The sequence below is a fragment of the Artemia sp. Qi Xiang Cuo genome, chromosome 18 (genome assembly GCF_049724085.1).
Source record: "Artemia sp. Qi Xiang Cuo chromosome 18, ASM4972408v1, whole genome shotgun sequence".
Taxonomy (NCBI): Eukaryota; Metazoa; Arthropoda; class Branchiopoda; order Anostraca; family Artemiidae; genus Artemia; species Artemia sp. Qi Xiang Cuo.
In genome coordinates this window covers 35,008,797-35,297,154 of record NC_142811.1, presented here as the reverse complement: position 1 = coordinate 35,297,154, position 288,358 = coordinate 35,008,797, and the positions used below count along the sequence as shown (strand labels likewise).

General features: G+C 35.0%; 4 protein-coding genes and 1 pseudogene across 4 annotated transcripts in view; 2 read left to right on the top strand and 3 right to left on the bottom strand.

The window, feature by feature from the left end:
- LOC148941441 (uncharacterized) overlaps nt 1-7,829 on the top strand; it is a 13,184-nt gene extending 5,355 nt beyond the window's left edge. Inside the window, exons 2-4 of the mRNA XM_089104172.1 lie at nt 1,791-1,922; nt 3,690-3,872; nt 7,773-7,829. Coding sequence (XP_088960298.1) covers nt 1,791-1,922; nt 3,690-3,872; nt 7,773-7,829 — 372 coding nt within the window. The remainder of the gene's footprint in view (nt 1-1,790; nt 1,923-3,689; nt 3,873-7,772) is intronic.
- Nucleotides 7,830-92,073: 84,244 nt separating this feature from the next.
- On the bottom strand, nt 92,074-213,765 carry LOC148941438 (rab-like protein 6). The gene is given in 11 exon segments (XM_089104649.1): nt 92,074-92,367; nt 94,835-94,946; nt 96,691-97,047; nt 102,054-102,301; nt 105,305-105,401; nt 108,525-108,734; nt 118,107-118,247; nt 156,422-156,639; nt 165,034-165,140; nt 167,775-167,953; nt 213,721-213,765. Coding segments are annotated over 10 exon segments (1,719 nt in total). The 5' UTR covers nt 167,908-167,953; nt 213,721-213,765; the 3' UTR covers nt 92,074-92,271.
- Nucleotides 118,389-121,634, bottom strand: LOC148941440 (uncharacterized; annotated as a pseudogene).
- Skp2 (S-phase kinase-associated protein 2) lies at nt 174,932-198,422 on the bottom strand. The gene is made up of 2 exons (XM_089104650.1): nt 198,265-198,422; nt 174,932-179,597 (listed from the first exon to the last, which is right to left on the bottom strand). Exon 2 carries the CDS (start codon nt 179,594-179,596, stop codon nt 178,340-178,342), a length of 1,257 nt encoding a protein of 418 aa, XP_088960776.1. The 5' UTR covers nt 179,597; nt 198,265-198,422; the 3' UTR covers nt 174,932-178,339.
- LOC148941437 (protein GVQW3-like) lies at nt 206,425-243,550 on the top strand. Its single transcript, XM_089104170.1, has 2 exons — nt 206,425-206,529; nt 243,167-243,550. Exons 1-2 carry the CDS (start codon nt 206,425-206,427, stop codon nt 243,548-243,550), a joined length of 489 nt encoding a protein of 162 aa, XP_088960296.1.
- The last annotated feature ends 44,808 nt before the right edge of the window (nt 243,551-288,358 follow it).

Genomic DNA, 288,358 nt, shown 5'->3' with positions numbered 1-288,358 from the left:
AGGACCACTGGGTCGATACGATCACCCCTGGGAAAAAAAAAAAAACAAACAAATAAACACGCATCCGTGATCTTTCTTCTGGCATTAAATAAAAAAAACAAGTTTTTTTAACTGAAAGTAAGGAACGACGTTAAAACTTAAAACGAACAGAAATTATTCCGTATATGAAGGGGGCTGTCCCCTCCTCAACGCCTCGCTCTTTACGCTAAAGTTTTTTTATTGTTTAAAAAAATAGAGTTGTGAGAAAGTCAAACTTTAGCGTAAAGAGCGAGGCGTTGAGGAGGGACAGCCCCCTTCATATACGGAATAATTTCTGTTCGTTTTAAGTTTTAACGTCGTTCCTTACTTTCAGTTAAAAAAACTTGTTTTTTTTATTTAATTTTTGAACGTTTTTGAATTAATGCAGGTTTTGATTTTGGCTCACCGTACATGAATAATTAAAACAAAATTTGCATATTATATTTGGTTAAATGGCTTTCTCGAAACTTGTTTAATTTTATTTACGAACGTTTTTATTAGTAATAAATATACGTAAATTAGAATTAAATTACTTAACGAAATTCTATATTAATAAATTTTTAAAACGTATATTAGAGGGTTCGCCCCCTAGTCAATACCCTGCTCTTTAAACTATGTTCGAATTTTTTCCAGTTCTTGAAAAATGACCTCTTAATCACAATCAGTTGATCAGTTGAAAAACTTGTTTTTTTTATTTAATTCCTGATCTTTTTATTTAATAATGCTGGGAAATCCGGCGCCCGCTTCATCGCAATGTCCCTTCCCCCCTCGCAACGTCCTTCATGGAACGATCCTTCAATATAGCCCCCGTCCCGCTCCGTCCCCCAACATCCATAAAAAATCTCCTCTGAAAAAGTCAGTATAAGTCCCAATAACCAAAACTATATGTTAACATTTAGTAGCCTAAAGTTCATAACTTTCAGCCCTCCCCCTGGGGACTTTGGGGGATTAAGTCATCCTAAAAGACATTTTTATAATATTTTCGACCCTACTGAACAAAATGGCAATCTCAAAATTTTGATCGGGTGACTTTGAGGTAAAAATGAGCGTGGGAGGGGGCCTAGCTGCCCTGCATTTTTTTTGGTCACTTAAAAAGGGCACTAGAACTTTTAATTTTTGTTCCAATGAGCCCTCATACGATATTCTAGTACCACTGGGTCGATACGATCACCCCTGGGAAAAAAAACAAACAAACAAACAAACAAACAAACAAACAAACAAATAAACACGCACCCGTGATATTTCTTCAGTGAAAAAATGCAAAAGTCCACATTTTTGTAGATGGGTTCATAAACCCTCTACAGTATGGTTGGCTAATACGCTGAATATCGTGGTGTGATTTTTATTAGGATTCGAGAACTTTTAGGGGTTCTTTCCTTCTTTTTTCGAAAATCAGCCAAATTTTCTCAGGCACTTAACTTTTGATGGGTTATACTAAACTTAATGAAACTTATATATTTGAAGTCAGAATTAAAATTTGATTCTTTTGATGTATCTATTGGTATCAAAATCCCGTTTTTTAGAGTTTCGGTTACCATTGAGCCGGGTCGCTCCTTACTTACAGTTCGTTACCACGAACTGTTTGATATAGTCATAAAAGCTGTATTTTATTTTTTAGGATTTAAATTCATAAATTTATCTATCTCTCCCTTGACGCTAAATTACCTTCCGATGTCGCTTATGCGCTCCCTAAGCAGCTCCATTAATCTTTAAATGGACTGAATTTCGAAAAAAAAAAATGAGACTAAAAATCATTTTTCATCTTATTTTAGAAATTTTACTTGGAATGGAAGAAAAGTGCAGTTACGAAAGTGCTTAATGTAGTCAAACAGAAGTTAGTAGATAGTCAGGGGGAAGGCGAAGAACCCTCTGTCGTAGCCACACCGCCACTGCCAGTAGAAATTGTAAGTTTTTCTTATAATTCTTTTGTTTTGTTTGTGTATTATTCACATATTATTTAAATTATTAGTTTTTATTAAATAGTTGTTTGTTTTTATTAGTATTAGAATGGATGGTTATGGTTGATTTTATTATTATCATTTTTTAGTGTTTAATTTGTGTTTTTCTTTCCCAGAATTATTAAAAGATCTTTGTGTGTTTTAATCATAGCCACCAGGTGCCAGTAAAACCTATGTCTCCTAAATGGCGGCTACTTATCATAATGGTTATAATTATGTTCAGTGGTGTCATTTTGGAGGGAGGAATCCCTTCAAGAGATTTTTCGACCCTTTGCCGATGACTTAGATAATTTCGGAGACCCCACTGCCTTTCCATGACGATAAAATAAAAGTTCAAAATAGTGATGAAATCCTTTTTGATAGACAGTGTATAGAAAATTCACAAAAAATACCAGGTATTTTGGTCACATATACAGTGACCGTCATCAGTAGTAAAAAACTGTTTCTACTACTGATGACGGTCGCTGTATATGTGACCGAAATATCTGGTATTTTTTGTGAATTTTCTATACACTGTCTATTAAAAAGGATTGTATCCCTATTTTGAACTTTTATTTGATTGCCGATGATTTCGGAAAATAGCTTTTCTGGCTGAAAAATTTCTCTTATTGGCATTTTCATTGGAAAAATTGAAGATTTTTCTTCCTCCTCTACTAGATTTTGAAAAACAAAATTTGCCTACCGCCTCCCCGTGTACTTTAGCGATTTGATACCACTGGTTTCGTTTGTAATAATTTAATATTATGTGAATCAATGAAGCACTTGCCTTCCAAAAGCCTTTAGCCTTTATTTGTTTGCTGTCTTAACTCTGCCAGGAACCATTAGTTTAGATTCATGGTCTACGGATGGTGCCTTTACTTGGGGAAAGGAGGTAAGGTAGGTGTATAACAAGACTATTATCGTAGCCCAAAGTACCGGTGTATGTATGTACTGAAGAATATGCTGAAAAAAACAAAAATCTCTTTTGGCCCAATTTTGGGATTTAGTTCTGTTTGTTTGTTTTTTTTTTTTTTTTTTTTTTTAACCTTAGGATGGCATGCTATAACCCTTGGCTCCCAATATGAGAGTTAACTCTATATTTGAAGCTATATTTAATTCAACTATTTATGTGTGCCAGCAAGAGCAGTATGTACCTGAGTTTCAAGTTGTCGTTAGAAAAAAAATGAACTGTTTGGTTCTTTTTCTGCTATGCTAATTTTTACTTTTCTTTTCCTGAAAACGTTTCTAGTAAGAAATTTAATTGCTACTGTAAAATAAAATTGAGTAGCTTCAGCAAACATTCGGTTCAGTATGCAGCCACATTATACTCAGCTGATTTATCCCATGTGAGTATTACGTCTACTGACAATCTACTTAGTTCTATGACTATCTACCTTAGTTCTGCCCTAAGATAGATGGATGATAGACTATCTGTCAACAAGTGAAAATGACATCATTTTCATACATTTCTGAAAAAGGCTTATGCCAGCTGTGCATCTCACCCAGACTATCTGTTTTGGCTTTTTGTCCAATGAGCCATGGCTTGATGGCAACTTGATTTAATTCAAATATATCAAGTGAAATATGCTTTGAATAGAAACCTTAATTAAGGTATGATTGTTATAGTAGCTTGATGCATATTTTTCGTCAAAAAATGGGAGCTCAAAGTGCCGCTGTATATTACCGATCGAATACTGTTTATTTGGTTTATTGATCCTTTTTTCTTCTCCATAGAATGAAGATACTGTACCATACGAAGACAATTCAGAGATGAATGGCAAGTCAATTGGAGGAAATTCTCAAAATTGCTCAGCTACTCCGACAGTACTAAGTGATGCCACAGCAACTGAACTAAATGAAGAAAAGGCCGAGTCAAATAGTGTATCCCCGCAAACTGACCACACTGGCACAACTGATGTAAAAATTTGTCGTTTTTAGTATTTCCAAAGAAAAAATTGAAGAAGAAAAAATGCCCAAGGTAACTCATAGGGCATGATTTGATTGTCTTCCTTCAATTTTATTTATTTTTTTTATTTGAAATAAATTTGTCGCAGATTTGTTAAAATTAGAAGTTTAGACCTTAGATACCTTCAGTTTGTAAGCAGGTTTACACAAGTAAGCGGAGACTTATTTATTTTATTCCTATAGAGGATCCCGCAAAGGTCTAGTTTCCAAAACATGCTACAAATCGTACTAAGGCTTTGAAAAATCGGTTATGATTGGAAATAAAATCCTGATATTGAATAGTAATATATACGCATTTATAATTTTGTGTTAACTTTTAATATGAATAGTTTTCAGTAAATCCTAAGCTAAGGACTGAAATTCAAAGATATTGAGGAAAATATAAAAAAAACGCCACCAAGGCATGTATTATCCGGTGATTCGGGTGTCGATACCCCAATTCTCAAATTTGTGATAAGTACTAATTCCACTGCTCCACAAGCTCTTATAAACCTAATATCCATTTTTTTTCATCCGTCTGCTCAGTGTTACCAAGTCAACCCCCTCCCCCCTTCAGATGCTGCATCCATCAATATTTGTTTTATATGCGTACCGAAGGTTCCATTTTTCTTGTGGAAATTTGTCGAAGTGATAATTTTTCAAAAAATGAAATTCGCTGTGGAAAACTTGCCGATTTCAATAATTTATTCGTAATATATTAAGATCAAGCTTCTCTTTGAAACATATGGGTCCCAAAAATATGAAATACTCACAAATATTTGAGCTGGTTGTGCATTCTCATGCTCCATATTCGCTGGCCTCAGAGTAATGAAACTAGGCAGTTTAATAACAGGAAAGAATTAAGGTAAACAAGTAAGAATTATTTTAGAGAACCAGGAAATAGAGTTGAAGGAAGAGATATAGAGGAAAATGATAAAGTTTGTGATACCTTGGATGTGAAGGAAGATTTGTTTTGTGAGGAGGAATTAGCGACAGTACTTAAAGGACTAAAAAATAGTAAGGCTCCAGGTGCTGATAGGGTGGTAAATGAGTTTCTTAAATATGGTGGCTCTGAGATTAGAAATAAGTTACTGCAAATTATGAATATGATTTTTGAAAAAGGGGAAGTACCCAACGATTTTAGGAAAACTTTAAGTAAGCCACTTTATAAGAAAGGTGACAAAAGTGAGTGTGGTAATTATCGAGGGATTAGTCTTTTCTTTGTAGGTAGTAAATTACTTAGTAATATGATACTTTTTGACAAACAGATGCCGTAGACAAAGTTTTAAGAGATGAACAGTGCGGTTTTAGAAAAGGTAGAGGATGTGTCGACCTAATTTTCACCCTTAGGTTAATAATTGAGAAGTATTTGAGTTTTCAAACACCTTTGTTCTTCAGTTTTATAGATTATGAGCAAGCTTTCGGTTCTGTTGATAGAAGGGCTTTAGTGAAGGTTTTATCCTTGTACGGTATACCAGACAAATACATTAAAGTGATTAATGCTATGTACGAGAATAACACTGCTACGGTTAAGGTAGGAAATGAGGTGAGCAGCTGGTTTTGTATTGAATTAGGAGTCAAGCAGGGTCGTGTTCTATCCCCCTTTATATAGATTATTTTGATGGACTCTGTCTTAAGGAGCACAGGAAAGGCAATGGGAGAAAACGGAATCAAATGGGGTGAAAAAAGTCTCCTGGACTTAGATTATGCTTATGATTTAAGCATCCTAGATGAAAGTGTGAGCAAAATGAATGAAGTTACAGAGGTTTCGCGAGTTCAGGGTGCTAGAATAGGTTTGAAAATTAATGTTAAAAAGACTAAGTCACTAAGGCTAGGAATAAGTAAAGATGAAAAGGTGTAGTTGGGTAATGAAAAGATTGATCAGGTGGACAGCTTCACTTACATTGGTAGTATTATTAGTAAAGATGGTTGGAGCAGTGAAGATGTCAAAAGTAGAATAGCCAAGGCTCAGGGAGTATTTTCACAGTTAAAAAAAAGTTATGAAAAACAGGAAGATAAGTCTGCAAACCAAGATCAGAATTTTAGAAGCAACAGTGATGACAGTGGTCAAATATGGCTCTGAAGCATGGGCGCTCCGAAAAGTGGATGAAGATTTGCTAGATGTTTTACAGAGAAATTGCTTAAGGATTGTTCTGGGTACACGGCTGACTGACCGTATTTCAAACAATAGGCTATACGCAAAATGTGGTTCAATACCGCTCTCTAGGGCTATAATGAAAGAAAGGTTGAGGTGGCTGGGGCGCGTTGTGCGGATGAAGGATGACAGATTGCCGAAGATTGTTCTTTTCGGCCAACCGTCTAGGGCTAAACGGAAAGCAGGTCGTCCTCGTCTGGGGTGGGAGGACGTCATAAAGAAAGATTTAAAGGAAATGGGAACTTCATGGGCGGGTGTAAAAAGGGAGGCTTTGAATAGATTGGGATGGAGGAGGAGCGTGCGTAGCTGCGTTGGCTTCAGGCGGTTTGATGTTGTGGTGAGTTGTTAGTAGTAGTAGTAGTAGGAAATCCAGAAATGATATTGTGATATAACAGCGTGCCCGTCTCTCTCTCTCTCTCTCTCTCTCTCTCTCTCTCTCTCTCTCTCTCTCTCTCTCTCTCTCTCTGTACGCTAGGAATCATGGGAGAGGAACTTTATTTTAAGGCGAGGCTTAATAAGGAGGAATGATAAAGTGGATAATATCAGCAAGGGAGCTTTTTTTGCCGCTCAGTGACAAGAGTAAATATCTGGGAAGGGTAAAGTCGAAGATATATCCTTACTTTTGTCTAGCGTCTGGATATTCCGTGGCCTCTAATGGTCTTAATTATAAAGATAAACATTTTTTGTGCTGTATAGAAACAACTTCTAGTCCTTTTGCTGCTGGTTCGATTCTAGTTTTTACCTAAAACAAATATCCAAGGACTCTGTGCAGCCTAATTCTTATACATTCAAGACATTAAATGCGATTACAATCATGATATAAGAAGAGAAAAATAAAGCAGAATTTCGATGCTTTAAATATAATGGTTGTTCCAGGCTTGCCACACAAAAGGTTAACTGAATATGCTATTTCAAAGTTTGAAGCATTTTATGGTCTTTTCCATATTTTCCTTCAAATAGATTTTTTTTTTTTTTATATTCCCAAATTTTTTTTTTAATAAATTCTACAATTCTTAGTTCTATCACCCGGCAAATTTTTTTGGAGTGGGGGGGGGGCTGTAGGCTTTAGTATTACAAACCCAATGAATTTTTCATATTTAGAATCGCCAAAAAAAGGCTGATTCTTTAAATATATATATATATATGGTTTAGAGGGGGCTTTTGCCCTGGGTGTAGAAATTTTAGGGCGCAAAATTTCAAACTTATAATGTAACGGTTATAATTATTTTTTAATTTTCGAAACTTGTATGTCCTGGGCAAAAGTCCCCTCTGTAACAATATATACATTAAAAGAATCAGCCTTTTTTGGCAATTCTAAATATAAAAATCCATTATTTATAAGGTAGAGGGCATAACTAATAAATTAAATAATATTAATTAAATTAAAATAATTTCAAAAAATTATTAACTAATAAATTAAAATAATTTTGTTCATGAATGAAAATTTTGTTAAACCGTGGACAGTGTACTTTTTTGCGGACAGAAGGGGGGGGGGGTAATCAAGATTTTACTCCAGGCAAAATAGAAGCCCGAGCTACCACTGCTTCCCGGGCTTCCCCAATTATCTAAGACGTATGGTTTTGTGAGTTTCCTTTTAACCAATTTGAAGATTCAGGTTTCGTTTTTAATGTCCTTGGTACTTTAAGTGTTTACGAACTTGTATTGTTTAAGTCCTTGCATTAAGCATTAGGTCTACTTAATAAAGTGTTTTGTTTTAGTTGTCACTCATGCGGGAAGCATCATTGATTCGTTATTATACAGGATCTCTTACTTAAGAGCTGGCAGCCGCAAGAGCTTTGCGATTTACTTACGTAATGTTCACACTGCGTATTTTATCAAAGGGTTAGCGAAGAGACTGCTGTACAAACCAAATATTGCTATAGCAGTACACCTTGTTTAGAGAAAAATATATAAAACCGTGACAAAAATAAAACAGTCAAACTTAAATAATAGCGATCCTCCTTCCAATCCTATGTCGTTATTAAAAAAAAAGTATCAGTTCAGATATACCTTTATTTGAAAATTTATGTCATGCAATGTAAGTAACATTAACAAAAAGCAATTATTTCTTATGATAGGGCTAAGAGATAAGACAAGCATTTCTAGCAGTAAATAAATTGTCGACATTAGGGTAAAGTTTTTGGGATTTAAAAACTTACTCCAATTCCCAATCAACAAAAAAAGAGTGGATAATAATAATAAAAAAAATAATAGGATCGGCGCAAAAAAAAACTAGAAGAAGCGCAATACTAGAATCAGCGCAAGAAAAAAGAATCAGTAAGAAAAAGAAGCTGAAGAAATTGTGCTTGAAAATAAGAAAGAAATTAAATACCGTGAATGAGGCAAAATAAACTATATAAGGATACCTACATATTTTGCATTTCAGAAACTGTAATGATCGCATTGGTGAAACACACAATTTAATACGCTTAAGTAATTGAAAGGTATAAGAAACGAAAGATACCCGAGACTTTTCTGGTCATATAATAAGCACACAGAAATAAAGAAATGCTCAAAAAACCACTCATATAAAACAAAATATTACATGAGTTTTTACCATTACCTATCATGTTTCTGTTGCAAATATTAGTTTCTGTATTTCTTTTTTTTAGATACTTGCCAACTTTAATGGCAACCAATGGCTTTTCTTTATTTCATGTTTTGTACTTCCCTTTGTACTATACAATTGCATATTATAATTGTACTATTAGAGAATAATTGTACTACATTTGCACTTTTTCACTGTGCTACTGATTACTGATAACGGATTTTTTCTAGAAAGCCGAGCTTAATTCTTTGAACTGCTATTTTAACTTTTTAGATACGCAAGTGGAACACACAGCTATGCTTGATCTTGAGAAGAAATTAAATTCGTATTTGGGTTATCTAGGATTGTGCTATAAACTAGATTAATTTGTAGCACTTCAGAGCCCTTACAAACTCTTCTAAATTCTTTATTGTGAATTTAATTACAGTGATTTATTTGATTTTGGACGAAGGCCTTATCCAAGGAGGGGTTAGTGAATTGAACCCCTCCAAAAGTTTTTTCCGACTCTTGAGAACGTAAAAAAAATGCATATAAGTAAATTTTTATGCATTTAAAAAGTTTTTGTCCCCCGCCGCAGCAAAATCCTTCAAAAAGGGCTCATTCAATTGGAAACTGAGAGGGCTGGTCCCCTTTGTAAAACTCAAAAGTGATTGGTGAGTAACCAGTCCCCCTCTCACGTCCACCGTTCCTCCAAAAACATCCAATCAAAATTTTTAGATAGCCGATTTTTTCAACGCAGCAGAAAGTTCTGGAAATTAGGTCTTTGAGAATGACACCCCCCCCCCCCCCAGCACTCAGTGCAAGGGTTGTAAGTTATGCCCTAAGTTATACCCTGGGGGCATATAAGATTTTTATGGAAATTTTTGTCATAAAATCTTCAAAAGGGCTCATTCGATTGGAAATTGAAAGAGCTAGGGCCATTTTTAATAGTTGAAAGTGATTGTAGAGAAACTAACGCCCCTCTCACGCCCACCATTTCCCCAAACGTATCCAATCAAAATTTTGTGATAGCCATTTTGTTTAACGTAGTTGAAAGCTCTGGAAATCAGGTCTTAGAGGATGACAATCACCCCAACAGACCTTAGGGTAAGGGTTGTAATTTATGCCATGGGGGGGATAAAAGGTGTTTATAGAAAGCGTTGTCGTTTCAAAAAGGGCTCACTCGATTGGAAATTGAAGGCTTAGTGCCCTTTTTTATAGTCGGTTAATTATTGTAATTTCTGTTCGTTTTGGGTTTCATTTATTTATCGATGCTGATTTTTGGTAGTTTCGCGCTTTGTAGATTATTTGATTTTATTTTTGCTAATTTTTTGTTTAACGGAGTTCTTTTCTTTTCTTTGAAAAACTTATTCGGTGGAAATTTTTTTTTTTAATTGATGTTTTGATAACCCTCGTTTATTTCATTCAAAAACCCACTTCGTTATATTGTATTCAGACTTGTACCTTATATTAATTTTTTTTTACTTTGTTCAAACTTGTGATGATAAATATTTTGGTTTTAAAGAAGCTCATTACTTCCACTTACAAAACTCAGTTATTTTTCTATTATATAATTTAATATCGTTATTAATACCTTATTCACGGTTATCCTAAAATAGCAGAGATTTCTCCTCCCTCAATATACCAATATTTACTAATACTTTGAGAACAGTCTTACTTAAGGTAATAGCAAAAATCGAACTTTTTTTAATTATCCGTTTTAGCCTTCAAGTATAACATTTTTCACAATTCTTGCCAAACTGTAGCTTTTAAAAATATTAATTAAAAAAACTTTTTTCACAAAATAAGTTTTTCAGAGAAAAGTAAAGAACTCCATTAAACAAAAAATGAGCAAAACTAAAATCAAATAATCTACTAAGCGTGAATCTACCACAAATCAGCATCGATAAATAAATGAAACCCTAAATGAACAGAAATTACAATAAATAGCCGAGTCAAACTCAAAACAAGCAGAAATAAACATAAGTTCAAGTTCAAGTTCTTTATTAATCAATAAAAAATTTTTGACAAAACTATCAAATTAATTACCCACAGTGAGAATAACTCGTGTGTGGGTTTATATACACTCAACAATAAATAACTAATACTATCTCCAGATACCGTAATAAAAAGATTGCTCTTCAACTCTCCGTACGGTAACAACAAACAAAATCCGCAAAAAATCAAAGTAACCAAATAAATGAAATGAAATGAGGAGCATCCACCCCAAAAAATAAATCAAATTAATAATTTCTGATTAAATGATTCATTAATCTAATTTCATTATTAACCAATGAATTATTCAAATCAATAAAACTCTGAAATTTATTCCAATTATATATAATACTATGCCTTGGTGAAAAACGGGACCTTTCAGATTTTATTAAAGCCTGACGGACTACAGAACTGCCACGGGTCCAATATGCATGCAAAACCTGATTATCATCCTGAAAAAAATTATTATGAAAATAAAAATACTCAGGCAAAAGACCTTGAATGTATTTAATCATATGAAGAACAGAATAGAAAGAAGAGAAGAGATCCAGTGGAAGGATATTTAAAATTTGATACATACTTTCTGTTGACGATTTACCAGGGTAAGAAAACGGGCTAGGCAGGAACATTTTTCAATAGACGCAGAGCTTTATTTTGTTGCCTTTGAAGAGGAAGAATATGAGTTTTAAAAGTATTCAAAAAAAATAATGGGACAGTAATTTATATATGAATGCACTAGAGAATGATAAGGAGATTTCTGGGCAAAAAACGGCAGAACAAATTTCAGATGATTCATCATACCAATATTTCTTACCAGTTTCATTCGAAGATAAATTGCATGTCTTTTAAATGATAAACTTGAATCCAGTATTATCCCGAGATATTTAATATCATCAACTCTTTCATTTTCAATGGGTAGGCTTTGAATATTAATCATCATAATTTCCGGTGCTGTTTTCCCAGTGCGAGAAAAGATGATGAATTTTGTCTTAGTACAATTAATAGTCAATTTGTTTCTCGAAAACCATAAGATAAGCCTCGACAGTGCTGATTCCAACCTAAGCTTCAAAGATCTAGAGTCGGGGCTGCTGACATTGCATGCCGTGTCATCGGCGAATAATATGTTAAGGCCAATATCATTGATGCTATTACTGATATCATTAACATAGATAAGAAATAGGAGAGGACCCAAAATAGAGCCTTGTGGGACTCCGACTGACTGAGATTGAGATACTGATGAGGAAGAAGTATCACCTCCGTCTACATACTGATTTTGGTTTTTAGGTAAGACATTACTAAGTCATTAACTGGGCCTCTTATGCCACAGTTATCAAGTTTAGTATGCAATATTTTATGGGAAATCGTATCAAATGTCTTTTTAATGTCAATAAAAATTGTAGCAGGAATATCACCTTTGTCAAGTGTGTCATGAACAAACTGAGTCATTGCCATAATAGCATGTTCAGTAGCGTGAGACTTCCGGGACCCAAATTACATCGGACTAAAAAAAATTAGATTTCATTAGAAAGCCGACTATACGGTTATATAGGCACTTTTCGAGCAACTTCCCAAAAGTAGACAGGATTGAACTCGGCCGATAGTTTGTTGGGTTCTTCGGGTCTCCTCCTTTATACAAAGAGACAATTCTTGCAGACTTGAAATAAGAAGGAAATCTTCCGGTTTTAAAACAGAGGTTGAACACATGGGAAAGCGGGTTTACAATATTTGGTGCTATGCACTTAATCAGATTAGTCGATGACCCATCGGTCCCTTCCAAAGATCCATTCTTTAAAAGGTTTGTTGTAAGTAAAAGTTAATCTGGGGTTACAGGAGTAAGAAAAATAGAGCAATTGTGAGACGGGGGTAGATATTATTGAAAGTCCTCTCCAGTTTGATTATCCAGATGATGGGCCAGGTTGTTCCCAGCAGTTGACGCGGTTTCCTCGCCAATTTTTGCAAAGTGTATATTTAATGCATTGATAACTTCCCCTTTCCCTGTAGCCAGTTTAGTTTCATCTTCAGCTATTAATTCATCAGGAAGATCATGGGTCTTATGCTTTCCTAAGCGCTTATTAATTATTTCCCATATCTTCTTGGGGGAACCTTCTGCTTCAACAAATGCGTCGGCGAAGCAATGACTTTTTGCTGATCTTAAAATTTTTCTTAAATAATTTTTGTATCTGCGAAATTCAGGTAATTTAACTTCAGACGGATGCATTTAGTATGCCTTATATAACAGATTCTTATTTTTTATTGATACCAGCAATCCAGGAGATATCCAAGGCTTAATCGGCTTTATACTATTTCTTCTTGATATTTGACGGAGAAGGAAAGCATTATTGAAACAACGTTTAAACTGATTCACAAAACATTCAGCAGCAAAATCAGGGTCCGAAGACTCTAAACAAGAATAAAAGTCACTTGAATAAAGCAATACTTTAATTTTACTTAATGAGTTTATATTAGTCATCCTCATTTTTTTTTTTAGTAGGCCTATTAAACTCTGTAATCAAGTGAAAGTCGGTCACAAGCACCAAATGGTCTGAGAAATCTTCAATAACCACATCACTAGACTTAAGTTCCAGATTCGTAAACAAATTATCAATAAGGGAAGCAGAATCTTTCGTTATTCTTGTTGGGACTCCATAAGCTGGTAAGAGACCACCGCATAAGCAAACTGATAACAAGTCAGCCCCGTCAGAAGATATTCTGAGGAAATTACCACTTGAATTATTAGAATTATATAAATCAATATTAAAGTCACCCATGAAAACTATTTTTGGATAATTTTTCGAGGCAATAAGCACAAAATCATCAAGAAGTTCCATGAACCTTGAAGCTGGAGAACTTGGAGGCCGGTAAAAAACACAACACAAAATTTTCATACCATTTACATCTATTTTAACTGCCAAAAATTCAAAACACCATTTCAAGATATAGGTGATCAAATTCACTCACCAGATCTGACTGAATTGTTGATTTAATAAAGAAACCTAACCCTCCCTGTTTTTTATTAATCCGATTCTTATGAAAAAAAGTATACTACCGTTTATTAATAAATGACTTTGTCGAATCATTTAAAAATGTTTCACAAGAGGCGAACACATCTATATTATGATGAGAAATAAACAGGGATATTTGATCAAAAATATTTAGTAACCCGCGACAGTTCAAAAATGCCATTCTAAAATTAGAGCCTTTATTTAAAACATGGGTGGGGAGTAGATATTTATTTTTTGGGATAGAATGAACCATCACATCAAAAAAATCGCCATCATTGCATAAATTCTCAAATATTTTACCTAAATCAAGGGGGTGCTCCTCAAAATTACGAATTCTATTATCCATTATCTCGATGCTGGGTATACTTATTGACAAAAAGTGACTTACCAACCATACGGAGAGTGAAAGGAGACACAATTGTAACCAGAACTTCATCTGAAAGAGACAAACATAAACAAAAAACTAGAAACTTTATAACATGAAAACCTTAAATAAGAAAAATCAGGAATAGTGTGGCGCAAAGTAAAGAAACTAAATATAACAGTTTTGATAACAAAAAAAAAACAAAATAAGAAAAAACCAAGTAATACTCATTATGATACTTTTGCAAACGTGACTCCGAAAATAAGATAATCATAATCCTCAAACAATCATATAATATCAAATAACTTAACAACCAGACCACTAAACACAAAATAACAAAATACTCCACAAAATCATATAAATCTAAACTCAGAATACTACTATCCAATTCAGTTATTGATCAGCTCTTTCCCATATCACTGAACCATTTTTTTTTTTATCTCAAGCCATACGTGGGTTCCTTTATTTTTAACCCAAGAAGCAACAATCATTCCAGACTCCTTCATCTCTTTTGCTTTAGTGAGGAATCCTGTGCGTAAAGTGTTAAGTGCTGGAGGAAGGTCCATGCAAATTCTTATTCCAGAGCCCTTAAGCTCGGATATGTTTTGCATAACTAAATACGCTTCAGCTTCATTCCTGATCCTAGTTAGCACTGGACTAACTGCTAGTTTTCATGTCTGACTTTGATTATGGTGTCTCGTCGTTATACTAACAGTTTTTCCACCTAAGAGGTAATATTTGTTAATTGACAAAGATGACTCAATTATTAAGGTATTCTTAAGTAGATCTTTCACGTGAGCTTCAAGGGATTGATTCGGATTAATATCTGTAGGTAAGCCGTTTATGATCAAATTCGAACTTCTTTCTTTTACTTCAATTAGTAGCATTTGACGCTCGAGCAACGAGTTCTTCTGCTTTTGCTCTTCCAGTGACCTTTCTAGTTCGGCTATTTTTCTATCTCTTTCTAAAGCCTCATTCTTTAACTCCTGTATTTCAGAAGACAAATTGTTAACTGCAGTTATTAAATCACCCTGCTTACTAAGTAGTCGGTCTAATTTTTCGTTTTGGAGCTCATTAGCTTGGTCGAACTTGTCTTGGGATACTGGAATATTCATTATATAATTTGGCGATATGCCCGAACACAATTTTTTTTTTTTAAACATCACTAAACGAGACTTACTCGCAAGGGGGGTGATTGACTACCCCCCGAAAAAATCCAAAGAATGTGTTGTTGAAGTAAAAATTTCTGTTGAATCAACTACAGTTCAGGTATCCAGTAATTGCGCAATTTTAATGCTTTCATTCACTCAAATGTTTTTCAATTAGGATAGCTATCTATTTCATATTTTGGTCTTCACAGTACAGGAGCTAGATTCATACTGAATCCATACTGAAGTTGGGCGCAAAACCCCTATGCCTTCCCAAAGCCAGAAAAAAATTTGCACTTTACTGAAAAAAATGTAAATGTTTTTAGTTTTACAACTTTAATAAATCAAATAATATAAACATTTTGATTACTAAATATCAGTATATGTATATTAAACAGACAATGGACATTCATTCGTATTTTTTTTTAGTAAAGTGCAAATTGTTTCCTGGCCTTGGGAAGGCATAGGGGTTTTGCGCCCAATTTATGTTAATTTCTGCTCGTTTTGAGTTTGAATTGGTTATTTATTGTAATTTTTGTTCGTTTTGGGTTTCATTTATTTATTGATACTGATTTGTGGTTGTTTCACGCTTGGTAGATTATTTGATTTTATTTTTGCTCATTTTTTGTTTAATTGAGTTCTTTACTTTTCTTTGAAAAACTTATTTTGTGAAAAGTGCTTTTTTAATCAATTTGTGTTCGTTTTATACTGACACAGTCTTTTCAGGGAAAAAGAAAATAATACTTTAAATCTTTTCGGTTTTGTAAGACTTTATAGTTTGGTCTGCTATTTGTATGCTGTAGAAAAAGACCTGAAATGGAAAACTTGATACCATTCGCAAAAAAATTTGTTTACTTTCTTTGATAGCTTGCATACATTTACGCTATTTTGATTTTATTAAATTTTAAGAGCAGAAGTAGCCCCGAAAGTTTGAACATAATACCCTCAGTCGTTCTTGGCATACTTCTGAGATTTCTTCTTTGGAATAAGCATTAACGCAGTGCATTTTGATTTAATCTTAAGGCAACATTCAGTTTTTAAAAATAATTGGAAAATGGGTGGGTGGGCGTGGAAGTTGGATTACTTGCCCTCCAATCATTTCGACTATTAAAAAGGGCATCAGCCCTTTCTATTTTCAATCCAATGGACCCTTTTAGAAGTTTCCAAGACAACTCCTTTGATACGAAGTGCCCTGGTCTAAACAAGAACAACGACAAAAATAATATATTATCCAAATTTTTTTCTGGCCTTGTGAAGACATAGGGGTTTTGCGCCCAATTTATGTTAATTTCTGCTCGTTTTGAGTTTGACTCGGTTAATTATTGTAATTTCTGTTCGTTTTGGGTTTCATTTATTTATCGATGCTGATTTGTGGTAGTTTTACGCTTGGTATGTTATTTTGTTTTGTTTTTGCTAATTTTTTGTTTAATGGAGCTCTTTACTTTTCTTTGAAAAATTATTTTGTGGAATTTTTTTTTTTAATTAAATTCTGTTCGTTTTATATTGACATAGTATTTTCAGGGAAAAAGAAAATAATACTTTAAATCTTTTCGTTTTTTAAGACTATAGTTGCAAAATTTTGATTGGATGTGTTTTGGAAAATCGTGGGCGTGAGAGGGGCGTTAGTTGCTATCAAATCACTTTCAACTAATAAAAAAGGCACTAGCCATTTCAATTTCCAATTGAATGAGCCCTTTTGAAGTTTCTACGACAACGCTTTCAATAAAAACTTTATATGCCCCAGGGCATAACTCACAACCCTTGCCCTGAGGGCTGTGGGGGGAGGGGTTTTCATCCTTAAAGACCTAATTTTCAAAACTTTCAACTAAGTTGAGTAGAAGGGCTATCTAAAAATTTTGATTGGATTTGTTTGGGGAAAAGGTGGGCGTGAGAGGGAGGTTAGTTGCCCTCAAATCACTTTCGACTATTAAAAAGCGTACTATCCCTTTGAATTTCAAATTGAATAAGCCCTTTTTCAACTTTCTACGACAAAGATTTCAATAAAAACTTATATGTCTCTAGGGCATAACTTATAATCCTTACCCTGAGAGTTGTGGGTAGACCCTCGCACCGCGCCGGTGGACTGACCTAACGCCGCTGACGAGGCGCCCGTTCAAACGCCACCGAAGTGTCTTAACGCCGCCGGCACACCACCGCCGGCAGAGGGGGCGACGTTCGGTCTACTTTAAATTAATTTTGCGGCAATTCTTTTTTGTGTCAACCGCAAAGTCGGATATTTTCCTTCTCGTTTGGTTTAGTATTTCGATTTTCCTGATTAGAAATCAAGTTGGGCTTGCACTATCCCCGATTTTTCGGGGATTTGGCTTTTGTGTGTGCTCCCTTTTAATTAGATTCTTTGGATCTTATTGAATGCCACGGTGGATCTTTCACTCTGTTTTCCAATAATTTGAGGTATATCTGAATAATTTCGACATTTTTGTTGTTGTCTTTGTACCCCTTTACTCATACCCTCAATTTTTTCTTCAAGGAACACTAAGCTGTTTAACGTTATTTTGCGTGTTTGTTTGAACCAATTAGTGACCTAGTTAATTAATAAGTAAATTATTTTTCTAATGAAAGCTGAGATGTTATCCTATAAAGGTGGTATCCAGAAGGGTGAGGTAGGGAGGTATTACATTTAAATGATAATGTCTCAAATTTTTTTTTATTGAAAGCAGGGATCCCAAAAAGTTATTTTTTTAATTTAAAGCAGAGATGACGTCCTATCAAGGTGGTATCTAGAGGGGGGGGGGTAGTGAGCTGTCACATTTAAATGATAATGCCTCGATTTTTTTTTGAAAGCAGGGGTGCCAATAAGATAATTTTCTTTTTAATTTAAAGCAGAGACGGTATCCTATCAAAATGGCATCTGGAGGGGGGGGGCATAGGGAGTTATTATATTTAAGTGATGATACCTTTTTTTTTTTCATTGAAAGCAGGGATGCCAAAAAGTTGACAAAAATTAACAAGATTTTCGTGAGTTATACTTAATACATCACTTGAATGGTTTTATCGTCCAAAGGGAAAGGAACATATGCGCCCAACCCGTTTTTTTTCTTATCGATTAAACGGGTTTACTTTGAAAACATTCATTCATAAGTAGCAGGCAGATTCACATTTAAACGAATTGGTTTGACGAAAGCGATATCCACATCCCCGCCTAACGTTGCGCTCGAGTGACAATGGCGTCCTTGGTCCCGTGCCCAAGTTACATTAAAAGGCCAGGTCATAATAAAAGCTTTCAACTTGGGAGGTTCAAGGAGGAGTCTTTGACAGTCTTATGACCTCAGGGTGCTAGATGTTGCAAAGTTCTTACGCATCTACAGGGGTTTAAAAATTTCGATCACCCCACAAAGGATTACCAAAAATATGCACAAATATAACAAATGTAACATTGGAATATTATAACACTTTTCTCAAAGCTTTGATGAAAAGCAAAAAAGGCTAAACACCCCTAACTACGCTTGAAAGCTATTTTAAAAAGAAACTCTTTGGAGATTTCTATGAAAATGACCATAGCAGAAGCTTCGAGCGTGGGTGGGGATCAAAGAGGAGTCTTTGAGTATTTTGACTTAATGTGACTTATTGTTGCGACTTTCTCAAATTTTGTAATTTTTATGAGCATTTGGAAATCAAAGCTTAAACTCAATGACTGATACTAAGTATCCTAACATTTTCTTGGATTAAAAGTGACAAACTAGGATGAAAATCTCAACATCGGTAATTTTGGAGACCACACTGCCTTTCCATGCCAATAAAATAAAAGTTTAAAATAGGGATAAAAATCCTTTTTATAGACAGTATATAAAAATTCACAAGAAATACCAGATATTTCGGTCACATATACAGTGACCGTCATCAGTAGTAAAACTACTAGTAATAAATAGCTAGCACTTCATTTTTCTTCATACCGAATAAACCATTAAGCTTTTTTTTCATTATAATTGAAGTGTTCTCATGTGAAGTGTTCATCATGTCTTTCAATTTGATAAATTTACTCCTTTTAGATACTGGTTATAATTTAGCTGATATTAGTTATTTATCAGTTTATAATTTGGAATGAATCCACAAAAAAAAATTAATAAAGTCCAAAAGAGCAGCCAAAAGCAATAAAAAAAGCAGCAGTTTAAGTTATGCCCTGGGGGCATACAAAGTTTTTATAGAACGCGTTGTCGTAGAAAGTTCAAAAAGGGCTCATTTGATTAGAAATTGAAATGGCTTGTGCCCTTTTTAATAGTCAAAAGTAATTGGAAGGCAACTAACACCCCTTCCACGCCCACCATTTCCCCAAACACATCCAATCAAAATTTTGAGATAGCCATTTTGTTCCACGCAGTTAAAGTTCAGGAAATTATACCTTTGAGGAGGACACTCCCCCCACAGTCTTCAGAAACTTGAAAAAGGGCTCATTTGATTAAAAACTGAAATCTCTAGCGCCCCGTTTAATTGCTAAATGTTATCTGACGCAGTCAAAATTCCCTCTCTTGCCCACCTTTACCCAAAAGACATCCAGTAAACGCTTGTAGATATCAGCTTTGATCAGTGTTGTGTATTTCAAGATAGAAATTATGTTTTTGAGGAAGAAACTGCCCCAGAACCCTCAGGGCAAGGGTTGTAAGTTATGCCCTGGGGGTATGAAAGCCTTTTACTGAACACCTCGTCGTAGAAACTTCAAAAATGACTCATTCGATTGGAAATGGAAATGGCTAGTGTCCTTTTTAATAGTCGAAAATGATTGGAAGGCAACAAACACCCCTTCCACGCCCACCATTTCCCCAAATATAAGTAGGAATGACCTATCGACTCCCAGCGGTGCCCCATATATCGGCATGGAGTCCCTAGGGAGAACACCTGTGCTGTCAGTCCGACGGGGCACCATATATGGGCATGGAATCCCCTGGGAGAACACGTTTCCGACAAATTGATTGCGTAACCTAGCCTAACCTCATGAGCTCGTGATGGGGGTCCATATATGGGCATAACCTCCCTAGGGGAAATGGATTTCTGAGAAATTGATTGCGTAATCGAAGGGGAAATGGATTTTTGAGAACTTGATTGCGTAATCGATTGGGAATTTTATTGATCCGATAAAGGGAAACAAATCACGTGTCTCCTTCTAAGCCAATCAGAATTGTTTTTGTCACTGAGAATGAAAAAAAAGGATTTTTCTCACTTTGATGTATTTTCAAGGAGAATTGTCTCCGGACGAAGTTTATTAATGTCTTTGGTGTTCGTCCAGGAAAATTGTTTCCGGGCGAAGTTTATTAATGTCTTTGATGCTCGTCCAGGAGAATTGTTCCCGGGGTGAATTTTGTTATTGATTCACGAAAGGGGAATTAATTTGTTGTTTCTAAAGGGAATTATTGATCCACGAAAGGGGAATTAATTTGTTGTTTCTAAGGGGAATTATTGATCTACGAAAGGGGAATTAATTTGTTGTTTCTAAGGGGAATTATTGATTAACGAAAGGGGAAAAACGCTCTTTAGGTCAGAGAGAAAAATTAATATTCTATTTTTAAATAAGGCTTCGTTGATCTTTAGTGTCAGTAATTACAAACAACATCACTTGTTATCTTGGAATTTTGTGGGACTCTAAAGAGATAGAAATTCTATTTTTGAATACGGCTTCACTGATCTTTAAGTCGGAGAGATAAATTGATATTCTAACGAAACCTTAATAGTGTAGCTAGGAACATTTATGAGATGAAGAGATTAACGCGGGAAAGAGTTTCCTAGGAATTTCAAATGTGAAAGCGCAGTGATGCCAAAACAAAAGGAACACGTAGAAATTACGTTTAGGGATTATTTGGGCGAAATAGTTTGAGACATTTTAGGGAATTATTTAAGCAAAACCATTTGAGGTATTTCAGAAGATGATTTTAGAAGATGATTTGGGGTGAAACTCTTTCGCCGTTATAATACACAAGTTCTATTTGAACAGTGTTGTGAGGTCCCCTAACCCAGCCCCAAAGGGCCCTCCTACCCCAACCCCGAAGGAAGCCCCGGCCCCCAAGGGTCTCCCAGGCTCCCAGAGGATCACCCGGCACCCCAAGAGCCCCCCGGACCCCCAAAGGCCCCCGGGCCCCCAAAGAGCCCCCTCCCCATTTTTTAATACTTTTTTGTGCACTTGAGACACAGAGGGGCCCCCACATTTCAAAAGGCTTTATTATATCTTTTCAGAACAAGTTCCTTTCTTAATGTCATTCCTAAATCCGTTTTATAAGTTGAAGTACCCATCCTTTTCACCCACAACTTTACTTTACAGCTTTTTGAATGCCCCAACACCAAGCAGTACTTTTCAAAAGGTATTTCAGAACAAGTTCAGTTCTTAATGTCCCTCCTAAACCCATTTTACAAGTTGAAGTACCCATCCTTTTCTCCATAACTATACTTTATGACTTTTTGCACACCCCAACATCAAGCAATACTTTTCAAAGGCATTTCAGAACAATTTCTTTTCTTAATATCCCTTCTAAACCAATTTTACAACTTGAAGTACTTATCTTTTTCACCACAACTTTACTTTACGACTTTTTGCATACCCCAACATTAAGCAATACTTTTCAAAGGCTTTATTGTATCTTTTCAGAACAAGTTCTTTACGTAATGTCCTTCCTAAACCAATTTTACAAGTTGAAGTCCTCATCTTTTCCCCCACAACTTTACTATAAGGCTTTTCGAATACCCCAACATCAAGCAATACTTTTCAAAAGGCTTTATTATATCTTTTCAGAACAAGTTCTTTACGTAATTTTCTTCCTAAACCCATTTTACAAGTTGAAGTACTTATCTTTTTCCCCGCAACTTTACTTTACGACTTTTTTGCACACCCAAACATCAAGCAATACTTTCCAAAAGGCTTTATTATATCTTTTCAGAACAAGTTTTTTTCTTAATGTCCTTCCTAAACCAATTTTACAAGTTGAAAAAGTTATCTTTTTCACCACAACTTTACTTTGCGACTTTTTTGCACACCCCAAGATTAAGCATTACTTTTCAAAAGGCTTTATTATATCTTTTCAGAACAAGTTCTTTTCTTAATATCCTTCTTAAACCAATTTTACAAATTCTAAATTTTTCCTTAGTAGATAGAAAAAGCTGTATCATAGTTGTGAATATTTTCGCGAAAGATAAGCAGTTCTATTTCAATTTTAAATTTTCTCAATGAAGTGAAGAAAACTTTAAGTTCTCTTCTGAATTTTACCTAAGAACACACTTCAATTCTAATTTCTCCAGAGAAAATAAAAATCTTCCACTTCAGTTTTAAGTTCCCCAAAGACATAAAGAAATTTAAAGTTCTATTCTAAATTTTTCCGTAGTAGATAGAAAAAGCTATATCATAGTTTTGAATATTTGTTTCGAAAGATAAGCAATTCTATTTCATTTTTAAATTTTCCCATGAAGAAAAGTTCAAGTTCTCTTCTGAATTTTCTCAATGAAAAAGAAATTAGTTATTAATCAATTATATTTTTTCAAATATTATAAAAATTTTCCACTTCGGTTCAGATTTTTCTCAAAGGGATGAAAAAATTTAAAATACTGTTCCAAAGTTTTCATAGAAGATAGAAAAGTTCAAGTTATCTTCTGAATTTTATCAAAGAACACAATTGAATTCTAATTTCTCCAGAGAAAATAAAAATCTGCCACTTCAATTTTAAGTTCACCAAAGACATAAAGAACTTTAAAGTTCTATTCTAAATTTATCTGTAGTAGATAGAAAAAGCCTTACCATAGTTGTGAATATTTTCCCGGAAGACAAAAAGTTCTAGTTCAATTTTTAATTTTCTCAACGAAGTGAAGAAAAGTTCAAGTTCTCTTCTGAATTTTACCAAAGAACACACTTCAATTCTAATTTCTCCAGAGAAAATAAAAATCTTCCAGTTCAGTTTTAAGTTCACCAAAGACATAAAGAACTTTAAAGTTCTATTTTAAATTTTTCCAAAGTAGATAGAAAATGCTATTCCATAGTTGTGAATTTTCTCTCCGAAAATAAAAAGTTATTGTTAAATTTTTAATTTTCTCAACGAATTGAAGAAAAGATCAAGTTGTCTTCTGAATTTTAACAAAGTAGACGATTCAATTCTAATTTCTCAAGAGAAAATAAAAAGCATCTAGTTCAGTTTTAAGTTCCCCAAAGACATAAAGAAATTTAAAGTTCTATTCTAAATTTTTCCGTAGTAAATAGAAAAAGCTATACCATTCAGAATAGAACTTGAACTTTTCTTCACTTCGTTGAGAAAATTATAAATTGAACTAGAACTTTTTATCTTCCGAGAAAATATTCACAACTATGGTATATATTTTTATTTTCTCTGGAGAAATTTCAATTGAAGTGTTTTCTTTGGTAAAATTCAGAAGAGAACTTGAACTTTTCTATCTTCCATGAAAAATTTGCAACAGTATTTAAAATTTTTTCATCTCTGAGAAAAATCTAATCCGAAGTGGAAAATTTTTATATTATTTGGAAAAATAGAATTGATCAATATCTAATTTCTTTTTCATTGAGAAAATTTAGTAAAATGCACTTTTATATCTTCAGGGAAGAATTTGAAAGAGTCTTTAAAATTTTACATCTCTTTAAGATAGATCTGAACTGAGGCGAAAAATTGCTACAGTATTTGAAAAAATAGAATTGATCAATTGCTATTATCTTTTTCATTGGAAAAATTCAGAAGAGAACTTGAACTGTCCTTGACTTCACTGAGAAAATTGAAAATTGAACTAGAACTTTTTGTCGTCCGGGAAAATATTCACAACTATGGTATAGCTTTTTCTATCTACTACGGATAAATTTAGAATAGAAATTTAAAGTTCTTTACGTCTTTGGTGAACTTAAAACTGAAGTGGAAGATTTTTATTTTCTCTGGAGAAATTAGAATTGAATTGTGTTCTTTGGTAAAATTCGAAAGAGAACTTGAACTTTTCTATCTTCTATGAAAAATTTGGAACAGTATTTAAAATTTTTTCATCCCTTTGAGAAAAATCTGAACTGAAGTGGAAAATTTTTATATTATTTGGAAAAATAGAATTGATTAATAACTGATTTCTTTTTCATTGAGAAAATTCAGAAGAGAACTTGAACTTTTCTCCACTTCATTCAGAAAATTTAAAATTGAAATGGAACTGCTTATCTCCCGAGAAAATATTCACAACTATGATATAGCTTTTTCTATCTACTAAGGAAAAATTTAGAATTTTTAAAATTGGTTTAAGAAGGATATTAAGAAAAGAACTTGTTCTGAAAAGATATAATAAAGCCTTTTGAAAAGTATTGCTTGATCTTGGGGTGTGCAAAAAAGTCGTAAAGTAAAGTTGTGGTTGAAAAGATAACTACTTCAACTTGTAAAATTGGTTTAGGAAGGACATTAATAAAAGTACTTGTTCTGGAAAGATATAATAAAGCCCTTTGGAAAGTATTGCTTGATGTTTGGGTGTACAAAAAAGTCGTAAAGTAAAGTTGTGGAGAAAAAGATAACTACTTCAACTTTTAAAATGGGTTTAGGAAGAAAATTACGTAAAGAACTTGTTCTGAAAAGATATAATAAAGCCTTTTGAAAAGTATTGCCTGATGTTGGGGTATTCGAAAAGTCGTATAGTAAAGTTGTGGGGAAAAGATGAGTACTTCAACTTGTAAAATGGGTTTAGGAAGGACATTAAGAAAAGAACTTGTTCTGAAAAGATATAATAATGCCTTTTGAAAAGTATTGCTTGGTGTTGCAGCATTCAAAAGCTGTAAAGTTGTGGGTGAAATGGATGGGTTCTTCAATTTATAAAATATGTTTAGGACGGTCACTAAGAAAAGAACTTGTTCTGAAATGCCATTTGAAAAGTTTTGCTTGGTGTTTGGCATTGAAAATGATGTAAAGTAAATATTTGGGTGAAAAGGAGAGGTACTTCAAAATGTAAAATGGGTTGAGGATGGACGGTAAGAAAAGAGCTTGTTATGAAATGAATTTGAAAAGTATTGATTGGTGTTGGAGCATTCAAAAACAGCAGTATAGCAAAGTTGGGGTGAAAAGGATAGGTACTTCAATTTGTAAAATGTGTTTATGAGGGAGATTAAGAAAATAACTTGTTCTGAAATGTCTTTTGAAAAGTATTGCTTGGTATTGAGGCATTAAAAAAAGCTGTAAAGTAAAGTTGGGGGTGAAAAGGATGGGTACTTCAATTTGTAAAATGGGTTTAGGACTGTTACTAAGAAAAGAAATTGTTCTGAAAAACCTTTTGAAAAGTATTGCTTGGTGTTGAGCATTCAAAAAGCTGTAAAGTAAAGTTGTGGGTGAAAAGGATGGGAACTTCAACTTGCAAAATGGGTTTAGGATGGAGATGATGAAAAGAACTTGTTCTGAAATGACTTTTGAAAAGTTTTGCTTGGTGTTGGAGCATTCAAAAAGCTGTAAAGTACAGTTGTGGGTGTAAAGGATGGGTACTTCAACTTGTAAAATGGGTTTAGGAATGACATTATTAAAATAACTGGTTCTGAAATGCCTTTTGAAAAGTATTGCTTGGTGTTGGAGCATTCAAAAAGCTGTAAAGTAAAGTTGTGTGTGAAAAGGATGGGTACTTCAACTTGTAAAACGGGTTTAGGAAGGACATTATGAAAAGAACTTGTTCTGAAATGCCCTTTGAAAATTATTGCTTGGTGTTGGAGCATTCAAAGAGCTGTAAAATAAAGTTTTGGGTGTAAAGGATGGGTACTTCAACTTATAAAATGGGTTTAGGAATGACATTAAGAAAATAACTGGTTCTGCAATGCCTTTGAAAAGCATTGCTTGGTGTTGGAGCATTCAAAAAGCTGTAAACTAAAGTTGTGGGTGAAAAAGGTTGGGTACTTCAACTTGTAAAATGGGTTTAGGACGGTCACTAAGAAAAGAACTTGTTTTGAAATGCCTTTTGAAAAGTATTGCTTGGTGTTGGGCATTCAAAAAGCTGTATAGTAAAGTTGTGTATGAAAAGGATGGGTACTTCATCTTGTAAAATGGGTTTAGGAATGACATTATGAAAAGAAATTGTTCTTAAATGACCTTTGAAAAGTATTGCTTTGTGTTGGAGTATTCAAAAATCAGTACAGTAAAGTTGTGTTTAAAAAGGATGGGTCCTTCAATTTTTAAAATTGGTTGAGGAAGGACATTAATAAAAGAAATTGTTCTGAAATGCCTTTGAAAAGTATTGCTTGGTGATGGAGCATTGAAAAAAGCTGTATAGTAAAGTTGTTGGTGAAAAGGATGGGTACTTCAAGTTGTAAAATGGGTTTAGGATGGACATGAAGAAAATAACTTGTTCTGAAAAGATATAATAAAGCCTTAAAAAAGCATTCAAAAATGGGGGCTCAGGGGCCTTTGGGACGCCGGGGGCCCTTTGGGAGCCCGGGGGACCCTTTGAGGACCGGGGGCTTCCTTCGGGGTTTGGATTGGGGGATCGGAGCCCTTTGGGGTTGGGGTAGGGGACCTCACGACATTGTTCAAATGGAACTTGTGTATTTTAACGACCACAGAGTTTCACACTCAAATCCTCTTCTAAAACCTCTTCTAAAATCATCTTTTAAAATGTCTCTAACTGTTTCGCCCAAATAATTCTCTAAAATGTCTAAAACGGTTTCGCCCAAATAGCCCCTAAAGGTAATTTCAATGTGTTCCTTTGTTTTTGGCATCCCTGCGCTGTCACATTTGAAATTACTAAGAAACCCTTTCCCGCGTTAATCTCTTCATCTCTAAGATCAAAAGATTCGCCTGGAAACAATTCTCCTGGAAGAACTCCAGACATTAATAAACTTCGTCCCAGAGACAATTCTCCTTGGAGATACATCAAAGACATTAATAAACTTTGCCCGGGAACAATTCTCGGAAACGTGTTCTCCCTGGGGATTCCATGCCCATATATGGTGCCCCGTCAGGACTGACAGCACAGGTGTTCTCCCTAGGGACTCTATGCCCATATATGGTGCCCCGTCACGACTGACAGCACATGTGTTCTCCCTAGGGACTCTATGCCCATATATGGTGTCATGTCACGAGTACTAGGGTCCTTTCTACTAGTGTTTTAATCTTTATCAAACTAATATAGTTTTTTCCTGATCTAATTTACAACTTTGCAGTTTATGAAAGGCTGGATGCGTCTATAAAATATTCTTACTGACTTTCATTCTGTACTTACCCATTGGTACTTGTATGATATACACCCTACCTAATTTCCTTCTAACATGTTTCTCTGACACTCAATCCTAATGAAATATGCCAAAATAAAATAAAATATAATACTTTAGGAACAAATTTAAGCTATATAGTTGCACATTAGGGGTGGGGTGATGTGGATAAAGTATAGCGGGTCTGCGTGTCTGATGTGTTAGGTACAATTATTCTACATATTATGTAGTAAGCATTGTTTTTTAACTTTGCATTGACCATTTACTTTACCACATTTACCCCCCCCTCCCTAATGTTCAAATATATAGCTCAAATTATATCTTTTCCATATATTCTGTCACTTTTCTTTTTCGTGTCTCATGCTAAGCTGAAAGAAACTAAAGAAAAAAAAAACAGTTCTATAATGCGTCAATCAATGAACAGCTTGAGCGGTAGGGCGTTTATCATACAATTACCTTTCCATTCATTGTACTCTATATTTTCGTTGTATTTCCACCTTATTCTGTCATTCATTATGTTTCTACAGTTCCATTATCATGATCGTTATGCTTTATATTTACAATATGTTTTTATTCTATACTGCTCACTTCATTATATACTATGATCAATTAAATAAAAACTTTCCGAAAAATAAGTTTTTTAAAGAAACGTAAAGGTCATTTTAAACTTAAGCTCAGGAGATACAAATGCCTGTTAAAATTCAAACTCAAAGCTACCAGAAATTACTATTAAAGAATAAATGATACCCAAAACGAACAGAAATTAAATAAACAATCATAGAAAAAAACATACAACAAGTAATAATATAAATGAATAAATAGAGCTTAAAGCAAGTAATGCTTAGATTTTATTGATTATTTATTTAATGATTGTTTGATTGTTTATATGCCCCCAGGGCATAACTTACAACGCCTACCTCCGGGCCCGGGGGGTCTGTGTCAACACCGGATTGTGTTATTAACACAACTCCGAGCTATTTACCACAAAGGTCTATCTAACAATTTGTATCGGAGATTTTGAGGGGGAGGCGCAGGGGGGGGGGCTATGGGCCCCCCAAACTTTTTACTCGTGAAAATTTAAAAAGAACTTTCAATATATAATCATATTAACTCTCTCTAAAGTTTATATGAGCATCCCTTCCATAAAAAAAAATGGGTAGAACTCGGAGAATCCTTAAATTACAACTCTTGCTTCGAGGGCTGTAGGGGAGTTCGACTGCCGTCAATCAAAAGGCGATATCTGACATAAACTCGATTTTACAGGAGAACAAAAAAACTAAAAAAAGTTTGAATCCTTAGAAAACATGATAGGACGTGCCTGTTTTGCAAAAAAATACATCAAATCTAGGCTTAAGAGCAAGACAAATTTGCTTGTTAAGGAAAAACTAGACAATTCTTTTTCGTTCTCGAGATGAGTGCAGATATCGCCTTTTAACCTACTTTTGCGTCAACAAAAGGCCGGATCTGCAAGAGTGCCATATTAAAATTCCATAAGAAAACATAGATTACAATTTCACAAAATGATTTTAAATCAAAGTGAAACGCAGTTTCCAATAAGTGCATTTGCTTTCCAGCAACATCAGCTATGTCATGATGTAGAATGACCTTGTTTTCAGGCTGTAGTTTGGTCTTGGTCTTCGATGGTTTCTAATGCGCGAAAAAGCTCATCTCAGAGGACTACGTCAAGATCAAGTCAAACTACGGCACAAGCGTTTCCACAACATTGAATTCGTTTATTTTATAAAGGTAACAAACATGATATTCATTTATGTTATAAAAAAAAGAAAAAAAGTCTACGTGTTTTTACTCGTCTTCTGGTTCACAGCCCTCGAATTCGTCAACCAAGTCTTGCACGTTGGCTGTATGAATGTTCTTCCAGAAAGACTTTTTTCGTGTGTCTGCAATTTGGCGTACAAGTTTCATTAGGATGTTTTTTTTTGTGTCCCTTGAAATCCCCCTTGGGACCGACAGCTTCTTAGGCAAACCTTTGCCTAGAGCACTTTTGACTTTCACTGTCAGAAAATCTACAGCTTTCAGTTCGTCGTCAAAATCATATCGATAATATAGTTTCGAGTCTTTCTTCATGAAACATGCCTGCACGATCTTTCCAAGTTGAAAACAACTGACTTTTTCCCAGACTTCTCATTCTTCCATTCGTAGAAATCGCTTATTTTGAGCTCTTTAACTCGGGTATTTTGTCTGGAATCCTGCATTACCTTTTTCAACTCGGGAAAGTCCTCAATAACCTGCTTCACGCGGATTTTCTTCTCTATCACGCCATGCAAGCTGTCAGCTGCCATGTGTGTGTGTCCCTTCGTCAGGAACTTATGGAGATCTTCTCTGGACCCCATGATTCGTTTAAATGTGCACAAACATGGAAAAGATTATCCAGTTCTTGTTCTGTGACGAGTAGTTATCGGCCCAGAATGTAAATTCTTTTGTATCCCGTAACTCATCCACAAGACCAAAAAAAGCAGAGGCGACAGCATCCCCGGTTCTACCATATGTTGCTTCGTGCCATACTACACAGTATGCCACTTCTGGTGACGAGCCAGTGCGAGCACTAGAAACCGGTGGAACAAACGTTTCATTGAAACACACTAGCCTGCTTTTGAAATGCGATTCTTTAACTGCTGGCTGTATGGGAAGAATTTGGACTTTTTGCAAATAAACTGTAAACACTGCCTTCTCCTCACCGTGTGGGTGCTCAGCATCTTTGTCAAGTTCTCGCCTAGCTTTTTCTGCCTGGTTTTTATGCTCCTGTTGCTTCTCCCTTTCTTTGTCTGACACACCTTGCCTGGGTTCCTTTATTTTGAACAAGTCACAGATTTCACATACATGTGACCTTGGCATCTTGTTTGATATGTTCATTTCTTGCAAAACTCAAAGGTAAGAACTCTGACTACAACGCTGCGCGGGAAACTTTTCTTGAAAGTCAGCAAACATAGCTTCGAACGTAATATCTCTTGGGATATATCTCACATACGGACTGTTTTACCTCCTGTAGTGGGGCTGACATGGCTTGAATGATTCTATATGCATACGTATAGCTTCGTGGCCCACATTCACCTTTCTAGCACCTCCTCTTTTTTTTGAAGGGGAAAATCCAACGCCCTCGGTCTTTAGCTTTCTCGATATTACCTCGATGATTTTCGGACTGATGTAACCCAAAGTTGAAAGAAACGTATTTTGGCACACTACCAACGTGAGTTCTCCAGCGGCAATAGGTAGGCGATACACGAAACTGTAGTCTCTACATTTTGTACGTTTCGAGTCTTTCACTGTGATTCTTTTTTGCTTGTCACTAACAAAAACGACTTGATGTATGCAATTCTTTCTCCCTGGCTTAATTCTTGGAACTTGTTATAGATCTGTCTCTTCGGATAAATTGCAAGTTCTTTGCACTTTTTCTTACACTTTTTGGGGTTGCACCCATTTTGTAAGAATGGATGTTTTTGCTTTTTCTTTTCAATCTGCTTTCTCCTTTTTTCTAAGACTTGTCTTCTTTTTTGTCACAAAAGCAGGTTCTTCAACATCTAGCATTTCTTGTCGTTCGACACTAGCGATAGAGACTTCACTCACAGGTAATAATGAGATAAGCTCGCCTTGTACATCAGTACTTTGTCTTGCTGCTCTTCAAACACTAGCACCTGTAGAATCAGAATCTTATGATTCTCCATCTGGCTGGTACTCACTTGCTAAGTTGGTCTCCAAGTCTTCGTCTGAATCAAGTAAATTTTGATGTAGGCTTTGTCTGGTATCTTCGTTACTAGCTGCGTGACGGTTAGATTGAGTGGACAAGTCTAAAACCATTTCACCGTCTCTGTCACTAAACTCAATCGTATCCGCATGCGTATCTTCTGTAGCGGTCTCATTGTTTTCCGCACGCATTTCTGTCCCCATGTCATAGTTTACTCCAATGTTCTCAGTCTGAACTTTTTCAAGCCAGTATTTGATAAACTGTATGCTCTCTAATTCAGATGGAGCATTTGTTTGGTCCACTGAAACTTTTTGTGGTGATGGATGGCTTGAGAATATTCCACTGATGGATATTTCTTTTGGTGTCACTGTTTCTTTGGGAACAATTCTGATAATACTTTGTTCTTGGGACACAACAACAGTAGCTGCTTCCCTGTTATCCGCATGCATATCTGCTGTCGCCATTTCACTGCTGTAAGCGTGCATCTTTGTTGCCATCTCATTGTTTGTGTCTGTTTGAGCTGTTTTGAGCTAATTTGAGCATTGTTTTGAGCTGTTTCTCTGAAAAAAAAGACATGGTTATCAGCAGAAAATACAAAGAACAAACAGCGTAAAGCAGAGGGGTCCCGAAGCTTTTCGGACCATGGGTCGGATTTCGGAAGGGAAGGGATTGCATACCGGATTAACACCTAGTCGAGCAACCATCAGCCAGATCTCAGCATAGCCATGGAACTGCGAGAGCTTTTGAAGGTACAAATCGCAAAAACTGTGGATTCGAACGGCTTTCCCGACTGAATGCTAGTTTTGTCTGGTTTCTAATGATTCAATTATTTGACCTGGACAGATACAATGTCAGATTTTATTTTGAGAGCGCAGAGTTCTGACAGGAGACAGATTCCCAAATATATATTTACTGCCTGAGTACTGCAGACATGCATTGATTGCTTCTAGTGTGGACAGGGGTTGGCAATGTAAAAAAAAAATGTAACGTAACGTTTACATGTAAAATATGATTTTTTACATCAGTGAAAAAAACATTTTTTACATTAAATTTTTACATGTAAAGTATATACCTCAGTCATAAATGTTTTCGAGGCCAAAACTGAATAAAAAACTTTTGTTATTTGTTACATTTTAACACGTAAAAGAAAAAAAAATCCATTTAAAGTGCCAACCCTGACTGTGGACATGCACAGGACATGCATCCCTGGAGTACCCCAAAATAGTGGGTACTCTACCCCATAAACAGCTAGTGGCCCTGACTGGGAAAGATCCTGTTTTCGTCAGATTTTAACAGAGTTCAGGTTCTTCTTAAATAGTCTCAAAATGTATGGTAGCTTACACTGCTGAAGAAATAAAAAGAAACAAAACATTTGCCAAACAAGCAATAATGTGGTCTGACAACAGCAAACCATCTGCAAAACGAACCCCCAGAACAGCTATGACGAAAAACCTGCATCAGAATTGCAAACTAGAAACTTAAACTGACTTATCCTACTAGCTGATTCCCTTGCTGGGGTCTAATCTCTGCAAATTTCAAAAGAATTTCTTTTACAGGTACACAGTCCTAACAAGGTAATTACCCTTACCTTTCTCTCGCCATCTTAAGGGCCTCTTTCAACAAGAAATTGCCACGGCTCATGATTCTGCTCTTCAGTTTTACGGAATCATTTCTTCTACATAGCCATGAATCTAATGAAAGTTGGCCTTATTTGGCGATATCTGCTCTTGCGCTGGAAGTAAAAGCAAAGATCTAAAAGGCGATATCTGCATGTGTAGATATCGCATTTTGAGTCGCAAGAGAATACAAGTTTTCCAGATAACGTCAAATAAAACTACCATATATCTTGGCCATTTTTGTAAATATCACGTTTTTGACTCGAACAGCCGATAGAGCGGACTGTCTTTACTTGACATACTTAGAAATCTCAATTTTGCTTGAAACTTGAAAATTGAAACTTGAAATTACGTTTGATAAAATGGCCGTCTCAAAATTTTGATTGAATGTGTTTGTGGACAAGGTGGGCGTGAGAGGGGGGTTAGTTGCCCTCAAATCACTTTCGACTATTAAAAAGAACACTAGCCCTTTGAATTTCCAATCGAATGAGCCTATTTTGAAGTTTCTACGTCACCGCTTTCTATAAAAATCTTATATGCCCCCAGGGTATAGCTTAAAACCCTTGCCTTGAATCTTCTTGGGGAGTTTCCTCCTCAAAAAATATGTTTTCTATCTGAAAATCAACTACGCTGAACAGTTATTTTTCGCGGGGGGGGGGGGTTACTTTCTCTTTGCTGTGAGGATAAAAAAAATATCACTTATTTCACATTATCGTGGAAATACCGAGCTAAACCTAACAAAAGAAGGCACATAAGAAAAAGGACACTTTAATTTATTCAAATTTCCGAACAATTAAATAAGTCAGCTCAAGTGCGCACATTATATAATATAGGTAAAATAAATTATGTTCATAGTTGTTTATATACAAATTAAAATTTCACAAACAGAAAACAAAACATTTTCATAAAAAAAAAACAATTATAGATTTGCAAGGCAATGAATCAGCAAAACAATGTATATTATGAAAATCACAATTTTCTTATAAAAATGTTAACGTCAGAAACGACCCTTCAGCATGACAGCGATGATCTTGCTTATGATTTACTGGTTTCAAACCCTTCCTCCCAAATTTTGCCCGACTCGTAAAAACCTAAAAAAACTTTGAAAGTTTTTTTGGGACCCCCCCCCCTCAACCCCCGAACTAAAATCCTGGATACACCCTCAGTGATGTTATAAGGTAATGTACCAGCTACCGAATAGTAACACCTAATTAGGGATTAAATAAGCATAATTATGTCGATACTTTACTGCAATTCAAAAAGCATGAACCAGTGTATAGTGCAACCGCTAAAAAACTTGAAATTTTCCATGTAACAGCGTCGCTGTTGCTTGGAAATAAAAAAAAAAATCGTTTTCAGGTCAGAGGTGGCCCATTAATCATATGGATGGTAAGAAAGGTAACATGTCAGTAACAGGTACTCTGCCTTATAGCAAAAAATGTTGCACTTGCCTCATTTTGATTAGTGTACGAGCGTTCCAGGAGAAAATCATAATTGGTAATTAATTAATAATAATTAATTGCGATAAGTAAACGTAATAAATTGATTATTTGTTATTTCTTGTATTCAAATGCACCAGACACAAAAAAAAGTACTGTATTTTTTGTATTATAAGCACAGGAAAAATAAATTCTTAGCTTTTTTGGTTATTAACCCGCATATAGGGGTTAAAATAATAATTTTAGGATAAAAATCCTTGCATATAACTACCTATATTAACTACAAACGTACACGCTCTTGCCCTATGCGTAGGAACAAAAAAAAAAATACTATTTATGGAACTTCAACTTCAGTTTTGTACTTAAGGAACGTATGCATTGGAACGTGGTTGAGTATGCTTGACTCTCATTCAGCTTGATTCTCTGTACCTTCAGAACTGAAAAAAAACACAAAATAATCAGATCCCAAAAAATGAAAAATTCCTCATATCACACATCATCCAGATAAACGAAAACCCAATATTTTATTGAGTTGAAATATTTCTATGTTCTCTAAGAAATAGACCTGAAAAGATAGATGGCAGTATAGAATGTTGTTTGTGTAACACTGTACTCTATGCTGTTGCTATTATAGAGCTTTGTGAGTAATAAACAAGAAAACTTTTCCAGATGGAAATGGAAAAGGGCAGAAACCCTAAAACAGAAAGAAATTATTCTATATGTGAGGTTGCTGCTGTCTTCTTGAGTTTTGACGCCCCACGCTTTCCGGAAAGATTTAACTAGTGGTTAATTGAATATAAATTGTTCCATGAGGGGCTGTCTTATTCCATTTTAAGCTCCCACTATTTAGACAAAACTTTGAATGTTTTGCCCCCAATACTTTTAAGAAAGACTGCTCAAACAAGGGGAATTGAACTTTTTTTTTTTTTTTTTTTTTTTTTTTTTTTTTTTTTTTTACAATGCCTCAAGACCTGCTTGATGCGCATAATGTGTTAGGCAAACATTTTTCTCAATATGTAAATGACAACGAATATTTAAAATATGTAAAATATATTCAAATGTTTGAAAGGTAATTGGTACATAAAACACTTGCAACTGCCAGTTCACTACACTCGTTGTACTCATAAACGTTTTCAGCAAAGCACTGTAAAACTTAATATATTTGTCATCAAAATACACGGGAGATTATTTTTATATATTTATTATAGCCAAAATTTCATTTTTTAGGGTTTCGGTTACAATGAACACAGGTTTTATTTGTGTTTATAGAAACCATTACCGTAAACTATTTGACGGAGTAAATATGATTGTCATCTATGAAATAAAATCCTGTCCAGACAAAAAAGACAAAGGTCTATAAAAGACCTGACCAGTCAGGTTTATCAGCTCCACATCATTATAGAGTAGCAGTCAAACATACAGGCCAAAAATAATCCTCACAAATTTTAGATACGGCTTTTGGCCTAAATTATAAATGTACTATTTCAACGACAGATATGAGACATGAAGCTCGCTATTGAATTAGAGTGATTACTGACTCATATTTGCGCCAAGTGGGGGAGGAAATTTTAAAAGAAAACCTTTTAGTGATATTTGAATTTAAAAATTAAAAAGAAAACAAACATTGAAAATTCATTATTTTGTTTCATCATTAAAAAAAGGCCCCTGACTCGTCAAGGTTTTCCTTAGGGTTCCATGGCCCTGAATTTGAGGTAGCCTACTTAAAAGAGTAATCTAAAAGGGATTAATCTACATAGGATGAGAAAATACCCCTTCCCCATCGTGGAAAACAAGGCTTTCCAAATTTGAGAATATTATTTGAGTTTTGTTCTTTCAATTCCCGTAGGTGGAAGGAATTTTGGTACTTTTGCATTATGCGCTACTCACTCAAAGTTACGCTGTGTAAAACTCGAGAACAGACCGTTTCTTCGTTAGTTTCTTTCAGTATAGCGTGAGACAAAACAAAGACAAGTGACAAAATATATGAGAAATACATAATTTTGTAGTTTATGTTTTTGCCAATGAAAATTTTGTAGATATTCAAGATTTTAAATTTGGTTTGATTCCTGAACATTTCATTCACCGTGTTCCTTTCTTTAAGACGTCAAAAGAAGTTTTTTTTCTGGAAAGAGATAGATTTTTTTTTTTCCTAGTCAAATTAAACCTAATTTCTATGAATCTTGAATTTGTTCAATGTGACGGCTCAAAATACATTAGAAGGAAAAGCTTTTACTAAAGCAGTAGCAATTATGAGATGGGTAGAAATCCTAACTAATCCAAATCCAAAACTAATCCTAAAAAGAACCACCGTAAAATCATAGGGGAGTAGGCAAGTTTTACCAGGAGTTTTTTTTTTTTTTTTATCAAGATTTGGATGGTAATGTTTCTCACTTTCTTAGTTAGGTACATTTTTTAATTTCTTTGTTACCGGGAGCTATTGAATTTTTTTCTGTCATTTCTTCTTTTTTTTCGATTTGAATTCATTGGATATCAGAACCCAGTTAAAAGAATCCCACGAATCGTATTTTTTATATTTCTACTAAATATAAAAAAAGACTTAGATAATACTCTTTTATTTAATTTTATGTTTATTTTTCTGTTTCCAGTTGTAACTTTTTTGTCTTCTTGAAAAGATATTTCTATATCTAGTTCGGTTCAAATGTTTCGAAAACTTTAAAGATATTTTAAAATAGTATTATATATTTGTATATTTAGGAGAAGTCAAGCTTAGCGTGCATTACTTTCACAAATATATTCTTAATCTCCTCTTAAAAAAGACTGCTAAATTTCAAATATTTATCTTGCCGTAATGTTATTTTAAATTGTTACAGCTCTTATTCTTGTCTTTCTAAATAAATCAAAGAAGACAATTTTGAAATTTCCGTTTTGAAAATTCCGAGTGTCAAGGTTGAAACATTTTGCCAAGGCAAACTTAAATTGAAGTTGCTTTTTAATTTTTATTTAATAATAGTAGAAAACTGTTTAGATATTCCGGATGGCTTGCTTAGGTTGAACTTTGGTTTGACATTTCAGAGAGAGTTTCCAAGAGAGAGCAGTGCTATTTGTCTTGGGACTATTTCAGTATTTATATTTTCTTAGCTGTAATTAGTTGGATGTGATGTAGTAAATTAAAATGATTTATGTGACATGATCTGTCAACTTCTATTTTTAATTCCACTTTGTTCGATTTTCACTTTATTCCTTAAACTGAGTTTATTGGATTGACTTATTCAATTTGTTTTCCAGTAGCCTATCAGTGGCAGATCTAGTTTGTGTTAATTAAACTTGCTCCTAACGCAAGTTTATCGGATAAACCTATTTTGCGCCCCCCCCCCCCCGCCTGAATTTTTTTTTCAGATCAATCTATTTTCCGCCCCCCCCCTAAAAAACCTGGATCTGCGCCTGTAGCCTATCCCGTTTGATTCTTATGATACTAAGAGATTTTGTGGGCTTTTAAAACGCCATTTGTCATCTTTTTTTTTTCCTTTGGTAAAGCCACTTGAAACCCAAACTTTTTTTTTTCTTGTCATGTCTTTAAGGCTTTATGAAAACCCCTTCCCTGTATAAAAGAAAAATCCGAAAGTTGTTTGCTTTTTCTTTCTTAAATAAAACTATATCTTTTGCTAATTGTGGAGTGAAGGGGGATTTTTAAACATCTTCCCATGACATAATTTGTCCTCTCAAGTTGATTCTGATGTTTTTAGCGCTCTATCTATAAGTGCTTTAGAAATATTTAAAAAGTTGTATAATTTTGTGTTGTTTGCTCGTTCTAAAATATATTATCCTTGGGTAGATAAGTTGAGGTGTAGAAATTCATTAATTGATAGAGTACACTCGGCTAGGTATTTAGGCATTATTGTAGATGAGACGCTTAGTTTTTCGACCATATAAATTGTATAACATCTAGAATTACCCGTAATGTTGAAATTATTAGGAAATTGAAGCACATTTTTCCGAAAAGTGTCCTTAGACTTTTGTATTTTTCACTTGTCCATTGTTACCTTTTAAGTTGTTGTTCGGTATGGTCTTCAACTTTTCAATCCCATCTGAAACGCCTTAGAGATTTGCAGAATTCTGCCATTAGGATTTTAGCAAATTACGGACCAAGAGATTCAGTGAGTAATGTGTATTTAAAACTGAATATTCTTCCTCTTGCAGGTATATTCCTTTTTTATCAATCTATGTTAATGTTTGATATTATTAATAACCTTACCTCAGAATGTTTTAAAGGCATGTTTATAACTGATGTGGATCTTCACAATTATAATACAAGAAATGCAGACGCATTTCGGCGGCCGCATTGTGAAACAACCCCTTCACAGTTCTCTGCTCGGCATGTTTTGCCGAGCTCCTGGAGTCATTTACCAATCGGTGTTGTGCGTGAGCATGACCGAAGTAGTTTCAGAGGAAAATTGAGGGGTTTTTGTAATAATACTTTTAAATTTGTTTGATTTTTTTTTTTTTTTTTAGTAGTCCCATATTGGAATTTTTCGTTGTGTTGTGTTGTTAGCCTGTCGAGATACTTTTTTTATTATTGAATTATGTGTTTGATGTTGGAGTTGGCCTAACGAGCCGGAAGGTTCCTTGGTGTTTTTGTTTTGTAAATTATGTGTAAATAAAGTTATACCCCTGGAAAAAACAACAATAAACATTTTTCAAATTTTATAATCACGGTAATACTTTAATACTGGATAGTCCATGAATTACACCATTGAATGATTCATGGTTTTGCTAGACAAAAGTAAAGCTTACGCCAGGCATCCTTCATCTCAGATGTATACATATTTGATTAGTAAACGTCTTCATCTTCATATTGAGTTTTGAAAGTCTGGTACAGAATGTCATACTACCTTTTTTTGTGCCCTTTTTCAAGATTCTTCTGCATCGCTGTCACTCTATACATACTAGCTAAATGGACAAGTACATTAAAAGAATTCTATTCTTGTTCTTTTATGAACATCCACTGTTTCACATAATAATTGCCTCAGCATTTGGGTATGACCATAGCAGGTCTTCAAACTTGTCAATAACGCATGGAACGAATTCGAATGGATTCAACTGCTCTAAAGTCTCGATCCTAACTATATTCAGTACGTAAAAACTCACAATATTGTTATTCTTTTTTTTCGTAATAATCTTTCACGTTCGAATGAAACAGGCATCCATTTGGGCATTTTAACGCCCATCCTTCACGGAGGATCGTATGTTAATTTGGTTCACTCTGCTTTAGGGTTGTTTTCAAGTTTTAGCCCTGTTCTTTATTTATTTTTTATTTTTTTTATTTACTTCTTTACACGTCTTTTATGTCCAGTCGGTTAATGTCCTTTTTCTTTTCTAGGTTGAAAATTATAGCTGAGCAGTAAATTTTGAACTTAATTCTGTGTAGTCTGTATACTGTTGCCGTCTTTTTATGTAATGGCGTGTATTTTTACATAAAAAGTCGTTGCAACCGACATGGCTTCTTGTAATTGTAAAGTTAAAATAAAAATCAAGGGTTCTCAACCTTAAGTTCGTTTCATTCTCCGTATAATTGTTTTTTTTGCCTTTTCTTTCTCCCCATTTTTACATTTTAAAAGAAATTGAACCCTTTTACTTTTTTTCGATAATTATCTTTTTTGCTCATCCCTCGCTAAACGAATTTACTGCTCTTCTGCACCTTGTACAGCTTCTGCTTCTCAGCCAAGAAATTGCATCCTGAGTCAACAAGCAAGTAAATAAGAAAATAGATTCGAGACATTTTATTTTCTCTTTATCTAAATAAATATTAAAAAGCATGTTTAAGTATAACTTTATAATTTGTATTCTTACAGCTTATCATATACTTACTACTTGCCTGTTCCTAGACTCGGGAACTATTTAAGGAATCATTACAAAAAGGTTGAGTCAGTTGGGAAGGTGATCTTGCTCAAAATCATGGTCCTGGAGTCCTAGAATTGTTTTTTATGTTAGAAATTTGCAGTACCGTATGTTTACGATAATTAATCTATGCTACTAAATTAATATAATAATTATAATATACATAAAATAGACCAATACATCGAATATAATTTTAGAACAATCAATTGGCAAAGTAATACTTTCATTCTCAAGTTTGATCGCTTAAGAACTTTCCTTAAAAACTCAACGCTAGGAATGTCCTGTTACGTGCTCTTGAATATTGCTAAAAATAAACTATCGTAAACAGGGTATTCATATAAGTCTGGCATCAAAGGAATAAAGGACACCCTTGACGGTCAATCATTTTGATCAAAAGCTTCCGTCAATCAATTGATTACAGCAAGATTGACCGTCTAGGAACTGATTTAGTCATTCAAACTTTATATCAATCACCATCAACGCTTGACTCAAGCTTCAAACGGGTTCCTTGACGGTCAATAATGGTTTAATCAGTTGATTGATGGAAGCTTTTGATCAAAATGGTTGACCGTCTAGAGTTTCCTTAAGACCATTTAATGACTAAAAATAGAATATAACAAAAATCTATAATATAAATCATTAGCTTTACCAAATAGCAGTAAAGATGTCAAATATTATTTTTGGGAATATAAAGGAAATTGGTAGCTTGGTTGTATGCCGTCAGCCAGCAATGACACATGTTCCAATTTGAAAACTCGGGGTAGTGACGAATTCTGATAGGAGGTGGGGTGTAATTATTAAATTTTTAATTTTAGTATTATCGTATCTTGGATCTCACCTCTCTTGAGTTGAACTTTGTGCCACCAACTACTGTATTGCCAAAACAAATATATAATAATTTTTTTAATTTAAATGTACTAGAGAGAGGCGGTGGGGAATGAGGACACCTTATTTTACCTTCTCACGCAAGTATAACATGTCTAAAGTTTAAAATATCTGATAGCTTCGTAATTGGCTTCAGTTCTAATAAAAGGGATTTTCATGTACAAAGAAACGTTTCGCTTTGAATTTTTCTTTTTATGCCATCTATAAATAAAGCTCGAAGTAGCTGACATGCTAACCCTTATTACTCAAGGGAATTGTTAGACTTCAAGGTTTATAGGTCAAATATAGTAATATTTTAAACCAATTAGAATTTGGCAGAGAAAATGCATTGGTTATGCTAAAATTAAGCTATTAAAATGAATTGTGAAACATAGGGAATAGGGTTTTTCACTCACAAAGCTGAACAAGAAGCTACTTCTGCTCGACGCTTATGTTTTTCAATTTTTATTCTGAGTTTCTGCCCTGTTGACAGCCTGGTTGCACAGATTAACTTGTGACTTCCTTCAAAATCCTCGCCAACTGTCCCTAAAGTAAGGAAAGTCGTACTTTTAAAAGATTCAAAGTTTCCCCTGAAACTTGGTTTTATGTCCTAATCTCTTGCTGAGTTATGTCATATATCCCATTTTGACAACTATAACGGACCTTGTATATTCCAATTTGGTATAATAACAATCAACTTATATTGTCAGGAAATATTTACTTTATAGACTCCGACGTTCCTGAGATAACACAAATGTAATTTTTCCGACCTTCATGTAAAGAGATTTCTTGATTTTGTTTGGCCCCCTCCTGACCATTTTATGGGTAGTTTCAATTGAAAAGCAGTAAGAGTTTTTGAAATATTGCAGTTACGCCATTTTCATATTTATTTCAATATATGCTGGCAGTTTTACTGAATTTTCTACTTAAATTCACGTACAAATACCTAAGAGACCCTTAAATGATTGTGTCAGTTGGAAAGGTGATGTTGCTGGTCAACAAATCCTGGGATTTGGATTCGTTGCAGCATTGCATCTGTGCGGTTATTAGTCTATACTACTAAAATCATAAAAGTATAATTATAAATTAATCTAATATTTCGCAAATTAAGCATTATAAATCTATATATACAAATATTCTATCAAGTATGTTTGGTTATAGGTTCCCCACTTTTGATGATATTTAGGAAATAGGTTGTTCTGTATCTTTAGCTAATTTTGAACGAAAAAGGTATATTTCATACATAGTGTAGTGACTTTTGAACAAGAAACCCAGCAATGATGCCCATTGTTGTAGTAAGGCTTGCTGAACAAGTGCCATCTTTCTTTAAAGTTTTTTAATCAGCATCTGAAGCTACTACACGAAGTAGGGCACATTAAAAAAATAAAAAATTAAACAATTCCTCATCATTCATGGTACAATTTGGCAATATAGCCTACTTCTAATATTCCACCCAAAAAAGGCTGAAAATCAAGACAGAGGAAAAACACAATTGTTCATTTGAAAAGGTGAATCACGTGATAATTTAAGGAAATTGAAAGAGGAAATCTATGAAAAACACTTTCCTAATTCAAAATTTGCAAAACGTCATTTGGAAGAGGTCTTTTCAGAAGTTCAGCAAACTTCAATCTTGTAAACAATTGGGTTTGATTAGTCAAAATATGGGTTTGAGCACAATTTTATGACAATAAGAGATCTTAGGTTCACTTCACTCATGGAAGCCACAATTTTCTAAAGCTTTTTGAATTGTTAGTTGTTAGTGCTTAGTTTCTCCTTAGGGTTGCATCCTCCCACTGCGTTTGCAGTGATGTATACGCATATCGGAGATCAATTTCATAAATGTACCTTAGTTTGTTCCTCAGTCCCCTCTCTGTTGACACCTAGGATGCTGCCATTACTACATCTTCAGCTCAGCCCTTAGGAATTCATCTAGAAGATAACTCCATGTTTCTTCCTTTGTCACTTCAGAAATAAGTAGCTGGCTAGTTCTCCGGAAGATCTTACTATTACTGACAGTTGGTCACAAACCGATATTTAACATAACACCACAGTTGCGTATATTAATATACACATAGTTCAATAATATAAACATTTAACTATACGTATGTTTTTGGCCAAAGAAGGCTAGAGGACACAGCTTAGAAAAATTTAATTACCAACCGACTTCTAACATTTTGGATTCAGCTCATCTGCCGGAGTACAGTTTAAGGAATTCATATTATCGAAAAAAGGCTTATCACTTCGTTTCTAAGTATTCAAGCTATCAAAAGCAAGATTGCGACATTTAGCACGAAATATTATTACGTATAGCACGTGCTCAGAGTTGCCATCTGTTGCAGGAATGTGCTATTGTAGCACAATTTTAGAACTTACTGTCAAATTTTGTGACTAGCCCCGAAAATCGCTGTGTAGCACGAAAATTTGGGCAATTGTGGTACTTTAGGAGCAGACCGTGAGTGTAACCCTGAACAGAAGCCGTTTCTGCATGAGCGAGATATCAAAATCCCTGAATTTAATAGCTTTTGAAGCATTATCTTTTTAGGCTATAAAAAATTAAAGTCGAAATTTCCTGAGGACATTGATATTTCCTAACTATTGCTCACTCAAAATTGTTGGCTAAGTTTCAATCCTTCCATCTTAAAAGCGGAATAGATTGTGGTAGAGATCCGATGATCACCGCAACTTGCATATGTCGGTGGCATTATACCTGGATGATAAAGGTTGAATGTTTGGTTACAGACACAATGCGAGGAACCAGCTGACCTATTTCTGTTCTATGTTAGAATGTTTCGATAATAACAGTTGGAAGGGAAAGGGATAAATTGCAGATCAAAAATTTCTTATTGGTCATTTAGCATTCAAAATGAAAGAACGCAGGGGTGATTATTATTTGAATTTCAAAATCGGATATCTTCTGGAGCACAGTGACCTATTAAACAAGATCGGATGTGATTATTTGGATGTTTAGACTTGATTGCTAGAGAAGCTAAAAAATTGCTAGAGAAATTGAGCTAAAAAATTGCTAGAGAAATTGGGAGATCTGGCTTTCGCTCAATTACCTGAATATTCATGGTGACCAATAAGGATATTTAGAGTTTTTAGTCCCGGAAAGAGACTTCTAGTGTTCGAGTACGGGGATTGTAAAATAGCAACTGTTACGATTGAAAATATGGATGGAAGATTCAAACTAATAAACAGGCATGTGGTGCTAGTAAACATGCATTCATCAAAAAACCAATGGCTGACTTGTATAAAATCTAAACTTTTACATGGAAACTGCTACTTGCCTTGGAATTGAGAAGGAAGTACGGCTTAAGATTTTATTTTATCAACATGCTTTGCCAGATACATCGGGTAAAATTGACAAAATCACTTAGATTTTTAAATAAATTTTTTTTTTTCAACATCCTTTCTCATATACATCAAATAAAATTGACAAAATCTAAATATCAGAGTGAATAAATACTCTATCAACATCCATTATCGGATATGTCGGATAAAATTGACAAAATCTAAGTATAACAGTGATTAAATTCTGTATCAACATCCTTTTCTCGGATACATAGGATAAAATTGACAAAATCTAAGTGTCAGAGGGAATAAATTTTTTTTATCAATATCCTTTGTCAGATACATCAGAAGAAATTGACAAAATCTAAGTGTCAGAGTGAATAAATTCTATATAAAAAATTCTGAAGTAAGAATTCTGGAAATTAGGCAGGTTAATGATTCAATTAGTGATCTTGTTCAGCAAAATATAGCAAAGAAGTTCAGTAAGGTAAAACTCTCACAAGAGAACCTCGAGAAAATAATGCAAACTGTTCATTCATCCGTTATGTTAGTACTTAAAAGTAGCCACGAAAAATTAGCGGACCAAATCGGAGCGCTGGAATCAAAAGTTGATTTCTTGGCATCAGCATTGTCAAAACTACATTATGACCTCAATGAAATGCAGCAAGCTAGTAAGGCTTCTTGCGTAGTTGTTAACCCACTTTCTGGTCTGAATGAAACAACAAGGCATCCCACCAATAATTTGCTAGACTTAATAACAAACAGACTAGGTCTATAATCGGTGTCCGAGTCTGCCTTTGTGGATGTTAGTATTTGGGAAAACCCAGTAGTAGCAAAATCCCCCCAGTTGAAGTTGGATTGGAAAGGCCAACAGTTGCACCATAAATATTGAAAAATCGGAGCAAGCTGAAAGGATTGCAATGTTTTGTAAGTGAAAGCCTTACTTGTCGTAGACAGAAAGTTCTTAAATCTGCTAGGAATGTGGTGGTTATGAGAAATGCTCAGTAAGTACAGGGCCGTATCTTTGCAAAGTCTGGCAATCAAGTAGTTAGAATAGAGGACCTATCAGAAAGTGTTTCGCTGAGCCGTCTTCAAGAAGCCAGGGTTACGGCTAACAGACAGAAGAGTGACTATACTGTTTTGGTGACAGTAAGGTGAACTTTTTTTTTCCAAATGCCTCTTCTGACTCATAGACTATCTGATCTTGCAAAAAATTACTTTAATTTAGTTAATATATGTAAACGAGGCCTTTGTGAACGTGATTGGTGGAATGAAAAAGCGAGTTCAGATCTAAATATTCCTGTTAGTCGGTAAGAGATTTTACCGACTGGCTGGTTATTTTTACCGAATGTTGTTTTTCAATAATTAGCATAATTTCCCTTTCGAATACAATACGTAAAATCACTGCAAGAGTCGGTGAAACCGCTGCATTTAGATTTAGATTTCAGTACACACAATGTCACTGTTTTAACGCTGTTTACTTAATCAAATGGAAAGTTATCGCACCATCTATAAAATGACGGCAGGATTCGGTAAAACTGATACGTTTACCGACCAAGTTCAAAATTTCTGTAGATGATATGTCAGTATTTTCGGGGTCTTTAATGAACCGAACAAAGAATTTTAACGGCGTCAGAAAAATCGTGGCGCAAAGCCCCACGATTTTGTTGAATGTTTTCTTACCAAGTGACTAAAAACATTGGAGGGTCTTCCCCCCCTTCCCCTCCCCCTAGACTTTACGGCCCTGTTTACAGGACACCTAGTTCTAACCCCTCGGAAACGTCTTATCATTTTTAGAATCTTTGTCAGAATTTATGGTCGCCTAAAAAGCCATGTATTCTAATGGGAGATTTTAACCATAACTTGTTGGAGCTCGGAAATAACACGAATGCAGAATTTTTGACAACTAAGGTATCATTTAGCCTTTTCTTGTCGAATAACCTCCCCACACGAATCACAGAACGCACGGCCACGCTTATTGATAAGATGTTAATTAGTGAAGATATTTGTGAACGGCTGAAATCATCAAATGGGTTAATTGCGCCAGGTTTGGATCGTCTCCTTGCATTTGTAGTGGCGTTGTTTAGTGATTTATAATCATATTCAAATGACCAGCATAAAATTAAAGAGAAAAAATTTGTTTTCAATGAACCAAATTTAAATAAATTAAAAGATCACATAAGAAAACTAGAATGGAGCGATTTTTTGAGTCAAATGACAATGATGTAAGTTATTTTCTGTTTTGTGATATGATTCGTGAAGCAATGCATGAGTGTTGCAAGATTGAACGACCACATGAGAATAGATCGAGAAAGAAAAACAATTTTAAACCTCCGTGGTTAACAAAGAAATTACAAAACCTGATAAATTTAAGAAAAAAGCTTTATAGTAAAATGTTGAAAAACCAGTCGAATGAAAATCGACATATTTATGTTGGTTACCAAAATGTTGTCAATAAACAAATAAACATAAAGATAATAAGATCCCTAAGAAGATAGTTAACCTGAATGGGGCAAGAATTGAAAATGCTTATTCTATAGCTGATAGTTTTTGTAAATTATTTACTGAGATTGGTCAATATAGCTCGCCACTGTTTGATAATGATATTAATAAAAACGACGAAGTCAAATTTCTTCAAATTTTGATAATGATGGTAGTATTATTGTTTTTTAACCAGTTTCCGTAAGTAATTTGAAAAAGATTGTGAATTCTTAGGGACCTTCAGAGGCTTCTAGAATTGATCATATGCTAAAACGAGTTCGGAGACATGTTTTGCGGGTAATATCTCTTATTTGATTTTTTTAATCAATTTGTCCTTTCAAAAATTAATTGTTCCTGAAGGTCTAAAGAAAAGCCGTGTTATACCTTTGCATAAGTATGGAAACAAGGAAGAGGTAAATAATTACCGCCCTATTTCAATTCTGCCGGTTATTTAAAAAACTTTTGAAAAAATAATGCATGATAAAACTAGTAAATTTGCGGAAGAAAAAGAAATAATACCGCCTAGCCAGTAATGATTTTGGAAAGAGCATTCGACTGATCATGCAATTACCTATTTTATTTGTGAAGGGAAAGACTTTCTAGATAATGGTTTTTATACCTCAGCTTTATTTATTGACCTGTCGAAAGCATTTGATGCAATAAACTGTTTTTGTTTAGTTAGAAAAATAAAAAAATAAAAATTTTAACCGTGCATTGTTAGTTGGAACGAATCATATCTATCGGGTAGGTCAAAGGGGGTTATAGTTGGACCAAAAAGATCGCGAGAGCACATAATAACTTGCGGAATTCCACAGGGGTCGACCTCACTTATACCGCAGATATAGGAAATTCGATGAAGGATTGTTTGACAATATCATTCTCAGATGATACAGTTCTACTATTCCGAGCTTTAAGTGTTGAAACCATTTTTAAGACTATAAAGAGCGCTTTGAATGATCTAACGAAATATACAAGTATTATTGTTTATTTTAAAAATAACATTTTTCTACTGTCAAGAAGGTAAACACTGAAGTATCTTTAACAGCTGATGGATGTTTGATAGGTAGGGTTTCAAAATTTAAATATTTAGATGTAATCATTGATGATTATTGTCATGGAAAGAACGCACAAATTCATTAACTATAAGGATTGCGAGAGGAGTTGGGATTCTGTTTAGACTGAAAATTTCCTTCCGCAAAAAGTTTTCTGAACCCTTTATTTTACTCTTGTTTATCCTTATGTTCGGTATAGTTGTTACATTTGGGTTAATTCTTTCATTTATAATTTAAAGACAGTTCAAAGCTTACAAAATAGAGCTGCAAAGTCAATTTATTTTTATAAACTTAATATTAAAGAATGCTTTCTTAAACCTCAGTTACTAAAAGTAAGACAAATTTGCCAGCTACAAACTACTGTATTCATGCATAAACACTTGAATAGTGTAGCACTCTCAGAACTAACACAACTGGTATTTTTTCATTTATCGTTATATCATCATGCTTAATACTTATTCAAAGTCGTCATCTACAAATTTTTCTCTTATCTTGGATATTTATCACTAGCAAAGAGCAGCTTTTCTATAAAACACGTCGGAGTGAAATTTCATTGTGCATAGTTGTCGTTTTAGTTTAGCTTATGTGTTATTTTTTTTTAACATATTTTTTGTTTTTTTTTTCCGTTTAGAAATGCTCCCGAAAGTAGGGCTGAAATATTTTGTATATTTTTTTATTAAAGTATTGATTTGTCTTTAAATACTTTATTTCACTGCTTAGTTAAAATCCAAACCCATTTTTTTGCTAAAATTTTTCGTAATCATTAGGGGCATAATTGTTATGATTTAATATCAGTATATGTAATTTCTGTTCGTTTTAAGTCTTAATTTAGCTCATTACTATCAGTTGAAAAAACTCTTTTTTTATTTAATTTCTGATTGTTTTTTAAATAATGCTAGGAAATCCAGCGCCCCTTCATGGAAATTCTCTTCTCCAGTGAAAAATTTCTCCATGGAAAGATCCTCCCACGTAACCCCCTCCCCCCAAAACTCCCACCCCATTAAGAAAAATTTCAAAAACGTTAGTAAACTTCGTAATAACCAATGCTATATGTAAAAAACGGGCTAAGTTCATAACTGGCAGCCCTTCCCCCGAGGATTTTTGTGGGTTAAGTCGTCCTCCGAGACATAGTTATTAAGTTTTCCAACTATTCTGAACAAAATGGATATCCAAAAATTTCTATGTAGTGACTTTGGGAAACAAATAAGTGTGTGAGGGGGCCTAGATGCCCTTCAAGTTTTTGGAAAAATTTTTGAAAAAAATACAAATGAATGTGCATTGTCAGTTTAATATACATATACTGATATTTATTAATTAAAATATTAATATTATTTGATTTATTAAAGTTATAAAAGTAAAAACATTTATATTTTTTTCAGTAAAGTGCAAATTATGTTCTGGCCTTGGGAAGGCATAGGGATTTTTAGCCCCACTTATGTTAATTTCTGCTCGTTTTGAGTTTGTCTTGGTTATTTATTGTAATTTCTGTTCGTTTTGGGTTTCATTTATTTATCGATGCTGATTTGTGGTAGTTTCACGCTTGGTAGATTATTTGATTTTATTTTCGCTCATTTTTGGTTTAATGTAGTTCTTTACTTTTCTTTGAAAAACTTATTTTGTGGAAAAAGTTTTTTTAATTAATTTCTGTTCGTTTTATATTGACGGAGTCTTTTCAGGGAAAAAGAAAATAATACTTTAAATCTTTTCGTTTTTTTAAGAATTTATAGTTTGGCTTGCTATTTGTTTGCTGGAGAAAAATTTTCAGCAATTTTTAACAACATAAACACTTTTAAAAATCTGGAAACAAATAGTACGGTTTAATTTAGTTTCATACCTCCTCTAGTTGACCTGAAATGGAAAACTTGATAGCCTTCGCAAAAAAATCTGTTTATTTTCTTTGATAGCTTGGATACACTTACGCTATTTTAATTTGGTTAAATTTCAAGAACAGAAGTAGCCCCTAAAGTTTGAACATGATACCATCAGTCGTTCTTGGGATAATGCTGAGATACCTTATTGGGAATTAGCATTAACACATGCATTTTGATTTAATCTTATGGCAATATTTGGTTTTTAAACATAAAGTCAAATGGAAGGGTGGGCGTGGGGGGGAGATAGTTTCCTTCCAATCACTTTCAACTATTAAAAAGGGCATCAGCCCTTTCGATTTTTAATCGAATGAGCCGTTTTTGAAGTTCCTACGACAACTCCTTCGATACAAAGTGCCCTGGTCTAAACAACTACAAAAACAAAAAAAATAATACATTATACGCAAATCGATCTTTACTTAAAAAATGTCAAGCCTTCCAATCACTTTCGACTATTAAAAAGGGCACTAGGCCTTTCGATTTTCAATCGAATGAGCCCTTTTTGCATTTCTACAACAACACTTCCTATAAAAGCCTTATATGCCCCAGGGAATAACTGTGAAGGTGGTTGTAATCCTCTAAGGCCTAATTTCCATTATTTTCAACTACGTTAAACAAAATGGCTATCTCAATACTTTGATTGGATGTGTTTGGGGAAAAGGTGGGAGTGAGAGGGACGTTAGTCTTTCTCTAATCACTTTCAACTATTAAAAAGGGCACTAGCCCTTTCAATTTCCAATCAAATGAGCCCTTTTGAAGTTTCTGCGACAATGCTTTCAATAAAAGCCTTATATGGCCCCAGGGGATAACATACAACCCTCACCCTGAGGGGTGTGGGGGGGGGGTTGTCATCCTCAAAGACCTAATTTCCAGAACTTTCTACTACTTTGAACAAAATGGCTATCTGAAAATTTTGATTGGATGTGTTTGGGTCAATGGTGGGCATGAGAGGGGGGGGTAATTACCCTCCAAACACTCAACTATTAAAAAGGACACTAGCCTTCTCAATTTCCAATGCAATGAGCCCCTTTTAAAGTTTTACGACAACTCTATCATTAAAAACCTTGTATACACCCAATGCATAACTTACAACCTTTGCCCTGGGGACTCTGGAGGGTTTGTCATCCTTAAATACATTATTTGCAGAACTTTCAACTACGTTGAACAAAATGGCTATCTCAAAACTTTGATTGAATGTGTTTGGGGAAATGGTGGGCGTGAGAGGGGGGTTAATTACTCTCCACTCACTTTCGACTATTAAAAAGGGCAATCTCAATTTCCAATCAAATGATTGGAACTAGCTTTGAATGATATCCAAGCTATCTGAAAATTGTTATTGTGTTTGGGGAAAAGGTGGAAGAGAGAGGGGGGCTAGTTGCCCTCAAATCACTTTTGACTATTAAAAAGGGCACTACTCCTTTGAATTTCCAATCGAATGAGCCCTTTTTCAAGTTTTACGACAAAGATTTCAATAAAAACTTATATGCCCCCAGAGCATAACTTATAACACATGCCCTGAAGTCTGTGGTGAGAGTGTTCTGCTCAAAGGTATTTCCAGAATTTTCTACTACGTTGAACAAAATGGCTATATGAAAATTTTGATTGGATGTGTTTGGGGGAATGTGTTTTTGGGGGAGTGTCCTCCTCAAAAACATATTTTCTATCTGGAAATCAACTACGCTGAACAAAATGGTTATCTCAAAATTTTGATTGGATCTGTTTGGGGAAAAGATGGAGGTGGGGCTGGGGTTGGTTGCCCTCCAATCACTTTCGACTATTAAAAAGGGTACCAGCCCTTTGAATTTTCAATCGAATGAGCCCTTTTGAAGTTTCTAAGACAACGCTTTCAATAAAAGCCTTATATTCCCCCAGGGCATAACTTACATCCCTTGCACTGAGGGCTCTGAGGGGGTTATCATCCTAAAAGCAAAATTTACAGAACTTTAAACTACGTTGAACAAAATGGATATCTCAAAATTTTAATTCGATGGGTTTGGCAAACCCATCCCAAAACCCAGGTGGGCGTGAGAGGGGCAATAGTTGCTATTCAATCATTTTCAACTATTAAAAAAGGCACTAAAACTTTCAATCTCCAATTGAATGAGCCATTTTGAAGTTTCTACGACAAGGATTTCAATAAAAACCTTATAAGCCTCCAGGGCATAGCTTCCAACCCTTGCCCTGAGGGCTGTGGGGGGGGGGGGCATTTCCATCCTTAAAGACCTAATTTCCAAAAATTTCATCTACATTGAATAAAATGTCTATCTAAAATTTTTGATTGGATGTGTTTGGGGAAAAGTTGGGCGTGAGAGGGGGGTTAGTTGCCCTCAAATCACTTTTGACTATTAAAAACCGTACTAGTCCTTTGAATTTCTAATCGAATGAGCCCTTTTTCAAGTTTCTACGACGAAGATTTCAATAAAAGCTTTATATACCCCCAGGCCATAACTTATAATCCTTGCCATGAGGGTTTTGGGGGAGTGTCCTTCTCAAAAATATGTTTTCTATCTGGAAATCAACTACCTTGAACAAAATGGCTATCTAAAAAATTTTATTGGATGTGTTTGGGGGAATGATGGGTTTGGGGGGGGGGGGGGGCTAGTTGCCCTGCGATCACTTTCAACTATTAAAAAGGGTACTAGCGCTTTGAATTTCCAGTCCAATGATCTTTTATTGAAGTTTTTACGACAACGCCTTCTTTAAAATCTTATATACCCCCAGGGCATAACTTAAAACCCTTGCCCTGAGGAATGTGGGGGAGTGTCCTCCTTAAAAACATATTTTCTATTTAGAAATCAATCACGCTGAACAAAATGGCTATCTCAAAATTTTGATTGGATGTGTTTGGGGGAATGAACGGAGTGGGGGGGGGGCTAGTTACCCTCCAATCACTTTAGACTATTAAAAAGGGTACTAGCCCCTTGAATTTCCAATTGAATGAGCCTGTTTTTGAAGTTTCTACGACAACGCCTTCTATAAAAACCTTATATGCCCCCAGGACATAACTTAAAACCCTTGTCCTGATGGTTGTGGAGGAGTGCCCTTTGAATTTTCAATCGAATGAGCCCTTTTGAAGTTTCTAAGACAACGCTTTCAATAAAAGCCTTATATGCCCCCAGGGCATAACTTACATCCCTTGCACTGAGGGCTCTGAGGGGGTTATCATCCTAAAAGCAAAATTTCCAGAACTTTCAACTACGTTGAACAAAATGGATATCTCAAAATTTTGATTCGATGGGTTTGGGAAACCCATCCCAAAACCCAGGTGGGCGTGAGAGGGACAATAGTCGCTATTCAATCACTTTCGACTATTAAAAAAAGCACTAGCCCTTTCAGTTCCCAATTGAATGAGCCATTTTGAATTTTATACGACAACGCTTTCAATAAAAACCTTATATGCCCCCAGGGCACAACTTACAACCCTTGCCCTGAGGGCTGTGGGGGGGAGGAGGAATTTCCATCCTTAAAGACCTAATTTCCAAAATTTTTAACTACATTGAATAAAATGGCTATCTAAAATTTTTGATTGGATGTGTTTGGGGAAAAGTTGGGCGTGAGAGGGGGGTTAGTTGCCCTCAAATCAGTTTTGACTATTAAAAACGGTACTAGTCCTTTGAATTTCTAATCGAATGAGCCCTTTTTCAAGTTTCTACGACAAAGATTTCAATAAAAGCTTTATATACCCACAGGGCATAACTTATAATCCTTGCCCTGAGGGTTGTGGGGGAGTGTCCTTCTCAAAAATATGTTTTCTATCTGGAAATCAACTACCTTGAACAAAATGGCTATATAAAAATTTTTATTGGATGTGTTTGGGGGAATGATGGGTGTGGGGGGGGGGGCTAGTTGCTCTACAATCACTTTCGACTATTAAAAAGGGTACTAGCGCTTTGAATTTCCAATCCAATGAGCTTTTATTGAAGTTTCTACGACAACGCCTTCTTTAAAATCTTATATACCCCCAGGGCATAACTTAAAACCCTTGCCCTGAGGAATTGGGGGGAGTGTCCTCCTCAAAAACATATTTTCTATTTGGAAATCAATTACGCTGAACAAAATGGCTATCTCAAAATTTTGATTGGATGTGTTTGGGGGAATGAACGGAGTGGGGGGGGCTAGTTACCCTCCAGTCACTTTAGACTATTAAAAAGGGTACTAGCCCCTTGAATTTCCAATCGAATGAGCCTGTTCTTTAAGTTTCTACGACAACGCCTTCTATAAAAACCTTATATGCCCCCAGGACTTAACTTAAAACCCTTGTCCTGATGGTTGTGGAGTAGTGTCCTACTCAAAAACATATTTTCTACCAGGAAATCAACTACGCTGAACAAAATGGCTATCTCAAAATTTTGATTGGATGTGTCGGGGGGAATGATTGGCTGGGGGGGGGGCTAGTTGCCGTCTAATCCCTTTTTACTATTAAAAAGAGTACTAGCCCTTTGAATTTCCAATCGAATGAGCCTCTTTTGAAGTTTCTACGACAACGCCTTCTATAAAAACCTTATATGCCCCCAGGACATATCTTAAAACCCTTGCCCTGAGGGTTGTGAGGGAGTGTCCTCCTCAAAAATATATTTTCCATCTGGAAAACAACTACGCTGAACAAAATGGCTATCCAAAAATTTTGATTGGATGCGTTTGGAGGAATGAAGGGCGTGGGGAGGGGGCTGGTTGCTCTCTAATCACTTTCGACTATTAAAAAGGGTACTAGCTCTTTGAATTTCCAATCGAATGAGCCTGTTTTGAAGTTTCTACGACAACGCCTTCTATAAAAAGTTTCAAAAGAGAACATATAAGAGAACATAACCTATACAAAGGTTTAAAGAACCTATAAAAGGTTTAAAAGAGAACATATAAAAAGGGAGAGGGAACAAAAGAATCAAACAAAAATAACACAAAAATATATCAGCAAAAAAAACCAATCAATAAAAATAATAAAAAAAATAGAAATAATAGAAAGAGGAAAACTAGTAGTTTATTTGATCAATAATGAAGGGAACAAAGGTTAATTCATACGTGGAGGTAAAGCAATGGATGGGGGACAAAATACAAATGACCTCAGAAACAGTACATGGTAGGCATTGTCTGGGTGGGGAGTGTCTTTTGGGGAAAATATTTCTCGTGTAAAGGTATATTATTGCATTTTTTTGCAAGACAGGCACCATTGTTTCTGGTAAAACACGGTTGATTAGAACTTGCTATAAGCTCAAGTCACTGGTATCAAGAATCATTCTAATCCATTTTTTAGCTATTTATTCATCAGATTTGAGACAAGAAGAAATTTTTAATGGCAAATTTGTTGAACATCCCTGGCTTATGGTAAGGGTAAGTCCCTGTTTGGTAGCAATTGCTAGGATATTATCCAGGCTACATTATTCATCAGATATAAGATAAGGATACCTGTGGAAATTTTCCGGGAAAAAGGAAAGACACAAAATGTCTTTTGACAGTTCTCGGCCGATTTTTTGCATGTCTCAGGCTCTTTTCAAACTATTCGACTCCCCATGACTAAAAATACTATAATCTAGCTACAAAAGCTTGGTTATTTCAAAGGTGAAGACAGCTTTCAATTGATCAAGGCTAGACAATAGACCCAAACAAAGGATAAACACACCTCTAAAAGCTTAGAAAGTAACCTTAGAAAGCTTAGGAACCTTAGAGAATATGATAAGATAGAGAATTTCATTATTTTTTTTTTGATTCTGTGGGGGTGGTTCTTAAAAATATGGAAGTTTTTAAGAACAAAATATTTTATATTTTATTTTAATAAAATGTTTGTTCTTTGCTAAGTGATAGCTATCTCTACATCATAATGATCGTTCCTTTGTGTAATTGAAGCAAAAGAAAAACTATACTAATTTTAAAATTTTTAGATTTTTTTCTGGTTTGAATTAAAAAATAGAAATTATTGATAAGACACCATAAATATTTTGCACTTTGCAGTTAAATAAAATTATTTCATTTAAAATTTTCAGGAAGTATTCTAGTCTCACTTTACAAGTAAGAATTTTTTTTCAAGGAATCAAGCAGCTAACTAACTACAATAAATGTAATCGTATTTTCTTCAAATGATCGTCTTTTAATCTGTATTCCTTATTATAAAAACTAACAAAAAATAACTGATTTTAAAATTTTCATATAGGCCAGAAGTCTCTTCAAGCTAACGGACAGAAAGTTTCCTATATAGGGGTTTCGGACAAGGTGGTTCTACTGATGTACTTTTTTTTTGATCTGACTCTTTTTTTATGATTTGTGGGTTTTTATATTTCTTAATATTGGACGTGATCGTCTCTTATTATTTTGCCCTATTTATACTATCTACGATCTTCTCGTTTTTATTGATAAAAATAATTTATTATGCACAGTAAGGATAACGAAACCGTTATTTCTGATTTCGTATATAATTAAAATGTTGAATAAGTGAATCTTATCTCCTTTTTCTGTTTTTTTTTTACCATTCACTGTATGAAGTTTATTTTAGTAAATTTTGACGACGCTATTTTTGTATGTTTTTTCCAATTTCTTTTAATTTTAGAAAGTTTTTGAAACTAAAGGAAATGGAACAAAAACTGAAGGACACTGAGACGGATGTAAGTGTTTTAATCTTTATCAAACTAAGATGGTTTTTTCTTGATCTAGCTTAAAACTTGACAGTTTATGAAAGGCTGGATGCATCTGTTAAATATTCTTAGTGACTTTCATTCTGTACTTACCCCTTGGTACTTGTATGATATACACCCTACCTAATTTTCTTCTAGCATGTTTCTCTGACCCTCAATCCTAATGAAATATACCAAAGTAAAATAAAATATAATATTTTAAGAACAAATTTAAGCTATATATTTGCACATTAGGGGTAGGGTGGTGTGGACAAAGTATAGTGGATCTGCATGTCTGATGTGTTAGGTATAATTATTCTACATATTATGTAGTAAGAATTGTTTTTTAACTTCACACTGTCCATTTACTTTACAACCTTACCCCCCCCCCCCCAATGTACAAATATATAGCTCAAATTATATATTTTTCATCTATTCTGTCACTTCTCTTTGTCATGTCTCATGCTAAGCTGAAAGAAACTAAAAAAAAAAAAAACGGTTCTATAATGCGTCAATCAATGAACTTGAGCGGTAGGGCGTTTATCATAGAAGTACCTTTCCATTCATTGTACTCTATGTTTTCGTTGTATTTCCACCTTATTCTATTTCATTCATTACGTTTTCTACAGTTCCATTATCATGATCGTTATGCTTTATATTTTACAATATATTTTTATTCTATACTGCTCACTTTATTATATACTATGATTAATTAAAAAAAAAAACCTTCCGAAAAATAAGTTTTCAAGGAAAAGTAAAGGCCATTTTAAACTTAAGTTCAGGAGATAAAAATACCTATTAAAATTCAAACTCAAAACGATCAGAAATTACTATTAAAGAGTAAATGAAACCCAAAACGAACAGAAATTAAATAAACAATCATAGCAAAAAACATACAACAAGTAATAACATAAATGAATAAATAGATCTTAAAGCGAGTAATGCTTAGATTGAATTGATTGTTTATTTAATGACAGTTTGATTTTTTTTTTTATATGCCCCCAGGGTATAACTTAGAACGCCTACCTCCGAGTCCTGGTGGGCTGTGTCGACACCAGAGTTTTCTGTTATCAGAACTTTGGACTATTTTAACAAAATGTCTATCTAAAAATTTGTATTTGATGCATTTAGGGCGTGGAAGAGAGGGAGGCTAGTTGCCCTCCAATCATTTTGACTCTTAAAAAGTGAACAAGAACTTTCAATTTCCAATCAAATGAGCCTTCTCTAAAGTTTATACGAGCATTCTTCCATAAGAAATAATGGGAAGGATTCAGAGAATGCTTAAATTACAACCCTTGCCCTGAGGGTTGTGGGGGAGTTTTCATCCTCAAAAACTTATTTCCAGAACTTAAAACTACGTTTAATAAAATGGCTGTCTCAAAATTTTGATTTGATGTGTTTGGGGAAAAGGTGGGCGTGAGAGCGGGGTTAGTTGCCCTCAAATCACTTTTGACTGTTAAAAAGAGCAGTAGCCCTGTGAATTTTCAATTGAATGATCCCTTTTTGAAGTTTCTAAGACACTGCCTTCTATAAAAACCTTATATGCCCCCAGGGTATAACTTAAAACCCTTGCCTTGAGGCTTGTGGGGGAGTGTCCTCCTCAAAAACATATTTTCTATCTGAAAATCAACTACGCTGAACAAAATGGCCATCTAAAAATTTTGACTGGATGTATTTGGGGGAATGATGGGCGTTGTGGGGGGGGGCTAGTTGCCCTCCAATCACTTTCAACTATTAAAAAGGGCACTAGCCCTTTGAATTTCCAATCGAATGAGTCTTTTCTGACGTTTCTACAAAAACATCTTCTATAAAAACCTCATATGCCCCAGGGCATAACGTAAAACCCTTGCCCTAAGGGTTGTGAAGGAGTGTCCTTATCAAAAACATATTTTCTATCTGGAAATCAACTACGCTGATCATAATGGTTATCTCAAAATTTTGATTGGATGTGTTTGGGGGAATGATGGGCGTGGGGGGGGGGGGGGCTAGTTGCCCTCCAATCACTCCAATCCAATTTCTTCTGTTTCTTGAATCGTTTTCTTATATATTGCTTTAGTATTTGACGATCAGTGTTGTCATATTTGTATACAGTTCTCTGGATTTTCAACTGCCCAAAAAATCCCCGAAATTTGACAGAACCTTGTCCATAAGAAAGGGAACAAAGCCTGAAGAATGCAAATATCAATGGTGTTTTTTCTCTTTGGTGTTCGAACTTTTTATCTATTTGCACTGCCGTATCCAGGGGAGGGGTAAGGGAGTCTGGTCCCCCTCCCAAATGTTTGCCCGACTCGTAAAAACGTAATAGAGACGTATATTAAAAATTTTCTGTGATTTTTATGGTGTATTTTTGTCCTTCCCCCCTTCTCCCGAATAAAAATCATGGATACGGTCAAGTCAATTTGTTTTATTAATTTTTTTTTCATTTTGATGATCCCTTTAGACTTCAAGACTACTTAAATTTTGAGCTTCGGTCTTCGAAATTTTCATTTTTATTTATTTTTTGTTTTTGTATCGCCTATTATCGCCTCCCACGTTAGTTGATGTTTAAATTTGATTTGTACGAGAATAAAAACTGCCTATTGAAATTCATAATTTTCCTTCGGTTTTTGAGCTTGACGACTGGTCAGACTGAAACTTTTTTAATTGGATTGGGGGCTGACTTGATGTTGTTGAGTAATCTAAAAGGGATTAAACAACATAGGACGAGAAAATACCCCGTCTCCACCGTGGAAAACAAGGCTTTCCAAACTTGAGAATTTTATTTGAGTTTTGTTTTTTCAATTTCTGTAGGGGAAGGAATTTTGGTACTTGTGTATAATAAGCCACTCACTGAAGGTTACGCTGTGTAAAACTCGAGAACAGACCAGTTTCTTCGTTAGTTTCTTTTAGCTTAGCGTGAGACAAGACAAAGCCAAGTGACAGAATATATGGGAAATATATAATTTGGGCTATATATTTGCGCATAAGGTAAAGTATTTTAACAGTTTGAAATCGGAAAACAATTCTTACTTCATAATTGACAGAATAATTGTACCTAACACACTTTGCATGTAGACCTACTATACTTTACCCCGCCCCCCCCTTAACTGGGCAAATCTATAGCCCAAGTTCGTTTCTAAAGTACTGAAGACGCTAACGAAAAACCGGTTTGTTCTCAATTTTTAAACACAGCGTAAACATGACTGAGTGACGCACAATACACAAGTACCAAAATTCCTTCCCCCTACGGAAAAAAAACTCAAATTTTAATTTTCAAATTTGAAGAGCCTTATTTTGGGGGCATATTTTCCGGGGTAGGGTGTTTTTCATTTGCAGGGTGGCTATTTTCCGGGAGGAAGGCATTTTCTGAATGGTTAAATTTCGGGGGGAGGGGGTAATCGCTAGGGGGAGGGGCAAACGCCGTCCACCAACCAAAGTAGCCTTATGTTAGAGGATATGTCTAAATAAACCTAAGTCCAAGTCATGAGCCATTTAAGTGGCAAATCTTTTATGTTTATGTTTCTCAACGTGTTTTTCACTACAGACTATAGTGTTTTAAGTTTATTTATTTCTTTTTTAATAATTAGACTTAACTGAATTTTGAAATCTTTAACCTAGAGTAATTTGCTATAAAAATATTAAGATACACACCAAAGCCATCTTAACAATGACTTACTAAAACCCCGCTTATTAATCTTGCAAAACCCTGTATCTTCTGTAAGTATACAAAAACTTACTTATTAATCTCTTACCTTTTTTTGCTGCAGTATAGAATTGAATCAAATTATCAATTACCAACATTCAAAACATCGATATTTTGTGTGATTATTATTCTTTTATAAAAATGAATTTCTCTCTCTCTCTCAAAAAAAGCTTAAAATTACACTGCTTACTTTTTCCTCATCAGACGATTAGTGCATTAAACTCAAAAGCAGTGACAAGTTTTCTTTTTGAATTTCCTCAACTTTCCCTTTTCTTTATAATTGATTTGGTCAAATTAGACTCTGAACAAGTCAAGGAGGAAAGGATGCAACCACATCTTTGGTAGAATTTTTCTTATTCAATTGCAGGAAAACTCGGAAATAATGAATCCCTGTTCCCTAAATTTACCACTTATACCCATTGGCACCTTCTTACGCACCATTTTTTAATTTTAATTTACGCCGTAGATGCATCGACGCTTTGAGGAGATGAAAAAGGGGCTAGATCAGCAAGAGGTTGAGGTGATGGAGAAGAGAGCGACATTTGAGGCGGAAGTCAAAGAGTGGAAGAAAAGCCTGGGTGAATTAATTGGTGACCTCCTTGAATCAAGAAAGAACCACTAGAAGCTACCTCGAAAGAGTGAGTAGCCCATTTTTTTGATATTACCAGATCAGATCATAATTGAACCCTAAGATTTGGCAAGTTTACGGTGATAACAAGTTTTAAACCGAAGGAAAGCCTTAATATATATTTTGTGCTTAATTTTTATTTATTTTACCTACTGGTCCAGTTCTTAACCATAGACGAACCCTGAACTATATTTCTGTTGATTTCAATTTTAAGAAAGCTCTAAGGGAAAAAAATAGTAAAAATGGTGAAAATGGTATAAGTGGAATAACAAGAAATAAACGGAATAAAAAGAAAAAACACAAATAAACTTAAAATTGTGGAGATATGTTTAAGTCTTACCCAAGACTCCATGCTTACCATCATATTAAAACTTTCACTTAAACTGGAAGTTTGTCGGTTTGGAAAATTTGTATGTGACTTATACATTGGATTGCAGTGCTGTATTATAAAAATGGGTTACAGCATTTAAAGACAGGATCCTCAAGTATTATCGATCTTTAATTTTTTTTTGTTTTTCAATATTTTTTTTTTTTTGGAAACACCGAAAAGACGTATATTTTCTGCGTAAGAATTAAATGTAGGTGAAGGCAAATTTCCCCCCTCTGCCACCACCCTGCCCCAAAATGAATCCATCGGTTAAAGCAGTGGGGTCTGAACTCGGAAACTCAAATAACAATGCAAGTATCTGTTCTTTCATAGTAAAAATGGCAATACGGGAAGCTTCACTAATTTTGGTTGTTTTGTTTGAAAAAAGATGGGTGTAGTGAAGAAGTAGATAGATGTAGCCAACAGTCAGGATGTAGATGGGTGTAGTAACTACAAAAAGATAGGTGTAGTTAACAGTCAGGATGTATATGGATTTAGTCAGGATGTAGATGCGTGTAGTCAGGATGTAGATGGCTGTAGTAACTAAAAAAAGATGGGTGTAGTGAACAGTTTGGATGTAGATGGATCTAGTCAGGAGATAGATAGGTGTAATAACTACTAAAAGATAGTTGTAGTGAACAGTCAGGATGTAGATGGGTGTAGTCAGGATGTAGATGGGTGTAGTCAGGATGTAGATGGATGTAGTAACTAAAATAAGGTAGACTTAGTGAACAGTTTGTGTGTAGTCAGGATGTAGATGGGTGTAGTGAATAGTTTGGATGTAGTCAGGATGTAGGTGGGTGTAGTAACTAAAAAAAGGTGGGTACAGTGAACAGTTTGTATGTAGATGGATGTAGTCAGGATTTAGATGGGTGTACTAACTACAAAAAGATTGGTGTAGTAAACAGTCAGGATGTAGATGGATTTAGTCAGGATGTAGATGGGTCTAGTAACTACAAAAGATGGGCGTAGTCAATATTTTGGATGTAGTCAGGATGTAGGTGGGTGTAGTAACTAAAGAAAGGTGGATGTAGTAAACAGTTTGGATATAGATGGATGTAGTCAGGATGTAGATGGATTTAGTAACTAAAAAAAGATGTGTTATTGAAGAAGTAGAACATTCAGGTTGCTAGGTGTTCCTCCACAGTTGAAGAAAGTCCGAAAAAATATGAAAACTAGAAAAAAAAAACAAGATAGTTTTACAGTGACCTTATACATTGTATAAAAGGGTGTGGGTGTAACTGAGCGTTCATGAAACTCAACGCCATTTAACTGAATCCCCGTAAATACTAGCCGCCGTTAAACTGGGCCCACGTGTCTCTTGCAAATGACCTCACGTTTAAGTAGGCCCAGTGGAACCCACTCCACGAGCTACTCAACCCCATTTAAATGACCTCGTTCGACTGAGTACAACTCAACCCCATTTAACTAAATCTTTGTTCAACTGGACCTCCCTTTAAATCAACACTCTTTTGACTTTACCCTTACATATCTTACCCATATTTAAATTAAACCTTGATTTAGTGATCTCAAACCAAGACCAAAGAATAAGTTTGAACTGGTACTGATTAGAAGCTCAAAATTTTTGTCCGACTTTTAAAAAGTAACAAAATATATATAAACAAATTTCTGATGGGTTTTTTTACCTTATTTTTGTCAAATCCCTCTCACCTCCCCCACACAAAATATGGGATGTGCACGTGCTCTGTCTATCTAGTGTTTTATAGAGTACAAATTTACACGCAGGAAATTCTTAGCATTGTTTCAGTTTATCCACATATACTGGCATGACTGTCTTTGCTCGAAATTAAGCTAAATGTGCTGTCTATGCCATGACAGATGAATAGAGAAGTGAAAAATCTGTATTTTACATATAGTTGTTGGAATTAATAGATAATATACCATGTAGGGGTATATCCATCCAGGGATTTTATTGCCCCGCAAAATCTGAATGGGGATAGTAAGCAACTACTTTGAAAAGAGTATGCTGCTGTAAGTGCAGTTTGGAATAAATGGATTGAATTTGTGCAAATACAGAACTTTTTAGAAGTAATTTATGGCCCATAATGTTTTCTTAGCGTTAAGCTATTGAACTTATTAACTTTGTATTCCAGGAATGCGCAACATATGCAAATTAGTTTTGAATACTGTCACGTATTTGGCTACTTTTTGAATAGAAAAATATCAACACAAACTTTTTCAAGATCGACAGAGGGTTTTTTATTAATTGATAACTTAATTTGGTAATATGCTGTCAATGCTATTTTTGTTGTAAATTTCAGGAAATTTTGTTAGATGAAGACTGTTTATCACCTGAAGAACTAGTTTTTTTTTCAACCTTCATCGTTTTTAGTATTTTAAATCTTAAAATTAAAATCTTCACAATAAAAGTGGAAGTGAAGTCTGGGCATCTCTCTCTCTCTCTCTCTCTCTCTCTCTCTCTCTCTCTCTCTCTCTCTCTCTCTCTCTCTCTCAGTCTCTCTCTCTCTCTCTCTCTCTCTCTCTCTCTCTCTCTCTCTCTCTCTCTCTCTCTCTCTCTCTCTCTCTCTCTCTCTCTCTCTCTCTCTCTCTCTCTCTCTATCTCTATCTCTCTCTCTCTCTCTATCTCTCTCTCTCTCTCTGTCTATCTCTCTATCTCTCTTTATTTCTTTGTGTGTATATCTATCTCTCTCCCTTTCTCTCCCTCTCTCTCTCTCTCTCTCTCTCTCTCTCTCTCTCTCTCTCTCTCTCTCTCTCTCTCACGCCAATAAAAACGACTCTAACGAGGGATAATTACCTGGTTCTGACAATTTTTGACGAAAAAAGTGGTAGTTGTATTCTTCTTCGTCTGCAAACCATACTTTTCAATAATAAAAAAACATAATTCATCAAAATATACATAGTGACTTCAGTAAATTCTGTCTATTCGAGCTTTCTAAACAAATGGAAGGGGAAAGGAGCATTGATAGACAACGCTAACGATGATTGGATGCACATTTGTTTTATGATTCTGCTAAGCACCCCTTAGAAGCCCCTAGCCCTAATTATCGAAAAAATACAATATTTTTAACCTTTTGTTTACTTTATAAACTCATAGACTGACGCCTTGTCATAATTATTAGTAAAGTGTCCCTTTGTGTTTCTCCAAGCTTGTTCTTCTGCTTTTCGTAATAATCTTTTACGTTCGACGGAAGCATTCTATGCTCATTTGGGCATTTTAATGCTCAAACTTTATAGAGGACTGAATATTAGTTTGGTTCTTTCTGTTTTAGAGTCAATTTATATTTTAGCCCTGTTCTTTGTTTATTTATTTTTTTTATCACTTCTTTACATGTATTTTATCTACAATCAATTAACGCCCTTTTTCTTTTCTAGGTCGTAAAAAGAGCTGAGCAGTAAATTTTGAAAACTTCTGTGTAAGCCTGTATCTGTTGCCGTCTTTTTGTGTAATGGCATTAATTCTTACATACTAAGTTGTTGCAATAGATTAGCCTTCTTGTAATTGTAAAGTTAAAATAAAAATCAAGGGTTCTCAACTTTAAGTTTGTTTTATTCTCGGTAAAATTGTTGTTTATGCCTCTTTATTTTCTCATTTTAAAAGAAATAGAACCCTTTACTTTTTTGGAATAAATTTCATTTTTTTCTCAGCCCTCCCTAAACAAATTTAATGCTCACTTAAGCTCTTCTGCCCCTTGTACAGCCTCTTTTCCTGAGCCAAGGAACCGCTTCCTGAGTCAACAAACAAGAAAAAAAAATCCAATACATTTTAAAAACTCTTTTTTTTTAAATAAAAATTGTTAAAATAAAAATGAATATTTTTTTTCTGAAAACTGCCGTTTTCTGGTGTAAATGTTCCTCCCAGTGGAGGAGCATTTATTATCTGGCATGCAAAGAATATGTCCAAGATATCACCATCTCTGTTGCTTCAGAACGGAGGTCACTTCTTGCTGGCATCTGCGAGTATGAATCTCTTCGCTGCTCGTGACAGGTATTTTCAAAGGCCGTAAGAGGTTTCTCATCTGTGGTCAAATTTAGGCAATGCATGGTAGGTATCCAACTTAGAAGAGACAGAATATTGCACTAGAACAGTCAAGGTTTCAGCTTCGATGAATATGCTATGGATTTCCAGATTGGTAGAAGTCTCTGAAATGCCACGTTGGCTAGGGCTGCTCCGGTGCGTAATACTTTTTCAGAATTCACACTAGAAGTTACTGTGTCCCCTAAGTACTTGAAGTCTGTTACCGATTCGATGTCTTTATCTTATAGTCGGATTCTCATGGGTGAATTGCTAATTGACATACTTTAAAGAAATTTCCTGGCGGGCTGTGATGATCTGCCTTGCCTTTTCTACCTATGTGCTGATAGATAAGGGAATGTAACATTTAAGCTCGATGGAGAAATATTCTAATTGATTTCTACTCCCCCATATATCTTTCAACATTCATCTGAACCCGTATGAAAAGTAAGCAGTGTGTCCATTAAAATGTACTTTTACAGAAATCTATCCCCATCTAAACAATGACTCACCCAACCCCCCTCATCATAGCTGATACGCAATTACAGATCACCAAACGTAGCCTAGTTTCATTAAAAATAAAGCGAATCAACTTGGTTGAATCCAGTACTGCCATCATAGGGCATTACTTCTTTTGCAACTGGGAAGCCTAAAATATAACTGTTGATACTTTTAAATCAATTAGCTTCTCAAGATTTTAAATTGATTGCAAATTCGTTCTCTTCGGGGTAAAGTCTTAGTTTGGTGCCCTAAACCACCTAAATTGTCACCCAAAAACGACTGCTATGTTGGCGTCAGCCCCCCCCCTCCCGAAGAATTTTCCGCCAGCACCCTTGTCTGAGACCCATATTACAAGACTTAAATGACTTGAGTGGATCAGTTTTTCTCGAAACTAAAGACTTCCTACTGAAAACCTGGAAAGCCTTGACAGATGCAACCGCTGACGAAGCTTGCCTTGCATTGACTACTGTAACTTCTTCATGTAATCCCCACAAACTGGCCTGATTCAGTTGTGGCTGAATTGCAGGGTCTGTCATGGCACTTTCATCTGTTGATACAGATTCCAGTAAGGCCAAATCCATGTCTTTTGCTCTTTTATTTTCAACTTGGAGAAGATCGTCAGGGGTAATATGGGCAAAGTTTGCACTTCAATTTGAAAGGACCAATCATTACCTTTGGCCAGTGCTAAGTGAACCTTCGTGCGCGAAGGCGTGTCAAGAAGTGTCTTATTTAATTGCAAATTGATTTTTAGCTTGTTCTTGATATGAGTTCTTGATATAAATAGTAAGTTCTGTTTTATTTTCTACTTTTGACTTCTTAATTAGCCTAGGTAGAGACTAGCGTCTGGAGTCTAGAGACAGACTGAGATTAGATTGGTTGTGTATTGGAAAGGAGTTCTATACTAAGTGAGATATCTTCCTTGTGGAAAAGAAAGAGTATTTTGGAGGTTGACGCCTGCGGCCCTTACCACGGGTTCTTGGGCCAATTAGCGTAGCACTTTCAGACCGTGGGGGAAGTGCATTTGCCAGAACACTACCGGCTGTTGGAAATCGGCAAGGGCAGGACTCGTAGAAATCTGCAATGCGTTAAAATTGATTGTGGTAACGTAGTGCCGGATGATTTATAGTAGTGGTGCTGGGGAGGATCCTGGCAGGCCAATCAGTTTACGAAGATTGAGACCAGAATTATCCACAAGAGACTGTGGACCACTCGGCTACAATATGATTCTCTAACGTAAGCTAGTAGTGGCATCGATTTGACTCTGACACCCACTGGCACTGCCAGATTAATCTGGTGGCGTTAGAGATCTCCAAGTAGTGGTGGAAGGAGAGATTAGACCTCCTTCCTAATAGTCCACCAATTATATGAAAATATTTTTCAAGTTATGACACCTGCTTTTGGATCCCATGCTCAAAGAACTCTATTGCCCGACCATTGAACCAGCGAATAACATTTCCTGTTAACATGTCATCAAGAAGTATTGAGAGGTACTATAAAATATTATTAGACTCACTATTCGAAATTGCTAACGAGGACTGCTCTCTATTGGCGTTATTCTGCTTGCCAGCAATGCTCGGCCTCACATTACGACCAGAACAACAACGTCAAGATTATAATTAATGATGATTATTTTTTACTGACATCTGTTTCATACGACAAAATTTTTAGAAATTGGGTAACATCCATTAGAACATTCCTGTGCCCCAATCACAAAATAATTAACAATTTCTGATGTCAGTCAGCCCCTTAATTAAAAATGTTGGCACAAAATAAGTTTTAGCCAAATAGAAAAATGGGAAAATTTTGCCTACAGAACATTGTAATTAATATATTTGCCAGAATTCTATCCCGGTGATGAATATTAGTCAAAATCATTCTCCCTAAAAATCAAAACAACAAGAAGAAGAAAATTATTTTGAGGTCTTGTATTTCAGTGATAAAATTTTGCTGAAAACCTCTCCATAACAATCCAAAAAGGATGAAGAAAATAATCACGAGTCCTGCAGTGACAATAATTTCTGCTTGGCGATACGAGACCTGGAGTTCAAACTCGGCTGCAGTCACCTGCATCAAGTTCTGAAATTTAATTCTGGCCTTGAAGTTGTACGAAGCATTCTCATATTAATCCAAGTAAATCTCGAGACTAACGTGTAAAAATGTATTTTCTATTATCAAACAGTTTGTGGTAACGAACTGTAAGTGAGGCACGATCTGGCTCAATAGTAACCGAAACTCTAAAAAACAGAATTTTTATGCCAATAGATACATCAAAAGAATCATATTTTTATGCTGAAATTAAATATATAAGTTTCATCAAGTTTAGTTCTACCCATCAATAGTTAATTGTCTGAGAAAATTTGCCTTATTGTCGAAAAAAGGGGGAAACACCCCTTAAAAGTCGTAGAACTTTAATGAAAATGACACCATCAGATTCAGCGTATCAGAGAACCCTACTTTAGAAGTTTCAAGGTCCTGTCTGCAAAAAGGGAAGGCGTCATAACATCTAACCGTCAGGAGCACTACAAAATCCGTCATAACATCGACAAAAAAATCCGTCAGAACCACTAACCGTCACAACATCTAAAATTTAATTATTTTTTTGTGGTTTAGGGGGGAAAAGGTTAGGTTACGTATTTAATATATGCTTTACTTCACCCCCATCCCCCTGATCCTTTTGTATTTTTGCCAGAAGAAAGATCACGGATGCGTGTTTATTTGTTGTTTTTTTTTCTCCATGGGTGATCGTATCGACCTAGTGGTCCTAGAATATCGTGGGAGGGCTCATTCGAACGGGAATTGAAGGTTCTAGCACTCTTTTCAATTGACCAAAAAATGGAGGGCAACTAGGCTCCCTCCTACACTCCTTTTTTTCCCAAAGTAACCTGATCAAAACTTTGAGATAGCCATTTTGTTCAGCATGGTCGAAAAATACAATAACTATGTCTTTGAGGATGACCTAATCCCCCACAACTCCCGGGGGAAGGTCTGCAAGTTATGAACTATGCCCAATGTTTACATTGTATTGGCTATTGGGAAGTATACAGATGTTTTCAGGGTTTTTTTCTGGTAGTTGGGGGGGGGTCGAGTGTTACATGGGAAGATCTTTCCATAGACAAAGTTTTTATGGGGAAAGGACATTCCTATGAAGAAGGCACCGGGTTTCTCAGTATTACAGCATTAAAAAAAAATCAGAAATTAAATAAAAATGAAACAATTTTTTCAACTGAAAGTAAGGAGTAACATCAAAACTTAAAACGACAAGAAATTATTACGTAAATGATTGGGCTCGCCTCCTAGTCATTAAATCGCTGTTTACGGTAAAAAAATTTGTGCTTTCATCACAGTTATTTATTCTAATTAACGGTCTTTATGATTAAGGAGTTATTCTTAAAGAATTGGAACAAAATATGAACTTTAGCGTAAAGAGCGAGGTGTTGACTAGGGAACGAACTCCCTAATATACATAATAAAAATATACGAATCTAGAAGTTTGTCACGTAAGTTACGTCAGAACAAAATTTCGAGAAATCCATTTAGACCAAAAAAAAGAAAGAAAAAAAAAATTAATATACAAATTTTGTTTTAATTATTTATGTACGGTGAGCCAAAATCAAAGCTTCATTAATTCAAAGACGTTCAGAAAAAAAATTAATTGAAAGTAAGGAGCAACATTAAAACTTAAAACAAGCAGAAATTATTCCGTATATGAAAGGGACTGTCCCCTCCTCAACGCCTCGCTCTTTACGCTTAAGTTGTTTATTGTTCTAAAAATAGAGTATGTGAGAAAGAGTCAAACTTTAGCGAAAGAGCGAGGCATTATATTCTTCAAGACCACTTGCAATTTCTAAAATAATGCTTAATGAAGGTTTATCAGCATTTTAACTGAAAAACTCTTGCATTCATTTGTTGTCAGATTAATATAATTTTGCCAACGCTTTGAAAATTCAAAATAAACACCTAAATGGGACGTTCCAGGTCCAAACACAAAAATGTAAAAAATTCGCTGGTTTTATGACATTATATATATATATATATATATATATATATATATATATATATATATATATATATATATATATATATATATATATATATATATATATATATATATATATATATATATAAATAGGTACTATGGCCATAATAATACCAAAAGTACATCGTATAAAGTGACCAGAACACAATATATTCCGACCAAACGACATGTGATACGGATCTTACAGCCTGAGAGAGTAGACCATGTCAATATATAGTGATTGCACACAATTTATTCATCATTAGCAGCCTACTTACATGATACCATAGCTATGAGGCTATAGCAACCATCCATAGCAACCAGATTCAATATAAGGACTAACTTTCAATGTAATTCATATAAGTAAGAGGTTGGAATTCAGAGAACTCTTTTTCTATAGAAAAGAGTTTTGGTAACTTTGAATGTGTTACTATATTTGATTAATCAGAGTGTATATAGGTCTACAGGTAGTCTAGTTTATCTGTATTCGTGTTTGGCCAGAAACATAAAGTTTTTGCTTTCCCTTGTCCCCTGCTTAAGAAGTTGTGCCTACTTGACTTATACAGTTGGTGGTCTTGCAACCATTTGATAAGGTGCAGCTTCTTCATAACAATATGTAACTTCTATAATGTATCAACTTGGCTGTGGTTGCAACAACTAAATCAATTCGGGTCAATACGTTTATTAGCTGATCAGTGAAAATCAGTTGATAAATAAACTTTATATAGGATAGCACCATAGATCATTTGTAGCTTTTTATTAATTAGGTTTTGTTTGATATGTTATGTAGAACTTTCATTTCGCTTTTACGTAGATATTTCTTGAGCTTCGCTTCAAATTCTAAGAGCTACCTTCATCTAATCGTTATTAAAAAGGACATATATTGCTTAACTTTGCAAACTTTTGATTTAATTTACTTACCAAGACCTCACTAATAAAAGCTGCTTAGAGTTGGATATCGTGTGAAATCCGCTTAAAATAATATTTTGTGTTTAAACTTCAATGTAGAAGCACAAAGGGCAAAGTTTTACAACTAGAGCCAAAACTGATGGAATGCTGAGCCATAGAAATTGCAAAAAAAAGTACAAAAAGTGTAAAAACAAATCGCTCAAAATTTTTAAAGATGAAGAGAAGAGCACGAAAATTTAAATTAGTGGTGATCTCAGGATTGAGAAAATTTAATGGCAGGATCAAGATTTCAAAAAAAAATGCTAAAGTCGGCAAATTTTAATTTCAGCAATAAATCACAGATCCAAGATACAGAAAAACTTATTGTAAAAAAAAATTGTAAAATATCACCATAAAAATAAATGAAAAGGCTGAACTAATTCTTCCTATGACATAATTTGTCCTCTAAAGTAGATTCTGATGTTTTTATCGCTCTATCTATTAGTGCTTTATTAATATTAAAAACGTTTCTAAAGTACAATTTTAGAAAATTTTGAGTTTGGGGTGAAGGGGGATTTCAAAAATATATTTCCGTAACATAATTTGTCCTCTAAACCTGATTCTGATGTTTTTAGCACTCTATGTCTTAGTAATTTAGAAATATTTAAAAAGTATTTAATCTCTTGTCAAATTATTTCACTAATTAAGAAAGTTTAAATGGCATATTCAACACTATTGCTCTCTGCGAGAAATACCTACCCCTAAGGATAATCGTCTTTATTAGTGGCTAATGCTATATTCCCTATGCTAGAAAATCGGGAATAACTGCTGCGATTTAAGTGATTTTGCGCTGATTTTTTTTTTTTTTACGACTCCCGAGTTACAGAGTAAAATAATGTTGGTTTCACTTTTTCTATATATTTGTTATCTTTTGTCGAAAATTATTTGAAAAAAACTACGTTTTCTAAAGAGTTAAAGAGGCTGAGTCACAAGTTCGAACCTTAAAACGTACAGGGATTAGGAGGTACAGTTGGGGGGCTGTTAAAGAGGCTGAGTCACAAGTTCGAACCTTAAAACTCTTTTTTTTAAACAATAAAAACTTTAGCGTAAAGAGCGAGGCGTTGAAGAGGGCACAGCCCATTTCATATACAGAAGCGGGGGTTTGGGGGGCGGCAGCCCCCCAACTGCACCTCCTAATCCCTGTACGTTTTAAGGTTCGAACTTGTGACTCAGCCTCTTTAACTCTTTAGAAAACGTAGTTTTTTTCAAATAATTTCTGCACATTTTTGTACAGTTTATTACTTATTATTGTTTGACTAAATGTTAGCTGATCGTGTCAGGAGTTAAAGTTCAATATAAACTCAACGCCTCGCTCTTTACGCTAAAGTTTTTATTGTTAAAAAAAAATATTTGTGAGAAAGTCAAACTTTAGCGTAAAGAGCGAGGCGTTGAGGAGGGCACAGCCCCTTTCATAGACAGAATCGGGGGTTTGGGAGACGGCAGCCCCCCAACTGTACCTCCTAATCCCTGTACGTTTTAAGGTTCGAACTTCTGCCTCAGCCTCTTTAACTCTTTAGAAGACGTAGTTTTTTTCAAATAATTTCTGCACATTCTTGTACAGTTTATTACTTATTATTGCTTGACTAACTGTTAGCTGATCGTGTCAGGAGTTAAAGTTCAATATAAACTCAACGCCTCGCTCTTTACGCTAAAGTTTTTATTGTTTAAAAAAAGAGTTGTGAGAAAGTCAAACTTTAGCGTAAAGAACGAGGCGTTGAGGAGGGCACAGCCCCTTTCATATACAGAAGCGGGGGTTTGGGGGCCGGCAGTCCCCTAACTGCACCTCCTAATCCCTGTACGTTTTAAGGTTCGAACTTGTGACTCAGCCTCTTTAACAGCCCCCCAACTGTGCCTCCTAATCCCTGTGCGTTTTAAGGGTCGACCTTGTAACTCGGCCTCTTTAACTCTTTAGAAAATGTAGTTTTTTTCAAATAATTTAAAAAAGAAACTGAGTTTCTTTTTTAAACTTTAAATTCAGTATATGAAAAATTTCCTCTGATGGGGAATCGAACCCAGGTCTTACGCCTGTTAGTCAGGAGTATCGATCGCTGTACCAAAGAGACACAATTGTACTTGTATTTTTAGTATGTGGAATCTATTTTTGACGCAAGCAAATACCCACAAAACCTCATATTTGTTTTTTGGAAAACAGGGAAGGAGTGATCGGATTGAGCTGAAATTTTAAGGATAAGCTCCCAGGCCCCAGGAAAGCTAATCCTCTAGATTTCAGCCCGATCAGACAATGTTAAAGGGGGCTGTGGTGGGAAAAATTAACATGGGCTCTTATAGGAAAACGAGATTTCGTAAATGTAAGTTCGGGGGATAATTTTGTCGGTCTGAAAATATCAAAAGGCCCTAACAGGTCAAATTCTGCTTCGAATGAGTCCTCATTCACCCAGATCCGTTGCCAACTGTGGCCTGTAGGCATGGCTGATAAAAAAAAAAGAGAGAGAAATGAACTTTAAGTGGCTATATTTGGTTTTTGGAAAATAGGGAAGGAGTAATCGGATTGAGCTGAAATTTCGAGGATAAGCTCCCGGGCCCTAGGAAAGCTTAACCTCTAAATTTCAGCCCAATCAGACAACGTTAAAGGGGGGCTGTGGTCGGAGGGTCGAAACTTCCGGCTCACTTTTACCCATGAAGATAAAGTCAGAGGGGGGTGAAATTTTGCACGTTTCTTAGTTGGAGCTTGGGCTACAAAATGCGATCACCGCTGTCTCTCTGTGACCTCTAGGACCGGAAATCGCTTAACATTGTGGTGGGTCGCCTCTTTATAGAGGCACAAGTGTGCCTCCTTCAAAAGAAAACAAGTTATTTTAGTTTGTTGAAAAAAATTTAGTAGATGGGAAATGAAAGTAGATATTTTTTCAATTGATTCTACTGGTATTAAAAAAAATAAATGTTGCTTACACAATTACTAAATTATTTTTTTAAGGTGAAAAAAAAATCATTTTTAGTTTTCATCATTTTCTTGCTATAAGGCATGAAATCTTCTCCAAAGGCTAGAATTTTGGACGGTATGCAGATTTCATAATCTACAACGATTACAGCAAGTGTCTGATTAAATACAAAAACTAAATTAAATACAAAAGCAAAAAATATAAATAAAAAAATCGCTCGATTTTTACTTTGTTTTCCCACTTTTTTCCGCTTAGTAGCGTTATTTCGTCAGCCAATAGGAAGAAAGCCCGCAATTTTGATTGGACTGTTCTGTATATCGTTATGACTTTTGGATAGAAACCGTCAAGAAACCTTTGAGCTATGAGGAAGAAAAATATAAACAGAGGGTGGCTGAATTTAAAGTGCCGGTAAGTAAATATTACATGTACTAGGTTCATTCCATCCAATCCAGGAGCTTTTAAAATTGCTTCCGATGCGTTCTGATGTTACAGCCCATCAATCTGAAATTGATGGGAAAAAGCTTTTTTATGCAAAATAGTTAGGAGACAAATTCACGTTAGGCTTCCCAGGCACGTACAAGGTAATTTTGTGGAGGATGAAGAAAATCTTACGAGCTCTACACAAACAATAAAAATTTCTGTTTCAGATGAAAGGATGTTTCATGATTTGGAGGAAGATTAACTGCTTGCCTCCAGGATATCCAATAGAGGATGCAAACATGCTTGAAGGTGTTTAGGATTTTTTTTGGGCGGAGGGGGGGGGGGAATAGAGGGGCTTTTCTAGTGCCTGGTTTCCAGCTAACAGACCTGTAAAGCTATGAAGAAGACATCCCCGGGCCTTGACACTGGAGTTGTGGTATATAATGATGTGCAATAAGCTTTACTTCGGCTTTTTTTTATAGTAGTTTCCATATGGAATAAAAAAAATCTATCCCTGAGCTATTCCTGAGATTTGTAAAGATATGTCTATCCTTATGAGCTATATGAAGCATAGCACTTCCAATAGATAATAAGAAAATAAGAGAAAAGTAATAAAAGTGGAGAAGGCATAAAATAAGAACTCAGGAGGTGTGAAGTGGAAACCTTGGAAAAAACTCCCGAGGATCTGGAAGATGTAGCTAGATGGCATAGTACTAAAATGTTGTATTGATATGTCAATAAAATGAGAGGGAGTAGTCAATCCGGATTTGTCCCAGTGGGGTGCGGTCCAATTCCACTTTCTAGGGCTATAATGAGAAAAAGGTTGAGATGGCTAGGGCACGTTTTGCGGTTAACAGATAACATACTGCTGAAGATTGTCCTTTTCGGCCAACCTATGAAGGCTAAACGGAAGGCAAACAATGAAGGCAACCGCATAAGGCTAGACGGAAAGCAGGTCGTCTGCGGTTGGAGTGCAATGATGTCATAAAGGAAGATTTAAGGGAAATAGGAACTTCCACGGAGGGTGTAAATAGGGGTGCTTTGAATAGAATAAGATGGATTGGCAGCTTGTGTAGCTGTGTTGGCCTCAGGTGACTCGGTGCTGCGGTGAGTTGCTATGTAGTGTTTCCAATACATCAATAATTACTTCCCTTATGTGTATACATTTTGTAAATGATAGGTTTATTAACCAGCATTTCTTTTTATGTTTTATTTTTTTTAGGAAGGTGCAGCTTGGAGAACAAACAGATGATTTTTCAACCTCATCTGAAATTACAGAACAACTTTCAGTAAATCCTAAAATAAACAAAGCAGAGAATTTGGGAGGCGGTGGTGGTTCTTCTGGTATCGATGGGTCAGCAACATTTACCGATATTGACTTATCTGGAATTCCAGATGGAAACTGCATTGTAAATCTAAGACATTTCCTCAGTGAAGTAGCTTCTGTATCATAGGCAGCGCAATCGTGCCGCCTAAGTAAACAACGATGTTGGCACAAAGTATTATTTTTTTCTCTTTAGACCAGGGCACTTCGTATCGAAGGAGTTGTCGTAGAAACTTCAAAAATGTCCCATTCGATTGGAAGTTTGAGTGGCTTGTGCCCTTTTCCATAGTCGAAAGTGATTGGAAGGCAACTTACAGTTCAAACATATGGAAAGATGAATGTGCCAATCACGTCACAAAGAACTATACAACGCATCTATATAACTTGTGCAAAAATAAGAAAGGTTTGTACACCAAATTTCTTCCCAGAGGAATTATCCAACAATTGACCAAAAATTTAAGAGGTTCAACCAAAATAAATTCCGAAAATGATGGAACGGTGGAAGAATTGAAGAACTTGTTAAAAAGAGGTCCTTACCATGTTTTTGGAAACCACACAAAATACGATTCTTGTTGCCCTAAGATTGTTGAATTCCTTAATGATAAAATAGAAAGTCGGTGGAATACTCTGCCCATGCACGTGTTTGAGGATGTTATGACGGGGGTAGAGGTTGTATGTCGAAAAGCAGAGCAGCTCCGAAATGACGGAACTACAAACTTAGTTGAAAGCTACATGTCAGTTGTTACAAAGTTCATCGGGGGAAAGCAAATAAGCCGGTCTATGGGAAGTTCATACCAAGCAAGAGTAAATAGAGCCAGCCTTGCTTATAATTCAGGTTCAAAATGGCATCAATTAGGTTGGAAAAATATTTTTCGGTCTAGTCCTTCTTGCTTAACGAAAAAGTATTGCAAAAAACAGCAGAACGTCGTTTAAGATCTAAAGGTAATTTGACCAGTTATTATAGTTCTCTTGGAGGAAAACATTTTGATAAGTTAAAAAACAGAAATAATAACTTTGGCGATCGGGACTATGGACCAAACTGCAATAAGCCAGATATGACTTCTGATGAAATAAGCTCAGACAAAAATATACTAACCAACATTTAAAATTGGATAGTGCCAGTATAAGCCGTTGTTCGATAATACCAAGGCGCAATAAAAAAATGGGAACTGGGTTGAAGAGAGATCTAAGAGAATAACGAGCAAGTATATTCATTGAATTGTAACTAGAAAAAATAGCACTAGAGTTGCCCCAATTGTTAAGCAAATTCGAAACTTGAGACCTAGATTCTGCTCTGCCTTTATGAAAAAGGGTTTGGATTTAGAAGTAGTTGCTCTAGAAGCATATGAAAAGAAATTCAACTTAAAAGTCATAAAAGGAGATGAAATAGGACTTAGTGTGCATCCACAGCATCAATATCTTGGTGTGTCTGTAGACGGATTGCTCCCTGATGGCAGACCTATAGAGATAAAACCTGTGCATAATATACCAGAATTCAAAACCATTTTTGATGCTGCTCAGTCAAAAGTCAAAAGTCTGATCAAAGGATTTTTTATTGAATTATCCAGTGAAGGTCTTCAGTTAAAAAAAATCATAGGTATTTTGCCCAGATACAAGGCCAACTCGAGGTACTAGATAGAAAGATTTGCCATTTAGTAGTTTTTAACTCCATTGATGACTGGGAAATAATTACAGTTCACCGGTCAAAAGAATACTGGGCGAAAATATTTCCAAAGCTTGAAGCTTTCTAGAATGAATCCTTACTACCTGAAATTTTAGACTCGAGGTTGGTAAGGAATATGAAAATCAGAGAACCTATGGTCTCAGAGAATATGAACATCGAAGAGCCAAGTTCGTCTCAAGAAGCAAAAAGAGAGAAGAAAAGAAGGTCAAGTCTAGTTGACGTGGACAACAAGAAAACAAATGCACAGAAGGGATCGGGAGAAAAGAAAGAATTTACTAGTCACTCAGTGCATGAAAACAGCAGTTTTGAGGAAATATTTTGGTCTGATTTGGAATAAATGAACCTTTATGTTTGATTTATTTTGTGTGATGTATTTTAATGTACTTTTATTTTTGATGTGATTATTTATTTTGGTGTGATGTGGTAGTGATGTGTTTATTACGGCTCTTTAGTTTTAATTAGTAAGTTTCTACTGTACATTCCCAGTTTGCTATGATGATTAACGTCACATTCTTTTACCAGGCTTGTCCCACATCCACCGTTATTGGCACAGTTTCAACACTCATGGTATAGTTCTAACAGGTTCGCCGTTCTTTACACATTCCCACCACGCTTGGTACTCACTACCTGGTGTAGATGATTCCAGAGAGTGGAAAGCCACTCCATATTCCATCTTTTTCTTTCCACCATTTTCATAGTCACTTGTCTCATTTCCGATGCTGGTGCTCCAGTAAAGCAGCAGGTTGATTTACATCAACCTCGACTTTTTGCATGTGTATCACAATCATTTGTTTGTGATGTGATAGGCAGGCTTATATATATATATATATATATATATATATATATATATATATATATATATATATATATATATATATATATATATATATATATATATATATATATATATATATATATATATATATATATATATATATATATATATATATATATATATATATATATATATATATATATATATATATATATATATATATATATATATATATATATATATATATATATATATATATATATATATATATATATATATATATATATATATATATATATATATATATATATATATATATATATATATATATATATATATATATATATATATATATATATATATATATATATATATATATATATATATATATAATTATATATATATTGATTTTCATTGTCACTTGTCTCGTATCTAAGGCTGTTGCTCCAGTGAAGCAGCTGGTTTATTTACATTATCCTCGACACTTTTGCATTCTCATGTAAACGTTGGCATAGTTTTTTGTGCCTTGCTCTGTTTCATCCAATATCTCCGCTGTCCCATATCTTCTAGTCACATATTTCTTTACTCTTTAATTTAGTTTTTGCTTTCTCCTGATTTCCCCTGTCATAGGTCTTGTAACTGCATTTTCTTTTGTACTCCCTTTTTTTGCCTTGTTGTAAGTCTCACTTCCGCTTATCTTTAAACTCCATATTTCTTTGTCCCTCAATTTCGTTCATCATTACTCCATAATTTTTTTCAGTGACCATATGTAATCTGTTCTTCCCTCTAACTTTAGACTCGTTGTAATTTGCACTACCCCGTATATTATAATAACGCATTTATTTATATTTAAGTTTAGTTTTTTAGTCTTTTTAATTTCAGCTTCAGCTTAACTTTTAAAGCACATTTATTTGTTCTTAAATTTTGTTTTCGACTCATAATTGCCTTTTTAGACAGTATTCTAACCACATATTTTTTTCTTTATTTTCGTTTATCATCACTTCAGATATTTTTTCAATTCCGTTTGCCTTAGCTGTTTGGATTAGTCTTGACACATTTGATGGTCAAGGATGGTCATTTGCACCGATTGCAAATTTACGTTTTTTAAGGTCGTCCTCTTGATCTTGTCTCATTTATTGGTCTAGTTTGTTCATTTTAAGCAATAGTTAATTTGTTTATGTCCTCGAGATAGTTGATCAAACTGCTGGAAATGTCTTTTGTAAATAGAATCATTACATTTGATATTTTATACTTAGCCATGTTTTTGTGTATTTTTAAATGCGTCATAGATACTAAAAATGAAAGAATAGCTCCTGAGGCGTAAATGACGCATTTGTGCTTTTGAAATATGTTCATAAATATGACGTCAGTCATATGAATTTTTCCAAAATTAAGGCTCTTAAAGAATTTTCTCAAACTTGTGACATATCTAGATGGGTTTTTTTCAGGCCAAAATATCTCAGGGTGCCAATTTTAAAACAAAAATATGGAGTCGTTGTGGAGAAAAAATTTACACATACATACATGCATAAACAAATAAATAAATAAATATACAATTATTTCTCTATTGCAAAATACAAAAAAACTCATTGAATATAAATTTAAACCACCAAATATGAATACATGGATTTATATATTTCTAAGTTTTGTTCTGTAAATTCTTCTAAAATTTTCGGAAAATTTATTTTCCTTGCGTCTTCACTTTAAATGGCATAATTGCTGGACCATTGAATGTATTCCAGATTCATTGTTTATATTTAGCAAAAAACAAGTTTTTTCAACCGAAAGTAAGGAGCAACATTAAAACTTAAAACGAACAGAAGTTATTACGTTTACGTTATTAGGGGGGGGGCTCACCTCCTCAACACCTTGCTCTTCACGCTAAAGTTTTTAGTACTTTAAAAAGCTTCTTTTTGTTGTAATAAAACGACTCTTGTGTTTAAGGAGACTTTTTTTTGAAATTTTGGACAAAGGAGGTGGATAAAGGAGGATACTTTTATCCTGATGGCACCCCCCCCCAAATACATAATAATTTCTGTTCTTTTTAAGTTATAATGTTGCTCCTTACTTTCAGTCGAAAAATCTTTTTTTTTTAATTAATTTCTGATCGTTTTTTAAATAATGCCATAAAATCTGGCTCCACCTGCAAGGAGAAATCTCCTACCCACGGATATTATCCCTTAGACAATTTAATCCCGGTAAAAATCTACCCAGGACAATTACTCTTAACGTCTCCGTGCGTAAAATTGAGTCGGCAAAGATAAAGCAAGACATATAAAAATAATTTCGTATAGGAATTCTAGGAAAGTCCTTCATGATAAAATTTCCCCTGTAAAGTTCACCCCCAAACTTCCCTCCACATAGAAAATTCTCCCCGTGGAAAATTATCCCAGCAGAAAATTCTTCCCCCCCCCCACCCCCAAAATGTATGCATACTTCCCAGTAATAAATACTATACGTAAACAATGGGCAAAATGTATAACTTAAAGACCTTTCGCCAAGGGCTGTGGCGGGTCATGTTAACTACAAAGGATAGTTATTGGACCTTTCAACTATGCTGAACAAAATGGCTATCTCAAAATTTGAATCGCCGGTTTTGGGAAAAAGGGGGCGGGGTAGGGATATAGTTGCCCTCCAATCTTTTTGTTAATTTAAAAAGGGCACTAGAACTTTTAAATTCCGTTTGAATGAGCTCTCTTCCGATCATCCCTTGGAAAAAAAAAACGAACAAACACGCATCTGTGATCATTCTTCTGGTAAAAAAAAAAAACGAAATTCCAAATTTTTTCAGATAGGAGCTTGAAACCTCTACAGTACGATCCTCTGATACGCTCAATCTGATGGTGTTATTTTCAATAAGATTTGACTTTTAGGGGATACTTTCTCTCTTTTTCGAAAATCAGGCAATTTTTCTTAGGATTATAGCCTTTGGCAGGGTAACACAAAACTTAATAAAACTTTATATTTGTAATCAGCATAATAAGCCGATTCTTTTGATGAATCTTTTGGTTTCCAAATTCCGTTTTCTAGAGTTTTGGTTACTATTGAGCCAGCGTCACTCCTTACTTGCAGTTCGTTAGCACGAACTGTTTGATAAGATAAAATTTTATTAGTTTTAGCCTCGAAAATGATCCTCTCCAGGGGCACCGGTTACATGAATCGGAAGGAATATTTCACAATTTCAATTCGAAAATATGTTATATTTTTAATATTTTACAATTTCGAAAAAGAAAATTCTGTCCATTTTGATGGCAGGAGGGGCCCATTACAACATGGGACGTGATCCAGCCCAATTGTTCCAATAGCCCCTTATCCGGCTCTGTTAACTTGATGGCGGTTTGTCAAACGAAAAAATCATAAAGAAGAGATTATAGGCCGGATGCTTTCGTTGTTGCATTTTAATGGGGGTACCTACGATAGACGAGGGTCTTTTCCTGTGAAATCGCCAACTTTTCCATATTCTTGCTTTTCTTGTATTTCCATACAAATTGTATTAATTTTTAATGTTTATACGTCCATATAACCCCGAGAGGTTTTATTTCCTCCAAAATACTTTCATTAGTACGCGCATGTATTGATTTATTCGATTACGAACTTGTCCTACATTGTATAGGTATCTAATAAATCAGTTTCATTTAATTTAATTCTGTTTGTGTGCCACTTATTTTTCATAGTAAATTTGTTATGGAAAGGCGGATTAGTCTTCTCAGTTACTTAGCAGGATTATACCGAGGGGCGCAAAAACACTTATAAGCAAACACAGGCACAAGTCAACACACAAACACACACACATCGAATTACCAATTATATACTTTTTTTATGATGCAAGCTATATAAGAATCAAGTTCGCAGGAATCTCTTTGGAAGTGGTATTGAGGAAGGGTGGTAAATCACAAAAAAGGAAAAACCAGTTTGGTTAAGTTAAAAATATTAGATACAAGTAGAAAATTTTTTAGCAGCATATTTCTAAGTGTTAAGAGTTAATTCAAAAAGTGAAAAAATTCGTTTAGAACCTTTAAAGTTTTCACCCCATTTCTCTCCCGCCCCCCATCGTGTCCTTCCTAGAAAAAAAAACAAAAGCAAACGGAAGCGATAAATTCTGTACTTCTTATTTATCGACTTGCAAAATATGAATGAAATATCTTAAGCCTAACAGGCCAGCCATGACAAAAAACCAACAAAGATAAAAATCTCTAATAAAACAAAAACAAACGAAACTGTGGCCAGTGGAGAGAAAAGAAAACAACAGAAACAAAACAACGCGGATATTTCGCCTGTATACAAACAAGACGTCTTCAGCACGAAAGACACACAAGAAGAAAAAGATAAAAAAAAACAAGATAAAACAAAAAACCAAAAAACCCCCACCCAAAAAAAAAAAAAAAACAGCAACAAAAAACAAAAATGTACAATCGGCGCAAACTGATCCACGTAGGGAAAAGATGCTATTATAGAGTTTCTTCAGTGAGGACACCAGAGTAACTGTGGAAAAATAAAAAAAAATGTAAATTACTTTATTTATTCTGTTGCGAAATAATCCTTTTGTTAGCTATTACTGAATCAAATCGTTTTGGTCTAGCAGGTAAAATAGTCCCCTGGTGATTATTTAAACTCTAAAATCCCTTATTGACTGTTGATTCACTATTTAGAAGGTTATTATAAATTGGGTAAATATTTAAATGACCCATATCCCTATTTACGGAAAGGTTAGCACACATATGTTTTTTAATTTCTGTGGCTTCCGTAGCCCATTGGGTGCAACCCTTATCATTATAAATAGCCAAAGCTTCATCAAATTTTATCAAATTATCTGGTTGAAACCAACTATGCTGTGCTGAAGCTGAAGCAACTGTTCCTTGTGCCTTGTTCAATTGTAGGGTTTATTCTATTGATTTTTGGTGTGCAAAAAAACATTAAATAAATTTTTGGTGATTCCTAACACTAAAGAACTTCCCAAAAGACCAATGAATTTTATATACCCTACTTACTAGATTTCCCCAGTTAAATCCTTACCAGAACTAAAAAAAACTACCCATTGGCCTCAGCGATTGGAAACATGTATCAATACCAAATTTACGTAAAACCCGTGAAAGTTTCTCACCCAAACCATATGTACCTGGTTTGGGTGAGAAACTTTCACGGGTTTTACGTAAATTTGGTATTGATACATGTTTCCAATCGCTGAGGCCAATGGGTAGTTTTTTTAGTTCTGGTAAGGATTTAACTTGAGGAAATTTAGTAAGTGGGGTATATAAAATTCCTTGTTCTTGTGGGAAGTTCTATATTGGTAGGAGTCACCAACAATTTATTGAAAGGTTTATTGAACACCGAAACTCAATAGGAAAAACCCTACAATGAAGCAAGCCTCCAGAATCTTTCGTTTCAGCTTTAGCAGAGCATATTTGGCTTCAACCAGATCATTTTGTAAAATTTGATGAAGCCTTGGCTATTTCTAATGATAAGGGTTACACCCAATGGGCCAGGGAAGCCATAGAAATTAAAAAAAAAACATATGTTTGCTAACCTTTCCATAAATAGGGACACGGGTAATTTAAATATTGATCCAATTTATGATAACCTTCTAAAGAATGAATCAACAGTCAATAAGGGAGAAAAGATTTTAAATAATCACCAGGGGACTATTTTACTTGCTAGACCAAAAAGATTTGCTTCAGTAATAGCTAACAAAAGGATTATTTCGCAACTGAATAATTAAAGTAATTTACAGTTTTTTTTTATTTTTCCTCAGTTACTCTGGTGTCCTCACTGAAGTAACTCTATATTAGCATCTTTTCCCTACGTGTTTTAGTTTGCGCCGATTGTACATTTTTGTTTTTTGTTGTTGTTTTTTTTTTTTTGGTGGTGGTTTTATTGGTTTTTAGTTATATTCTTGTCTATTTTTTATATTGTTCTTCTTTTGTGTCTTTCGTGCTGAATAAGCCTTGTTTGTATACAGGCGAAATATCCGCGTTGTTTTGTTTCTGTTGTTTTCTTTTCTCTCCACTGGCCACAGTCTCGTTTGTTTGTTTTTTTTTAGAGATTTTTCTCTTTGTTGGTTTTTTGCAAAATATGAAATGTGTTTTTATTTAATTTGATTGAATTTTTAAGTACTGACATACAATGAGCGGAGGAGGTTACATACATAGTAACCTTGTCCCCTAAAAATCTAATGATTTTTTCAATTTTTCCTACAATTTCTTCTATTTTAATTTGATGTGCGAAAGCAAATACAATTTTTAGCTCAGCAGTGGTTATATTTTAATTTAGATATCATAACCTGTTCATTTAATTTGATCTTCATAGAATATAACGTTCTTTTACTAAATCAACATCTTTTGTTATTCTTCTGTGCAGGGTTGCCACTCTGCCGGTTTTTTGGTGCTACTTTGGGTGGCAAAATAGTGTCAAATTTGTGTAAAAAGTGTCATTTTCCAAAAATTTGCCACTCGCGACGCTTCGCGTCGCTCGCGCTCATATCAACAAGCTTTTTAAATTGTAAATATTAGCCAATCCGCTTGAGATCATCCTCGCGTGGTTTCCCGCATCTGTAACTTCTCCAACATGAAATATCGGATCTAATGCCATCTATCAACTATAAAAAGAAATTTTGATTTTACTTAGTCAGTGCTGATTTCCGGGTTTGCGCAGCACTTCTACTCCTGTCAACTTTCCAGCCCCCCTCCTAAAAACCCACTAAAACACAAATGATGCTTACTATATAAAATGGGAACTCGTCCCTCAGAGTACTTTCTTCTCTTTTTTTTTCAAAAACTAGTGGAAAAACAATAAAACAGCTATATAATGTAATCTATTTATCACAACCTGAATAGAATAAGTTTCACGAGAACTCTCCGCACTCCCAGTAATTTTTTCTTTACGATGTCTCCAGGGACTAGGGCATAGGAACAGTCAACAAGCATTTTAAGTATCAATATGAAAGCACCTTTATAATAAAAAACGAGCATTTAGTGTATCAGCGTGAAAGCACATTTACAATCAAATATTAGTGGAATATAATAACTAAAATGAGAAAGTCGTCAAAATTCAAAAGTTTAAGTAAGAAAAAAAAGTGAAATTAGATTGTGATTTTGCCAATGATTGCATAGGATTAAAGATAATGGAAGATTTGGTATCAATTTTGTTTTTAATATGATGGTTATGTATGAATATCCATTCGTCCATTGCCAAGAGTTCAAAGAAAAATATGAAAAATATGAACGGAAATGTTAGAGCACATTTTTGCGTCACTGGCCCAGTCGCTGAAGAGGTCACTAGATATTCTTGTGGGACACCAGTGAGCTCAGTGGATGTTTTGCGTTGCTGAGTTGTTGTGTGATGTCACCAGTGAGCTTTTCAGTCACTGGGCTTCAAGAGCTCCAGTCACGGAAATCGATGAAAAGACGCATAAAGTTAAGCAGTCACTGGCCGAGTAACTGGTTAACATAGTAACAGCTATTAACATAGTGGCGCAAAAATACGCTCTTAGCTTTTCTTGCTCTTTTCTTCTTTGAATTGTAGTCGACCCTCAACTAAAAAAACACAAAAATTGAACTCAGACCCACTCAAGAATTGCAAACTGCTTGACTGTCTTATCGTCTATGAGCCTATCAATTATTGCAACAACACAAAATGGTTGAACTAAACAACTGAAATTAATTGAAGGCTTCTCCACCACATTGCAGTTAAATGTCTATCTCTGTCCTCTCCATTGCCAAGTATTTCGTACCCAAAGATCACTGTACCCAAGTATTTCGTATCACTGATAAGCGAAGATCTTCGCTTATCAGTGATAAGAATAGGAATATAAATATTTCTCACACCCAGATCGCCTCCTTGTCTGGTGAAATGAGGTCAGCTTGGACCCCCCTCTCAAGAAGAAACAAACCAGAAACACTACCAGGAATTAATCTCTTAACTGACAAACGGGATACACAACCAAACATGCAATCCCCAAATATATACTTATTCATTCTAAACTGTAATGCAGTACAGGCCATGAATATACATTAACTACAGAAAACAAAAATCATTGCAGAATTGGCAAAAATCTACATCCCTGATGATATGCTCATTCAAGCAAAAAAAGATCTTGCTTTACTATTAACAAAGCTGAACATTGATATACAGTCATATGAAAAATAAATCAACAACACAACACATATCAATACTCCAGTGGAACGTAAGATCACTAACAGAAAATAAGCTAAATGAACTAATAGCTTTTATGAATAATAATTTCATTAATAATGCTTGCCTCCAGGAAACTCATTTAACCCAAAATCAACAAATTCAGTCTCTGGGATATGTTATCCTGAGAAAGGATAGATCATCAGAGAGAAAGGGAGGTGGAGTAGAATAATAGCTAAAAATAATACAAAATTCTGTGGCATCAACTTTCCAGATTTTGCAAATTATGTTGATGTAATTGGTATCAGTGTTTTGCTGAATAATACAAAAGCCTACATATTAAGTTTTTATAGTTATAATGACCAATCTACAGATGCGAAAGATTTTTTTAGTTGTACAAACAATTCTAACATGTTAAAACATATCATCATTTGTGGGGATTTCAGTGCCCACAACCTTTTGTGGGGGAATAAACCAGCAAATAAAGCTGGTAAATTGATTGAGCATATGACTTCAAATAATATTGAATTAGCAGTTGCTACCCCTCCAATCCTGAATACATATTTCAACCCCAAAAGTGGCGGATTTCCTACAATTGACCAACAAATTGTGTCATTAAACATTTTGAATAAAATTTATGTAAATAAAATTGATAGTCTATGTACTGACCACTTTGTTATAGTTTGCTCCCTAAATGAACCTGCTGAAACACTATCACATACCTCCAAATATATCAACACTAAAGCAAATTGGTCTATGTTCCAAAATAAGCTAAATGATGAAATTGCAAGTTTCACCCGAAATTCGTGCATTTCAAACACAACAGTTGACACACATGCTGAAGTCTTGACATCTTTGCTAATAAATACAGCTAATCATGCTATCCCTAGGACGACACCCAAGAAAACCTTCCCTAAACATATTCCCAAAGCATGGTGGACAAATGAGTGCCAAAATAAATGGAGAACAAAAAAGGCAGCTAGGAGACCATTCATAAAAAACCATCACCTACTATATATTTAAAAAAACTACAAGCAGAATCTAATCTAAAAAGGACTATAATAGATGCTAAATATAGCAACTGGAATAATTTTGCAAATAATCTCTCCAGAGAAACACATGAGCCAATTATACATAAAGTCATAAGCCAGATCTGTGGGAAAGACTTCCCCCATCCCACTCCTGTATGAGCTTATACATAATAATACCCATTATGACAATGATAATGAAAAAGCTAAGCTATTTGCAACTCTCTTTGTTAATAAGCAAACATCAAATAATCAAAGCAAAATGTCCCCAATTCCTATGAACCCAAGTTACCAACCACGCCCAGGATACGAGTATATAACTAGTCCATTTTCAATCCAGGAAATGAATAATGCAATACAACATATTAAAACCAAAACTAGCGGCAGCTATGACAATATACACCCTACATGGATAAAGAATCTCACCCCTTCATGCAAACAGGAACTGCTAAATTGTTATAATCACGCTTGGGCATCTTCTATGTTCCCCAATATATAGAAATGTTCGTCCCTCCTACCAATCCAAAAGAAAATAAACCCAAAGATAACCCTGAGTCCTATAGGCCCAAAATGATTACTCCTGCGACGGGGAAAATAATGGAAAAAATGATCTATTACCGACTCCTCTGGTTTGTTGAAAAAAAAAACAATATGATTCCTCACATTCAAACTGGATTCAGGAAACACCACTCCTCAACAGATGCTTTCATTTTGCTAACAAAAGCAATAAATGAATCATTCTAAGAAAATAATGTCCTAGTTTCAGCTTTCCTAGATTTTGAAGGGGCATATGACAATGCGAACCACCAAATCCTTTTAAACAAAATTGCAAACATTGGACTACCCCCCAAGCTAGTATCTTTTATAAAATCTTTCATAGAAGTGCGAAGTTTCATTGTTTGTGTTGGTTCAGCCAATTCACCCCAAAAGACAATAGCCAAAGGCCTACCTCAGGGAGCAGTCCTCAGTTGCTTCCTCTTTGCCCTATATCTCTGGGACATGAACCTCCCCCATACGAATCTACAATATGCTGACGATCTGGTGCTATGGTCATCTGGAAATAACTTTGAGATAGCACAGTCAAATCTGCAAAAGTCACTTTTCCAATTTGAAAAATTCTCTCAACATTCAGACTTACCCATTGCACCTACCAAGTCAAAAATAATCCAATTTCACCGAAAGCGCAATGAATATTTATTACCGAGGTCTCATGCTTGACCAAAAACTTAATTTCCACCTCCATATTTCAAACACAATAAAAAAATGCTATAGAAAAACAAATATACTAAAAAAGACTTCTTTCCACACCCTGGGGCTGTAGGGAGAAAACCTTACTCCAGTTATATAAATGACATATAAGACCCCATATTGACTATGGGCTCATCGTCTATGGTGCATGTGCAAAGACCCAGATAAAAAAATTGAAACAACACAAAATGATATAATACGTCTCATATTTGGTGTCAGGAAACCCACAAGCACCATGTTTCCGCTCATGGAGAGTGGATTAACAACAATAAGGGAGAGACGTAGCTTTCTCTTGACAAAACATCTTACAAAAATTTAATCAAATAGCTCACACACCCTACATAATTGGCTAAGAAATTCAGCCATGTATAGAGCCATTGCAGATGAGTATGCCAATAATCAGAAGAAGTTCCCCATACCGGCAAAGTATATTGCACCCACTTTCCCCCAATCCCCTCCATGGAATTGGTCAATCCCGAAAATAAATACTGATTTCTCAAAGTGGAATAAAAATTTAACCCCCATTGCTTTTGTCCAGAAAAAATTTGCTGAACTTAATACAATTACTTCTAAAAACCACTTCCAAATATTTGTTGATGGGTCAAAAATGAATAAGAAGGTAGCAAGTGGTGCTTTCCTTCCTCACCTGAAAATTGCGATGGGCGAGATATTATATAATAATGTATCTATAATGTCTGCTGAGTTAAATGCCATAATCATCGCATTAGAACACCTTAAGGAAAACCAACCTTTGATTGCAAATTCAAAAAATATTATAGTATATTCGGACTCTTTATCAAGCCTTGAGTTGCTGGCGTCAGCTCCTCAGTATAAGTTGGACATTGACACTTATCATTGTCTCAGTATTATACATAATCTTGCTTCAAGTGGCATAGGAACTTACTTTCAGTGCATTCCTAGCCACTCTGGTATAAATGGTAATCATCAGGTTGATGAAATAGCAAAAAATGCTATAAATATTGACCAGCCAAGCGGGAGACCAATCCCGATTAGAGATATTTATCGATGGAGACTATCAGATATTAATTTTGATAAGATTAATCCTATCCTTTCCCCCTTTCCCAATAAGTATTTTTCAAAAATTTATCATAGAATTCGTTCTGGAACAAATGGACTAAATTTTCTTGCATTCTTATATAAGTTTTCTAATTCAAGTGGTTCAATTCCCCTGTCCCCTCTTTGCAGACATTGTAATATGAATAGTGAAACAATTGACCATTGCCTATTTGAATGTAATATGCTGACGTCTGCACAACATACTTTGCTTTGTAAACTGCTAAAATACTTCAAACACCACAAAATCTCACTATCAGCCAAGAGCCTAGCCAACTATACCTGCACACTGAGCATAGAAATCGACATCTATCATCTTATATTTGAACTCCTAGAGTCGAAAGATCTACTGAAAGATATCTGAAAATATCTAATAAATATGAGGCGATCAAACCAGCTGCTCTGTAGCCCACAGAGTGAAGCAAAAGGAAAAGGGCTAAATAGTTTTACTGAAAAGCCCGCCTGCTTTTAAATAGAAGAAGAAGATAGAGACAAACACGTTTATGTTTTCACCGCACAGAAAGATTCTTGCATCCAATAATTGCCGAGCGCGAATTTAAGATAAGAATCTTAACTGACAGAAAAAGGATATCGATGCATTTTCCTTTCGGTTTTTTGTCTGAAAAAATTCTTTTTTTGTAAAATAGTGCTACTTAGCAAAAAAGTGCCACTTTTGCTAAAAAGTGTGCTAATAGTGTCAGGTGTTCCAAAGAGTGCCATTTTTTTTAAAAGTGTCAAAAGTGACACTAAAGTGTCACTGGTGGCAACCCTGCTCCTGTGTTAAACTGGATTAACAAATAAAGAACCCAGGTGTCAAACACTAATTATGTTTCTGTCAATAGTCTCATAAACGGGTTTGTTTTCAAAGAGATACAAGCAGTGGCGTTACCAAGATTTGTAGGATCTGTTTCAAAAATTGAGCGGGAACAATAAAGACAATTACCCTTAAGCGGTTATGATAAGGAAATAACATTGGTTTTGTGACATCACAAACCCGGTTCCTTTTAGACCATAAGCAACGTCAGCTAGATAGTAAATCAAACAGTTCGTGGTAAAGAACTGCAATTAAAGAGCGACCCGGCTCAATGGTAACCAAAACTGTAGAAAACGGAATTCTGATACCAATAGATACATCAAAAGAATCAGATTTTAATGCTGATTTGAAATATATAAGTTTCATCAAGTTTAGTCCTACCCATCAAAAGTTACGCGCCTGAGAAAATTTGTCCGATTTTCGAAAAAAGGGGGAAAGACTATACAAGTTGTAGAACCTTAATGAAAATCAAACCATCAGATTCAACGTATCAGAGAACCCTACTGTAGAGGTTTCAGGCTTCTATCTATAAAAATGTGGAATTTTTCATTTTTTGCCAGAAGAAAGATCACTGATGCGTGTTTATTTGTTGTTTCTTTTCCCCAGGGGTGATAGTATTGACCCAGTGGTCCTAGAATATCATGGGAGGGCTCATTGTGACGAAAATTAAAAGTTCTAGAGCCCTTTTCAAGTGACCAAGAAAATGGAGGACAACTAGGTCCCCTCCCACGCTCATTTTTCCCCAAAATCACCCGATAAAAATTTTGAGATGGTCATTTTGTTCAGCATGGCCGAAAATATGATAACTATGTGTTTTAAGATGACTTAATCCCCCAAATTCCCCAGGGGGAAGGCTGAAATTTATGAACTTTACCCAATGTTAACACATAGTATTGGTAACTGGGAAGTATACAGACATTTTCAGGGGGATTTTTTCTGGTAGTGGCGGGGGGGGGGGGGGGTGTGCGTGGGAGGAACTTTTCATGGAGGAAGTTTTCATGGGGGAAGGGATATTGCTACAAAGGGGGCCTGGATTTCCGAGCATTATTTAATAAAAGATCAGAAATTAAACTAAAAAAAACAACAAATTTTTCCGCTGAAAATAAGGAGCAACATCAAAACCTAAAACGAACAGAAATATGACGTATATGATTGGGTTCACCCCCTAGTCAATACCTCTCTCTTTAAGCCAAAGATTTTTTAGTACTTTCATAAGATCTATTTATTCTAATTAACGACCTTTGTGATTAAGTCATTTTTAAAGAATTGGAACAACATTCGAACTTTAGCGTAAAGAGCAAGGTATTGACTAGGGGGCGAATCCCCTAATATACGTATTAAAAAACAAGAATATAGAAGTTCGTTACATAAGGAAATTCATAAGTTGCGTATATTTATTACTAATAACAACGTTCGTAAATAAAATTAAACAAGTTTCGAGAAAGCCATTTAACCAAATAAAAGTAAAATTAATACGCAAATTTTGCTTTAATTATTCATGTACGGTGAGCCAATATCAAAGCCTGCATTAATTCAATAACGTTCAAGAATTAAATAAAAAAACAATTTTTTTTTTTATTGAAAGTAAGGAGTGACGTTAAAACTTACAACGAACAGAAATTATCCCGTATATGAAAGAGACTGCCCCCTCCTCAACCTCTCGCTCTTTACGCTAAAGTTTGACTCTATCTCACAACTTTGTTTTTAAAACAATAGAAACTTTAGCGCAAAGAGCGAGGGGTTGAGGAGGGGGCTTCCCCTTTCACATACGGAAAAACTTTTTCTTATATAATTTTTGAACGTTTCTTAATGCAGATTTTGTTTTTGGCTCACCGTACATGAATAATTAAAACAACATTTGCATATTAATTTTACTTTTATTTTGTTAAATGGCTTCCTCGAAAGTTTTTTGATTTTATTAATGATCTTTTTATTAGTAATAAATATACGTAACTTACAAATTAACTTACGTAACAAACTTCCCCCCCCCCCCTTGTCAAAACCGCGCGCTTTTACTCTTAAGTTCGTATTTTGTTCCAATTCTTTAAAAGTGACCCCTTAATCACAAAGGCGGTTTATTAGAATAAATAGCTTTTATGAAAGTACTAAAAAAACTTTTGCGTAAAGAGCGAGTTATTGACTAGAGGGCGAACCCAATCATATACGCAATAATTTCTGTTCGTTTTAAGTTTTGATGTTGCTCCTTCCGAAAAATTGTTTTCAGTTCTTCCAACTTTCAGTTGAAAAACTTGTTTTTTTAGTTTAATTTCGGAACGTTTTTTTAAATAATGCTGGGAAATCTGGCGCCCCCTTCATAGCACTGTCCCTTCCCCCCGGAGATCTTTCTCCATGGAAAGTTCCTCCCACGTCAACTCAAACCACTGGGTCACTACGATCAACCCTGGGAAAAAAACAGCAAAAAAAAAAAAATAAAAAAATAATAATAAACACGCATCCATGATTTTTCTTCGGGTAAAAATTACAAAATTTCACATTTTTACAGATATGAGCTTGAAACTTTGAGTCACAAATCAATAAATGTGAACAAGATTATAGATAAATATTTTCACCTTTTTATGGTATATAAAAGGAACATAAACAGAAGTTAAAACACTCGTTGCCCTTACATACACGATAATTACATTAACAAAAACATGTTTAGAACAAGATAACACATAGAAAAGTCCAAACGCATATAAATGCATACATTCAAAAATACAAACTTGACAAAAAAAAACAAAAAATCACAACTCTTCATAGTCTGCTTGTCGTAGAACGATATTTTCGTCATCTGCTTTTGGCTTTCTTTGCTTGCTCTTAGACTTGGTCTTACCGTTATCCTGAAAAATTTAGTGATAAAAGAAGACATAGTATGTTAAAACCGTTAACGAATTTCAGTTAATACAAGATATTTAGTCCCTAAAAAGAAGAGTGAGCAGAGAAAAAAAAACAACAAAATCAACTTATGCTGCAATAGCTAAATGTCCCATTGAAACACGATTCTTACAAATGATTCTTAAGAATTAGCAAAAAAAGCATCACCGAAAACCTTTGAAATAGAAACAACTTGAAATTTTCAAATTCTAGAATTTTGAAAATTAGACTGCAGTAGTTCTTTCGCTATCCAAATATTGACTGAAATTAGAAAAATTAGCTTAAAATGAAATTACTTCTCTGTGGATTTTTTTTCACTTTTTAAGCTGAAAACTTTTCACGCTGAAAATCAAATTGTTCATGGTATCAGCGGTAAGAAACTTAATAATGGCTAAAAATATTACAACCCGTAAATTTGACAATACTTACATTGAAAGTATTCAGTTTTTAAGCTGATTCGATACATACAAACTTACAAAGCTTAGACTTCAGCTTTTTGTTTTAGGTTCGTTATTGTGTTTTGAAACAACACTACTGCTTTCACAGTTGTTTTTCCCTTGAAATCTACAGTCTCTATCTATGAAGTGGTTTCTTGGAAACGAAAATCAAGAAACGAAACAGAAAAGTTTCAGTGGACTCTTTAAAACTTCCAATAGTTTTAAGAAAAAAAAATTGTTTCCCAATGCGTACATCGTGCCGAAACAAAAATATTTTAGCTGGGAAAGTAACTTTTTCAGAGCAATTTTGTGTCACACACCTGAGAAGAATAAACCATCTCTCTGAAGGCCTGAAAACCAAATTCCGTATCTCTTCTATAATTCTTGGAAATAATTCTAGATCAGTCAATCTCGACTAACAAATTCCAATTTTTTGGACTGTTTTCTGATATTTTCGATTTATTGCCCTTTTTTATTTTAATTGAGTAAGCATATAAGAAGTACGGAAGAAGATATGACCTTCCTTATATACAATGTTACTTTGCTCGCTTAGAAATAGCTTCCAAAGTTGTAATAATAGATCAAGTTTTTTCAATATTTTACAGGTAGATTTTTTCTAGACAAGATTGAGTTTATTTTTCAAAAACAGATTGACAAAAATTTATTTTCTAAGAAAGGAAGCTGGCATTTGTTTTTCAAGAATAAAATTCCCTCCGTTACTTTTGGAATTTGGATTCTGCGAATTCCCTACATTTTATCTAAGAAAACGTCAATGTTGAAGCTAAACTTTTAAAAAATTAAATAGCTTTGAATATTGATAAAACTTCACATTATCTCTTCGGAAATCTAAGCAAAAAATCTCTATCTCTCCTAAAGTTTTGGGAAATTTAAACGTAAGTCCTTATTCTAAGTAATATAACCATTAACTACGTAAGTCCTTATTTCAAAACATAGTTACGATTTTTATCATTTTTTTTACGATTATATATTTTTTTTAAACAATGTAGAATCCTTTTCAAACATAGGTTTTGGGAAAATCGAAATACCTCGACTTTTTAAGAACTAGAGCTTACTTGCATTTTCATCAATAAATTGCCTTCCGTGACTTCTTCTATTTTGAATGTATGATTCTGCGTATTCCCTACATTTTATCTGAGTAAAATACCCTAGCTTCGAAGTTTAACTTTTTTAAAATCAAATAATTTTGAATACTGCAAAAACTTCATACTATCTCTTCGACAACCAAGGCAAAATTTGCGTGTCTCTCACAAAGTTTTAGGAAATAACACCGCAAATCCTGATTTCGAAAAAAAAGTTCTATTTTTCTCGAAAATTTTTTGATTTTGACGTTTATTATATTTTAAACTTTTAATTATAAGTAAGAAACAAGTCCTGCACTCCTCTTTATCTGAAATTAAACCGTACAGTAGAAAGTTAATGTTCAATTAATGAACCTTTTCATGGATGTTCACTAGCTTCAGTAAAAAACACACAGTCTTAATACATGTAAAAAACAAACAAAAAAAACAAACAAAAAAAACAATGCGGATGCAGCCTTTGATGATTACTTCGTACAAACAGACTTACTTTATAGACAAATTGTATCTATATTATTATAGACACATAACTTATTTCAGAAGTTCTCTAATTACACATTGACCTTACAAATAATAGCCCACAATAACAATAACGCCTCTACAAAGGTAACACAAAATCATCTACACTTATTGCTCGTGAGATATAGCTGCATATGCTGCTCCATAGCACAGTTGCGGCAACACTGCACGGGGCCTTGGAATCAGAAATCTAAATATACCTAGATATTTAGTATATACTTTTATTTTCTCTTGTCACTCCTTGAGCAAATATTGCTATTACTCCACTATGATTCTCAATAATGCCTAGAATGGATGTATGAAGTCTTGTACAAATATATGGCCAAACTTAATCCTGTTTGAGGACCAGAATAGCAATATCGCAAAATATACTTAGTTACCTCTTCATCAGAATCAACACAATTTTTTTTATCTTTTTTATTTTTCTTCTTTTTTTTCTTTGATTTTTCTGACTTTCCTTCGTTATTTTCATGGGTGGCATCTTCAACGGACCTGAAATAAATAAACTGTGAATGAAGTATGTCTTACATAGCATAACCTCGGGTTCACTCGGCTGCGATCTGTTTTTTTACGATTATCTTTGGATTTAACTTGCAATAAAGGCTTGTGATTTTACATGAGAAAATGTTTTTGAGTTCACAATTAAAACTTTTGTGACAGCTTTGGGGGCAGCAAATTTTTTTTAACAAATCTGATTTTTAATAAGCTAATCTTTCCATAAAAGTTCAGCCTTTTCATTTATTTTTGTGGTGATATTTAACATTTTTTTTATAATAAGTTTTTCTGTATCTTGAATCTGTGATTTCTTGTTGAAATTAAATTTGCCGACTTTAGCATTTTTTTGAAATCTTCACCTTGCCACTAAATTTTCTCAATCCTGACATCACCACTAATTTAAATTTTAGGGCTTTTCTCTTCATCTTTAAAAATTTTGAGCGATTTGTTTTTACACTTTTTGTACTTTTTTTTCGCATTTTACATCTTTTTGCAATTTCTATGGCTCAGCATTCCATCAGTTTTGGCTCTAGTTGTAAAAGTTTCCCGTTTGTGCTTCTATATTGAATTTTAAACACAAAATATCATTTTAAGCGGATTTCACACGATATCCAACTCTAAGCAGCTTGTATTAGTGAGGTCTTGGTAAGTAAATTAAATCAAAAGTTTGCAAAGTTAAGCAATATATGTCCTTTTTAATAACGATTAGATGAAGGTAGCTCTTAGTATTTGAAGCGAAGCTCAAGAAATATCTACGTAAAAGCGAAATGAAAGTTCTACATAATATATCAAACAAAACCTAATTAATAAAAAGCTACAAATGATCTATGGTGCTAGCCTATATAAAGTTTATTTATCAACTGATTTTCACTGATCAGCTAATAAACGTATTGAACCGAATTGATTTAGTTGTTGCAACCACAGCCAAGTTGATACATTATAGAAGTTACATATTGTTATGAAGAAGCTGCACCTTATCAAATGGTTGCGAGACCACCAACTGTATAAGTCAAGTAGGCACAACTTTTTAAGCAGGGGACAAGGGAAGGCAAAAACTTTATGTTTCTGGCCAAACACGAATACAGATAAACTAGACTACCTGTAGACCCATATACACTCTGATTAATCAAATATAGTAACACGTTCAAAGTTACCAAAACTCATTTTTGTAGCTGCAAGTTTTTTTTTGTTTTTCATTAATGTAAAATTTTGTTATTTATCCAGTGCTGATATTTTGTCAGACTAACACTTAAAATTGCAAAATACTCAAGCGGAGTCATATAATTTTCAAGACTCAACAGCCCTATCTGTGGTTTCCTTGAGTCTGTTTTTGATTAGAAAGCAATTGAAACGAATAGACCGATTGAAAAACTAATTTCCTTATGCTGCATTGAAAAAAAGTTTGTTAAAGTTAAAAAAAAAGGGTCGAAGGTATATTCCTGTACATAAAAAATGCTAAGAATAGAGTATACACCAATTTGATAGGCATATGGATCAACTTTTTGTGCAAAATTCTTTGTTTTCCTTATATTGGCAACTATGGCCAATGAGTCTTTTAAAAAGAATATGCAGTGAAGGACGTAGAGTAAGAACTTACGGAATGTTTGAGGGCTTTTACAGGAAAGGGAGTAATAAATATCTAAGTACTGAGGCTCAGACATATGAGTTATTAAATTTTAGTATTTTGCCGAACTTTGCACGAGGGCCCTTGAGAGACCTTTCGAAAGATGGGAATACATACACATCTGCTGCAAACGAAGCAGTTTTTCCGGCAAAGCTGGGCTGCACAGCTTCAGTTCCAAATGATCTTTCTGGACTACCAAGAAATTCCTCTAAGTCATCTGAGGCAGACTTAAGAGGCTTACTGAGACGAGGACCGTCAGGCGTGTCGAAAAACATGGACAGCTTCAGGGGATTGTCTCCTGAAACATCATCAGGAGTAAATAGGGTTTTCTCGATGACTGGTCGATTCATTTCTTCCTCACTCTCTGATTTACTGTGTCTTTGTGTTGCAATTGGAGAACGAATGTTTAGGTCGTCATCATCAATGTCATCACGAAATGCCAGTATCGCAGGCTTTCTAGTTTCTGCCCCTTCGCTAGAATAATATGATTTAACATATCATAACCTTTTAATTACAGATAGGTAGTTAGGCATTTAACTTAACGAGCACTAAAAGCCAAAAAACTATGCTTATAGCTTTTTGAATGGTATTTCTTTTTTCTCTTCTTCTAAGTTCAATAAAGACAAATGCCCATACTATTCCACTAATGGGCAGTATCTAGTTACTTTATTTTACTATATTATGAAAGAGTAATGCAATGAGTCACAAAAATACAACAAAGCTGTGGGAAAAAAAAGAGAGGAAGAAGAAAACACAATCGCGTTGATATTCAATTTAAATGATATACAAGAACTAAGTTAAATAAAATATAGAATTGAGATGGAACATAGGAATAGTGAATTTCAGAGGTGCACTTCCCTTCTCTAGCCTCCAATCCACTTGAAAATTATGGAGCAAATAATTCTGGACCAAGGGAAAATAAGTAAGACCCCTAAGGTCTAAACCGGTGGTGCTGATCCCCGTTTCGCGGCCCTTCAGCCAGGAGAAGGGATGGGAGGCTGAGGGCCAGCCATCTTGTGCTTTCATACACCCTTCCTGCTTATCTTCCCCAGATTTTTCCAGGTACCCATTTACAACTGGGTCGACTCTGGCTAAGCTTACAGAGTCACACCACTGACCCGCATCCCAAACCCAAAAAACTGGTCACGCCTAACTTTGTCCAGGGATGCCCCTTGGACAAAGAATTCTCAACCAAGCGCACGTCCATTTCCCTAAACTTCACCTTCTAAGCTTCATCTACGTTCTGCACATTTACCTGAAATTCGCAGGACAGTAACTACAGCCACAGAGACGTTAATCAAGCAATTTTACGCATATGAGTTTTACAGCCCTATCACAAGCAGGCTTCAAAGCTTCACTGTTTCTGGATTCTACCTCTGCAGCAAAGATTAACTTGGAAAGAAAAATACAAAAGCTTGTTCAGCCTCAGGGACGAGAAAATACATACTTGTGCTAGTTGGTATGCCTTTTATTCATTTCTGACACATATTAGGGTAGGGAAATTTATCTTCATGCAAGAGATCACGCAACGATTATAACCGACAATGCAACGCAATTACATCGATCTCCAATTTAGTAAAGTGTTTGCTTATGTCGCAATCATTATGAGATAGAAATAGAATCAAATTGTTTTTACCGTTAACTAAATAGAAAACAATTGATAAGTTTTCTGTTTCGAGGCAAAATAATAAAGTATTAGTTTGTATACATATTGCATCTAAAAACTAACAACAGTGATTAGGTGCCTGGAAATACAGAATAAAGTTTGCTTTAAGAACACAGCGCAATTTAAACCCGTCATTAAGGATGAAGGGTTAATCTTTTTTTATCTTTTTTTTTAAGGATGACAGGTTAATTTTTTTTTTTTTTTTTTTTTTTTTTAATGATGACGGGTTCATCTTTTTTTCCATTTTTTTCTAAGGATGACAGGTTCATCTTTTTTCTTTTTTTTAAAGGATGACGGGTTCATATTTTTTTCTATTTTTTTTAAGGATGACAGGTTCATTTTTCTTTTATTTTTTTTCAAGGATGAAGGGTTCATCTTTTTTCTATTTTTTTTTTAAGGATGAAAGGTTCATCTTTTTTAATTTTTGTTTTTTAAGGATGACGGGTTCATCTTTTTTTTATTTTTTTTTTAAGGATGATAGGTTCATCTTTTTTTATTTTTTTTAAGGATAAAGGGTTCATCTTTTTTTCTATTTTTTTTTAAGGATGACAGGTTCATATTTTTTTTCTTTTTTTTTAAGGATGACGGGTTCATCTTTTTTCCCGTTTTTTTTTAGCTATGACAGTTTAATATTTTTTTTTTCTTTTTTTTTTAAGGATGACAGGTTCAAGTTTTTTTCCATTTTTTTTTTAAGAATGACGGGTTCATGTTTTTTTTATTTTTTTTTTAAGGATGAAAGGTTCATCTTTTTTTCATTTTTTTTTTAAGGATGACGGGTTGATCTTTTTTTCTATTTTTTTTAAGGATGACGGTTTCATCTTTTTTTCTATTTTTTTAAGGATGACAGGTTCATCTTTTTTTCATTTTTTTTTTAAGGATGACGGGTTCAACTTTTTTTTCTATTTTTTTTAGAAGAAAATTTTTCTTGAGCAAGTCTTTTTAAGGTTATGGAGGGCTGACAACTACGGCATTTCATCGACAGTGAAGGAACGAAACAGAAGGAACAAAATCCAAATTTCGAGACAGGCATTTTATTAAAAATAGTCTAAAGATCAAATAACTATACCTCCAGTGATAGCTTGACCCCCCCCCCCCACAGACCCTTGAACAAGCACTGTAAGTAATGCAATATGTCCATTATTTATTTACATGTGGGGTTCATTATTTGGGAAGGGGAGCATGCTTGATCCCAGGTCTTTTATTTGGCGATTCAGAGGTTTCTTAGATGAATTCATTCACAGTTTTGGAAATTAAGCGTCTTCATTTTATGTCTTCCTTCTTTTCCTTTTTTATAGCGCGAACCAGTTCATTTCTTTTACAGTTTTTGAAGTGATTATTCCAACTAGTGGGAATTGAAAATATATCTATGTTTCTAAGGCAGCATTACGCGTTGCAGCAGCCTTTGGTTGGCGTTACCGACAAAAGTAGCGCCGTAGAGAAACACTTTGATTTTGCTTGTTCACCATCAACAAATGCCATAGTTGTCAACCCATCAAAACTGTAAAAATGGCATGCCTGAAGAAAATCCCCCGCTCCAAAAAACAGATGATACTTTCCTTAGAAACAGTCACAAAAACAAAGCCTGTTCTTCAAACCAACTTTATCCACTGTTTTCTGACGCCCAATCAACCTTGTTGGTTTTAAAACCTACAATGTGCACTATTTGTTACTTTGTGCACCATGTGCACCTTTGTTACTTTGTGCACCATGTGCACTTTTGTTACTTTGTGCACCATGTGCACCTTTGTTACTTTGATTCGAAATATAAAACCTAGCATAATCTACGTTGTTATTTCTAAAATTGCAACAAGTTTTAACTAAGGCTACGCTGCTTTCCCCGTGAGAAAATATTACCCATATGTGGAGGGTAAAAAGAAGCCCTATATCCAACACTTTCTAGATTTGTCGCTAGCCCAACTTTTGCATTAATCATTATATGCTACTAAGTCACTTAATAGAATTTTAATCCTGTTTGATTCAATTTTAGAGTTCCAGCAAAGTGTATATATAACACAAAGTGTATATAAAAGTCCAATATTACAAAAACAAAACAGTGGATACTAACAGGTTACATATTTTTTATGTAGCTTGTAAACAGCTCAGTTTTAGTGCTTGTTAGTGCTTTGTCGAGTATGTCAATAAATATGTCAATGTCTATGTACACAATATAGTATAGTATCTATTGTATATAGAATATAGTATATAGAATAGTAGAATATAGATATGTATATAGAATAGTTTTTATAGTATCAACTATAGAAAAACAAATTATAGAAAAACTATAGAAAAACTATAGAAAACTATAGAATCATAAATATAGTAAATATTTTTACCATTTATCATAAATATAGTAACGATTTTACTATAAATATAGAAAAAAAAATATAGTATCAACTATAGAAAAACAAAATCAGACAATGTTTGAATGACGAGCAAAGCCCAGCTTTTACTTCTTCTCTATTTTCATTACAATTTCCAAAAATACTTGCCCAAGATTGTTTGGAACATTATTGAATTATTAACAGCCATAATATCAAATTACAGTACAGAAAATGCAGAAAAAAATACATGGACTTGCTATAGCAAGATTAGAAATGCATATACGTATATTACCTAGTTTTAAACTTATATTACATATTCATTACTTACAAGCCTAACTTTCATCTCAGTGGTATATTCAAATAGTCCATTTTTCATTGTTTTCCCTTTCCATTAGTATAAGGTACCTCTTTCAATGTTCATGGTTTGACTAAAATATTATGCGTCAACAGACTACCAACTCGGACCGGTATATATCGCATGGTAAGTAAGTTTTTTTTTAGGTGGATTCAACCTTTGCACCCTAGAGTGGTCGGATAAATTTCATACCATACCTCAAAATAAAATGTCAATTTCATCGAAAAAGCTACCTTTTACGTAACGTTGGGTCCAAGCTTTAACACCTGAGTTCTTAGGCTTCTGGGACGGCCAAAACCAGCCAAAAATACAAACTGCTGAGTAACTGACAGCAGAGTTTAAATGGGAACAGAAACACCCTTTCAGGTGTATTGACATAACCTTTTCAGAACTAACAGTCTATACCCCATCGTTCAACACTGAACCGTCAACGTAAATAAAATTCACAAAATACTGATTACTGTTTGTAATCCCACATTGAACAATATAAATATCAGTTAAAATTAAATTTTGAAAGTTTTTTGAAATTATAAAGCTTTTTTTTTGTTATTAATTGTTTTCACAAAGTAGTCAAATTTTACAATTTAATTGGTAGGTAAAATATACAGTAATTTTTCCTTTTTTTATTTTCTGCTGAAAGATTTGTGACTAGCAATTGCAACTAGTATTTCTCATGACAAGCAAACTGAATTTTTCTCGTTTAACCCAAAAATCTAAAAAAAAATAAATAAATAAAAAATAATCGAACTATATACCGAGGACTAAAAATGCAAACTTGCAATCACATTATCAGCGAAAATAGAAATTTCAATCTGATTGCAACTAGATTGTCAATAAAAAATAAAAATCATCACAAGAATTAGGATTAGAACTTGGTTCAGAATATTTTTTTTCAAGATTTGTACCAGTGATTCACGCAGGAATATATTTCAGGGCGGGAGAGAAGAATTGTCGAATGACAGGAAAAATACAGGAAATTGAAAACACAAAACTTCAGGTTGTAAACCTTACCCGTTCATAAGCACCTTTTTGATGACGTCCCCATTTAGAACAAATATTCTGAAAATCTCACTAGAAAATAAATATGTGTTTGTATACTAGGGCAAGGCAAAATTCGAGAAGCCCTAAGTCTCCTCACCTATCAGAGTCGTTGAAAAACCGGTTGAAAACTTGCTGGGCATTTGGCTCTAGCTGAGCATCTCTAAGAAAATCATCTAGTCCGCTAGATTCAGCTTGCATATACAGAGGATCTTGCTTAACTGATGAAGGTAGAATAGTTTCTTGAATAACAGTGGTACCACTGTCAGGAACTAATGGTTTAGCGTTGCTTAACGGGACTTTTTGTTCAAGTGGACAGGCTTTCATGGCAGACAAAGGAGTAAAGTTCTGCAATAATATATTTGACAATAAATATAATAAATTGAAACACCAGTCAAAGGGATCTACACAACAACCAACGATTTAAGTTTAAGTCATAAACCTGGTCTAAATAAATCTTTCAAAGGTACTTATTTATAATTACTTGTGTAAAAGTTGCAGCTGAATCAGAAAACATGCTTTCATTACAAACGGATTCAAATCACTAAGTGAATGCATAAAAAATGTTAATATTTTTTGATGTTACAGTGAATTCTGTCCTGAAGGCAGAAACTTTATAGACGTCTGATTAGAAAAAAAACACAAGAAAACTCTTGCCTGGGATAACTTTATCTTTAATTGATATGATCAGAATTGAGATTTTCAGCGAAAAGTTTTCTTTTTATTATTAAGGTATTAAAATAAATTTTACTTTTTGAATAGCAAATAGATCATCAATATTTGTTAATACTTATATTTTGTGAAACACAAAGGCTAAAAAACCTACATAAGTTGACAGTTTTCTATTTTTTTTCGATTAACTGATAAGGGTTTTTATTTAAATCAAACAAATAAATAAATCAACCACCAGAAGCAAACTTGTTTAGGCTATACACCCTTCAAAAAAAAATTTGATATATACATCGCTGTCAACAACGTAAAACAATAAATAAATAAAAAGAAGAGAAAAAAAAGCACGGCACAACCTCCTCCAACTTAGTGCAACTCCTAAAATAAAAAAAAATTAACTATAACTAATTATCACCTTTCTCTCACTACCACCCTCACACAACCACAATAAAAAAAATAACCAAAATACAACTGAGAGATCACTCAAGAGAAAATCGCTAAGAAATATTATAATCACCAAAACACAGAGATTTCAACCTACTCCTAAAACTAGCAATATTTTCTTCAACTAATAATTCATTTGTCAAACTATTATAAAACCCTGGTCCCACATGACGGATAGAGAAGAATGATGTTCGAGTTGAAGCCTGAGATCGTCTAATCTGGGATGCTGTTCTGATTGAGTATTCATTGACATTACATCCAGCCAAGAATATTTGACCGAAACATTGTGGCAATAATCTACGCTCATATTTAAACAAAAAGAAAGCTGAATAAAATTTGGAAACTCCGTGTAAAGGCAGAATATGTCGTTCAACATATCTCCTTCTCACTGATGCACCTTTTTTATCACCACAAAGCACTCTTATAGCTGAGTTCTGCATCGCACGAAGCGGAAATGAAAATACTAGTCTCAGCTATAGAATCTATACGAAGATATATACGAAGATATAGAATCTATATATAAAAATCTAAATAGAAGATATAGAAATCTATACGAAGATATAGAATATATACGAAGCGGAAGTCGAATCTGAAATGAAAGTACTAGTCTTGCAATAATAAAACTGAGTACACTTAGTATAGGAAAGAGATGAGAGCGGTAACTCCAGGGAATTGACAAGGGTTAAATAAACCCTAAAAATTACTAGCACCATTGACAGTGCAGCGTTGACCAGCAAAGCTATAAAATTTTTAAAATAAACATTAATTTAGTACAACTGTAAGTTTTAGTCAATTAAAAGCCTTAGATTATTTCGACCCAACTTGGAAACTTATAAAGGTAGATAGATTCTTTTGTTTGTATTATTTTTTTATTACAAAATAGTATAAGTAAGGTTAATATACAAAATACAGGTAAGTTAAAGTAAGGTTACAGGATATATCCTTACTGTAGGAATTTGGCAGAAGTCGTTACTTTATCCTTGGCCCAATGTCAAACAGAACTGAAAATAAAGGGGGAACAAAAAAACTCTAAAATGTTTATTTAGGCCTTTATAATGAGTTTCATGACTTTTTCTGAACCCTCTGTTGTTTTTTCTCTCGGAGATTGGCTTGAGCTGTTGCTCCAGACAGTTTCTATACTCTTTGCCGTAGGGATAAGATACGAATCCTGCGATCTATCAAACAAGTATTTAAAACCTTTCTATATAAAAATCGTGACGAAACCAACAATAGATGGCTTGGACATGAATTCAAGATATGCACAGACTAAATTCCTAGAATAATTTGACTAAGTAGCCTATAAAGGGCAAAGGCAAAATCAACAGCTAAAAAAAGACAAGGACGAGATAACAAAGAAATGACTTAAAATCAACTGTAAATACAGTAAAAGTTGACAAAAAAAGACCTGAACTGGGCTTGAGTCATCACCAGTGTTTCGACCTTAGCCAGCTTGAGCTAAGTTCTGACAAAGAATAGAAGTTTTGTCAAACGAAAACTACCAAGTGAAGTCACAAAACAATTTTCACTGGCAAATCCAATTGAGAACAACATTCTCTGGTCTTTAGAAAAGTTAAAAAAGAGACTTTCTGCATAAAATAGAAAACTTTCATTTATTCTAAGCAAAATTATGCCAGCTGCAAAAACGAATTTCTTAACTACGATATGGGACAGAAACAAACCAAAAAAATCCGCCTACAAAACAGTCTTTTCATAGGAATAGGGGCAACGTGGAACTGGATGGCCAAAGAAAAATTCAACTCTCGTCAGAACCTAGTTTTAATGCTACAATAACTATATAGTTACTTTCTATGGTTCCAATTGAAATATACTCATAAAAAGGGACTTCATCTTGAAGTTTTTCATCTAAAAGAACCTTTGAATCTGTAAAACTTCTCAATCGTGCCATCATCTATTTCCATTAATCTTTTCTTTGGTACATACTATATTTCTAAACTTAAGTCCCAAATATCAATGATATGACTATCCACAATCGATATAATCACCATACGTCATAGAAGTGTACCGGTATTTTAGATATTATATACTTTATAAAAACGTTACATCAAATCATGGCAGATAACTTTGGGAGCTGAGCCATGACATCAAGAGGAGATGGCCAACAATCAGTGACCTTTGTTGTCTTGATCGGTAAGGTAGGACAGTATTTGTGGAAAAATAAGAACAACACTAAAAAGAAAACTAAACTGTTAGAAAAATTTCAATTCTGATCAGGCTTACATTCATTGGTTGGAGAGGGGGAGAAGGCTGCTGCTGGTGTGGCAAAGACACTGGGGGTGTCAATGCTGCTTTGTGTCCTTTCAAGGCTTCAATAAATCTGAAAAAAAGAAATAAATAACCAAAGAAATTGCATTAATGTGATTTCTAAATGCTGACTAATAGAAAAATCAAGCAAAAAAAGCCCACTTGGGCCCACCGGAGCAAGAAAGAGAAAAAATTGCAGAAGTCAAATTACACAGCATGGAATTTTTTCTGTATATGAAAAATCTATTTTGACTTGGGACCTCTCAGTTGAAGTCTTGCCATTTTCCCTCTGTTTTTTCTTTTTCAATCATAAAAAAATGAGGGCTTTCTCATGAGTTTACTTGTTCCACGCCACAAGGCTATACATTGGCAGCATTTATAAGTGAATCTATACACTATAGAAGCTACATACAGTAGATGTAGTTGATTACTAGATTTAAATTATGCAGTAGATTGCTTATCTAATATCTTCTTTAAGAATTTCATAAACTGAGAAGAGTTGAACTTGTTGCCTGATACTTGAGAGAATTAAAATTTTACAAAACAAAAAAGATTTTAGATTTATAGGCTTTCCTCCTATTCTAGTTTTATTAAAGTAATTAAGTGCTTCTCGTTAACCTAAAGTTACTTGAAACCATAAGTTTTGGGTTCTAGTTGAATATCATCGCGCCAAAAACCAGAAGGCATGTTTCACACTTTTAGTATTTTAAAAAGGACAGAAACATTTAATTTTCATGGAAAGTGCTTTCTAAGGATTTGAATAAGTGACAATCTGAAAAATTACGGCTATTACTGAATAGCGTGGCTTCCTTTTGAAAAAGCCTGATCAGTTTCTATCTTTGTTGGTTTCTCCGGCTTTCGTTTAAGTAAATACGCCGCTTCAAATCAGACTAATGGATAAACCCTACTTGAATGTCTCTTAGGAATACATACTTTCAGGAAAAGATTCGTGTACATTAGTGCGGCACAAAGGACTATGACATAAGCATAAATTGTGTATTACATATAAGAATGGCAAATGAAAAAAAACTTAGTGCGGAAAAATAATGACAGCAAGGTTTTTTCGTTTCGTCACATTCTGCATGATGGTTGGAGGGGGAGCGTTTTACGCTTTTCTTGTACTCAATATGCGAGAAGTGAAAACTGTTACAAAAGTGTTGACACATTTGCCAACATCAGGCAAATAATAATAATAATATACTGCGAAAACAGGCTTGCGCCTCTATCTACAAAAATTTAAATAATCAAATGCTTTTTCACTATAATGATTGTCAATCTTGTTCTTGAATGCATTGAATTTATCTGAGTTGACAGTGTCAACTCAACTAATGTTGAGTTGAAATAATGTTGCCTTGTCCTGTCATCGCTATAAATAAGTTCTCAGATCAAGTTAGGTTGACATAGTATGAAAAAAGATAAAAAAAGGAAAAAAAATTCAGGCAGCGATAAAAAAAATTAATAAGGATATTCTAGGAAGAAGTTCGGTCGAGCCTCCTTCAGTAAAAAAAAAAAAGAAAAAAAATAACTAGAAACAAAAAGACCAAAGGAAGCAAAGCAAGAAGCCAACAAAGACTGGGAAAAGAAACTAAAAAAATAACAACAAATCAAGCATAAGAAACATGAATAAATCTTCAGAGAAAAAAAAACAAAGTGAAAGGATCAGAAAGTTAACAAAAATGAGAAATAGAAACTAAAAATTGAAGAAAATTTCTCTTACAGGGAAGTTTCCAGCTATCTAGGAAAGCTTCATTTCCTTTATTCACTTTGGACAGCTTAATTTTAGATTATTTTGTATTGTCTTTTTTACTATTTAGTTTTTTTCCATTTCTCATAGCTAGGCGATCCTTGACGAAACATCTGTATGCGATTAATTTAGTTTCAATAGCTAACAATTGTCCTCGTTTTTATTCAAGAATTATATTTTTATTGTACCAATTCTAAATTAAAACCAAGCTTAGAAGTGGTACCCAAAGGGAACTCAAACTAAAATTTTCTACGAATATCCTCGAAAATGTCACGTGCGTAACTGGAGGGGAGGGGGGGGGGGCTGACGCTGTAATGGAAAATCACAAATTATCATATCGGTTGGTCAAACCTCTTTTGGCAATAACCATGCCATAACTCAATAAAAAACTATAGATAGTACACGAAATTGATGGTTAGGCGATTTTGGAAAAAATCAACAGAAAAAAGGGGGAACTTCCTTCATAGGCATCAAATTTCTTGTTTCTGACCAAACCTGATAAGGCTAACAACCCACTTTCGTCGCTCTTGGCATGCTATCACGTTAAAGAGGTGTCATCCACTCCTATTAAAACTATATTTGTTCGATAACGTTGTTCTGGTTTATATTTGATTCAAAATCGTATACATTTTTTTATCCAACAAAGAAATCTCAACTTTAACACTGTTATACAAGATAATTACGAGACACCGGATCTACCTTCCACATGAAAAAAACGTCAAACTCTTGCACCATTGTCCAAATTCAGTGTTTTTCGAAACTTCAAAGGTCAAATGGCTTTTGCTGTCAAACGCTTCCGTTTAAGAATGATTCAAAATGCAGAACAATATTCTTTTTTCTCTTTTGGAAGATCAAAGCCACTTCTTGGCTGAACAGATTCGTTGGCTCGCTAGTTAATCCACGTTAGACACATGTTTTGAAAACTTGATGTTCGGGATACCAAAAATTGGAGCGTATAGTCTAAAACCATTTGAACAACTTTTTAGTAAATGAAAAAATACCTAGATGTTTTGGAAAAATTCTTCATTTGTTTTTAGAGAAAATTTTCACGGAAGATCTAGGAATCCCAAAAATGGAATCAATTCCTCGAAGTAGAAGCACTGGTGGCTACGCAGCTCCCGATCATGCATAAGAATTAGTAATTAGCGGAAGACCCTTATAGCCAAACATCCAGCTCCAAGGTTTAGAAGTCTTTTTCCAGGTTTACAAACTCTGCTAACCAGGAAACTTTTTTTTACCGCTACCTTATTTTGTACTTGAAAGGCACGATCACATGCATATCTGGCTCAAGTTCCATGCCTAACATGTGCATGAAGACAGTCATGCTTTAGCTAGAAAGCCTAGACAAACCAGCCTGTGAATGCCGCTTAAACAACAAATAACCAACTGCATTCACGCTTAAAAATATGTTTTGAGCATTATATGAATGCCAAATTAGTAATTAGTCTTTACTTATCGTAACAAGAAGCAGGGCTTTCATCGTAGAGATTTAACTCAGTGTCGGTTATTCTCATTTCATTAGTATTCCGTTCCAGTTGTGCCAAAAGACTTGTCCTTTGCAGTGTAAGAAACGGCACGTTTAAAAATCGATGAAGGAACTGCAGGCCAAATCCATTTTTCATAGATGACTCTGCATATCTCACAAGTCCCGCATTTTTGGGCCTAAAAAAGAGAGAGATTTACTCTGATGATCTTTGCCCCTCATTTTAAAATAAACAATCAGTCTTATATCACAAAAAAAATATAATTACATTGAAAAGCCACTTTCTGAATCATCTTTTCAAAACCAACCAGAGCGACGAAAAAAAAGAAAAAAAAAACAAAAAACAACAACAAACAATCAACAAAACAATTGACAAATCATGACGTTCAATCACCAAATTACAGCTTTAATATTGAAAAGTGGCAATCGTCCCATAATTTCTCGAATTAAAAAGCTAAAAGTCATGTGGGGAGCAGGAGGGGGGGGGGGGGGGGTGAGACTAGTTTCTATTTTTGTTGTGTTGATACTAAATATTTATTAAGATTGGAGTAACCCACGAAATGTATCATTCTGGAACGTAAACTATATTTGCAGAATTCCCCCTCTGTTTTCAAAAAAAACAATACACTACTGTCACAAGTGAGCTTGGAATCAACAAAACACAATTCTGCTGCGTGAGGAATCCAAGTCGTTCTGAGGAGAGGGGAAAGGGTCAAACTATAGAGATTGTTTTGATACTACTATATAGCAAAACGGTAGGCTATCATTTTATAGAACTTTTACATTTCTTGAGCTGAGGGCGAGGGGGGGGGTAAGGATCCACTTGTTCCCAAGTTATAACACTCATTTACAGAAACTTCAAATTATTTGTATAAGTAAGCACAAAATTTTGAGTCTGTATTTCAGGACTGTATCCAGGATTTTTGTTCAGAGGAGGGAGGGCATAAAACACTTCATAAAACGCAAAAAATTTTTGTCATTCTTGTACGAGTCGGGAGGTGGGATTGGATTAAATCAGGTAAAACCCTCTTTTTACGCTAAAGTTTGAATTTTGTTCCAATTCTTTAAGAATGACCACTGAATCACAAAGGCGTTTAATTAGAATAAACAGTTCTTTTGAAAGTATTGAAAATACTTTAACGTAAAGAAAGAGGTATTGATGAGGGGGCAAACACCCTCATATACGAAATAATTTGTTTTAATGTTGCTCCTTACTTTCAGTTGAAAAATTTGTTTTGTTTTATTTAATTTCTGATCGTTTCTTAAATAATGCAGGGAAATCTGGCGCTCCCTTCATGCAAAATTCTCTTCCCCCCATTAAAAATTCCTCCATCGAAAGATCCTCCCACGTAACCCCCTCCCCCTGATACGACCCTCAACCAAAAAAAAAAACTGAAAAGGCCTTTATACTTCCCAATAACCAATATTATATGTAAACAACAGGCAAAGGTCATAACTCGAAGCCCTTCCCCCAAGCACTGTGGGGGGGGGGGGGCCGCAAGTCGTCCTCAAAGACATAGTTATTAGATTTTTCGACTATCCTGAACAAAATGGCTATCTCAAAATTTTGATCTGGTTACTTTGGGAAGAAAATAAGTGTGAGAGGGGGCTTAGTCACCTTCCAATATTTTTGATTACTTAAAAAGGGCCCTAGAACTTTATATTTCCGTTATGACGAGCCCTCATGCGACATTCTAGGACCACTAGGTCGAGACGATCACCCAGGGAAAAAAAAACAATGATCTTTCTTCTGGCAATATTTTTGTAGATAGGAGCTTGAAACCTCTATAATACGGTTCTGTCATGCGCTGAATCTGAAAGTGTGATTTTCATAAGGATTCTATGGCTTTTAGGGGTTGTTTCATCCTTTTTTCAAAAATAAGGCAAATATTTTCAGGTTCGTAACTTTTGTTGGGTAAGACTAAACTCGATGAAACTTATATATTTAAAATCAGTATAACAATTCGATTCTTTTGATGTATCTATTGGTATCGAAACTCAGTTTTTTAGAGTCTTGGTTACTATATAGCCGGGTACCTCCTTACTTATAGTTCGTTACCACGAACTGTTTGATTATTATTCATTGATTTTTTTTTCCAAGAGGCACTTTATATGAAAGGGGAGAGTTTTTTAGAGTTTCGATTACTATTGAGCCGGGTCGCTCCTTACTTATAGTTCGTTACCACGAAATGTTTGATTATTATTCATTGATTTTTTTTCCAAGAGGCACTTTATATGAAAGGGGATAGTTTTTTAGAGTTTCGATTACTATTGAGCCGGGTCGCTCCTTACTTAAAGTTCGTTACCACGTACTGTTTGATATAGCTCATAATTGTCTAGTTGTTAAAATTATTAGCATATAATCACTAATTTATGAGTTATGAATCTCGCTAAAATAGAAAAAGGAAATAAATTGCCTGTCTCGTATCCAAAGTTAATTGACAAAAGCAAAGATTACAGAATAACAAAATACAAGAACTTAATTTTTAAGTAAAAGCAGATTTTTTGAAAAAACATATGCATCTACAAACGACGAACAATGATCTGAGGAAAATTGGACGACCTAGCCAACTAGCCTAAGTCTATATAATCATATAGCTGATGGAGCTATGAACCTTTCAAAAAAAGAAAAAGCTTTTCAAAATACCAGAGACAATTCTCTCGTAAAAGCATATATTTGCAGACAGACAAAGTCGTCTAAAAACGACAATAATAATTAAAAGAAAGAAATTTGGAAGATCTAGTTAGCCACACTAGTTAGCATACCTATGAAGGACCTCCTAAAAAAAAAAAGGTTTCCAATAAAGCAAATTGTTCATAATTACTCCATTAACAAGGTCTAAGAATAGCGAAGTAGAATTAAAGTTTTAAAAGTCTGTAAAGCCTAACTAATTTGTTTTCTAACTACATTTCTGGAGTTTTCCTTATTTCAAGACATATTGAAATGGTGCATATACTCTTTTTAGCAAAAAAGGAGGACAGAGATAAATGTACTCTGCTAGCAAAATTAGTATATAGATTCTAGAGCGCAGACACCTTTTCAATTATGGTTTAAAAGTCACTGTTTACGGTAATTTCAGGTAGTTTCTTTTTAGACATTCATCTTATGGATTTTGAACGTCTCCCTACCCTCCAAAGATGCCCCTGCTTCAGCTCAAACAGATTTGTGTAATAAGTTCACACTATTTTGCAGCACTGTTATTATTTGTCTCCAAATATATACGGTATCTCTTCTTCAAAAAATGATCTAAAAAAGTGTGTCTTTACATTGGTTGAACAGCTTTTATTACACCAGATAGGAAATACATCGAGTCCGAATCTGCTAAGAAGCCAAATTTTCTGCAACAAATTAGGGCCCAAAAATGTCAAATTGTTATGGATAACTACTTGAAATAATATTCATAAGCTAGGATAAAGGGTGTTGAGAAGGCTTGAACGCTGCTCTTAGAAGAATAAGAAATCACTAGAACTAGTGATACATCAGGTGTACCAGCCCTGAAGACTGCATTTTACGCCTTGGCACCCATAATTTCCGTGAAATGGCATTCAAATAAAGAGCTACGTCTGCGAATGTATCAAACAGAAGCTTCCTGAACAGCAATAAGAGTAACCACTGCAAATTCAACCACACTAAAAGTTAGCTTTAAATTTATAAATATTGACGGATTTTAAGTTGTTGTTGCTCCTAGCCTAATGAGTTGAATGAAAATCTTTTGATTTAAAATTTTAAGGTAGCAAATAAGCGTTCCAACCACATAGTAATTCTTTACGTCACCTTACAATGATTACAAAATTTCGAGGTGGAAAGTTGGAACAGTCCCCGGATGAACGCTGAGAATAGGCAAGGGTTATTGAACACATACACACCCGAAGATAGCATAAGCGTTCCACCCGCACAGTAATTCTTTACGTCACCTTACAATGGTTACAAAATTTCGATGTGAAAAGTTGGAACAGTCCCAGGCTGAACGCTGAGAAATGAAAGGGTTGCTGAAGACATACACACCCGAAGATGTTAATCTGTATCTGTGTCACCTTTGTTCAAAAGGATTAGCATTTGAAAATACATCGTTTTTGTAAAACAGTCTTGGAATTAAAGTGGACTTAACCAGAATGGGAAACACCGAGTCTTGTTGGTGAAAACAACATTAAAAACATGCATGCTGTTATTAAATGATCTTTACTGTTCTGAACATTATCCAACAGTTCGTGGTAACGAACTGTAAGCAAGGAGCGACCCGGCTCAATAGTAACCGAAACTGTAAAAACCGGAATGTTGATATTCATAGATGCATTAATAGAATAAGAATTTTATGTTGATTTCTAATATATAAGTTTTATTAAGTTTAGTTTTACCCATCAAAACTTATGCGCCTGAGAAAATTTGTCTTATTTTCGAAAAAAGGGGAAAACACCCCCCAAAAGTCACAGAACTTTAATGAAAATCACACCATCGGATTCAACGTATCAGAAAACCCTGCTGCGGAATTTTCAAGCTCCTATCTGCAAAAATGTGGAGTTTTGTATTTTGTCAGAAGAAAGATCACGGATGCGTGTTTGTTTGTTTTTTGTTTTTTTTTCCCCAGGGGTGATCGTATCGATTCAGTTGTCCTAGAATATAATAAGAGGGCTCACTTGAACGGAAATTAAAAGTTCTAGTGCCCTTTTTAAGTAACCAAAAAATTGGAGGGCAACTTGGCCCCCTCCCATGCTCATCTTTTTCCCAAAGTCATGCAATCAAAATTTTGAGATAGCCATTTTATTCAGCATAGTCGAAAATCTCATAGATATTTCTTTGAGGATGACTTAATCCCCCACAGTACCCGGCGGAAGGGCTCGAAGTTATGAACTTTGCCCATTGTTTACATATAGCATTGGTTAATGGGAAGTATAAAGACGTTTCAGGAGGGATTTTTTCTGATGGGGGGGAGGTGTCAGAAGGGGGGATTATGGGGGGGATCCTTCCATGGAGGATGTTTCATTGGGGGAAGGGAAATTTATATGAAGAGGGAGCCGGATTTCCAAGCATTATTTAAAAACCGATCAGAAATCAAATAAAAAAAACTAGTTTTTCAACTGAAAGTAAGGAGCAACATTAAATCTTAAAACAAACAGAAGTTATTACGTATATGAGGGGGCTCTCCCCCTAGTCAATACCTCACCGTTTTCGATAGTTTTTTTTTAGTTCTTTCAAAAGAGCTATCTTTTCTAATTAACCGGCCTTTGTATTTCAGGGGTTTGTGATTCAAACAAAATTCGGACTTAGCGTAAAGAGCAAGGTATCGACTAGGGGGAAAACTCCCTAACATACGTAATAAAACATACGAATATAGAAGTTCGTTACGTAAGTTAAGTCAGAACAAAATTTCGAGAAATTAATTTAACCAAAAAAATTAAATTAATATGCGAAGTTCGTTTTAATTATTCATGTATGGTGAGCCAAAATCAAATCTGCATTAATTCAATAACATTCAGAAATTAAATAAAAAAAAGTTTTTTTTAACTGAAAGTAAGGAGCGACATTAAAACTTAAAACGAACAGAAATTATTCCGTATATGAAAGGGGCTGCCCCCTCCTCAACACCTCGCTCTTTACGTTAAAGCTTGACTCTGTCTCACAACTTTATTTTTTAAAACAATAAAAACATTTAGCGTAAAGAGCGAGGCGTTGAAGATGGAATAGCCCCTGTCATATACTGAAGAATTTCTGTTGATTTTAAGTTTTAATGTCGCTCCTTACTTTCAGTAAAAAAAAAACTTGTTTTTTTTTATTTAATCAAAAAAGGAACAGCAGAAAATTTTGAAAGCAGAGATATTACATGTGGTTAAAAAAGAAAATTGGGAGCGGAAGAAGCTGACCATGGCTACAAGTGTACAAGGCCGCACCAAGAGAGAGTGACGGGGGGTTTGAACCCCCTCCCGAAATGTTTTTTTTACTCGTAAAAACGTAACAAACATGGATATAAACGAATTTTGTATACATTTTTAGAGTTTTTGTTTGTGTAAGCCCCCCCCCCGCCAAAAAAAAAATGTTTGAGTAAAACACCCACCGAAAAAAATCTTTTAGTAAAACCCCCTCCGAAAAAAAATCCTGGGTACGGCCTTGTGTGTAACTATACTCAGAAGTGGGGGACAGGGGATACCTGGGTATTTCTTAAACTGGGGTCACCGCCAACATTTTCACGGTCGTGACCACCCAAGTGATTCATTATCACATGAAAGAGTTGCAGTCAGCCAGATAAAACTAAACGCTTAAGTGCAAATAACCTTTAATTACTTAAATATTAAATTTAAATCAGATGTAAATACAAGTGTAGACATAATTATTTAGAATAAAACTGATAAAATAGATGATCAGCCTCAAATTTATTTAAAATAATGGGATCATTATGAAAGTGATTTTATTTCTAACCTATTTGGAGAGAAGGGTTATGGTACCAAAACGACTGGGAAGCGATACATTAGAGGGTGAGTTAAGAATACTAAAAATAAAAACTGCAAGGAAAATTCTGGAGTTTTACTTTTTGAGTAAACTTGCCAGGTATTTAAGAAGCCTGCTAAATTAGAATCATTTTAATAGACGTTGTAATTTGCCGGTCATCTATTCAAATATGGCCTATCCAAAATCACTTATTTTATCTTTGAAGCTTAGGAAAAGTTGTCATTTTTAAAAAGGGAGGATTTTTTTTTAAAACGTCTTATTTTACTATTCTTTCTTCGTGTGGTTTCCTTAGTATTTATTATCAATTACTACTACTACTACTAACAACTCATCGCAGCACCAAGCCGCCTGAGGCCAACACAGCTACGCACGCTCCTCCTCCACCCCAATCTATTCAAAGCCTCCCTTTTTACACCCGCCCACGAAGTTCCCATCTCCTTTAAATCTTTCTTTATGACGTCCTCCCAACCCAGACGGGGACGACCTGCTTTCCGTTTAGCCCTAGATGGTTGGCCGAAAAGAACAATCTTCGGCAATCTGTCATCCCTCATCCCAAACAACATGCCCTAACCACCTCAACCTTTCTTTCATTATAGACCTAGAAAGCGGTATTGAACCACATTTTTCGTATAGCCTATTGTTTGAAATACGGTCAGTCAGCCGGGTACCCAGAACGATCCTTAAGCAATTTCTCTGGAAAACATCTAGAAAATCTTCATCCGCTTTTCGGAGCGTCCAAGCTTCAGAGCCATATTTGACCACTGTCATCACTGTAGCCTCTAAGATTCTATTCTTGGTTTGCAGACTTATCTTCCTATTCTTCCAGACTTTTTTTAACTGTGAAAAAACACCCTGAGCCTTGGCTATTCTATTTTTAACATCTTCACTGCTCCCACCATCTTTACTAATAATACTACCAAGGTAAGTGAAACTGCCCACCTGATCAATCTTTTCATTACCCAACGTCACGTTTTCATCTTCACTTATTCCTAGCCTTAGTGACTTGGTCTTCCTAACATTAATTTTCAAACCTATTCTACCACCTTGTACGAGCAAAACCTCTAAGAGTTCCTTCATTTTGCTCAAACTTCCCTATAGGATTCTTAAATCATCAGCATAATCCAAGTCCAAGGCCCTTTTTCCTCCTCCTTTGATTTCGTGTTCTCCCATTGCCTTTCCTTTCTTCCTTAAAACAAATTCCGTCAAAAAAAGCCATACAAAGGGGATTGAGCACAACATTGCTTAATTTATGATTTAATATAAAACCAGCTGTTAGTCTCAGTTTATACCTTGACCGCAACTGATCTATTGTCATGCATAGCATTGATCCATTAAATGTATTTATCTGGTATATCATACAAGGATAAAACCATTACTAAAGCTCTTCTTCAACAGACTTGAACACTTGCTCATAATGTATAAAACTGAGAACCAAAGGTGTTTGAAAACTCAGGCACTTCTCAATTATTAACCTAAGAGTGATAATTTGGTCAACACAACCTCTACCTTTTCTATAACCGCACTGTTCTTCTCTTAAAACTCTGCCTACAGCATCTCTCAGTCTAAAAAGTATCCTATTACTAAGCAATTTGCTACCTACAGAGACCAGACTAATGCCTCGATAATTACCACACTCACTTTTATCACCTTTCTTATAAAGTGGCTTAATTAAGGTTTTCCTAAAATCGTTAGGTACTTCCCCTTTTTCGAAAATCATATTCGTAATCTCCAATAACTTATTTCTAACCTCAGAGCCACCATATTTAAGAAACTCATTTACTACCCTATCAGCACCTGGAGCCTTATTATTCTTTAATCCTTTTAGTACTGTTTCAAATTCCTCCTCACAAAACAAATCTTCCTTCACATCCAAGGTATCACAAACTTATTCATTTTCCTCTATATTTTTTCCAGCAACTCTATCTCGGTTAAGCAAATTCTCAAAATGTTCGGCCCATCTCGCTTTAGCTTTTGTCTTATCGCTAATTGCCACCCCATTCCTATCTTTAACTGGGAGAAGTCCGGATTGACTACTACCTCTCAATTTGTTAACGTGCCAGTACAATATTTTACTATTATGCCGTCTAGCTGCATCTTCTAGATCCTCGGAAGTTTTATCCATGGCCTCCACTTCACACCTCCTTAGTTCATATTTCAATGCTTTCTCCACTTTCTTTACATTTCTTTTGTTTTCATGTGATCTATCACTCACTCATTATTATCAATTAATATAAAAAACGTTTAGCCCTTCGTTTACTCAGTTGTTTTGGGTTAAAACAACGCCTTATATGATTGTGCAGACGGTATTTCAAATGTTGTAAATTTTTCATGGATTTACTGTGTCAATTTAGCAACATAAAAATAAAAAATTGGTGTCGCGTTAGGGACACACTTTAAGCTTCCAATGCAGATGCTACGATAAAAAAGTCAATCTTGAAGCTTGATTCAAATGAGTCTGATTTTTGGTTTTTATGCCTTCACAGCAATCGGTCTTCTGTTTTTGTTGTTGTTGGAAGTTTTTGCTCTTATCTTCTTTTTTTACTCCACAATGGATGGTAATTTTTCTGTGCTTCTTATGGGTTAGAAATAAATAATTAAATAATTTTACAGTTTTAAGTTATTAAGTTATTTACAGTTATTTGAATACATCTTTTTCAAATTTCAAAATAATATTTCTTTTTATTTGAATTTGGCTTGTTGGAACTAGCCATAGGTATCCGGCTTAAGGGGATATCAAGGGCATAAAAAGAGGCTATTTTTGGTAGGGCTTTCATAGTAACAGTAAAATTGAAATGAAGAGACTGGGGAAGGACAGAATGGGCTGGCTCAGTAGTAACACAGATGTCGGTCTTCATTTGTAGTAAATTTTATAACCAGTTTTCTTTACCACCTTAGGAAACCTTTGCTGGTGGCAAGGACATATCCAAGATATTTTGGGAGAGAGGAAGAGGGTATTTGTTGTGGGAAAAATTTCAGGAGGGAAGCGGTCTAAGGCCGGTAGCAACCACTGGATGGGGCCTTGGCTGGTGCCAGCCAAGAAAGAAACTAGTCAAAACATAAGCACATCCATTAGCAGGCTACAGTAAAGACAGGGAATAATGAACCTTACCTATTTAAGCTGGATAGAAAACACCGTACTATATCTTCACTCACTACTCGATGGTGTCCCATGTCTCGTCTATTTGCGAGGATAAGGACAGGAATATGATCAGGAACTTTTGACAGCTCTCTTTCAATATATTCAAAAGTCCTAGAAAATAAAATTTCCTTATGATTTGCAGGAGTACATGCTAAAAAGTTTTACCATCAGGAATGTACCCTCGATCTCTTAAGTATATGAAACAAAATGTGTAGGTTTCTTTTTTTAATAGGTTAAAAGCAAGAATACGAACTAGAACTGTAGAAAGACTCTAAATAATAATAATAATAATAAAAAACTTGGTTGATGTACTTAAAAGCTCTAGAAAAGTAAAAAGTTCTTAGTAAATCGCATATAAATTTTGTGCCAAGGCCCTCACTTTTTTTTATCCAGAGGAATAAAATTATTCAACTAATATATTTTAGACCCAGGGACAAAATGATAAACTTTAGGAGAAAAGTGAGCTTATTGTAACGTTTTCAATTCCAGACTGAGGGGATATCTATATTTGACCTCGTCAGCATGTCATACACGATAGCCAATCCATTTGGTATTTCTATATATAAATTTTTGAGTAATCTGCTTCCCTCTTCTTTAGAAAATTTTCTCTTCATTAACAGTGACTTTCATAGTCATGATAAGATAAGATATAAGATAAGATATTTATTTCAAAAAATGACTATCACAAGCCCCGAAGGGCCGAATTCACATTTCGGGGTCATATAATAAAAAAAGACGTAGAAATAGCACAACAACTAAAAAACTGGCTAAACAATGCCAAAAACAACAATATCAGAAAGGAAAAGCCATTCATTAGTCTAAAAAACAAAAAGTTTCAAATGTAAGAAGTTAAAAAGGCACAAATTAAAACAAAACCAAAAAAAATTGAGATAAAAATAGTGTTAAAAAAGTTTAAAAGAGATTATATAAAAAGGGGAGGGAAAGGAAGAACCAAACGGACACCAGCATGGGTATCACCAGTAAAAAAAAAAGAAAAAAAAAGAAAAAAAAAAGTGGTTTATTTGATCAGTAATTAAGGGGACAAAGGTTTTTTCATATCTGGAGGTTAAACAACGGGTGGGGGACAAGATAGGGATGGGTTCAGAAACAGTACGTGGCAGGCGGTGTCTGGATGGGGAGTGTCTTTTGGGGAAAATGTTTTCCGTGCGAGGGTTTAGTATTGCATTTTTTGAAAAACGGAGGCACAGCGTTCCTCTCCTGTGCTCAAGAGTTTCCAGCTTGGCCTTTTTTAGATGGAGTGAATATGGTACCAAAGTTTCTTTAAAAATTACTCTTAGGGCTCTTTTTTGAATAGGTCCAATTTTATCTGATTCATCATGGGAGATGCCACGATGCCAAACTGGACAAATATATTCAAGATGCGGGCACACAAATGAGGTATAGATCCTTAAAGACTGGGATGGGGGGGACTTTAAATTTATTCAAGAACTTAAGGAGAGACATGGACACATTTGCTCAACGGAAAATATCTTTCACGTGGATGTCCCACTTTAAATTAGAGGAAATTGTAACCCCAAGTAATTTAAAGGAAGACACAGAATATCTGGGGGGATAGGGTCAAGAAAGGCGGGAATAGATTTCAATAAAATTATCGTCATTATATTTGATTTAGTGGAATTTACTTTCATATTTAGGTTCTTAGCTTCATCCGAAATGTGGGTTAGAATTTCAAGGGGGTTACTTTTAATATTCCTCTGACATACTTCGAGGATCGACAAGTGATTCATGTCTTTCTACCTTTAGAGAAATTCTTTACCAATATCGTTATTCGTGACAAGAAGTAAAAGTGGCCCCAGGTAAGCTTCTTGAGGAATTCAACAATGAATCTGTAGTGATTTGGAAACAGAGCAGATGTGCGTTACAGCCTAAAATCTATTTGAAAGAAACAATATAACAATATTTACCAACAGAGGATCAAGTTTAAAGTTAACCAGTTGTGAACGAATTAGGGTGGTGTGGTCAACCAGGTCAAAAGCTTTTTGGAAATCAACTAAGACAAGGTTCAGCCAGACATTTGGTTTATCAAGGTTACTTACGATGGTATGCATTAAGTGCACAAGGTAATGGATGGTGGAAGTTTTCTTTAAGTTACCAAACTGCCGGGTGTTAATACGGGGACAAATTTTATCCTTAAGCCAGTCACAGAGGAAACCTTCATAAAGTTTGGAAAAAACAAAAGTGAGTGTAATGGGGCGAATGTTGGCGAAAGTCAGACTTGGGAATTTACCAAATTTTGTGATGTGGTTGAAAATATTTGATAAAGGCTCAGCAATTTTGTCCGAAAAGGCTTTAATTAAGTCAACTGGGATGTCCAAGGGACAAATACTTGATTTTCTAAGCTTAATAATTTTATTTATAACATCAGAGGGAGAAATAAAGGGGAAGGAAGTATTGGGAGGAATAGTTGGACTTGAGCCAGTGAAAGGGGGGCGACTTTGCACGATGGAAGCAAGGTACAAGTTCAGATCGTTGGCAGTCTTATTAGGGGGTTCAGGGAGATGAGAATCAATTTCGGAAGGACTTTTTCCGCATATTTCTTTAATTTTTCTGTACCATTGCTTGGGCTTGTTAGAATATAGATCTTTGACTTTATTATTATAATAATTAGAAGCTGCTTTTCTTAATTTTTTCTATAGGAACTTCCTTAGACTATAAGCCTCAGTAATGCGACCTGCTTTGAAAAAATTGATTTTTTCTTATAAGTTTTTTAAAAGACTCAGTAACATAAGGCTTATCTGTAGAACACTTCTTAAATTCGTTCTCAGGGAAGTGGGATTCATAATTACTCCTCAATAAATTTTGGAGGGACAAAGCCATGTAGTCTACGTCATTTGTTTGATACACAGTGGACCAATTCTCAGTAGTAATCCAGGAGCCAAAATTGAAAAGTCCTGAGTCAGTGAGAGGTCTATAAGCGGTTTCAGTTATAGAAAAGGACTGTTTAACTTTAGCCAGCGGAGATAGGAAAAGGCTAAAGCGGTAACTACCCCCTAGAGGGGGCAGAGTGGAGACGGGTTTGTAAAACTTCGAAAGATTAGTGCAAATTAAATCAAGAGTAGTATTGCCTTTTGTAGTAGGGACATTAACGACCTGTTGTAAATTAAAAGCGTTACATGTAGAATCAAGTCTTATATCGTTTGCGTCACCCATCAGGAAAATTCCTGCATTTGGGTATTTTGATAGTACAAAGTCAGCACTTGCATGTAATTTTTTGATAAAATTTATTTTGTCAGCGGATCTCTGATTAGGGGAGTAATAAAAACAACAAAGGACAATTAAATTAAAAGGACGCGGCAAGACTTTAGCTCGAACCCACACCCACATAATTTCATCAAAGGGAGTAAGACACGGAATTGGGATTTCACTTGGGTATAAATCATTACGGACAAAGAACAGAATTCCGCCACCTTTCTTACCGAGAGGATGGTTTTCTGGTCTGATTTTAATAAATTGAGAAAAATTGTTAATCTTTAACATGTGCAAATTTTGAGCTTGAACTTCAGCGATTACATCTAATCTATATATTTTAGAAAGAGTGTCTAATTCATTGACTTTTTCAAAGTTAAGGCTTTCAGCGTTGCTCAACAAAAGTTTGGGAAAAAGCTACTTGTGAAGTTACCGTTTTTACAGTTTACCTTTTTTATATCAACGATGCCGTCGTAGGTTCTTGCGGACTTCTTGACGGAGTTTGAGGTTCGGGTTTGATGTCAGTGGACAGGGCGATCAAGTCTCTCTTTATTAAAAGCGATTACATTTGTCTTAGCAGATCCTAGCGGATACTCTAAACAGTGGTAACTAATTGAAGTTTTAGAAACTCTGCATGGAGGTGTTAAAAGAAGATCGTTCTGCCTGCTTACTCTTAAACCAGAGTCATACTGGTAGGGTAGCCAGGGGGATAAAGTACAAGGGAAGGGAGAAAGGTTTCCTGGTGATCTGGGAATAATTCAAGTTGGGAGTGTTCTTTAATTAGGGGGTCGGGGGGCAAGATGATGCTGAGGGAGGGAAGTACGGTGGGGGGTGTCTGAGAGGGGCGGGGCTGGGTTTGTTTCGGCAAATACCGGGTGGAGTCCAGAACCGGCCGGTAACTTCTTGGACGCGCGGAGAAGAAAGGAGTCGAAAGGAAGTGGATCTTTGGGAGGAATATGAGTGAGGGGGGTTTTGGGGATGGTACGAATTGAGTGAAGTGATTGTGGGGGTTGGACTGACTGGGCACACATAAGTACTTGGGATGGAGGATTGTTTCGAGGGATGGATTCCTGTGGCATACTGCTCTGTATCGGGTATGCAGGGGGATAAGACTGAAAGTCAAATAGAACACGAACAAGGGGAGGGGGTCGTGAATACTTTCGGCGTCACTCTAAAAAACTTTGGGTTTTAAACCTGCGCTCAAATCCTGAAGATGCATGGGCAAAAGTACACGACTTATCAATACAAGATAAAACAGAACAAAGATCAACATGGTCAAAAATACACTTATAAGACACACAAACTCCCGAAATAGACTGACGAAAAATATGCAGAAACTTGCATTGTTTGTGAAATGCAGAAACCCCTATCAAAATGCTTGCAGATCACATTTTCTTTTCTGCTTATTTTTATGTTTATTTCCCTTTTATCCTTTACTTTCGGAATTTTTTCAAAAATAATAAAAATGTCATCGTCTGGTAATGACTTCTCCATAACCTTTTTGTTTAGTTCATTATCACCTGATAATTTTCGTGAAAAACCGGAAGTCACTGGACTATTCACGAACTCAAGGGCGTCATCAGTTGTCATACTACACGTAGGTATTTGTATGCTCTCATGGGATACTCCGCAATTAATGCTGGATTTGCTGAACTCTGATAATTGATTCCCTAGTGTAATAATAATTGCTTCGTTGTTTTGTAAGTCCTCTTGTAATTTGGTGATTTTCGATTTAAGGGTTACTTGATTGTTTTCTAGACTGCAGAGTTCATCTTCCATAAGGAGGCGTTGGGAATTATGGGAGTTGATATTTTCACTTAATTTTTTAATTTCAAGATCGCGTTCATGGAGTATATTTATACCAATTTTTTGGTCATTGAAAAAAATATCAACTTGTTTTTTCAAATCTTCTATGGCTACTTCATGCTCTGAATTCTTCTCTAACTGGGAATTGTATTTAGATCGGAGATCAGCCAGCTGTTTGATATGTTAACACAGTCAACACAAGGGGGGTCTTGGGAAGCTTGATTTTTTGAAACTGATTTTGGGGTTGTAGGTTTTGTGGCAGACTTGGGTGTAGAGCGTGGTTTAGAGCCAGGGGGTAGAGAAAATGGTGTTAAATACCCATTTAGAAATTCGACTAGAGCCTCTTTTATTTTTAAAAATAATACACCTCCTGTAAGGGATAGAACTCCAGTTGATATTAGAAATACGAGTAATTGGACACCATTCAAGACTGCAGCAAGGAGATTTCGCTTTGCAAAAGAATACTAATGATACTTATAACGATGCTAGTGTCTCTCGTTTTTTTTTGTGTAACAATAATGTCTTTCATGTAATTTTAATTTTGGTTGTTTACACAGGATTCGTTTAGAAATGGCAAGAAGGACAATTTAAAAGCATTGCTATCAGCATATGCAGAGCAAAGAAGAATGCCACCTGTTCCCAACAAGCCCTTTCAGACTTCCTCAACAAGTCCTACATATTATTTAGTATATTTGGGCAAAATGAATTAATCTTATCGTACATAAGCTGATGTAGTTTTGGCGTTTGGCGTCCACGATCAATCTTCTCTCTCTGTGCATGTGTAGAGGGAGGGACTAAAATATCGTCATCAGGATATCTACCAGAAAGCGCTGTCAAATCTAAATCAAACTTGGTAGAAAGCAGTAATGTCTGATCTAGATCCACGTCTTGGAATTTGTACCTGAGGGCTACATGTTTGAACAGTAAGGGACGACTCGCACAAATAGTAACTGAAATTCAATAAAAAAAAGAAATTCTGTAAAGTATATTCATCAAAAAACCAGTTTTTTAGAGTGATTCTAAATATATAAAATTCATCAAATATAAAGCCACCCACCAAAGGTTAAGAGCCTGAGAAAACTTGCCTCATTTCGGAAAGAGTCAACACCCCCCCCCCCCTCCAAAGCATGAGCGATCTTGACGAAAATTATACAGTCAAATTCAGAGCATCAGAGAACGTATTGCAGAGATTTCAAACCCCATCTAGGAAAATACAAAATTTTACATCTGTTCCGAACGGATGACAAATTTTCGAGATGAAAGAAAGTAAACAGCGACACTGAAACTCAAAAAGAAGGGTAATCATTCCGTTTATGAGAGTGGCTTCCCCTCCTCCACCCTCCTGACTGAAAACAAAAGGGTTAAGGATTTTCAATCATGGTATTTCCAACGGTGCGCTGTTTAATTTGACCCTGGGGGATTTTCGAGGGATTTCAAGAAATTTTTACAGCATCCCATAAATATGTTTTGGAAACATTTGCTATTGAAATTAACCGAAATAATCTTACCATTCCCTAATGAGCGTTAAACGACAAATTTTCCCCATTAGACAGTGTTTTTAATGCGTTCTTAAAATTTTGGCTATGGGCTAAGGTTCGCTCTTTACTAAGATACTCCGAAGGGTCATGATTTATTGTCATAGAAGCTTCATTATTTTATGATTTTATTTACAATTAGCCCGGGTCACTCTTTACTTGTAGTTTGTTACCATACCTATCAAAGGCAAATTAAATTTAAAAAAAAAAAAAGCTAAAAGGCTGATCATGTCGAAGCATGTTGGGAACTCGTTTATCGACATAAAATAGAACAAAAAACTCCCAATCGAAGTCGTTTAGCCCGCAGAATTGATTTTGGCATTGTTTTTTTTTTAAAACCATGAAACGCTGATGTTTATCTGTTTTTCTTTGTTATTTCTAAAGCATTTGAACATCTTAGAAAGCGGCTTAAGAGCTATACGAAGAATAATGCTTACATATACACACTTTTTATAAACTTGTCTTGATAACGTCATCGTAAAGTGCCATACTGCACAGAAAAAAGGAATTTGTGTCACTTCCAGAGTGTAAAGGGCGGGAAGCATAAACTCGGTACCAAAATATATTTTCATGGTCCAAAAACCTTAACCTAATATTACAATCCTCCTCTTGAAAAGCCCTCCGTACTTGCCTTGGTGCGAAAAAAAAAGAAAAACTAACTCATGAAACACAAGTTTCCATTCAAATTTAGACTTGATTCAGGAACGGTGAATGCTATTTATGTTTATCTTAACAGTATAAGTTAACTGCGGAAACCGTTTCTCACGAATCAAGGAGGCACACTTGTGCCTCTATAAAGAGGCGACCCACCACAATGTTAAGCGATTTCCGGTCCTATCGGTCGCAGAGAGACGGCGGTAATCGTATTTTGTAGCCCAAGCTCAAACTAAGAAACGTGCAAATTTTCACCCCCCTCCGACTTTATCTTCATGGGTAAAAGTGGGCCGGAAGTTTCGACCCTCCGACCTCAGCCCCCTTTAACGTTGTCCGATCGGGCTGAAATTTAGAGGTTAAGCTTTCCTAGGGCCCGGGAGCTTATCCTCAAAATTTCAGCTCAATCCAATCACTCCTTCCCTGTTTCCCAAAAAACAAATGTAGCCACTTACAGTTCTTTTTTTTCTTGTTAGACTTACCTATAGCCCAGAGTGGTGGGTTGCTCCAAGCAAATTACGACTAAGTAAAAGCAGAATTCGACCTGTTAGGGTTTATGGTTATTTTCATTCCGAAAAAAATATCTCCCAAATGTACATTTACGAAAAACCTTGTTTTCTTATAAGAGCCCATGTTAATTTTTCCCATCACAGCCCCCCTTTAACGTTGTCTGATCGGGCTGAAATTTAAAGGATAAGCTTTCCTGGGGCCTGGGAGCTTATCCTCGAAATTTCAGCTCAATCTGATCACTTCTTCCCTGTTTTCCAAAAACCAAATATCAAGTTTTGTGGGGATTTGCTAGCGTCAAAAATAGATTCAACATACTAAAAATACAATTACAATTGTGTCTCTTTAGTACAGCGATCGATACTCCTGACTGTCAGGCGGAGGACCTGGGTTCGATTCCCCGTCAGAGAAAATTTTTTATAAACTGTATTTAAAGTTTAAAAAAGAAACTCAGTTTCTTTTTTAAATTATTTGAAAAAAATTACGTTTTCTAAAGAGTTAAAGAGGCTGAGTTACAAGGTCGACCCTTAAAACACCCTGTCGAGAAAGAAAAGAATAATACACAATCATCTAACTAGTCAAGCAATAATAAGTAATAAACTGTACAAAAACTTGCAGAAATTATTTGAAAAAAAACTACGTTTTCTAAAGAGTTAAAGAGGCTGAGTCACAAGTTCGAACCTTAAAACGTACAGAGATTAGAAGGTACAGTTGGGGGGCCGCCGCCCCTCAAACCCCCCACTTTCGCAGCTTTTAAATAATTTTTTTTTTTAAACTGAAAGTAAGGAGCGACATTAAAACTTAAAACGAACAGAAATTATTCCGTATATGAAAGGGGATGTGCCCTCCTCAACGCCTCGCTCTTTACGCTAAAGTTTGACTTTCTCACAACTCTTTTTTTAAACAATAAAAACTTTAGCGTAAAGAGCGAGGCGTTGAGGAGGGCACAGCCCTTTCATATACGGAATAATTTCTGTTCGTTTTAAGTTTTAATGTCACTCCTTACTTTCAGTTTAAAATTTTTTTTTATTTAAAGGCTGCGAAAGCGGGCGGTTTGGGGGGCGGCAGCCTCCCAACTGTACCTTCTAATCCCTGTACGTTTTAAGGTTCGAATTTGTGACTCAGCCTCTTTAACTCTTTAGAAAACGTAGTTTTTTTCAAATAATCTCCAAAAGAGTTTGGAATCAGGATATTTCTTTGTCTTCAGAATTTCTCTTTTTTCTCTTTTTTTTCAAGTTCCAAATTAAGAAGACTATTGATTCGCCATTCAAAGCTGCTTTCATGCATGATATTTGCTGCTGTCGCAATTTCTTAAAAAAAGAGTTTATTCTCAGAAGAGTTTATTCTAAGTCCGTAAAACTTTGGCTTTTGCCCTGTGCCTATGGAAAAAAAATTAAAATTTTTTTCTTTTTTTTTAATACTGAAGAGACTAAGACAAGAGACTAAGTCACATAAAAATTTCAGCTCGATCAAAGTAAAAAAAAATTCTGCTACAGAAAGAGGACCTGAAATTTTTTGAGAAGTCCAAAGAATTTTTCTCGGGTGAAATTTGAATCGAATGTAGTCTTTGCTATGCGGATACCTAAGCCTAACCCCCCTAAAAATTAGTTTCGGAAATATAAAAAAAGAACCAGCAAGAATCAGCAAGTTCTAAGCTCTGCAAGAACTTCATTGGCAAGACAAAGTCTAGAAACATTAGAGATAAGCGCTGAGATATCATACATTGATATCCTAAAGTTCTGATTTTGCTAAACAGTTGTGCAGGAATCAAGCATGATTGCCGCTTCACTACATGAAATACGAAACTATCCAGGAGTGCCTCCTGTTTCGTAGTCATCCAGCTTCACTTCAAGTCTGTTTATCTATTTTTTTATGCTCGACCTGATTACATACCCTTTATAGCTTGCTCAATATGTTTGAATTTTAAGTTAAATTCTAGCATGATGGCGTCATAAACCTGGCATACAACTAAATCAGCAGATTCTTGAGGTAAATTTGCCTTAGCAAATTTTCCCCTAACTTTCTTGTTAATATTTATCATAAACATCAAATCGTTTTTTGCTTCTGATTTGGTTGCAAAATAATTAATTTTGGGTTACTATTGGCCGATGTCCATCCTTTACAGGACATTGATGGTGATTCCCAGGGAAAAAGCGATTTTCCTTGTTGTTCCTGTATGGTTTTTGACCAAGGAAATTCCAATAGTGTACTTTTTGTTTTGATCCAGCACCATTTTTAGGGGGTTACAGACTATTTTTTTATTGAATTATAGACTGCTTATTCTGAATTAGCTGTTTAGTAGTTTTGGATCTTCGAAAAACTTTTGGACAGTTTTCAGACAGTTTTTTCTTTAAACTAATTTTTGTTCGTATGATATTTACAAAGTCTGACATGACTTCATAACTAAAAATGACTCAAACTGACTATCCTTCTTCTTATTTGGATTCATATGAAGACACTATCACATGATAGACACATTTTACTATTTTCGTCTAGGTACATCAGAGTGTTGATAAGGACGATTGGCACAGGGAGAACCTTGTATAAAAGACAACGGAGTGGTGTGTAGGATGTGTGTGGAGTGGTCTGTAGGGTGTGTAGCTCCTTTGTATAATAATATATATTACATATATGAGAAAGCCTTTGCTTTTTTTAAATGGAATAATAAAGAAAGAACGCAGGGAATCAGGCAGGGGAGTCACTCGTATTTGACATCATACCCCAGAGAAACAACTTTTTAAAAGATACTTGTGCTATATTATCTTGTCAAAAGGTACGCGTCATCATATATTCAATTTTGTTCGAATTTGCATTTCGTTTTAGTATTTCAGTAACTATAGACTGGATTTCGCTATTTACTAAAAAAAATACTAACGTCATTATAACTAACGTTTCACACATATTTTTTACTCTTAACGTCATTTGTAACCAACCATTAGGACGTTATTCATCATCCTGTATACGAAGATGCATTTCATTGTTAAAAATTTTGCTTTAAATATTCTGTTTTGATAATTGCAAAAGGCATTAGACGCAGCAGTTTCCTTTAAAATGTTTCCCATCCAAACAAGGGATTTTTCTTCTTGTTCAAGCCATGGGAGCGAAAAGTTCACGAATAGGATTTTCGGCCAAAACGATTCAATCATACATATTGTTTGTTGAACTTTTGTTTCGATTCAGCGCCGTTTAGAGAGTTTAGACTATTTTTGCTACTATAAGCCGTGGTTCTTCTTTACTTGGTTACAGCTACCGCTGTAATCACGAATTCGTTTTTTAAATTAATGCATCAAAAAGAAGGGAGACTCCAACAAGATAACTTAGAGAGTAGATTCACAAGTGACAAAACCAATAAACAATTAAGAACTAATCAGTTCTTAAGAAGCTCTTTGCGCTAAAATATGACAATTTATCCCCATTCTTTAATTATGCACTTTAAAATGCTAGTCAAAAATTGGCGTACCCCAATCAAATGTAGGAAAACAAATTGATTTTCATTAAATATAATTGTGACAAAATATCACGATTACGTCATAATCAACAAGTTATAATATACGCTTCGATCTACAGATAAAAATCAGTTAAACGTGGTTCAAACTTATAGCTGTATAAATAGAAAGTGCAAAATAAATTGCTAGTTTTAAATAAAAGCCTATTCTAGTTTCAAGCTCCAAAACTATTCATTAATAAATTATTGGGCTTTCCACAATAGCAAGGACAACAGAGGCAACAATTACTAACACTGGTGTTAGTAATGCAGGGATTAATCAAGACAGATATTTTACAAGATGACCATTTATTTACTCGATTCAGACATTGATACTCAATTTTCTGAGGATTCTCGACGAAATAACATAGGAAACGCCAAATATTCTGGTTGTAACACGTACAGACCATCCCATCGTATAAAGAAAAGCTATCCGTTATGCCTTATGATAGAAATATTCAGCATGAGGAAACAGGTAGAAGAAACTACGGATCCACTGGTCATCACCAAAGGTCACAAAGAAACACAAGCAACACACGACAGGATGGGTTCTATGGCGAACTCGGTCGTCCAAGGCATTTTTATGACTTGAGGGAATTCCTAAATGAAAGATATAGTCAGCAGAGAGGAAGAAACGACAGAACTTCCCATCATCACAGGAATCACCAACAAAGGAACGTAAATAACGTTAAAGACTTTAGATCCCATGGGGATATCAACAGTCGTCAAGAATATAAAAGTGGAATAAAAGAGCATACAGATAATAGAATTGGACGACAGCTCGGTGAACACTTCCAAAGGGGAAGCGACAGTGCACGAGGCAGCAGCTATAATAACAACACAAGATTTCAAAGAAGTGAAGGTGTAAACAATAATAGCTTTAACAGGAACATGCCTAGTAATGGAAAGGGCCAGAAATATAAAGACGGATATAGCAGAAGATACAATCTAGGTGAAGATTCATTTTTTCAGCAAGAGCAGACTACCTACAGGGGCAAAAGTGGCATACAAAGATATAATGGGAGACAAAATGTAAGCAGTCATTCATACCATCCATACAGATACGACACTAGGTGTCAGAGGAGCCAACAATATTCTGCCGATGAAAATCCAAAAAGCGAAATAAAAAGCCAGTATAATCAGCAAAATGGAGATAACTGTAAAATGGAAAATAAGATTCACCACGAAGAAAACGAAGATAACTACAGTAGAAGCACAAACCTACCAAGAGACTTAATAATTAATATCAAACAAGAAGTTGAAGAGAGTCTCATAGGAATAACGCCAGAAGAAAGTGTTGACAAGGACCGGACAGATTGTGTTATTAGTAAATTCAACACTCTGACGATTGATTAGTTTCTAATTGTCTTATAAGAGTCAAGCGAGATCAAGCGGCATTTCGTGGACATCCCTGAAAGTAGTTTTTGACTGACCCATCTCCAAAAAATCGTTGATGTACGATTGTGCACCTTCTAAGGTTTTTGGGTTTCGTTTTTTTAAGCTATAGTTATTTCGAATTTTTGTCGAAACTTGTTGTGAAATTTAATAAACATTATGAAGTTCTCAAGTAATATGTAACATGATGAAAAAGAGTCATAGTGAACTTTTGTATGTAAGTGATGACAAAGACAAAAATATCGCATGAATTAGACAAAAATATTCACCATATTCGAAGAAAACTTAAGGATATTATTTTGAAACATTTCTTCTCTAATAGCCCGTTCAGACGCATGGGGAAACGCTCAAAAACCGATCAGTACCATGGGAAATCAGATACGTATTTTCCCGTATGACCAACCGGTTTTGAGTCTTTGAATTTTTTTAATTTCCCTATGGTTCCGATCGGTTTTCGTGTGTCGTCGAGCAAAATTGAGCAAACATTTTTGAAAGTGGAAAGCATGTCAATTGTTAAGCACGCCAAATTTCAAGATATAGGGGTTCTTGTTCTTGTAAAATTTCTAATTACGAGGTATTTTGTATTTGTATCAGATTAATGACACTTTTCGACTGCTAAGATCTTTTTACAAGTATAGTCTAAACAAGAACATGTAAATAGTAAAAAGTATAAAAGAACAATAAAAGTACGTCTGACAGATGAGCAAAACGTCAAATCATGCACAAATAAAAAAACACATGAGGCAAAACAAAAGCAGAAAATGGGGGAAGGGACCTGGGGAGATTTAAAGGGGACCAAAAAAGGAGGAACATACTGGAAAATACTGCCACGCATGTCCTTAAACAGATTAAATAAAAAAAAACAGGTTTTTCTTTAAACTGGAAGTAAGAAGCGACATTAAAACTTAAAACGAACAGAAATTATTTCGTATATGAAAAGGGCTGTCCATTCCTCAATGCTTCGCTCTTTACGCTAAAGTTTGACGCTTTCTCACAACTCTATTTTTTTACACAAAAAAAATTCAGCGTAAAGAGCGAGACATTGAGGAGGGGACAGCCTCTTCCATATACGGAATAGTTTCTGTTCGTTTGAAGTTTTAATATCGCTCCTTACTTACAGTTTAAAAAAACCTGTTTTTTATATTTAATTTCTGAACGTTTCTGAATTAATGCAGCTTTGATTTTGGCTCACCGTACATGACAAATTTAAACGAAATTTGTATATTAATTTTACTTTTTTTTTTAGCTAAATGGCTTTCTCGAAATTTTGTTCTGACGTAACTTACGTAATGAACTTCTATATTCGTATGTTTTTATTACGTATATTAGGGAGTTCGCCCCTTAGTCAATACTTCGCTCTTCCCAGTAAAGTTCGAATGATAAACTCCTGAATCTCAAAGGCCGGTTAATTAGAAGATAGTTTTTTTGAAAGTACTAAAAAAACTTTAGCGTAAAGAGCAAGGTATTGACTAGGGGGTAAACTCCCTCATATACGTAATAATTTCTGTTCGTTTAAAGTTTTAATGTTGCTCCTTACTTTCAGTTGAAAATACTTTTCAACAAAAAGTTTTTTTTTATTTAATTTCTGGCCTTTTTTTAAATGATGCAGGGAAATTCAGCGCCCCCCTCATAGAAACGTCCCTTCCTCAAAGGAAACATCCTCTATGGAAAGATTCTCCAAAAAAACTTCCGACCCCTCGCCACCCAGAAAAATCCCTCCTGAAAACATGTGTATAATTTCCAATAACCAATACTATATGTAAACAATGGGCAAAGTTCATAACTTGCAGCCCTTCCCTCGGCAACTGTGGGAGATTAAGTCATCCTCAAAGATATATTTATTAGATTTTCGACTATGCTGAACAAAATGGATATCTCAAAATTTTGATTGGGTGACCTCGGGAAAAAATGAGCATGGGAGGGAGCCAAATTGCCGTCCAATTTTTTTGGTCACTTTAAAAGGGCAGTAGAACTTTTAATTTCCGTTTGAATGAGCCCTCTTACGATATTCTACGACTACTGGATCGATACGATCACTCTTGAAAAAAAAAGAAAAAAACACTCATCCGTGATCTTTCTTCTGGCAAAAAATAAAAAATTACACATTTTTGCAGATAGGAGCTTGAAACATCTACAATAGGATTTTCTGTTACGCTGAATCCGATGATTTGATTTTCGTTAAGATTCTATCACTTTTTTCGAAAATAAGGTAAATTTTTGTTAAGGCTCGTAACTTTTGATGGGTTGGACTAAACTTGATGGAATTTATATATTTGAAGTCAGCATAAAAATCCAATTCTTTTGATGTATCTATTCGTATTAAAATATAGTTTTTTAGAGTTTCGGTTACTATTGAGCCGGGTCGCTCCTTACTTACAGTTCGTTACCACGAACTGTTTGATATGCCATTCATATAAAATGAATGGTTGTCTTTCAAGGTATGCAGTATTATTAACGATTGCACCAGCTGATTGAGCTAGAGCTACCAATGGACAGTTCTACAGGAGAAAGGAATGACAGAAGCCTCACGAATGTCACAAATGTACAAAAAGTACATTTTTAGGCTAAGTTTTCCAATTTTCATCAGAAGTCCTTCAAACCAGAAATAGAAATGTGATTTATACTAAAAACCTCCTGTAATTTGAAGAAAATATATTCAATACATTATGAATGTTGATGGTGTGAGCTACCCTTATATTATAGGAATATTTGAGTCTGCAAAAATAGATCACAAAAATCACATTTATAAACCATCCACAGATCAGCACAATTCGAATCCTTTGAAAAGGAAGATCAAATGATTTTTCTTGACGGTAGAAAAAAACAAAAAAAAACAAACAAAAACATACTAATACACCCCTATTTTTTCTGGGGCGATCTTCCAGACCAATCTCAAGAGTTGGACCAACGTCCATCCAATCTTTGCAAACAAATATGTCAATTTATCCCTGGCATTGTGTTTTGGTCCATTTGTTTGTAAATAAAAGAAAAGAAAACAGAGAAAAAAGACAAAGAAGATAGAATGCTGATTAGTAGAGGTGACCCTATTGATCCCACGAGAACACCATATATGGGCATAGAGTCATTAGGGAGAACACGTGGTTAATGGGGTCAATGACCTCTTTTTCCAAGGTCGATGTTGTTGTTGTTGTAAGTACACGCTCTCAGTGAATGTCAAGGTCAATATATTTGTTGTTGTTGTTGTAAGTGCACGCTCTCAGCGAATGTTATGATCCAGAAATAGTATTTGTTGTTGTTTTGGTCATGTACATGCACGAGGCGAATGTCATGGTGTCCAGAAATAGTATTTGTTGTTGTTGCTCTCGCCCAAATGTTATGACTTTCCCGGAAACAGTTAGATCACGTGTTTCCTTCTCAGCCAATCAGCGAGTCGGATACATCCTCCTTCTCAGCCAATCAGCGAGTCCGTTACATATTAGCGGCGGTGGGAATATAAGGAACGGGTTTTTTGCTATAGTTTTATTAGTCTGTGAATAGAATTCAAAGGAGTGAGAAGCAGAAGAACAGTTTTGACTTTACTCATTTTGGATATATATTTGTGTTGATGGCGATGAGTGGAATGTTTACACTATTAGAAGTTGATGATAATAGTACAAGAGCACCAAACATTGCGGTGGAAATTACGAAAGGATCGCGGCTTTGTCTGGAATGGGATGCAGTATATGCAAGATATGTAATATCCTTGAGCAAATTTAAAATGGAGGATCAATTATGTTTCGCCGCTAAAGTTGATATAGCACATGTGAATAGACTTCAATGTGCTTTAAGTGCATTGGTGAAACATATTGAAGACAATAAACAGTAGCGATGATTGTACATGCTCTGTATTATTGATGTTGTTGTTGTAATTATTCAATAAAATTGTTTTGAAATCGAAAATGTTCTCTTTCTTTTCAGGTTAGGGCTAACGAATCAGGGTCAGTCTAGAGTCAGCAGTCAGAGTAAAAGGATTGGAAAATGAATAAATTAGAGAAAGATAGAATTAGATCGAATCTAGTGTTTATGGAAAAACATTTGATTTTGGATGATGATTTTCTCGATTTATCTCTTCAACACAGGATATTATCTCGGGGGACAAATGACAATATAATGAGGAGTGATTCCCCCCCATTGGACTATTGTATGAAGCTATTAAAATGCGATTCAAATGCTTATAGTCAATTTATTTATATATTAATTGAAACAAGACAGAATCATATTGTGGATAAACTTTTGAAAACACTGCCAATGGATTCAATGTAGATGGCTCCCCCCATCATTCGAAAGAGGTAACGTCACAGAGTTACTCCGCTCCCCCCCATTTCCATCTCGTTGAATTTATCGAACGAAGAGGATCAGTTTCGTTTTAGCTGTGAGTGAGTTGACATCGGAAACTGAAAAATGTTCTATATATGTCCATTGTGCATGTACACTCTTGGCAGTTGGAATCAATGTGAGAATTGTACAATTATGGATGACTATAGTGGAAAGTGTAAATTATGTAATCCATGTAAATTACATAGATGCTATGCAGTACAAATTAAAGGATGTAAGTCATATCTTGAAGAGATGTGTGACTCTCATCCTAGAGGACACCTGTGCTCCAATTATCACTATGATAAATGTGATCAGTGGGAGAATACTTACCCCGCTATGATTGGAAAGAACCCTAAACGTGATTTTAGTTTATTTCTACGAGATTAGTACCGTCGTGGATTTAAATTATTCTTGGAAGAGGAATCTGGTCTACGATTCAACTGTTGGGGTAACAAGACAATTTGGTTTCTACGTCATCGTTGTGATGACACCGCCTACTATGACTATAAACCAAGTGATTTTTATTTGGCTGTGACGGAATGTGATTCACCACTTGAAAACATTGTATGTGATATTGCTTCAAATAGACAGATTGAAACTCTTGAATTTCATAATATGAATCCAAATAGTATAATTGACTATACAAAGAGATATGACAAGAGTGAAGTTACATTGTACTGTAGAAAATGTGACCCTGACTTTGCAGTCAATCAAGATCAATATACAGTGAATCCAAATGATTTACCAGCATTAGTGGTTCACGACAGTTGCCTATACATCGAAGAAGAAGAAATCTAAAGCGAAGATTTAAAGACATTGTTGTATATATATACATTTTATTAATAAACAAATTCACAAACTTTTTTTAAGCACTTTACTCTTAGGGCACTAAAATCAATACTATATAGGTCTGAGAGGATATTTTCCACTAGAAAGTCGTTCAGACGGGGATTGTCACTATAAATGTGGAGAAACTGCTTGTAAGTATAGTTGCGACATCGGAACACAAAATATAGTAGTCCATGGAAGCCACAGCTTTTAGTCGTTAGATCCTGCACCCTCTTCCGATTTGGAATAATAGTTTTCCCACTGCTTTCAATATAGTTGTTGATGTGGGGTGTGTAGAATGTATAGGGTAGACCAAGAGGATCAAAAAATTCAATCGTCTTCATTCTTTGACAGATACACAGCCAAGGACCCGTCAGCAGAGTCGACGGACTGCTATTAACAATAATCAAGGTATTGTTGACACTTTGAATTTTTCCAATAAAGTCCGAGGGTAGACAATAGGATTTGTACTGGGACATGTAGTGGTCCATATTAAATACATTGATTATTTGACTGGTGTTCATGGCACCAAGTCTAGTAGAACACTGCCTTCGGGAGTGATTTCCCAATAGGTTTCATATTGATTTAGTGAGATTAGTGCAATACTCTCAGCCAATCGGTCGGAGAATGTACACTCTAAACGCACACTCCCCGTACGTACTATACTCATATCCTGTGTGCCCGACAAATCCAGTACAATGATACCATGTGTTTTAGCAAACATATCTTTGGTTATACCATTTTCAAATAGTTGCGAGTCATGATCTAGGGTTTGCATGGTCAACTCATACAATGTTCAATAGGATTTATCAAAAGATAGATTGTAGAGTGGGATACCGTTTACTTTGCACACAAGAGATGAAAGTCCAAACATCGCGAATTTATGTGGGTAGTCATTCCATGATCCTATTGCACTGACGCTTTTTACAAATGACAAAGCCAATTTTGAGGGGATTTCGCCATTGATAAAGGATGAATCGGTAAAGGTGCGTGAGCCCATGGCAATATGACGTTGATTGGTGATTGTATGAGGAACAAGTAGTTTAATATTGTTACCATTGGCTCTCAGTTTTTCCACGGCCAAAGCAACAGAACTCATAACCTGTTGTTTGCGTACATGAAGTATTGCTGAGGTGAGGGAGAGACTTACATCGGGATTGACAGCAAGTTCCTTTCTCAATATGAAATTGGATGGTGCAAGCGTTAGTTTTATATCCACTTTAACATTGGGCGGCAGCCATTGGGGTATATTAAATATTTCATGATATATTTTTCCAACTAGATGTAATTCACTAGTTGTAGCATTTTTAAGTGTATCTGTACTATCAGTATTAGTAATATATTCATATCCATTGGAGGTGCCTCTCAATTCCTTGTATGACTTGGGTGTCATCAGCATGAATTGCATATAGCTTGTATAATTTGAGAGATTGTTGCTTGTGCTCACCAGCGTGCCATTGATGTAGACACTAATTTGACGAAATAAATTATGTAATATACAATTTTCATAGGATATTCCGTCGGCCCGAATCGGCATTGAATTATCGGATTTCCGGACTTTCATTAGCAAATCTATAAACGTTGAAGACATGTCCATAAAGTAGTCTTCATTGTAATAAATTTGAAAGTGGATATTATCGGAGAGGGGTTGTAGAGGATAAAATTTGTCAGAGTATCCCTTCTTGACACTTATATCAGCCTGTTTATCATTGAGAGTATTAACAAATGTGGTGAATGAAGTTTGGAAACCTTGATGTATCATGTATTACCGCTTAGAAGAAATACTCTAGTTTCGACATGGCTATTTTCTTTCTGTTGATCTCAGGCCCGTTGCACTTCGTTCTTTCACTTCTTTTATTCGACATAATGGATGATGTCTTTTTTTGCCATCCTGATCAGAGACTGATAAGGTATAGATTGTTATTCGACATTTTAAAGCTTTTAATATTCTGTTTTAATCTCTCACCAAGAGTTCGCGCACTGGACCTAAGATTTTCCGTAGCACTTTTTTTAAAATCCTTGCCAGAGCCCCAATCATATAGTGTAGAGGATGCAAAATCAGTCGCAGCCGGTACAAGATATTTTCTAGCCAGTGGTAGTGAAGAGCGAAAAATCTTAGCAAACCAACTGCCAAGACCGTAGCCAGACATTGACGAGCGACCTTTGTAGTAGTCCATTCCATTGCCCTGTTGTCTTGGGCCAAGAGTATTAACATAGCAGTCAATATCAGGAAAAGTGAATACCACTTTTTTATTAGACATCTTGCTGTTGAACGATGGGTCGAAAATGACATGTAATCACAGCCAAAACTTTTGAAATTGCTATTGGATCACCCATTTCAGTTCTTAGTGTTAACTGACAGAGTTCCAAATAGGAAGTGTTTACGGGGATATACTGAAGATGCTTTATATTGTAGTGATGAATATGTGCTTGATTGGTTTTTCGTTCAAGAACTCGTAGGAGGGGAATATTTGAATTACCAACTCGAGATGTTTCCACAAATGAAGCATAGAGAAATATACAGGTGTCCGTGGAGAAGGCAGGCGGGTAGTTAGCGAAAATGAAATTAGTTTGTCCGGCACTTTTACCATTGATTATATTGAGCTTAAAGCCAAGAACATCCTTTAGATTATCATTGAGAATAACCTTTTCACTGGCAATAGGTGAACTAATGTAGATCTTGCCCTCCTCCTTTGAATAGTTGAAATGAAAAGCACCTTTTTTACGAGCGGAAATTCTTTTATTGATAGTACGACATAAATCATTCATAAAGGTGAGTTCCTCGTAGGGTAATTCAATATATAGATAATCCATCCAATTGATTTTTTGAATTTGTTCTTGATCACCTGGTGGTGGCGGCCAATCATAGGGTCTAATTTTTATTTCATATTTAAGATCCTTTCTCAGAATGTCATAGGTATTTTTGAGAATACAGTCGACAAGAGTCACTTCATACTTTCCATCAAATTTGATGGTGGGGGAGAGTTTCGTCCAAAAATCACTTGTTCTATTCAAGTCGTTGTAGAGAGGATCAGAAACATTGGACATGAAAGTCACATAGAAATCATTGGGCATTGTTAATATCTTCAGCACTGACCCAAGAATCAAAATCTGAGTTGTATCCTAGCCAGCGAACAAGCAACTGTTTCTTACCACGGCGTGTACGACTCTTTAATATCTTTTCAATTTGATAAATTTCGCTAGTGTTTCTAACTTTTTGTAGTTCTTAATCATAAAAACCGCGGTAAATCTCATAATTTTTAGTGTCTCACAGACAATATGTGGTGGGTTCAATGTCTAGGATTTTGGAAACTTTAAAAAATTCAGTGCTCCATAAACAATTCCCTTTTTCAAAACTATTGGTGGTTTTATTAATTCGAACAGTATCACCAACATTGAATTTCTTCTTCTTTTTCTCTTTTTCACCCTTGGAGTATTGCTTTAGAAAAGCAACAAATGTATTTTCATTGTAGTGAACATCCCGAGGGCTAGAGTTGGACAGAGATCGATGGGGTCGTTGATTATAAATAGACATGATTTTATCTAAATCATGAATAAAAGCCGATGTATTTTTCAGTGTGCAATATCTTGAAATTAATAGACGAATCGTTCTTATTAATCGTTCAGCCAATGCAGCCTTTATCGGGCTGTGACTATGATAAAGTGTTGTATTATATTTCAAAAGAACCTTTTGCACATGGGGATTAACAAATTCACTGCCACGATCCGATTGAATTTTTCTATAAGAATCCTGTTCTAGAATACTTTCAATGGCCCGAGCAACTTCAACACCTCTCTTTGATCGCAGTGGAATGGCATAGGCATAGCGACTAAAAATACTGATTGCCACTAGAATATATTTGTAGGGCGCATTGTGACGTTGTTGAAGTGCGTCTAGAGTTAAAAGATCCATTTGTATTATATGCAGAGGGGAAAAGGCTTTAGTTTGTCAATATTGTTTGCTGCGAAGCCTGTGATTCCGATGCAGTGTGTAACTCGGTTCATTCTCTAGATACTCTTTTGCTTTGTTCAATGTGGTGGTGCCGGAGACAGCTTTGAAAAGCGTTTTGGGGGAACTTAAACTTCCCGCTTCGACAATATTTTCATAGATACCTTTCAAAACTTCATCCATTTCGAGCGTAAACATGTAGTGTAATGTCCACTCCCCTTTTGCACACTGGAGGGCGAATCAATTCGTCTTCGCTTTTGACTAGCAGCCACAGGTGTTGTAAAATCATTGACTGCTGCTGATAGTATATTCAAATATTGAATCTTCTTCTTTTTTAAATGGTGTTGTTGTTGGAGGACTATATTCTCTTAGTTTCTTTAGAATTTGCTTATTGCCAATAACACTTTTGGGAAAGTTTATTGCACACAGAAATTTGTATAGATTATCGTCAAAGGATAAGAGTCCTTTACGATTCGTCACCATATCGCAAATTAAATCAACTAGATTATAAATTTTTCCTTGAATTATAATTCGTTTCCCTGTGCTCTCGACTTGAACTTGATCACCAACAGTTTCCAACATGAGATAAGATAATACTCTTTTACTCTGTTCTCGATAGGTCAGAGGCAATAGGTTTCCAATTTTCAATACAATTAAATTCAATTCCTTCTCCGTTGATTGTACAGAATCTTGAGGAGATGTTCCCTGTTTAGGGGGATCAGTGACGACGGTGGGTCTCTCACGATATGGTTTATGTTTGTCCACACGTCGCAATGCATCTTGAAGTAAAAGCAGTTTTTTGTCATCGGCAAAATTCTCATCGTTAATAAATTTCCTTAGATTGTCTTCAAAATGTTCGATGGGCGAGAGGACAAGTTCAAATGGTGCCAATTTACATGATTTTGCAATTCTCACTAGAGAAAACTGTTTACGAGTCCCGCAATTATTGGTAGTAAAAGTGAGAAAAAGCTACCGCCCGCCTGAAGGAGTCGTGTTGTTTTTAATTTTTTTACCTTGTTTTTAAAAGACCACGTGCGGACAGTGGAACGATGTTTCTTTTTCTGTTTTCTAAAACCTTCTGGCAGTTGAACATTGCCCTCAGTTAAATTTAAACAAAGTTCGGATATTAGATTAATTAAATCATTGTCAACACCATGTTTGAGTATAGGCTTCCTAAGCAATGGTTTTGAAGTGCTTAAAACGGAAAACAGATGTCGTTGTTGGTATCGTTTCTTCAGTGACATAATGGTGACTGATAGTCTTTTCTACTGTTCACTGGAAGATATACTGTAATTTCATTGTTAAAAATTTCGGTGACTACACGTAGATCCTCGGGCGTGCTCTGATTAAGATCCAACAAAATGTAACCGTAGGGCTTGCTAGTCGCTTGAGTGTACGCTGACAACAGAAATTTAGGGGCGCCGGGTTATATCTGATTTTTGAGATTTAGGCGCGAGCTATAAACACGAACGACTCGATAGATAATATAGACGGTGCAATTCAAAGCAAGGGTTCGCATACATTTGCTCTGATGAAACAGATTGTGTAGAACCATAGTAACGGAAATGTGTTCATGATGGGAGTGAACGGTGAACAGTTGTAGCATTTCCTGTGAGAACTGTTCAATGGATTCAGCCAAATCGTCAATAATCAACCACGAGTTCGATTCAATACTATTGAAAACATCAAGTCCTCGTATGAATTGTATTGGTATGGATGTGGCAATAGCTTTTATTTTATCATAGGACTCTTGCCAAATACTATAGCAATAGTAGATTTTTTTCGGCTTCTACAAAAACATTTTATCGCAATTTTTAATTATTCTAGCTAAAAGCATTGTTTTCCCCGACATTGAGGGACCACACAGAAACGATCTGAAGGGTGTTTTAAATTGATACCTGCTGTTGGGGACAACAGTCGGACTAAAACTAACTTTAAATAGTATGTTCTCAATTAATAATTAGCAATAATTTTCCCCGCAGATCTATGTATTCAAGAACAACAAAAAAAAACAATATTTCATTGGCAGCATTCATTTTGGCACTGCATGAAAAATAATATTTGCAGTCAGGATGAACAATGATAAAAATAACAATTGTTCAACAGTTGACAAAATTTCATGGTCAAAATGAAAACTTTATATTTTCAACATGAACAATGATAACACTTTATAATAAAGTAATTATTGTCTATTAGCAACACTTTTCTGTAAAACACTTTATTTAAAATAAAAAACACTTTTTGTCCATCACTTTTCTGTACAACACTTTTTTTTTCAACTTAAACAATATTATATACAACAATAACACTTTTTGTACAACAAAATACACACACTTGGAACATTAGCACAGTTGAGCTTTATGAATTTAAAGGTGGGATCCCCCCCCGGGGACCGGGGGGCCGAAGGCCGGCCGGCCGCGGGCGGGCCCCCCCCCCCTGGGCGGCCGGGGAAGGGACCCCCCAACCCCCGGGACCGGCCGCGGGAAGGGTCCCCCCCCCCCCCCTCGGGAGCGGCGGGGGACAAAGAATAGTTGTCATCACTGCTATAGGTTGGGTGAGGTTGAGTTAGTGGTGGTGGTGGTGGTTAGTGCTTGGGTTAGATGAACAGTGGGGTAGGTTAATTTATGAAAGGTTGAGTGATGGTTAGTTCAGGTTAGGTTAATTTATCCAGACCAAGTTGATTGCGATAGTCAACGCATTCAACTCGATCTGAAATACGGTAGTGACCGTGGGGTAGGACAATCACACCATTCTCGAGCACATAGACCTTGTCTGATATACACGACATTGCATTCTGTTCCACTCTCACAGTATAATTTCTATACTGTAGAGAGAGAATTACAAGCACTTGTGCTCTTGGCACTAGACTACTTTCTACACAGTCTCTGTACACACTCATGTTGAAATTGTTCTTTACAAAGTGTTTAGGCACCCCTTTACACGTCTTCTTTTCTTCCCCACTATGAGTTTCCACGCACTAGACTTTGGGGCCCGGGAACACCCCCTGGATATCAAATCACTCCCCGTCTCTGATTTTAATTTTAATAGTTGGTTGGGGGCTTGACGTTTCACCAGCTCGGGGTAGAGCGATGGATTCCAGTTGGTGAAATCCATCCGCGAGCTGATGTGCACCCCCTTTTCTAAATCACCAAATAACTCCAATTCAGACCCATTTACTTTTAACAGCAGAGAATCTCTATAACCATAGTAAACTTGAACCTCCCCCTCCCGTGGCCACTGCACCTTGCAAACATTGTAAAAGAATGAAAACATGAGCTTTTTGAAATTTCTAGTACTGAACTACCTCCTGCGATATTCTTGTTCAGTACCACATTTCGCTTTCGTCTGTGTAGAAGAACCATGCCGGCCTCTATGCTCGTGAACGATGTAAAAATGGGTTCGGCAATAATCCATGCACACTCTAGAGGGTCAGTCACGACGTCACAGCGAGATCTGTTCCGTATGCTCTCACACATTTTGCCAAACGCTGAATTTAGAATGAGCTTGTACATTTCCGTCTCCACCTTTGAGTGTACCTTAGAGCGTTTATCGACAAAGGTGTCGATAAATGTTTCCATGTAGGGTCGCTGATTGAACTGTAGGACCCTGGGTATTTTAGTGATTATGAAGGCATTGCTCACCATACAATGCAATATCTCATGGTGAAAAACGATATTCTCTTTAGGGTCCAAATCAGCAATCAGTTTTTGTTTGGAGAGGGTCCAGTGCATCCCCATATCCTCAACCAATGAACGATTGTAGGGGCTCAGAGAGTCCCTGCTCACCGGCCGATTGATACAGGGAAAAACAAAATCTTTGACTGAGTCGTGAAGTGCCAGCGGAATGTGACCATCAATTTCAAAGAACTATCCTTGTGGCCCGTTGTCCTCGACGATGTTAATGTCGGGGAACTCACAAGGATTCTCAAGCCATTTATAGTTCCCACACGGCAAAGAGTAGTGTGACATTGCCGAGGGGTAAAACGAGCTCATGTCCAAGAACACTGCATTTGACTTTGCACCGGTGCTTTGTCCGCTCGGATCGGTTGATAAGACGCGGTCCCCATGAAAAACATACCCTCCCCTCATTGAACGCTCTACAAAAAGGTGCTGATCTATGTCGGTGAGTAGGCCTATTTCCTCCCTGCTAATTTTTAAAATTAAATCCATCACTAAATGGGGTGTAGAAAAATAGTAGCCTATATCTAACCCGAACTCTGAATAGATCTGGTCTGTGTTCTTACAGACTATATCTAACAGAGTTAGAACGTCACTGGCCAAGTACAGTCTACAATAATCCCACCCATTTTTACAATCCCCCTTGGACCACACCGTCTTGGCAAACTCGTACTCCTCGGCTGTGCATTCACTGTTGGTAAGTAAAGTGTAAAAACCTTCACTTGGAGGTAGTTTCCCCTCGCTTAAGCGAGTACCAGAACAGTAATAGTAGTATATGTCTAGACCTGTGCAGGTCAATAAATCATACATTTCACCGTCTGGAAAGTGGTATTTAAGAAAGGGAAAGCTATAAAAAGTGTCGCTTTTTGCACTTGAATCAATTGACTCAATGCCTGGGGGACAATACTAAAGGAATCTAAAAACCTGATTTTATTCCAACAGGTTTGCCCATTATCCACTGCCTGCAATTTCAGTTCGAGAAGCAATAACTTCTCAACCGATTTGGGAATTATGTTGTAGTTAAATGAACTATTTACCCATGGACAATCTACTCCCCCTCCCTCCCTATGCATGCGTGCCAGTTCCGGTAAAATACATTTTAAATAATAATTGGAATTATGAATAAAAACATTTATAAAACACTGCTGGCTAACATTTAAATTAAACGATTGATGCGCAACCCCCCTAAAATTACTACCTCCCGAGGATATTTCCTGCCACAAATGGTCCTGGTCTTTGAATTTGCCCCGCCCCCCCCGGTTTCCGTTAGTCCTCTTCTCCACCTCAGCAAACTCCCCCTTACTAACCCACCATATTTTTTGATTTTTATTCGCGAGACGATCCTCTGCAGACAGCACCATTGGATAATTGGTATTTCTCAAACGAGAAATAGCACCATTAGCCGTGCCAATCAGTTTAGTCAATGCCTTGTCCATGCACTTCCCCTCATCCAATGTTTCAACTATTTCTAACAACTGCATGGTGTTAGAACTATCTCTTTGCGCATGTGCATAGGACACTGCAATAGCCAGATGTTCTTTGGCTCGGTTTGGAAATCTGGTGTCGTTCATCTCCACTAGCTTAGCTTCACAGTCCAAAGATATTTTGTTGCACTGGAGAAGGGTGTTTTGAAAATTTTTAAATCGTAGAATGGCCCTATCCCCTGAAACCGTTTCCACTGTCTGGTAGCCGTGGCGTCTACAATGCCTCATAGGATTTTGTAACTTTAGTTCAGTACAAAATCTGGAGAGACATGTTGGACAGTAGAAACGGGCACTCTGTTTCTTACCAAGAACTCTACTAATGTCAGTGATAGGGTTAAAATGACCGATTGCGTTCGGTTGACTAGGCGGTGTGTAAAACAACCAAACCCAGTGTTTAACCAAATCAACTGAGGGACCCCTTACAGGGAAGACCACCCCCTTCTTTTTAGTACGAGCCCCATCTTCAAATTCAGTTTCATAGTGTACCACAGTAACGCCGATATTCAAATGAGCAGTATCTCTTTTAAAAATGTCAATGGCTCTTAGTGTCACTGGGTATTTCTCCTCTAGACATGAAAAATCTACAATTGGAAAACTGGAACCGTCCTTCCCATGTATAGCCCAGACGTCTAAATTCGTCTTGGTAGCGTCATCTGCTAGAGGCTGAAAGGCTGATATGAGGAAAGCATATCGGAAACATTTTTGATCTGTTTCAAAACAGATCTTCTTGACAACACGACAACCTACTAGATCTGGATTATAATTTAAGACTACTTACCCCTCAGACCGTGCCCCCCCTCTTAAAGTGAAATGTTTCTTAATTTTACAAATATTTACACTTAAATTTTCAACAAATAGAACTACAGAGCCATTACCATTTTAGTTATAGTTCTCTATTGGATCTATAATTTGATCCACCCACTCCATGAAAACAAACACAAAATTGTACAAATTCGAATAAAAGACAATCATCTCGAACTTCACAAAATTATAATACACCTCGACTTTCCACTCATTTAAATAGACCACCTTTAGAACAATTGAGACCTTAATTGACTCCCTCCCCCCCAATTGAATTTGATTCTCCAGAAGTGCATGAATTTTTTCTACATAGGCACGCAAAATTTCTACAGGGTTATAAACAAAATTACCAGACAAAAGTGAATTAAATGGGTCACCGAACGTAGCAGTGAAAACAACTATATTATTCAAAATTCTGTTGGACAGCTGAAAATCTGGGAGAGTTGTACCCCCCGACCCCGGGGGGAGATTTAACCCTCCCCCCAGCTGTTCAACAAAAACAGGCGTATGCACCACTTAAGTTGTTCGAAGTGGATTCGTGAGGGGATAGGCGGGTGGGGGGTTACCTGTTAATTACCGGGTAAAATAGTCTAAAATTTTAAATGTGTTTGGACTTAGCAAAGGTAAGTCCCCCTGTTCCACTGTGCTATTATCTAAATTAGTTAAAAAATCATCTAGAAACTCATCAATATTATCCGGAATTTGATGTAAATCATCCCATAGTGAATTGTTGGAGAGCTCCACATGTACATCTTCTTCTCCTTCTCCAACTGACGAGCAGGGGGGAGATGGGGAGTATGGAACCAGGACAACCTACAAATGAAAAAATAGTTTATTTTCAAAGTGTTCAAATCATCCCTACTGCTTTTAAAATTTGGATTATTATTGCTTAATAACATTTGGTTAATACAACTGAAGATAATCTAAGATATGACACTATAGATGAAAAATAGCTTATTTTCAAAGTGTTCAAATCATCCCTACTGCTTTTAAAATTTGGATTATTATTGCTTAATAACATTTGGTTAATACAACTGAAGATAATCTAAGATATGACACTATAGATGAAAAATAGCTTATTTTCAAAGTGTTCAAATCATCCCCTACTGCTTTTAAAATTTGGATTATTATTGCTTAATAACATTTGGTTAATACAACTGAAGATAATCTAAGATATGACATAGAAGGCGACAATTTGATCGTTTATTTTAAAATTGTTAAAATTTTTTTTTTTTTTTCGCGGCACTTTACCACACTGCAACCCTGTGTCGCGTACCAGACCCCTGTCGCGTTTCGGCGCCCCAGCGCATCCCCGTGGCGCTTCTCGGGGCCCGCATCGCTCCCCGCGATGCTTCTCTGGCCCGTGGCGCTTCTCGGGCCCGCGGCACTTCCCCCAACGCGTCCCTGACTCGTGGCGCACCCCTGTGTCGCTTCCCTGACCCGTGGCGCTTTTCGGAGCCACAGCGCATCCCTGTGGCACTTCCCTGACCCGTGGCGCTTTTCGGAGCCACAGCGCACCCCTGTGGCGCTTCTTGGGCCCGCAGTGCTTCCCACATCGCTTCCCCGGCCCACCGGCTCCGCGGGTCCCGGGCATTTACATAATGTCTCAAACAAGTTTAAATATTTCTAAGTCTGTTCTACAGGTTCGGTGAACACAAGAGTCGTCAATTATGGAGGTTAGATGAACGAGTTTGAACTTCAAAATGTTGAGAATTGTTAAGTCACTTTTCCCATACACTTCTTATGCATTAAACCGCTATGTTTTGACATAAAGCACCCCGCGCGAGGTTATAAATAATTTTGGCATCTCCTTTCCCTGTTTTACATTGGCGGTTTTTAGTCAATCACGGTTTCAATGGCCTTTGCGTAATTCTGTGTTTTCTGAAATAGCGGAGAACAAATTGTCTGCAAAATTAATATTTTAGGACATTGGAGTTCTTTTATTATATGTAAGAGCTAAACATGGCAAAATAGAAATATTCAGTGTAAATTAAAACGACAATATGTGACAGATGGGATAATCTCTCTCAAAATTATGTGAAAAAGAGCATTCACGGAGTTTCAAAGGTACCTAAAAATATATGCGATAGCAATAGAGAAAATAGTAAAGATTAGAAAAAATAGCGTTTTGAGTTTCAAAGGCAGTGATTATTAATAGAAATTACCTAAGAATATTCGCTTATGAAATAACGAAGCGATAGCAAAGATTAGAAAAAGAGCGGTTTCTCTGCATAAAAAATTACATTTAGATATGTAATAGGGGTTAATATCTCACAGAGATATGTTTATATTGGGATTGAAAAAGAAAAAACATTGGAAGAAATAGAAAGGTAGGAAAAAATGCTCACATTTGCATAATCCCTCTGAGCTTGGGTGCCGGATGGTCCAGGTAACGTGTGTTGGAGGGTGGCCGGGGTGGCGTCGCTATTTTCTTGCGCGACTGGGCCGGGTCCAGGTAACGTGTGTTGGAGGGTGGCCGGGGTGGCGTCGCTATTTTCTTGCGCAACTGGGCCGGGTCCAGGTAACGTGTGTTGGAGGGTGGACGGGGTGGCGTCGCTATGTTCTTGCGCGACTGGGCCGGCTATTTCACGATCTTGCATAGCTTCGGCAGGGTTCACCATATTATAAGAAGCCGTCCACTCTCTCTTTAACTTAAACCCAGGCTGCATTGGGGCTGGCACTGATGGGGCTGTCTTGTCATCTCTGGCTTTCTTAGCGGGTGGCGGTGCCATACATTCTTCATAATTGGCCTTAAAAAGAAGGGAAAAAGTTAGTATTGAAATAATTTGCCCCTTTTTTACAGAAAGAAAGTTAGTAACTATAATTTTATCTAGAAAAGGCATTTATCACTAAGAAAGCACAACGTAAAAAATTTCGTGAAATGTACTAATTGCATCCTTTTTTGAATCTGAGAATTACAGCTCACTGAGCCATTCAAAAGCCGGCCTAGTTTGTATATTTATCACACCTCCAGAAAAAAAACACCCCGCGGAAAATAAAACCCACGGAAAATACCCCCGAGATAAGGCATAGGACAATATTCCCACCGTCCACCTACAGTTATTTTAAAAATGCTATTAAATGTACTCATAATAAAGCTCTTTATCTTTTTTCTTAATCCCACCCCCCTTACTGTTGACGCAACGACCCAGTTTGTTGTCACCTTACATAGATGTCGATAGACTTGAGGCATGGCCCCCTGCCCCAAACACCAATGTTCTAAATATATTGTTAGATCTTAATTTGAAAATAACGAGATTTCACTGGTTCTCCAAAAAGAGATTGTATATGCCTGCGCTTAATAAATTGCAATTGTCCGCATGAGACCGCTTTAATTTGACAGGAGAAAAACATCCCATTTTGATCTGAGAAGCCTTTTACAGGAAGTGCTTTAAAAGGGGTGACAGCTAATTTTAGCCACGCACTGGAGTCTTGTGTCAAAACAGAACGGCATTTTCACTAAAAATTGACAGAAGTCAGCGGTCACTTTAGCTGGAACTATCGATAAAAAGAGTATTATTTCTATTGCAAGAATTAAAGTCGTCAGGAGTGGGGGGTTTAGATGGTTAAACAGAGCATATTTTATAGTCTTCTAATGACTATAAAGATAGCATAGTGGAGTTTGTATTAGAGTGGGAGGCGGGGGGGGGGATTTAGCTGGAAATATAGCGGGAAGGAATTTATCAAAATGGTATTTCTTTTTGCGAGAATTTGGGGTTGTAAGACAATGGGGGAGTGGATGGGGATATTGTTAGACCCTAATTCGAAAATAACTTGTTTCTCTACTTCCACACAGGTTGTTTAGGTCTTAGCTTAATTATTGCATCATTGTGTTTTAATTTGACGGAAGAATAGTTCCGTTGACCGCGTTTGTAAGCCGGAAATGGTGATAGCTAATTATAGGCCTCGCACCAGAGAGCCTTGTGTCAAAACCAGAGCAAGCTAATAACATTACAGAGCGATGGATGTCTCAGTAGACACTAAGATTACAATTGAGAAAAGTCAAACTTTAACGAAAAGAGAATTATTTCTTTTTGCGAGAATTTGGGATTGTAAAACAAAGGTGGGGGGTTAGGTTTTGAGGGTAAAAGAATATATTTTATGTATTCCATTGATTATAATGATGTTTGTATGGTTTGGGGGGGGGGATTTGGGGTAAAGGAATATATTTTATGTTTTCCATTGATTGTAAAGTGATTTTTGTATTGTATGTGGGGGGGGAGGGGGGGATTTGGGGTAAAGGAATATATTTACGTTTTAGCTGAATATACTAGAGGATGTCCAAGGAAAATTCGTTTGAAAATAAAAAAAAATGTACTTACATGGTAAATTGAAGTTGCCACGGCTTCTAATTCATCAATATTATTCATTGTTGTTTACACAGCGTCAAAATACTTTCTGATAATTGAATCACATTGCATGTCCGTTATATACGAAATCTCAAAGGCGAATTGTTATGCAACGGGGAAATCATATGTAACCAGCCCTCTGATTGGCTGAGAAGGAGAATGTATCCGACTCGCTGATTGGCTGAGAAGGATACATGTGATCTAACTGTTTCCGGAAATGTCATAACATTTGGGCGAGAGCAACAACAACAAATACTATTTCTGGACACCATGACATTCGCCTCGTGCATGTACATGACCAAAACAACAACAAATACTATTTCTGGATCATAACATTCGCTGAGAGCGTGCACTTACAACAACAACAACAAATAAATCGACCTTGACATTCGCTGAGAGCGTGCACTTACAACAACAACAACATCGACCTTGGAAAAAGAGGTCATTGACCCCATTAACCACGTGTTCTCCCTAATGACTCTATGCCCATATATGGTGTTCTCGTGGGATCAATAGGGTCACCTCTACTCTGATTCCTCATGGAGAGGTATAAATCATGTATATTGTCAACAAGTTCAAGTTTTCTTTCTTTGTTTTTACTTATGCTTTCGGTAATATTGGTTGTGCTTAACACAGTCGTTCGGGAAGAGTAATCGCAATGTTTCCTCTTCTGAAGTTTGGATCTCATTCTAATCTTCTTTTGACAACTGGAGATTCTGTAGATTACATTCAAAATTTACAATAGACACCAAAAACAATTAGCATCAATTGCCTCAACATTTGAAGAGCATCTGATGGTAATCAGAGTCTAACATGATAACTATCAGAGCAACCGATAACATTCAGAGCCAACCAAATGTGAAGAGAACAGTTGACGTTGCAACAACACATCCTTCAACTTGTTCCTTAATTTGTTCCTTCCTTAATTTGTTTCAGTTTTCAACCAGAGTTCAACCTGTTAACACCTATTTGGTTTATGCCTTTCTGCATTAAACTCAGTTAATTCATAGAATCGATATTATAGCTATTACTGAAGTACAGTCCCACGACCCAGGGTCTCTGCGCCTGACAAATTATTCAGAGTTTATTAAACTCCGTCCTTTAGACCACCCACTTGGAAAAAAATGTGGCGGTGTTTTGTTCTTTACTAAGAGTAACCTTTATCCAAAGGTTATTCGAGTCCCTAGTTTATCCGAGTATGATGAAATCCTCTTGCTAAGTATTAGACCAAAAGTACTCCCTCGTCCATTTAATATTATGGCAATAGCCGTTTTCTATTAGTCCCCAAACCAAAATATCGAGTCAAAACGTAAATTCATCCAGCAATTGCAGACAAGTGCTGATTTTGTTATTTCTAAACACCCCAATGCTGGTCTTTTTTTAGTTGGCGATGCAAACGACCTTAAAATAGATTCATTTTGTTCCTCACTTAAAGTTAAGCAGATTGTTAAAATACCAACGACTCGGGGAAATACCTCTCTTGATGTTATTTTAACTAATATGTATAATTTTTACAACCCTCCCTCACCTCAGCCTCCATTAGGTGGGAGTTATCATCTTTCGATTCTTTTATCCCCCTCCTCAAATTCTAATCATTCTTTCTCAATACCTTATGGCAGTTATCGCCCTCTTCAAAATTCTGGTCTTCATTCTTTTGGTATGTGGCTGAATACTGAAGATTGGTCCGATGTTTATAGTTTAAAAAATATTGATGAGAAAATGGCTTTGTTCCACAAAAAGCTAATTGACAAATATCAAATTTGCTTCCCGGAAAAAAAATTTAAAAATTCCTCCAGTGACAAACCCTTTATTAACCAAACTATAAAAACACTAATTAGAACCAAATTGAAACTTTTCAAAAATGGTAAACTAGATGAAGCCAATAAACTGAGAAAATCAATTAAAAGAAAAATTAGCAAATTGGGACAATTGTGCTACAAAAATAAGGTCGAAGTATTGTTCACTAATAAACCAAAAAACTGGTATTCTGAGGTTGAAAATCTGTGTGACAGGAGGCTTGAATAGCTTAACTTCAATCTACCCGAGTCTCCTGATATTACTGCCAATAATCTAAATAAATTCCTCGCTTCCATTGTCCAGAGCCTTCCACCACTGTCCGACCAATTACCATCAGGAGCCCTTTCCCCTTATTTACCCACCGTTTCTCCGTCTGAGATAGAAAGAAGAATTCAAAAACTAAGAAAGAAAAGTATTTGTCCTTTGGATATCCCCTTTCCTCTTATTAGTGCCTTCGGTGATTTCTTGTCTAAGCCCTTGTCTTTCCTGTTTAACAAGATTACCGAGTCTGGGCAAATTCCTATAATTTGGAAACAGGGTTTCATAACCCCTTTGAAAAAGAAAAACGGAAAGCCTGGTTTTGAAGGCGTCCGGCCTATTACTCTTACTCCTATTTTCTGGAAACTTTATGAAGGATTACTTGCAGATTGGCTAAAGGAAAAATCCTACCTCTTACTGACTTGAAACAATTTGGGAACCTAAAATCCACCTCTACTTCCCGTTATCTCGTTTCTCTTATTGATCACATCGGAAAATCCTTGAAAAACCTAATTCCTGGCTAAATTTAATTTCCATCGACCTTCAGAAAGCATTCGACCTAGTTAACCACAATATTTTAATTGAGAAACTTGTCAACGAGTTCAATATTGATCCCTTACTGGTGAAATTAGTTGCCTCCTTCTTAACAAATAGATCGCAAGTTGTCAAATACCAAAATTATTATTCAAATCCTCTCCCTGTCCACAAAGGCATACCCCAAGGTAATCTCCTAGGTCCTCTCCTTTTTTCAGTAATGATCAACAGCCTCGCAAAGGGATTTCCTGACCGATGGAAATTTGTTGATGACTTAACGGTTGTTGAAACTTGCTTCAGAACTTTGATAAGTGACCCTATGAGTATCCTCAATGAAATTGGAGACGAGGACTTAGACTTAGACATGACAGTAAATCCCTCTAAGTCCATGATAATGCCCATTTCTTTCCTCAAATCCTCGCCCAATTTTCTTAATCCTATCCCTCCTGAAATTTCTGTGTCCTCATTTAAATTACTTGGCGTCACAATTTCGTCAAATTAAACGTGGGATATCCACGTTGAGGACATCATCCATAGAGCTAATGTGTTTATCGCCCTCCTTAAGTTCCTAAAAAAATTTAGCGCCCCACTTCCCATTCCTTAAGGATTTACGCGTCTTTTGTCCACCCGCATCTCGAATACGCTTATCCGGTTTGGCACCCTGGTATCTCTCGTGAAAAATCGGAAAAAATTGAATCAATCCAATAAAGAGCCTTGCGAATAATTTTCAAAGAAGGCAAGGTGCCATACTCCCTGCTTCTAAATAAGGCTAATCTGAAAACATTGGAGCAAAGGAGAGTTTCGTCGTCCCCCCGTTTTGCAAAAAATGCCATAACAAACCCTCGGACGGCAAGTATTTTCCCCAAACGTCACTCACCATCCAGAACACAGTCGCCTCGAGCTGTTTCTGAGCCCATCCCCGCTTTGTCCCCCATTCGCTGCGTTACTTCCAGATACGAAAGAACTTTTATCCCCTTCATTACAGAGAAAATGAATAAAATGTCTCAATAGTTTCTTTTTTCCCTCTTTTTTTTTTATTAGCTGATGGTACTGCCCAGGTTCTTGCGCTCTTTTGCTTGCCCCCCCCCCTTTCTTGACCAGTTTTTATTGTTTTTAACTCTTTCATTGATTTACTGTAGTTTAATTGCTGACACTTTCTTAGTATCCCTTTTAATTTAAATGCATTTATGTCTCGTTCTAAGTTTAGTTTGACCAGTTTTTAATGCATTTATGTCTCGCTATAAGTTTTGTTGGATCAATTTTCGTTTTTTTTAATTTTTTAATTGACTTTTCAAAGTTTTATTTATTGACTTTTAAATGATGTTTATTAGGGTTTTCTCTATTTCGTTGTTGTTCTTTGCATTTTTAGTGTAACCATTTATTTGTTGTCGACTCCAAAGTCCGAATTAGGCCCTTTTTGGGCTTGTGATAGCGATTTTTTTGAAATAAATTCTTATCTTATCTTATCTCCTTCATTTGAGAAAAGAGGCGTTGTCTTGACGAAAAAATCATTGGTGTTTTTTTTAGTCGTTGGTAAATTGATTTTAAAAAAATGGATGTTGTCGGATAAAATTGCTAGTGAGTTTAGACGTCAAGACTAATAAAAATGAAGCATTAAATAGAAACTTGAAAATTTTTCCCTTTGATAAATAGTTTAGAAGCAGCTTCTGTGTTTTCCATTTTATTCTTATCCTTGTTTAATGCTCTTCAAACCTTTTCTGTTTAAAGGTTTAAAAGCGTCTTTCAAATTTTGTTTATGTTTCATTAATCATTCTCACAATCTCACATTAAATCAACCTCACATTAAATGTGAGGTTGTCAACCTCACATTAAATCAACCTCATCATTCATTTGCACAAAATATAAGAGCCAACATCACTCTAGTCAACACTGAAACTTCTGCAAATTGATAAAATGTTTTGCAAACAGCTGTTAGCAATTATAACGGTGGAACCCTTTCTAATGAACCTTGAGTAAGTTTGCAAGTTTTTCGAACCAGTTTTTCAAGCTGATTTTTTTATTTTTAAAACTGGGTCTTTTTCTCTTAATTATTTATTCAGCTTACAGGAATAGGTCCATATTGTTTTGGACCTATAGTTGACCATTTTACCTTCGTTGGGATAGGAACAAACAAAGCTTTATTAGTCCTAAAATACTGCAGACTGAAGCTTAGCTACTATTGAAACCGACTTCACATTCTTTGGAGCAATCTGCTCCATCCTCTGTTTTGTCTGCTCTTTTGTTATAGATTCAATAGTTTCAAGCAGTCTTGAGAAATTCTCGTTCTAGCGCTCTTGTTTGACTGCTAGAATATGTGGCCCTCAACAGGCACACATTTTTTCATGTTTGGTTCTTTGCACAAAATATGGTGTTCACGTTCTATTGAAACGTCCATGGCACCAGTAATTTCACACATTCCACTTGTAAATCATCTTAAATAAGCTCAGATACTTTTTGGGTTAGTAACTCAGATACTTTTTGGTAAATCCACTGCCTTAACCATCTTCATTTCTCCTGCAACCAAAATAATTTTTCGCAATTGCATATGAAGGAACACAAACCTAATACTGCTATCATATCGATATGAGCTTAATTTTCAGTTAAGGTTAAAAAGATTCAACCAATGCATTATTTTCAAAAAAAGGTAGCATTTGAATTTTTTTTTTTGTATACTAACAGACTACACACCCAAAATGAAATTCCACAAATGTCGAAACAACAGATCCTTGTATATTAGAGCATAATGAGGACCTGAAAGTTGATTTTGGTGATGAGGTCAGGCGAAAGCGTCACCATAGCAATCCAAATTAAAAAGAATAAGAAGAGGAAGAGAAAGAGTAATACGGTTTTAAGTATATACTACACATAGTAAGATATATATTACTATAATTATATTACTATACTATAATATATATATATATATATATATATATATATATATATATATATATATATATATATATATATATATATATATATATATATATATATATATATATATATATATATATATTACATAGTAATATTAGTAACATATAATACACATAGTACTACACATATAACATAGTAATATGGTTTAAGTACATAGTTGAAAAACCCCAAAAAAGTACAAATCATTCCGAGACCTTTGGAAACTCGTTAGCTCTTCCCCTCGGAAACGGGGGAGAGGAGGTGAGTCATGACTTGTTGTTCTCTATTCATTCCTAAATTAGATAATTATGAATTTCTGATCTCAGACAACATGTTAAAGTCATGGAGGCTCAAGATTACAACTATAATCCTGTTAAATATTCAACACTACTTCAGCTTTAATTTTTTGACGAACAGGCGATCAACTATTGCAAATAATACTCTCAATAATTTGACCCCAAATTTTATTTCTCTTTTTTCAATAAAATTAAATCTTCTAAAGGTAAAATGTTTAATTCTTTAAAAAACTTAATGTGCTGTTGTCAAGTACTTAAATGAAATAATCGATTTACACCTAAAATCTCTAGTTCTTTTCCAAGAAACCAAAATGGAATTTTGCTTTAACTGCTTATTTAACAATGTCATTTAAAAATTCAGTTTTATTTATCTATATTGTGCAACAGGTAACATAAAAATCAACCTAAACAGCCGAGGAGCCTAATACTGACTTTATTATTAAAATATAAACGATACCGGGCGATCATAATTGGCAACAATGTCTGCTAAATATACTTACCACTTTTTCGTCATATCAAACATCATGATAACACCAGCAGTTCCCTTATATACATCTAGAAATTCAGCATCCTAAGCCATACCTTCCTCTTGGGTCGAATCAAGATCTAGCTTGAGACTATCCTTTGGCTTGCTTTTCTTTCCTTTGTCAACAATGTCCCAGATATCCACCTTTATGACGTCATCTGTAGCTTTATAGCTCCAATGTATGCTAGCCACCTAGGGAAAAACGGAACAAGAATAAAATAACTAAAAACAAATAAAGGGTAGAATAACATCAATATGGTTAAACAAAGCCGAAAAAATACAACAGAAACAACTATAAAAGAACAATAAACGTGCATCCGCCAGATGAGTATAACGTCAAATCATACACAAATCGAAAATATATGTGAAACAAAACAAAAGCGGAAAATAGAAGAAGGGACCGTTAGATTTAAAGGAGAAAAACAGGAAGAACACTGGAAAATACTGGTGCATATATCCTCGAATATATATATATATATATATATATATATATATATATATATATATATATATATATATATATATATATATATATATATATATATATATATATATATATATATATATATATATATATATATATATATATATATATATATATATATATATATATATATATATATATATATATATACCTCATACACATACTATATATATATATATATATATATATATATATATATATATATATATATATATATATATATATATATATATATATATATATATATTTATATATATATATATATATATATATATATATATATATATATATATATATATATATATATATATATCATATATATATATCATATATATATATATATATATATATATATATATATATATATATATATATATATATATATGTATATATATATGTATATATATATATATAAGATATATAGATATATAGATATATAGATATATAGATATATATATATATATATATATATATATATATATATATATATATATATATATATATATATATATATACATGAAAAATTACATTTTTCTGAAGATATAAGCCCTAGGGCACAAAGACATATTGAAGTTGATTGTATATTTTCAGCAAGGTCCTTTTTTAATTGTTGAAAAAAACTACGTTTTCTAAAGAGTTAAAGAGGCTGAGTCCAGCAAGTTCGAACCTTAAAACGTACATGGATTAGGAGGTCATTTGGGGGGCTGCCGCCCCCCAACCCCCGCTTCCATATATGGAAGGGGCTGTGCCCTCACTCAACGCCTCGCTCTTTACGCTAAAGTTTTTACTGTTTAAAAAAAAGAGTTGTGAGAAAGTCAAACTTTAGCGTAAAGAGCGAGGCGTTGAGGAGGGCACAGCCCCTTTCATATACGGAAGCGGGGGTTTGGGGAGCGGCAGCCCCCCAACTGCACCTCCTAATCCCTGTACGTTTTAAGGTTCGAACTTGTGACTCAGCCTCTTTAACTCTTTAGAAAACGTAGTTTTTTTCAAATAATTAAAAAAAGGACCTTGCTGAAAATTATACAATCAACTTCAATATGTCTTTGTGCCCTAGGGCTTATATCTTCAGAAAAATGTAATTTCAGACTATTCCTAAGAAATATAGTCATGCAAGCTTGTTTGTTTTTTTCCAAGGCTGATCGTATCGATTTTGCTGTCCCAGATTATCATAAGAGGTTTAATTTGGACGATCATTTGAAAATCTAGTTCAATCTTTGTGGAACAGAAAAGATCATGCCACAACAAAGTGTTTACTTCTTTTTTTTGCCTGAATACGTCCTAGATTTAGGACGTATCCCCCTTTAACGTCGGACAACGTTAAAGAGGGGCTGTGGTCGGAGGCTCGAAACTTCCGGCCCCCTTTTACCCATGAAGATAAAGTCGGAGGGGGGTGAAATTTTGCACGTTTCTTAGTTGGAACTTGGGCTACAAAATACGATCACCGCTGTCTCTCTGCGACCGCTAGGACCGGAAATCGCTTAACATTGTGGTGGGTCGCCTCTTTAAAGAGGCACAAGTGTGCCTCCTTGATATCACTGAAACCCCTTCCCTAAAATTACACAAATTCTCGTAATGAGCAAATTCAAAATGAATGAATCCTGCATATTTAAAAACTACATAAAAACTAGATTCTATTAATGTATGTATTGTAATCACAATTTTGCTGATAAGAGCTCGGTTTCTATTGACAAGGGTAAATCTTAACTTACAGTTTACGACTCCGAGCCGTTTGGTCTAGGCTCTCTTAAAACTGATGGAAACAGGTACCCCCCAGCCTGTGTCATTAAAATCCAGTTTTGGAAATGCAAGTGACATTCAAATGCAGCTCTTAAAATATTTCTCGGGGGTGGGGTTTGGGGCAAGAGGTCTGAAAAATCAAAAATGAATTCCAAAATATTAGAAACTAATGTCGGGTTCATCATTTACACCTATTTCTATAGAGTTAATTTAAGGTTCAACATTTAAACCTATTTCTATACGAGTTACTTGATCAAATAACTTATAAGGAGGACACCCCCATACCCCGATCCTTTTTTTTATGCCACGTATTAAACATTTCTGCATTATGCCCCCGGAAGTAAAATTTCCCAAGCCCCTCTCCTCTTTCTATTTTTATCTGAAATACCCAACACCTAGCCTAATGATTAATAACTCGACCAAAACAATATTTTTGAGGGGTCAGACACTTCGCCCACAGAGTGGCCCATTGAACCTGCTCCCAAATATCTGGGGAGTAATTATACATCAATCTGCATAAACAAAGCATCAAATGAATCGAGTCATCCAAAAATTAACTTAAGAACTTAAGAATAAATGTATATATAAGCCGTTTATCAAACAGTTCGTAGTAACGAACTGTAAGTAAGGAGCAACCCGGCTCAATGGTAACCGAAACTCTAAAAAACGGAATTTCGGTACCAATAGATACATCAAAAGAATCATATTTTAATTCTGATTTCAAATATATAAGTTTCATAAAGTTTAATCTTACCCATCACAAGTTAAGCGCCTGAGAAAATTTGGCTGATTTTCGAAAAAAGGGGGAAAGACCCCCTAAAAGTTATAGAGCCTTAATGAAATTCACACCATCATATTCAGCGTATCAGAAAACCGTAATGTAAAGGTTTCAAGCTCCTATCTACAAAAATGTGGAATTTTGCATTTTTTGCCAGAAGAAAGATCACGGGTGCATGTTTATTTGTTTGTTTTTTGTTTTTGTTTTCCCAGGGGTATTTGTATTGACCCAGTGGTCCTAGAATATCGTAGGAGGACTCATTGGAACGAAAATTAAAAGTTTTAGTGCCCTTTTTAAGTGACCAAAAAAATTGGAGGGCAACTAGCCCCCCTCCCACGCTAATTTTTTTCTCAAAGTTACCTAATTAAAATTTTGAGATAGCCATTTTGTTCAGCATATTCAAAAATCTAATAAATATGTCTTTTACGATGACTTAATTCCCCACAGTTCCCAGGGGAAAGCCTGCAAGTTATGAACTTGGCCCATTGCTTACATATTGTATTGGTTGTTTTGAAATATACAGACATTTTCAGGAAGAATTTTTTTCTGGTGGGGGGGGCTGGAGGAGAGGGTTACTCGGGAGAATCTTTCCGTGGAGGATGTTTCTTTGGGGTAAGGGACATTTCTATGAAGGGGGCGCCGGATTTCCAAGCATTATTTAAAAAACGATCAGAAATTAAATTAAAAAACCAAATTTTTGCAACTGAAAGTAAGAAGCAATATTAGAATTTAAAATGAACAGAAATTATTACGTATATGAGGGGGTTCTCCCTCAAGTCAATACCTCGCTCTTTACGCTACAGTTTTTTTAGTGCTTTCAAAAGAGCTATCTATTCTAATTAAACGGCCTTTGTAATTCAGAGGTTTGTGAATTAAAATTTTTTTTAACTTTTAACGTAAAGAGCGTGGTACTGACTAAGGGGAGAACCCCATCATAAACGTAATAACATATACGTAATAAACAAAAAACAATAAAAAAAACAAGCGATACGGCTCAATAGTAATCGAAACTTTAAAAAACGAAACTTTGATGTCAATAAATGTATCAAAAGAATGGGTTTATAATGCTGATTCTAAATATATGAATTTTATTAAGTTTAGTATTACTCATCAAAGGCTACGAGCCTGAGAAAATTTACCTGATTTTTTAAAGAGGGGGGAAACATCCCCTAAAAGTGAAAGAATTTTATTGAAAATAACACCGTCAGATTCAGCGTATCAGAAAACCCTATAACATAGGTTTCAAACTCATATCTGCAAAAATCTGCAACTTTGTATTTTTTGCCAGAAGCAAAATATACGAATATAGAAGTTCGTTACGTAAGTTAATTTGTAAATTACGTCAGAACCAAATTTGGAGACAGCGATTTAGAAAAAGAAAAGTATAAAATTTCTATGCAAATTTTGTTTACTTATTCAATGATGGTGAGCCAAAATAAAAGCTGCATTAACTAAAAAACGATCAGAAATTAAATAAAAAAAAAACAAGTTCTTTTAACTAAAAGTAAGGAGCGACATTAAAACTTAAAACGAACAGAAATTATTCCGTATATGAAATGGGCTGTCCCCTCCTCAACGCCTCGCTCTTTAACAAACAACAAAAGTAGGAAGAACAATAGGGAAATCGTTTTGCAAGACGGTGGGGATAATTTGAATGAATATTTCGGCCCTATGTCCAAGGGCCGAAATATTTAAAAAGTAGGAGTTACTTGAGCAAATTCTTTTTTATATTTTTGTCTTGCTGAGGACGGCCCTTGGACATAGGGCCGAAATATTCATTCAAATTATCTCCACTGTCTTGCAAAAAGATTTCCCTATTGTTCTTCGTACTTTTGTTGTTTGTTATGGAAAGGCAGTGTGGTCTTCGTCGCTATTTTCGCCTCGCTCTTTACGCTAAAGTTTGACTCTGTCTCACAACTTTATTTTTTTAAACAATAAAAAACTTTAGCGTAAAGAGCGAGGCGTTGAGGAGGGGACAGCCCCTTTCATATACGGACTAAGTTCTGTTAGTTTTAAGTTTTAATGTCGCTCCTTACTTTCAGTTTAAAAAACTTGTTTTTTTTAATTTAATTTTCTAAAGATTGTATGCATCTTAAGGAACAAATACGCTGCTACGCAGCGTGATGACTGCAGAAAATGAAAGAATAAATAGAAAAGTTTCCATAATTCCAAACCGATTGGCTATTCCAGAATTTTCCCTCGAAAGCACTTAGACCCTAACTTGGTCATACTTGTCGTTTTTTACCACAAGAAGACAGAATATGCCACTTTGCTGTGATGCTATTTCTTTTTCTAATTAAGCAGGGCACTAGAACTACCAAAATCGTATGAATAAACCCTCTCCGATATCTTCAAATCACTGGTTCGAGATGACTACCTCTGAAAAAACAAAAAACAAAAAAACAAAAACAAATGCCGCGTCCGTAACCCTCCTTCTTGGAAAACAACAAAATTTTGTGTTTCGGTAGACAGGAGCTTGAAGCTTCCTTAAAAGAGTTCTCTTACATACTGACTTTGATATAATTTCAACAAGACTCCTCCTCTTTCGGAGGGTAGGCTCTCCTTTTTCTAAGACTTACAAACTTTCTCAGACTAAATAGCTTTTCATGCGTAATTTTAAGCTTAATGACTAACACATTGGAAGTCACCCACAAGAAAGTTCCTCCGATGTAATATGTCATCTTTTTTTTATTTTTCAGAGATTTGATTACTATTAGAAACAGTCGCTCTTTACGTAGAGTTTGTTATCACGCCCTAGTTAATTTGAAGTGAATGATAAATTTTAGATTTCAACTTTTTGACAATTTGCATTTTCAAACTTTTGACAGGTAATTTTTTTTTATTTTTATCATCAAAGCCCTATTTCAAAATTCATATTTTGAAAGTCACTTTGTCAATAAATTGAAGCCAATTGAAACGGAATAATAATTATTTTTAAACCCTATAAAAGTTAGCATAAAAGAGGGACAGCTCCCTCATAGGTCCATGGTCAGCTTTACCCAACCAGCTTAGACGCCGAACAAAAGTGAAAACCCACCCATCTTCAATCTTGTTCTATCAATCTATCTGTAAAATTAAATAGAAAAAAAAGTTTTTCAAATAAAAGTAAAGCGCGAAATTGAAACTCGATCAGAAATAATTGACGATCAGAAATAATTCCCTATATGAGGGGACTGTCCCCCTTTATGCTAAGTTTTATAGGGCTTTCAAAATAATTATTATTCCATTTAAATGGCTTCAATGGCTTTGAGAGGGGGGGGGGGATTAACATCAAATACACTTCGTTCGTCAGAATATTTTTGGATTAAGCACGCAATATAGGAGTTTCGAGGTGATAGTGCTGTTATTTTTGTGTAACATAAAAATCACATTCACATGCTCAGCCGTACAAAGTAATAGGGGTAGGAAGGCATCCTGAGTGCTGTCAGGAAATTTTCTGGGGGAGGGGGGCTACCAGGAGCTTTGTTTACACCGATATTTCAAGATAAATATTTCTCACTTTTCTATTGACACACATCGTTTAATATCTTCCTGTTTCGCAGGGGCATTATCTCCCTGGCCTTCCTACCAGGGTCAACAGGGAAAATCCTGATGAAAAACATTTGTGGGGGGTATACAAAAAGATTGGGGGGGGGGGGTTTATACAAAAAAAACTAAAAAAACGCAAACAAAATTTGTTTATGTCCATTTTTGTTACGTTTTTACATGTCAGACAAACGTTTCGGGGGGGGGGGGGGTTTAAACCCCCTGCCCCCCCCCTGGATACAGCCTTGGTTACACGAATATTAAAAATTGAATGTAAACAACGGGTGTTGAAGGAGGGACCGCTTTTAGCAGCGAACTGAAATAAAGAGCGAAATTTGTTAATAGTAACAGAAACTAAAAAAAAAATGAAGGGTTGATCACAATACATGCAACATTAAAACCTATTTTTTATACGGAATCGAAATATGCAAATTTGTTAAATTTAAAGCACATGACAAATTTGCAAAATTTTAGAAACATGAATCAAGCTCCGCCAAAAGGAGGTGCGATCTTGATGGAACTCAAGCAATGAAATTCAGCATGCGTGAAACCCCTAAGGCCACTGCCTACAAAACGCCTGAGAGATTTCTCGGTTTTCTTCAGAAATGAATTAATATTGAGATCGTTACAGATTTCAAAAACTAAAAGTTTAAAAACGAACAGTAATTAAATTAAAAACGTTTTAAGACACCTTTACAACAAGAAAATTTAAAAACAATGGTTATATCAATCGTTTATTTTGTATGGACTACGTACATCTTTAGGTATCACCGCGTGACATTGCTGCCTCTGAAACTGGAAACCTCAATATAAGGTTTTTCAACAACTTTAGATTGATTGGCTACCTCAAAGTTTTCAATTGACGGTTTTTAGGTACACTTTGGGCCATAACGAAACAAACAAACAAATAAACACGCATCCGTGACCATCCTTCTCGTAGTAGAAAAATACAAAGCCTCATATTTTTACACAGGGGGTTGAAACCTCTACAATCGGGTTCTCTAATATTTTGCGTCAAAATTCGCTCACATTTTGGTGGTATTTCCCCATTTTTAATCAAGAAAAATTTCTCAGGCAAGTACCTTTTGATGGGTAACTTCAAACTTAATGAATTTTATATAATTTGGAATCTCAATAAGAAAATGACTCTATTGGTGTATGTATTGCTATGAAGACTTTTTTTTTTTAAGTTTCGGTTACCATTAATACGGATCACTTACTCACAGGTCGTTGGTACAGACTGTCTGATCAATTGTTTTTTTTTCGTCTTGAATGAATAGCTAAACTATGCAAGCTTCAAACTCAGACTGAAAATATCAGCATGCTAAAACTAAATTAGATACTCGAATATAAAAAAGAAAGGAAAAAAAATCTAAAAAACTCAACTTGGAATGACGTCATGACCCTGGCCTGCAAATTGGGCCAGGCTGAATGTTTGCAAAGTAGGCTATTGCAAGCCAAGAGCCATCCAAGCAGGTTCAATAGCCAGTCTATATATATGGTTTTTTTAGCTAGTCTATATACAAGCTGAAGCATTTGTGGCTAGAATAAACGGCCAAATACGTTCAAGCTAGAACATAAAATCTAGTAGAAGTACCCTTAAAATACAGCATAGAAATAGGCTATTAGATTCCAAAAAAAGAAAAGAAAGAAGAGACAACAACAAAAACAGTTTAACCAACAGTTTACAACAACAATAAAACCATTTTAGTTCATGTCTTTTTTTCACTGCATGGGTCCTATTCTGTGGGACTTGAGTTAAAATTAGTTGACAGAAATGACTTCAAGTGGAAAGAGACTATTCAGTTTTGAGGGTTGAATTCCCAAGCCCCTATTGAACAAAGAAAATATCATTCACACGGGCCGAAGGTCCAAGCTGCCATGCACAGTGAAACCCCAAATACTCTAAAACAGAAAGGATCAAAAATCCAACGATCCTTTTTTTTCGGTGGCCAAGAGCTTTTTTGGTAGCATATATGCAAATTAATCACTCTCTAAATTATAAAATTCGAAATTTGTTAAGTACGTGGGTTTTAAATTCGTGCATTAGTGGAACTCTCACCTGAATTTCGGGCGTTGCTGTGTATTCTTCAACGAATGAACCGCCTTGCAAACGGGTAAATAAAGAAGTTTTCCCAACATTGCGGTCTCCTTTGATGATGATCTTCACTGGAAATGCACAATCAATATCAATCAATCACGCCCTTACTTGAAAATTAAATACAAAAGTAAGATTTCAGCTTTAAATTGGGTCTCAGTAAAAAAGAATAAAAATTGATGAGAAGCATTTGCACCAAAATCAAAATACGCTCAGAAGTTCGGCTTGGAGGTCTTACCGCAGAAAATTTTGACGTCTGTTTATTATTTCTTTATAAAAAAAATAGGGCATTATATCTAAAAAAAAATCTAATGCTCATATATATTCTACATGAAGGCTAGTTTTAATTTTTTTGCATTAAAATATGCATCTAAAAAAGTACTAAAATTTTGGCTATCATATAAACATAATAATATATCAACCATAATCTATACGTTAGCATAAACTATGATAGACAGAGAGCAGTATGTCCCTATCTTTTTCCCTAGCCTAATGTTAGAGCACAGATGGTCGTAGAAACCAGGGACAATACTCATTCGATCAGTAAATTATAGTATCCATGCCCCTGTTAAGGGTCGCAACCTATCATAGGACTAACACCTGTTCGACTCTCCCCTACCCACTGACCCTTCATGGCACAGGATGGAACTCTCAAGATAAACCTTTTCTTAATCAAAACCAGCGAAAGATCCAAAAATGCCTAGCCTAGCGAAAACAAAAAACAAAACAGTCCAGCTTTTTGGGGAGTTTCAGGACGAATCCCGTCTATCTCTGGAAATTTGCTGTAAAACTTAGAGCTTTATTTCATTGTTAGCTTTAATTTCTGTTCGTTTCTTTACTTACAGTTGTTTCTCTGCTCACTTTAGATTTGACATGTCATGCAAGCTAAATTTGACTTCATTTAAGCTTAAAATTTTTAAACTTCACTTTTAAAAAGAACTTGGTCATATGGTAATCACAACATATATTTTTTACTGAGGAGGGAGCTAGGAATGGAAGTAATGGAAGGAATGAGGAGGGAGGAGGAGGAGGGAGCTAGGAATGGAAGTAACCTGACAAAGAAAAAAAGATCTTCCGCTTGAGTAGAAGCAAACTATTTCCAAAATCCAAACTACTCTCAAGCCATAAAGGAAGACACGAAAAAATATGGTAGCTGAAAATTGGGCTGCAGATATTAATAAATTTATTCAATTTCTCAAACCCATTCCAAACGAAAATGAACAGAGGTAGGAGTACATTTAATCACATAAATTACACAAGGCTTCCGAGTTTACAAAACGTAAAGTAATTACTAAGTCCAAGAAGCTTTGCTTGTAGTGGGTCAACAAAACAAAAATAAGACACTTTTATGAAGCACATACAATTAAAAGGAAATAGAATAAAAATACAAGCACATACAATAAAAAAAAGAACACTGGAATAAGACAAGGACTATTATCAGATAGGAGATTTAGAATAAATTTAATATATAACTGAAAATGAATTTAAATGAAGAGAAGAGATAAAAAATTAGGATAAAATACAAAAAGATTTTAAAATCTGAAAAAGATATTAAATGAAGAGAAGGGAGACACATAAATTAGGATAGAATAAAAAAAAAAACTATCCTCACATTTTACTATACTACAATACTTAGTGCATGTGATGGTTTAAAATTACTGACTTTTAGTTAATATAATTTTAGCAGAGATACCATAAGTGTTTCATTATCATTTTTGAAAATTAGATAGGTAGTTCATTTTAACCTATCTAACAGGCCAAAATGCCAAGCAGCACTTTATGCCAACGGAATTGTGAATAGCCAAATACGTTCCTTTTAAATTGTCAAACAGGCCCAAAGGCGAAACGCAGCATTTGGGCTACAGATAGAATTATTATTTGTATCTAGATTAGCATCCACCACTGAACTTTCTGGTGCCAAAAAAGGCGAAAGCCAGTCCCACAAATCCATGCCCATTTGGCTCTTGGTGTATATTTGCTATCTCTATAATCACCGCATAAGTATGCTGCCACCTATGGACATTCGACTTTAATCTGTTAAGAGCATAAAAATTCAATTTACATAGACAGAGGCTACTTGCCTTTTCTGATTAGCCGGCATTGAAGCTTGCTGTCGTCTTTTATGGAATCTAAGTACAGGCAATCAAAATAACTATTTCCGATAGCTGAAATTTATTGGAGTTAGAAATAAAAAATTCAAGTCCCATAAATCCATGCCTATTATGCCATCTATACATAGGCTACTTAATATATCTACGAGGGTTGTTTGGAAAGTAACCTCCAATTTTTTATAGAAAAAACAATATATATATATATATATCTGAAAACTGCATTCTTGCTCTACTTTTCAACATAGTTACTGTAAACATTAAAGCCCTTGTCATATCTCTGCATTAGCTCTAAATTTACATCAGCCTAAACATCTCCTGCCTACACCTTGAACCAGCCAAACCAACCAAAGATTACCTTGCAAACGATCCTCGTATGTGGATGAGGTAGGAAACAGTGGTTTTGCAAGAATTTTAGCGAACCAGATTTGTACTTTCTCGAACTAGAATGGAGCTAATTAGCTCTTTAAGTCTTAATCCTGATAGTTGTTCCTAACTTTATTATCTCCTCACGCATGACAAAGTTAAGAAACTTGAAAAGTGGCTCCATATTAAGAAAAATACTACGGATGTAATATACGCAAATCTGAAGCTTACTGTTATATTGAACACCACGGGAGAATTTCTTTTGCAGATTTGGAGCAATAGCTGGCGGAGCTTTAGCACCCACGTTTGCAGCACCATTTTGCACCTCTTGCTTAGAGGTTAGTTTCTTGAAAGCCGAAAACATCTCCTACTATTGCTAACAGGCACAGCTAGATTTCAAATTTATATGTCTGAAAACATAAAATTATTTAACAACAAATTGCACATAGAATGTTTTAATATTCAAATAATTTAAATAAAAAATAAACTAAATTAACTCGAGTCATACTAGCAATGCTTGTTATGACAAAACCTCTTTTTAGCCTGGAGTTTTCAAAGGTATTTCAGGCCGAACAAACACACATCGAAAAGTTTGGGCAACTTATAGGAGTGGGCACTGGCAGCAGTATAAACAAAAAAACTATCAATGCCATCTAGTATTTGGCGATACTTGGCATCTTTTTCAGTGTTTTAATAAGAATAATTAATTTAGCTACTATAATTTGTAAAATTAGGATATTAACAGTTCTGATCTCAGTTCCTGACAGAAAAATACTAGAGAGCTTGAAAAAATATCAAGTGTCACCATACGCTAGATGGCATTCATAGTTGCTTTTTTTTTGTCACACTAGCACCAGTTCCCACTCTCATCAGTTACTCATACTCTTTGGCACACACACTGTTTAGTGACTAAATAACACCGGATCTCCAGAAGCACATTATTAAGTCATTAAATTTTGCAGTGAGTCCATCACAAATGATTGCAGCACTTTTTGGATTTCTATGCAATAATCTAAAGCTGAATACTTTCTGTTTGTTGTGATGCCAAGAATAGAAGCATGTAATTCTTCAGCATTAAATTTCTAGTATGTGATTTTGCTGCTCTCCTAAGGTTTAAATTTTTCAATGTAATATGGAAATATTAATACCATTCCCTAGCTGAGATTCAAGTTTATCCAGCTGCCGAATTACATTTTTGAAATCAGGTGTATATGGTTTTTAGATTGAAAATACATAAAAAATTGCTGAAAGGACAATTTTTCTATTCTTTTTTTAAGCAACTTCAGATTCTTTTCCAAGAAAAAGTCTATGCAAAATCATAATTCTGGCTCGGTGAATGGACGTAATTTAGACTATTGAGTCCAATGATACAAGAATTTTGTCCTTTTGGTGCAAGTTACAGCTGTAGGCTTGTTGCAAAAACGCTTGTTTCAGAGGGAAAATATACCTTAATAACACTCATTTATACGTCACAGGTCGTTTTTCACATGTAGACTACATGACTACAAAGACAACATATAGAACATACTCCCTCTGTGCAGAAAGTCAAATTTGTACCCAAAAGCGCTGTTCTGATATCAAAAACTTTGGACTTGGAGTTTTCCCATAAGACGAAAGTTCCTTCAACTCCCAGAAAAAGTCAGCTAACCTGGGAAATCATACGCTACAAGTAGTGCCTCATTAAGCCTACAAAGAATCTGATGGATCGAAAAGTCAACAATTTTTTTTCTACAACTGGCTACATATTTCAACTAAATATCGTTAGCTTTCATTTACAACTTTTTCGACTGCAAATGCTACCAAAGCACAGTCTCTAAAAAGTACGAGTTGACAAAAAGCAGCCCAAAGCCATCAAATCTTGTGGGAGAGATCCAGGAGGATCGTGACACCCTTAAGTTTCAAAATTCATGAAAATTCTGAAAAAATTCCCCTTTTAGATGTTAAAAACGGGTTAAAGTTGTTGTCAGTCTTATCTCCCTCGTGGAAAATCATCCTCCTCCCATGAAAAAACGAAATTCTTGTCAACTCTTGATTATATTGAAAAAACAATTCTTACGCTTACGATAATACTGTTTGACCAAATAGCTCAAATTCGAAAGAGCAGGTCAATGGTAAGATCGTATACTCGGAAACCAAAGAAAAAACCAAAGATCAGAAACCAAAGGTGATAATGGAGCACCAAAATCACCTAGGCTTTAAAGTAACACCAACACGCGAAAATATAAATCCAGTAGTATTTTTTTTTCTTTTCAATTTGCAATAGTCTCTAAAATGCACAGCCTAGAATGCAAGTCATAAATGCCATAACTCGACTTGACATTAGGAAAGTCAAGAAAAATTTCAAAGTATACATAATCATGGTATATAGTATTATTTGGCTTCAAATCTCGGACGGATGAGCCGAATCACATATTAAAAGTATCACTATAAACATTTTTGGAAGAAGCATTTTTCAGTTACCCTTTGTAAATTTTGCTATCCCATAGCGAACAAAATTAGATTTAATTTTTTTTAATTTTAGGTTAATTTTGTCATAGAAAAGCAATTTGTAAATTAGTTCAATATCCTTCTTTAGAGGATTCCAAGAAAGTGTTCAAACTAACTAGTAATTATTAACGTTATTTTGTAAATTAAGTGATCTTTAGATCACAAATTCCAGCAGAACAAGTTTTATATCAGAAGCACAACCTTTTTTTCCTTTTGAAAGACGAAATATAATTTGATTTTATAACGGTTGTTTTAAAAATACAACTTGAGAGTCCAAAAACTTTACAGAGGATTTTACGTTATTTTCTTTATCTATTGCATTAGTTAAGCTGTGAAAAACGAAAAAAAAAAATATCCAAAGACACAATATAAAAATATATTAATATACCCCACAATTATTCTTCAGCTATCCAATAAAACAATATAAACTTCTTAGTCTTTGTATTTTTAGCCTTAAATTTCGATACATTAAGAAGACACTAACGTAAACGTTATCAGAACAACGGTTTGTCTTGTTTCTCTAACAATATTTTAGAAGTTATTTTAGAAGACATTCGTGGTGCAAATAGCTAAAATTCCATCATTTACTTTATAGACTTGAAGTCTTTTGAAACATAAGTTTTTATTTGAAATTAGAAATTTTATGTCAGGACTCACACCAGATACAAAAAAAGGATACACTAGTTTTTTTTAAATCAAACTTGTCTGTAATAACTTTCTTTTTAAGACTCATTTGGTGTCAGACAATATTTGGACTTTGAACACTTTTGGGTACTCCATTTTTTAAATGGTTATTTAAGTCATAGTAAATGACGATTTGGTTATGTACAATTCGGTAACTGTGCTGCAAATAATAAATATACACCGTAATGCATCAACAAGTCCAGTCCAGTCCACCTCTTCAAATTCTACACGAGAGCAAAACTGAAGTTTTCCAGCATTCGCAGGATAGACTTTTCTTCTTATTAGGACTAGAATCATAAAAACAAAGCACATTAAGGTTTGATATAAAGTACACTAGGTCACATTGTCTTAGAAGCACCAGCATATGCTGTCTCTCTTAAATCCCATTTCCTATCTCATATAATGTTAATGCAATTGCGATGAGCTGACGCCTCTGAAAATTGTGACACATTTGCAATCCCTATTAGAGGAGTCTTATTCATTTTCTTAAGATACTAGAATCAACACCTTCATGCATCAAGGTACGGAAATATCAAGCTTTGTTTTTTTTTAAGCATTACCTTTCAGCACGATTAGAATCATAAACTAGACCTCGAGTGCCAAGGCACCGTGAAGTGCGGCAGCAACTGTGACGATGGGTAACAGATGCGGAGCAACACATCCAACTATATCAAATGCAAATAAATGTACATGCTCCAGTAGCATGTGTGCAGGTTCATTATGATTATTGAAAGTAATTATTTGTAAGGTCAACGTGTAATTAGAGAACTTCTGGAATGAGTTCTGTTTGTGCAAAGTAATCGTCAAACTCTATGTCCATATTGATTTTACCTGAATTAGGATTATGTACTATTTACTGCGGTTAACAGTTCATTGTGTAAACTTTTATTTCTTAGTGTATAATTAATTTTCGGATGTAGAAGTGTATATGTCTTCATACTTACTTTTCACAGCATTAAACATCTAAAATATAGTAAACATCAAAATCTAAAATTTTAGAAAAAAAATAAACGAATCGGAACTTCTATGTTTCGAAATTATGATTTGCGGTATTATTTCCAAAAAATTATGAGAGACGCAGAAATTTTGCTTATGTTTTAAAAAGATAATATGATTTGATATCCGCATTCAAACTTGTTTGATTTGAATGGAGTTTTGCTTTGATTCACAAAATCAAAACTTCAAACAGAAAGTCACAGAAGGGATTTTATTTTTGGAAAACTAATGTCATCTCCAATACTTAGAACATCAAGATCTTTCTTTCCACGTTGGAAATAATCCTACTTTACCTACTACTTTACTTTACTATAGGATATCAGAAAAAATTTGATGCGTCATGGCAACTTCGGAAAATATTTCTGTGGGATTGAAGCAATTTCATATGTAAGAAAACACAAACCACCTTGCATACATTTCATAGATTTACTTGATCACAGGAATCAAATCCAAAAATTTCAGAAAACAACAAAAAAAATCGGAATTTGGCATTCGAAACCGACTTTTTCAAGAAATCTAGAAGAAACAGAAAATTTTATACTACGGTTCCCAAAGAGTTAATTTAATGTTATGCAGGAGAGTGACAAAACTGTTCTGAAAAAGTTTAAGAAATTACAAGTTTGTATCTCTTGTCACTTCGGAGCTACAGACCGCTGATAACAAGAAAACAAATATGCTGCAGAAGCATTAGTGTTGCTCCGCAACACAACAAGAAAACTTTTCATCATACTTCCAATTGATTTTAAAATTTTTTCTTTAATTGTACATAGCAAAGGAGATTCTTATTGATATCGAGAGTAAAGTAAAGCAAGGGTTAAGTCATACTTGCTACAGAAAATCTGTATTTATACCAGCTTTCCTTACATAATAATAATAAAAAAAACACGACACTGCTATGTTTTTTCGGTACTGGTGCATTATAACGACACTTCAAAAGAAGTCAACTTTGGTTAATGCTAATGAAATAAAATAGAATGTATATATATAATAGTTTATAAACAAAGTTGGGCTATATATTTGCATATTAGGTGGGGGGGGGGGGTAAAGCATAGCATATATTAAATACGTAACCTAACCTAACCTAGGTACCTCCCCCTCCCCATAAACCCCAAAAAACAACTGTTTAAAAATCGTAAACGAAATGAAAACTACGCTTTGCATTCCATTTCTCAATAGCGGTCTCTTGAAAATAACCCGTCTGGCGGGTTTCGTCTCTTATTAGTATATAGAAGTGTAGTTATTAGGCTACCGTTTTTTCTTCAACAGTGAAAGTTCAACAATTCCCTGTTCTAGATCATTAGTTATGCTGTATAAAGTAATATATTTTTTTTTCTCTATAATGCTTGACAGATTTAACATAACAAAGCAAGATGGAAAGCGTTTCATTCCGGACTTCGGCATAGACTGTGCGAAGCGACAGTAAAGGAAATAAAAGGTAGTTTTATAAAAATAATAACAAAAAGTCAAGTGTCCCGCTTTTCCTATATACGCCAGCTTCTTCAATTTTACGGTGCATCCACTTCTGGTATAGTAATTCTTACGTGTGTAGTTGAATCGCGTGGTGCTATAGTGTGCACCGTACTAGTATTTTTCAGGCATTGAATGAGCCATTTTAATTTGCAGAATCTTTTTTTCATGTCAGTTTCCTATTTCTGTTGTCTGATAAAATAGTTTCATTAGATCTTACCCCATCTAGATTCGCGGGCGAGCCAGAAGTTGTGAGTTCTGGTAAAAATAACATACCCTATTACTCGTACAACACAGTTAAGCATTTTAGTAGTAAGCTTTTTGGTTTAAAAATTCTTAAAATAGGTTTCCAGCTACTCTTAATCTTTGCTCTAATGGTTTGACTTCCAAAAATACAAACATAATGTCCACTTAATTCGGAAATGCAAAAGCTAAACTAAAAACATTTTAAGACAATCTTTGAATAAGCAAATTTCAGCCCTTCTGTTTCATATAGTGTGTACAGCGCAAAAAAAAGATAGAAAAAAAAAATTAAAGACAGCTATTCAATGAAGAAAACCCCCTCCCGCTACATACACGTAGTATTTCCTGTTTTCTTGAAGTTTTAATATCGGTCCCTTTAGACATAAGCCTATATATATATATATATATATATATATATATATATATATATATATATATATATATATATATATATATATATATATATATATATATATATATATATATATATATATATATATATATATATATATATATATATATATATATATATATATATATATATATATATATATATATATATATATATATATATATATATATATATATATATATATATATATATATATATATATATATATATATATATATATATATATATATATATATATATATATATATATATATATATATATATATATATATATTGGAATGTTCAGTATTATCAAACCATTTATTATCGGTTATAATTGTGTATAGATTTCAACTCCATTCCCATCAAAAATCTGCAGCCAACATCGATTTTGCGACTCGTACTCAATCGTAGACTCTCTACCGACATTGTCAGAAAAGGATTTCAGAAACAAAATTTGGCGAACATCTTACTTCTCTCAGATTAATATATATAAAAAAGTTTTTGCTTAGTTCTCAAAAAAAAAAAACATCAGGAGTTCAGGTTTTTTTTTCTGTCTGATGAAATGAATAGTTTTATTTCTGACCTATTTTGTCATAGAATTAAGTTTGACTTAACGCATGAATCAATCTCCTCTTCAATTGTTAGAAATCTATTAATGATCCAAAAGATTATAAACAGTGGAAGGGGATAATCACCCTTCTTTTATATGAAAACAAATAGAAGAAAGTATGTGGACTTTTATTATACTGTACAATGCCCATAGAAAGACTATTTCCAGAGTTGAACCCTAACGAAACAAAATTCTGGATAAGGCTTTGCTGTTTGACAATATCTTTCTTTGATGACTTAGTTCTTTAGTTTTGAACTTATGATTGTGAGCGACTATGGCACTGAGCTGCTAGTTGTTCGGGTATATTATTAAAACTTAATAGTCTATAACCCTAAAATTTAAATTGACAAAAATTATTGTCATGTTTATTTTAAAATCTCATATCCCATACAGATAAGGACTTTATTCCGCTTCCCTACTCCAAAGCAAAATCCTTGGGTTCTCATTCGAGATTTTAAGGTGACAACTGTCCCTCGTATAGATTAAAGGAGTAAAATAGTATACAATTAGTGAAAAACTGTATTTAATTAATCAATACAAATTTTCTATTAAGCTACAACGCAAACGGTATACGCTACAATCCAACAAAACTATTTCAGATAGCAGAATTACAAAAGCAACTTAATAATCACATTTTTTTCTATATGTATCAAAAGGTCAACATCGAAAAGTATCACGGTACACAACAGTAACAAATGCAGCAGTCCAGAATCAAAACACATCAGCTGCAAAATTCATGTTTGACAAATTAACAAGGAAAATACATATATTGTCTTAGTTGATACTGCAATGCTGATTTACTCGCATATATAATTACAGATACAATAGTTCCAATATTTTCCCGTCAAATTATGTGCCAAACGAAAGTTGGCAAAAGAAGTTTGAATGACGTTTGGGTTGTTAACTGCAATAACAGCATTTACCTTTGTTTGGCATGTATCTGCATTGTAAAGGTCAACAGCAATTGAGGTAAAAAAGAGATATCTATATGGCACTGATCTTACAAAAATGAGAGCATAATTGCATTATTCAAAACCCTGAAGAATACAGGTTAAATTTTTATTTTTGAGCGAACGGATTGGATTGTATTCCGATTTGCATCCTAATTAGATGACATACCAGGCAAAAGAATTTTGAATGACTTTTGGTTTGTTAACTATAATAATAGCAGTTACCTTTGTTTGGCATGCATCTGTATTGCAAAGTTTAACTACAATTGAGTTAAAAAATGAGATAGCTGGGAGGCATTAATGCTCCAAAAAATGAAGAAAATAATTGGTTTATTCAAAACCATGAAAAATATAGATATAGTTTTGATTTTTGTGCGAACGAATTAGACTATATTCTGATTTGCATTACATGACATGCCCAATAAATTATCAAATAATAGTCAGAAGCGTTTTAAATATTTTGGAGTCAACTTTACCAAGTTACCTATAAAACCGTTATATAGTCTAAAAGATATAATATAATTAATTTGCATGTGCTTTCCCATACTATAAGTTTAATTAATACTGTTTTACCTTCGTTTGACATGCATTTCAACAGTATCTGCTAGCTTCGAGCGAACAAAGCAGCAATATATATGCATATACTCATTAATCTAAAAAAAATGGTATAATCAATCTAAGTCAAACCGTGAAAAATGTAGATAACTGTTCTGATTTTGGACAAATGAACTGCGAAATATTTCGATTTTACAACCAACTTTACGACTTACCAAATTAGTTGTTACTTAATACTTATAGATTGTCTCTTTTATATAGTTCATGTATTTAAATACAAAAAGTTGTATGTTGATTCTTTTTGCGTCTTCCAAGTGATGGTTTCTAGCTGATAGAAATCCAATCTATTTAAGTTGCATAATTTAAAAACAGGTAATGAAAATACACATAGTCTGCCACGTGACTATTTAACTTTAGAAAAAATTAAACATTAGCATATATACATACTGAATAAAATATAGCTTACTGAAATTAACAGAGAACCCAAAGCTCTGTTTTCATTTGGAGTTTTACAGAAAGAACAGAAACCTAAACAAACAATGAAAAACCTAAACAAACTGTTTGTTTCAACAAAGCATTGGAGAACAGGGTACTCAATTGGTTGAATCTTTTGAGTTTTGTCCATAAGACAGCAGATAAAACGACGTTAAGAAAATAAAAAGTGCCGAAAACGCCATACCCAAAGGTATAGGACCCCAAATTGGACCCTTGAAATGTAAAAAACAAATTGTGCAAAAATACTATTTAGCTGTGTAATGATCTTTTCCATGATCAGACCCTACCCCTTAAATCTTCGAACACCCCACGCCCACAAATAAAACCATAGTTACAGTAACGAGATTTCAGAGATAGCTGTTTGGACACTATTAACATAGAGTAAATTGAAAAAAGTCACAAATAATATAATACACTATCACTTTTTAAATAAGAGATTTTGATGAAACTTGATGAACAATTTCCCTAAGAAATAGGATGTTACTTAATATTCTACTTCTTTATTTCAACATAGGGCTTATTTGCACCAGTGGTGATACTAGTGATATACCTAGGTCTTGCTAGCACCAATAATGGGGAATAAACTTGTAATGTGTATTTCTTGCATAACTTGTTGAGAAAGAGCTCTGTTCGTGCCCCTATACTGTTTAAATGGCAACGTAGAGCTCAGTAAGATCAGAGCTACTAGCTTTAGAATCTATTAGTACACTAGTTTCCTCTAAGTTTCTGAAAAACCAAATTTTATAGACCAAGACTTAACTGGAGCAAATCTAGAAAAATCTAATACAAGTTCTAAGCCAGAAAGACCGCTTCTTTTCTTTTGTGTGTGTGGAGGGGGGGGAGTCCACACGAAGCTAAAAAAGACCTCCAGAAAAAGGAATTTTAGTAAAACTTGGGTTATTCAGACACACAGTTTTTAAGGTAGCAGAATGCATATTCTTACAGGGGAGGAGGAAAAACCGTCTGATACCCCTTCACCTTGTAATAGTGGAGGAGCCTATAGATCTTTGGTGGGATAGCTTCAGACCGCCTTTAGTTTCACCAACACCCAGAGACATAGGCTGCAACCATGGGCAACCACAAAGAAGGGGACTGTCCCTCCTTCCATCTTCTTTGAGAAAAACAAAACTTTTAGTGTTTCGAAAGGAATTGTTTACTGTATTTTTTTTTAACTGTTAGAAAATAATAATAAAAGAATCACATTTGCACGTATCTCTCAAGTTCTATAAGGCTTTAACAAAACGAGTCAGTAAGATGAAAAGGAAAGACACCAAACAACTTATTAGTGCTTTGAAGAAAAAATAAGTAAATTTAGCAAGTCTCATCCTGGAAGACCGAAAAAAAAAATACGAAACTTCGCAATATTTACAAAAAAATTATACTTTTCTGCCACAAAATATTTTTTTTCAAACGTTTGCCTCCTCCTCTTTCAACTTTAGTAACCCCCCCCCTTCCCCCGGCAAAATGTGTTCAGGAGCTCAAGATTGCAACGCCACTTTTTAGAATACACAGACACACAGCAGACCCTAACATTAATGCAGATGGAGATCTAAGTTTTTTCTGAAATTAACAAAGATAATTATAAAATCAGCATTAATAATAGGACAATAATTCAAGCAATCCTCAAATCAATTGTTCATACAGAGTTTTTAACACAAAAAGCTTAATCAGAATTTGTTACACAATTCTGCAGGGTATCCCTACTTCTTTTTTTATTATTTAAAAGTTAATGACTTATTAGCATCACTAGTGCCAGAGAATAATAGCAGTAAAGCATGGATTATGCTAATCCCATCTAATTTTAAGAAAAAATATAAACAACGCAATTAAACTGGGCCATTTTATAAAAAAAAATGTCCTCGTTGATTAGTTAAACTAGGTCAACCAAATGATAAAGTCAGCCAAGGACATAGAGTTATGAACGAACACGGACTTCCCAAATGCTAGTTCTCCTCAAACCAACCGTTGGTCTGGCAATACTGGAAAACTTAAACATGCTAAACTTTACTTTTGGCAGCATCTTTTCCAAAAGCTCCAAATTTCTAGCATTCCAATTTCCAAAGAGATCTAAATGATTCAAAGCTTTGCAGAGTTGCAAGTGAGTGAAGGCCATTATTGGTATGTTATAACAGCGGGAAGCTGCTAGATATTCTAGTGAAGGTAAGGACTTAGCAATAGCGTCAATTGAATCTTCTGTAATATTAATAGCATCGCTTATGTCAAGCTCAAATAGCTTAGGACATTTTATGCATAGACTTTCGATATGCTCATTTGTTAATTCATGTCTGAATCCACTTATATTTAGTCGACGTAATCGATTGGGTAAACTGACAAATAGAGAATCCAGTGAGAATTTCGACAGTCCAGTCCAAGCTATATTCAAAGCTTCCAAATGTTTACAATTTTCGACAATAGTTTTAAGTCCAATTCCCATCAGACCATAACACATAGCTAGATTTAATGTTTCAAGATTTTTCATATTTGAAATAGCTTGACATGACTCATCATTCAGAGTACAATGTTCCAAACTCAATTTTTTTATTCTCCTTGATGCCAAGAGCACTTGATTCAGTGACTTAACTGATATAGTAGCCATTGTTAAATCTAAGTAGATAAGTGGCAGAAAATTTGGAATGAATTTAAATGCTGGATCCTGGACATGTATCCTTGTACAACGAGCATAATGCACACCTCGATCTAGAGCAATACCAAAATGCTGAGGTTTCAGCATTTTGCTGCTAAGATCAACTTTTCGCCATAGGGATTCATCAGAAGCAAGCCTGTTCCAATTTTTACAGACAGATAGACACTTTGCAAGACAAGGTTTAGGCAAGAGGGAAAATATATAAATCATTAGCTCATCTGATAGATTCAGGAATCCCCCTTCACTCTCACTATATACTTTACGTTTTTTATAGCCACAATAGCTTCCAGGTACTTGTTCACTACTATCCATTGCCAGGCTTATTAGTGAATATGGATTTTCAATATCAGCTGGATCATTCCCATTATTATTATGAAATTCAGCAGGTGAGGGGAATGATGTTGGAGGGGTTGGTGCAGGATCTGCAGAGTCACACGAATCATCACTAACTGGAACAACACCCATGTCAGCAAGAATCTCTGACTCCACTGGGACTGTTTCAATACTCCATCGTTTGGTTTTTGGCATCCTGAAATAACGTAGATATTAGAACCAATGAATTCAAAATTGCATTAATTCATTTTAAGACGAATAGAACAATGTCTTAATGTGACGCTACTCTGTCAAAACATATTAAGCTCTGAGATTTCAAATAATCCAGCAGGCCAGGTGATTATCTGTAGATCTTAGGACCTCAGTCTTATAGGTCAATAACATCATTCATTAGTAGATACACTTTCACATCCCTCAAAAAAAGGACTGAATTTCTACACATACAAAAGGAATTATAGTTCTTCTGAAGTAAATTTTCCTTTCTTCCATTTTTTCCATATCCCTCTTCTCCAAGAGTACGGTTCACCTAAAATATCATACAACTACCTTTTGGGTACTGTCTTTGCAATAACATTTAAATACCATGACTGAACAGATTTTAGCCCACTGAACCTGTCTTACGTCATTGGCTGAATATATGGAGTACAGGAGGGGGTGAAATTTGCTACAGCTCTGTATATCTTTGTGTGGAGCTGATTGATGTTTGCTAGTTCTTTGAAGAGACAAAGCCGTTGGTAAAGCATTATTATCAGGGGGCAAAAACACTATTGGTGAAGAGTGCTTAGAATGAAATACCTGGGCTATTTCAGCTTTGCCTTGGACCAAATTTGAGAGGGGGTTTCCTCCATTACCTCTCTGTGTGTATAAATGCATGTGCCCACAGAGCAGGAGATGAAGTCCCCTTTTCACCTGAATCCAAAACCTCTGAACAATCGGCAAATTTAACACAGATAAACAGCATTTAACAATCAAATATCATTAAAAATCATGTTTAATATAATAATGGGCACCACACGGGTGATGCCCCTCCTCCCAAGTTAAAAAATATCAGCAAAAAACGATACTTGCAAAAGAGGGAAAGCTTTTTAAAAAATGGAAAACCTATGGGCTTTATGCAATATTTCATACATAGAATAGATATTGACTCTTGATCTCCTTATGTACAAATGGAAAAACCAAAATTACATCTATGGGGTATATATTAAGGACATATTACATGTATAAGTGGTTTCATTTGCATCAATTCGTTCTATATCTAATGTCACGCATCCATAAATTAATTCGTTAAGTGGGTAAAACAAAAGTAACAGCTCAAGTATTTCGAGCAGAATAAGCCATTGGCAAGGGAAAACATGTAGGGTATTAAAAAGCAAACAAACGAAAAGTAAAAAGAGGTCCCCCTCCATGCACACAAGTGTGCTTATGTAAACAGAGTGGGGTAAAAGCCTCCCCTCCAAAGCAAATGTATGAAATAGTGGCTACAAATTAACTAAATTTACCTTTGCCCCCCCCCCCTCCAGTAAAATTCCTTTTATGCCCAGAACTGTTTAACCTGTCTTCAAGTACACGTTCACGACATAATTGCCAAAATCGCAACAAATAAAGACAAGATTCAACTATTGAATTCCAGTGTTTATCTTGAATATACCACAGACACCATTCAGGACATACTCTCCTTGAGATAAAAAGAAATAAGAAAAAGGTCTCTTCAAACAAGAGAAAGCTATTATAAGAGATTAATATTGGTTTCTTGCACATTTCCCCTATAAAACAAATCTTTAATCTTACTCTCCCTCCACACAAAGAAAAAAACTAAAATTATGTATCAAGCATATATTACAGGATATACTAAACTTGCATGTGGTTTCATTTGCATCAATTCATTCCAAGTCTAACAAGTCTGATAATATCCCAATTCACAATATGCATTGAAGTTAACAACAAATGTGTGTAATTTATAACAGGAACTAGTTCCTCCACCAAGTTTTAAGTAGTTCTCTTTCTTTGTCATCCCGTCAGAGTCAACATTCATGTGTATTTAGCAATATGTTGTTTTAAGCTTTCAAAGCAAGAACTTTAATAAGATCTGTCCACAAATTCTTAGTTTGGTCCGTTTTCAACTTTACTTCATAATTTCTGTGTGCAGCCCTATTAGTACTGTGATCATCAATGCCTAAACCTCGCGTGTATATCCCAGCACATAGTTCTTGCTGAGACTCAGTCACATTTAATAAATGCAAGCACAAACAAAAAGCAAATCCAATGGAAAAGTACATAATGAAAACACACACTAAAGAATCATATACATCAAAAGCAATTAAGGAATGACAGAATATAATTTAAAAAGGAATTTAGCTATCTTTATTACTTTCATAAACTATAGTTACATACTCTAGTAACAAAGATTTCAAGTTATCTTTTTAATTTAACTAGAAAAACGTTATTGATGTCACTTAGCCTCTTGACTAATCAAGCTGTCTATGGTAATGAAGAGTAAGTACACATCAGTCCAACTTCATAATAAATAAATAAAAACAAGTTTTTTTTAACTGAAAGTAAGGAACGACGTTAAAACTTAAAAAAAACAGAAATTATTTCGTATATGAAAGGGGCTGTCCCCTCCTCAACGCCTCGCTCTTTACGCTAAAGTTTTTAATTGTTTAAAAAAATAGAGTTGTGAGAAAGTCAAACTTTAGCGTAAAGAGCGAGGCGTTGAGGAGGGGACAGCCCCTTTCATATACGGAATAATTTCTGTTCGTTTTAAATTTAACGTCCTTCCTTACTTTCAGTTAAAAAAAACTCGTTTTTTTTTTATTTAATTTTTGAACGTTTTTGAATTAAAGCAGGTTTTGACATTGGCTCACCGTACATGAATAATTTGCATATTAATTTGACTTTTATTTGGTTAAATGGCTTTCTCGAAACTTGTTTAATTTTATTTACGAACGTTTTTATTAGTAATAAATATACGTAACTTACGAATTAACTTACGTAACGAACTTCTATATTCATAGATTTTCAATACGTATATTAGGGGGTTGGCCCCTAGTCAATACCTTTCTCTTAAAGCTGAAGTTTGAATTTTGTTCCAATTCTTTAAAAATGACCCCTTAATCAAAAAGACCGATAATTAGAATAAATATCTCTTATGAAAGTACTAAAAAATCTTTCGCTTAAAGAGCAAGGTATTGACTAGGGGGTGAACCAAATCATATACGTAATATTTTCAACTTTGGCAGGGCGTAAGATCCAGATCTATGGACAACTGCCTCTGCAAAGGGCTGCCTCGACCTTTTCGGGGCACCTGCAAGACTGGGGACCTTGCGGTCAACTCTATTCCCACTTGAGGAGTGGCGCCTCTCGAGGAAAATAAAAGCCAAGTAAACGACACAGCATTCGCACGGGTTTCTGACTAATGGAACAGTTTTCTAGGCTTGTTATGTTTGATGGGCGTATTTGGGCTGAAAAACCTCTTCCTAGCTAATTTATCTATTATTGGCTGCCTCCCCATAGTAGAATAATACTTTTAGTTATGAATATAGTAAGAGGTAAGAGGCTTGAGACTGTCTGTGCAGGACTTCAACTCTTGTTGATAGAAGAGCAGCACCAAGTACTGAAAACCATGTTGTGACCAAGATGGGCCCAGGATTGCACAAAGCCTCCATTCATGGAGGTCCCAGGGACTTCTTGCTGTCCGGTTCTAAGCCGGCTTAATCGCTTTGGTGTAGACTTGAGAAGATGTGTTGGTCCCCATCCTGCACTAGTATCCGGGACCAATGCCTTTCCTGAGGCCAAAATAATTTCAATTATTTAAAAAACATGAAAATTGGAATTTGGAATATTTTTGACGTTAAAAATAACTATCGTATCGACATTCTGACTGACAAATTCAGACAATTCGAACAGGATTTAATAGGAGTTTCAGAAACTCTTATCCAAGGGGTAGGAAGCATGACATTAGGTGCTTTAGAATATGTTTGCTCAGGCAGGAAGGATGGGGTACATAGACAGGGAGTAGGGCTCATGATGAATAACGAAGCTGCTAAGTTTTGTTTAGGTTGGAAAGGTATTAATAATAGAATGCTAATCGCTCATTTTATGACTAGAAGTGCAGGGTATCAGTCATAGCAATATGCGCCACTGCAGATCCGACTGACGGAAATACTAGTGCCTCAGATGAATTTTACTTACAGTTACAGGAGCAAATAGACAAGGTCCGAGGTAGAAATATGATATTATTACTGGGAGATTTTAACGCCCAGGTTGGTAGAAATAGGGATAGATGGTATCCCAGCCAAGGTAAATTTGGTGTAGGAAAAGAAAACAGTAATGGTCACAAATTTTTGCAATTTCGTAGGCATGACAATCTACGTATAAATAATAAACTTTTTGGTCATACAATGCTCATAAGTTAACATGGTATTTACATGATGATAGGACAGCTAACCTTATTGATTATATTATTGTAAACCGAAGACTGGCAAGATCAATACAAGATACTAGGGTATATAGGAGTGCTGTTATTGATGTTAAGAGTAAAGAGCACCATCTCGTAGTGTCAAGGGTTAATTTAAAGCTGAAATTTTGGAAGGGTAACTACCTCCCGCGAAGTTATGGTGTTGGTAGACTCCAGGATGAGAATTAGAGAGAAACTTTCCAGGAACAGTTGAATACTAAAGTTAAAGATTGGAATTGGGTCGTAATTAGCTATAAGAAAAAAACTGAAGCGAGCCGGATCAAATTCTTTGAGAACTTGCTTAACCGATAAAGAGCTCCAGGAAAAAATATAGAGGAAAAAGAAGAAGTTGGCAAGGCCTTGGATTCGAAAGACGAGGTCTTCGGTGAGTAGAAATTAGAAACAGTACTAAAAAAATTAAAGAATAACAAGGCTCCAGGTGCTTATAGGGTGGTAAATGAGTTTCTTAAATATGGTGGCTCTGAGGTTAGAAATAAGTTATTGAAGATTATGAATATGATTTTTGAAAAAGGGGAAGTACCTAACGATTTTAGGAAAACCTTAATTAAGCCGCTTTTTAAGATAGGTGATAAAAGTGAGTGTGATAATTATCGAGGCATTAGTCTGGTCTCTGTAGGTAGCAAATTACTTAGTAATATGATACTTTTTAGACTGAGGGAAGCCATAGACAAAGTTTTAAGAGACGAACAGTGCAGTTTTAGAAATGGTAGAAAAGATGTGTCGACCAAATTTTCACTCTTAGGCTAATAATTGAGAAGTGCCTGAGTTTTCAAACACCTTTGGTCCCCGGTTTTAAAGATTATGAGCAAGGATTCGACTCCGTTGATAGAAGAGCTTTAGTAAAGATTTTATCCTTGTACGGTATACCAGACAAATATATTAAAGTGATTAGTGCTATGTACGAGAATAACACTGCTGCGGTTAAAGTAGGAAATGAGGTTAGCAACTGGTTTTGTATTAAATCAGGAGTTAAGCAGGGTTGTGTTCTATCCCGCTTTATATGGATTATTTTGATGGACTTTGTTTTAAGGAGCACAAGAAAGGCAATGGGAGACCACAGAATCAAATGGTGAGGAAAAAGTCTCCTGGACTTGGATTATGCTGATGGTTTAAGCATCCTAGATGAAAGTATGAGCAAAGTTATTGAAGTTTAAGAGGTTTTGCGAGTTCAGGGTGCTAAAATTGGTTTGAAAATTAATGTTATAAAGACTAGGTCACTGAGGCTAGGAATAAGTGAAGATGAAAAGGTGAGGTTAGGTAATGAAAAGATTGATCAGGTGGGCAGCTTAACTTACCTTGGTAGTATTATTAGTAAAGATGGTGAGAGTAGTGAAGATGTTAAAAATAGAATAGCCAAGGCTCAGGGTGTTTTTTCACAGTTAAAAAAAAATATGGAAGAATAGGAAGATAAGTCTGCAAATCAAGATTATAATCTTAGAAGCTACAGTGATGACAGTGGTCAAATATGGCTGTGAAGCATGGACTCTCAGAAAAGCGAAGGAAGATTTTCTGGATGTTTACATGATAAGCTGCGTAAGGACTGTTCTGGGGTCCTGTCTGACTAGTTAAATTTCGATTACCTGGCTAGGAGAGCAGCGGGGCGGAGGATTGCTCACTATGGCTGCAATGAAACAATGGGTGATGTGTTTAGGACCCATTGAGCGGACGAAAGATGGAGTATTGCCGAATGTCGTCCTTTTTAACCAACCGTTTACGGCTAAACAGAAAGCAGATCGTACTCGTCAGGGGTGGGAGGAGGTCACAAAAAAATATTGAAAGGAAATAGGAACTTCGTCGGAGGGTGTAAAACGGAGGCTTTGCATAGATTGGGATGGAGGAGGAGCGTGCGTAGCTGTGTTAGCCTCAGGCGGCTTGGTGCTGCGGTGAGTTGTTAGTAGTAGTAGTATTAGTTTTAAGTTTTGATGTTGCTCCTTACTTTCAGTTGAAAAACTTTTTTATTTAATTTCTGATCTTTTTCTTTAATAATGATGGGAAATCCGGCGCCCCCTTCATAGCAACGTCCCTTCCCCATGAAAAATTCCTTCATGGAAAGATACTCCCATATAATTCCCGACCCACCCACCCACCCCCCCGACCTACCAGAAAAACTCCCCCTGAAAACGTCTGTATACTTCCCAATAACCAATACTATATGTTAACATTGGGTAAAGTTCATAACTTTCAGCCCTCCCCCCAGAGACTTCGGCGGATTAAGTCATCCTAAAAGACATAGTTATCATATTTTCGACCATGCTGAACAAAATGGCTATCTCAAAATTTTGATCGGGTGACTTTGGGAAAAAAATGAGCGTGGGAGGGGGCCTAGTTGCCCTCCATTTTTTGGTCACTTAAAAAGGGCACTAGAACTTTTAATTTCCGTTACAATGAGCCCTCCCCCGATATTCTAGTACCACTGGGTCAATACTATCACCCCTGAAAAAAAAAAAAAAAAAAAAAAAAACATGCATCCGTGATCTTTCTTCCGGCAAAAAATGCAAAGTTCCATATTTTTGTAGATAGGTGCTTGAAACCTCTACAGTAGGGTTCTCTTATACGCTGAATATGACGGTGTGATTTTCATTAAGGTGCTATAGCTTTTAGGGGGTCTTTCCCCCTTTTTTCGAAAATCAGCCAAATTTTCTCAGCGTAACTTTTGATTAGTAAGACTAAACTTGATGAAAATTATATATTTGAAATCAGCATTAAAATCTGAGTCTTTTGATGCATCTATTGGTATCAAAATTCCGTTTTTTAGAGGTTTGGTTACCATTGAGCCGGGTCGCTCCTTACTTACAGTTCGTTACCACGAACTGTTTGATAAGCAAAACCTGTTTGAAACAGAAGTTTGAAAACAAGATTTACACAAGAGAACAGACTGTTTGTTCTGATTCTAAATTCATTAAGTTCAAAGCTACATATTAAAAGATATTAACACATAAAATGTGCATTATTCTAGAAAAGAGGGATGCAACCTCTAAAAGAAATCTTGATGAAAACTACACCAAGAAATCCAGTATTCTTGATAGCCTTACTAAACTAGTTTAACACTCAATCCAAAAAAAAAAAAAAAAAAAAAAAAAAATGTTATACAGAATTTTGCACTTCCCTTCAAAAGGATGATTATGGAAACTTATCTATTATTTATTTTTCCTAGTAATGATTGTATTGGATCACTTATCAATCATAGGGAAATTGGAGAGGGCTTATTTGAACAAAAGTTTACAGTTCAAGCATTCTCTAAGGCAAATTAAAGAAAAGAAAAAGAAATAAAATTGCAGCAAAGTTCGCCATTTGGGCATTGTTCTACAAAACTACAGGGGGCCAAATGCCATTAGGCAAATGCCATTGACACAGCAAATGATTGAAAAACTTTTGAAATGCCTTATAATAAATATCTCCAAGGACATACTATTACGCAGTGGGTAATTCTTTACCAAGACACGAAAGCAGTTTTTGCACAAATAAACAATTTTTATAAACATACTGCAAACAAGAGTCTGGTAGGACAAAGCTAAGACAGAGAGGAATATTTTAAACCACTGAAGATTTTTTATTCTGGTTAAAGTGAAATGTCAATGCAGAATTGAGAGCAGAGAGTTGTGAGAGCAACAGCTAATCTCTCTTAAGGGGGAAATTTATTTCACATTAAAATGAAAACAAATTGATCACATTACCACACATTTGTTTACTATAATGCTAACCAATTGACTGGAAAACATTTACAATGCAAAACTGTTGAAAATATGCCATAGGAATAGGAGCAGGAATAAACTCATTTGCTTATCAAGCCTTCAAATGTCAAAACTAAGTTTTCAAAAGAATAAATAAAAAAAACAAGGTTTTTGCAGGAAAATAAAGATCAAAGCTAAAATTTAAGAAATCATCTTAAATATAATAGCGACTGTGCTTCCGAAAATAGGTGCCGTACAGGGATACTTCAAAACAAATGAGAAAATAAGACCTGTGAGCAGGGGCGTCGTTTGGGGGAGGCATGAGGGGGCAACTGCCCCCACAATAACGTGGAAAAAAATCATTATACATCTTATGCCGTTTGACTATCTGGATATGGACCGCTCTTGCCCCCCCCCCACAAAAAAACGCTGGAGATTCGCCCCTGCCTGTGAGGGGCTTAACTTTGCCAAAAATCCCTGTGAAGTGCTTGACACAGAAATTGGGTCATAGCAGAGGAGAAAGAGTGAACTGCAATCTATTAAATAGTCTGTAAGTCCAATTCGACATACAAACAGGAGCCGACAACAGAAATATTCATGCCCCTTTAGAGGATACTACTGAAAATGACTTCCAGGTTTCAAGAAATTCTGGACCTGGGCAGTGGTGGGACCTTTGGTCCCTTTTGTTTCAGAAAAATGTCCTTTTTATAAATTTAACTTCATTATGTTAAATATCTAAATCCCGGGAAAGCTTTTATTACGATGTCTGAAGAATCCACTAATAAGCGAGTGTCTGAAAAAGCCAGTTGAGCGATGACTCATACAGCTTGAAAAGCTTCAAAGGATGCTGAGTCTAATTTTATTCAGCCATTCATCGCCTTTGGTCAGAGGTGAGCGTGCCCGCGCGCGTCTTAAAGTGAATTCGTTAATTGTAAGAGTTTTGTCTTTAATTCCGTTTGAGTTCCTTTTGTAGCGTGACTGAATACAGTAAGACTTTTGTTATACTATATAATCTTTAACTTTTTAGCCTAGTTAGAGTCCAAGGAGATAGTTAGAAATATTACCGGTAACCCTTGGCCTTAAAGTGGCCCCTGGGACCATTCGATCACGCTATCGTACCCTAAGGCAGGGTATATTGTAAATCGGGCACTGACATACCCGATAGATACAGAACCGTTGGAGTAAGCGCGGGAATCCCACTAACATTTGGGCCGACAAGGGGTTAGTGGCAGAGCAACATTTTTGCACCAATAAGTGGTGACCCTGTACCTTACACTCCCAATAGGCAGCAAATTCTCTTTCTTAAACCTTTCTAACCTCATGGATCTATATTTTGCATTGGAATAAGGTAATAATTTTGTGAACATAAGCAAAAAAGACGTCAAGCCAAGAGGAGGCTACTATGGACGTTCACCAATGCTTCTCAGAACCAGTCTCTAAAGTTAAAAAAGAAGGACCATTTGAGCCTTTGGAGTTTCCTCAGTAGTATAGTTTCAATGACTGTGTCAATAATGTTACCATTATGCAGTACAAATAATCTCAAGGCTGGAACAGAGCAGTGAAGGAGAGGAAGGAATTATTTTATGGATTCTGGAAAAGGGCAGCACTTTCTGGGTCCACTGTGGGTGGCACCAATGCTAAAAACGCCAGTGCCTGTGCGCACATGTTATACGTAGTTATTTGAATTTAGGAGGTAGAGGGGCTCTGCAAGCTCCTACTAATGACTTAAAGTCCATTGTCTTTTTTTTACCATCATAATTGCTATTCATCCAGAATTTAACTTGGTGAACATACTAGAAAGCTTTGCAAAATTAAACAAAGCATGCCATTGTGTCAAACAAAATGAAATTAAAGTTTCATTTGTTTTGGAGGCATTATTTATTCAACAACTCACTTGCACTGCATTGATAATGACAAACAAATAATGTATTTAAAATTTTCCTCTATATAACAATTCAGGAGTCTTCCTTCCAGATCTTTAAAAAAACATCCTTCTCTTTTCCATCTTCTGTACACTGTCAACTCCAACGTCTTCTGTAATCTCTCTGGTCATAACAGTGCCAAATAGAGCAAACTCACGTATCTTTTCCAGACCTGGCTTACCATACGTATTTGGACAAAGGTTGTCACATTAAAATGTCAAAGACAGCACATCTTTAAGTTTTTACTCCACTTTCCACTGACTGGTACAAACTTTTAAGCCCAAATTTTTTTAGGTTTTCATGTAGACTGGATAAAGTCTTCTAATTTTATTTAGTTGATATCTCACAGCTGCAGATCATATTTCATGCTGCCTTGTGGTTTCTGAGCCAGACTCTAGTGAAGTCTAGAGTTCTTAGTAGAACAGATTGAGCCAAACTGGAAACAACATATGTTTTGGACAGCTATTATTTTTTGTCATAACCACGAAATAATTACAATAGGCTACTAATTAAGTTTATGAAAAATAACAGATAATTTGTTAGAATAAATACACTTGTAATACTAAATTTTACTTTACTATTTTAAAAGAATACTTTTTCGTCATCGTGTTTTTTGTTAATTCTAACTTGTTCAAAGTGTAGGAACAACTGATACCTAAATAAAGCTTAGAAAGCATCAATGAAGTTCTTGTCTTAAGGGTGGTTTGAAGGGAGCAGTCCAACTGCTATTTTTGGTAAATTTAGGTTTATTTAGGCTTTACCTATTCATTCTTTCTAATTTCTGTTTGTTTTGAGTTTCACTTATCATATATCCTTATTTCTACTCATTTTCTATCTTAATACATAAATTGGAAGAAGTTTCAAATGTCTTTGACAAATCAATTTGCATGTGTCTTTTTCTAATTGACTTAGACTTAATGTCCGTTAATTGTCGGAAAGCCTACACCATTACTTAAACCCTTTTCGCTTACTAGCTTAAGTATTAGATCATGGCTTAAAGTTTACAAGAAATTTGAGTACATAATCAAAAATTTCCATAAAATCTTAACTCGTTTTTGCACCAAGTCACTACTAAGGCTGTTTCGCAGTGAGTTGGGACTTAGTTTATCTTCATATTAAGTCAGTCTGTGAAAATACTATTGAATCCCACAACTAAAGAACTTATCTTGCTTTTTGCACCAATTCAGGGATGTGCCCATTTTGCAATGAATCACAACCGAGCTTATTTTTGCACAAGTCATTTCACAACACTATTAAGAAATTACATAGTCTGCTTCAGGACTTAGCTTGTTTTTGCACATAATCTGTTTCTTATGGACTATTTGCATTGTCAATTGTTCACCGACGTAGTTGAAATTGTCACTTCACCCCTAAGGCATATCTTGGACTTCTTAACCATTCTGAATAAAATACTTGTTTTGAATTTTATCTGATGCCATACAGGGGTGGGAAAGGGGTACACACCACGTTGAAGGGTAATTAGGTTGCCCTTCAACTAGATTTAGCCTTTAGAACAGTACTAAAACTCAAAATATTGTGACAGATTAAGCTCTTTCCCAATTTCTTACAACCATCTGTTGTGCGTGATAACCCCTTGAAAAAAAAGAATGAAAACGCTTGTGTAAATTTAGATTCCACATGTTGTTATGTCTACACTTATTTGCCCTTTGATCAATTTTGAACCTTGAAACCCCTTGTGATTTACAATCAAAAGAGCCCTATAATTTTCTAAAGCCACCCCTTTTATACAACAAGGCCAAAACAAGAATACATGAGTTAGAATTCATAAGGCACTTGAACTTGGTGGTTTGTGTTGAAGGGGCCACTGTGTGCCTCCAACCATACAACATAATCATGACAAAATACAATGAAAAGGAGGCATGGAGTCAACCAAGAGGTAGCTCTGGTCCAAGTTGCAAGGCAGCACAGATGTCAAGCCAACAGGTGGCAACAACTCCATAACAGACAAAAGCTTGAGCTTAAGTTGCTGAGGCTTAATTAGAAAATAGTAGGCAGGAACTTACATCCAAAGAGATTTTCCAAGATATTTTTAGATCAAATAGCCTTACACTACAGCTGCTAACAAGCTTCTAACTTTTATGTTTTGGAAAATCACCATCTTTGGAGCCTACTAGTGCTTGGACCATAAGAGCTACCAGTCACAAATTCCTTGGGGAAGTCTCCTTACCTAGAGCCATGCATTTATGAAATTCCAAGTAGGTATGACCAATTTTGTGTTGATAGTAGGTCTCAAAAGTGATTTATACCTTTGGATAACTCCTCATTCAGTCTTATTTACCCAAGACACTTGGCCAAAAATTTTAAAACAGATCTGAGCAGTTTCATGAAAAGGTTAAAGAAACAATTTATATCTATGAAAACCATCATTCTTGCTTTCAAATTAAACAAGACACCTTGCTGTAAACAATGTACCCCATCTCTATCTTTCTGCTAAAAAGCTAGTAGTAGATAGTAAGGGGGAGGGGTGTGTGTTTATATGCTAAATCAGGAATTGGGCCAGTTTATCCGCCTAGATTGACTGCATGTTTCAAGTCCCTTTATAGCCAAATTTTGGACCTTGAGACTATTCTGAGTGAAACAGCTATCTCAAAATTTAGACCCAATACCAAGGGTGAGATGGTGACAGGGGCAGGGGCGTGCCGAGGGAGGGGGCGCCCCCACCCAACTTTTTTGGCATATGGTAAAATTTTCGCCGAAGACAAAAATTTCGGCTGACATTTTGCCAAATCGGCCAAAATTTAGCAAAATTCTTGATAGGTAGCAATTTGGTAAAATTACGAAGATCCCCCCCCCCAATAAAATGAGCCTTAAAACCCCCCTGGACAGGGGGCAAATAGAAAACAGAAGGATCCACAAAAATAGGATTAGAATTAAAAATTTGCAATCAATTATGCCCATTCCAAACTTTCTAGCCATCCACAATATGCAAAAGTATACCAGCAGGCATTATTTGATTATTTTCAAGATGTGATTGCTAAGTACCAAACTTGTAAGCTTGAACCACATATTGTGTCTTGGATAAAGGATCATTTGACAAATAGATTTCAGTTCAATTTTTTTGGTTTGGCAACCTCTCTGATGATCAAGGTTGTCAGTGGTGTGTCCACAGGGAAGGTGACATGGTCCTATTTTGTTATGTTTGTTTGTGAATGATTTGCCTCTTGTAATTGAAAATTTGAGCATTAAGCTTTTTGTAGACAATATTAAACTGTACCGTATAGAAAAGTTGAAAGCAATTCTGACACATTACTTTGATAAAATGATGTTGATGTGCTTTCACAGTGGTCAGAAGGAAATGCTATAGATTTAAATGTAGATAAAACCAGTATTAGACATTATTCATGTCAAGTTGAATCTTGTTCAATCAGGTACAACTATGTCATCAAAGACTTAGAAATCCTTATGCTAGATATTGTTTGCGATTAATTAAAAAAAAATCTTTATGAAAAAGAAGTTTTTTAAAGAAAAGCTAAGGCTATGTTAAACTTAAGATTAGCAGAAATAAATTCCTATAATAATTCAAACTCAAAACAACCATAAATTAATATAAAGAATAAATGAAACCCAAGACAAACAGAAATACAATAAACAATCATAGCAAACACATATACAATTGGTACTAATATATAAATGAATAAATACATCTTAAAACGAGTCAAACTTAAACTGAATATAAAAACCCAGCCTAAAACAAACAAAAATTATCACAAATAAGAGTTTGGCTACTGCCCCCTTCCCTAACTGTAAAAGTCCAAAGCCTATTTCATCATTGGCCCTTACTGAAAACATATTATATTACAAATATTTATTTTGTACTTATTACAAGTTTACAACATTAAAAATAAAAACTACAGTGAAATAAAATCTTGAAGTGATGAGCTTATGTAATGCAAGGCTCAAAGAATGGGATGCTCCAAATAGTAAAAAGACTTGGAATAGAGTCATCAATAGCAGTAAGTGTACTCCCCTTGTCCAGTTTGGATTAAACCTTTTGAATTTTGTACGCCATTATTTTGATGTATTTTTTGTATTTAATCAGTGTGTTCCCAAACATTTTTACAGTCTACTTAGTTTGGTCCTGCCAAAGTCTATTCGCCAACATAGAGTTCTTGTGGTAAGTATGACTGATTTACAATGGACACTGAAGAAAGTAAAAATTCAAATTCTCCTGACTATGATGGTCCATGCTTTGGGAATTAATTGTATTAATTCCTTATTGGATTATTGGAAATTGTATAATTTCCAATAATGGGCAATCTTATAATTGCCCATTATTGTTGAACCACCTGCAATTATTGTTTCTGATTTGTATAGCTTAATCTTTGGTTCCTGATGGTTTTCTTTTTGGTAGTGTCATAGCTACACTTAAACAAGTTAAAGATCCAGATTTATGTTCAAATTATAGACTGATTACTCTAGTATGTTTTATGAGTAAGATTTTTGAGTATATTCTTTTGCCTGAGATAACTTCTAAGTATGATTTTTTGTCTTTTCAACTAGGTTTTAGAAGAGGGACTGGCTGCCCTCAGGCATATCATGTACTTAGCCAGTTGCTCAAGGAAGATTTTGCTCAAAAGTGCTCAATGCATTGCTGCACAAAAGATATTTCCAGGGCTTTCAACATGTTGTTCATGCCCTGGCCTCCTATTCCCTTTCTTGTTCCAGAGTCATTTTGTTCAGTTATTTCTATATTGTGACATTTGCATGAAAATTCTTATGTGCATATTAAGTGGCTGACACATATTTATGATTTGGTAGCAGTTAGAAAAGGAGTGAGACAGGGAGGTGTTTTAGATTGTATATTTAAATGTGTCCTTGCTGCTTGTCTGAAACATCTGTCTCCTACTGTATTTTTCATGATATTGGTTTAAGTTATATTGCATATGCTGATGATGTCTAGTTAGTTTTTCTTGTCAAGGGTTGGCTTAAAATTTCAATAAGTTGTTGTCTTTACTTAATGATATTGGCCTACCAGTAAAAATGAAAAAGTACAAGTTTTTGTGCTTTAATAGCAGAATTTCTGTATCTCCACTAGACCTTGGTTTAATTTCATTACCTTGCTTGGTTAAATTTAAATGGCTTGGTATATCATTTTGCATGTCAGTTTCTAAAAACCTGCCCAAAATTGATTTCTAATGTATTAAAAAATATTTGTGTGTCATATGGTAAGATATCTCCAAATAGAGGGCGTTATAACTGTAAGGGTCTAGCTTGGCTTTACAATAGTTTTTGTCCTTCAGCAGTAAATTTCCTATCTGGATTCCACCATCTAATGAGGAGAAAGGATTTATGGAGACTTAGAAGTGGTTACTTTAGATATTGTAAATATCTGATGTATTTACCCAGCTGTTTAAAAATACAAATATTGTTCTCATTATGGTGTTACTAATGCTTGAACACAACTAGTCTGTGTGGCATCCAATATGATTGCAAATACTAATAACACTGTTTCTGTTACCAACCCCCTAGTTTGCCTTTTGCACCATGATACCAATTAGATTGTGTTTGCTCTTAATAATGATATTGTTCTTTATTGTTGTACGCTGTGTTGTCTTTTTGTTGTGTGTTGTATTACATATTTTGATTATGATACTGTTCTGTTAATTATTTCTTTTCTATTTTTCACAATTCTGCAGTCTTATTTTCAATGTTCAATTGTGGGTTATAAATAAGTAAATAATGTAATTCTATCAAACATTCAGTTTAACTTTATTAGTTCTTTCCAAGACTGTTCAAGACTCAAATAGTTTTCACTACAAGCAAGAGGTTGGCTACAACCCTCTTTCCTAACTGTAAAACTTTAAAGCCTACAGCATCATTGGCTCTTTACTGAAAACAGATTATATTAAATGTATTTTCTTTTGTAATTATTACAACACTGAAAATAAAAATTGCAGTAAAATAAAATCTTAAACTGATAAGCTTTCAGCAATTAATATCATTATATATCAAATATTCAGTTTAACTTTATTTGTTCTTCCCAAAACACAAATATTCAGTTTCATTTTATTAGTTATTTCCAAGACTGTTCAAGACACATATAGTTTTCAGTTACGTGTTGACAATGCAGTAGGCTTTAGACTGTTACAGTTAGGAAACGGGGCAGTAGCCAAACTCTTGTTTGAAGTGATTTTTGTTTGTTTTAAGCTTGATTTGCACATTCAATTTAAATTATACTCATTTTAAGATTTATTTATTCATTTACATTAGTAGCCATTGAATGTATGTTTGCTATGATTGTTTATTTTAATTTCTGTTTGTTTTGGGTTTCATTTATTCTTTAATAGTAATTTCTGTTGGTTTTGAGTTTGAATTATTATACGAATTTATTTCTGCTGTTCTTAAGTTTAATATAGCATTTATTTTCTTTGAAAAAATTCTCTGTTCGATTTTTTTTTTATTAATTTCTGTTTGCTTTTGATTGCCAAAGTTTCATGTTTTTCAACATTCCCATTTCAAAATTTTGATCAAGATCCATTTGGGGTAAAAGGGTGCAAAGGGGGACTGGTTGCCCACCAATCTCTTAAGTTTATACAACCATCCCTTTAAACAAACCTTATATGTTAACAATAGGTAACTAGCAGAACTTATAGCCCGTGCCCCATGGGCCAGATAGGGGGAATAGTCAACCCCAGAGGCATAGTTATTTTGCCATTGTACTATTTTGAACAAAATAGTTTTATTTTAAATAGTACTAAAATAAAATTTTGAACAAAATAGTTTTATTTAAATAGTACTATTTTGAACAAAATATTTTGAACAAAAATCTTAAAATTTTGGTTGGATCCATCTGAGGAAAAAGGATGTAGAGGGGGGGGGGGAGGAAGGGATGGATGCCCTCTGGTCACTTTTGACTCTTAAATGTGAACTAAAACATTCAGTTTTCAATCAAATGAGTCTCCTCCAAAGTTTATATATCCACCCCTTCCATGAAACCATATACAACCTGGGCCACAGCTTACAACCCTTGCCCCAGGCCCTGGGGGTTGTGCCAACCCTGGAGACATTGTTATATGATCTTTGGACTATATTGATCAAAATGGGTATCTCAAAAATTCAACTAGACACATATGGGGAAAAAGGGCATGGGGGGGGGGGGAGGGCTAGTTGCCCTCCAATCACTTTAGACTCTTAAAAAGCAAACTAGAACTTCCAATTTACAATAAAATAAGCCTCCTTCAAAGTTTATACAGCCACCCCTCCTATAAAAACCTTATATTCCAATGGGGCATAACTTACAACCTTTACCCCTGAGTGGTTATGTCAACCCCAGAGGCATTGTTATGTGAACTTTGGACTATTTTGAACAAAGTGGCTATTTGAAATTTTTGATTTGATACATTTGAGGAAAAGAGGGCATGGGAGGGGGAGCTAGTTGCTCTACAATCTATTTTGACTCTAAAAAATGGAACTAGAACTTTTAATTTCTAATCAATTGAGCCTCCTCCAAAGTTTATACAGCCACCCCTTCCAAAAAAACCTTATATACCCCTGGGGTATAACTTAAAACCCTCATCCCAGGCTCTGGAGGGTTGTATCAGCCCAGTAACATTGTTATATGATCTTTGGACTTTTTCGAACAAAATAGCTAGTGTGAATCAGGGAAAGTTCAACAGTGGGGTAAGTCCGACACTGACCTTCAATTTGTCTATGGTCCATTGTATCTGTGGGGGGCTTTCATATTTTCTTCCATATTAGTAGCAGTAGGCAATAGTGCCATCAACTTCCAGCAGAGTTAGCACGCCTTCTGTTCAGAAGGTTTAGAAATCTTTTGGATGGCGTTTTTTAGGAACACAGGTAACTGACTTTACTGTAACTTATGCAGATTATAAGGTAAGAGAGATGGAGAATTTTTTTCATTTCTTAGAAACTAGAAGACCAGGAGCATCTTTCTAATTTTTTAAAACAAGCTAATGTTATTAGTTGAAGAGATAAGAGGGATGTCAGTCTTACCCCCCAAAAAAACCGTCTGGGGAAAGTCCGACATGTCGGACTTGCCCCCCATGGGGGAAGTTTGGCAGGGTTGTCGGACTATCCCCATGTTACAAAAGATCGATATTTTAAATGGTAGAACAGATTCTAAGCTTTAGATAATAAGGGTTGAAGCCAGTAACCATCCTTAGATGGCTCTACCAACTTAGTAGAATATAGTGTGTGTTGATCATTCATGTATTGCAGTTCTGTGCCTGCTTTTGCATATCTTTCTCCCTTGTCATTGTTTTTCCGTCTTAAACTTTACTTGTTACCCGCCGTGCAAAAAGTGGGGTAGCAAAATAGAAATGCTACTTGGCAGGTATCAAATTTGTTGGCAGATTTTGTCTGAAAATACCCTTTTTACATATAAAATAATTTTTGCTCAAAGAAAAGCTGTCAAAACACAAGTTGTGCTCCGCCGTGCAAAAAGTGGGGTAGCATAGTAGCAATGCTACTTGACAGTTTTCATGGTCTAGTAAAATTTGTTGGCATATTTTTTTCAAAAATACCAGTGCTTCCACTATCCCCGAATTTTTGGGGATTTCCCCCAAAATCTGTCTTCTCATTAACATTCTCGAAATCGGTTCCCCAGAAATCCCCTTTCATTCAGGGTTGCCACTGCTAGTGATTTATCACTGATGACAATCCACCCCTAGTAACTATGACTTTCACTTGACTTGACATAATTTTTTCACTACTTTCAAAAGTTTATGTCTCAATTATTTACTAAACATCAAAACCAGACATAGATCATTGAATTACTGATCTTTCCTACTATGCTAGTAAAAATATACTGACCTTTTTATAGTTGTAGTATAGTGATAAATGAGTATTAACCATGCAGTTTGGTATGCACTGTTTTTATAATACCAATATCATTGGAGGGTACAACTCAAATCACCATCTTATGAAGAAGACACAAGTCAAAAAACCAGTTTGTGGTGGAGGGAGGAGCCAAGAAGTTCCTGCTGAAATAGAAAAGGATATGGCTCAGGGTCTCCAAATACTTGAAAAGTGGGGCATAGGTCTCAGCAAGCAGGAATTTCTTGACCACGTCCAAGACTATCTCATCAAGAACAAAGTTCAAACAAGATTTAATGACAACCAGCCTGGTTATGACTGGTGGGTGGGGTTCAAGTGCCAAACAAAATTTCACTAAAGAAACCAGAAAGGTTAGAAACCAGAATGGATATTCTTGACAAGCCCCAGTGCTGGTTCAATTTGGACAAGACATCTTTCTGCAGGGATGCTGGCAACATAAAAGCTGCTGGAGCCAAAGGCTCACGAGCCGCTTGTAGAACAGGTGGTAATGGACGTGAAAATACAACTGTCTTGGCTTGTATCAGTGCAAACAGAGAAATGGAGCTTACCCTGGTGCATCTTAAACAACTACCAAGAAAGGTGGATGACATCTGATCTCTTTATGAACTGGTTTGAATTCCAATTTCTTCCTCATGTAAAGGCACTCCTCATCTTAGATGGACATGGCTCACATCTTTCTCTTGCTCTTGTCAAACTTGCCAACGAAAATAACATGACAATTTTCAAGCTACTTCCACATGCACCCCACATGCTTCAACCTCTCGATAAAATGGTTTTCAAGGGAATGAAAGTGTCTTATGATCAGAATCTCGTGAAATGGCAGAGGGAGCACCCTGGCAATATTCTGTTGAAGAAGGATTTTGTATGTCTCTTATCAAAGGTATGGGATACCTATCTCACTCCTAGTCTGATCGAAAAGTCGTTCAAAGCAACTGGAATCTTTGACCTGAGTGTTCCAATGAGAGTAAACCCATCCGTTATTGACCAGACCAAGTTTGAACCTACCAAGTTGAGACGCTATGCACAAATAAAAAGGAACAAGAGGAAAAGGCAGACACATCTAAAGTCACAGCCACTGTCTACACTGAACTAAAAAAAAATACCTTTTCTGTTACCTTAATTCCAAGGAAGTTGTTTGGTAACCAATAAAAAACTTTTGAAGAGATTCTTCTTGACTCAATCAAGCAGCCCGACCAACCATCAGTTTCAGGAATAGAAAAATAGAAGAAAATTGCAAGAGAGGCAGAAGTAATAACATCAAATAACATCAAGAGGTGCTTAAGAGGGGAGAAAATCTGAAAGCAAAAGGCAAAGGGAAGAAGAAAAGTTCAGATGGGAAGGGTGTGAAATCGAAAAAAAAAATTCTTCGTAAGAGTGAAGCAAATAGAGATTCGAGTGATAGCAAATCAGACATCAACCTTGAACTTGGCTCTGATGCGGATGATCAGAGTATTCAAGATACTATTCAAGAAAGTTCCTCTTATTTGAGTAGAATTTTAAGCCATATTGATGTTTTCTTTTTTTTTAATTTAGGAAATGTATTTGTATATCTTTAAAACCTTATAAATTGGGATTGAGCAAAGTAGTGAAGCTGAAAACAATTTTGTTGTACTTCATTTAAGCAAAAGATCTATTTTGTAAGGTTTCACTTTTACAACACACATTGTTAAAGGTCAGGACCCTCTAGAGATAGAAGGAGTGGAGGTAGGTACTTTAAAATACCTTCCTGGGACATAGGGTAAAAGACCTCTTTTTTGGGAAAATCACATTTCTTTGGCATTCCAGAAAAACAGAGATGGGTTTTTGGACCACCCCCATATTACTACAAAATGATGCAATGTGAAGTTAGTAACAAGACCCCCACCTTCTTGGTGAAATTTCCACCAATAATTTGTCAGCATAAATTAAAAATTCGGTCTCTTGTTTTGATTAGCAATTGAAAAGAAAAAAAAAGTTTAATATTTGTGATTTATAGAATAAATATCAAGCAAAAAAAGCTACATTTTTAGAATCAGAAGAAAATCATCTCTCTCTTAATATGTGGATAAAACTGAAACACAGAAAGGATAGGCTATATAGGCTACATCAAAACAGAATAATTGATATTTCTAAAAAGAGGTACGCATTTGTAGGTAAGTCAATAAAGTAATAATATCAACTGTTTGATCTTAAATAATTTTAATAATAACCATATTGATGCATTGCTTAGTTTTTTAGCTATCCATTGACATATATAATCCTTCTCAATTCTTCTTTGGTGGCAAGGTGTTAGGGGATTTAGTTTTATATACTTTCACTCAATTAGATACTGTTTTTTTTTACCCTACTTTAGCCTGTAAACCCGTCCCTGAAAGTTTTATCTTCCTAACCTAACCCCTTTCCAAGACAGCCAAAAGTAGGCAAGCTAATGTATAATTTTACCCTAGTTTTATTTGAGTGTGTCCACTTCTAAGAAGCCACTATTCTAGGTTTTCAAAAGTAGCCTAGCCTATTTAAAAACAGGATTCCACCCTTTGACTATTGGAAAAATTTACTATATAAGCTTATATAGAATGGTACTATCCAATATCCTTATAATTAAAAATATTTTAGTCATCTAGTTGGAAAACTTGGCCCATCTGTATAGGATAAATCTATATTTGCTAACTAGTTGACAATAAATGTTGCCCCAGCAAAACTTTCCTTTTCCAATTAGTTGACTAATAACTTCTCCCCAGCAAAGCTCAATTTTTCCAACTAGTTGACTAATAGCTTTTCCCCAGCAACACTTAAATTTGTCAACTATTTGACAATAAATGTTGCCTCAGGAATACTTTCATTTTCCAACAGATTGACTAATAGCTTCTCCTCAGCAAAATTTGATTTTGCCAACTAGCTGGAAACAAACATTGCCCCAGAAAACAATTCATTTTACAACTAGTTGACTAGTAACTTCTTCCCAGAAAAACTTAATTTTGCCAAGTAGCTGGAAACAAACATTGCCCCAGAAAAGAATTCATTTTCAAACTAGTAACTTCTCCCCTAGCAAGAAGTTCCCATTACCTTTAAATTTTTTTTATGACATCCTCTCACCCCAGACAAGGATACACTGCTTTCCTTTTAGCCCTAAACAGCTGGCCAAACAGGCAAATCTGTGGCAATTTGTCATCCTTCTTCTGCAGAATGTACCCTAACCATAGCCATCCCAACCTTTCTTTCATTATAGCCATAGAAAGCAGGATTGAACCACATTTTTTTGTACAGCCTACTGTACAAAAGCGTCAATAGATCTTTGTTTTATGTCCATACATGTGAACTACAACATATATGATTCACTTTTTGTATCTGAAGTCAAACCATAATTTGTGTGATATGTTTTTCTTTTTTAAAATACAAGCAATCATGTACATTCAGTGATTTATGGACCTTGGCTAAGATACTTGTAATTAGACCCCGGTGCCGCGCAGGCGGATCAACCGAACGCCACCGACGAGAGGCCCAGTCAACCACTGCCGGAGTGTCGCTAAGCCGCCAAAGCGCCGCAGGCGCGCCGCCAGCAGAGGCGGCGGCGTTTGGCTGACTTTAAATTAATTTTGCAGCAATTCTTTATTGTGTCAACCATAAAGTCAGCACTGTTATTTCTCGTGTGGTTTAGTATTTCGATTTTCCTGATTAGAAATCAAGCAGGGCTTGCACTACAGCTGAATTGTAAGCTTGAAGAATTTTTTTTTTGCTGTTTTTAGATAAGATGTTCTTAATGTTTAATACTCAATTGTTGAACGCCTGATAGGTTGAAGAAAATACAATCTTCTTTCTGAGAAATTTTACCCCCCCCCCCCCACCCAAAAAAAACCTTCTATTGAAACAAAATTCAGCTATAGACTAAGCTATGTACAAGGTTGGAGAATTAAAGATTGAAACGGAAGTTACCTCCAAAATATGATTCATAAAAAATTGTAAATTATTGTCAATAGGGGGGGGGGGTAGGGGGCTATCATTTTTAAATGATAATACCTCATTTTTTTATTGAAAGCAGGGATGCCAAAAAGATAATTATTTTTTTTTCATTTAAAGTGGAGACGGAAGAAAATGGCATCAAATTTCCTGGGAAACCATTGAAATATTTTGATAGACCCAGGGCCCCATTGGGACTTGGGCCCAAGGGCCCCATAGGCCAGGGCCCCATTGGGACTTGTTCATTGTCTTGGGTATTTTGCGATTTCTCATAGGCTACTGGCCTAATTTGGCTTTTGTGTGTGCTCCCTTTTATTTAGATTCTTTGGATATTATTGAATGCCATGGCAAATCTACGACTTGCCCAAGATCTATGCTATTCCAATAATTTGAGGTATATCTGAATAATTTCGACATTTTTGTTGTTACCTTTGTACCCCTTCAATTTTTTTTCAAGGAACACTAAGCTGTTTAACATTATTTTGTGTGTTTGTTTGAACCATATAGTGACCTAGTTAATTATTAAGTAAATTATTTTTTTAATGTAAAGCTGAGACAGTATTCTATCAAGGTGGTATCCAGAGTAGGGGGGGGGGTTGGGAGGTATTATATTTAAAAGATAATATCTCGATTTTTTTTTGAAAGCAGGGATGCCAATAAGTTAATTTTTTTTTATCATTTAAAGCAGAGACGGTATCCTATCAAGATATAGTACCTTGATTTTTTTTATTGAAAGCAGGGATGCCAAAAGTTGAAAAGTTGACAAAAATTAACAAGATTTTCGTGAGTTATACATGAAACAGCACTTACACAGTTTTGTCGTCCAAAGAGAAAGGGACACATGCTTCCAACCCGTTTTTTTCTTATTGATGTAACAGGTTTACTTTGAAAACATTCACTCCTAAGTACCACGCAGATTAACACTAAAACGAATTGGTGTGATGAAAGCAATATCGACATCCTCACCTAAAGTTGTGCTCGAGTGACAATGGCGCCCTTGGTCCAGTGCCAAAGTCATATTAAAAGGCCAGGTCATAATAAAAGCTTTCAATTTGGGAGGTTCAAGGAGGAGTCTTTGACAGTCTTATGACCTCAGGGTACTAGATGTTGCAATGTTCTTACGTATCTACAAGGTTTTAAAAGCTTCGATCGCCCCACAAATGATTGCAAAAAATAAAAACAAAAATAACAAATTTAAAAATTTTAATATTATAAAAAAATTTTAAAATATTTTAATAAAATCAAAAAAGTATAAAGAACCATAAAGCTGATTTACATATATTTTCAAAAGAAACTCTTTTGAGATTTACATGGACATGACGAGATCAGAATATTTGAGACTGTGTGTGATTCTCAGACGAGTGAGTATGTTTACTAAAGGTGAATTAGTGTTGATATTTTATTAATTTTTTTATTTTTTTTTAGTCTTTTTATATCATATATAAATCAAAATCATTGATAATAAGTGTAATAACAATTTTCTTTTATTAAAGTGACGAAATAGGATGAAAATATCAAAATAGTCCTGGAGCTACTTCAGTCTGCATGTTATTTCATTTAATTACATTTAGAACGGATGAGCTTTTCATTTTTTACCAGAAAATAGCTGGCATTTAATTTTTCTTCATATCGAATAAACCATTAACTGTTTTTTGTTTCATTGTAATTGAAGTGTTCTCATGTGAAGTTTTCATTTATTTTTCAATTTGATAAATTTACTACTTTGATTTTTTTTTTATAATTTTAATTATATTATTTATTTATTAATTTATAATTTTGAATTAATCCCAAAAGGAAAAAAAAACGAATTATATACAAAACAGCAGCAAAAACCAATAAAAAAAGCTTCAGTTCAGCCTTAGCCAACATGACATATAAAGGAGGCACACTTGTGCCTCTATAAAGAGGCGACCCACCACAATGTTAAGCGATTTCAGGTCCTAGAGGTCGCAGAGAGACGGCGGTAATTGCATTTTGTAGCCCAAGCTCAAACTAAGAAACTTGCAAAATTTCATCCTCCTCCGACTTTATCTTCATGGGGTAAACTGGGCCGGAAGTTTGGACCCTCCCACCACAGCCCCCTTTAACGTTGTCCGATTAGGCTGAAATTTAGAGGTTAAGCTTTCCTAGGGCCCGGGAGCTTATCCTCGAAATTTCAGCTCAATCCGATCACTCCTTCCCTGTTTTCAAAAAACCAAATATAGCCACTTAAACTTCATCTCTTTTTTTTTTCTTAGCCACGCCTACAGGCCACCGTTGGCAACGGATCCGGTTGAATGAGGACTCATTCGAAGCAGAATTCGACCTGTTAGGGCCTTTTGATATTTTCAGACCGAAAAAATTATCCCCCGAATTTACATTTACGAAAAACCTCGTTTTCCTATATTAGCCCATGTTAATTTTTCCCTCCACAGCCCCCCTTTAACGTTGTCAGATTGGGCTGAAATTTAGAGGTTAAGCTTTCCTCGGGCCCGGGAGCTTATCGTCGAAATTTCAGCTCAATCAGATCACTCCTTCCCTGTTTTCCAAAAACCACATATCAAGATTTTTGGGAATTTGCTTGCTTCGAAAATACCTTCTATTTGCTAAACAACAATTAATAGTTTGTTTGTATAGTCCAGCGGCTGAGACTTCAGACTTTCAGGCGGAAAACTCGGGTTCGATTCACCATCAGAGCAACTTTTTTATATACTTTGAAAAGAAACTCAGTTTCTTTTTTAAATTATTTGAAAAAAATTACGTTTTCTAAAGAGTTAAAGAGGCTGAGTTACAAGGTCGACCCTTAAAACGTACAGGGATTAGGAGGCACAGTTGGGGGGCTGTTAAAGAGGCTGAGTCACAAGTTCGAACCTTAAAACGTACAGGGATTAGGAGGCACCCTGTACGACGTGATTTGAGTATTCAGGAATTAAAAGCCTTAACACAAGAATGTTCAAGAGCGGGGGGTTTGGGGGCGGCAGCCCCCCAACTTTAACTCCTGACACGATCAGCTAACAGTTAGTCAAGCAATAATAAGTAATAAACTGTACAAAAACGTGCAGAAATTATTTGAAAAAAACTACGTTTTCTAAAGAGTTAAAGAGGCTGAGTTACAAGGTCGAACCTTAAAACGTACAGGGATTAGGAGGCACAGTTGGGGGCTACCACCCCCAAACCCCCGCTTTCGCAGCCTTTAAATATAAAAAAAATTTCTTTAAACTGAAAGTAAGGAGCGACATTAAAACTTAAAAAGAACAGAAATTATTCCGTATATGAAAGAGGCTGTGCCTTCCTCAACGCCTCGCTCTTTACGCTAAAGTTTTTATTGTTTAAAAAAAGAGTTGTGAGAAAGTCAAACTTTAGCGTAAAGAGCGAGGCGTTGAGGAAGGCACAGCCTCTTTCATATACGGAATAATTTCTGTTCTTTTTAAGTTTTAATGTCGCTCCTTACTTTCAGTTTAAAGAAATTTTTTTTTATATTTAAAGGCTGCGAAAGCGGGGTTTGGGGGTGGTAGCCCCCCAACTGTGCCTCCTAATCCCTGTACGTTTTAAGGTTCGACCTTGTAACTCAGCCTCTTTAACTCTTTAGAAAACGTAGTTTTTTTCAAATAATATTCTATAAAGAAGCCAAAAAAAAACTTTAAAATGTATTTTTTTTAATTGTTATTAAAAACAAGCTTTTAATACAACTTTTTAGGAATCCAAAAGAGCAAAAAAAAAAAAACAACCAATATCAAAGTCGCCCATTTCAACTGTTTTAAAGGTGACAAAACAGATATAGGCAAAGGGCATTATGAAAAAATTAAGCTTCTAAGTTCAAACTTATATTCAAAGTTTTTACCCAGATAACTGACAAATTTTGTGATATGGTATTTGAAGTTTTGTATGCAATAATACTCAATGAAAAAAACTACGAATTTGGATAATTATTTATGTTAAGAATACATAGCTAATAGATACTTCAACTATTATGCAAGGGTTCTGAAACGCCAGAGCCATTTTGTTTCTACCAGATTTCTACTTCTCTTAACAAATAACAAAGAAGAAAAGTTTCCAGCCAGAAACTTATGAAGTTTTGAAGTCTTGAATAGGCTTGAATCTGTTGTAAATTTAAGCTGTGATTTGAGAAAGTCTTGCAAAAAGATTTCCCTGTTGTTCTTTATGCTTTTTTAGTTTGTGATGAAAACATTAATGTTTGCAGTCAACATTCATTGCACTGGCAGCATGCCGCCAACATCTTACCGGCGGCGCACTTTTTTTGGCCCTGCTGCTGCCGGCCTTCCCTCATCAGCGCGGCGCTGGAGTCTACTTGTAATGTTTATCTGTTGGGTAAGTCCAACACTGTCAGAGTTACCCCACAAAAGCAGAAAAAAGTATGGTCTGGCCTTCTGATACCAGTCAGTTTGACATAAAAATTGTTTGCTTATGGACTTATAGTGATCCTTGATGCCCACAGAAAAAAAAATGTTAATGTGTTGGACTTTCCCCAATCCACCCTATCTCAAAATTTTTATTGGATACATTGGGGGAAAAGAGGGTGTTGGGGGGTGTGTGTGTAAATTATGCCTCTGTGGCATAACTTGCCCACAGACTCTGGGGGGTTGTGTCAACTCTGGAGTTTTTGTTTCCAATCTTTGGACTATTTTGTACAAAATGGTTATCAACAAATTTGGATTGGATGCATTTGGGGAGAAGAGGATACAGGGGGCCTAGCTGACTTCCAATCATTTTTGACTCTTAAAAAGGGCACTAGAACTTCCAATTTCAATTAAATGAGCCCCCTCCAAAGCTTATACAACCACTCCTTCCATATGAAGTGCCTTTGGGGAAAAAAAATAATATAACATTGAAGCTTTTATGGCTTTTACAATAGGCAATAATTTTACTTTAGGAATTCATTTTGATAGGTAATTGAAATTTGACAAGTAATCAGCAACTGTATTTCAAAAACCAACTTGCCTTATTACCACTTTACCTTTAATGAATTTGACTGCAGTTGTCTTAGGCATGATATTCAGTGATGATTGTTTATTTAGCCCACATGTTACAAACCTTTTAAGAAAGGGCAACTATGCTCTGTGAACACTAAGCACATTGCACTGACTCAGATTTTCTATAAGAGAATTGCTGCTTATGTACACATGTTATGTACACCCTCAGCTTGAATACACATGTCCAGTTTGGGGATCACAAGTGCATTACATCAAGTACATCAAGAATTGAAAATGAAACAGTACAAAAAAGGGCCTTGAAAATTGGCATAGGTACCAAGTATGTCACTTACAAATCTACCATTGCAGCCCTACAAATCCCAACTCTTAAAGAACAGAGATACCATCTGATTTGTAAATTTGGACAATCCATGCTTTTGAGCATTAAACACTATTCCCTACTATACCCTGCTGCTGCAGTAGCATAAATTCCATAAAGCAATCTATACTAGATTGTTTGCTTTGACTATTTCAATTCTATAAACTTATCTCAGAAAAAGAAGTTGCTAGAGGTGTCTTAACAGATAAAACAGATTCACTAAAGACATTCAAGCAAGGAACCTTCAGGTGCTCACCTCTAGCCCCCAAAACCCAAGATTTACACAATTTCCCCTTAAGCAATTCTGATAAACTTTGATGGTGTCTAATGAAAAACAAAAAATTTGTAGAACTACAGTTTGACTTTGAGTGGTTCAACTTAGAACAACAAATGGTTCTTGTCTGTTAAACAGAATGCACTCAAGAATTATGGTGTAAAACATATAACAGAAACTGGTTTCCCTTCTTGGATTGGTAATAATTTGTTTATTTTGAGTGAGACAACTATGATGTATCTATATTTTTTAATTAAATGTTAATATATAGAGGTGGTTATGGGCTAGGTTAAGTATTTAATATAATGCATTCTGCATGGCCAGCTTTCCATAATTTTTTCATTGTAGTTTCCACAATTTTGTTTCTAAAGCATTATATTATCATTATGTTTTGGTATATTTCATTAGGATTAAACTAACTTCTCTTATTGAGTACATTCTGTTTAAAAGACAAGTACCCAACAACTCAAAAACTTAAATCATTTTAAATCAAGAGGAATGTCAGCCAATTTCTCCAGGGAGGAATCTCATAATGGAAAAACTTGGTTTGGGGTTAAAAAAAAATTACAACAAAAATGATAGGATAAAAGGTCTAGAATAGCAGGTCTTCAGAAGCAGATATGCTAGAACAAAAATAGATATTTTTATATTGCTAATTCTATGTTCATTTTTATGGTTTTGTCTGTATTTTTCAACAACTCATCCCTAGCCTCTTTCTTACGGTTTCATGTAGCCCCATACTAAAAACTAACTAAAGAAAATGATGCAATTCTTACTTTGCACTAAGCAGAATATGTCAATTATTATGTTAGTTTTTTTATATAACCATGGCTATAAGAGACCATTAGAGGGGGAATGGGGATAAATTGTCAAAAATGCAAATAAAACCACAAAAATAAAATTAGCATTCCAAAACGATCTCTCTTTTGTTTTAGCATGTCTCATTCTCAAGAACTGCTATTCAAGACCTTAATCAATGATGAAATTCTTACTTTATAATGATCATTCACTTGATTTGTCACTAAACAACAATGAAAACAACTTAGATCATCAACTCTGGAGCTTCACAAGGAAAAATCCTTAGATTGCTCCAAGCTGCAACCTAATGTAATATACAGCAAGTAGTCTACCAAAGAATTATGTTTCTGTTTTTTCCCATTGTATCAATTTTCATTAAATATTGTGCATTTTTTTTTTACACAGCCTAGGGCTACATGAGACCATTAGGAGAGAAAGGACAAATTTGCAAAAATATGAAGAAAATCTTATAATGAACATAAAATTAGCATTCTTTAAGTGTCCCTTGTTTTATTAAGATTCTACTTTAGCTGTAGATTCTACTTCTACTTTATCTTGGAAAGGGGTTAGGTTAAGAAAATGAAACTTTCAGGGATGGGTCTACAGGCTAAATTATGTCCTGGGAAGGAATTTTGCAAGTACCTACCTCCACATATTTTCCCTCTAAGAGGGTCCTGAAATTTGCCTACATGACAGGTCTATACCTATTGAGATTTTGACAAAACAACATTTAACCGTTATTTTCATTTATCAGTTTCTTTTTCTCTGGTTTTAGTTCTGAAAATACAATTCCTGTTTTTTGAGTAGAATTTTAAGCCATATTGATGTTTTCTTTTTTTTAATTTAGGAAATGTATTTGTATATCTTTAAAACCTTATAAATTGGGATTGAGCAAAGTAGTGAAGCTGAAAACAATTTTGTTGTACTTCATTTAAGCAGAAGATCTATTTTGTAAGGTTTCACTTTTACAACACACATATTTTTAAAGGTCAGGACCCTCTAGAGTGATAAGGAGTGGAGGTAGGTACTTTAGAATACCTTCCTGGGACATAGGGTAAAAGACCTCTTTTTTGGGAAAATCACATTTCTTTGGCATTCCAGAAAAACAGAGATGGGTTTTTGGACCACCCCCATATTACTACAAAATGATGCAATGTGAAGTTAGTAACAAGAGCCCCACCTTCTTAGTGAAATTTCCACCAATAATTTGTCAGCATAAATTAAAAATTTGGTCTCTTGTTTTGATTAGCAATTGAAAAGAAAAAAAAAACATATTTATTATTTGTGATTTATAGAATAAATATCAAGCAAAAAAAGCTACATTTTTAGAATCAGAAGAAAATCATCTCTCTCTTAATATGTGGATAAAACTGAAACACTGAAAGGATAGGCTATATAGGCTACATCAAAACAGAATAATTGATATTTCCAAAAAGAGGTACACATTTGTAGGTAAGTCAATAAAGTAATAATATCAACTGTTTGATCTTAAATAATTTTAATAATAACCATATTGATGCATTGCTTAGTTTTTTAGCTATCCATTGATATATATAATCCTTCTCAATTCTCCTTTGGTGGCAAGGTGTGAGGGGTTTTAGTTTTATATACTTTCACTCAATTGGATACTGGTTATTTACCCTTTGTTAGCCTGTAAACCATCCCTGAAAGTTTTATCTTCTTAACCTAACCCCTTTCCAAGATAGCCAAAAGTAGGCAAGCTAAAGTATAATTTTACCCTAGTTTTATTTGAGTGTGTCCACTTCTAAGAAGCCACTATTCTAGGTCTTCAAAAGTAGCCTAGCCTATTTCAAAAAAGGATTCCACCCTTTGACTATTGGAAAAATTTACTTTATAAGCTTATATAGAATGGTACTATCCAATATCCTTATAATTAAAACCATTTTAGTCATCTAGTTGGAAAATTTGGCCCATCTGTATAGGAGAAATCTATATTTGCGAACGAGTTGACAATAAATGTTGCCCCAGCAAAACTTTCCTTTTCTAACTAGTTGACTAATAGGTTTTCCCCAGCAAAACTTAATTTTTCCAACTAGTTGACTAATAACTTCTCCCCAGCAACACTTAAATTTGTCAACTAGTTGACAATAAATGTTGCCCCAGCAAAACTTTCATTTTCCAACAAGTTGACTAGTCTAATCACTTCTCCCCAGCTAAACTTAATTTTTCCAACTAGTTGACTAACAACTTCTCCCCAGAAAAACTTAATTTTGCCAACTAGCTGGAAAAAAACATTGCCCCAGAAAACAATTCATTTTCCAAATAGTTGACTAGTAACTTCTCCCCAGCAAAGCTTAATTTCGCCAAGTAGCTGGAAACAAACATTGCCCCAGAAAAGAATTCATTTCCCAACTAGTTGACTAGTAACTTCTCCCCAGCAAAACTTAATTTCGCCAACTAGCTGGAAACAAACATTGCCCCAGAAAACAATTCATTTTCAAACTAGTAACTTCTCCCCTCCCAGGAAGTTTCCATTTCCTTTAAATCTTTCTTTATGACATCCTCTCACCCCAGACAAGGACAACTTGTTTTCCTTTTACCCCTAGACAGTTGGCCAAAAAGGAATATATTTGGCAATTTGTCATCTTTCATCTGCAGAATGTGGCCTAGCCATCTCAACCTTTCTTTCATTATAGCCCTAGAAAGCAGGAAGCAGGATTGAACCCCATTTTTTGTACAGCCTACTGTTTGAAATATGGTCAGTCATCTGGGTACCCAGAAGAATCTGTTACCCCAGAAAACAATTCATTTTCAAACTAGTAACTTCTCCCCTCCCAGGATGTATCTATTTCCTTTAAATCTTTCTTTCATCTGTAGAATGTGCCCTAGCCATCTCAACCTTTCTTTCATCATAGCCCTAGAAAGCAGGATTGAACCACATTTTTTTGTACAGCCTACTGTTTGAAATATGGTCAGTCATCTGGGTATCCAGAACAATCTGTAGGCAATTTCTATGGAAAACATCTAGCAAATTGTCATCCACTTTTTGGAATTTTCTTTTAGTTTTGTATATATTGATGGGATCATCAGGGAGGGAGGGTTGCTTTTTGTCAGGATAAAAACTAGTATATTGAAAAAAAGCATGAAATAAGAACATTGTTATTTTTATTTTATTAGCCTCCCATGTTTTTGAGAAGTGCTGCTAAACTGAAATTTTACCATTATTTGGAAATTTGACTAATTTACCCTTCTATTTTAGAGATGTGTTCACTCACAGTTTCAAGAAGCCCAGCCTATAATAAATAGGCCAGGGTGAAAGCCTATTGAAAAAAAATAGTTTTGTTGGGGAGAAGTTACTAGTCAACTAGTTGGAAAATGAATTGTTTTCTGGGGCAATGTTTGCTCCTAGCTAGTTGGCAAATTTAAGTGTTGCTGGGGAGAAGTTATTAGTCAACTAGTTGGAAAACAAATTGTTTTCTAGGGCAATGTTTGTTTCCAGCTAGTTGGAAAAATTAAGGGTAAATATTTACCAAATCATATTATTGACTTACAAATAAAGTGAATATACCACTCAAGGCTGGAAACAGCCTTGAGTGGTTCCAGCCACTTTTATGCTCTTTCCAAATATAATACTCATTTTGTCAGTAATGAATTTTACACCCCACCCCTATATACCAATTCACGGTATATATTTGCACATTAGGGAGGTGGGGGTAAAGTTAAAACTTGCCTCTCATTTACATCATAAATAAAATTTACCCCCCCCCCCCTAATGTGCAAATGTATACCCTGACTGGGTATATGGGGGTGGGTGTAAAATTCATTTCCAACAAAAATGATTATTATATTTGGAAAGAGCATAAAAGAAGGCATTGAGTGGTATGTTTACTTTCTTCGTCAGTCAATAATATGATTTGGTAAATATTTACCAAATTAAGTAGCCTATTGCTGGGGATAAGTTATAAGTCAACAATTTGGAAAATGAATTGTTTCCTGGGACAATGTTTCTTTCCAGGTAGTTAGTAAAATTAAGTGCTGCTGGGGATAAGTTATTAGTAAACTGGTTGGAAAATAAAAGTTTTGCTGGGGAAATGTTTCTTGTCAACTAGCCTAGTTGGCAAATACAAGTTTCTCCTATAGGGATGGGCAAAATTTTCCTACTAGATGGCAAAAATATTTTTAATTAGCCTATAAGGAGATTGGATGGTACTATTTTATATAAGCTTATAAAGTAATTTTTAACAATAGTCAAAGAGTGGGTATCCTTTCAAAATAACTTCATAGATATCATTAAGGTTATGGATCCATAGGTGCCCATAAGAGGGGGGGGGGGGAAGTGCCCACCCCCCTGGCTGAATGATGCTGCCTTATTTTTATATTTTTGTTCTGACATTTTTATTATATAGCATTAAAAGTGCCAATTAGACGAGATTTGCCCCCTCCCCTGGAATTCAACTTATGAGCACCTGTGTCTGGATCTATTCCTGGAAAGTCTTCTTGTCTTAGCTCAGCTACTTCCCAAGATAGCCTAGGCTACCAGGGGTGCAGCTAAGAAGCAGGGGTTGGGGAGACTCCCCCAACCCCATTGCTCAGTTCTGACACTTCAAAATTTTGCTTATGTTTTTAGTTTAGTTTGTGTGTCAGCATTTGGCGGGAGGTCAATATATACCAAATCATATTATTGAGTTAGGACTAAAGTGAATACACCATTCGATGCCTTTTTTTACGCTGATTAAGAATAAAATAAGCATTTCATTTGGAAATTAATTCCCCCCCCCCCCCCTAGATATGTCACTTCAGGTTTAGGTTAGGTTGACCCTTTATCGGGGGGGGGGGGCTGAAATTCATTTCCGATAGAAATGATTATTATATTTATAATCAGCATAAAAAAAGGCATTGAATGGTTTATTCACTTTAGTCCTAACTCAATAATATGATTTGGTATATATTGACCTGGCGGGATACCAGACAATTTAGTCGGCACATTCTTTGCATCCCCACTGCCAAAATCAAAACCCAAGCTGGGCTTCTGTAGGCTACACAAAAGCCCCTCACTTACAACTTTGTCAAGATCAAATCCTGCTGAGATAGCACAGCCTAGCTATGACCACAAGGGATTCGTGTTTAACTTATAAGGCAAAGGAAATTGTGACATTCAGAGGAGCATATTGACTTACTTTTACCAGCAAGAAAACGAAGTTAATAATTTCCCGGGCTTTATTTATTCAATTTCTTCAATTTAATGTCATTGACGCTATAATTGGTGAATGGCAATCAAAATTACGCACGACTACAGCGCCAATTATGTTCGTCATTCGTAATTTTTCGAGTTGAACATTTTTTGACGTGAAGTTGAACGTTTCGAGTTGAACATTTTTCGACGTGGAATGCACCCACGCCGAATGCCTTTCCAAAAACTAACCTGACAAGTATGTTTCCAATAAGAGAGTCATGCATACTCCTGCCATTTACCCGTGCCCCAGCCATTTAAACATTTGCCTCTCAATTACTTGGACTATCTGTCTTGGCTTTTCTCTTTCTACAATTACCCAGCGTCTTGAAGGCAACCTATGCAACCTATTTCAAAATACTTGATAACTTCAATTTCGAATTGAAGTTATCAAGTATTTTGCAATAGGTTAGGTTAGGTTCAACTTTCAAAGATAAATTTCTTGATTGACCAATCAGAGTCACGATTTAAGGCATAATTTTTAAAACTAGGAAAGATGGAAACTTTGAACAGCGGTTTTTCTATCTGGGAGAGGACTCTGACAAAAATTAAGAAGACCTATTATTAGTAAAGAACTGTTGGTTCAAACTCTTTAAACTAATTTCTTACAACTTAAATTTTTGGCTTTTTAAATACAAGTGTGACGCTAAAATCAAGAAAATTGCCTTGTCATTCAAGATATTTGGCTTTCTTTATCAATAGATGTGACTATAGTGTGGGACGGGCATAATTCTACCATGTTTGCGAAATAAAAACGTTACCAACGTGCGAAAATGAGAACCGAAAAAGGGCTTTTTTGAACTAAAAAGTGCGACAAACGGTGCTTTTTATTAACATAAATGGTGCGACAAGTATAAAATATTAATATCCTTACCAGAAACCTTATAAATGGCAAGGATTACATACCAAGAGCTGTTCCAGATTATGAGCTCGTTTTACGACACAAGTTCGGTCACTAAAAGACCAGCATAATAAGCAAATGAGTTTTCATTTCCATTACAACCAGTCATCTGTAATCCACGCCAAAAAGGCACATCCACGCCATTTCGAAGAAAGAGGCCCCAAGACGACCTTCAAGGACGGACGGGACTTAAGTCAAATCAGTCACCTGTCTAGTGGCACAAAATCTAACAGTGAAGCATGATTGATAGTCAATTTATTTTAATTTTTGTCCTACTTTGCTTACGATTTGCCAATAGTTTAGAAAAAGAAATGGGTATATCAACTTTACCTGACAATGCTTCTTCCGGTTGTAGACTTTTTCAAATTTTGAAGAAAGGGATCATTGTAGTTAATTTGTTTGCTCATTTAAAAGAAAAGCTCAACTAAAACAACCTAATCAATTTACTTGAACCTGTTGAAGATGCTGGGCAGTCAAACGACCAAAATCAACCTTGGCTGCTAAATAGCACATTGTATTTGGCACGAGTTTCAACTTTTTTCTATAATTAATGTTTGAGGGGATCAGCTCAACTCTATAAAGATCGCTAATGTTTTTTTTATGTCTTTGGCTTAGTGAAGTATTTCCAAAGTGACAGGTAGGCTTTAGCATAACAATCCGAATATCAATCTTCTTTTTTGTAATATCTTCTGTCACGATCCTTCTTTTCAACTACAAACTTGCTTTGATAAAATATTTCGCATGCAGTTGTCTCAGAACTGCAAGGGATGTGACCGAATCCGCAAATGTTACTTTCTCAGTCTATGCTTGACTTCGTAATTGTATAGATTATTTGAGACGCACCGTCAATCAATTGAGAAAGAACTACGAATTACTGAGAACAATTTATCATTAAATTCAGCTTTAAACACAAAAGGAGGGAAACTATTCTTCCAGGAATGTTTCTGAGCAATGTACTACCACTAAAAAATTGAAAAGGGCAAATTTAGGTATTTCAATCCTCTAACCTCAAGAGCTCCGTCTCAAAGAGCTTATTTACGTTAATTATGCTTCCCCGCAAAACTTGGCAACATATTTTGCAGCAAGTAATGCCCAGGTTGTTAAGAGATTTTTGAATAGCTTTCAATAGCAAAAATTTAAATCAGAAGTAAATGATGCCAAACAGCTCAGATTAAATTGCTGGTCAGAATTTGTTATTAAGTCCTCATCTCTAAGGAAGCTTCAAGAATCTTAAAAAACAAACCATCAAAAACGAAAAGACTTACCGTCACATACTTAAGTCTCGCCTAGTGGCTGTATGGAAGCTTCTTCCCTTCTAAGCAGACGGTGACATTAGCAAAGGTTATCTAATCTGTCCAGCTCTAGAACTAGTAGTTGGGGGAGGATAAGGGCCAGGAAAATGTCGTTCCATCTCTTTTGCAGTGGTCCTTGGGTGTGTGGGCCTTGAGCCCATCCTTCAAAGGTGATTATTGGTAGCTGGTTGGCTGACATTTACTGAGTTTGGACAACCCAACAGAGTTTTTGGGTTTTGATCCACTAGAGGATGGTTCGGAGGCATCGAAGTAGTTTTTAAAGGTCTTTATACACGGTCAGAGTAGGTAATCCCCGTAATACGTCTAGGGCATTTAGTTCAAATGCGGGGACGCTTTGCTCGTCATCAGCTTTTATTGACCAAGTTTCATTTTAGCATATGGCAATGTGGATTATGATGGAGTTGAAGAGTAGCACCGTTAAATAAATTGACATATCCTTTCTTTATCAAATTGGCAAGAGGCTCTTGAAGTTGACGCTCGCCAGGCCAATTCTTTGATTGATTGCTTTTTAGCGGTCGTTGTCAGAAGTAATGAGGCTTCCTAAATATATGAAAAAGATAAGATTTTTTTCTGCCCCCCTTTTTTAGTCAGCTGCACATTTTTTGTAGAAGAGTCTCTAGACACCAGCATAACTCGGATTTTGGCTGTATTAACTACAATTACAAAAGTTTCAATCACTGACTATAGTTTCTCGGTGCCAGCTTGGAGTGCTCTTGACTATTGAATTTTTCGATGTCTTCTGCATGCGTCAGTTTGTCAAATCCTTCCCTACAATCTCTGCACCATCTACACTTCTACCAATGGATATCACTGTGTTGCCGAATGGGTTTAAGAGATGGGATGACAAGAGGTAACCATGGAAAACACCCGCCGATGTTATGAGATTTTCTGTCAGTACCTCGGGCATTGGGACATGGCTAGCGAAATGTGAATACATGTCTCTAATCCGGACTACCATATTTTCATTGACTTCATAAAGGAGCAGAATACTCCATAATTTATATTACCAAATCAGAAGCATTGCTGTAGCGTTGCCTAAAGTAACGGTCATACGGCTCCAATGTGTTATTATTTATTTTTTTTTTCCCAGAGGCACTTCATATGGAAGGGGTCGCCATAGAAACTTCAAAGGGGGTTCATTTGATTGGAAATCTAGTGTTCTAGTGCCCTTTTAATAGTCGACAATGATTGGAGGGCATCTAGCCCCCCCCCCACGCCCATCATTTCCCTAAACACATCCAATCAAAATATTGAGATAGCCATTTTGTTCAGCGTAGTTGATTTCCAGATAGAAAATATATTTTTGAGGAGGACACTCCCCCACAACCCTTAGGGCAAGTGTTTTAAGTTATGCCCTGGGGGCATATAAGGTTTTTTTTTATAGAAGGCGTTGTCGCAAAAACTTCAAAACAAGCTCATTCGATTGGAAATTCAAAGGGCTAGTATTCTTTTTAATAATCGAAAGTGATTGGAGGGCAACTAGCCACCCCCACGCCCATCATTTCCGCAAACACACCCAATAAAAATTTTGAGATAACCATTTTGTTCAGCGTAGTTGATTTCAAGATAGAAAAATGTTTTTGAGGAGGACCATCCCCCACAACCCTCAGGGCAAGGGTTTTAAGTTATGCCCTGAGGGCATTTAAGGTTTTTATAGAAGGCGTTGTCATAGAAACTTCAAAACAGGCTCATTCGATTAGAAATTCAAAGGACTAGTGCCCTCCTTAATAGTCAAAAGTGATTGGAGGGGAACTACCCCCCCCCCGCCCATCATTCCCCCAAACACATCCAATGAAAATTTTGAGATAGCCATTTTGTTCAGCGTAGTTGATTTCCAGATGGAAAATATTTTTTTGAGGAGAACACTCCCCCACAACCTTTAGGGCCAGGGTTTTAAGTTATGCCCTGCTGCATATAAGGTTTTTATAGAAAGCGTTCTTATAGAAACATAAAAAGATGCTCGTTCGATTGGAAATTCAAAGGGCTAGGGTCATTTCTGATAGTCAAAAGTGATTGGAGGGCAACTAACCCCCCTCTCAAGTTAACCATTTTCCCAAACACATCCCATCTAAATTTTGAGATAGCCATTTTGTTCAAAGTAGTTTCAAGTTCTGGAAATTAGGTCTTCGAGGATGACAATTCCCTCACAGCCCTCAGGGCAAGGGTTATAATTAAAGGATTCTCCGAATCCTTCCCAGTATTTATTATGGAAGGGATGCTCGTATAAACTTTAGAGAGGGCTCTTTTGATTGGAAATTGAAAGTTCTTGTTCACTTTTTAAGAGTCAAAAGAGATTGAAGGGCAACTAGTCTCCCCCCTCCTCCACGCCCTAAATACACCAGATAAAATTTTGAGACAGAAATTTTGTTTAAATAGTTCAAAGTTCTGATAACAAAAAACTCCGGTGTCGACAAGGCCCACCAGGGCCCGGGTGTGTGTGTTGTAAGTTATGCCCTGGGGGCATATAAACAATCAAACAATCGTTAAATAAACAATCAATGCAAACAAGCATACAATAGATATTAATGTAAATTAATAAATAAATTTAGTGCTGATATTATTGTAAATTAATAAATAAATTTCTGCTAGGTAGAATTTAACGCGGGGGAATTATCAGCAGGAAAAGAAAATGTTCTTTGAGGGGGGAGGAATTTCCCAGGGGTGGGTTTACCAAATGTAAATTATTATGGGAGGGGAAGACTAAACCCATTTGATAATATTATAAATTTTATATCTGAAAGTAACGGGAATAAAGAAATCAACGAAAATGTCAGAGATAGCACTTCAGGTTTCTTTAGACGATTTTGTTCGTGTCTTTTGAAAAAAGACATTTTCAAAAGACAGATTATTTTCATATGTATTACTTTCTCTGTGGCTGCTCACTTATGCAAGTGAGGGGGGAGATTTCCCCCCACCACTGTCTACGCTAAGGTTTCAGTTTTTATCTCACGGCTTAAAAATGAACGCAATGTGATAAAAGTATAAATCAAAATAACATATATAGAATAATATATGCGCATAACACGGAACAATTAATCAAAATTGTATATTATGGGTCGAGGCTCACCCAAATGATGGCCCAGGGGGCTCACCATTCCACAATCTATGAAATCAATCCTGCAATAACTGAAAATATACAGTATTTTTGTGTATTTTAAGGTCTTCCACAACTCAAACGGTCCAACATTCGACAGCCCAATGAGTCTGTCTAATCTCCTAAATAGGTAACGGAAGAGATAAGAGAAGTTCCTCCCCGTATTGGATGAGTCTCCAACCTCACCCTCCCCCTCTCCAACCGTCTACGCTAAAGATTTCTTCTTTATGCCAAGTACGCCAACCCCACCCCAAACACTTTAATAAGGTAAAGTTTTGTGTGGGAAGAACACATAGTAAATCTACTATAATTATCCAATTATAAGGTTAAAATACATACTCTGTGATAGATGCAAAATTGCTTTGGCACACAAAATCCTATTAAGGTCAATTCCAAACAGCCGTAATCCCTTTGTGTCAGCAAGTGGAGTGTCTAAACCCCTTTATTGGAGCTATTTTTTCAATCCATCCATTGTTGTCAATCGCTTTCCACAAGTTATGCAAGCTGTCTATTGTTATAAATTTGGTTTTTATCAAAGAGGTAATCATATAGACTTTGAAAAAGCCTCATTCGATTTAAATTGAAAGTTCTAGATCCATTTTTTAAAGTCAAGAATAATCGCACCGTAAGCAACCCCCCCCCCCCCATGCCATAAAAACTTGAAACTTTTTGCAATCAAAAACGAAGAAAAATTAATTAAAAGAACTTTTCGAAAAATAAGTTTTTCAAGGAAAAGTAAAGGTCATTTTAAACTTAAGCTCAAGAGATACAAATACCTGTTAAAATTCAATCTCAAACCGACCAGAAATTACTATTAAAAAATAAATGAGACCCAAAACGAATAGAAATTAAATAAACAATCGTAGCAAAAAACATACAACAAGTAATGATATAAATGAATGAATAGATCTTAAAGCGAGTAATGCTTAGATTGAATATGAAAATCAAGCTTAAAAAAAATAGTATTTTCCTATTAAACGAAACTTCAAACGAACATAAATTAAACAAACAATCAATGCGAACAAACATACAATATATATTAATGTAAATAAATAAATAAATCTTAAAACGAGTGAAACTTAAATTGAATATGCAAATCAAGTTTGAATTGAATAAAAATAACTACAAACAAGAGTTTGGGTATCGTCTCACTGCGGAAGCCTAAAACCTACTGCTTCATTGGCGCTTTACTGAAAACGAATTATATTACAAATGCTTTCTTTTGTACTTAATATTGAAAATAAATATTAAAATTACAGTAAGATTTTGAACTGATGAGCTTTTAGCAATTAATATCACTATACGTCAAACATTCAGGTTAATTTGTTAGTTCTTTCCAAGATTGCTCAAAACAAATATAGTTTCACTACAAACGAAATTTGGATACTGCCCCCTTCTTTAACGGTAAAAACCTAAAGCTTTCTGAGTCATTGGCGCTTCACTGAAAATGAATTATTCGTATATTACAAATTTATTCTTTTCCAGTTCTTACAGCATTGAAAATGAAAATAAAAATTACAGTTAAAAAAAATCTTGAACTGATTGAACTGTTTATTTAATTGTTTATTGTTTATTCAACAATTAATATTATTATATATCTAATATTTATTTTGATTTTGTTTATACTTTCCAAGACTGTTCAAGACTCATATAGTTTTCAGTAAGGCGCCAATGACGCAGTAGGTTTTAGGCTTCTGCAGTAAGGCGATACCCAAAGTCTTGTTTGTAGTCATTTTTATTCGATTCAAACTTGATTTGCATATTCAATTTAAGTTTCACTCGTTTTAAGATTTCTTTATTCATTTACATTAATATATATTGTATGTTTGTTCGCATTGATTGTTTATTTAATTACTGTTCGTTTTAAGTTTCATTTATACTTAAATAGCAAATTTTTTTTTCGTTTTAAGCTTGATTTTCATGTTCAATCTAAGCATTACTCACTTTAAGATCTATTTATTCATTTGTATTATTACTTGTTGTATGTTTTTTCCTATGATTGTTTATTTAATTTCTGTTCGTTTTGGGTTTCAACTATTCTTTAATAGTAATTTCTGGTCGTTTTGAGTTTGAATTTTAACAGGTATTTGTATCTGCTTAGCTTAACTTTAAAATGGCTTTTACTTTTCTTTGAAAAACTTATTTTTTGGAAAGTTTTTTTAATTAATCGTATCAAAAGCCTGGTTGAAGCCGATGAAGAGCAATAGAAGCTCTTTTGAAGACTTGATGTGCTTCTCCATCAGTTGTCGAGAGGAGAAAATCTGGTCTATGGTAAAGCGACCTTTTCGAAAGCCTGGTTGGTTTTCCTCTAATATATAGTTTTTCAGAGATTTGAGATGGTTAAGAAGTGTCTTTGTAAAAATCATAACCAGTTGGCTACCAAAATTCATTAGTCTGTAGTTTTTACCGTCACACTTTTCACCCTTCTTAAAAAGGGGAACGATGATGGCTTTCACCCAAAATCTGAGGAAGTGGCTTGTTTCTCAGACACTTGTTATAAGTTTTTGATAGATATCGACCGGTTCATTTCAAGCGCTGAGTGTAATAAAAACAAATGATTTGAGGTATCTATTGGTACTACAAGATTAGACAATAAGTAACTGCTGACAATTCTGCTTTACTTGTTTTAGTCGAGTGTTTAATCCTTCAGTAAAGGGATTCTCAAGGTTAGACGATACACCATAATGAGCCGGAAAGTTCATTTCCAGTTTAAGCTGCAGAGGTGGAGAGAACGGACTCTAAATTATAGTAAAGAATAAACTCTAAATTATAGTAAAGACCAAAATATAAATTATAAGTGAGAAAGAACTTTAAATTATAGTGAAGGACTAATTCTAAAATATAGTTAAGAACGAACCCTAAATTATAGTAAGAAAGGACTCTAAATTATAGTAAAGAACGAACTCCGAACGAAGTTATGTTATAGAACGAAATCATAGTAAAGAGCGATCTCCAGGTTGTCCGATAGTCTGCATACCCATTCTCTTCAGGTTGGAAAAAGAATGTAAAGCTGAGGACTTTTGTTCAGTCAAAAAGTGTATCTAAAGATTCTATCTGAAGTTTTCGTCTGACATTTTTCAGTTTTTTCCCTAGTAAGTATAGTAAGTGTGGTTCCCAACTTTTAGGAATAAAATGTCATTGAAGAGCTCTTAATCTCACTAATCATCGGTTTTGCTTTCATTTCATTAAGCATTCTCATCAAGTCAGTTTGTTTCGTAGTTTGAAAGTTTCATTCGCGTTGCTAAGGCAGTTAAAGTCATAGAAAATTTTAAATGGTCAAAAGTGGCAAAATTTTATTTTAGAGGCTTCTTACTGTCTTGGAAGGTGGTCAAGTTAGGTAATTGAAACTCTCTAGAATGAATCCAGATCCAGAGCCTTCATGATCTCCTGGGAAGATATTTTGGAGCACCTTTCTCAGCCTCTTCTCCCTCAAGGTGGCACTGACTATGTGACTTTTGAGGAAAAATTGTTTCAACTTCATTTCTTTGCTCAATCCCAAAATAAGGTTTTAAAGACATTTTAAAATGTTTTCTTAAATTGGCTTTAAATTTTACTGTGATAGCAGGAATTATGTTTTGAAAAACTAAGCCAAATGGAAAGGAAAGTGAAAACTAAAAATACAGGCATAATTTTATATCTCCGTATTTAGATAGGCATGGACATATCATGTATGCAGCCCCTAGAAATCAGGAAACAGTAGAAATAGTAGCTTGGCAGTAGCCTACCGTCCTGGATATATTTTGTTCTTAGATTAATTTCTCAGGATTGCATTCATCTAGCTCAGCTACTTTTTTATTTAGCAAGAACCCTTTAAACTCACATTTCAGCTAATATAGGTCTTTGTGGCAAAGCCCAAGAAACACATAACAGTTTAATGTCTGATTAACGTAGTAATTGGAAACAACTGTCCCATGGAATGTTGTTATACAATTCAATAGTCATCATGGGGTAAATGACATTTTGAGCCGTTAATGGGGCCCCAAAATATGGGACAGTCTACAATTCCCAGAAGTTTCGACATATGTTCAAAAACATCTACTGAGATTTTATATATTTAAAATAATTATTGTAACCCTTAGTCTTAATAGTAAAGTCTTATTTTGAAAACAAGATATGCAGGGTACTTCTATAGGAGGCACGGACCAAGGGGGACCATGTCCCTGGGGGTACATAATAGAAACTAGGGCAAGCTCACCCGAAACCATAAATACAGGTGGAGACAGAAGAAGGCTCCTCAATGTTTACTCAATGGGGCCCACAAGCGTGTCCATACGTCCCATGAGGTACAAACCTTCTCCCAGTAATGGGTTAAATTGCATTATGATGAAGAACACCACCTTGGGAGGTTCCTCTATAGGAGGACAACTGCAGCAGGGCGTAAGATCCAGATCTATGGACAATGGCCTCTGCAAAGGGCTACCTTGACCCTTTCCGGGTACTTACAAGACTGGAGACCTTGCGGTCAACCCTATTCCCACTTGAGGAGTGGTTCTCCTCGAGGTTATCTTAGCCCTGTAAATGACACAGTATTCGCACAGGATTCTGATTAATGGATATTTCTTCTGGGCTTGTTTTCTTTGACGGATGTTTTCGGGCTGAAACACATCTTCCTAGCTAATTTATCTACTATGGGTTGCCACCCCGCAGTAGCCTAATATTTATATATTTATGAATATATAAGGAGTCGCAGGTAAAGGCTTTAAACTGTCTGTGCAGGATTTCGACTCTTGTTGATAGAAGAGCATTGGTAAGTGCTGAAAACCATGCTGTGACCAAGATGGGCCTAGAATTGCACAAAGGCTCCATTTATACTGGAGGCCCCAGAGATTTCTTGTTTTCCGGTTCTAAGCCAGATTACGCGCTTCGGTGTAGATTTGACTAGATATGCTGATCCCCATTCGCATTGGTATCCGGGATCACTGCTTTTTCTGAGGCCAAAATAATTTCAACGATTAAAGAACATGAAAATTGAAAATCAGAATGTTACAACGTTAAACAATGACTATCGTGCTGACATTCTGATTGACGAATTCAAACGATTTGAACTGGACTTATTAGGAGTTTCAGAAACTCATATCCCATACGTAGGAAGTATGAAATTAGGTGATATAGAATTTGTTTACTCAGACAGGAAGGATGGGATATACAGACAGGGAGTAGAGCTTGTGATGAATAAGGAAGCTGCTAAGTCTTGTTTGGGCTGTGAACGTATTGATAATAGAATACTAATTGCTCATTTTATGACTAAAAAGTTCAGGGTATCCGTTATAGTAGTATATGCCCCTGAAAAATCGACTGATGGAGATAGTAGTGACTCAGAAGAATTTAACTCACAGTTACGGGAGCAAATGGACAGGATCGCAAGTAAAAATATGGTGTTTTTACTAGGAGATTTTAGCGGCCTAGATTTTTACTATGAGAAATAGAGGTAGATGGTATCGTAACTTCGGTAAATTTGGTGTAGGAAAAGAAAACAGTTATGGCTACAGACTTTTGCAATTTTGTATGTTTAACAGTCTAGGTATAACCAATACGGTGTTTGGTCATAAAATGGCCCATAAGTTAACAAGGTATTCACGTGATGGTAAGACAACCAACCTTATTGATTGTGTTATGGTAAAGTGAAGACTGACTGGACCAATACAAGATACTAGGGTATATAGGAGTGTTGATATTTATGTGAAATATAAAGATCACCATCTAGTATTGTCTAAGGTCAATTCAAAGCTGAAATTTCGGAAGGGTAACTACCTCCCGGAAAGTTAGGATGTTAGATAGCTGGAAAGTTAGATAGCTGGAATAATTTTAGAAAAACAATTTGTGAAGTCGCTGATGGTTTTCTTAGAGAAGAAAAATAGGTCAGCAGATAGGTCCTAAATACAATTGCCGAGAATCTTGTACTTCCATGTTAATAAATTGAGAGAGTAGTCAATTCAGACTTGTCCCAGTTAAAGATAGGAACGGCGCCACAATTAGTGATAAGGAAAGAGTTAAAGAGAGATGGGCAGAAGGTTTGAGAATGTGCTAAACCGAGAGAGAATTGCAGGAAAAGATACAGAGGAAAATGAAAAAGCTTATGTTACCTTGGATGTGAAGGAAAATTTGTTTTGTGAGGAAAAACTAGCGACAGTACTAAAAGGATTAAAAAATAATAAGGCTCCAGGTAATGATAGTGTGGTAAATGACTTTCTTAAATATGGAGGCCCTGGGGTTAGAAATAAGTTATTGAAAATTATGAATATGATTTTTAAGAAAGGGGAAGTACTTAGCGATTTTAGGAAAACCTTAATTAAGCCACTTTATAAGAAAGGTGATATAAGTGAGTATGGTATTATCGAGGCATTAGTCTGGTCCACAGTAGACAGAATATACCAGTAAGCTTATCGCAGATCATTTCTGGTCTTCGTTCTCGGTGCGAACATAAAGCTCCTCCCACTTATTTCTGCATTAGCGGGAATAAGGGTTAGTCTGTTTCCGATTGTTTCAATGCACTTTGATGGAAACAATCGTAAACACACTAACCTGCATTCCCGCTAATCTGACTTCGCCTATGTCTATATCTGCAAAAACGTTCTCTGGAGCACTCGCACCCGGGTCCGGGTTTTTAGAATGGGTGAGATAGAGAATGATCATACTGGATATTTATATGAACTGTGGTCTGGTCCATTTAGGTAGCAAATTCCTTTATAATATGATATATTTTAGACTGAGAGATGCCGTAAACAAAGTTTTAAGAGAAGAACAGTGTGGCTTTAGAAAAGGTAGAGGATGTGTCGACCAAATTTTCACTCTTAGGTTAATAATTGAGAAGTGCCTGATTTGTCAAACATCTCTGGTATTCAGTTTTAAAGTTTATAAGCAAACGTTCGATTCCGTAGACAGCAGAGCCTTAGCAAAGGTCTTATCATTGTAAGGTATATCAAACAAAAACATTAGAATGATTAGTGTTATGTAAGAGAATAACACGGCTGCGGTTAAGGTAAGAAATGAGGTTAGCAGCTGATTTTGTATTAAATCAGGAGTTAAGCAGGGTTGTGTAATTTCCCCCTTTATATGGATTATTTTGATGCACTTTGTCTTAAGGAGCACAGGAAAGGCAATGGGAGACCAAGGAATCAAATAGGGAAGAAGAACTCTTCTGGACGTAGATTATGCTGATGATTTAAGCATCCTAGATGAAAGTGTGAACAAAATGAATGAACTTTTGGAGGTTTTGCAAGTTCAGGGTACTAGAATAGGCTTGAAAATTAATGTTAAGAAGACCAAGTCACTAAGGCTAGAAATAAGTGAAGATGAAAAGGTGACGTTGGGTAACGAAAAGAATGAACAGGCGGGCAGCTTCATTTACCTTGGTGGTATTATTAATAAAGATGGTGGGAAATGTGAAGATGTTAAAAACAGATTAGCCAAGGACCAGGGTGTTTTTTTTCACAGTTAAAAAAGGTTAAAAACTTTGGAAGAATAGGAAGATAAGTCTGTACGCCAAGATTAGAGAATTGGAAGCTACAGTGATGTCAGTAGTCAAATATGGCTCTGAAGCATGGGCGTTCCGAAAAGCGGATGAAGATTTGCTATATGTTTTCCAGAGTTATTAGCAACGGATTGTTCTGGGTACCCGGCTGACTGACCGTATTTCAAACAATAGGCTTTAGGAAAAATGTGGTTCAATCCTGCTTTCTAGGGCTATAATGAAAGAAAGGTTTAGATGGTTAGGGCAAGTTCTGCGGATGAAGGATGACAGATTGCCGAAGATTGTCCTTTTCGGCCAACCGTCTAGAGGTAAATACAAAGCAGGTCATCCTCGTCTGGGGTGGGAGGATGTCATAAAGAAAGATTGAAAGGAAATAGGAACTTCCGGGGAGGCGTAAAGAGGAAGGTTTTGAACAGATTTGAATGGAGAAAGAGTGTGCATATCTTCTTTAGCCTCAGGCCGCTAGGTGCTGCAGTGAGGTTTTAGTAGTAGTTGCTCAGGATGTAATTTTCCCCGGAAGCGATTATTGAATTATGAAAGAGCATAAAAAGGGCGTCAGATTATGTATTCATTTCCATTCTATTCATATTATTTCAAAAACTGCGTATTTGCCAGACTTGGCACTCCTTTGCTTGTATTATAAAAAAAGAAAAAAGATCATTACCCCCCCCCCCCCACCCAAAAAAAATCTTGATTAATGCGTGATGAAAAAAGTTCACAGTCACCTAGCAACTAAGGCTGACCTAAGTAACCCGTAACACTAGCACTTAGCTTGCATCCTGCTAGTATTTTACACACTTTTCCCGTTTCTTTTCTGTTTGTTCGTTTTTATTTTGTTCCATAATTAAACTCAAGACACAAGCTCAATTTCGACCAATTTCACAGTTTCGTGGGCACTAAGTTATCCCAGCCTCAAATGTTCAGTGTCTAAATTCCCATACGGAGCGCAATTTGTTACTTTTCTGTCACCTTTGCAGATTCCTAGGTTTTACTACCCTATAGGACACATTTTGTTGGTAATATTTTTTGACAATAGTGTCGGTTTCTACTGTTTTAAGTTCATTTGACTTATTCAGGTGAAGCTGTCCAAGTAATGTCAATATAGAAAGCCAATTCGGGTGGGTAAAACTTAGGTATTGTTACTCCCACTAAATAGAAGAGCACAATAATTGAGTATTAGTTGTGATGTTACGAAGAATTGCCGTTTTCTGGGGGAGGATTAAAAATGATTTTTGTATGTTATTTATGGATTATATTAATATATCCTTCCTCCTTCCACAACCTTGTTCCTGAAAAGAAGAAATTACAATATAATAAGAAGATAAAGTGGTTTCCCAGAGTAGTAAGCGCCCAATTCGTTTAAAATATACATTCAAATATACGCCTGAGGCATAGATATGTGTGTATATTTTAAACGAATTGGGGTTACCAGGGTCATTAGCAAAGAGGTATCATTTCTATAGAAGCTATAGTAATTTGAAATATCATATGGAATTTGCTTGAAGGTATATACTTTGCGTACGTGCCCATACCAAACAGGTTGATTATAATCTGTTCTGCTTCAAGTTTTTTCTGGCACAATTAACTGAATTTCTATTTCATGATAAACAAGTTTTTTTTTTAGGTTACATCCGTGTTGGAAAAACCGGTGTATCTTTTTAGTTTTCTTTACATTACATATTAGTAAGAGAATTGAATTCAAAGAGAATAGTTTTTATTTGCAAGGATATTAGTAGAGGAAAAAAAATGAGGCGTGCATTTACATTATTGGAGATTAATGATGGAGCTAACAACAGTGATGTAATTACTTCTTTAGTTTACGATATTTGCGAATTTTTTGCGAAGAGGTATTAGCGTAAAGGTATTGCAACGGTTAAGAATGTAAGGTATGAAATTTATCCATTGTTAGCATTATTTCCGTGTACGTTCCAGGATTTGTCTAACTGTCTCTTTGGCGACTCAATTTGACACGGGGAGATCGCCCCGCGGCCTTGACCGGGGTACACCGCCCGCAGGGTTGGCCGCGTCTGGGGGGGGTTTTTCGGTGGGAGATGGGGTATTTTCTGCAGAAGAACTTCGCCGCGGGGGAATTTTTCCTGGGCGAATATTTCGGTTGGGAGGGGCAGATTTCCAGGGAAAAATATTCAGTGGAGGGGGGAATTCGCCAATGATTTGAAAAACAATCACGTACTAATATAAAAAACAAACCTTTCTCAAGTGAAAGTAGGCTTAGGAGAATATCCCAGACCTAATTGTGCGCCTGAAATTTTCCTGGTGAAATTTTAATTGAAAATAGATTTTTTTAAGGGGATTTTCCGTGGGTGGGGACTTTCAACGGGGGGGGGGACTTACCATGGAGGTGTTTTTCGTGGTAGTATTTTCCATGGACGAGGGGGGGATTTAATGGCATTATCTGAAAAACTATCTGAAATCTAATAAAAAGTTTTTTCAACTGGTAGTAAATAGCAAGATTAAAGACTAATACGAACAAAACTCATTCCGTATATGAGGGGCTACCCCCTTCTCAATACCTCGCTTTTTACGCTAAAGTGTGACACCCCAATTCATTAAGCGCCGTTTCAAAGAGATTCCTTTCTGTGCTATTCTGGACCTTGTATACACCTTTTCAAAGAGAGTGAGTATCCTCCCACATGGCCTAATACTTCTATGGAAGCTATAGCAAATACCATGTTATTCTACAACGCCCCCGTACAGTTTCAAAGTTCACTGTCTTTTTGGTGATAAGCCCAAAAAACCAACACGTCTTGTTTCATTGTTATGCAATTATTTTTGTAATGAAAAGGGTAATTACTTCTTTAGTTTACGAGATTTGCGAATTTTTTGCGAAAAGATATTTGCGTAGACGCTTACAAGGGACATTGCTAGAAAGTATTCAATAGCTTAATTGAAAAGTAACGATAGAAGAACATTGTGACTTGACCTAGCTTTACCTCGCCGATGTGGTCTGTATAATACGTAAGTAACGTTTGAAAAATATTGTCAATTTAAAAAGAAATGGCTGAAATGTGTTATGAGGGGATTGGGGTGCATAGAGGGGTGAGGTGCACGAGGGTTCAGTTAAAGAGGATACAGTTGCACGGAGGGTTTCGGTTATACACGGGTTCAGTTACAAGGAGGGTTCAGTTGCACGGGGGGTATCCCTTTTTTTTTTCGTAAATCGGGCTCCCTGTTTTCAAAATCCCTTTTTCTTCTGAGGCTTGGAGCATTTGGTGACTAGATATACGGGGTTTCAGTTATACAGGGGTTTGGTTACATGGGATTGGTGGTTGTTATAATACACAAGTTTTATTTGAACAGTGTTGTGAGATCCCCTACCACACCCCCAAAGGACTCCGATTCCCCCATCCCGTGTATTAGCGAAGTTACTCTGTGGTCGTTATAATACACAAGCTTTAGTTTACGAGATTTGGGAACTTGAGTTGCACGAGGGCTCAGTTACATACGGATTCACTTACACGGAGGTTTAGTTAAAGCTTCGTCTGAAAAATAGGAGTTCACACTTAAAAAAGTTCTATTAAGAGCTATTTTTATGGAAATGGTTCATTTTTGAACCAAAACTATGCTTTTCTGACTGAAGATACACATTTGAATCAGAAAAGGTGAAAATGTACACATCTAAAACAGAAAAGTGTGTTTTGACTATATTTTCTATAATTTAGTCTGAAAAATAGGACTTCACACTTAAAAAGTTCTATTAAGAGCTTTTTTTATGGAAATGGTTCATTTTTGAACCGAAACTATGCTTTTATGACTGAAGATATACATTATAATCAGAAAAAATTGTTTAAAAATATGCTAAAAGATGATTCCCGTGAAGCTATTGTAGTTTTCTATAAAAAATAAATTATTTTAAAAATCAAAGAAAATGGCCCCCCCATCTTTAGCAAATATAGCCTTAGCTAGTTAAAAATGCGCATAAATTCTTGATTTTCAATCTAACTTAACTTGTATGAATAGGACTTCATTCAAACAAGTAAATCGGCTTTATTTAAAATATATTAATTGCACAAAAAAGACTATTATTTTTCATTGTTTTTCCTTCCAGGTGCTAAGGCTTCCATCTCACTTTCAGTTAGTTTTTTTCTAATTATACGATAGTAACGATTATGCCATCTCCATACTTCATAGTAGCCATCATGAGTTATATAATAATCATCAGTCAATTTAGGCTCCCGATCTAAAAAAAAAAACAAAAACAATTCAAAATAGAACAATATATTAACTAACAATTGTTAGTGGTAGTGTTACAATTTTTACCATGTAGGACTACAGAATGATTTAAAACTGTATTAAAAGTTCAGAAACACATCTATACTATTTGCTAACAAACAGGGGTTCAGTTACATGGGGTCGATGGTCGTTATAATACAAAAGTTCTATTTGAATAGTGTTGTGAGATCCCCTACCACACCCCCAAAGGACTCCGACTTTTTTTTTCCGCTTTTATTTCAGGCCAATTGTGTTTAACAAAAAAAAAATAATGGAATTATTTACTGATCTTCAGTTGTTGTGATTTTAAAAGTTCTGCTTTTGTTTCAGTCAATCGTGTATCTTCCCCAAAAAATACTGAGCCGTGTCGATCCTTACTTACAGCTCGTTACCACGAACACAATAAATTGTTTCAGCCAATCGTGTATCTCCCCCGAAAAAATACTTTTCGGACAATCAACTTCAGACTAACTTTTTTTTTTTTAACTGAAGTGGAAAATTTTGATATTATTTTGGGAAAAATAGAATTGATCAATAACTTATTTCATTTTCATTAAGAAAATTCAGAATCAAAGCTGAACTTTTCTTCTTCCAGGACAATATTTGGAACAGAACTTTTAAATTTTTTCATCTCTTTGAGAAAAATCTGAATTGAAGTGGAAAATTTTATATTATTTTAGGAAAATAGAATTGATCAATAACTTATTTCATTTTCATTGGGAAAATTCAGAATCGAAGTTGAACTTTTTTAGTCTTCACGATTTTTGTATTAACCAGGAGTTTTGTAACAGCAAGCGAGCAAGCTACTAATTGGTTTTTAGAGTTTTTCGGTTACTATTGAGCCGTGTCGATCCTTACTTACAGTTCGTTACCACGAACACAATAAATTGTTTCAACCAATCGTGTATCTCCCCCGAAAAAATACTTTTCAGACAATCAACTTCAGACTAACCAGATTTTTTTTTAACTGAAGTGGAAAATTTTGATATTATTTTGGGAAAATAGAATTGATCAATAACTTATTTCATTTTCATTCAGAAAATTCAGAATCGAAGTTGAACTTTTCTTCTTCCAGGAAAATATTTGGAACAGAACTTTAAATTTTTTCATCTCTGTGAGAAAAATTTGAGTTTAAACTATTGAAGTTTCTATAAATTTAAGTTAAAAAAGCTGCTCACCAAGTTTAGCGAAATAAAAGCGTCTATTTGCAGCATTCCCCTTCATCTTCCAAATTGTAAGAAGGAACTGAACGTATATCATCCCATTCTTAAGGTATTTTATACCTTATATCTTTGAAATTAAGTCTCTCTTATCAGATTCAAACGCTTAATACCCACAAGCATATGCGGGTCAAATTTCATCTTAAAGTGCCAACGTATCTGATAGAATAATTTAAGTCTTATGATCAATTTCATAAAACCTATAATTTTCACCTTTTTCTCCATTAAGCATCAATTACTTCAAGAAATTAATTCCACATTTTTGCAGATAGGAGCTTGAAACTTCCGAAGTAGGGTTATTGGTTTTTTAGAGTTTTTCGGTTACTATTGAGCCGTGTCAATCCTTACTTACAGTTCGTTACCACGAACACAATAAATTGTTTCAGCCAATCGTGTATCCCCCCCCGAAAAAATACTTTTCAGAAAATCAACTTCTTAATACCTTTTTTTTTTTTTTGAAGGGGGAGGGCGTGATTTTTACGTGGAGATGATGGTCAGATTTAATGGCATTATTTAGAAAAGGATAATACAATAAATTAAAAAAATTTTTTTAAAATGAAAGTAAGGAGCAAAATTAAAACTTATAACGACTTTTCTTCACTTCCTTGAGAAAATTTAAAATTGAAGTACAACTGTGTCTTTCGGGAAAATATTCACACTGGAGTTTTTTATCTTCATTGAAAATATTCATGATCAAAGTATAACTTTTTCTTGCAAAATACAAAATACTTTTTACAAAACCAAAAGATTTCTAACATCATTAAAAATAGTTCTTACAGAATATAAAAGCTCAAACAAACTCCAAAGCATTTCTTACAAAACATAAATAATTATTAAAAATACAAAGATTTATATGAAATCAAAAATAGTTCTTACAAAAAAAAAATTATTCATAATAAATACAAAAATACTATACAAAAATCCACAATAGTAATCACAGAATATGAAATACTTGGTGAAAAATACCAAATACTTGCTTCAACACATAGCATACAAAAAATTCAAACTTATTCCAAAAATAATTCTTACAAAGCAGAAACAATTCTTGCAAAATACAAAAAGTTGTAAGAAAATCGAAAATAGTTCTTAAACAACAAAAACTATTCTTAAAAATAGAAAAAATCCTTTACACAAATCCAAAATAGTTTTAACAGAATTAAAATAGCTTCTGCAAAATATGAAATACTTGTCACAGATCACGAAAATTCTAACAACACATAAATTACCTATGACATAATGCGATAAGATCAAACAAATCCCTCAAATCGAACTTCAAAAACAAAACTCCTACTTACGAAATACAAAAATATTTTAGACAACTCCACACAAGTAATAAAATACTAAAAAATAGTTGTTGAACAACTTTTAAAAATAGTTAAACAACAAAATTATTTCTTAAAACATCAAAAATAGTTCTTACAGAATATAAAAGTTCAAAAAAAATCAAAAGTGTTCTTACAAAACATAAATAATTATTAAAAAATATAAAAAGTTCTAAGAAATCCAAATAGTTCTTACAAAACAAAAATTATTCGTAGTAAATACAAAAATACTTTACACAAATCCACATTAGTTCTAACATAATAAAAAAATACTTGGTGCAAAATACCAAATACTTGCTTCAAGACACTAAATTTCTAACAACATCCCAAATAGTTATTATAGCATACAAAAATTCAAACATATTCCAAAAATAATTCTTACAAAGCAGAAACAATTCTTGCAAAATACAAAAAGTTGTGAGAAAATCAAAAATAGTTCTTAAACAACAAAAACTATTCTTAAAAATAGAAAAAATCCTTTACACAAATCCAAAATAGTTCTAACAGAGTTAAGAATATCTTCTGCAAAATATGAAATACATGTCACAAAGCACGGAAATTCTAACAACACCTAAAGTAGTTCTTACAGGATACAAAAAGTTCAAACAAAATCAGAAAATAGTTCTTAAAAAACAAAAATTATTCTTACGAAATACAAAAATATTTTAGACAAATCCCAAATAGTACTAACAGAATAAAAAAATAGTTGTTGCAAAATTCGAAATACTTGTTACAAAACAAAAAGATTTGTATGCCTTTCCTTGGCACCTTTCCAAACGAGCGGGGACTCCCCACTGGTTCCTACACATTGCAAAAAAGTTAGCATGACTACCCCTCCAGTTTTTAAACCAGTCGTTATTTTTTGTGACAACGGGGTATATATAGTTAAGGTTTAATGCTATTTTTTTAATTTTTTTTAAGGGTAATTTCGACATGGTTCCGTGCGCGCACTGAACCTGGTCTAAATGAATTTCAACCAGACTGGTTTTTTAGACAACACACCCACAGAGATGACACACACACACACATAGAGACGAGACATGCACAGACACGACACACAAACAGAGTCATAGTGAGAGAGATATCCAAAAGTTGGGTTGATCTAGGTTCACTTAGAGTGGCGCGCCACTCTAAGTGAACCTAGATCAACCCAACTTTTGGATATCTCTCTCACTATGACTCTGTTTGTGTGTCGTGTCTGTGCATGTCTCGTCTCTATGTGTGTGTGTGTGTCATCTCTGTGGGTGTGTTGTCTAAAAACCAGTCTGGTTGAAATTCATTTAGACCAGGTTACGTGCGCGCACGTAACCTGGGCTAAATGAACCTTAAAAAAATGAAATAAAGCTATGTCGACTTTACATATCTCTCCCGATTGGTCCCTAAAAACCAGTCTGGTTGAAAACGTGGAGTTTTCGTACTGCTCACTTTTTGCAATGTGTAGGAACCAGTGGGGAGTCCCTGCTCGTTTGGAAAGGTGCCAAGGAAAGGCATACAAATCTTTTTGTTTTGTAACAAGTATTTCGAATTTTGCAACAACTATTTTTTATTCTGTTAGTACTATTTTGGATTTGTCTAAAATATTTTTGTACTTCGTAAGAATAATTTTTGTTTTTTAAGAACTATTTTCGGATTTTGTTTGAACTTTTTGTATCCTGTAAGAACTACTTTCGGTGTTGTTAGAATTTCCGTGCTTTGTGACATGTATTTCATATTTTGCAGAAGATATTCTTAACTCTGTTAGAACTATTTTGGATTTGTGTAAAGGATTTTTTCTATTTTTAAGAATAGTTTTTGTTGTTTAAGAACTATTTTTGATTTTCTCACAACTTTTTGTATTTTGCAAGAATTGTTTCTGCTTTGTAAGAATTATTTTTGGAATATGTTTGAATTTTTGTATGCTATAATAACTATTTTGGATGTTGTTAGAAATTTAGTGTCTTGAAGCAAGTATTTGGTATTTTGCACCAAGTATTTTTTTTGTTATTTTAGAAATAATGTGGATTTGTGTAAAGTATTTTTGTATTTAATAAGAATAATTTTTTTTTTTTAAGAACTATTTTTGATTTCTTATAACTTTTTATATTTTTTATGAATTATTTATTTTTAGTAAGTACAATTTTTATTTTTTTTGAATTTTTATATTCTGTAAGAACTATTTTTGATGTTTTAAGAAATATTTTTGTTTTGTAACAAGTATTTCAAGTTTTGCAACAACTATTTTTTATTCTGTTAGTACTATTTTGGATTTGTCTAAAATATTTTTGTATTTCGTAAGAATGATTTTTGATTTTTAAGAACTATTTTTGTGATTTGTTTGAACTTCTAGTATTCTGTAAGAAGTACTGTCGGTGTTGTTAGAATTTTCGTGCTCTGTGACAAGTATTTCATATTTTGCAGAAGATATTTTAATTCTGTTAAAACTATTTTGGATTTGTGTAAAGGATTTTTTCTATTTTTAAGAATAGTTTTTGTTGTTTAAGAACTATTTACGATTTTCTTACAACTTTTTGTATTTTGCAAGAATTGTTTCTGCTTTGTAAGAATTATTTTTGGAATAAGTTTGAATTTTTGTATGCTATGTCTTGAAGCAAGTATTTGGTATTTTGCACCAAGTATTTTATATTCTGTTAGAACTATTGTGTATTTGTTTAAAGTATTTTTGTATTTATTACGAATAATTTTTGTTTTGTAAGAACTATTTTGGATTTATTAAAACTTTTAGTATTTTTTAATAATTAGTTCTGTTTTGTTAGAACTCCTTTGGATTTTGTTTGAACTTTTATATTCTGTAAGAACTATTTTTAATATCGTGATAAATCTTTTTGTTTTGTAAAAAGTATTTTATATTTTGCAAGAAAAATTTATACTTTGATTGTGAATATTTTCAATTAAGATAAAAAACTCAAGTGTGACAATTTTCACGAAAGACACAGTTGTACTTCAATTTTAAATTTTCTCAAGGAAGTGAAGAAAAGTCGTTCTAAGTTTTAATTTTGCTCCTTACTTTCAGTTGAAAAAACTTTTTTAATTTATTGTATTATCGTTTTCTAAATAATGCCAGTAAATCTGGCCTCCATCTCCACGGAAAAATCCCTCCCTCCCCCTTAAAAAAAAAAAAGTTAGTCTGTAGTTGATTGTCTGAAAAGTATTTTTTCGGGGGGGGATACATGATTGGCTGAAACAATTTATTGTGTTCGTGGTAACGAACTGTAAGTAAGGATCGACACGGCTCAATAGTAACCGAAAAACTCTAAAAAACCAATAACCCTACTTCGGAAGTTTCAAGCTCCTATCTGCAAAAATGTGGAATTAATTTCTTGAAGTAATTGATGCTTAATGGAGAAAAAGGTGAAAATTATAGGTTTTATGAAATTGATCATAATACTTAAATTATTCTATCAGATACGTTGGCACTTTAAGATGAAATTTGACCCGCATATGCTTGTGGGTATTAAGCGTTTGAATCTGATAAGAGAGACTTAATTTCCAAGATATAAGGTATAAAATACCTTAAGAATGGGATGATATACATTCAGTTCCTTCTTACAATTTGGAAGATGAAGGGGAATGCTGCAAATAGACGCTTTTATTTCGCTAAACTTGGTGAGCAGCTTTTTTAACTTAAATTTATAGAAACTTCAATAGTTTAAACTCAAATTTTTCTCAAGGAGATGAAAAAATTTAAAGTTCTGTTCCAAATATTTTCCCAGAAGAAGAAAAGTTCAACTTCGATTCTGAATTTTCTGAATGAAAATGAAATAAGTTATTGATCAATTCTATTTTCCCAAAATAATATCAAAATTTTCCACTTCAGTTAAAAAAAAATCTGGTTAGTCTGAAGTTGATTGTCTGAAAAGTATTTTTTCGGGGGAGATACACGATTGGTTGAAACAATTTATTGTGTTCGTGGTAACGAACTGTAAGTAAGGATCGACACGGCTCAATAGTAACCGAAAAACTCTAAAAACCAATTAGTAGCTTGCTCGCTTGCTGTTACAAAACTCCTGGTTAATACAAAAATCGTGAAGACTAAAAAAGTTCAACTTCGATTCTGAATTTTCCCAATGAAAATGAAATAAGTTATTGATCAATTCTATTTTCCTAAAATAATATAAAATTTTCCACTTCAATTCAGATTTTTCTCAAAGAGATGAAAAAATTTAAAAGTTCTGTTCCAAATATTTTCCTGGAAGAAGAAAAGTTCAACTTTGATTCTTAATTTTCTTAATGAGAATGAAATAAGTTATTGATCAATTATATTTTTCCCAAAATAATATCAAAATTTTCCACTTCAGTTAAAAAAAAAAAAAGTTAGTCTGAATTTGATTGTCCGAAAAGTATTTTTTCGGGGGAGATACACGATTGGCTGAAACAATTTATTGTGTTCGTGGTAACGAACTGTAAGTAAGGATCGACACGGCTCAGTATTTTTGGGGAAGATACACGATTGACTGAAACAAAAGCAGAACTTTTAAAATCACAACAACTGAATATCATTAAATAATTCCATTATTTTTTTTTTGTTAAACACAATTGGCTGAAATAAAAGCGTAAAAAAAAAGTCGGAGTCCTTTGGGGGTGTGGTAGGGGATCTCACAACACTATTCAAATAGAACTTTTGTATTATAACGACCATCGACCCCATGTAACTGAACCCCTGTTTGTTAGCAAATAGTATAGATGTGTTTCTGAACTTTTAATACAGTTTTAAATCATTCTGTAGTTCTACATGGTAACAATTGTAACACTACCACTAACAATTGTTAGTTAAGATCTAGTTCTATTTTGAATTGTTTTTGTTTTTTTTTTAGATCGGGAGCCTAAATTGACTGATGATTATTATATAACTCATGATGGCTACTATGAAGTATGGAGATGGCATAATCGTTACTATCGTATACTTAGAAAAAAACTAACTGAAAGCGAGATGGAAGCCTTAGCACATGGAAGGAAAAACAATGAAAAATAATAGTCTTTTTTGTGCAATTAATATATTTTAAATAAAGCCGATTTACTTGTTTGAATGAAGTCCTATTCCTACAAGTTAAGTTAGATTGAAAATCAAGACTTTATGCGCATTTTTAACGATCTAAGGCTATATTTGCCAAAGATGGGGGGGCCATTTTATTTGTTTTTTAAAATAATTTATTTTTTATAGAAAACTACAATATATTCACGGGAATCATCTTTTAGCATATTTTTAAACAATTTCTCTGATTATAATGTATATCTTCAGTCATAAAAGCATAGTTTCGGTTCAAAAATGAACCATTTCCATAAAAAAAGCTCTTAATAGAACTTTTTAAGTGTGAAGTCCTATTTTTCAGACTAAATTATAGAAAATATAATCAAAACACACTTTTCTGTTTTAGATGTGTACATTTTCACCTTTTCTGATTCAAATGTGTATCTTCAGTCAGAAAAGCATAGTTTTGGTTCAAAAATGAACCATTTCCATAAAAATAGCTCTTAATAGAACTTTTTAAGTGTGAACTCCTATTTTTCAGACGAAGCTTTAACTAAACCTCCGTGTAAGTGAATCCGTATGTAACTGAACTCTCGTGCAACTCAAGTCCCCAAATCTCGTAAACTAAAGCTTGTGTATTATAACGACCACAGAGTAACTTCGCTAATACACGGGATGGGGGAATCGGAGTCCTTTGGGGGGTGTGGTAGGGGATCTCACAACACTGTTCAAATAAAACTTGTGTATTATAACAACCACCAATCCCATGTAACCGAACCCCTGTATAACTGAAACCCCGTATATCTAGTCACCAAATGCTCCAAGCCTCAGAAGAAAAAGGGGTTTTGAAAACAGGGAGCCCGATTTACGAAAAAAAAAGGGATACCCCCCGTGCACCTGAACCCTCCTTGTAACTGAACCCGTGTATAACCGAAACCCTCCGTGCAACTGTATCCTCTTTAACTGAACCCTCGTGCAACTCACCCCTCTATGCAACCCACCCCCTCATAACACTTTTCAGCCATTTCTTTTTAAATTGACAATATTTTTCAAACGTTACTTACGTATTATACAGACCACATCGGCGAGGTAAAGCTAGTTCAAGTCACAATGTTATTCTATCGTTACTTTTCAATTAAGCTATTGAATACTTTCTAGCAATGTCCCTTGTAAGCGTCTACGCAAATATCTTTTCGCAAAAAATTCGCAAATCTCGTAAACTAAAGAAGTAATTACCCTTTTCATTACAAAAATAATTGCATAACAATGAAACAAGACGTGTTGGTTTTTTGGGCTTATCACCAAAAAGACAGTGAACTTTGAAACTGTACGGGGGCGTTGTAGAATAACATGGTATTTGCTATAGCTTCCATAGAAGTATTAAGCCATGTGAGAGGATACTCACTCTCTTTGAAAAGGTGTATACAAGGTCCAGAATAGCACAGAAAGGAATCTCTTTGAAACGGCGCTTAATGAATTGGGGTGTCACACTTTAGCGTAAAAAGCTAGGTATTGAGGAGGGGGTAGCCCCTCATATACGGAATGATTTCTGTTAATATCAGGCTTTAATCTTGCTCTTTACTACCAGTTTAAAAAAATTTTTATTAGATTTCATATAGTTTTTTAGATAATGCCGTTAAATCCCCCCCCCCCCCTCTTCCAGGTGAAATACTACCACGAAACATACCTCATTGGTAAGTCCCCTCCCCCCCTTTGAAAGTCCCCACCCTCAGAAATTCCCCTTAAAAAATTCTATTTTCACTTAAAATTTCCCCAGGAAAATTTCAGGCGCACAATTAGGCCTGGGATATTCTCCTAAGCCTACTTTCACTTGAGAAAGGTTTGTTTTTTATATTAGTATGTGATTGTTTTTCAAATCATTGGCGATATCCCCCCTCCACTGCCAATGTTTACTGGGAATCTCCCCCGCCCGCCCGAACAAGTATCCCCTGAAAAATGCGCCCGCGGAGACTGTCTTCTGCAGAAAATACCCCATCTACCACCGACCCACCCCCCCCAGAGGAGGGCACCCCGGCGGGCGTGGTCCCCCGGGCACTTCCGCGGGGCGATCTGCACGGGGAAATTTGAGTCGCCACAGAGAAAGTTCGACAAATCCTGGAAAGTACAATGAAATAATTCTAACAATGTATAAATTTCATACATTACATTCTTAACAGTTTCAATACCTTTACGCTAATACCTCTTCTCAAAAAATTTGCAAATCTCGTAAACTAAAGAAGTAATTACATCACTGTTGTTAGCTCCATCATTAATCTCCAATAATGTAAATGCACCCCTCATTTTTTTCCTCTACTAATATCCTTGCAAATAAAAACTATTCTCTGTGAATTCAATTCTCTTACTAATATGTAATGTAAAGAAAACTAAAAAGATACACCGGTTTTTCCAACACGGATGTAACCTACAAAAAAAACTTGTTTATCATGAAATAGAAATTCAGTTAATTGTGCCAGAAAAAACTTGAAGCAGAACAGATTATAACCAACCTGTTTGGTATGAGCGCGTACGCAAAGTATATACCCTCAAGCAAATTCCATATGATTTTTCAAATTACTATACCTTCTATAGAAATGATACCTCTTTGCTAATGACCCTGGTAACCCCAATTCGTTTAAAATATACACACATATCTATGCCTCAGGCGTATATTTGAATGTATATTTTCAACGAATTGGGCGCTTACTACTTCCCAGTAGCTAAATGGGCTTATAGCAGTAAAGAGGCGTATTGCCTCCATAGAGGTAGTTGTCATCCCCTACTACTGCCATTTATTCCAAACATGTCTCCATGAATCCAAGCAGACCAATACTATTACTATTTATCAGTATACTATTCAGTATTCAGTTTACTCTGATCTTACTATTCATCAAATTAGTCTTTTTAACCCCTCAAAGTCATAACAAATCCAAGCACGCCCATATGGGGTGTACTTTTGGTTGATTATTCTTATTCTCCCCTCAAAGTCATAAGGCTTCCGAGTGCCAACATAGGGGCTGTACTTTTTGTCGGGTTAGTCTTAGTATCCCCCCCCCCCCTCAAAGCCAAAAAAAGTCCGAGCGCCAACATAGGGGATATATTTTCAGTGGAAGTACTGATTGTTGGGCAGCTGTCCATTGTTAGTAGGCCTCCAGCTACCTTAAACCGGTCTTAAAAGAATAAAACGGGTAAAAGGTCGAATATCACATAGTAAACAAAAAGTGAGCAATAAACAATAATTTAATGAACTTTAAAGAGGGTCTTATGATGATAAATGTGAAGGTAAGAGTTTATTTTTCTTATATCCCCACTTCGGTAATATCCTTCAATTGCCTGCAATCTACCATGGAAAACTGTTGCCACTCTTAAAGGCATAGTTCCCCTGGCCCATAGTCCTGTGGTATATCCAAGCATTCTGTGAGCCTACACATAGACCCCAGTGTTTCCACATGCCCTCGCAACTCCGTGTGTCGTCTCTGTGTGTGTGTCATCTCTGTGTGTGTGTCATCTCTGTGTTAGTTTCGTCTCTGTATTTGTGTCGTCTCTATGCGTTAGTTGTCTCTGTGTATGTCGTCTTTGTTTTTGTGTTGTCTCTGTGTGTATGTCATCTCTGTGTGTGTGTCGTCTCTGTATGTGTGTCGTCTCTCTGTGTGTGTCGTCTCTGTGTGTGTGTCGTCTCTGTGTGTGTGTCGTCTGTGTGTTTGTGTGTGTCGTCTGTGTGTGTGTGTCATCTCTTTGTGTGTGTCGTCTCTGTGCGTGTGTCGTCTCTATGTTTGTGTCATCTCAGTGTGTGTTTCATCTTTGTGTTTGTGTCGTCTCTGTGCGTTTGTTGACCTCCATGACCCATATTCCCACCATGCCGTGTGTGTTCCCTTTCATGGTCTGTTGCTTTCCAAGCCCTGTTACCCTCAATGAGCCCTGGCTCCCTATTGTTTTTGGCCCATCCTAATCACTTATGTGGTTCTCCCCGTCAAGTGCCCCCTTCTGATAGTCAAAATTTACATGAAAGAAAGAACACAACTATCGACTAAAGGTGCATAAGATTCTTCATGAATGGGCATATCTAAAACGTTCTTGTTTACTGTGAAAACGTTCACAAAAAAAATATATTATTTATATATTTCTAGAACTAATATGCAATATATCAATCATTCTTCCTATTGATGCACGGGAAGGTAATTCTCAGCAAACTCAATTTCACTAATATTGATACCATTTGTCATGCTAACAAAATGTTTTTACCTTCCTGCCAAACACAATAGATCTAGATGAGATTTTCTTACTGATCCTGCCCTCTGTATTCACCATTGACCAAATCATCGTTCAATTTTGAATGAGAAAAAAATATTTTGTCAAAATTGATATTTGGGGGAGGGGTTTGAGTTTTTGGGAGTGGCACTTCAAATGAAAAAACTTATTCAACTCCTCCACCCAAAAATTTAAATAAAAACTACATCTAATTTTCTCTCTTTCTTGCAGAACAACTCTGGTCAAGGACCCCCGAAGAGGTTAAAAGGGTCAGATAATGCCGTCAACAATACTGTTGAGAAGCCCACATTCTAAACTACATAATTTATGTATCCAGATTTGCCTCATGTAAGTTGTTCATATTCCTTATATTACATTTATAACTAAGCACCCCCCCCCCCCCTCTTCCTTGATAGCCTACAAAAGGGTGTTTTAATCGTAAAAAAAATCCTATCTACATTCAATAAGTTCGTAGAAAGGAACACTTAGAAATGATGAAATAAGTTCTAACCCTGTATACATGCTTATCGAGGTAAATGATATTCACAGCCTGAAAACTGTTCATTTTGCTTTGTCCTTTCATGTTTAAGAAGACTCCAAAGTCATTGAATCACTGTAAAAAATGGAATAGTCACTGATCGAGTATAGAGTAGTGATCAAATTCCTTGTCAAAGAAGGTTCTTCGGATAGAGAAATCACACATCGGTTGGCCAAGGTGTACCAGCAAGATGCTTCCAAGTATTCCAAGGTCGCCAAATGGGCCGCAGAGTTCAAGCGGGACCGTCAATCGATGGAAGACAATCCAAGGTCCGGTCGACCGTTGGAAGTGACCACCCCGGAGGTTATCCGGCGTGTGGAATACCTTTTCATGGCTGATCGTCGTTTAAAGGTCAAAGAAGCTGCAACCGAAGTTGGCATTTCTGAAGGGAGCGTTTTCAACATTCTTCACGACCATCTTCATCTCTCCAAAGTGTCTTCCAGATGGGTGCCTCGAAATCTTCAAGTGCAAGATTGACAGCAGCGGATGCAGCTCAGTTCACAACTTCTCGAGCTCCACAGAAGAGACCCAGAAGACTTCCATTTCCGACTTGTGCCTGGAGACGAGACCTGGGTACACCACTGGGACCCTAAGAGCAAGATCGCCTCCATGCAGTGGAAACACAGTGACTCGCCGCCTCCAAGGAAGTTTTGGACCCAGTCCTCTGCAGGCAAGGTCTTCTGCTAATCGACTACTTGCCCAGAACGTCTACTATCACTGGTGCCAATTACTCAGATCTGATGGTTAAGTTGCGCCAGGCAATCAAGACGAAGAGGCGAGGAATGCGTATCTTTTGTTCCGCATTCATCTATTAGTAATTTATTCTTTTCTCTGTGTGTGTCTCTGTCATGTAGAAAGTCTATTCGCTTTTTACAGGTTATTGATATCTTTTAAAGAAACAATTTATTTTTTTCAGATTACTTGAAATTCTATAGAAAAAAAATAACATATTCCTTTTCTGGCTCTACGCGTCTAACTCAACTAAGTATTTTTTTTATTTTTCTAATTAAATCTGGAGGCAAATTAACGGTGGTGGAGGAGATGGCGATCGTTTTAGAGAATTGTTTTAATTTTTGTGATGGAAACATATGCATCACCCCACATAATGGAAACTGAAGATATTTGTAAAAATTTATTGAAGTTCTTTTTTGAGGGGTGATTGATATTGTTCTTTTGACTTCTCCTAACATTTCAATGGGGTTTTGGATGGTGCTTCCACTCACACAAGCACCTTAGAGTTATAAACTTTATTTAGAAGAGCTTTGACAATTTTCCTAGACAATTTAAATGTTTTTGGGCTATGGTCCTAGAATCCTTTAATTCTTTCGTTGAGGTTAGCATTGGGACTGATCCAATGGACATATTGTATTTATATGTTGGCAAATTTTGAGCTATTCTTAAAAAACAAATTATTGGGGCAGGGGGGGCAGAAATGGAGTTAAGGCATTCGTCTCCCAATAAGATTTTTCATAAAAAGTCAAGTGAAGTGTTTTCAGTCTACTTGTCGACTGAAAATCAAACACTTAACCTCACCTTAAATAGTTGTGTGGGTGCATTTTTGGGTAAGGTTTATCATTTGTTAAAAATATGGATAACTTCAATGGGCAGGGTACTGGGTGATAAACCATGGTTCTAAATGTTGAAAATATCCATTTAAATGCGGGCAAATTTCAAAAGAAATTTATTTTAAGCGGGGGGGGGAGAGGATAAGAAATTGTAAAAATGTAATTTAAATTTAAAGAGGTGTCAAGATGTACACACTTTTTAATTCCAAACAGGCCTGCTATATTTCAAATACGCCTTTCTAGTTGCGGCACACAAACCTCTGGGGCAAGAGACTACAAAGACACATTTGGAGGATTTAATTACTATTAGAGGTTGGAAAGATATTCCAAAAGTAGATTTAAATGCTTAACAGGTAAACATCCGGTAACACTGAAAGATATAAAAAAATTTGAGCGAGCTAATGAACATTTGGGGACTGGTGTAACCGGGCTTCAATATAACAGTCAATTTGAAGAAGGAGAACGGAAAGCTAAATAGGGAGTTTTGAATTTTGTGAGGGCTCCGTCAAATGAATTTGTTAAGCCCTGGGTATGGCTTCTCTATAATTGTGCCAAAAAATTGAATTCCACTGCACTTTTTTTTTACTTTTATCGACATCAGTTGGGTTTTAATTAAGGAGAAGGATTTTATGGGAATAACCTTATATTGTCCAACGTGTCTATCGATAATTCATACAGCATTAAAACTAATACATAATTTGAGGCAATGCAAGCGTCATGGGTATCAGTACATAGAGAGGGTTTCGGGTGACAGTTTAGAGTGACAGCTTCAGGTGAAATTTTCTAAATAAACTTTTGTAAAGTTACAAGGTGGCCCTTGATTGTGAGACTAAACTCTTAGACGTGTAGGATCGGTAAATCGTTACTTAAAATTAAAATCGTTAATCAAATCGTTTTAATTAAATCATTGTCATTACATTAAAATAGTTTTAATGATGAAGAAGCCATTGCAGTCTCTTTTGCTCACTCTCAAAGATACTCGAGTAATACTGTGCAATTAGTAGAAGTTTTTGAGACATTACTTGGGGAGGATTGCATAGGCGCAGCTTTGATAGCACTTGCTAGAACAGCAAATAAGTAATTTTATGGTTGTAAAACACACATTATCCCGTGTCCATTTCAGCAGAGGCTGAAATAGACATTAGGACGGGGTTAACATGTTGGATTTGAAGGGGAAAATTGTCAATGAGAAAGATGTGATCCGTGATCACGATCATATTATTGGTCCTAGCTCATCGAGAGATAATTTCGGAGATGGGTCCACAAATCCTATAATTCAAACATCAAGGAACAATACATTCTGCCGGCATGCATGCACAATTCCAATTATGACTTAAAATACAAATTAACGTTGATGGCACGATTGCAGAGAGGTGAAGCTGTTGATAACGCATGGGTATATGACAGTTTTTATATAAAATCAAACCTAAATCACCTGCAAAAATGATAGTCTTAGAGTCTACCTGAAAATATGTTGAAAATGGTATTATTCACTTTAACAATATCCTTATTTTAGATTCCTTCAACTTCTTCCCCAAATCCCTTACTGCATTGATTTATGTCCAAAAAAGTGACAATTTCAATAGTTTCCTCTCTTGAAGCAACATTTTCCAGATAATGAAATGTTTGCTTTATTAATTGGCGAAGGAATAAATCTTTACAAATATTACAATGCTATATCAAGGATTCGTGAAGAAAAATTACCGTCCATCGAATCATTTTATGATTCACTTCACACAAGTCAATACACCCCTGCAGAGTAGAAATTCACTAAGACAGTTTGAAAAAAGGAGGGTGTAAAAATGGGGGGGGGGGTGTGGCACATTGTACTTGGAAAGTGATATATTGACATTTTTGGACGTTGTTTGTAAAACACGGATAAATATATGATGAGCTCGGACTGGATTTAGGTTATTATTTTTCTACTTTACACCTGGTGATAGACCTGATAATTAAAATAAGTCAAGTAAAAAAAAGGGTTGACAACCGACGATAATCAATACCTTTTCGCAGAAAGATTGACGAGGGGATAGTATGTTTTAACGGGGATTATATCCTGGAAACTGAACCAACTGGACTTTCCATCAAAAATCGAATACATTTTTCCTGGATATGAATTATCTCTATCCATCGGAAAGGTCTCACTACTCTTTTCTATGTGTTAAATACAAATGGCTTGACAATCTCTGTGAATTATGCTTCCCGACATTGCCAGTGTCCAGGAGAAAGAGCAGCAAGGATGTTTTCTTTTATATTGACGGTGAAATACCGATGGAACACCATGACTCGGTAAAATATTTTGTTTTCCCATGCATAAATATACCAGTGTTTAGAGATTCACTAAGTCCATTCAATCTTTCACTAGTACAGGAAGGAGGTATGAACTGAACGCCTTCAAATTCAAAACTATTTGCTAATCTTCATCCGAAGCAAAATAATATTGAAAACCATGTTCTTTTAAGATGGATGATTTATAACGGGTTCAAAGTCACAAAAATCCATAGAGCTCTCCAATTTCACCGAAAATCTCACTTGTACACATTTATTGAAACTTTTATCAAGAAAAGATCAGAAGCAAAAACAAAGGATGAAAAGTAATTCTTTAAACTAATTTTGAATTCCGCGTTCTGTAAGATATTCGAAAGTGTACGCAATGAATCGTTATGTCATTGTTACCAATTTCAAAGGATGTGCTAAATTATTTCCGAACCGAATATCACATCATTCATTAGAAATTATTAGTATATGATTCTTTTACACAGAAAATAGAAAAGTTGTTTTGAATAAATATTGCTTCTTGAGCTCTGTTCTGGAAGTTTCAAAGAATCTCATGTTGAAACTTTAATACAATATGTAGAATCTTCAATCGCTGGATGAGGAAAAGTTCAAGTACTTTATGGGGTAACAGACTCATTATTTTCAAAAATAAAAACCGATCATTTATTAGGTAATTTTGTCAATGATGAACAAATTTAGATCCCAAATAGACTATTCCAATCGGGACAGGTCCACTTGTCCAGAGGTGGTGAAACACCAGGCTCCAAATAACTCTTTATTTTAAAAGTCAGAAACGGAAAACGACTTGATTTCTAATGGTGTGCTTACTTGTTTGAAGATGTACTGTGTGCAAACACACAATGAGGAAACTAAAAAAGTTTGCCAAGGGGTGCCTAAACATTGTGTAAAGAACAATTTTGGCGTGAATGTTTATAGTAATGTTGTAAACGTAGTTTTATCCCTTGAGTAAAGGTCATGGACAGTCGGTCATCCCAATTAAAAAATTTTACAGTTAAAGTAGAAAAAATTGCTCTGTCCGCCTTATCTAACAAAATCCATGTATGTGAGATTGGTGCGAAGATGTTACCAATGGGCACTACCTTTTTTTTTATCGTGGTCAATTATTAGAGTTTATACAACATGCAGGTCTGGACAAATCGTCAAACTAAAATCCTATTTTCTTTTTTCTCCGCAATAGTGGAGGGAGGGGTGGGGCCTCCTGGGCCTATTATTCACTTGCATTTTAAATTTTTATAATGTGTATTATGATGCTGTTGTTCTATCTGTGTTTTCTGTTCACGTCTGCAGGTAGAGTTCATGCTGCTGCTGATATTTTTATATGTATTTTGCGATTGTCTAAGAAATTTTATACTATAATGTATTCAAGTAAAAAAAAGAACTAATAAATTTTATTTTTCGTTTAAAAGCTTACTTAGGAGAGGGGTCTTTCCGACCGCCCGTCTTCCCACGGTTACCCCACATACTTTTTATAATGATTATAAATTATGGTTTTAAGGCTTATTGTGAACACCAAACGAGTTTTATTTTTACTTTGTTTTCTTATGTATCATATTTAATTTGTTGTTTGCTGTTGTAAGACAATTTTATTTATGTATAGTGGTCAAACTTTTTATACTTTTTATAAAAGTATACTTTTTATAACCCACATACTTTTTATAATGATTATGAATTATGGTTTTAAGGCTTATTGTGAACACCAAACGAGAGTTTTATTTTTACTTTGTTTTCTTATGTATCATATTTAATTTGTTGTTTGCTGTTCTAAGACAATTTTATTTATGTATAGTGGTGAATAAAAAATGGGAATGCTAAATTTATAACTGTGTTTTTTTCTGTTTAACAGCTAGAGTAGGTTTTTTTTAAGGGACTTTAAAATAGTGTTTTTGTGTAAGTGTTATTGTGAATAAAGAAACTAATATTTGACTTATACCTTTTTGGCGTAAAAAAACTGGTGTATGTTTTTCTATGTGATTTAGATTTTCAGAAAAAATAATATCATGATTTTATACTTTATTCTATTTCTTGTCTTTGAACATAAGAAGAAAAAAGCTATTGAATATGGGAAGTAGGAAAAATATTTAATCAATAGACAAATGTTCATGGGGACAGAAAAGCAAATAAACATCAATGGGGGGGGGGGGGCAGAATCGCAAAATCCTCTGATTGGGTGACCCTTTTCTCCTTAGGGTCACGGTCAAAATAGATAACTGAATAGAATCATATTTTATAAAAATTAGTTTGACGCTTAAGAATCTTTTGTAACAACTAAGTTCAAAAACCACACGTTAATTTAGACAAAAGGGAAGAGTGACAAGCCAACTTATACGGAACTAGAGAAAAAATAATAGCCGACTGACGTTAATTTATAGTTAACATTCACTGCAGGAGTAAAGTAAAATTTATACATCTACTAAAAGCCCACATTTCTCCAGTACCTTTCAGTAAGGACATGTTGGTGATATACTTGCGACTTTGAAAAAAACTCAGCCGGTCACAGGGTGTTGACATGTAAGAATTGTGGCATCGGGTACGATAACAAATCGAGACAGAAATGACAAAATGCTAAGAAATCTTGTCAGATAGGGAGAGAGAGAGGGAGAGAGAGAGGGAGAGAGAGAGAGAGAGAGAGGGAGAGAGGGAGAGAGAGAGAGGAGAGAGACCAGCGCCTACTCCAATGATTTACACACCCGAGACAAATGAGTTCTTTTCCTTTTTCTGAACTCTGAAAAGTTCTCTCTTGTAATTTTTAATTGCTTCTGCATGGAAAATTGCAACCAGTTAATGGATTACTAGAGGTGATGAAATTCTAGATTAGGTGCTTTTGTTCATCTTGGAAAGTAGTTGAGTTAGCTAAATGATACTTTCAGGACTGACTGTAGTGCATAAAATATACATAAGGAAGATATTGTCAAGCTAAATTTTCTACCTTTTTTCCATTTCTAGTGTTTAGATGATTGCATATATGGCAGGTCTATGTTTATTTAAATGTTGTCAAAAAAAGGTTTTGCCTTTATTTTGAGTTTTCAATCCATCTTTCATTGACTTCGGGTTTACAAGTTTTTTTCTAAATTTATAAAATTGATTTACAAATCCTTAAAATATTATAATTTCGAATTGAGCAAAGGACAGACAAAAGCCCTACCGAGAGAAGCCATTCAATGTAAGTGCCATTGAAAAAAAAATATTTCAAAATTGAAGAAAATCAAAATCGCCAGAATCTCTACCAAGAATAACAACAACAACAACATAAGAAGAAGATTCAGCGTTTACCAAAGTTTCGTCAATTGTTGGCGATTTATCACCTTAGTCATATCGCTACCAAAGTAAAAGGCTCTTGACTTATCTTGAGGAAAGTGGACACGTTTAAATTTATGGTAAGATGAATCATATTATAATTCCTAGTAACATTTACAATCTATTTGATTTGACATCGAAGTTGGTTACAAATCGTAAACTACCTCTATCATTTGACATCAACTAACACCGCCACCTCTTAAACTTTTTAAATTCTTAAAAGTTTAATCAAAGTCTTATTCTCAATTAAAAAATTGTAGAATAATTCAAGGAAATTGCAACAAAACACAATCGAGCGTCATAAGAAGATGATGAATATTTTTAAAATCAATTTGGAAAATTCTAGTTCCTCCAGCACTAGTAGTATTAGAAACAATTATAATGATACAATAAATTATTTGGTGGCAACAGTGGGAGGTAAGACAAATTGAAAACGTCGTGGTATGATATTCATCTCACCATTATTATCACTCACCAGTATGCAAAAGGGCAGTGAGAAAATGAGTACAAGTTTGCCTTCAAAATCTATGAAGTTTTGACACGTGTTAATGAAAATATTGCGGTAGTGTAAAGTCTAGGTCTCCCTGACACACTTGTTCAACTGATGGGGCTTCAAAAGAGTCTAGCGAGAGAATATAGCAGGGCGAGAAAAATTTATCCTCTACATCGAAATCACAGGACTCGTGGTAGTCATTATCAAAAAACCAAAGCTTTTTTTCACCCTTGCAAATTATTTAAGCAGATCTTTTGACTACAGACGTAATTCAGAGACGTTATGATAGACCAAGGGAGTATATTTTACTTGTAATCGGTGTCTTTAGTCACCATACATATACAATTCCTTTGCACGCAAATGCAGTTGGTAAAGTTCTAAAAACTATTCTTGAGCAAGATTGTTATAGAAAAATTCAAAAAGATTGCGGAAATGAATCTATTAATCCACATGTAAAGATATTCACCTTCTCATTTTAAGATATTGCACACTCAAAAAGACTTCAGTATCCATACATAACCTGGATAAAATCCTAAAAATTTACAATCAACGTCTCCATCACTGTCTATCCAAGCTAAGTCCTCTTAAAGTTCATCGAGGCAACGACGAAAATACATTTAACTTTTTTATCAAGCAAAATTCCAATTAAATTGAAATAAGAGAAAAGGGAAAATTCTCTGTCGGTGATTCGGTTCGAATCATTCGGGATGCTAACAGTTTGGAAACTCGGAACTACTTATGATCCAGTGAGCTTTTTGGTGTGTCAAAAGTCTAAGAGATTAAATTCGTGAAGTATCATCTACAAGATACCAAAGATTAAAAGATTATCGGCAGGTTTTATGACTATGAACTTAAATGGTTAAAAGCAAAAGTGGAATCTATCAGATTGCAAGAATATTTAACAGTCGAACTCACAGTGGCAAGCTTCTGTTAATAATTCGTTGACTAGGTTACAATTCTGATTTCTGAGTAGCTGTTGAAAACATGCACACTGTCCAATACTAAAGTTTTATATGTGATAATCGTGCCAATATCTCTGATCCTCTTTATAATGATTCGAATAAAGCAAGTGACTTTTGGACTAAACTCTCTCCCACCATAATATTTGAAGGGGACTATGAAATTGCCCTTGTTGATTTTTTCTCAAAAATACATATGATATTTTGGGACAAGAGTGGATAAAAGATATAAAAGCTAGACCTTATGATTGGCCGTACTCTATCGAGGATTGGGTACAAAATTTGAGCATGGTGAATACTCCTTTGCCACTATATCAAACAAAGAATATACTATGATACATGATTTGTGCCATGCAATCAATAAAATAGTCTCCGCTCGTCAGAGTAAGAAAACCTCATTTTTGCATATTTTTAGTAACTAAATTCCAATAAAAGTTGGAATCCCCTTTGCTCCAATAGATCAGAAATAAACCGACTATTTTAAATCACACAGTACATAGTCTTAAATTTTATAAGTGACATTTCTTTGTTTTAGGGATTGAACAACATTTTGAACCCATGATAAAAATAGTCGAAGACTGAATTTAGACCAGTTTTGTAAATGACTAAAATGAATATCATAAGATGTTACGAAATGGCAAGTTTTTAGAATCCAGGCCAAAAATACCGGAGACTCTACTTATTTAACGGAAAGTATGGGATTGGCTAAAAGGACGGAAAAAAAGTCTCAAAGCGAATCAAAATATTTCAATAAATTTTAATTTCAATAAAAGTTGGAATCCCCTTTGCTCCAATAGATCAGAAATAAACCGACTATTTTAAATCACACAGTACATAGTCATAAATTTTATAAGTCACATTTCTTTGTTTTGGGGATTGAACAACATTTTGAACCCATGATAAAAATAGTCGAAGACTGAATTTAGACCAGTTTTGTAAATGACTAAAATGAATATCGTAAGATGTTACGAAATGGCAAGTTTTTAGAATCCAGGCCAAAAATACCGGAGAAACTACTTATTTAACGAAAAGTATGGGATTGGCTAAAAGGACGGAAAAAAAAGTCTCAAAGCGAATCAAAATTAAGTGCCGAATTTAATAAAATGTACGGATCGGAGAGAAATCGGGGTTGTCTTGGGAGGACAGCAGATTAGAAAGGAGTTTTGGTAAGTAAACTTTTTAACTAATTATTGCAACCACTTAAATTGTCTAAACTCCTTTTAATATAGAGTTAAAATAATATTATAAAACCTTTTCTTCACTTTGTTTAAACCTAGATATCCAATTTTGCTGAATTAAGTTGTCAATTAAATCCTTTGTGTTCCCTTTAGTTGGCCCTAAATTTAGTCAGAGCTGAATCTTTCCTTCTGGGAACTTACCCATTTAGTTTATTATAGCGTTGAGTCTTTCGGATCATTTAAGATAGCTTTTGGATAAATTCTGATTTATTAAGATATATTCTGATCATAGCAGAAGGCTGTGATCGCCCGTTTAAATAACTCAAGGCTCTTGCTGGATTTTATTTTGTGGTTACGTCGTTGGGATGGCATATTGACCAGTAGAGAGAGGGTAACTACTTCGAACGGGAGTCCATATATGGGCATTGACTTACTTAGAGAGAGGACTAGAATCCGTGCACGAACAAGATCAATGACCGCAACATGTGATATCACCAGATAAGGAAATTTCAACATTGGAACATTCTTATCAGTAGGGAGCCAGGTATTACTATGAAACGTACATAACTTATTCAAGGTATATTGATACACTAACGGGCCAATGACACCATTTTCAAGGTCAATTTATTTGTTGTGTCTAGGTGTAATGACTCGGGGGCAAAGTTTGCACATGCTTATTAAATTCTAATGGGGCAATGTATTGATCCACTAGAGGGAAAGTAGTTTTCTGAAAAATTGATTACATAATTGGCGGTGAATTATTGATTCTAACGGGAACAGGATCACGTGCCTCTGTCTAAGCCAATCAGAGAAGCTAGATAAGGTTTCCCATTACATCAGAATTCACCCTTGAGATTTTGTATGTAACAGATATACGCTGAGGCTTAATTATCATACAGTTTTAAGACACAAAGGATAAAGCATTGAATTTTGATGAGTTGGAAACTTTATCTACAATGATTAATAATGTGAGTTCTCTTTAGTAAATTTTCTTATTTTATTTAAAAATAAAATCATTTTACATTGTCCCCCTCCAGTATATTCAAATTCAGGGTATACCCCCCCCCCCCAATACAAACTCCACTATGTGATGTTTATAGTCTATAGAAACCGCAAAATACAATCTTTTTTACCATGTAAACACCCCCCCTGTTTACGACTTTAATTCTTTTATTAGAAATAATTCTGTTTTTGATAAATTCTTGGTTTCTGTATCCTACATAAAGTGACAGCCAACTTCCGTCAACCCTTAATATACTGACCCTCTTACGACGTTAACCTGACTTAAACATTTCCGCAAAGATTTAAATACTGATAATTATTAATACCCGTCAAGTGTACATCCAGCTTGTTAATTCTCTTGAATTACGATATCAGCTTAGCAAAGGTTTCGAAGAAAAAGATACTATTTTCCTCACAAGCTTAATTAACAGCAATCTCTTTCCACGTGACTTATGTTTACGAAATCTCCCCTCTTGTTGGAGATTCACACACGGTTTTGTCTATACCACAAAAAAAAGCCGGTTAATTTTGATAATTTTAAACACATCAAGGAGAAAAGACAATTTTGAGCAATAACTTCAAATGAAAGAATTAAATGGTGATGAATGGTGGGAGGGGAAGGAGGGAGGATGGGGTTTACGTAATGGAAAAAAAGAGATTATTTTAGGACACAGGAATTTTGTAAAGGGCTGGGGGGGGGGGCGAAGAGCCCTTGAGAGTGTATAATATTCCTTTTTTTCTAGCTTGCTTTTGATAAAGTTTCTTTTATATTTCCAGGGGAGAGGGGGTGAAAACTTTGGTTTTTAACTTTGATATTATTAGGCTAGAAAACGAAGTCCATAGGAGTTGCATGAACACTATTTTGTGTGTAAATTAGCTAGTATTTTTAACCTATGATCGCAAATTTTAGGCCTATAAGCTGCTGGGTTAACGATCTTTTTTTATCTAATTTAAAGCCTATATCTAAATACCCTCTGTTTCTTTAGCTTATAACATCTCAAACTGTCGCAAATTTTTACTTTTTGCTTTACTGAAAATGCGGAGGGGGGGGGGGGTGCTAACAGCCCTTTAGAGTGCATATTATTCCTTTTTTCTAGCTTTCTTTCGATAATGTGTCTTTTATATTCTCAGGGGGAGAGGGGGTGAAAACTTTGGTTTTTAACTTTGAAAGTATTAGACTAGAAATTAAATTCTTTATGAGTTGCATGATCACTATTTTATGCGTAATTTAGCTAACATTTTTAACCTAAGATTGCAAATTTTAGTCCTATAAGCTGCAGGGTTAACGATCTTTTTATCTAATTTAAAGCCTATATCTAAATACCCTCTGTTTCTTGAGCTAATAACATTTCTAACTGTCACAAATTTTTAATTTTTGCTTTACTGAAAAGGGAGAGGGGCTTCTTTGAGACAAATGCTTTCTAGACAAAATTATGCCTGACAATAAATTCTGGTAGGGAGCGGGGGTACTAATTTTTCTTCTGTAAAAAGAGGAATTGTTATTCCATACTAAATGAGTGCATATTACTCCTTTTTTCTAGCTTTCTTTCGATAAAGTGTCTTTTATATTCTCAGGGGGTGGGAGCGTGAAAACTATGGTTTTTAACTTGGATAGTATTAGGCTAGAAAGCAAAGTCCTTAGGAGTTGCATGAAGACTATATTATGCGTAAATTAGTTAGTATTTTTACCTATGATCGCAAATTTTAGGCCTAAAAGCTGCTGGGTTAACGATTTTTTTTATCTAATTTAAAGCCTTTATCTAAATACCCTCTGTTTCTTGAGCTTATATCATTTCGAACTGTTGCAAATTTTTACTTTTTGCTTTACTGAAAGGGGGGAGGGGCTTCTTTGAGACAAATGCTTTTTAGACAAAATTATGCCTGAAAATAAATTCTGGTTAGGAGCGGGGGTACTAATTTTCTTTTGTAAAAAGGGAATCCTTATTTTATTCTAAATTTTTTCTTTTTTTAAGGACAATTTTGAAGAATGCCACCCACCAAACAAAAGGGCCAGGGTAAATGAAGTGACTCCTGTAGGAGTATCACGGCCTTCCGCCATAAGGTATGCTGGGTTGTCCAGGGTCGCACTATACCAAGCCTCCACGTCATCTATACAATCCATAATAGCTGAACCATTGAGGGCCACGCTTTACCAGCCCCCTGTGTCCTCCATGCAGGCAGCAATACAGTCTGGTAAAAACTGAAAAGAGAATGGGTGGCTGCTCACAGGATGATGAACACCGCTGTACAAGCCAGTGACATCTTCGCCGCCACCACATCTATGCAAGCCACTGATGCTGCTGCCCCAATTACACAAGAGTGTGATGTCACCGCGCTACCAGGACCATCTGTTACACATGTCCAGCCGGAATATGGAAATGTAAGCATTTTTACCTCTACTTTCTATCTGGTTAGAAAAAAATTTCTACCTATTTCTTCCAACTTTTTTAGACCTTTCATTTCACCATTTTTCAACACAGTAAAAGCGTGTCAGAGATATTAAAAGACATTTTTCGCTATTTTTTCAACCTGATAAAATATAACGTTCTCCCTTTGAATTGTTTAGTTATTGCATGCATTCACCCAGCTCAATTAGGTTAGCGAAGCCAAAACAGGCACTATATTCCGGTCATAATTTCCCATAGTAAGTAGCAAAATCCTTTGCGATATAAACTGCTTTATTAACGAATGTTTAATCTTGCCTCTACAAATATTATAAAAACAATTATCTATCGGAATGAGTTGTGTTTTATGAGAGGATATGACCTTAAACGGATAGGCTATCCATTTAAAAGCAAGTAAAGACCCCAGTTTTTTCAAAGCAGATAGAGTATTAATATGAAATTATTTGAGGGGTTGTTTGCACAACATCAAAACCTACTATGTCACCTTTTAGATTGTAAATATCTTATATTAAGTTGGAAATTAGAACTTTCAGAATATATGAGTAGGGAACAGTGAATTAACCAAAAGTTACTATGAGCATACTGCTACTACTACTAAGCGCTTTTTAAATAATATGTAAATAATAATCCAATTTTAAAAATAGGGGGATTTAAACACTTTGTAAATAAGCTATTTTCTTTTATAGGTTGCATTGGTTCCATATGCCCTATCTCCCCCCTGCTCGTCAGTTGGAGAAGAAGAAGACGTGCCTGTGGAGTTCATTTGCAACAATTCACCATGGAATGGTATCATTAACGAAATTCCAGATAATATCGATGATTTTTTAACTGATTATTTTAATGTAGATAGTAGTACAGTTGAGCAGGGGGGACTTACCTTTGCTAGATCCAAACACCTTGCAGCTTTTAGACGATTTTACCCGGGAATTAACAGGGAACCCTCCCCCCTCAGATTACATGAACACACTTCAAACTAATGAAATGGCTTCGAACAACTCTATTGATGAACAATATGGGGGAGGGGGTGGTAAAAATATACAAGAGGGGCAGGAGGAGGGTGACAATACCGAATTTATAACATTTCCTGACTTTCAGCTGTCAAATTCAATTTTAAATACAATTGTTGTCTACACTGCAACTGTTGGGGATTCTTTTAATTTGCTTATGGGGGGTAATTTTGTATTTGGCCCTATAGAAATTGTCCATATATATGTAGGCTAGGTTTCAAAAAACCTTTCAAAAAGGTTTCATGTACGCTTTCCTCATGTCAGTATTCGAGCCTCTAGCACGTGACGCTTCAAAGAAAAATTTAGAATACTGGGCTGTATATGGGAAGGTGGGGTCCGATTTTCCCACTGTAGATTTTCTTGTTTAGAGGGAAAATACCCAGTAACGCTAAGGTCCATTGATATTTTTCAAAGGGCCAATGCGCATTTAAATATCGGCGTTACTATGGTTCAATATGATACTGAATTTGAGGATGGGGTTCGTTCTAATAAGAAGGGGGTGGTGTTCCCAGTAAGGGGCCCGTCAGTTGAATTGATGAAGCACTGGGTTTGGTTGTTGTACACACCACCTAGTGAACCTAATGCAATTGGCCATTTTAATCCTATTACAGACATCAGTAGAGTTGTGGGGGAGGGTAAAACGGGGCGGGGGTGTTCGTTTCTACTGTCCGACATGCCTGTCACAATTTCCTAACAATTTAAAACTACGGAATAATATGAAGCATTGTAGATGGCATGGCTACCTGTCAGTGGAAACGATTTCAGGTGTTAGGGCCATTTTACGTTTTAAAAATTTTCAAAATACCCTTCTGAACTATTGGAGGTTTAACGTGCGGGGGTCACCACTTTTAAAGGCAAAAATGGCGCAAAGAGTTGCTATGCCACTTACTGGAGGTGGAGATCCCTCGTCGGCCCCAAATTAGTGGGATTTCCGCGGTTACTCCAACGGTTCCGTATATACCAACGTGATCGGATGGTCTATGGCCACATTTAAAGCCAAAGTTTACCGATAAGATTTCTAACTATCTCTTTAGACTCGACCTAAGCTGAAAAGTTAAGAGTACATAGTAAACAAATCTTACTGTATTCACTACACGTTGTATACCAGAACTGATTTCAAAAGGACTCTTTCTCCCAGCCCACTCCGCTAGCCGCGTGCTGTGACAGGGGTTACGAGGGTGGTAAGTGAATCTTTCCAGCCAATCCCAGGACTTACTAATTTACTGGTCAACCTCCCTAACTGCGCAATATCTTACCTCGTGGTCTATTAAGCACGTACGCCATTAAGAGGACCCAAAATGGCGTCACAAAATAAAAGGACAATTAATATTTATTGCTCAGGGGAAGGAAAATAATTAAGGGGCCAAAGAAAGGAATCTGGGAGGAACATTTATCTAAAAAAACTGGGACCAAGGGTTCCAATACCTCCCTCCTAAGATAAATGGCCCGCATCTCCGGTGGATTGGCTGGAAACTCAGACATAAAATAAATAACACCAAACTTAAAATCACTAAACTTGTTTATCTTCTCTTCTACCAATGCCTGTGCTTCCTCAGCTTGGCTCTGGATCGGTCGTCCTTGACAAGTCTTCTACTGTAGGACAACCATGGTCTAGATCGTCTAACATCCGCATTTGGTTTTCAAAGTTGACGTCCCCAAGATTCGTAGAAATTCATTGTGCACAGCAAAATCAAAAACAAAAATTTTCTTGCTCTCACGAATTTACATTTGAGAGGAGCAGAGAATCAGTTTCTGGCACATGTGATGATGCCAGCCATCGTAAAAAATTGGCTGCACTAGCCTCTTAATTTCCATCTGTGGAAACGACCCCACATCTCAATCAAAAAGTAAACTGCCCCTTGGCATAATTTCAAAAAATCCAAGGCCGAAAATACAAGGGCCCGTGAAAACGATAGGGCTACTGGAAATGAAGTAAAATTTTTCGCGAACCATCGATCACCTTTTTTCTGGATTTCTTCCCCTGGGATAATCAAATGCAGAATATGCGCTGATGCTAATTGAAAATGAAATTTGGATACATCTCCCACTGAATACACTTTGCCGGAAATAATTAGCGGTTCCCAAGAAGAATAATAACTATGAATAGGGCTACTGGACCAAGGTTTGGGTGAAGTATGAAGTGACAGGGAGAGAGTATCCCCCAAGGACTCCAGATCAGAGATGCAAAATCTCGGTAAAGGGATAACAACTTGTCCGCCAGTTGTGCATTGAGGAAAATGGCTATCTTCTGCGACTTCCCGCACGGGATCTTCCCCAAGGGATTCCTCCCCCTCATAAAGGAATAATCCCTCTTTTGAGTTGATCAGACCAATATCAGATTCCTTCTCAAATCTTTCCAATCCGATTCGACATTCCATATCTCCCAACTTTCCCCCAACCCGTTGTAGGTCATTCATCTCTATTTTGTAACCATCTTGTTTTATTCCCCATGGGTCTTTGACCTCTTTTTCCCCTTATTATTTATGTTTTCAAGGCACAGCCCATCCAACATTTTATTTTTCTCCCTATTATTTATTTTAGCTATGCACATCCCAGATAATTTTTTATTTTTCGCCACTGCAGGCTGAATCTCCAAATTTTGTCTCTTTTTTACACTGTCTCTTTTTAAATCTGAATTGGACTCCAGTGTCCACCATCTTTGACTGCATTACCTCATTGTAGCTCCGTTTAATATCTCTTTTCTCTCTCTTAGTTTTCTTTTCTCTTGTAGTAGCATTAAATAAATCGTCATGAAATCTGAATTGGACTCCAGTTTCCATCTTTGACTGCATTTCTTCATTGTATCTCCGTTTAATATCTTTTTTCTCTCTTTTAGTCTTCTTTATTCTTACCGCAGCAACAAATATTTCGTCATCAAATGGGAACTGAACTCCGACATTTGGTTTTTCATATTCTACTAAAATTTCTCGAACTTTCCAAGGAAAAGCGCGTACAATAAATTTCGTCTCATTTTTCTCTGGTACATTCAGCGTTTCATTTTGACATGTACTTGTTATCGTCTCATATTCATTAAAAGTATTTTCAAGTTTTCTATTATTTGCAAATTTTCCCGAAAAATCATTCTCGCGCGTCTTTTTTTTTCAATATTTTGTGGTCTTTTTACTTCTGCACCCCATTTTTGTGGATTATCAACATTTTGAGCACGCGTATCACTTATTTCTTTTTTCCGACAGGGCGGCATAGCCTACCAATTCGTTTAATGGGCCGGTCCACCTCCCCGCCTTGTCAACGAAGTAGTATAATTTCCGGTCGTATTGAAATTTTTTAATTTTCCCACTGTTAAAGAAGTCGCTTTTAACGATAGGAGATTTCCGATGTCTCCAAAGTCTCCTCCTACTAAAACATCCACTGCTAGCGTAGGTACCAAGCCTACTTTTATCGTTTTTCTCTGGACCATACCGTCCTTCTTTGCAATTTCTATTCTTACCCAAGCAGACAGGCATGGGTGTTTGTCTCCATAATAACATAATGTCGTAATTTTATTTTTATGGTCTATCTCTGTTCTATTAATTAGGTCAGTTTGCATATAGGTTTGATCGCTAGAAGAATCAATTGCCATTTCAACTAATTCCCCGTTAAATTTTCCGTATATCTTATGCGACTCTGCAAATGCGTAATTTTTTTCCCTATTATGGGTCATGGCCCAGGGTGTCGTGTTATGTGGTTTTTGGTCAAATGTATTGGGGCAGTTTCTTGCAAAATGCCCCGTGGTACCACAGTTATAGCAAGTTAGTTCTCCTTGCGCTGTGTTATAGTGCCTATTATTGTTATACTCTTTATTTTGAAATATGTCTGTCTCCTCAATTTCTTCTCTTATTTCGGTCCAGGTATTTGCCATTTCCGCCATTTCTTCGCTTGTTTTTGGGTTCTTTTCTCTCAAATATATTTTCGATTCTCTGTGGGTATTTTCTAAAAATTGTTCCATTACTGTTTTATTTACCACTTCCGTCAATTTTTCTTTTATCTCTTCCGGGGCTTCACACATTCTATAATTTTCTATCTCTAGCCATTTTAAACACATATCTTTCAATTTGTACCCGAATTCTTTATGTGTTTCGTTGTCTCGTTTTCTTTCGCTTTTAAACCTTCTTTGAAAGAGCTCGGGAGAGAGTTAAAACTTTTCAAAAATGGCTTGTTTTAGTCTTTCAAAATCTTTTGAGTAGTCCATTGGTAATGCTTTATACGCAAGTTGTGCTTTGTAGTTAAGGAGAGGCTGTATTCTTGTTACCCAATTTTCTCTTGGCAACCCGCTCAATTCCGCCGTTTTTTCAAAATTGTATATTTATAAATGTACATATTCATTTTCTTTCATTGGTTGAAGGTTTATTGCCTGCATTATCTCTATTGTAGACGATTTCTGAGGCTCTTGGTAATTTCTCCCTGCAATCATTTCCATTATGTATTTTCTTTCCTCTCTGTCTGCCTCTTCCTTTCTTTCTCTGGCTATACTATCAGCCTCTTCTTTTTTTCTCTGGCTATCCTATCAGCCTCTTCCTTTCGGTCTCTTTCTTTTCTCTCTTTCTCCTCTTTTCGTACTCTGGCTAATCTTTCATTCTCTATGAAATTTAAAAGTTGTTGTGTCATATCTATTTGAGTGCTTTTTCGCGAGCTCCTACTGGAAATTGAGCTTCTACTACTCCTGCTACTTGGCCTACTATGATTCTCACTGTCTTTATATTCTCTTAATTCGTTTTCTAACTCTGTTGGTTCTCTATCCGTATTTTCTTTTACTCATACCTCCCCTTCATTTGGCAAAGCCTCTGAGGGGTGAGTTCGTCTTGTTTTTTTCACATATTATTTCTTCCTTGTTCATTTCGTACCCTCTCATTTTACCGCGTATACTTCTCTCTGATTATATTATCTCTTATTCAATTAGTCAATAACCGGTAAGTTCAAAAGTTTTTTAAATAATGTCTAGACTTCATTAGGGACATTAAAACAAGCAGTTTTACGCAAGTGAAATATATCTCCGAAAAACGAATTAACAGGGGTTGGACGAGAGAATAATCAGAAAAACCGTGCGAATATTCCACTAGTGAATTAGCTGGACTAAACTCAAGCAGGGGAACTACCCTGTAAAACAAATTACGTATCCTCCCTGGATACTCGTATTCCAAATATAATCTCATCCTTGGCAGATTACTCAATAGGACAGGTGCCTCCCACCTTCCTTGTCTAATGTGCGCACAAACTGACAAATTCACCTAATTTGCCGTCCTCAATACTCTTATAACCTTCGTCACTGAAGATTATATCTAGGTCCGCCAATTCACTCAAATAATAACCCAACTTTCAACATTTTCTTATCTGTTCTTAAACCCTGTAATACTTTTAAATACGGAGATTTCCCCACTGTAAACTCAACTCATTAATTTCACGTTAATCTTTTTTATATTTGTCCAACAAGGCACACAGTCCATTATAGACCTTCTTATTAATTAATTCCGTATTTTTTTTTCTCTATATATATATAATGATATAGGCCACTCTCTAGGCCAAATTCACCCGTCTCTTCGAAAACGCAAAATTCTTTTACTACCAGTGTTGTTGATAGCTCTTTTTCTTGCTGCCACCACTTATTGGAGGGTGGGTACGACTGGCACCACTTATTGGATGTTTAACGTACGGGGGTCACCATTTTTAAAGGTAAAAATGGTGCAAAGAGTTGTTATGCCACTTACTGGAGGGGGAGATCCCTCGTCGGCCCCAAATTAGTGGAATTTCCGCGGTTACTCCAAGGGTTCCGTATATACCAACGTGATCGGATGGTCTATGGCCACATTTAAAGCCAAAGTTTACCGATAAGATTTCTAACTATCTCTTTAGACTCGACCTAAGCTGAAAAGTTAAAAGAGTACATAGTAAAAAAAGCTTACTGTAATCACTACACGTTCTATAAAATAACAGATTTCAAAAGGACTCTTTCTCCCAGCCCGCTCCACTAGCCGCGTGCTGCGACAGGGGTTACGAGGGTGGTAAGTGAATCTTTCCAGCCAATCCCAGGACTTACTAATTTACTGGTCAACCTCCCTAACTGCGCAATATCTTACCTCGTGGTCTATTAAGCACGTACGCCATTAAGAGGACCCAAAATGGCGTCACAAAATAAAAGGAAAATTAATATTTATTGATCGGGGAAGGAAAATAATTAAGGGGCCAAAGAAAGGAATCTGGGAGGGACATTTATCTAAACAAACTGGGATCAAGGGTTCCAACAAGAACTATTACTGTTCTGGCGCTCGCTTAAGCGAGGAGAAACTACCTCCAATTGAAGCTTTCTATAATTCACTCACCAACAGTGAATCCACTACCAAGGAATATGAATTTGCCAAGAGGGTCTCGGCCAAGGGTAATCGTAAAAATGGGTAGGATCATTGTAGACTCTACTTGGCGAGTGGCGTTTTAACTCTGTTAGATATTATCCGTGAAAACACGTATCAAATCTATTCAGAGTTTGGACTAAATATAGGATATTATTTTTTCATACCACAGTTGGTGATTGACTTGATTTTAAAAATTAGTAGGGATGAAATAGGTCCCACCCGCCGCCGGCCTTCGGCCCGCGGTTCCCAGGGGATGGAGAGTCCCACCCGCGGCCGACCTTCAGCCCGCGGCTCCCCGGAGGGGTGGAGGGTATCCTTTCAATTCATAGTGTTCAACTGTGCTATTTTAAGTTGTTTTTTATGTGTTGTGTATAGTGTTGGTGTTTTTTCTGGACAAAAAGTATTTTTTATGACGATAAATGTTATTGTACAAATAGTGTGTGTGTTGTTCTTGTTGAACAAAAAGGTGTTTTTGATAGTAAATATTATTCTTGTTGAACAAAAAAAGTGAAAAAAATATTTTTATTGTTAATAAATGTTGTTCTTCTTGAACAGAAAAGTGTTTTTATGTTAATAAATGTTGTTCTTGTTTGAACAGAAAAGTGTTTATGATAATAAATGTTGTTCTTGTTGAACAAAAAAGTGAAAAAATGTTGTTCTTGTTGAACAAATAGAGTTTTTATGTTAATAAATAAATGAAATATTGTTTTTGTTGTTCTTTTTAACGTACTATATAGATCTATGGGAAAATTATTATTACTACTCATTCATTGGACAAGTACGATTTGCAGTTAGTTGTAGTCTGACTGTTGTTAACAGCAGCACTATGTATCAATTTAAAACACCATTCAGGTCGTTTCTGTGTGGCCCATCAATGTCTGGGAAAACGACGCTTTTAGTTAAGACAATTCAAAATTGTAATAAAATATATTTGGAAAAACCAAAGAAAATTGATTATTGCTATAGTATTTGGCAGGAGTCATACAATCAAATAAAAGCTATTGCCACATCTATACCAATACAATTCATACGGGGACTTAATGTTTTCAATAGTATTGAACCAAACTCGTGACTGATTATTGATGATTTGGCTGAATCAATTGAACAGTTCTCACAGGAAATGCTACAGCTGTTTACCGTTCGTTCTCATCATGAACACATTTCCATAACCCTAGTTCTACACAATCTGTTTCATCAGAGCAAGTGTATGAGAACTCTTGCTTTGAATGCACCATCTATATTATCTACCGAGTTGTTCGTGATTCTAGCTCGCTAATAACTCTCAATAAACAAATATATCCCGGCGCCCCCAAATTTCTGCTGTCAGCGGACACTCAGGCGGCAGAAAAGCCCTACGGGTACATTTTTCTAGATCTTAATCAGAGCACACCCGAGGATCTACGTGTAGTCACAGATATTTTTGACAAAGAAATTACTGTATATCTACCAGTGAACAGTAGAAAAGGCTATTAGTTGCCATTATAACACTGAAGAAATTACACGAGCAACGACATTTATTTTCCGTTTTAAGCACTCCAAAACCCCCACTCAGGAAGGCCATAATCAAACATGGCGCTGACAATTATCTCATTCATCTATTATCCGAGCTTCGTTTAGATTTAACCAATGGCAATCTACACTTGTCGGAAGATGTGACACAACATACAAAGCAAAATCGTTCCACAGTACATTCAATGGCTTACAAAAACTAGGGAAAAATTTTTCCAAGAAACCTTCTCATTCAAGCGGGCGGTAATTTTTTTACACTTTTACTACCAATAATTGAAGGACTTGTAAACAGTTTTCTCTAGAGAATGGCTAAGCCCTATAAATTGACGCCATTTGAACTTGCCCTCTCGCCCGTGGAACATTTTGAAGACAATCTAAGCAAATTTATTAATGATGAGAATATTGCTGATGACAAAAAGCTAGTTTTACTTCAAGATGCATTACGACGTGTGGACAAACAAAGACCTTATCGTAAGAGACCCCCAGTCACTATCACAGATCCCCCTAAACAGGAAACATCTCAAGATTCTACACAATCAAAGGAGAAGGAATTGAATTCCATAGTGTCAACAATTGGAAACCTATTGCCAGTGACTAATCGAGAATAGAGTAAAAGAGTATTATCATATCTCATGTTGGAAACTGGTGGTGATCAAGTTCAACTTGATAGCACAGGGAAACGAATTATAATTCAGGCGAAAGTTATAATCTAGTTGATTTAATTTGTGATATGGTGACGAATCGTAAAGGACTTTTATCATTTGACAATAATCTATACACCTTTCTAAATGCATCAAACTTCCCCAAAAGTCTTATTGTCAATAAGCAAATTAAGAAACTAAAGAAACTAAGAGAATATAGTCCTCCAACAACACCACCACAAATTAAAAAAGAAGATGATTCAGTATTGGAAAATACTAGCAGCAGCAACAGTAATGATTTTATAACACCTGTGGCTGCTAGTCAAAAGTGAAGACGGATTGATTCACCCTCCAGTGTGCAAAAGGGGAGTGGACATTACAATACGTGTTTGCGTTCAAAATGGTTGAAGTTCTGAAGGTTGTCTATGAAAATATTGGTGAAGCGGGAAGTCTAAGCTCCTCCACAACGCTTTCTAAAGTTGCCTCTGACATAGATGACAGCAAATTAAAAAGCAAAAGAGTATCTAGAAAATGAACCGAATTACACACTGCATCGGAATCGCAGGCTTCGTGGCAAACAATATCGACAAACTAAAACCGTTTTCCCTCTGCATATAATGCAAACTGATCTTTTAACTTTAGACGCGATTCCACGGCGTCACAATGCACCCTACAAATATATTTTAGTGGCAATCAGTGTCTTTTGTCGCTATGCCTATTCCATTCCACTGCAATCAAAGAGAGGTGTTGAAGTTTCTCATGCGTTAGGAAGTATTCTTGAACAGGATTGCCATAGAAAAATTCAATAGGATGGCAGTAGCAAACTGGTTCATCTTTATTTGCAAAAGGTTCTATTGAAATATAATACAACGTTCTATCATAGTCACGGCCCAATAACGGCTGCATTGGCTGAACAATTAATAAGAAAAATTCGTCTATTGATTTCAAGATATTGCATACTGAAAAATACTGCTGCTTTTATTCATGATTTAGATAAAATCATGCAAACATATAACCAACGACCACATCGATCCCTGTCCAACTCAACTTTTCAAATTGAAAAGATATTAAAGAGTCGTACTCGTAGGGCCAAGAGACAGTTGCTTATTCACTGAGGTAAAGGTAAAGGTAAAGGATGCGGCACTAGACCCTTAAGGTCCAAACCGGCGGTGCTGATCTCCGTTTCGTGGCCCTTCAGCCAGGAAGTGCAATGGGGGGCTGGGGGCCAGCCAACCTATGCTTTCGCAAACCCTTCCTGTTCACTGGCTTATTCACTGGCTAGGATACAACTCTGATTTTGATTCTTGGATCGGTGTTGAAGATATTGACAATGCCCAATGATTTCTATGTGACTTTCATGTCCAATGTTTCCGATCCTCTGACTTGAATAAAACAAGTGATTTTTGTACGTAACCCACTCCCACTATCAAATTCAAAGATGGAAAGCATGAAGTGGCTCATTTCAACTGTATTCTCAAAAATACATATGACATCCTGTGAAAAAATTGCAAACATGAAATAAAAATTAAACCCTATGATTGGCCGCCACTCTCTGGTGATCAATAACAAATTCAAAAGATCAATTGGATGAATTATCCATATATTGAATTACCCTATGAAGAACTCACCTATATGAATGATTTATGTCGTTCTATTAATAAAAGAATTTCCGCTCGTAAAAAAGGAGCTTTTCATTTCAACTATTCAAAGGAGGAGGGCAAGATCTACATTAGTTCACCTATTGCTGATGAAAAGGTTATTCTCAATGATATTCTGAATGATGTTCTTGGCTTTAAGCTCAATATAATCAACGGTAAAATTGCTGGAAACACTAATTTCATTTTTGCTGACTACCCGCCTGCCTTCTCCACAGACACTTGTATATTTCTCTACGCTTCATTTGTGGAACCATCTCAGTTTGGCAAAAACAATGTTCCCCTCCTACGAATTCTTGAACGAAAAACCAATCAAGAACATATTCACCATTACAATATAAAGCATCTTCAGCATATTCCCGTAAACACTTCCTATTTGGAACTTTTTCAGTTAACACTAAGAACTGAATTAGGTGATCCCCTAGCAGTAACAAAAGGTTTGGCTGTGGTTACATGCCATTTTCGACCCGTTCAACAGCAAGATGTCTAATAGAAAAGTGGTATTCATGTGTCCTGATATTGACTGCTATGTTAATACTCTTGGTCCAAGACAACAGGGCAATGGAATGGACTATTATAAAGGTCGTTCGTCAATGTATGGCTATGGTCTTAGCAATTGGTTTGCTAAGCTGTTTCGCTCTGCACTACCGCTGGCTAGAAAATATATTGTACCGGCTGCGACAGATTTTGAATCCTCTACACTATACGATTGTGGCTCTGGCTAGGATTTTAAAAAAAGTGCTTCGTAAATCTTAGGTCCAGTGCGCGAAACTTTGGCGAGAGATTAAAACAAAATGGAAAAGGTTTAAAAAGGTCGAGAAACAATGCATCACTCATCAGTCTCTACTCATGTCAGAAACTTAAGACATCACCCCTCTCAAAGAAAAGAAGGAAAAAGCCGACATCCACTGTAAACAGTAGAAGAAAAAGTCCCAGGAAGAGAATTGTTAGATCAAAACTACATTTCTTTTCCTAAGATTTCATATCTACCGCATAAGGATTCTCATCCTTCAATCATCTCCTCATTGAATCTATTCAATTCAGAAAATGTTGATCTGAGTGTAAAACATGGATACTATGAACAATTTTATCCACAACAACCCCTCTCCGATAATATCCACTTTCAAATTTATTCCAATGAAGACTACTTTATGGACATGTCTTTGACATTTATAGATTTGCGAATGAAAGTTCGGAAATCCGATAATAAATTGCCAATTCTTGCCAATGGAATATCCTATGAAAATTGTATATTACATAATTTATTTCGTCAAATCAGTGTCTACATAAATGACACACTGGTGAGCACAAGCAACAATCTCTCAAATTATACAAGCTATATGCAATTCATGCTGATGACACCCAAGTCAAACAAGGAATTGAGAGGCACCTCCAATGGATATGAACATATTACTAATATTGATAGTACATATGCACTTAAAAATGCAACAACTAGTGAATTATATCTAGTTGGAAAAATATATCATGAAATATTTAATATACCCCAATGGCTACCACCCAATATTAAAGTGGATATAAAATTGACGCTTGCACCATCAATTTTTTATATAGAGAAAAGAAATTGCTGTCAATCCTGATGTAACTCTCTCCCTCACCTCGTCAATACTACATGTACGCAAACAGTAGGTTATGAGTTCTGTTTCTTTGGCAGTGGAAAAAACTGAGAGCCAGTGGAAATAATATTAAACTACTTGTTCTTCATACAATTACCAATCAACATCGTATTGCCAAGGGGTCACGGACCTTCACCGACTCATCCTTTATTAATGGTGAAATTCCGTCAAAACTGGCCTTGGCATTTGTAAAAAGTGCTAGTGCAATAGGATCGTGGACAGAATGTCAACATAAATTTGAAATGTTTGGGCTTTCATCTCTTGTCTGCAAAGTAAATGGAATCCCACTCTACAATCTATCTTTTGATAAATCGTATAGAACATTGTATGAGTTAACCATGCAAACCCTAGATCACGATTCACAACTATTTGAAAATGGTATAACCGAAGAAATGTTTGCTAAAACACATGGCATCCTTGTATTGGATTTGTCTGGCACCCAGGATATGAGTATAGTATGTACGGGGAGTGTGCGTTTAGAGTGTACATTTGCCGACCCGTTAGCTGAGAGTATTGCACTAATCTCGCTAAATCAATATGAAACCTATTGGGAAATCACTCCTGAAGGCAGTGTTCTACTAGACTTGGCACCATGAACACCAGTCAAATAATCAGTGTATTTAATATGGACCCATAACTGTCCAAATACAAATCCTATTGTCTGCCCTCGGACTCTCTTTGAAAAATTCAAAGTGTCAACAATACCCTAATTATTGTTAAAAGCAGTCTGTCGACTGTGCAGACAGGTCATTGGTTGTGCATCTTTCAAACAATGAAGACGATAGAAGTTTTTGATCCTCTTGGCCGACCCTATCCATTCTACACACAACACATCAGCAACTATATTGAGAGCAGTGGGAAAGCTATTATTCAAAATCAGAAGACAGTGCAGGATCTGACGACTAAAAGCTGTGGCTTCCATGCACTACTATATTTTGTGTTCCGATGTCGTGGCTATACTTACAAGCAGTTTCTCAACGTTTATGTAGACAATCCACGTCTGATTGACTTTATGGTGGAAAATATCCTCTCAGACCTGTATAATATTGATTTTAGTGCCCTACGAGTAAAGTGCTTAAAAAATGTATGTGAATTTGTTTATTAATAAAGGAAAAATGTATACAACAATGTCTTTATTCTTCACTTTAGATTTCTTCTTCTTTGGTGTATAGGCAACTGTCGTGAACCACTAATGCCGGAAGATCATTTGAATTCACTGTATATTGATCTTGATTGGCTGCAAAGTCAGGGTCACATTTTCTACAATATAATGTAACTTCACTCATGTCATATCTCTTTGTATAGTCAATGATACTATTTGCATTCATATTGTGAAATTCACGTGTTTCAATATGCCTATTTGAAGCAATATCGATTACAGGGTTTTTAGGAGATTAGCCACATTAAATAGCTGCCCAATGGCTACAACAAGGCTGTTTTCCATAGATTGTAACTCTGCCGCGGTGATTAAATAGAGACCAAAGTTCCTTGTTATTCCGATAGTTGACACGAAGCCCAGATTGTTTGCTCCAGAATAATTTAAAACAACGACGATACCAATCGTGTAGAAATAAAGTAAAATCACGTTTGGGTTTCTTTCCAATCATACCGGGGTAAGTATTCTCCCACTGATCACATTTGTCACAGTGATAATTGGAGCACAGATGTCCTCTAGGGCGAGAGTCGCAAATCTCTTCAAGACATGAATTACATCCATGAATTTGTACTGCCTCTATGTAATTTACAAGGATTACATAATTTGCACTTTTCATTATAGTCATCAATCATTATACAATTCTCACATGATGTCCAACTACCAAGAGTATACATGCATAGTGGACATGTATAGAACATTTTTTGGTTTCCGATGTCAACTCTCTCACAGCTAAAACGAAACTGATCCTCGTTCGATAAATTCAGAGGGAGGAATGGTGAGAGGAGTAACTCTATGACGCTACCTCTTTCGAAGGTGGAGCCATCTACATTGAATCTATAGCTATGTTTTTAAAATTATATCCACGATATTATTCTGCTTTGTTCCAAAAAATATATCAATAAATTGAGTATAAGCATTTGAGTCACATCGACGAAGCTTCATACAATCTTCCAATAGGGGAGAAGCAGTTTTCATTATATTGTCAAGTGTTCCCTGTGAGAATATCTTTCGTTGAAGGGATAACTCGATAAAATCATCATCCAAAATCAAATGTTTTTCCATAATAACAAGATTCGATCTAATTCTCTCTTTCTCAAATTTATTCATTTTTCAATCCTATCACTCTGACTGCTGCCTCTAGACTGACCATGATTCGTTAGCCTAACATTCTAACAAAAAGAAAGAGAACAATTGCGATTTCGAAACAAATTTATTGTATAATTACAACAATAATACTGCACATGTACAATTTGCGATACAGCTTATTGTCTTCGATATGTTTCACTAATGCACTTAAAGCACTTTGAAGTCTATTCACATGCGCTAAATCAACCTTTGCAGCGAAACATAATTGATCCTCCATTTTAAATTTGCTCAAGGATATCACATATCTTGCATATACTGCATCCCATTCCAGACAAAGCCATGATCCTCTCGTGATTTCCACCGCAATGTTTGGTTGTCTTGTATCATTGCTACCAACTCCACTATCAACTTCTAATTGTGTAAACATTCCACTCATCATTATTACAAATATATCCTGATGAGTAAAGTCAAACTGTTCTCACTCCTTTGAATTCTATTCACACACTAATAAAACTATAGCAAAAATCCTTTCCTTATATTCTCTGCAATTCTGTCCCGCTAATATTTCTGACTCCCTGATTGGCTTAGAAAGAGACATGTGATTCTGTTCCCGTTAAAATCAATAATTCACCGTCAGATTATGTAATCAATTTCCCAGAAATATACTTCCCCTCGAATCCTAGTCGATTATGCAATCAATTTCTCAGAAATTAGTCTCCCTTCGTGGATCAATAAACCATGAATAAATTATTTATATTCACATGTCAAAAGGGCCTCACTACTGTTATCAGGGAGTTAGAAATACTGACGGGACAAGATATCTGTTGGCACAATTTCTCGATGAGACATGCTTTTAAATTTGGAAGGCTTCATAGGAACTTAAAATGTAGCTTTGCACAGTTGCCAGAACACAGGAAATGTCAGAGATTAATTGACATTTTAGGGGATTTGAAAGTAGAAACGAAAAAGGTAAGGCATGTCAGGGAATGCTAACTCTATTAAATGATACAATTTTTTTTTTTATTTGGAGCTATGTATTGACAATAATTATTTTAATGAGAAATGAATCTCAGGGAATGCTAAATATATTAAGAGTTATTTATATTTTTTTTATTCTCGGCTGTGGTCGCTATAATAGACATGTACACATTATGGAATGTGGGTGACATAAAATAATGTTTTTTGCAATGGAGTATGATAAAAAGTTGAAAGTAGTAGAGCCATTGGTGTCAAGATGACACTGTGAATTAATCCAGCTTTATATCCCGACTGTGTTCTGTATATTACACAAGTAAAAATTAAGCAGCGTTGTCAATATAAAAAGTTGATACCAATAAAGATGTAGATGCCAAGAAAAGAATTTTAATAAAGAAATTCAGAACAATCCTTAGAAATCCTTAGAAATCAACTAGTGAGATGATTATGGATTTGAACCATCAAGGACCACAAGCACCAATGACCTCAAACTCCAAGGGTCCCCTCTCCCCAACCTCCTAGGGGCCCCCTCCCTTCCAAATTTTTTTAGGGCACCTCCAAATTTTCAATACAGAGGCTCCATTAAGAGCTATGAATGTGTAAGAGAAAAGTTATCAGAACGTCATTTCTGACCTCATCTCTCGGGACTTAGACAAGCGGATGCTTTGAAAATCCAATCTGATACATTTTTGCCTAACATTATCAAATATGGCATTTAGAATGTTATCCTTTTTTTAGAAAGCCACCCCTCCATGTCCTAAATGTTTCCTCATTATGACTTTTCTATTTACTAACCTTACCGCATCCGCTATTCATCCACCAATAAAATCCATATTAAAAGAAGTTATCGTCACTATAAAAATTAAGACACATCGAAACATCTATTTTCAAAGCACATTTTCTGATCGACTAAATTAAATGTCTACTGGCTAGATACAGCTTGCGAACATTCATAAAACTTTGAATAGTTTATTATTCCTAAGTGACGCACATGAGACACATAAATTAAAAAATAGAAAACGTTTTTCAGCTAAAGTAGGGAACACGTTTAAAACTTAAAATAAATATAATTACTCTCTATTTTTAAAAACTTCTGACTGTTTTCCAAATCATACCAGAACTTATCCAATATATAATTTAATGTATCGGCCCCTTAAAATCATGATTAAATGCATTTTAGACATGTAAATAAATAACAATATCTAAGGTATAGTACAAATGGATTGCAAAAACATGACAATAGGAGGGGGGAGGAGGACATGGAAATTTCAGATAAATTTAGTAACTGTATTTAGTGATTAAATGAGTTTAGGCTTATAAATAATGCCTAAAAAGACATATTTTTTTCGCATGTAAATTTGGGGTAACGAGATGACTTCTTTATTTGAATATTCTCGTTTACATGATTGATTTTAAGCCTATTTTTATCTTTCTTTCGATTCTGGTTATATTCAAATAGCAATTATAGCTAATCACAACTACTAACACAACTCATCTGCAAACATCCCTGCTACAACATTTAAATAAAGCAACAATATAAAAATACTTTTAACTACTCCCACTTCAAACCACAAACTGTGTGATTACACATCAAATCCAAACACAGAGAACTACTACTAACATCTCACTGTAACATAAAACCACATGAGGTCAAAATTTTATTAATAATATTTTCATAGCTAGGTTTCTTAACTTTTCGTAGGTGTATGTCTGGTTTTATTAATAATATTTGATTTTCTAATATTATTAGATAGAAAATTAAGTTTTAATTTTCAGAAATAAAACATCCATGTTTAAAATACATCTGATTTTATTAATAATATTTGATTTCTTTTAACAATTGGGTACATTTTCGCATATTTTTTTTAATAAAGTTAGGTTTTAGTTTTCAGAAATATGAAAATCCCAGTTTAAACTACATCTGATTTTATTAATAACATTTTCTTAGCTAAGTGTCTTAACCTTTCATAGGTGTATGTCTGATTTTATTAATAACATTTTCTTAGCTAGGTTTCTTAACCTTTCGTAAGTGCATGTCTGTTTTTATTATTATTGTTTGATTTTCTAATAAAGTTGGGTTTTAAGTTTCAGAAATAAGAACATCCATGTTTAAAATACATCTGATTTTATTAATAACATTTTTTAGCTAGGTTTCTTAACCTTTCGTAGGTGTATGCTTGATTTTATTAAAAACATTTTCTTAGCTAGGTTTCTTAGCCTTTCGTTGGTGTATGTCTGGTTTTATTAATAATATTTGATTTTCTAATAAAGTTGGGTTTTAATTTTCAGAAATAAGAACATCCATCTTTAAAATACATCTGATTTTAATAATAATTTTTGATATCCTTATAATAATTGGGTACTTTTTTACATATTTTTTTAATAAAGTTGGGTTTTGGTTTTCAGAAATTAGAACATCCCAGTTTAAAATAAATCTGATTTTATTAATAATATTTTCTTAGCTAGGTTTCTTAACCTTTCGTAGATGTTTGACATGAAACTTATGATTTGGGATGTCTAGTTTGCTATTTTGAACTTTTCTGAGCTAGATTTCCTAACCTTTTGTAGTTGTATGTCTGGTTTTATTAATAATATTTGATTTTCTAATCAAGTTGGGTTTTAATTTTCAGAAATAAGAACATTCAGGTTTAAAATACATCTTATTTTATTAATAATATTTGATGTTCTTTAATAGTTGGGGACATTTTTGCATATTTTTTTAAACAAAGTCGGGTTTTAGTTTTCAGAAATATGAACATCTCAGTTTAAAATACATCTGATTTTATTAATAACATTTTCTTAGCTAGGTTTTTTAACCTTTCGTAGGTGTGTGTTGAATGAAATTCATGATTTGGGATGTCTAGTTTGCTATTTTAGACTTTTCTGAGCTAGGTTTCCTAACATTTGGTAGGTGTGTGTATGGTTTTATTAATAATATTTGATTTTCTAATAAACTTGGGATTTAATTTTCAGAAATTAGAACACCCATGTTTAAAATTCATCTGATTTTATTAATAATATTTGATTTCTTGCAATATTGGGTACATTTTGGCGCATTTTTATAATAAAGTTGGGTCTTAGTTTTCAGAAATATGTACATCACAGTTTAAAATACATTTGATTTTAATAATAACATTTTCTTAGCTAGTTTCTTAACCATTCGTAGATGTATGTCTGTTTTTATTAAAAATATTTGATGTTCTAATAAAGTTGGGTTTTAATTTTCAGAAATAAGAACATCCATGTTTAAAATACATCTGATTTTATTAATAACATTTGAGTTTTTTTATTAATAACATATGATTTTTCTATAAAGTTGGGTTTAAATCTTCAGAAATAAGAACACCCCCTTTTAAATACATCTGATTTATTAATAATATTTGATTTTAAAAAAATAAGGTTTAGGTTTTAGTTTTCAGAAATAAGAACAACCACGTTTAAAATACATGGGATTTTATTAATAATAGTTGATTTTTTTTAAATAAAGTTTGGATTTTACTTTTTTAGAAATAAGAACTTCCTTGATTAAAATAAGAACCTTTAAAAGGTTCTTTTTGCCGAGGCAACCTTAATATCAACTCTAATTGGCCTACCACAAACTTTTAAAGAGGTAATTGAGGTAAAAAGATACATGAACCAAAATTTAGCAATAAATAGAGATACTGGAGATATTTCATTAAGCCCAATTTACGACGGTTTAATTTTGAAGGAATCAATCAATATTTTCACCCGGTATAACTTAAAAGAACCTATTTGGATATCTAATGAAAACCGAAACTGTAGACCAGCTAAAACTATTGCAATGCAAAAGATTCTTGCTCAATCATCTTGGTAAATTCTTTTTAATTGATTCCTGCCTGGTTTCTATTTAGTGTCTGTTCTGTCTTTGTCAGGTATACTTCGAAAGGTTATATTTACGTCTTTTTTATTTTTCTGTTTAGTTTGGCACTGACGACGACTTGGCGGAAGTCCTTGTGGAAATATTTGCTTGTTTCTCCTTCCTCATGGTTTTCCACTGGCTGACAAAATCCTCGTTTTTTCACCTTTTTGATTTATTTTTCATTTTGTTATTTTCTTTCCTCTCTGAGTTTCATTTGATTAAAATACATCTGATTCTATTAATAATATTCTATTTTGAATAAAGTTGGGTTTTAGCATTCAGAAATAAGAATAACCAGAAATTTTCTCAAAGAAAAGAAAAAGTTACAGTTCAATTCTAGTTTTTTTCCAAAGAAAACAAAAAAGCTTCCACTTCAGTTCTTAATTTCCCAAAGACATAAAAAAATTTAAAGTCCTGTTCTAAAATTTTCCCTAGAAGATAGAAAAAGTTTTACTTTGGTTGTGAATATTCTCCGTGAATATAAAAGTTCGACTTTAATTCCAAATTTTCTCAACGAAGTGAAGAAAAGTTCAAGTTCTCTTCTGAATTTTCTCAATGAAAAAGAAATAAGTTACAGATCAATTCTAATTTTTCCCAAGGATAATTAAAAGGTTTCACTTAAGTTCTGTTTTTTCTCAAAGAGATGTAAAAATTTATGGTTCTATTCCAAATTCTTCGTAGAAGATAGAAAAAAGTTATACTTAGATCTTGAATATTTGCCATGAAGATAAGGAGCTACGCTTTAATTCTGAGTTTTCTCGAAGAAGTGCAAAAATGTTCAAGTTCTCTTCTGAATTTTCTTATAGAAGAGAAAACAGTTAGCTCAATTTTGAATTTTACCAAAGAAGAGTTGCAGTTCAATTCTAATTTTTCCAAATACAATTTAAAAAAATTCCACTTCAGTTCTTAATTCCCCAAAGACATAAAAAATTAAAAGTTCTGTTCTAAATTTTTCCATAGAAGATAGAAAAGTTATTCTATGGTTGTGAATATACTCCACGAAGATAAAAAGTTCCACTTTAATTCAAAATTTTCTTAACGAAGTGAAGAAAAGTTTAAGTTCTCTTCTGAATTTTCTCAATGAAAAGGAAATAAAGTTACAGATCATTTCTATTTTTTTCAAAGAAAATAAAAAGATCCCACTTCAGTTCTGATTTCTCCCAAAGAGATGAAAAAGTTTCAAGTTCTGTTACAAATATTTCATAGAAGATAAGGAGCCCCACTTTAATTCTGAGTTTTCTCAAAGAAGTACAAAAATGTTCAAGTTCTCTGCTGAATTTTCTTAAAGAAGAGAAAAAAGTTAGCTCGATTTTGAATTTTACCAAAGAAGAGTTAAAGTTCAATTCTAATTTTTCAAAAGAAAATAAAAAAGATTCCACTTCAGTTCTTAATTTCTCAAAGACACAAAAATTTAAAGTTTTGTTCTAAATTTTTCCGTAGAAGTTAGAAAAAGTTATACTTGTGCATATTCTCCGTGATGATAAAAAGTTCCACTTTAGTTCTAAATTAATACTGTATTTTCTTAAAGAAGTGAATAAAAGTTCAAGTTCTCTTCTGAATGTTTTCCCGAAGAAGAGAAAAGGCTCCACTTTGATTTTCCAAAACGATGTGAAGAAAAGTTCAAGTTCTCTTCTTAATTTTCCAAATAAAAAAAGCTATAGTCCAATTCTATTTTTTTCCAAAGAAAATTAAATCTCTCTGACTTTTTAATACGCATTCTAAGCGTTTGACATGCCGGCATATCCTAAACATAATGGAAATATAACAATATAATGCATAAAATATTTTTATTGAAATAATGGCATGTAAAATATTAACTTAAAAATATGCTACATACATTATTACACATTATTAATACTATTTTTCAACTTTGGACATTTTGAATCTGTTCCATAAAATAAATCATCATGTTCTCTCTTGATACTAGACTTACCCTCTTCTCTTAGTTCGTAACCAGTAGAATAATCATTATTCCATTTTGAGTCACAGACAATTTTTATCGTTGAAATGATAAAATAAAACCATTGAAACACATCTTGAGATCTGTCCACATCCCATTCCTTTGGAGTACCCAAGAATTTTCTTTCATGCAAATGGTGGATATGTGAAAGTATAATTTCCAGAGAAGTTAGTACTCAAAGAGAATGCCAACATAAAATAATAGTTGATGAAGAGGGGAAACTTTAGGTAATGGTTCCGGTAACATGTTACCCGTTGTTAGATCTTATCGTCATCTTTCCGGTGTTAGCATTCGAATGAAAGCAAAGTGAAATAGAAGACATGCATACTGCTGCACTAATATCATAAATCATATCTTGTCTACATGCCAGAACTTTCACCTCTGTTAAAATAATGTGATAATAGACAATGAAATCCAGGGTAAAATGAAAAGGGCACTGTCAGACAATAGCGATAATCAATATTGTGTAAAATTAAAGAAGAATAAAGAACAAGTGAACATTAATACTACCAATGATAATATAGTCAATGAATTCAATAATATCAAAGAGGAAACGTGTATTGAACCTGTAGGTGAAACCCTAGTAAAAATTGCATACAACTCAAAATGGAATAATGATTGTTCTACTGGTTATGAATTAAGAGAAGAGGATAACTCTACTATCAGGAGAGAACCTGATGATTTATTTTATGGCACAGATTCAAAATGTCCAAAGTTGCTCAATAATAGTGATAATGTGTAATAATGTATGTAACATATTTTTATGTTAATATTCTACGTGTCGTTATTTGAATAAAAATATTTTAAGCATTACATTGTTATATTTCCATTATTTTTAGGATATGCTAGTAAGTCAAACGCTTAGAATGCTTATTAAAAAGTCACGGATTTTTTATTTTCTTTGGAAAAAAATTGGAATTGGACTATAGGTTTTTTTTATTTTGTTAATTCAGAAGAGAACTTGAACTATTCTTCACTTCGTTTTGGAAACTCAAATTGGAGCCTTTTCTCTTCTTTGGGAAAACGTTCAGAAGAGAACTTGAAGTTTTCTTCACTTCTTTGAGAAAATACAGTATTAATTTAGAATTAAAATGGAAGTTTTTATCTTCACGGAGAATAATCACAACCATAGTATAACTTTTTATGTCTTCTACGGAAAAATTTAGAACAGAACTTTAAATTTGTCTATGTATTTGGGAAATTAAGAACTGAAGTGGGAGCTTTTTTATTTTCTTTGTAAAAATTAGAATTGAACTGTAACTCTTCTTTGGTAAAATTCAGAATCGAGCTAACTTTTTATCTTCTTTAAGAAAATTCAGAAGAGAAGTTGAACATTTTTGTACTTCTTTGAGAAAACTCAGAATTAAAGTAGACTCCTTATCTTCATGGCGAATATTCACGATCAAAGTATAACTTTTTTCTATCTTCTATGAAAAATTTGGATCAGAACTTTAAATTTTTTCTTCTCTTTGAGAAAAATCAGAACTGAAGTGGAACCTTTTTATTTTCCTCGAAAAAATCAGAATTGATCTTTAACTTATATTTTTTTCATTCACAAAATTCAGGAAAGAACTTGAACTTTTCTTCACTTCGGTGAGAAAATTTAGAATTAAAGTGGAACTTTTTATCTTCATGGAGAATATTCATAACCATAGTACAACTTTTTCTATCTTCTACGGAAAAATATAGAACAGAACTTTTAATTTTTTATGTCTTTGGGAAATTAAGAACTGAAGTGGAAGCTTTTCTTTATTTCATTAGAAAAATTAGAATTGAACTATAACTCTTCTTTGGTAAAATTCGGAACTGAGCTAACTTTTTCTCTTCTTTAAGAAAATTCAGAATAGAACTTGAACATTTTTGCACTTCTTTGAGAAAACTCAGAATTAAAATGGAGCTCCTTGTCTTCATGGCAAATATTCAAGATCAAAGTATAACTTTTTTCTACCTTCTATGAAAAATTTGAAATAGAACTTTAATTTTTTTCATCTCTTTGAGAAAAATCAGAACTGAAGTGAAACCTTTTTATTTTCTTTGGAAAAAATTAGAATTGATCTGTAACTTATTTCTTTTTCATTGAGAAACTTCAGAATAGAACTTGAACTTTTCTTCGCTTCGTTGAGAAAATTTAGAATTAAAGTGGAATTTTTTATCTTCATGGTAAATATTCTATAATAAAATAAATAACTTTTTCTATCTTCTAGGGTAAAATTTAGAACAGAACTTTAAATTCTTTTATGTCTTTGGGAAATTCAGAACTGAAATGGAAGCTTTTTTATTTTCTTTTGAAAAATATTAGAATTGAACTGTAACTTTTTCTTTTCTTTGAGAAAATTTCTGGGTGTTTTCATTTCTGAATACTAAAACCCAACTTTATTCAAAATAGAATATTATTAATAAAATCAGATGTATTTTAATCGAGGATGTTCTTATTTCTGAAAAAGTAAAATCCCAACTTTATTAAAAAAAATTCAAGCATTATTAATAAAATCCCATGTATTTAAAACGTGGTCGTTATTATTTCTGAAAACTAAAACCTTAAACCTTATTAAAAAAAAAATCAAATATTATTAATAAATCAGATGTATCTAAACGGGGGGTGTTCGTATTTCTAAAAATTAAAACCCAACTTTATTTAAAAATCAAATATTATTAATAAAATCGGATGTATTTTAAACGGGGATGTTCGTATTTCTTGAAACTAAAAGCCAGATTTATTTAAAAAAAATCAAATGTTATCAATAAAATCCGATGTATTTTAAACTCAGATGTTCATATTTGTGAAAACTAAAACCTAACTTTATTAAAAAAATATGCAAAAAATGTACCCAATGTGGTCTTGGATCAAACCCAACTTTATTAAAAAAAAATCATATGTTATTAATAAGAAAACCAAATGTTATTAATAAAATAAGATGTATTTTAAACAGGAATGTTCATATTTCTGAAAACCAAAAACCAACTTGATTAGAAAATCAAATATTATTAATAAAACCAGACATACATTTACGAAAGGTTAGGAAATTTAGCTCAGAAAAGTCCAAAAAAGCAAACTAGATATCCCAAATCATGAGTTTCATGCCAAACATATACGAAAGGTTAAGAAACCTAGCTAAGGAAATGTTATTAATAAAATAAGATGTATTTTAAACTGAGATGTTCATATTTTTGAAAACTAAAACCCAACTTTATTATAAAGAAATATGCAAAAATATACCAAATGAGGCCTTGGATCAAACCCAATTTTATTAAAAAATATATGCAAAAATGTACCTAATGAGGCCTTGGATCAAATACAACTTTATTTTAAAAAATCTTATGTTATTAATAAGAAAAATTCAAAAGTTATTAATAAAATCAGATGTATTTTAAACTGGGAAGTTCATATTTCTGAAAACCATAACCCAACTTTATTTAAAAAAAATATACAAAAATTTACCCAATTATTAAAAGAAATCAAAAATTATTAATAAAATCAGATGTATTTTAAACATGGATGTTCTTATTTCTGAAAATTAAAACCCAACTTTATTAGAAAATCAAATATTACTAATAAAACAAGACATACATCTACAAATGGTTAAGCAACCTAGCTAAGAAAATGTCATTAATAAAATCAGATGTATTTTAAACTGGGATATTCATATTTCTGAAAACTAAAACCCAAATTTATTAAAAAAATGCAAAAATGTACCCAATTATTAAAAGAAATCAAATATTATTAATAAAATCGGATGTATTTCAAACATGGATGTTCTCATTTCTGAAAATTAAAACCCAACTTCATTACAAAAACAAATATTAATAATAAAACCATACATACACATACAAAAGATTAGGAAATCTAGCTAAAAAAAAGTCCAAAATAGCAAACTAGACATGCAAAATCATGAGTTTCACTCAACAGACACCTACGAAAGGTAAAGAAACCTAGCTAAGAAATTTTATTAATAAAATCAGATGTATTTTAAACTGGGATGTTCAAATTTTTGAGAACTAAAACCCAACTTTATTTTTTTTTAAATGCGAAAATGTACCCAATTGTTAAAGTAAATCAAATATTATTAATAAAATAAGATGTGTTTTAAACATGAATGGTCTTATTTCTGAAAATTAAAACCCAACTTGATTAGAAAATCAAATATTATTAATAAAACCAGACATAAACCTCCGAAAGGTTAAAAAATCTAGCTCAGAAAAGTCCAAAATAGCAAACTAGACATTCCAAATCATGAGTTTCATGCCACACATCTACGAAAGGTTAAGAAACTTAGCTAAGAAAATGTTATTAATAAAATCAGATGTATTTTAAACTTAGATGTTCATATTTCTGAATATTAAAACCCAACTTAACTTTTTTTTAGAAAGTGTAAAAATGTACCCAATTATTAAAAGGAAATCATAAATTATTAATAAAATCAGATGTATTTTAAACATGGATGTTCTTATTTCTGAAAAATAAAACTCAACTTTTTTAGAAAATTAAATATTATTAATAAAACCAGACATACACCTACGAAAGGTTAACAAACCTAGCTAAGAAATTCTCATTAATAAAACCTATGTTTGACTTACGAAAGGTTAAGAAACCTAGCTAAGAAAATGTTATTAATAAAATCAAATGTATTTTAAACATGGATGTTCTAATTTCTGAAAAATAAAACCCAACTTTATTAGAAAATCAATTATTATTAATAAAACTAGACATACACCTACGAAAGGTTAGAAAATCTAGCTCGGAAAAGTCCAAAATAGAAAACTAAACATCCCAAATCATGAGTTTCATTCCAAACATCTACGAAAGGTTAAGAAACCTAGCTAAGAACATGTTATTAATAAAATCAGATGTATTTTAAACTGGGATGTTCGTATTTCTGAAAACCAAAACCCAACTTTATTAAAAAAAATACGTAAAAATATACTAAATTATTAAAAGGAAATCAAATATTATTAATAAAATCAGATATATTTTTAACATGGATGTTCTTATTTCTGAAAAATAAAACCCAACTTTACTAGAAAATCAAATATTATTAATAAAACCAAACATACACCTACGAAAGGTTAAGAAACCTAGCTACTAAAATTTTATTAATAAAATCAAACATACACCTACGCAAGGTTAAGAAACCCACCTAAGGAAGTTTTATTAATAAAATCACATGTAGTTTAAACTGGGATTTTCATATTTCTGAAAACTAAAACCCTACTTTTTAAGAAAAAATATGCAAAATTGTATCCAATTAGTAAAAGGAAATCAAATGCCATAAATAGAATCGGGCGTAGATCGAACATGGGTGTTCTTACTCCTGAAAATTAAAACCCAACTAGATTAGGCAGTCAAATATTATTAATAAAATCAGATACTAATCAACAAATGGCTGGAAAATCCAGCTCAGAAAATGCCTTGAGTAAAATTAAATATACACCTGCGAAAGGTTAAGAAACATAGCTCAGAAAATGTTATTAATACAATTTTGACCTCATGTGGCTTTATGTTAGAGTGAGTTGTTAGTAGTAGCTCTCTGTTTGGATTTGATATGTAATCACACAGTTTGTGGTTACGAAGTGGGAGTAGGTAAAAGCATTTGTATATTGTTGCTTTATTTAAATATTGTAGCAGGGATGTTTGCAGATGAATCGTGTTTGTAGCTGGGCTTAGCTATAATTACTATTTGAATTAAATCAGAGTCAAAAGAAAGATAAAAATAGGCTCAAAATCAATGATGTAAACGAGAATATTCAAATAAAGAAGTCATCTTGTTACCCCAAATTTACATGAGAAAAAATATGTCTTTTTAGGCAATATTTATAAGCCTAAACTCATTAAATCACAAAATACAGTTACTAAATTTATCTGACGTTTCCATGTCCTCGTCCCCCCCCCTATTTTCATGTTTTTGCAATCCATTTGTACTATACCTTAGATATTGTTATTTATTTATATGTTTTAAATGCAATTAATCAGGATTTTAAGGGGCCGATACATTAAATTTTATCTTGGATAAGTCCTGGTATGATTTGGAAAACAGGCAGAAGTTTTTAAAAATAGAGAGTAATTATATTTATTTTAAGTTTTAAACTTGTTCCCTACTTTAGCTGAAAAACCTTTTCTATTTTTTAATTTATGTGTCTCAAGTGCGTCACTTAGGAATAATAAACTATTCAAATTTTTATGAACGTTCGCAAACTGTATTTAGCCAGTAGACATTTAATTTAGTCGATCAGAAAATGTGCTTTGAAAATAGATGTTTCGATGTGTCTTAATTTTTATAGTGACGATAACTTCTTTTAATATGGATTTTATTGGTGGATGTTTGCATGAATAGCAGAGGCGCTAAGGTTAGTAAATAGAAAAGTCATAATGAGGAAACATTTAGGACATGGGGAGGTGGCTTTTTTAAAAAAAGGATAACATTCTAAATGACATATTTAATAATGTTAGGCAAAAATTTATCAGAATTGGATGTTCAAAGCATCTGCTTGTCTAAGTCCCGAGAGATGAGGTCAGAAATGACGTTCTGATAAACTTTTTCTTACACATTCATAGCTCTTAATGGAGCCTCTGTATTGAAAATTGGGAGGTGCCCTCAAAAAATAGTTGGAAAGGAGGGGGTCCCTAGGATGTTGAGGAGAGGGGACCCTTGGAGATTGAGGTCATTGGTGCTTTCAGTCCTTGATGGTTCAAACCTATAACCGTCTCACTAGTTGATTTCTAAGGATTTTTATGGATTGTTCTGAATTTCTTTATAAAAATTCCTCTCTTGGCATTTAATCTTTATTAGTATCAACTTTTTATATTGACAACACTGCTTAAATTTTACTTGTGTAATATACAGAACACAGTTGGGATATAAAGCTGGATTAATTCACAGTGTCATTTTGACACCAATGGCTCTATTACTTTCAACTTTTTAGCATAACCCATTGCCAAAAACAATATTTTATATCACCCAAATGCCATATTATGTACATGTCTATTATAGCGACCACAGCCAAGAATAAAAAAAAATAGATAACTCTTAATACAGTTAGCATTCCCTGAGATTTATATCTCATTAAAATAATTATTGTCAATATATAACTCCAAATAAAAAAAATTGTATCTCTTAATAGAGTTAGCATTCCCTGACATGCCTTACCTGTTTCGTTTCTACTTTCAAAATACCCTAAAATTTCAATTAATCTCTGACCTTTCCTGTGTTCTGGCAACTGTACATAGATACATTTTAAATTCCTATGAAGCCTTCCAAATTTATAAACATGTCTCGTGGAGAAATTGTGTCAACAGATATCTTGTCCCGTCAGTATTTCTAACTCCCTGATAAGAGTAGGGAGGCCCTTTTGACTCGTGAATATACATAATTTATTCATGGTTTATTGATCCACGAAGGGAGACAGATTTCTGAGAAATTGATTGCATAATCGACTAGGACTCGAGGGGAAGTAGATTTCTGGGAAATTTAATACATAATCTGACGGTGAATTATTGATTCTAACGGGAATAGGATCACGTGTCTCTTTCTAAGCCAATCAGGGAGTCGGAAATATTAGCGGGACAGGATTGCAGAGAATATAAAGAAAGTATTTTTTCTATAGTTTTTATTGGTGTTTGAATAGAATTCAAAGGAGTGAGAACAGTTTGACTTTACTTATTAGGATATATTTGTAATAATGATGAGTGGAATGCTTACACTATTAGAAGTTGATAATGGAGTTGGTAGCAATGATACAAGAGCACCAAACATTGCGGTGGAAATCACGAGAGGATCACGGCTTTGTCTGGAATGGGATGAAGTATATGCAAGATATGCGATATCCTTGAGGAAATTTAAAATGGAGGATCAATTATGCTTCGCTGCAAAAAGTTGATATAGCGCAAAGTATTCTCAATACATAGCTGCAAATAAAAAATGTGTATCTCTTATTAGAGTTAGCATTCCCTAAAATGCCTTATCGTTTTCGTTTCTACTTTTAAATCTCCTAAAATGTCAATTAATCTCTGACGTTTCCTATGTTTTTGCAACTGTACATAGATACATTTTAAATTACTATCAAGCCTTCCAAATTTATAAACATGTCTCGTGGAGAAATTGTGTCAACAGATATCTTGTCCCGTCAGTATTTCTAACTCCCTGATAAGAATGTTCCAATGTTGAAATTTCCTTATCTGGTGATGTCACATGTCCCGGTCTTTGATCTTGTTCTTACACGGATTCTAGTCCTCTTTCTAAGTAGGTCAATGCCCATATATGGACTCCCGTTCAACGTAGTTACCCTCTCTCTACTGTTACCACGACTTAATTCCTTTGATTAAGACGCTGCACTAAAGTATATTCAGACCAAAGCAGAAGGCTTTGGCTACTTTTTAAAAAGCCTAATATAACTTTTAGAAATTTTTTTTATGCGGATATGGATTTTATGATTTCTTCCTTATAATTATTCTTAGTTAAGGCTGGGTCTGTCTAAAAACCTAATATTATTGAAAGATAATAAAATCTAAGATTAATTAATCTTAAGAACTCGAGTGAATTCCTTCCCAGACGCATAAAATTGGTGAAATGAGCTTAAAATAACCAGATGTTTATGGTGGATAGAGTCTGGATCCAGAGGAGACTTTTATCCCCCTTCTAACCCTTTCTCGACCGTATATACAGCCAAGCTAGCTCATAAGTTTATACCAAGAGGGTAGAGAGAGAGAAGTGTTATTAGTCAAGCTAAGAATTTTATGTTCTTTTCAGTTTAGGAAAATTCAATCGAGGTTTCCCCTGTAGAAGTTAAGGTTTACCTAAGGTCCAAGGAACACTGATTGTTGTTACAAGAAATAATTAGAAAATACCTAGTTTTGGGTTAAACTGATCAGTTTCTGTCTACTTAATCAAGGTTATTCCAAGTTCTTATCTCACATTAAAACATATCGATTTACCATTACATTCTAGTTGAAGAATATAGACTGATTAAATAAAACTTCTAGTAGCAGTAATCATATTTCTAGCATAATTAGCTGGAATTACCTTAACTGATCATTTGGACTAGGACTCGAGCCTTAATTATCTATAAAAGCGTAATTCATTTAATTATAAATATTCTTTAGACCTAGGCTTTAGATAAACAATTTTCTCGGTGGCGACGCTTGGGCAGTGGAAATAACCTCCTTGGAACTGCACACACACACCATATTAGACTAATCAAAATCAATAGAGAACCATTGGGAAGGTTTTTATATAAAAAAAAACGAATTACAACTTTTATCTCTTTTTTGTATCAAATTTAACAGTAAGATCAAGTTGACACCGAATTTTGAATCAGAAAGAACTTAATCTTCTCAGTTAACCCTACCAAATAAATTGGTTGTTCCCTTAAGAGCATCGGGTAAAATAATTTTATAGATTCAAATCTATACGTTAAGGAAGATAATTGATTAACAAAACGAAAACTTACCAAGTTTGAAGTTTGATTGCGATTCTACTCCAAAGAAGGTACGCCAACGTAGCTGAGAGTTCAACCGAGACAGACGCGTGCAATCGCCTCGATTGACCAAAACAACACCGGTATTTTAAAGTCATTGTAATATGCGGTGGTTAAGCACATAATGAAACGCTGAGAGTTCAATGGGAAGGAAAATTGGGAGGGCAGTTGAACTCTTAGCTACGCTGGTGCTGCTTCTTTGGAGTAGAATTACAGTCAAACTTCAAACTTGGTAAGTTTTCATTTAATTTATCAATTCTACTGCAAAAGGAGTATCTTAGCTCCGCCTTCGAATTCAACTGATATTTTAAAGTTCAGCATGAGCTAAACCAACACTATTGATCAATAATAGGCCTATTCCTAAAGACAGGCTGTTGTACAAAACTTCATTTATAGTAAGATATTTTACATATAATAAAATATCATTTATAGTCAGATATTTTAAATATAATAAGGTGGGACGTCGAGGTAGACCGTGTGCTATGAGAACCATTAACCCTAATATCTATACCTGTAATAAATAAAACTTCTGTTACCCATCTAGAAATAGATGATTTGGACGCAGCAATATAAGGCTTACGATATGTAAGAAAAAGTGCGCCGTTTCTATTCGGATCTGACGTCATTTTAATATGCCTAGCAAGGTGCGTCAGCGGACACAGGGACGACTCTTTATTAGGCCGAAATTTAACTACTGATTTGTGGTTGCCCAGTTTCGTTGTTTTTTACAACATATTGATTTGAAATTCAAAACTTCCATCGTCATTATGTATCAT

Excerpts from the sequence above, each read along its gene's own strand:
- LOC148941437 (XM_089104170.1), top strand. The coding sequence starts at position 206,425 with ATGCCGCCAACATCTTACCGGCGGCGCACTTTTTTTGGCCCTGCTGCT. Across the intron at positions 206,530-243,166 it reads TTGTAATGTTTATCTGTTGG|TCACTGATCGAGTATAGAGT; the intron begins GTAAGTCCAACA and ends AAAATGGAATAG.
- Skp2 (XM_089104650.1), bottom strand. The coding sequence starts at position 179,596 with ATGCCAAAAACCAAACGATGGAGTATTGAAACAGTCCCAGTGGAGTCA.